The sequence below is a fragment of the Diabrotica undecimpunctata genome, chromosome 6 (assembly GCF_040954645.1).
Source record: "Diabrotica undecimpunctata isolate CICGRU chromosome 6, icDiaUnde3, whole genome shotgun sequence".
NCBI lineage: Eukaryota > Metazoa > Arthropoda > Insecta > Coleoptera > Chrysomelidae > Diabrotica > Diabrotica undecimpunctata.
In genome coordinates this window covers 100,677,649-100,925,240 of record NC_092808.1, presented here as the reverse complement: position 1 = coordinate 100,925,240, position 247,592 = coordinate 100,677,649, and the positions used below count along the sequence as shown (strand labels likewise).

The 247,592-nt window shown below is 32.4% G+C and overlaps 4 protein-coding genes across 7 annotated transcripts; 1 reads left to right on the top strand and 3 right to left on the bottom strand.

Annotated features, from left to right (window-relative positions):
- Positions 1-33,460: 33,460 nt before the first annotated feature.
- LOC140443641 (aquaporin-like) lies at positions 33,461-164,756 on the top strand. 3 transcript variants are annotated; one of them, XM_072534998.1, is made up of 6 exons: positions 33,461-33,548; positions 122,352-122,545; positions 148,468-148,611; positions 150,050-150,298; positions 159,048-159,128; positions 164,509-164,756. In XM_072534998.1, exons 1-6 carry the CDS (start codon positions 33,476-33,478, stop codon positions 164,635-164,637), a joined length of 870 nt encoding a protein of 289 aa, XP_072391099.1. In that variant the 5' UTR covers positions 33,461-33,475; the 3' UTR covers positions 164,638-164,756. The 3 variants fall into 3 exon arrangements, with proteins under 3 accessions (XP_072391099.1, XP_072391100.1, XP_072391101.1); XM_072534999.1 differs by lacking the exon at positions 33,461-33,548 and adding an exon at positions 69,973-70,140; XM_072535000.1 differs by lacking the exon at positions 33,461-33,548 and adding an exon at positions 87,519-87,615.
- Positions 164,757-173,347: 8,591 nt separating this feature from the next.
- Positions 173,348-207,405, bottom strand: LOC140442754 (ethylmalonyl-CoA decarboxylase-like). Of its 2 annotated transcripts, none has more exons than XM_072533729.1 (4): positions 207,171-207,405; positions 203,371-203,521; positions 191,374-191,541; positions 173,348-173,724 (listed from the first exon to the last, which is right to left on the bottom strand). In XM_072533729.1, the coding sequence occupies exons 1-4, from the start codon at positions 207,313-207,315 to the stop codon at positions 173,391-173,393; spliced, it is 798 nt and encodes a 265-aa protein (XP_072389830.1). In that variant the 5' UTR covers positions 207,316-207,405; the 3' UTR covers positions 173,348-173,390. The 2 variants fall into 2 exon arrangements, with proteins under 2 accessions (XP_072389830.1, XP_072389829.1); XM_072533728.1 differs by having other exon boundaries at positions 203,371-203,557; positions 207,171-207,401.
- A 14,661-nt stretch (positions 207,406-222,066) lies between these two features.
- Positions 222,067-226,132, bottom strand: LOC140442753 (uncharacterized). The gene is made up of 2 exons (XM_072533727.1): positions 225,659-226,132; positions 222,067-222,378 (listed from the first exon to the last, which is right to left on the bottom strand). The coding sequence occupies exons 1-2, from the start codon at positions 225,990-225,992 to the stop codon at positions 222,155-222,157; spliced, it is 558 nt and encodes a 185-aa protein (XP_072389828.1). The 5' UTR covers positions 225,993-226,132; the 3' UTR covers positions 222,067-222,154.
- Positions 226,133-232,787: 6,655 nt separating this feature from the next.
- On the bottom strand, positions 232,788-233,327 carry LOC140444543 (uncharacterized). Its single transcript, XM_072536304.1, has one exon. The coding sequence runs from the start codon at positions 233,325-233,327 to the stop codon at positions 232,788-232,790; it is 540 nt and encodes a 179-aa protein (XP_072392405.1).
- Between the last annotated feature and the right edge of the window lie 14,265 nt (positions 233,328-247,592).

Genomic DNA, 247,592 nt, shown 5'->3' with positions numbered 1-247,592 from the left:
ATTCTCCTGTTAGTGATTCCATAGTAAATTATGAGGGAAAAACCAGGAAAAAAACCTCATAATACTATCCCTGTACTATAACATGGTAAGTATTTGATCGTGCATTTAGTTTACCTTCAATAAACACCAAATTCCGATTTTATATGTTTGTTATTTAAAAAACATAAATGATGTATTCTCCATATGTTACTGACTTACCAATACTGGTATTTTCCTTTTAATAACTTCCTTTTTCAATATGGGTAACCAGATCCTACTACATTCTGCCGAGGAATTCGCGACACAATTGGTCTCATTTAGCATAATTAGAGCCGCTTCTTTGATTTTTCTCTTTTTACCATCCGTTTCTTTTAGGAATATATTTGAATCATTCCATTGAACCCTATGTTCATTATACCATGCGTGTTTACAGATTTGAGATCTATCAAATTCTCTATTTTTAATATAGGATTGATGTTCACTTATTCTAACATTTAATGGTCTTGATGTTTCACCTAAATAAAACTGATCGCATTCACAAGGTATTTTATAAATGCAATTCTTTGTCCTTTCTTGTTCATTGTTAGGTTTGGTTTTGGAGAAGATAGATCTCAACGTGTTTGTTGTTTTGAATGTTGTTGAAATGTTGAATTTATTTTCTATCCTTTTAAGCTTTTCCGATAATCCTTTTATGTATGGTATTGTTATTTTCCTCGTATTATTCCTTGCATATGTTCGTAAGATCTCGTTCTAAGTTGTTTTGTTCTATTCGATCGATTGTTGAAAATTCCTTATTTATAAACGATAAAGGATAATCATTTTTTAATAAAACAGATGTTAACAAATGTTTTTCCTCCAAGAACGAATTTTCGTTAGAACAAGTAATTTTGGCTCTATCGTATAAGGATTTAATAATTCCCTTTTAAATATTAATATTGTGATTTGATTTGAAATTTAAATATCTGTTGGTGTGTGTTGGTTTTCTATACACCTGAGTTTCGTATCCAGTATCGTTCTTAGAGATTAAAACATCCAGAAAAGGTAATGTGTTATTATATTCCTTTTCCATGGTAAATGTTATTGTCTCTTCTTTATCGTTTATATCATTTAGGAATGTGTCCAACGACTATGATCCATGAGGCCATATTGAGAATACATCATCTACATACCTCCACCATACTGAGGGTTTTAAATTTTTTAAATTTATTTTAAATTTTATTTTTTAAATCAATATAGATGAGTCAGATAAAATTAAATTATTAGAATAATTTTTCACTAAGTAACAAAAAACAAAATTTGTTTAATTTACTAATGTTTGTATTTTGAGAACGATTTCCGAAGTGGAAATTGAAACGTCAATAAACGTATTTTAACCTTTAATGTGGCTTATTCCCATTTAAATATAAATTAACCTTGTTGAAAACAGATATTCTTGTTTACTTACAGTAAGTTAACGAATACAATTATAAATACAAAATCTGAAGCTATTTTCTTGTAGCATTTTAATGTAATTTACAATTTTTATTGGAAATAAATGATTTAAGGCGAAATCTAAACGTCAAAATAAACTTATTACAAATACGAGTTATCGCGGTTTTTGCTAATGCCCGATTTACCTTATATTAACATATTATCCATTTCTATTGTCGTGTGTTAATTTCCACAATCTTATCTACTTAATTTAATGCCATACTTTAAAAAATATGCAATGTGAGAAAGCAAGCGTCGACCTATAACGAATTCAATGGTAAGCTATCATAGTATACGGACGTTTTTCTTTTCGATACTCTACGAATCGAGTTAATGGAATATAAAAAAACGATAAATTAATTAATTTTATATACTTGTTTTTATAAGTCAGCTACTTAAAAACAAATAGTACGGGAGTTTATAATAAAAACTATTTAATTATCGAATGAAAATTAAAAGTGAGAATGTTTCCAATACAAAATGATTCAGGAGCAAGTGGTATGTATAACTTTGTTTAACATCCACAAGGAATCTAAGTTCCTGTAGTTAGCTGTATCCCATATATCTATAACAAACAATTTTATTAAAAATCCTTTATAAAAGGTATATAATTTAAAAACCCTATCGGGCTATATCATAATACTTAATACCATAATATAATATGAACTAAATTTAAACCAACAATTTTTAACGGGTTTTTACCCACATATTTAGTGGCTTAAGTATTAACCACATTTTGTATTAACCTTGGTCAAAATTTAAATTTCACGTTCTTTTTAATTAAGTGGTTATATACTTTTTAGGTGCATTGATGATGGAACATGGATTCCGAAAACGTTTTGTGATATAGCCCGATTGGGTTTTTAAATTATATATCCTTTATCAAGGATTTTTAATAAAAAATTTTGTTTAACAACTACAAAATTACATGCAAGAAATGTATTTAATATATCCAAACCAAGCAGTTATCCAATTAAATCAGCAAGTTATGAACAATCGGGATAGTCCAGCGACACAGATATATTATAAATAAACGGTTTTAAACCAATAGCATTCTAATATTCAAAACCAATCAATAATCGTTAAATTATGTCAACTAAAAAAATTTATAAACAATGAAGAAGATGCAATCCACTCTCCCAATTAATAAGCATTAACCAGTGATGGTGACCTCATGGATATACTTACAATCACAGAATATCCCTGGCAAGCCATTACTAAAAAAAGAAAAAGTAGTGAAGAAACACCACATAAACAATTCAGTCCTAACTTCAAAAAAATATCAATCTCTTACAAGAGAGAAGAAATTAGAAAGTGGAAATACAAAAACTACAGATTGTAAACTACCTCCAATTTTTATATATGTAGTTACTAAATACCAGGCCATAATTAAGAATCTCACACAAATAATAGAAGAATCTTGCAAACTGGAATACTTCTTTACAAATTTAATGATTTCTTTGTTATATTTTCTTTGCTAAATTAATTATTATTAATTATTATTAATGCTAAAAACTCCGCCTCCGGTAAGTGCTGGGTGGATTGAATAGCTCAGTAAATGCCGGTGCTAATCCCAAGCCCGGATAAAGAAGAAGGGTTAAGGTGATGGGCTAGCAACTCATCCCTTGTCAAAAGAAATAAATGCTAAAAATTTCAACCAAAAGCCTCGAAATACAAAGCATGGATCAAAACAAAGACGACTAATGAAACGGAAAGGGAAAATGATATTAGCTACATGGAATGTACAAGGACTTGTACCAAATGAGCAGAAGTATTCAAAGAATTAGCAGAAAGAAAAATAGATATATGTATTCTGACCGAGGTCAAGGAAAAGGGAAAAGGAAATGAAGAGATAGGAGAATATATACATATCTATAGTGGAGTGAGTAAAGATAACAGAGCTAAGAGAGGAGTCTCTATTGCCATTCGAAAAAATCTTAAAAAAAATATTAAATCGTGGACCAAAGTAAATGAACTGTCAATACTGAAAATGAAAAATAATGGGCACAACATCATAATTGTCGGAGTGTATGCCCCAAATGAAGATGCAGATCCAGAAAGTAAAGACGATTTCTACAACAAGATGAATGAAATACTCTCTGAAGTTAAAGAAAACTGTAAAATCTTTATACTAGGAAATATAAACGGCAGAGCAGGGAGAGAAGAAAATAACAGAGTCGTAGGAAGATATAAGAAACAAATAAACACTGACAACGGAATGCGTCTTAGAGATTTTTGTGAAACAATGTCTCTCAAAATTATGAATGGCTTTTCAACACGGAGACATCCACAGATTAACATGAATACAACCTACTAAGAATCTGCTCTCGATAATCGACTATGTAATCCAACGTCAAACTTCCCAGCTGAAAACAACTGACGAAAGGGTATACCGTGGATCAGAATGTGGATTCGACCATCGTTTACTTATGGCCAACGTGATAGTTTACTATTGCAAAAGCAATACCACTCAGGTACACAATATAGAAAAGAGACAAGGGACAACATCCCCTAAATATGACCTAGAAAGCCTAAAAGAAAATTCAACGAAATTTCTTTACAAATTACGACTGGCCACAAAATTACGAAATGTGGATCGAGAAAATATATCAGCGGAAGAATTATACCAGTAACTTAAAAAATGCATTCGTGAGGCTGCAAGTGAAGCTTTGGGGTATAAAGACAATCATAGAGCAAAAAATCAAGAATAGTGGTCGGAAAATATACAAACGTTAGTAAACAAGAAGAGAACTGCTTATCAGAAATGGATGTCAACGAGAAAGGAGGAAGATTACAACATATATAAAAAATTAAATCGAGATGTAAAAAGAGAAGTAGTGAAAATTAAAAATGATATGTGGGATCGAAGATGTGCAGAGGTGGATAGGTATATAGGTGCAACAAGAGTTGAGCAAGCGTGGAAGGTGATAAAGTCTCTCCGGAGGGAAGGAAAGGAAAAATCCAACTTACAGTTAATTGATCTAAAACAGTGAAAACACCATTATGAGGTTTTACTGACAGAGGATAGATGTAAATTCCAAGAGATTGAAATGGAAGAAATATCCGAATATATACAAATAATTGAGATAACAACCGGAAAGTTAAGATTTCCCCTCAAAAGATCGAAAAACGGTAAAGCAGCAGGACTTGGAGACATCCCAATTGAGTTAGTAAAGTATGGAACAAAAATATTACATAAGATGTTGGTTCAACTATTTAACAAATGCTTATGTTAGATGGAATGATAGATACATCAGCTTAATATTCAAGAAAGGGGATAAACGCAAATGCTCTAATTATAGGGGAATAACTATTATCAGCCCGGTGGGAAGGTTGTACGGTCGAATAATAAAAGAAAGAATAGAATCAGAATACGAAGACATAGAAGAACAAAATGGATTTCGTGCAGGAAGATCGTGCTTCTTCTTCAAGTGCTCTGTCCGTTGCGAACGTTGGCTATTAACATGGCAATTCTGATCTTGTTTGCGGCGCTTCTGAATAGTTCGACCGATGTGAGTGAAGATCGTGCACTGATGGTATATTCGTTCTGCAGCAGGCAATCGAAAAACGGAAGGCAAGCAATCTATTTATCCACATATTGTTTGTAGATTTAAAGAAGGCATAGGATACGGTACCTTTGAAATAACTGTTTTAAACATTGGCGAAAGTTGGTTTCAGTAGAGAGTGTGTGGGTGGATGCTATCACAAATATATACAAAAATGCAAGAGGTGTCGTTAAAGAAGGAAACTTTATATCTCTAGAAGGCTATCGGCTAGAAGGCAAAAGGGGATAACTCTCATTTGGAAGTTTTTCAGTACAGACATTTTTAGTTCATATGGTCTTTTTGTTGCCTTATAGACGTAATATTAGTAACGTTTGTATATTTCTAGATCCGACTTACATTCTGTTAGATATATTTAAGTGGTTTTTCTTAAATTAATATCTATGTGTCCAATATTTTGATAAATTAAAAAAAAATATTTTAGGATATTTATTATTTTTAATTATTTCAAGAAAGCATAAGGAGATAAGTCAAGTTATAGTTGAAATGCACATAAAATCATCTTGGTAAAGGGGGTTATGTAGATTTATACCCTTTTTGCTCGGTAGTAACTTGGCTAACATTATATGTGCACTGTAGTGTTAACTGCAGTTATTTCTACTTACAACGGGCAACCACAATAAAGCAAGAGAAAATATTTTGTTCTGGATATAGCGTTGACAGAACAAGAAATAAAACGTAAATTTTTTCAAAAAGTTTATTAAACATGGAGGTTTTTACAGCAATCTGATAATACGTTTACAAATTAACAATTGATCAAGATGATACTTAGAAAGAGAATTAAAGGCGCATTCTAAACACAAAATAAAAACATATATTCTATATAATACGAACAGAATAGCTTTCGCAAAAAGAAAAAAAAAATTTGATGAACACAAATATTTTTCGGAAGCTGTTTCTTTAAAATAATAAATTACACAAATATTTGTTTTAGAATATTTTATTAAAAATCGTCATCACTAAAATAATTATCTATGTCTGGATCTGTGTCAGCTGTATTATCCAGACCTTGTGAATTTCGTGGGATTTGGGCAAGTCCACGATAACATTGTTTTGTACTCTCATCAACTAACTCAATAAGGTCTGAAAGATCGCTTACTTTTTTTTCACTTATTTGTCTTGGCTTATCATACAAATTATCTAAAGTAATGTTCTTGATATCGATGGGTGTATCTTTTTTTTTTTGTCTTCTAAAATTTATTTCTTGAAATGGCTGAGTTTCCTGAAGCGATGTTTTAAAATTAATAATGCCAAATTCCTTGGTGTATCTTAGCCATTTCATATTTCTCCAGCAAATTTCAGTCGTATTGTCTCTCTTCTTTCTCTTTATTAACATTTCTTTTAGCAGAAAGCATTTCAAAAGGTAAATTAGCAAAACTCTTAAATAAACAAGAAGCAATTTCGTTGGCACGTAAAACACGGTATTAGTTTGTAAGTAAGGAGTAGGAAAAACCTGTTTTAAGTCAAATACAAATATTTTTTGACTTTTGCTGTTTATACATTTTAATTTGTCTAATCTCGTTGACTCGTAAGCAGTTTCAGCTTCTATATGATGATCTGCTAATAAATTCTCATGATTTTTCCTTGCATCAGCTGTCTTATTGATATTAATATGATTGTGAAAAATATCACAATTGTTACAGGCATCGTTGCTTGGTTTGTTAAACTTTAAGCCTAATTTATCGATTGTTTGAGAGTAAACTTTGTAAGAAACCGGTTCAGATGTTATGTCCTGGGTATACATTTAATACATCTTAGCTTTTGTTAATTCTGCTACTAGATACTTTTTACTAGTATGTTTTCGTGAGTAGTGAGACTCATAGGCAGGAAATTTTGATATGTGGCTATAGACGAGTTCCATTCTAGATTCGGAAATTTTGTTTTTTGGTTCATGCCTGCCTCTGCCATCAGCCATAGGAATACCACAGTTGGATGACATTTTCTTTTTTGTAACAGTTTCTATAAATTTATTACTTTCGTCAAAAATAGCACAAAAAGATACCTTGCAGCATTGGATTCTTCCTCCTTGCATTTCTATAAAATATGTAAAACACTTTTCCCTATTTTTTGAAGGTTTATCAGTATCACTGCTGTTAGTAGTAATCTTCTTGTCAGAAATTTGAACTAATGAGGCAATACAACTTACCCTTCTATCGTAGTTGCCCATTCCCCAGTAATTTTGAAACAGAGATAATCTATGTTCATCAAATATTTTTTCTTTACACTTTCTTCTACAATCTCGCAGTGACCGTGACTGCCTAGCTTTATTGCGTTTCCTTTGTTTGTTTCATATCCTTTACCCGTATTTCGTAAAACCTGTCTATTTTTTCTTTTTCCCACTTTTCGTTTCAATATTTTGTGCATTGGTTGGCCATGTTCTTCATTGTTTTCAAAATTTGGTTCATTTGAGATATTTTTCTCCTGTTCGATGTCAGAATCACTATGGTGGTCTTCTTGAATGTGATCATAGGCCGGGTCTTTTACGCTGTCGTCTGAGTCAAAATCTTGCTGTACATTTTCTTTTACTAAAAAAAAATATGGAATGTAGTGATCAATAATCAACAATTATACCACACGTGGAGGAATAATAATTGTTATTTCGAGTTGCCATCGTAGTGAACGTTCCTTGATAAAATTTGCGTGTGCTCTCTTCACAATCCAGACAAGTACTGACAAGAAACTGATACGAATATGATTTGCGTGGACACCGCATTCTTGCAAAAAGGGATAACTTTGTATATCCCAGCAATACTTTCATATATATTTCTTCTATCACATTCCGGCAAAAGGGGATATCTTGATTTAATGCCTTTTACTAGCACACATTTCGAATAATTCTCAAGTTAACATGACTTAAATCGTTTTGCTTCTCAGTTAATTTCATAATGTTAGAAAATATGTGCACATATACCATTTTACTAGTAATTACTATTTTGCTCTCCAGAAGATATCTTGAGTTATATCCTTAAAACAGTCCTAACGATTAAATTGTAGCCAAGTTACCCCTTTTTGATCAATAATAATATTTTAATTAGTAAACTTTCACTTAACTCTCTTTACCAAGATTGTGCAGAATCAAAAATGCTGTCGAATGGTATACATAACACTATTTTGCAAAAAATCGACTTATCCCCTTTTGCCTTCCAGCCACAGATCTGAATCATTTCCAATAACAAAGGGGCTTAAACAAGGATGTTGTCTATCTCTGACCTTATTTAAAATATATATTTGATCATCGCTAGAGTAGTGGAGGAAACCAGTAACCGGAATGGGAATAGACATAGGCGGTGGTAAATGTCTAACTACTTTATTTTTCGCATATCATCAGGTAGTCGTAGGAAATAATGAGGAAGACATAAACTACACGTTTAAAAAACTAAAGAAAGAATATGAAAAATGGGGCCTCAATATGAAGATGTCAAAGACAGAGTATCTTAAAATAGGAGATGATAAAGAAGATCCAGAGTTAAAAATTAGAAACAAAAAACATGTAATGAATATAAATATCTCGGATCTATAATATCTAAAGAAGGCACTACCAAAAGAGACATCGAAAACAGAACGCAGCAGGGAAAAAAAGCGGTAAACATTCTAAAAAAGATAGAAAAAGAATAGAAGTAGTAGAAATGGATTTTCTAAGGAGAGCGTGTGGTATATATATATAAAACTAAACATTATCCGGATTCATATCGATCATGTATGACGACATTGTTGTCATGCATTTTTAAAACATTCGAATGAATTCTAAAATTGAGAATGGAAACTTGGATAAGGCGGCTATGCAACACAATTTGGTTACAAACAAGACTGTGGTATGACGGATGCAGTCATTTGTCTAAATACAGGTGTTCAAATTGGCTTTTCCAATTTTATGACAAGTGCATTGTTTATTGACATAAAAAGTGCTTATATGAACACTGATTTAAATATACTATATAATAAACTTGTATTTCTTTGAGTTCCAAAATCCATGGCATATTTACTATCAAATTTATATAAAGACAGAAACGTATCGATGCGAGTAGTTCATAATATATCATAGGACCTATGATTATATCAAAAGGCATTCCACAGGGAGCTGTTTTAAGTCCACTACATTTTAATCTGTACACATGATTTGCATATTTGTCATCTATTCACAGAAGAAAACGTATATTGAATGTATTACTAAACTAAATCATATAATATACAACTTTGGTATTTGCATTTTGTTAAATGGCTTCACTATTTCGTACCAAAAGTGTGCTGTAGTATTTTTTTCTAGAAAACACCATATTAAGGATGACACTTTATCCTTATAGTGTAATGCCATACCAAGTATTTTGGAATTCAAATACCTTGATAATATTTGACAGAAAACTGCTTTGGACTGTACATATTAACTACATAAGTAGTCGCTACGAAGAAAGTATTAATTTACTTAAAATGCTTTGTAAGAGATCGCAAGGGAAAATATATTTTAGATTACGGCTGTTTAGTATATGGGTCAGCTAGTAGAAATAATTTACGTGAATTTGTTAGAATCCAATTTAAAGCTTTAAAAATTGTGTTATGGTTGATGAAAACTACGCCAAATGAAGCCACACTGTTTCTTAGCCTCTGAAAACCCACTCTCATTATGCAGAGAATATCTTTCTGATCCAACAATATCGATGCACTTATAATGTTAAAATAATTAATTAAATACAGCTGATTTAACAACTACATTTTTCTTAAAAAAGAATTCCACCATTTGCAAAAGCATTCGTAACTTGCACTGAATTTAAGTTAATAAATTCTCCTTATAATCCTATTTGGGAATCATTGGACATACCACACCTGACAAGTATTCTATCTCCAAACATCATTATTTCTAAATACCAAACTGAACTTTCTCATAATACTCTCAAGGTGATCTTAAGTAACTATTCAGATTACATTTCAATCTATACAGATTGGTCAAAATTAGTAACATGTACAATCAGTGCTTACTTTGTACCAAAACTGAAAACTAAAAAAGCATTTACTTTAAATAGTCAATCCAGCATATTTTCCGCTAAAGAATGTGCTATATATAAATCCCTTGAATGGTGTTTTGATAACCAGTTGAACAAAATTGTCGTGTGCACTGATTCATTATCAGTATTAAATGCATGACAAAACTTTAAAGTCGCAATGAACAGCAATACATTTATATTAAAAATTTTTCAACAATTACTAAAATTATGAGCTTTATTATATGATGTTAAATTTGTATGTGTTAAGGGATATTAAGACATATTGGATAATAGTACTGCGGATTCAATAGCTAAAAATCCACTAAAGCTCCTACATACAGTGTGTCCATAAAGTATGGAATAAATTCAATATTTCCTAAATGAAAAGCCTTTTTAAAAAAATCTAAAACACGTCGATTTTTAAATTTAATGTTCTACATTTAACAATGCAATTTCATTATACAAGGTGATACACATAACAGTGATGACGTCATCGGCTCATTTTTAAATGTAACACCTTGTATTTTAGGACCAGTTTATATCGATAAAAATGAGCTGATTTCAAAAAAGTATAATACTCAGGTCTAATGGATATAATTTGAAACATATGCGCTTAGAAAATTAATTATTTATTATCAATTGCAAAAAAGTAGCCTACTTCTAGTTTTTGGTAAACTGTAATTATTTTTAGTAACGTTCAATAACAATTAAGTAGTACAATAATTATAATAATTCATAAATGTTCTGTATTATGGCTTAGAATTAATTTTAAGTAGAAATAAATTTGAGTGTAAAGCAAAGAATTGAAATATTCATGATGGTTGGGTATGGAGACAAATCGTGAACTCAGATGGAAGTGTGTAATTTATTTAATGATAAATATCCAGAAATATCTATCACGCAGTCAACAGTAAGTAAGATCGAAAAGAAATTTCGAGAAACTGGTACGGTTAAAAATGCACGCAAATCAGGTCGTCCCTCTGTAAATTATGTTACAACATTAGATGTTCTACTTGCTTTTGAAGAAGATGCGCACACTTCTGTTCGTAAGGTTAGTAGTGATCTCGATGTTTGAAAAACAACGGTACACAAAGTACGTAAAAGTAAGTAAAGTAAATAAAATGCACAATTCTCCAGGAATTAAACGAGGATGATACAGATAAAAGAATACAATTTTACGAAATAATGATGGATAACAGCCACCGAAACCCTCTCTTGGTTCAAAATATTATTATTTTTTCTGATGAGGCTCTATTTAAATTAAATGGCGAGGTCAATCATCAGAATTGTTGATACTGGGCAAAAAAAAACTCCAACTGGATGCGGGAACATCATACACAATATCCGCAAAAGGTAAACGTATGGGCTGGCATTGTAATAAATAAAATCATTGGACCCTACTATTTTATATTTTAGGTATATTAGGTAATTTAAAAGGGCCAGCATACCTTCAGTGTTTAAGTGGGTATCTCGTACCTACTTTAGTTAATTTATTCCTCAGTACAATTAATCTTGGAGGTTTTAATAAAAGTTTATGGCTTCAATAGGATAGTGCTCCTCTGCATTATGCTTTAGATGTTCGAAGGTACCTAAACGAAATTTTTCCGAACAGCTGAATTTAAAGACGTGAACATATTGAATGACCAGCGAGGTCTCCAGACCTTAATACTTTGGATTATTTTATGTGGAGTCATTTAAAGAATGTTGTTTATAACACGAAACCTGCAAATATTGGAGACGTAAAAACAAGAATTCGTAAAGAAATAAACAATATTTCTTAAGAAAGCATAAACAAGGTTCTACAAGAATTTGTACAATGTTTGGGTTACTGTCAAATACAACAAGAGCTACAATTCGAACATTTAAGATTAAGTTATGTATTAATTACCGGATTAGTTTCAAGTTATTTATTCTAATTTATTTATAATTTATTAAAATGTTATTGTAAAATGTAGAACATTAAATTTAAAAATCGACGTGTTTAAGATTTTTTTAAAAAGGCTTTTCATTTAGGAAATATCGAATTTATTTCATACTTTGAGGACACACTGTATTTTTATTGAAAAATTTAACACACGTGATCTCCCTGCATGTGTAAAACAGTATATTAAATTTAAATGTGATAGACGTTGGATTCAGTTTGGTAAAACTACAGGTAAGTAAAAATACACTGTCAATCATCCTAAGATTAAAAGTCGATCATAGATATTTTACGAAGCATCTACATAAAATCGGAGTTCTCCCAACAGACAGATATGAGTGTAGAACTAAATCACATATTATTTAACTGTCCCTTACATACTAATACAAGTACGTGGCTGCTTCACTAGTTGCGGAAAGCAGGTTTAAACACGCCATTAAACTTAAATGTACTATTAAGTGAAGATAATGCAAAAAAATTTAAATTAATTATGGTATTTCTGTAAAAAATTAAATTAAAGGTGTAAATGCAAAATTTGATCGTTTGAATGGATATTTCCTTTATAGTGTACCTATTTGTTGCCCATCTGTCTAACCGTGGTTTATGTCTTGTGTGTTATAATCAAATTGCTCTGATGAAACCTGGAGCCTGAAAAGTGTCCTCCCTGTACAATCCTAAATTAAAAAATACTAATATTTGTATGTAATTACGTGGCTAAAGGGTTTAAACCAAGACTAAAATACAAAAAAAAATAATAGAACTTACCTTGCAAAAACGCTATTTGAAAATGCAGTTAAAATAGATCATAAAACATCAGAGATATATAGAAAAGTAGTCAGACGTCTTCGTATTAAAAGCATGGTTCATCAAACTTTCATTCTGTTCCAGTTCAATTAATTAAACTCGAATTAAAGAAAAATATCACAAGGTGCAAAATTTTACGAATATTAGACATATAACATTTGCTTATATTTTTCGTAGATAATAAACCAAATTAAAACACAATAAAATAACAGATACATGAGATTACAGAAAGATTTTCAATTGATTTTTTTAATTACACGATAATTCGTGTTAAGACACCTAGGAAAAATTACAATATAATTCAGCTTATGTATTGCCAAGTTTACGGACAATTCAAGGTTTACTGTTTAAAATCAATTTAAATGCGTCAAATTTGATTAATCTCATGATACAAAACTTTGCACAAAATCTAATAACAAGCCAGCTACCTGTGATTTGTGTCACGAAAATCACCCATATAACTACAAAGGATATACAGTATACAAAGATCTGGTCTGCAAAAAAGCCAAAACACAAGACAGTCAAACAGAAATATAGAAAACCACTTAAACAACAATTCTGCAGTTACTGATACTTTGAACGTTTACAATCAACAATCAGCAAGTTTAGAACAGCACCACCCCAAACAGAACAAAAAAGTACCCTCAAGTAATAAGTGGAACTACTCCAGAAACTCACATCCACTTGGTAAGCCAAATTACCATTTATTTTTGCAATTTCTAAACCAGAATAGCATGATACTAATGATGCTTAATACAGTAATTAATAAATTAATACAATGAAACACTTAGAATAGCTGCTTGAAGCTCTAACGAACTCCTTCGAGAAATATTATTACCCACCTTCCAGGAGCAAAGGGTAAAGCCAAAGTTCTTACTGACGAAATAAATATTTTTAATCTTTTTTAACATATGAGATGATTGAACTGATTGTTGAATATACTGATGAAGAAATTGAGAGAAAATCAGTTCAGAAGAGTCTTACATATGTTCAACAGTTGTTACAGAAATAAAGTCCTTTATTGGCTTGCTATATTTGCTTGGTGCACTAAAAAATTAAGGCTTGACATTACTGGATGTGTTTTCTCCTGTTTTTGGTCCTAGTTTATTTCGTTGCGTCATGAGCAAAAATCGTTTTGAGTTTTTGTTGAGATTCGCTTCGATTCTAAGATTACGAGGGAACAACGAAGAAGAACAGATAAATTTTCTCCATTCAGAGAATTCTGGAGTTTATTCGAGAGTAAATGCAGAAAAAATTACACTCAATCGGAGTATATAACCGTGGATGAGACTTTGTTAAGCTTTAGGGGAAGATGCCCGTTTAAAATGTATATACCAGGTAAACCAGATAAGTATGTACTCAAAATTATTTCTCTTTGTGATGCAAGAACATTTTATTTCTATGGAGAAATTCCTTACGTTGGCAAAGAGAACAGACCACAAATTGACCTGCTGTTACCAACTCAATATGTTCTCAAGCTGGTAGAACCCATCAAGAACTCAAACAGAAACGTTACCACCGACAACTGGTTTTCGTCTTGTCAACTGTCTAAGGAACTTAGGAAGAATAATCTAACTTTAGTAAGCACCCTTCGAAAAAATAAGAGGGAGATTCCTAAATCCTTTATTGGCACAAAAGGGATTCCTACTGAGTCATCACGATTTTTGTACAGTCCAGATAAAATGTTGGTATCCTATGTACCTAAGAAAAATAAAAATGTAGTTCTGATCTCGTCAATGCATTCTACAGGAGACGTGAATCAAATTTCCAATAAAACTGATATAATAGAATTCTACAATATGACGAAGGGGGGAGTCGACGTCTTTGATCATCTCTGTCATTCAAAGACCACCAGATGAATTTACAAACTAAATGTAAATACACCTGTTTCGAGATCTCAATTTTTAAAAAACTTATCGCTGTTATCTATATAGATATGCAAATATCTATATTGCTGGATAAAGATGTCCCTTCTGCTACAAATATAGCAGCTGACGCTCCACAAGGAAGCTCAAAAAGACCAGGATTGTGTGTCTTCTGTGATCGAAGAAAGAGAAGGAAATTACAGTTGTGGCCATTGTAATAAAAGTGTGTGTGGTGAGCACAAACGAATTGTTTGTCCCAAGCATTATAATTAATTAAAAAAAATTTTGTAATTTTTTATTGTGTTTAACCGTTTTTGTTGTTGTTTTGTTCCATTTTATAACTTGAAATATGAAGAAGTGTATTACTTTTGTTTAATCGTTTATGTACTTCTAATGTATTTTATAAATTTTTTTATATATCAAATAAATGTATTTTTCACTAAAATCTATTATGAGTTTGGTTATTTAGTTTAAATTGTCTGTTTTGTACATTAAAGTAAGTTTTCGATATAAAATAGCGGTAAAATTAGAATGATGTCGTATCCGACGTCACGGTACTAGATAGGTCCCAATCATCACATATTTTAAATTCCTACAAAATAAACCAAAAAAATTCTTTATTTCTATTTTTTTGACCCACCTGGTCTATGACAACGGGGCAACTAAACTTTTAAACTATTGCGCCACTACCCGAAGATTAAGATCTTCTTGTTCTTGACATATTTCACATAATTCTGAATTTTAGATTTTAATATTTGTAAGATGAGCAGGATAACAACCGTGACCAAATCTCCATCTTATTAGGGTTGCTTAATATTATTAATTATAATTATTAACTACATCTAGTTGCTTTCGGTGGGACTGCAATTATGATCAACACTTTGCAGTTAAACCCTATGCTACAGATAAAATACAAAGTAATGCTGTAAGTTTAAAACTAAACCATCGACTGGTAACAGTAGCGGCAATCCTCTGTTCACCATAGACATATCATTTTATTTGAAGAGTTAAAAAATATCTTCTTTCGCTGTAGTGGGAATTGATAGTAGTATGGAAGTGAAATTCTAAAAACAGCTTGGTTTTTAAGACTTACCACCCCGAAAGGGCAAAATATTCTTACTGTTGACTTGCTGGCCAACAGATCCGGAAAAATACCTGAGTTGTTAGACTTTGTCGATACTAGGGAAATATAGTAGTTAGTTAGTTCCAATATAGCAGTTCGATACTGAATAAAACTATTTAAAATTAATTCATTAAGTTTATTAACTCAGATGAATTTCAAAAAGAAAAAAACAACAGAATTGACCTAAACCAAAAATTAAAACTGGCAGGTAATGACGAAGCAGAAATATACTAAATAGTATGTTTAATATTAGTATAATTTAATATTATTTAATAATAGTATATAGAACAACATTAATTCAAAATACAACCTAACAAGCTAATTCTGATATACTAAATGAACTACAGTTCCAAAATATACCACTATATATAAAAAAACTTTTACCAGAAAAAACAAGAGAGCGTGAAATTTGGGAAAGAACAAAAAAGTTACTAGATAAAACAATATTAAACAGGTAAACTCTTAAGTTTGCCATATCACTGAAAACGTCCAGCAATAAAGCATTAAAATATTACATTACAAATTTATCTCCAAATCTGGAAGCTTAATCTGGAAAACTACTAAAAACTTAAAACCAGTAGTTTCTGTCTCATTACTAAGAAAACCTGACAATAACTGGGCTTGCTCAAATAATGAAAAAGAAAAAGTATTTTCCGAACACCAAGCAAATGTTTTTACTTCACTCTAACCCAATGGTGACGTTATTGATGAGAAATTAAAATTCTATTTAGATAGTCCTTATGCGATAACTTACCAATTAACCTTTGACCCTTAAAGGGTCAAAAGTAAGGGAGGAAATAAAATTATTCAACCTGCTTAAAATCTCCAAAATATGACATTTCAGGAGAAATTTTAAAATAGCTTTTTTGCAAAAAATACTATAATTTAAAAAAAAAATATTATAAAAAATACCGAACGAACTCCCAAAAAACGGAGGACGAGATCTGACCAAAGAACTATTAAAACTGATCCAAAAAATAAAAGAACAAAACAGAATTCCTCAAGATTAAAAAGATCAAGTATGCTAATATAACTGTTCAAAAAGGGGAAACAAATCGGACCCGGAAAATTACAGATTAATTTATTAAACAAAACCTTCAATTAACAACCAAAGTGATAACAAATAAACTAAATGAAATTATAACACTAGCAGAAGAACAACAAGGTTTATGCACCGACGCTGTATTTGTAATGAAAAAAGCGCAAGAGACATTATTAAAATACATTATATATACACCGGTATTTAGACGCCACGCCTGTCTGGTAGGGATCTATGAAGGAGTATAACCGAGCCGCAAGACCTTATCTCTTGCCGTACTGCTCCACCATAGGCCGATCAGACGCCAGCATATTCTAGTCTAAGTCGCAGATTTAATCTAGAATTTTAAACTGCTGCGTTAGCCTTTTTTATTTTTCTGTACAAGCGAATGAGAATCGGCTGCCTAACACGCTTGGCTATGTGACCGACATTAAAATAGATCAGACGCCAGCATATTCTAGTCTAAGTCGCAGATTTAATCTAGAATTTTAAACTGCTGCGTTAGCCTTTTTTATTTTTCTGTACAAGCGAATGAGAATCGGCTGCCTAACACGCTTGGCTATGTGACCGACATTAAAATAGAACAAACAGCATATATATGTTTCGTAGACCTTAAGAAGGCATTTGATTTTGTTAAATTAAAGGACGTTATCCACTTGTACGTAAGTGGAATAATAACAAAAGTAAAAACTAAAATGAATATCAAATGGGAGAAAAACAACTTAAAATAATCTGCTGCGCAGATGACGCAACACTACTTTCTCAAAGTAAAGATGATTTACAACCGATGCTGCGCCAATTTTATATAACTGCCAGAAAATTAAACATGTTAATTTCACCAAAAAAAATACAAAATGATATTTTTGGGACATAAATAGGTTTTAGCTAGCTACGGAAAGCTCGAAACTGAAGTGGAAGATCAAGTGAATAGGTCAAACAGAGCCGCAAATTGACTGAATGAAACAATATGAAGAAATAAAAATATCAGGAAACAAATGAAAGGCAGAATTTACAAAACAGTCATCAGACCAATAATGACATAAGCGGCAAAAACACGACCTGCCTCAGAGAGGACAAAAAGGATGTTATAAACAGCAGAGATAAAAACACTTAGAAAAATCGATAATAAGACACTATGGGACAGAGCTAGAAGCGCAGATATACGACGTAGATGCAAGCTGGAGAACATCAAGAAATTGGTGAGATATAGAAGAGTAGAATGGAACGATTATATAAGCCGAATGACAACAAATAGAGTAGTAAAGACAGAAAAGACTGTTCCCTAATAGAAAGACGATCAGTCTTTGAAGAAGAAGACCACGAAAACGATGAAACGACAACTTACTGGAGGCACTTTGACAAACAAAGTCATGTCTACATAAAAAGAAAAGAAGAAGAAGAAGAAGCAAAAGTTTACTACACTAACCATGATTTATAATAGCATGATACGCCTGTGTTACTATCCAATTTAATATAAATTTCCCCAAATTATTCTTATCTTTAACCAGGAAAATATCAAACAGAAGCATCATACATCTAAAAACATGTCTTGATTAAATTCCTGTCATAAAAGTTTTTCACTTCCGGTGAAAATTTTTGTTGACTTTCGGTTTATTTTTTGTTTTTTTTTACTATTCATTCGATTTCGATCCACAACTTTGCTTTTAAAATAAAAATTCGCGCAGAAAAATGTTTTTCGCACAAATAAAGATTGTCGTCCCTTAAAATTATAATTTTTGTGAGATTTTTACTGTGTGTGAAATTTTCAAAAACGTCAACATTTTGGACGAATATTTTCTCAGAGACAGATTTAAAACCTCTTGCTTGTTACGTTCTATTTTTAGGCTGGTTAAATTTTGAAGATAATATATTATACACATTAAAAAATCAAAGTAATATTATTAAACAATAATGAAAATTTTTCATATTCGTTGGCGTATTTTATGTTTTTGCGTTTTTGCAAATATAGTATTTTAATGGCACCCAAATTTAAATAGTATCCATACCTGTTCATATCACAATATGATAATAATTTAATTATATTCAATATAAACTAAACAATAGTTGATTTATATATCCAGCCTACTGATGACCTAGTATAATGTGTAAATGTAAAAATAACCATACCTGTAACGGATTATGTATTTAACATTATGTATTTACATTAACAGTGCCAGTGATAGTAATAAATAAATTTCATGATTACGTGCCTTTAATACAGTTAGTTATATATGTATAATTATGAATGTGAATTATATTGAAAATAACATCAACTACCTATTAAAACATGTGCTCTTGAAGTCAGTATTGGACCATTTTTTGTGAAAAAGTATATAAATAACAACTTGCTATTGAGAACTATAAATAGGTGTGTAATGAGTATTAACAAAATTAATAGTATAAAACATAACGAAATTTGTAAGAAGCTTATTACATACGAGTAAAAAAGTTAGCGCAGTAATTTTACAAGCATGTAATGAGCTTATAACTCAAGTTGTGTACTATACTTTTTCTACGAAGGTTTTTATTTATAAAAATAAAAAGTAGAACAAGTAACTGTTATTTATTTAACAAAATTCGGTAACAATTTGAATTAAACGTTTATTTATAATAATTAATTGTAAAATTTTGGCAATTATTTATAACTATACCCTCATCTGAGTTTGGCGGTTGTTCAATAATACGTGGTGAATGGTGAGATGACGTAAACTGTACGGTGTGTTCTTTTTGAACATTGGTATTTTCAGTGTATGTAAAGGTCTGTACATTACTTTCAATTAAATTTATAATTCTATTGGCTGTTGACGTCTTATTATTTATTGACTCATCGACATATCCTTCAGCGGTTGTTGAAGATTTCCATCCGCCATATCGTTTAAGAGCCATTAAATCGCCACCTGCATCTACCAAAATAGTGGCAGAAGTTCGTCTTAAACAGTGACCTGTGTACATTTTGGGATCTGGTAACTTTAAATATTCGGCTATTTATTTGGGAACACCGCCCTGTTTTGTTTAATCCTACTACCTGTTTCCTACATTTACCTCTTTGATAATTAAGAAAAAATTGATTTATTTGCGGATCGCTAATCTGTAGTCGAATTTCTATTTTTTAAGATTTTTTAATACTTGTTTCCTACAAGCTCCACATATTCCAATAATTGCAATAACCATAAAATAAAAATTTTATAAGTAGGCACATTTATGTTATAATTTTAAATAACGTATCTTTATTATCATGATCTCCATTTAAAAAAAGTTTCATTTCACCATCTTCTTCTTCTCGTAGCGCTACAACCCGGGATGGGTTTTGGCTGACTGCAAAACTTGCTTCCATCTTGAACGGTCGTCCATAATAGTTGGGCCAGTGGGCAGCCCCATTGTTCTTAGATCTGACCATATATTGTCTCTCCATCGCATTCGTAGACGTCCTAAAGGTCTTCTTTCTGTGGGGGCTTCCTCCCATATTAACTTGGCAAGGCCGTTATTGGACATGGACATGGCCAGCCCATCTTAGACGTTGGGATTTAATCTCTTGGACCATATCGCTCGCTCTATACATCTGCTTGACCTCAGCATTTTTCATTTCATCAGAATGTAAAATTTTAGATTTTTTGAATTTTAGATTGCCTTTTTATCTAACAAGGCAATCAGAAAGTTTTTAAAAACAAAAAATCTAAAATTTTTCTAGGATGTGAAATTTTTAATTTTTTGTTTTTAAAGCTCGCAATTTCGGGTAATTTTCAAAATTAACATTATTTTTCAAAGTTCTTAGCATAGAATATATTGCCCATAATGAGGATGGTTTAAATTTCTTAGCGATTTATTCAGAATAAGCCAATAGTACGTTTTCAGAAAATGAATTTACATTATTTGTTGTACACCAATCTATAAATTGCTGATATACATTTTCATATCTTCCTCTAGATTTTCTGGTAATCTGGTAATCGGTAGTGTTCGTAGCTAACTGCATAATATTAGGTGGTCTGCTAATAAATTCATCTTCACTATTCGATGAACTCATTTTATTTATCTCTATTTAAATTACCACCATATTTACACTGACAGATTAATAATTTTTGATCTGTCAAAATAATGTCTGTTAATTCGTTTCCATGGTAACTCGACCAACTGACTTACAAGGCTTCTGTGATATTACACATTTTTATAGAACTGAAGCGAAATTTAAATTTCAAAAAATGAAATTTGTTTTTAAAAAATGTTTTTATTTCTAAGCTACAATTTTAATGCATCTAAACTAAACAAGACCAAGAATAATAATAATTTTTACAATGCAAATAACAAAGAAACAATACGACAACTTCTGGGGAAACTGCAGAGTAAGCCGCAGGTGTTGGTTGCGATTCTGCCAGGTCCGGACTTTCGTACCATGTAACTCTTCCGTCCTTAAGAGGAAAAAATAACGGAGGTATTTTTGGATTCCAAATTTTGGGGACATCTTTCTTCCAATGGAATTTCGTCAGGAACCCTCTTATTTTTGCAATACTTCCGGTATCTGGTGATGATGTAAATTATAACGATTAGTATTAATATAGATAAGATGACTGAACCGGTGCTGATAATGGGTGTAGTTGGAAAGCCAATTTCTTCTACTGGTGAAAGATTTCTGGTAATTCTATTAATTTCGTATAGTCCTTCCATATCGATTTTGCTCAAATTGGTTACTTGATAATTTACCTTTTCAGTCGAGAAATTTTCTAGTTTTGGTAATATTATGATTTTTCCAGATTGGATTCGTGGATTGTTTGAAAATTTTAAGGTTCCAACTTCTATTTCACATTTTGGTGGGATTTCTATTAACGAAGGTTCTTTTATTTCCAAAAACGAATTGGACTCACATTTTGAGATTAATTTGACAGTACTGGATGGGATTATTAAGATCTGGTTCTCCATGACGTGCTCGATAATGGGTTCTTGTAGATTTACTTCAGTGGCGTAGCATTTCTCTGGGTTACGTCCATCAATTAATTTATAGGTGCAGGTATCTATTTGGGTGTAGTCCTGTTGGCAGTAGTATCTGGTTTCGAGGATGGGACATTCTTCTTTTATCGATAGTGATTTTTCTCCTTTTGCCAAGTAGGGATATAAAGGAATATATGTTTGATGATTTTGTATTACGAGGTAAACATGGAAAAAATCGTAATTTTCTGATTTGAATATAGGAACATGGATAGCGAATATAAGCTTGGATTCATAAAAGGTTACTTGGGTACTGAGAAACAGATAGTATGTTAGCACATTGTTAAATTTTGCGATTTGTTCTTCTTTGTATATATGTGATAAATATGACATCATTTCTGGTATTTCTTGGGTAGATATTATTGAATTATGAAGAGTATTTAATTTAGAGAAAACGATCGAATTTTCAATATTGTCAATAAATGTTATTAAATTTTGGCAATCAAGATTAATCTGGTAAAGAATACTTTGATAAGTTATGTAATTATCCAAAGTGATTATTTTGGTTTCTAATGAATATTTAAATTTTTCTATATTGTCTTGTAATTTTTGTTGATTTTGCCACAAGGTTGATAAAGATTGATTCTAATGATTAACAAGCTTTTTGTACAAAGTTGACTGAAGGTTAAGTTCATGAATTACATTTTTCTGATTTAATTGTAAAATATTAATTGCTTTATCGTATCGTTCTCCATCGTCAGCATCTAAAGTTCCAAAAGCCCATTTATTAATTTTGCCTATTCCATCTATTAAACCTCTTTTAGAGCGAATATGTGGATGTAAATTTTCAAATTTTCTTTCGAGAATTTTTATTAAGAATTCGGTTCTTTTTGTCATTTGTTCAGCTAAGTTATGAAAAGATATAGGGTTAGAAGCATTACTTACTATTAGACTATTCTTAAGGCTATAAAAATGGTTAGTTAAACTAGTTATCTGTTTAGTTACTTCTCTTAAATCTAGATAGTGTATAAAGGTATGCTTAGTGTAAATAATTTTACAGGGTCCTAATAGTATAGGTAACAAAGGATTCGTTATAGGAGTAATTTTTACATCTTCTCCTTCACATCTCCGTTGAAGTGCCAAGAATATCAGGAGCAAACACGTTGTCCGGATTTTCATTTTCCTGAAAAGATATTTTTTGTTTTACTCTGGGTTTTCTGATTATATTTTTATGGTAATTTCCTTTATTAGTTTGTAAGATAAGACCTGAATCTTGGACTACTTCAGTCTTTTTAAATTTTGGTGCCTTTTTATCGCGCAATTTTGTTTTGACGTATGCAACGTCCTGGTTAGAGAAATCTGGAGGGTCATTTCGATTTTCATTTAATTTATTAATTATTTTTTCTTTTGTTTCTTCGTTTCTACTTTTTATTATTTCGTATAACTGTTTACTTGCTTTTTTATGGTTTTGTACATAGTATGATAAAATAAGGTTATCGTCCAAGTCGAAAGGATCTGGACTATTAATGTGTCCTTTTATTATTTCAAATGGGGTAAACTTAGTGATGGAATGAATTGAATTATTATAGCTTAGAATAGCATGTTTTATTAATTGGTTAGGGGTTAATTCTTTAGTTTCTTCTCTAAGACAGCGAAAGCATTCTATTAGTGTAGAATGAAACCTTTCTACGGGGGAGTTGGAATTACTATTTTTAGAAGTTGTGAAATGTAGTTCTATATGGTGAAGTTTACAAAAATCTTTAAGGTCATTATTTTTGAATTCTGTTCCACAGTCGGCAGTAATTTTATAAGGTAAACCGTGGTGGCTTACGAAGAGAAGTAAATTTTCCACTACGGAGGTGCCATTGGCACTAGGTAAAGGATATGCTTGGGCATATCTCGAAAATGAATCTATAATCGTTAAATATGATTGGTTAGAAATTTTAAAGACATCTACATGAATATGTTCAAAGGGTTTTGATGCAGTGGGAGTTAGACTAAATTTTATGATTGGAGGATTTCTATCGTATTTGTTTTTAAGACAAGTTTCGCAATTATTTATAAATCGTTCGATATCTTCTGCCATTTTTGGCCAATAGTAACGTGATCCTAGGGCCATTTTTACTTCGTTTATACCGCGATGTCCTTTTTTATGTATGTGATAATACTCTAATTTTTCTTTCTGTTCCTGAGTATCTATTATGTCAGTTAAAAATTTTGTGGAATGTACAAATTTAAAAGCGGAATTTTTAAAATAATTCTGAACTATTACTACAAATGTTTCTGGTAAAATATTTTCTTTAAAGTACAACGCATAAATCTTTTTGGGATCTATATATTCTTTTACAAATTTAAAAATACTTTCTTCAATATTTCTTTGGGGTAAAGTAACATAAAATCTATTATTATCAAATATTTTTTCATTTTTGCATTTTATTTTATTTATTTCTCCACCTGTTAATATAATTTGATTTTTATAACTATTTAGGGCTTTTTCGGTTATGGGTATACCTAGAATGGGATTTTCTAAAGAGGTATGACAGGTTTCTAAGTCTGAGTCATCTCTTTCGGGATTTTCAAGCGGGGGTCGAACTTGTATGTCCGAAATAATATTTATTTTACTAGTTGATCCATCATTTAGTAAGGAGTCAAGGTCTCCTTCTGAAAGTTGCGGTAAGTCGTCAAAGTTGCGTAGTTCATTATCTATTATTTCATTTATGTCACCTAAATTAACGTCCATCGATTCCGTTTCGAGAGCATTTAAATCGGAATCTATTTTATAATTATTTTGCCTATTAGAAAATTCAAATTTATAACATTGATAAACGTTAGAATCGTATGGATAAGCGTTTATGGGTTTTAATAAAGTTATAGATAAATTTTTATTAGTTTCATTGACAAATTCTACTAAAGCTAAACCATCATTTGCTACAGTTAGCATTTCTGGTACATACATATCACCTAAAATTATCTTATCAATTAATATTTCACCGTTCGGTACGGTCACAGGGACTTCTTTTCTAATCTTCTCATAAGGGCCAACAGATATTTCAAACTTTATGTCTGATGGTTTTCTAAATTTAATAGGGATTATTGTGTCTCTGCTAACGAGACATTTATTATTAAAATCAATGTTAAACTTCATGGATAATCGGTCATTAACCCCGATCAAGCCATCATAAAACTCATGAAAATCATATAATATGTAGTGCAGTATGTTGTTTCGATTAAATTCTTGGAACGCCGGTATGGCTGATTGGTATTTGATATCTTTCGTGCCAAGAGGCGTAGAAATTGAAACGTTTGAAGAATATATGCAATCTGAATAAAATTGTTCAGCAATACTGGGTTTTAAGATTGATTTCGTACTACCAGTATCAATTAATAATTTTAATGGGGGATTAGAAGTAGTGATGTAAGGTAAAGGGTTATTAGAGATTAAATTTAATTCGATTAAGTTATTTGGTTTTCTGTTGAACGTTGAAGGGAATCTAGAATTTGTGGAAATATTCATCGGTTCCGGCTTTGGGGCGCAATGTTGGGGAGTTCGATTTGGTCTGAAAACATTCGTATTTCGGGAAGGTCCAAAGACTTCTGAGTTAGTTGGGAGTCTTTTAGGGGGTAGCTGTTGAGGCTGTACATTAATAGGTTGGCGAGGCCATTGGAAATTTTGGGGATAATTATTATTTGTATTAAAGTTTGGATTTTGGGGAATAGAAGAATTTGTTTGAAAATATTGATTATTCATGGGATTATAAAATTGCCTGTTTGGGTTAGGGAAATTCTGATTTCTGAAATTGCCTTTATTTTGGTGCGACTTATTGTCATTATTACTTGAATAAAATTTCTCGAAATTCTCAAATTCATTTACATAAGCTGGTGCGTGTTCTAAAGAAGCTGGTGCTTTTAAATGCATATTATTTTTTAATGTGCCGGTACAACCCGTAATAAAAGTGTTAAGTGCTGTATTTTCGCAAAATTGTATGAAAACAGCCTTTTGATTTACATCAAGATTAGTATCATTGCTAATTATTTGTACTATATTACTTACTAACAATTGTAATCTATTTCCAAATTCTATTAAATTTTCATTTCTTTGTGGCCTAGTTCTAGTAAGTTCTTGTGTTAAGGATTGTAAATTACGTTTATCAGAAAAACATTGTATAAGCGCGGCTTTTAAAAGTGCCCAATTATTTAATTCTACCCTATTTCCTACCATAAGCTCAGCTTTTCCTATAAGTTTTCCTTGAATACATTCAAAAATGTGATCATTTAATTCTTGGTCATTATATGCTCTATATGTAATAATTAAGTTATCGCAAAGATAAATAAATTTATTTAAAGTATTAGTATCTCCATCATAAGGTCTAATATTTGAAATTTTTGACTTAAATAGTTCCCAATTAATGGGACGATGTTCGAACGTCGGCGTTGCCGTAGCTTGATTAGCTTGAACAGTTTGGTTAGTTGCCATTTTAATATTTTTATTATCTTTATTCTTCCTACCTTTAAAGTTAATCTTTAGATTCTTAAGAGATTCTACTAAGGAATCAGCGTCAATCATAAAATGAAAATATCGTCTAATAAACAATCTTCCAAATTTATGAAAAATAAATAAGGAAGGCAAGAAGGAACTTGGCACTCACCTCGATAGTCTTTGCCAACTACTTCTCCAAATTCGTCCACCCAAATGAAGGACTGCTGTCACTGAAGGGCCGCTTTCCAATGGGGGCTGCTTTCCACTAAACGGAATGTTCTTTGGATTTGCACTTAAGGCGTTGAAACACCAAAGTCCCTAAAAAGTCTGCTTTCCGATAGATACGAAATTCACAGTTTCGCGACTCGCACAAATCCTACTGACTGCGCCAAATTTAAATTTCAAAAAATGAAATTTGTTTTTAAAAAATATTTTTATTTCTAAGCTACAATTTTAATGCATCTAAACTGAACAAGACCAAGAATAATTATAATTTTTACAATGCAAATAACAAAGAAACAATACGACAACTTCTGGGGAAACTGCAGAGTAAGCCGCAGGTGTTGGTTGCGATTCTGCCAGGTCCGGACTTTCGTACCATGTAACTAGCGTAATTTTTTTATTACGTGCTAGTCATTACGTGTCAGTATCTGTTTTCATGTATTTACTTAGCATCCAAATAGTAGGTAATATACAATTTACTAGGAAGAGTGGAAAAATACTTTTTAAATATGGAGCAGTTTGTTGTTATATGTAATTTAATAGTTTTTGCACACCATGTGCAAAGAATAAAGTACACAAGATTTCATCCTCTACGAGAATTCTCATTTTACTTCATTTTTTTTTCCAATTTTTTAACACCTCTAAATATAATAATAATAGTTTTACTTTATACGGAGAGCGCGGCTTTGGGATTATAGCAGGGTAGTCTGCTGTCTCTTACACTGCATATTTTTTATACTTAGCCATTTCCCATAAGCAACGTTCTTTTCATCATCTTCTTCTTCTTTTTTGAGTACCTCTTCTATCGGAGATTGGATATCATTAGGGCTATTCTAATTTTATTTACTGCTGTTTTGAATAATTCGTTAGTGGTACAGCTAAACCACTCTCTTAAATTTCTCATCCAGTATATTCTTCTACGGCCTGGATTTCTGCGTGCTTGGATTTTTTCTTGCATTATATTTTGTAGGAATGTGTACTTTTGTCCTCTCATCAGGTGGCCCATGCATTCAAGTTTTCTCTTTTTTATATTCAGTATAACTTCTAGATCGTTATTTATTCTGCGTATTACCTCTTCATTTGTAATTTTATCCGCCCAACTTATTTTTAGTATACAGCGGTAGTACCACATCTCAAAGCTTTCAAGATTTTTAACATTCTTCTGTTTAAGAGTTCATGCCTCAACAATGTAAATCAAAGTACTGAATACATTGAATACTAATATCACGATTACAAAATATTTTTCTCATTTTTATAAAGGTAGACCTGGCAATTTCAATACGTCTTTTTTCTCGTGATTTTGGTCACCTGTTTTATTGATGAGGGTTCCCAAGTATTTGTATTCACTTATTTTTTCGAGTTGGGTACCGTTTATTGCGATACTAGTGTCATCTATTGGATTCTTACTCAAGGTCATCATATTTGGTTTTTTTGACCTTCATCCTTATGCCGTAGTTATTACATATCTCACTCATGCTTTCAACTAGATGTTGTAGATTTTCCGCTGTTCTTGCCATTATCACAGTATCGTCAGCATATCGAATGTTATTGATAACTTCTCCATTGACTATAATATTATCCCTTCTTTTGCATGTGAGAGAGCTTCTTGGCATATTTGTTCGCTGTAGATATTAAACAAGAGCGGTGACAATATACAACCTTGTCGTACTCTTCTACGTATTTCTATTTCGTCCGATGTTTGTTTTTCTATTTTTATATTAGCTCGCTGATTCCACTACAGATTTAATAATATTTGTATGTCTCTGGTGTCGATGTTCTTACCCTCCAGGATTTCTTTGAGTTTATTGTGGCGTACTTTGTCAAAGGCCTTTTCAAAGTCAATAAAACAGGCGTGCACCTCTTGGTTAACATCTAGACATCTCTGTGTTGGGACTTTTAAAGCAGAGAGAGCTTCTCTTGTATAATCTCTCTAATCCTTTTCTGAATTACATCTGTGTATCGTTAATATCGATATCTAACTTTTGATAGATTCGGTTGTGGATGACTCTAAGAAATATTTTAAGCAGATGACTCATCAAGGAGATTGTTCGATGATCTGAACATTGCGTTGCCTTAGTTTTCTTCGGTATGATGATAAACGTAGACAGCAACCATTCTTGAGGTATTATACCGGTACTGTATATTGTATTGAATAGATGTAATAATATGATTACGGATTTATCATTCAAAATCTTCAACAGTTCTGTAGGAATTTCATCAGGTCCATTTGCTTTTCCATTTTTAGCGTTTTTTATTGCGTATTCTACTTCTTCTTTCAATATGTCTGGCCCAGTTGCATTGATTATCTGAGTTAAGTTGTTTCTATCGTCTTCAAATAATTCATTCAGGTATTCTGTCCATCTTTTTATTTTATTTTCTAGATCTACAATAAGATTTCTATCTTTGTCTTTAAGTTTACCTATTTGGCATTTCTTTATGCTTCCTGTTATCTCTGTCACTTTTTTGTGCATATTGAACGCATCGTACTTTTTCTCATACGTTTTTTTTTTCATCCTCAATTTGTTCTAATTCTTTTCAGCATTGTGAGTCGCTTCTGTATCTTGTTGATACTACTTTTATTTCAAGAGCTTTATTTGCCGCTACATGTTTACATATTTTTAGATTTTTGATTTATCATTAGTAGTGGTGCTCTAGTTGAGCCTCGATCTTCCCCAGTTTATTTCGCTAATCATTTCTGTGCATCATCAATCGGTTAAAGTTTGCTGCACCAATCTTGCTCGCGTCTTCGTCTATACAGTCCCTCCATCTTAGTCTTGGTCTATCCCTACTCCTATTTCCTACTGGTACCGGTTATAGGGTTTATCTAAATATTTCATTTTCATTTGTTCTTAACATGTGTCCAGCCCATCTAACCCTACCTATTTTTATAAAAGATAATAAATATTTCTTTATACCTTTAGTACAATTTGAAATTACATCGACTTCTCCAAATACCATTCGATATTATATTTGATAGTATTCATTGGACTTCTGTTTACCTCAGCTAATCTACATGATCCTATACGGCATTTCAGTGGAAATAAGTTTTAGCTACCACTAAAAAATGATTCGTACCACATGCTGGGCCGCACATTACTCTTACATCTGAGATTTTTAAATGAATACTCTGTTTAACAATTATATAATCGATTGCAGATTTTAAGATTCAAGTGAATTGTGTGCACGTGTGTACGACGTACGTGTATGTAGAAATCAATAATTTAAAATGTTTAGCGTCTGTTGTTCACATAAGTCATCAATCAGAAATACCTCCTTTCCGGTCTCAACATTTTCCAAAGTGGTCATTAGATCATGAAAGAAGCAGTCCATTTCGGATGTTAACGCATCATTAGTTGGATTATATGCTACTATGATTACCAAAGAATGATTTTTTATATCAATATAAACTTACACTAGTCGTTAATTAATTTGATCAATCGTCAATCTCCTTCCCCTGTTCATTTCCCTTCTTTATTTCTGATAAAGCTACTATAACCATATCGAATCGCTTTATTTCTATAAATTCTTCACTTGTGTTGAAAACTTAAAACATTACAATTTCCTATTCGTTAAATACCTTTTAGTTGCTAGTTTTCATCTAATTTTCTGACTATACTTATCCGAGGTTTTGTTGAAAAATTTTGCGATTTGCGAGAAAGAACGAAAACAACGTGGCTTGATGAAGTTGCGAAGCCTTACTTTTGCGCCTCTTGATACATGTACTTTTTATCAGTTTATATAATGGAAGCATCTACTTTAAGTCAAAATTATTGTTCTTTTAATTTCTTTACTGTAATTGGGTATTCTTGTTATAGTAGCTTCAAAATATTCAAATTTTTCTGTTTCTTCGAACTGGTATTTCCATTGGTCTTATACTATAGGATGTGTATCTTATTTAAAATATTTATATATTTTGCAACATTTTAATATAGGTATAATATTTTTTTTACTTTATCCTCAAAGTTTTTTATTGTTTGTTTTATTTATGATCTGTTTATTGCGAGTATTACTGTGTGTTCGGCAAATGTAATGTATTCCTGTTTCTTATGACAGGTTGTTTTATGATAGAGACTTAACCAGTGGTGGATCCAAGGGGGGGTCAAGGGGGTCATGACCACCCCCAAAACAAAATTAAATATCAATCAAATAATCCTAAAAAAAAAATTATTTAAAACCCATCAACCCTATAAGCAGGAAGTCAAGAGTTGAAATGAATCAAACTCATTTATTGTAGGGGTAAATGTAGAATTATAAGGAAACATTTTTAAATTGCTCTTTAAAAAAATCAACCATTCTGAATACAGTAATACCTCGATTAACAACCTGACTTCCGCGAATTCGGGATTACGCGATTTTCAAATTTTGACAATTTGTCATTTGGGTGCCAGAGAATCGTTCGATTATCAATGAGATAGAATTACCGCCCACACATTATTGCTTATTCAATGTACATTCATGGCATGACTTTTCGCACGAAATCAGCACATTTTTTATTAGTTATTTCTTATCTTCAGTTTTGTCTACGAATTGGTTGTTGGTAATTTGAATATATATTATAATTGTCGAGACTGTGTGCTACATTTTATAATTTATCTATATTAAATACCAAAGTGAATATTGTTTTTGCATTAGCTCTGTCTGATACGTTAGTGAATACAAATAAAGGAACTGGGGGCTGCTGTCCAAAGTATTTGTGAAACTGTGAAACAGTAGTTTGGCTTATTAATGTTTTAGGTACAACTGTATCACTTAGTCGTCTTCTTCACGAAAATTAGATTTTAAGTAGGCTACTGAGGCCATAGAGGACACTAAATGCATTCTTCAAAATAAAAGATCAAATGCTGAATCTGTTTTTAGCAAACTTTACTATGAAGTAAACAAATAGGTGAACAACTAGACATTGAATTAAAGATGCCTCGTATAGTTTCTCGTCAAACGTGTCGTCAAAACCAATCTGCTAAGTCTTGCGAAGAATATTTCCGAAGATCTATTTATTTACCCCGTTTAGACAATATCTTAACTTCCACCTTCCAGGATATTATTGGACCAACTACTTACTGCATATTCCACAGTAGAACAAGAGTTTTCACTGCGGATTCAAAAGTAAAAAAGAGTCGTGCAAAATAATGGAAAACTTCCTGATTGTATTTTAAAAGTATTAGAAAATTTATATATTCATACCTATGTATCCAAATATCACAATATTTCTGCAAATATTAATTACACTGCCAGTCAGTGCAGCAACAACAGAGTGTTCTACTCTTAAACCTCCTAAGACTTGGCTTAGAAATAGAACTTCTGTCAACTGGTTTAGCACTCATCAATGTGCATCCTGAAATTTCTCTAGATGTTGATCCAATTATTGAGCGATTTGCTAATTTTAATAGGCGAAAAGAATACATTTTTATAAAATTATAGAATGTTTACTTTTCTTATAGTATTTTTAATCACTGACCTTTTATTTACCACTCGTGGCCGGCTGTTGCTGAAGATTCGTGCACTTATAGCCGTATATGCCTAATTATAAAAATAACTATTCCCTTATATATTATATAATATTATATTATGTTTTTTGTTGAATAAATTAATTTAAGTAAAATACTGTTTACACTTATTCTTAAGGTTTCTTCTTCACTACGGAAGGGGAGCTATAACTACAGAAAATTTCAAAACTCTCTATCTTGAGCTGTTCTTAGTATCGAATGTGTGTCCATGCCTGTTTAGTCTCTTACATTTTTCAGCCAGGAGCATTTTTTTCTTTCTGGACCTCTTTGTCCTTCTATTTTCCTTTTCATTATGAGTCGTAGAAAGTTATATTTTTCTTCTCTGTGAATATGTCCTAGATAACTCGGTTTTTGTTGTTTACAATATTTAGGAGTTATTTCTCAGTCCTCATTCTTCTCATCACCTGGTTATTGGTGACGTGCTCTGTCCATGAAATCTTCAGCATTCTTCGAAAAACACATATTTCAAAGGCTTCTATACGCCTCATACTTGTAATTGCGAGAGTTGAGACATGTCTCCATGTCTCATGTCCGTATAGCAATAAGGAATAAATGAATGTTGTTACAAATTATTGATATCGGATATACAACGATAAGATAGAGTTTATTGGGAATGTTAAATACATTCATTAATGTTTACACTTACATTAAGTTATTGCATTTAAATTACTTAACTTTGGTTTATACTTATTTATCCTTGGTTTGTTCTTGATTTTGTAGCTATAGGATAGGTGGGTTTAAATTAATTGTCTTTAAAATACCTAGTTTAAATTGACAGTCCTTGATTTTTCAGTATTTATATTTTAATAACTTTCCTTTGGTTTAATAGTCTTGTACACTTGATTTTACTGAGTATTTGGGTTTAAATTATTTTTTTTTGTTTTTTTAGTTTAAGACCCCTTAATGTTGTACCCTTCTTTGCACCCGTAGGGTATTTAGTTTTAAAAACTTCTCATTGGTTTAATATATCGCTTAAAATAATTATTGAGAAAATGATTCCCTTACATGAGGCACAAATCATATCAATCGTAAAGCTGCAAAAATCTAAATCCTATATCAAAATCACCCTCATGACTCATGACCCCCCCCCCCCCCCCCACCCGATAAAAAAATTCTGGGGATCAGCCACTGAAAGGTGCAATCTAAATCCTGTATCAAAATCTAACTGGACTTAACTGTCATTAGATATATCATGCAGCTTAATAAAATTAAAATATTAGTAGAAAATTGTAATACAATATACGCTAATAGACGATTGATGATGATTTTCCAGGATAATTCACTTAGACAAATTACACTTATATATGTTTTTTTCTAATAAAGTTTATCTAAACAAATCGACTGCAACTTAAAAGGGGTCAATAACATTTTTTTGGCAGTTTATTTAAATGAAACAATTTTACTTCCAACTAGTACCTGATGAAAGACGTAATAATTGGCAAGCTAATAAACTACGTAACTTATGTTAGTTGTGCTCAAGCTATTGTCGTTTATTCATATATTTTTCTTAAAATTTGTTAGGTTAAAAAGTGAATAAGCAGCTTATTATTGAATATAACGTACTGTGTTAGTTGTGGTAGTTTGTGATTGACTTAAAATACTAAATTTATTTAAAATGGATTTTGATGATACCCCTTTAACATTACCAAGTATCTCTGGTAGAGGTAATCGTAGGGACATAAGTCCAGGTAGGTAACACTTAATTATTTTATAATAGTTTTATAATAACAATAACTTATCAAAAAATATTCAAATTTGTACTATGATTTTTTAGATATTTAGTCTATTGCATAATAAATCACATGTGGAAAATTTAAAAGTTTGAAAGTTATATAATGTTTGAAAACAGCTACAGAAGTTATCGAATAATATATTAACTAGATTCCAATTCGTGATAATTATCAAAGTCAAAAAAGCAGACAGATTAAGAAATATATATGCAGGACCTTCTTATAAACAATTGTAAGCCATTAACACCTTGACTGCGCAATGGAAATCTGTACTTTGTCCTTCTCTGCGTTACAAGTACACTTAAGTTTTGTGCCTTCCAAGTCCCCGGGGACATGTAAGTAAAGTGACAAATTTTGACATCTCTGAGCAAAAGTATCTAATTTTATCAAACGAAAATAATAAATTATGGAACCAAAATAAATTAACATTGTTCTGCTTGCTTCGTAGCTCAATACATATCAAAATAAACGTGTACCACAAGAAAATAATAACAAACAAAATATGATTTTTTTTTTAAATATATACCTAACTATTCTAAGAAAAAGTTACTCATGGTGTTTATTAAAACAAGATAAACAAAATCCAGGCATATTTGGACAATTATTACAAAAACTTGTTACACGGCGAACTTTTTTGTCAGTTTCTCTGCCGTTTAAAGTTGTTCGTAGTGTTTGGTAACAACCTTTACATGGTTTCCTCTTTTTTCAACCTGGACTATTAGGTTTTACAAACGTATGAACCCTGTTTCTCATATCATCTACAGGGTGTTGTACTATTTTATCAGATACTGCAAGATTTTCAGTGAACTATTTCCTGAATTCCAAAATTCCAATCTTAGTTTGGGCAACCATATTGTAGACCGCCCATGCATTAACTAATGATGTACCCAAAATTAATTCAAACACGACTTTTCTACAATGAATTAGCAATGTAAAATGCTGAACAATTTGACAAACTATGTAACTTACTTATACCACTTCAGAGATTTTCTAACTGATGTATGTTAAGAAGACATTTGATCACTAAAATCTACCCCTTTTTTAGCTTTGTTATAGTCGATGACACACTGTGGTTTCGAAATTTCATCTCCTTGTCTATTATGTGTTCCTAAAATAGTAAAAGTTGTAAGGTACTTATTATCAATAAAATATGCTGCATTACCAGTAGCAGTTAATGTCGCATCGTGACTAGGATCACTGGATATCATTAAGACTAGTCGTTTATCAAACCATTTTATTATTTTATCCCATTACATTCTTGTCCAATAACCTGTCCCTTTTTTAGCTTTTGACATATTTCTTTTGGTATTCCTCTTCTATTGCTCCTCAACATTCCACAATAAATCATTTTTTCCTTATATAAATCTTCGACTAGCTGTATGCTTGAGTAAAAATTATTTCCACAAATAGTCCTCCCCTCTTTTGGCTCAACTATTTTCAAAAGTTCTTTTATTATTGCATGCGAATCACCTTGTGGTGCAGTTGTATCTCCCTTTCCAGTATACACATTTATATTCAATTTCATACACGTCTTATGTTAGAATAAATCTGAAAAATGAGTTTGGTTGGGACAAATAAACCAAGATATTAACAAATCATTACTTGTATATAAAAAAATATAAAATACATTTGAATATTAAAACTCAAAGCAAATCTTGTCAATAACCTTTAAAAATATTAAATATGATATTAATTGACTATAAGGTAACAACAAGTTATTACTGGATAACTTTTTGTTGCTCTTCAAGGATCGCAGAATCTAGTAGTTAGTTGCTAATATTGGCTACACAGCATAACTTGCTGGAGATGCCAGGATCGAGTACGTTCTAGTTCTGAGTAGCTGTTTGGTTTTGCTTAGCAGCTGCAGTTAGTGCTGCATGGTCTACTATGTGCTGCAGAATTCTTCAGATAAAAAGGTAGATAAAAATTAGGTCAAAAAATTAAAAAAATAATAAACCATTGCATATGTTTTAAAATATTTCCTTGTCATATAAAAATTGAAAATAATTGCAATATTAAATAGAAAATAACAAATTGGCAAGGATAAAATGGATATAATTATTATTAAACAAATTAGTTAAATTATAATAAAGATACTAACTGCATATTGGACGAATAAATTATAAGTTTAAAGGAATGAACAGATTGCTGCGATTTAATCGTTGCGTAGACGACACGATTTATCTCGCAATATAAGCGACAGCGTTTTTTCATGTCATGAACACATTGCTGCGATTAGTCGTTTGAATTGACCTGACGACTACAGCATAGTCTGGAATGGATTCTTCAAAATCTGAGAAAGATTTAATCTTGCTGGTTACTTTAGCAGACGAGGAGGATCAAAAGTAAAATATGTAAATATATATTAAAATTAAAGATTGTCTTATTATGTATTCACTAGGTATCTGGAAATATTATACCAAATATCTGTTTTCATTTAACGGGCAAGTTTTAATATTTATTAATATGTTTTATAGAAAAAGAATAATTGGGACTCATAAGATAAATTTGGAAAGACAACAAAAAGGAGAATTTCGTACGGTAATGCCACAACTTCGATCTGATGAAAATCGGTTTTATAAATACTTCAGAATCAAAATTGCTTGTTTTAATGAAATTTTAAACTAAATAAGGGAAATATTTCTAAGCCTTATATCAATTTTCGTGAATCTATTTCAGCAGAAGAAAGAATAGCCATTACTTTGAGGTAAATCAATCATTACTCATTGTATTTTTATTTTTATATTTTTTTATATCACATTATAAAGGAGTAAAAACTCGTAAAAAGGTGGCTGCTAAAGCTGGAAATGATTGTTCGCAATCTGCACTAGTGTACTTGAATTATGTTTAAGTGAAATGGTTCTTTGGTCTGGCGAAATAAGTGGACTTTCATAAAAATTCGAATCAGAGATGCAACTATTAGAAGTTGATTGTTGAGAATTCTGGTGTAGTTGAATTATCTGCTGCTGCTCTTCATAGTGCATTATCTCTTGCTGTGCAATTCTTTGGGCAATTTGTAGTTTGGTTCAGCCTGACGTTTTCCAGAAAATTGTTTCATCAAGCCTGCATATGATAGAAACAATAGTTGAGTCTTTTGCTGTTTTTTTTGCTTTCAAAATAAGTAATAATAGAGTCAACTGAAGTTGTCTTTTTTATATTTTGTACATTTCTTACTTTTGGTTTTTTTTGGTTCTGGTTCTACAATCGAGGTGATGACATCAGCACAAGTAGCAACCTTATTTTTTGTAGGTAACAGCACTTTAGATAGATCACCAGGTTTACTCTCTTCGTTAGCAGAAACATCTACGCCATCATCTTTCTTAGTTACAGACTCTACTTGAGTCTCAACTTACGGTACATTTGAAGTGGTTTTAGCAAAAAGCAAGAAAGGTCGGAACATTTTCATACTTTCAACCCATTGCCATGTTTTATTTTGTGCAGCTTGTCCAGTTTTTGTTTTGATTACTCTTAAGTATCAGTAACAGATGACAGCTTCAGTACAATAGGGCACAGTTATCGTGTTGGATTTTCAACAGTTGCTACAATTATAAATTAAGTATGTGAAACTATACATAAAAAAATACATCCTATTTATCTGCCTGAACCGACAACACAAATATGGCAAAAATCAGCTGAAGATTTTCAAACATGTGGCCATTTCCAAACTGCATCGGTAGTTTGGACGGATAATATGTAACTATAAAATGTCCTGGAAAAACCGGATCAAACCATTTTTATTATTTGAAAAAATTTTTAATGGTACTGATGGCTATTGTTGTTGCCAATTACAATTTAAGATGCATTTATGTAGGAGGTTACGGGAAAAATAGCGACGGAGGCATATTTAAAAACTCACACATGGGCCAGAGATTTAAGGCAGGGATAAAAATCTTCCTGAGCAAGTAGAACCTTGTCCACACGTTTTGATTGGAGATGAAGCCTTTGCTTTGAAATCTTCTTTAATGAGACCTTTTCCCTAAAAACAATCTAGAAACGACAGACGAAAAGAAAATTAAAATACTCGTTTATGCCGAGCTAGACGTGTGGTCGAAAATACGTCTGGCACTTTAGCTCAAAAATGGCGAGTATTTTTTATCCAATTGAGACAAAAGTTGAAACGACAATTTTAACTGTTGAAACTTGTTATATTTTGCATAATTTTTTACGCACTAAAGTAAACCAACAAGGACTAGAGTTTTCAGAAACTGAAGAAAACTTAGACATAGCTTTTATTAATGTAGAAAGAGACCCAAGGCTTGCAACCAATTTAGCGTTTTCAACTAGAGAACAATTTGTTAACTATTTTAATACTTGAATGTAAATAAAAACTCTAAATATTAATAATTAAAGTAAATATATAAAAACAATTATTTAATAAAATAAGTAAATTGAATAAAAACTCTCTGAATAAATACTTACGGAATTCTTTCATATCTTGGCTAATTTCATCCCATACTTTTTACCAATCTTATTAATTTCTTTGTTGGATTCTAAATTCGCAACGATAACGAGAGAAAACGCAGCCGGCTGTGTTAACAAAATCTAACGCAGTACTAACGTTGTCGTTTGCGAGATATCATCGCACCAATGTGTTGGTTCTCTTTAATCGCCGTAGCCGTTTGTCTCGCGAAAATTTCGCATTGCGATGTTGTCGTCAACGCACCGATTAATCGCAGCAATATGTTAATACCTTAAAAGAAACATGCGCGGAAGAGGTTAATGTGTGAATAAAAGTAGACAAATTTGAAATCATAAAAAGACACTGCATATTGATTAAATATTAAATATAATTTACCCCAAGAAAAGATTTAATATTATAAGTGAATTTTCAGCCAAGCATGCCTTTTTATAGACGAACGATATTAGGTGATAGACAGAGCTAGTCGAAATCTAAACAATTGGCATCCAAGGTTATCGCTGTTGAACGCTACCAACAACAGTTCAAATAACCAAACTCTTTCCAAATTTCTTTCAATGCAGTTTTTGACGAAACGGGGAAATTTGTCATTAACACTAGCAAAACATTATAACAAACAACGGTACGTTTAGTTTTTAAGGGGTAATAAATTGATAGTTTTTCAGAATCGAAGAGAGTTAATATTGAAAGAAAAATTATGAATGCCACTATTCAGAGAAATATCTATCTAATTATGTGCTACACATGGTCTATTCCCTATTTAAAATTAAGGGCTTGTGGTACTGGTGGAGAAGGAATTGGCAATTGACAGATATCTGTATCTTTAAAAAATGACCCATTATACATACCATTAGGTACCTTAACATATCAAACCCCCCTTTTATTTTTAATGTATAAACAAATACGGAAATATTTATCATTTATTTACAAATACATGTTCATTTCAGTTTCATTTTGAGATTAAAAATAATTTGTTATTTTTTTTTCTTCGTGTTACACATGGGAAGGGTAAACTAGATTAAAATAATGCCTTTGCTATCTAAGTTATCGCGTATTTACCAAACATCTATTTAAATAATAATAATACCACATATGGGAAAATTGTAAACATAAAATAAGATTATCGAAAAGTGAATATTTGTGTATATTTTATGATATGAGATTTTTGAGCATTATTTGCACAAAAGTCACTCGATTATGGATAATTATTGTCAGATATAAATAAGAAAAAAAAATACGATATGTTAACAAATCAACGATTAAATGGTGTACATCTTGCCTTAAATATATTTCCTTAACCAAAACATATACAAATTGGAATAAAAGCTAATGAAAGATTTCTCTTATTTATGAATTTAAGTCTATAAAAGGAAAAATGTACACAGATGATCCATCCAAAAATTTCTAGTAGTGAATTCAGGTCATATTCTTGAGTAAAAATTCTTATTTTTGTGTCTCTAATTACAACACGATACAAAAGAGGTTAGTTGTAAAGCGCAAATTATAAAAAAACCAAACCATCATCATCTGCGTTAATTAGCAAGTTAGAAATCAGCAAGTCGAAAATCAGTTAGCTTAAGGGGGGGATAGGGCTGATTTTCAATAATTTACACATATTTTTAAAATTTTTTTTTTGAAAAATTTTTTAATGTAAATTTATTTATAACATAAGTACATAATAAAACAATATTTCAAGAGTAGTATTTAAAATTTTGGTACAAAATTATTAAAAATTAAGAAAAGGACAGCTAATTTTCCAAGATGACAAAAAAGGGTACTTTGCGGTGTTCATCATAACTTTTAAATAGATAATCTGTTGACAAAAAAGCAGAAGATTTCGTTGGTTTATGAGTTTCCCTAGGTTTCAACGTCGAGGTAGAGTTTATTTTATAGTTTTTTATGTTTAAAAGTAAAAAAAGACAAATTTTATAAATTTTCGAAAATTTTTGTTAAAATTTGACGTTTTGTTAAAATTTATCTATATTTATCTCGTTATTTATCTATAAAAAAAGTGTGTAAAATTTGAGCAGGACCGATTAAGTAGTTTTTGAGATTCAGTGAACACCGATTTGAAAAATAATTTTTCAAGAGAAGGAGCCCCCTCTCTTACTTTTTCTGTTAGTCCGGAGAATCATAATAAGACATCCATAATAAGAATAATAAGATTAAACAGGTAGGGAGTTAGTGAAGAGCCTTGAGTCAAAATAAGCGTCACTGGAAACTTTCAGACAATCCGACAGAAGTCCTTACTTTGGTTTACGCTCCCTTATACATATTTATCACGGATCATCCGTAATACTTAGAAACCCATTTTCCTCTTATACATCTCCATAGCTCTTGTCTACGAACTGTGTCGTACATCTTCTCAGATTTATAAATATGAAATGTAGCTCTCCTTATTGCTCGCTGTATTTTTTATCAACTGTTTCAACAAGACATCCGTTGTCCTTCCTCCTGGCACAAACCTAAACTGTTCCTCTTGTATCGATGTCTCTCTCCTTATCCTTCGCTCTACAGTTCTCTCTCAAAATTGTGTATGCCATTAACTTTATCCAGCTATAGTTCTTACAGTCCTGACTGTCACCTTTATCTTTATACAATTATACCATCACACACTCTCTTCATGCGTTGGGCATCCCCTTTTTCCTGATATATCCTACTCATCATTTGCCACAAAATATCCACCCCTTCCTCTCCTTCTTCTTTTTCTTGTGCAACTCCTATCGGAGATTGGAAATCATCAAGGCTATCCTGACCTTGTTTACAGCTGACCTAAAGAGTTCATAGTGGTACAGCCAAACCACTCTCTCAATTACGCAGCCATGACATTCTTCTACGGTCTGGATTCCGTTTTCCTTCTATTTTTCCTTGCATTATATTTTGAAGTAATGTGTATTTATGTCCTCTCATCACGTGACCCAAATATTCGAGTTTTCTTCGTTTGATCGTTGACAAAATTTCTGGGTCTTTTCCTATCCTTCGCATTACTTCAAAATTTGTAAGTCTGTCAACCCAACTTATCTTCAGCATTCGACGGTAGCACCACATCTCGAAACTTTCAATATTTTTTATATTGTTCTGCTTAAAAGTCCAGGCCTCTACACCGTATAATAGCGTGTTAAATACGTAGCCCCTTAGCATTCTTAATCGGAGAGGGATGCTTATAATCTCTGTTGCAGAAGAATTTCCTCATCTTTATGAAAGTGGCCCTGGCTTCCTCTCCTAGCGCCAACCAAACCTCTACCGGTATTCCATCAGATCTTACTGTCTTACTATTCTTCATCCTATTTAACGACTCGACAACTTCATCTCTCGCTATCCGCGGTATTACATTCTCATTGGAATCCCGCATCCTCTATATCTCCTCTGGTGTTCTTTATTTAGAGACTTTCTGAAGTACTCATACACGTTTGTTTTATTTTAAAATGGGTTTCTAATAATCTTAATCTGCCGCACGTGGATAAGTCCTTTGATGACTTGTCCTTTGCTTTAGCAATGCTGTATAACCTTTTATCCCCTTGGGCGTTTCTAACTTTTCATACATCTGACTATCTTTAGTTAGCATTAGCTACAGCGTGCTTTGCTACCTCGTATATATCCTTATATTTTTTTTTTTAGATCTGTTTTCTTCCTGAGGTTTTCCTAACCTCTTTCTATTATGTGTCTTCTGTCTTAATAAATAATGTTTTAATGACAGCCAAATCCCATGCCACTGCAAAATCAATCACACTATTTCCTTTATCATTGTTTAATTCCCATCCTCAAACCTCAATGAACTCTTTCTATTTCGGCTTTTTCTCTAACAATATGTCCATTTAAATCTCCTCCAATAAAACGCTTTTCATCTACGGCAATCTCAAGAATCTCGCAATCAAAAGCACTCCAAAATTTTTCTTTTCCTGTGTTTTACACCCTACCTGTGGGCCGAAGGCATATATGATGTTTACTTTTTGACTGTATTAAGTAAGACACTCATTATTCTATCACTTCTTCTGGTTAGCCTTACAAGATATTCCTTCCATTCGTTGGTTAAAATATATCTTCCTGTTGATTGCGTGTTTCTTGTGTTTTAAAACTGATTTATTTTTTGAAGTGTCTTTTTTTTAGTTCTAAGCAGTAGTTTTATCTCGTTTCTGCAATGCTTTCAATGTCGATTTTTACTTCTCGTTGTAGCTGAATGACTGAAGTTGTAGCTTGAACTCTCGCGCCAAATATTTAACTTTTTCACAGTCTGCCGAATTTTTATAGACGTCTACGTAAAAAAAGTGCGATTTATGGTAGGAAATTAATATGCTTGATAATAATGACATGTCTAGTAAACTCAAGTTAATAGTAGCTATAAAAATTTTAACAATAGGGATTCTTGACAATCAAAAATTAAATTTCTGTGTCTTTTCTAATTTATTTTTCCATTTTTACTCCGGTCATCAAAGACGCAAATACAACTAAACCTCTAAAAATCCTACGAAAAGCTGAATTTTACTGAGAAAGATGCAAAAAGGTTTAGCACTTTTACCCACTGGTTTCCTCCTAAAACGTACAATCGTAGGGGAGTAAAATCGGAAAAAAATCTATTTACCAGGCATCTGCACGTCGTAGAAAAAAACATTTTAAGTAAAAAATGTAGCTGATATAATTTTAAACAAAAATATTTATTAGCTCTTTTTGTGTATAATCAACCGTTCTCTCAAAAATAACGCTTGAAGCGACTGGCGATTTTGAATGTCAGTTAAGCGCGAAATCAATTATAAATAAATTTTTTATCAACTCGACGAAAAAATTTGATATCTTTTGATCAGAGTGCCCTATCGACATGAGTCAAAATGCATTTTTAAGTAGTTTTTAAGCAGTTTTTATAAAGGTGTGAAATATATAAACGTTGTGCAATGTTTGCAATTTTTATGATTCTCATGAGATCAACAAAATTTATAACTTTTAATGACTGGTCAATGAATGGAATTTCCATTGTTAGATCCTAATCTTCAAAATTTTTAGCATTAAATTTTAGTTTTGAGTTTTTGCAACAAATGTGAGGCATTTGAAATATTTTTAAGAAACGCTGAATTTAAACTTTCATATTACAAATGATATAAAACGTTTAAAACTGCCACCTAATATTTGTTGCCAAAACTCAAAATCAAAATTTTCTGTTAATGGTTTTAAAGATCTCGTGAAAATCATACAAAATGTCAAAAATCGCGCAACGGTTATTTATTTAGCACCTTTATAAAAACTCACTTCATTCGCGGCAAAATACAAAAATTGCATACGAAAGCTGCAGATTCAAACTTGCCGGTCGCTTCGAGAGTTGTTTATAAGATAAAGGTTTAATCTACACAAAAAATGTTAATGAACATTTTTGTTCAAAATTACCTCAGCTAAATTTTTTTTTAACACATTTTGTCCTACAACGTACAAATTCTTGGTAAATTTATTTTTTCCGATTTCCCCCCACCCATACGAATGGACGTTTAATGTCTTTTATGGGGAATAATGGGGTAAAACTGGAAAAACTTTTTTGCATCTTTTTGAAGTCCCAAAATTGAGTTATTTGCAATATTTAACTTGTTCGCATGATTTTTAGAGGTCAAATCTCCAGAGGTCAAAAGACTGGAGTTGATGTTACCATAATAGGCTTATATCGTTTTTGTTGATGTTGAAGTTTATTTTGGGCTAGTTTATACACTCGCGATCATAAAATCCGGGTCACCTTGAAAATCACCGATATTTCATTTTTAACGAGCTTTATCGTAAATAATAATAACACAAATACAAACTAATGCATGTTTCTGGGAATTGTTGTCGGCTTAGCGGTTTCCTTTGCAACAAAGAATTTCAATAGTGCCGATTTCGCGGGAAAGCGCACATTTCCCAAAATGAACGGTACCTGTAACTGCCGCTTGTTTTAAATGTCTCATTTGTGCTTCGACTTTCTGTTCAAACGCAACGAACAAACGTTTATTATTGTCACCATTAGTGTTTATTAGTGTTTATTATTGTTTATTTTTTGCCAAAAATCCCTTGACTGTTGTTGAAACGGCACAAATTGTTGCGCTTGTGAAAGACGGTCACACTCAACGGCAAGTCGCAAGAACTGTTGGCGTAAGCCTTTCTACGGTTCAACGAGTGCTTCAACGCTTTCAGGAGAAGGATTTGCTATCCAGACGACCTGGCTCTGGACGAAGAAGAATGACCACGGTACCAGATGACCCTTTTCTTGTGTTTCAGGCTTTACGAAACCGGACCTCAATTGCGATTATGCATCGATATCGTCTACAGGAAGTACGAAATCGCAATGTTAGCGTTGCAACAGTTAGGAGAAGATTTCGTTCTTTTGGACTATCTTCTCGGGTAATGGCTAAAGGACCGCCGCTTCGCCTGGCGCATCGAGTTGCACGACTAGCTTTTGCTCGACAATACGCGTATTGGGGAATTACCGATTGGAGCACAGAGTTATTCTCAGATGAATCCCGTTTCTGCCTAACTGGATCCAATGGACGTGTAAGAGTTTGGAGGAGAACCGGTGAATGATTTTCACCAGCTTGCATTGCTCCAAGAATGCCATTTGGTGCAGGCTCGGTCATGGCTTGGGGAGGTGTGAGGTCGAATTACCCTTCATCGAAAATGGGTCCTTAACTGCACGACGGGACATTACGGAAATTCTGGAAGAACATGTTATGCATACCATGGCAAGGCTTGGATGAAACGTCGTTTTTATGCAGAACAACGCGCGAACTCACGTTGCCACGATCAGTATGCAATACTTAAACGAGGTTGGAATTACGAGGCTACCCTGGCCAGCTAAGTCTCCGGACCTGAATTCCATCGAACATATCTGGGACGATTTGAAAAATCGTATTTAACCCCTAACATCTCCTCCTAAAAACGGATAGAAGCTTAAGGATCTGTTAGTGAGAGAGTGGAATAACATATCACAACATGTAATTCGGAGAAAAATTGAGAGTATGCCCCGTCGTCTGCAAGAGGTCATTAGAGCAAGTTTAGGCAATACACGATATTAGTCATTGAAATTTCACTGACATTTTACCACGTTCTGTATTTTTCATTTTTTTCGTATACCTGTTTGGTATACGAAACAATTGGGATTTGTTTTCTGCTTTTACAATAAAAACAATACAAAACCGTTTTTTTCTTTCAAAACAAACATTGATGACAAATAAATAATACGTTAGCCTAAAAAAAAGGTTATTACTGCACCAGAGGCAAAAATATTCCAGAAACTTGAAATTTTCAAGGTGACCCGGATTTTATGATCGCGAGTGTATTTTAGTGTCAATTTGTATCTAGTATAAATTTAAAGGCTTTACCATATTTAAACAAAAATTCTATTATTGTTTAATAAATACATCCAGTAAGAACCAATTCACTTTGACGAGAATTATGTAAATTCTGTCAATACGACTATATTCAATAATATGCAAGTCCGTTTTCTTTTCGTAATAATGTAAAACTTACGAGTTTTTTTAACGACAATATTAACAACTGGCATTTCTGAATGTAAAGTAAGTAAGTAATACCATGTAATACGTATGATGGTTACCATGTTAATTTATTTATAAATGTTAAAACATTAATAGAATTATCAATTTTATGCATTACAGGAAGTAGTCAAACATTTGTTGTGTATTACTCTGTTTAGTATGTACCCATTATATGGTGCACTATTTTTAACTTCAATTAGACTGCTTTAGTTTTATAAATAGTTTAAAATAAGAAAAGATTAGATACTATCTTAGAAATTAGTTACAAAGAGTATCTATGGAAATCCAGTTTAAAATTAGAGTATATGTGTACAACTCAAAAAGCCAACGGGCAGAAATAAACTAATAGTAACTGGAGACCTTGATCCATTAAGTTTACCAATAATAAAATTAAAAAATTTTAATGAATATACGGACTTACTTACAATATATCACTTTGATTATTGATTAATCTAATGAAACTTTATCGTGTCATTTATCATGTACAGCTTTAATTACGTTAAAAATAGATTAAAGCATTGGCAATAAATATATAGTGTGGCAACCACTTACGAAATAAAATTGTTTATGTCCTTATTTTCAAAAATTATAAAAACACTGGGATCTGTCACGTTCAAAATTTAAATGTGTGCTTTTTAACCTGGCATCACATACGTGGATTTTTCTGTCATTAGTACATATGTGGGGTGTGACAAACCCCAATTTCTAAGAAAATCAAAATTTTTTCTGGCAGTTTTTTTATATGTTTTCTAATTTCATGGTCTGAAGTGATCATCTAAGGACTATTTAAGCAAAAAAGAAATAATCAGAACACCTTTATTCAAAAGAAATTAAAAATAAACTAATAATAGGCAATTCTCCATAAGCAAAAACCACAACTTAACTGAACAATCTTACCAAAAAATATAAACACCATATAATCAAAAATACAATAGTAAATGAAAATCTAATAGTAAGATAATACAAGGAAAAACTCTGCCCGGTTGTACAGTGAAAGAAAAAAATTAATCGCTATTTGAATTCATGCAATTTTGACAACTTATGACAGCATACTCCAGGCACAGTAATGATTCACAGTTTGAACAGAAATATTTAGTTTTCCGATCTCGGCTTCTTGGACATACTGAACATCTTCCCATGAGTTTTGGAATCTTGGCAGGTGGCACTTCAGGGGCATCTTGGCCAAAATGTGCAATGTTTTGACGAATACTCCTTGGTATTCTTGGATTATTTTTTCTTTCAGATATGTGGTCCTGGATCAATTCAAAGCCCAACATTTTGATAAACAATCTCCTGGCAAGTTTAAAATCTTGATTGTTTTCTCTGTATATCACCAAAGCATTTATGGCGGCTGTATTCAAGAGAGAAAACATGATCGTAAGAGGCCATCTCCGTGAGTTTCTAGATACGTTATATGATGCAGACAGTTCATCCACTACATCTACTCCACTTTTAGTAAAGTTGTAGAAGCTTATTATTTCTGGTAAATTTTTATCGCCAGTTGCTTCATCAATAGCTCCATCATGGTGCATGGTGGACAACAGTAGGACGTTTTTTTTTTTTTCGGTCTGACCGAAGACAGACCATCAGATATTGAAAACGATTTTTAGACATTGCATTGCGGAATATATCGACACCAGTCCCATCTGTTTGCCATAAGTCTCTCAAATTCTGACGATTAGAATGAAACATACCTTCTAAACAAAGAAGTCCGATAAATGCTTTAATTTCACATTCATTGGTTGGTTTCACCATGCATTTATTTTGATATGCAATTGATTTTTGTTGAATTTTGAGATTGGTCCAGCGCAGTATGTCTTCGATCATTTGTCGGTCAAAAAACAATTGCCAATAATCTAAAGCACGTTTAGCATTTTTTGCATAATGCTTCACACCCGGCAAATGAGTAATAATGTTCTCTGATCTTGTTCGAACCCGTTTATTATTTGAAGCAAGTTTGTTCCATTGTGTTCCGTCTTTTCCGAGATACATTTCTTCGTTTCTTGGAGGTCCGTCAGTGCTTTTATTTTCCGTCTCATTCTGAAGTTCTGTTTTTGATGTCTTCATGTCTGAATCTCCGTCAGAAACTACATCTTCTATTGCGATATCCCGCTCCGAGTCGGTGTTGTGGTCGCTTTCAGAGATATGGTCAATATCGTCATCGCTTTCCGATTCGATGGCATCGTCATCAATTTCAGCCCATAGAGCTTCAAGCTTTTTCTGTTCCGCTTCGTATGACATGATATTTTAGCTAAAAAATTAAACAATTGAATATGCAGATTCAAATAAGTCAAAAATAAAAATTTACTGATAATGTCAAAATTGCAAATGCGAGTAAATAGGTGGGGTTTGACACACCCCAGAGCGTTTCAGGCGCGTATAACTTCACTCACTGCCTACAATGTACTGAGGTAACGCCTGAATTCGATGGTGGGGACATTTTTGGGAAGCTATTGGGGTGGACGTGCGCATAAGTCTGCGTTTGATTTATTTTAAGAGCGATATTTGGGAGCTGGGGTTTGTGAAACCCCACATATGTAGTGCCGGGTTAAACATAAATTTTAATGTACAGGGTGACTCACGCAAGTCTACCGTAGCTTAAAGCTTCCTAACAACCTGATCTCAACGAATTATATAATGAAGGGCTGATTATGAATAATACAGGGTGAGATTTTGAAATTACAGTGTGGAAACCCCTTATAGAATAAAATTGTTTATGTTCTTTTAAAGTTTCCTAAAATTTTAAAATATTAGAAAATAAGCTGGGGCCCCTCAACTTTTAAATTTAAATGTCTGCTTCCTAAATGTAAATTTAAATATACAGAGTAACTTGTACAACAACTCGTAATGAAGTCAGTTTCTATAAAGCTGTTAAATAAATAAACTTCGAAATTTACAGAGAAATGAAATCGAAATGAAATTTTTTTTTTGTAGCGTAGAGTTTTGGTAACAAATATGAGGCAGTTGAAATATGCCTAAAAAACACTAAATTTAAACTTTCACATTTCAAACGATCTAACACGTTCTTCTAAAAACTCATTCTTTCTGATTGTATAAATTCCTTTTTGAAAATTACAATACTAATAATAATATCGTATGGCATTTTTGCCGGAAAGATCCTTTCGGACAGGTTCCGGCGCCATCTGCATCTTTAACCCTTGAACCACAAGGTGAGATTAGTGAAACGATATTCACAACGTGGGGTCACCAGCGACTTAACCCTTAACTACCATGGCCAAAAATAGTAACATTTGTACCATGGCAGGGTCAAATTTGACCCCCCGTTGTTTTTTGTATCAAAAAATATTCTTTTTTTAAATTGTTTTATTTTAAATTATTTTGTTTACAGCTACTTTTACATTTATATAAAAATAAACGAATTTGGTTAATAAGATATAACTTTATTTAAAAAAAAACTTTTGTATTCAGTCAAATTAACATAGCTATGCACTTTCTCGAATTATAAGAAAAATAATAACAATGTGCAGTTTTTTTATATCCAATTGTGAAATCTAGGTATCATAGCTCCTACCTAAAATAAAAAAAAATCGATTTAGATTTCGTATCTCAAAAATGACAAGCATGATTTTACCTTAATTTTCAACACAGCTTATGCATAACGTATGCGGGAATGATTTTTGCAAATAAAATCTCGACATTTATCGCACGATGAGCTTTCTTTCTTTTGGTTTTTGGAATATGGACATATTTTACACCTTCCCCTCTTTTTTCGTCTTTGTGGCTCTGGATTTGCGGCAGGCATTGGTTCCTGAAGTCCGGAAACATTAAAAATGGCACTATGAATTTCTCTCGGTAAACAAGTTTGCTTAGCTCTACGAGTAAAATGGGCCTTAATAAGTTCTTGACCTAAAGTGGTTAGAAGCAATCTTCTTTCCATTATTTAATTTTGCTGAACTCCATTAAAAATTACGTTAGCATTTAATCCTGCAATGTCCAAAATGCGAAACCATATTACTTGAGGCCATCTACGAGTTTTTCTGCCAGTTTAATAGCATGCACATTTCTTATCCAATGAATCCACTCTACCTTTTGTCTCATTGTAAAAATTTATAATCTCTGGCTTGCCATTAACCATTGTATTGGAATGATACATAGTTGACACTAACAACACTGCGCGATTTTTCCTAGGAACAAAAGATACAAGGCTCTCGCTTCCTGTAAAACCAAATAAGGCAGAATTAGGTGGCCTGTTTTTTGGGGTTGAAATTCAGCAGAAACCTCTCTTTTATTTCTTTTTAGAGTTCCAACATATGTAATTTTATGGCTTCTCAGTTCTTTTATGAGCTCAATGGACGAAAACCAATTATCTGCTGTTATGTTTCTATTTGTACCAGAAATTGGTGGAATAAGTGGCAAAACATCTAGAGTGGGGATGGATAACTTTTTTGGATTTGCTCTGCGTGTATCTTTTCCAGTATATATAAAACCATTTAGCAAATAATGTGTCTTAGAGTCTACTAAACACTGCATTTTCAGGCCGTATTTGTCTGGCTTATTTTTGAGATACATCCTGAATTGGCACCTTCCTCTAAACGCAATAAGCATTTCATCTATTGTGAGATATTCACCACAGCTATAATTGGACTGGCAATTAATTATAAACATATTAAAAATATTGGATATAGCTGCCAGTTTATCTCCGTGCGCAATACGTTCTTGTCTAGTAGCTGGGTCGTCAAAACAAAGACTTCCAAGCAATAATACCAGGTAAATTAAATTATGCTTACGTGTACGAGAAAAGGTGGAAGAAGTTTTAGACCACTTGTACCTATTTTTGCCATAAAACACATCCCTTGAGTCAGCTATATCACTTTCTTCACCCGAATATTCACTACCAGTTTCGGAATTATTAATTTGCCAATTTTTTTCGTCATCATCGTCCCATCCCTCTTCACTGTCTGTTTCGTGATCACTGTGTTCACTAGCCTAGTCTAAAAACTCACTGTCACTATGTAGTCCATTGTCCATAATTTTTTGTCCCTCCTCTTTAAGTTCTTTCTGTGTCAGAGGACGTTTATTGCGACTACACCCAGCCATTTCAAGTTACTCGTTAATTGCACTAGAAACACTTATACTATAAGCGGGTCAAAATTGACCCTATGCGTGCCTAACTCTGCAGTAGTAACAGATAAACTAACGGAATTTTCGTAGATCGATAAATCACCTACCGGTCGAAGATTAGCAGAAAGCGCGCAATGCTCAATCTATGTTTCGGTAGGCAAACTTGGCATTAAAAACGCGGGGTTCAATTTTGGTACACCGCCATGGTACTTAAGGGTTAAAGACATTTAAATCTTTTATAAACTTATTTATCAAAAATTTTTCCAAATAATTAGATTTCTATTCATAAAGTGTATTGTCAAATAACATTAAGCAAAACTAATATACAGAGAGAGTCAAAATATTAAAGCACTTGTATTTGACATACACTTTTTAGGATGTCAAAAGTAAATTAAAAAACAAGTTAGGAGTCAAATAGTTAATTCTTATATTATTAACAATCACTGCAAATACTAAATTGGTGTTCTGCATACATATTTTTTATGGCAGCCTTTTCTATCGTTATGTCTTAGACGGAAATAACATCGACTTATTCGTTTCTGGAAATTTACAGTGGGTTTTTCGTCTAGATATCCCAACTTATCATAAACAGATTCCCTTAAATAGACCGGGTAGATAAAGAACGATATTTTTTTTTTGAAGTTCTGGTTCTCTTACTTATTATAGGTTCTGTGAACCAAACATCTCGACCTAATATTTAGGGCAGTTGTTTTCTTTCAAATCTTGGTCCATGGCGTTTTGATTTAAATTAACATTACGCTCTTGTTGCAAATCTGCCAGAACATATCTTCATAATGGTCGTCCGGTAGTACATCATCTTCACTTTCGCTTTCACCTAAAGCCTTCTACTTTATCAATCGATAAAAAACTTTTGTTTTCAACACTTTCCCAAATTTGTATTTTAATTAATTATCACTACAGCTGTTTTGGCAGAGTACCTTTCTTAAGTGAGCTATTTTTATTATACGTCCAATACTTAATAGTCTTTAACTAACTAAATTGAGGAGGGGAGACCTGTTTGTCTCAAGTGGGCCATTCAGAATTATATCTGTATTTTTTAATTATTTAATTTTCATAGATTCTAATAATGTTAGCTTAAGGCCTTTATTTTGAATATGAAGAATTTCTAACTATGGTTTACGGTCCTTAATAGAAATAAAGTAAGCTAATGGTGCTAAACAAAACTTTATTAACAAAAAATTATAGTTAATTAAACAAAAATTATGTTAACAGTGTAAATTAAACTTTATTAACAAAAATAAAATGCATTTTTTTTCCAGAAAAGCCTAAGAACCAATACCTACAAAATTTAATTTAGTTTTCAACTGGGACATTAATAAAAAAAATGGGTTTTACAAATATGTTTCTGACATGCAACATAAAATATTAGTCTTGTTATCGTATTTAGAGCAAAATTTACAGCGTGCTCGTTTAGCAGGCGGAGTTGGATTGTTCATAGACGGTTCATTAGAATTTCCATCTTCTCTACTCGCTTCTGTTCGTGTTATTTTTACCAGTTCTTGTGAGTCTTTAGTTCTTGGTAAATGTTTTCTGGAAAGGATAAGTGGTTTCACCAGTGTTTTTTCCAATTCCTCAAGAAAAATTCGCCGTTTTGTAATTTTGTTGGTGTTCCATTGGGGATTTGTTGATGTCCATAAAACGAACGCGTTGTAGGCAGAAATGTCCAGCATATTATAAAAAACAATTATAGGCCAGCGATTTGTCTTCCTCTTACATGTATATGTACCAACAAACTAATCTAGAGTATTTACTGCTCCCTTACTGGAATTGTAATCTAAAATATTTTGGTGCTTTTTGTCATTTCTGTCACTAATAGAATTATTATGATGCAAAGTACTCATAATTTTTATTCTTTTTAGGAATATAGTTAACAACAGTGATATCTTGCGTAAAGTAAAAAGACGAACTATGAACTTCTTTATTCGCAATTTGTGCTGGAATCTCTGGCTTATTTTTTCTTATAGTCCTCAGCATTGTATTTTTTCTTTTTAGAAAAAGTAGTAATAAATTGTATGATGTAAAAAAGTTATCACAAGTAATATTGTGGCCTTTCAAATCACTACACAAGTCGCACACCACACGCATTCCCTGATTCCGGTCCGGCGCAGCACCTGCTTCCTTTCATGTATAGATTTGCAATTAGAGCTTACGAAGTTTTACTGTCACATGAAGCCCAAACTTTTATGCCATATATGCCAGTGTTAAAAAATTTTGGTAGATTTTCCACCCATTTTTCTCAAATGTCACGTATTGCAACAAGTTTATCAGTACGTCTCCTATCCTGTCTAGTAGTCTTGTTATCAAAACGTATTACTTGCGAAATTTTTGTAAATACTTCCAGGGACATTGTTGATCGAAATAAACTACGACCCGCTTTTTCATTCCACAAACTTTTAGTTGATTCGCCATGTGACTTAAAAACCCCAGCTAACAATAAAACACCAACGTATGCTTGAAAATCAATTTTATCCAATTCTTTCCACTTGGTTCCAAAAACACGCTGTCCTTCCATGTTGGCCAAATTTATAATTTGGTTTGCAACTATGTCAGAAAAGAGTGCGTCTAATAAATTTTTGATATCGAAAATTCGTGCACATGCGTACCGTGTAACTCCTGGAGCATTATTTATAACATTGGCCGTGGAAAAACGACCGCGTTGATAAGGAGGATCAATAGACTGGATATTACCGTCTTTTGAAGAAACTGTTACAGAAGGTTCTACAGGATGTTATACATAGAATGGAACAGCAGAATCATCACTACTTTCTTCCTCACTCTCACCACTTATATGGTTTTCTGTTTCTGATATACACTCGTCACTCTCTGACACGTTCGCGAGCTCGCGAAGCTCATCTTCGGTTAGCGTTCTTCGATACAACATTATCAACATGCGAAAATATACTGAAATTTGAAATGTTAATGAATGCGCTTGACATATCAGTGTCAAACCCCTTGTCTATCATCCCCACTTCCTTCTACGTGACATGCCCTTCTAAATCACATCGTCCAGCTACAATACACATTTTTTACAAGTTCTAGCTTACAGAAACTTGTTTCTGTTTATAGACGTATCTGACTGACAAACTGTTAGAAAATATATAAAATACTGCCAACTAAACATACGTACACAGGTAATTTTTAACGGTTTAAATATGTGGATTATGTTGACCCGAACGTACTATAGGTAACAATTTAATTTTTATTAAAAAAATCAGGAAGTTGATTTTTTATCTCATATGCAATTGAAAGACCTCATATTAGGTAACAAAGTCACGAAACACCAAAACGTTACGTCGCGTAATAATTTGCAAAATAAGAAATAATTTTTTTGGGGTCAAATAAACCCGAGCAGGACAGCAGGGCTATTGAAAGCCATTTTGCGTTTTGCCATCCGTTTGTTAAAGATTTTACTCGTTTGACCGATGTAAGTTTTTGGGTAGTCACCACATGCAAGTTTGTATACCCTACCGTGTAAGTGCTTCTTTTGGCTCTTGTAGTTCTTAATATATTTGCTTAAGTTGTTGTTTGTTCTGAAAGCTGGCGTTTTTTCTTTCTTCTTGCGAAGAAGAAGTTTATTTGGATTCATGGGGTGCTTTAATTAAAAAAAAACTTATAAGACGCTATAAATAATTAATACTTAATAGAAAAACTTACCGATAAAAAACTTGGTACGATAACCACAAGGTGGGGTCAAAAATCAGAAATGCGCTGCAAATACGACTAAATATAAACTTTTATAAAGAAAGACACCACCCGTTAAGATTCGTATGCAATACTGAAGGTAGATGGATGGGTAACTTACAGGTTCATCAAGATCGCACAAATGTCAAAAAATTTGTGCGTTCACCGGGTTCACCGTTGTGGGTCACCGACGACCCCACCTTGTAATTCTAGGGTTAAACCTGTTTTAAGTAGCTAGTGCTAATGCACATACTAACCCAGGGGAACCAACGGCTTACCATGCCCTCCGAAGCACGGTGGACGGCTCGTATCGTTTTTAAAAATGAAAATGTCCAATGAAAAATTCCACTTAATGGCGTCTTCGTAAAAGCATTTCCCGTGACGTGAGGTTGTTTGTGATGTAAAAGTTTACATTTAGCATTGTTTAGGCATATTTGAAATATCTAATATTTGTTGCCAAAACTCAAAATCGAAATCTAATGTAATAGATAGAGTAGATAGCGTTATCTAAGGTAATAGATTTTGAAGATTATGCTCTAACATGGGAAAATCTACAGCGACCTGTCAATAGAAGTGAGACATTTTGTTGATCTCATGAGAATCGTAAATAACGGCAAAAATCGCGCAACGTTTATTTATTTAACAGCTTTATAGAAACTTTATTTGCGACCAAATGCAAAAATTGTAACACAAATTTTATTTAAAAAATTGATTTTGCAGGCCTAATTGACATTTTTAAAATCGCTCGTCGCTTCATGTATTGTTTCTGAGAGAACGGATAATTCTAAATAAAAAGTGCTTATCAACATTTTTGTACAAAATTATCCCAGCTTACAAATTCTTGGTAAATCGATGTTTTTCCTTTTTTAGGTATGGAGGTTTTAGGGAAAAGCCAAGGGTAGGAGTGACAAACTTTTTTTTTTCCTCTTTTTGGGGTCCCAAAATTCACACTCAAAAATTTCAGCTTTTTCGTATGATTTTTAAACGTCAAATCTCTCACGACTGGACTAAATATTACTTTTATAATGAACATTTCCTTTGTCGGTACAGTGCAAACAAACTATTTTAAACAAAGTAAGAATCAATTTAAAATATCTTCTATTAATATTGTTAATATTGGAAAAGTGTTTTCAAGGTAATACTGCTAATAAAGTCAACGACATATTTGCTTTATCGTTGACATCTGTGGACAAAAATTGTAAGAAACTGACGTATTTGGAGATTGTTTAGATGCCTGTATATTTTAGCGTTATTCTTTTTTCACCTGTTTGCCACTAATGATACATTGAAAGATTTTACAAAAGCGTTACTCACTCGCAGCTGGAAGTAAATATTTATATGGTCTTAACAATGGCAAAATATGTAACTTCTGCAATTTTCAATGAACAATAAAGATATTATTGTTACTGCATACTCATACAACTTTTAAGACAGGACTTTTCTATTTTTACAAATTTCTTTTTAAATCATATTAAAATAGTGACATTCTAATCTGCTATAGGTGTCATTTTTAGATTTGCAGAAAAAGTTGTGTTATAATAATAATTATCCTAATAATGATCCTTGCCCTATAAAAATTAAAATATTTAAAAATAATGACTAAAAATATTGTTTTGTTTCTACTGTTTCTGTTTATAACTTTAAAACGGTTTCTACTAATTGAATTTATTGATCAGACGAAATATAAAACTAAATATTAAAGTACGTAAAAATAGAAGAGTAAAACAAAGTCAAATATTATAATCTTAATGAGAGCTATGCGCCTGTTTCTGTGAAACTAATCTTTTAAATCTATGCTGTGTATTTGAGACACACACAATTATACCATTTTCAAGTACGAGACGATTTCTAACTCTTGTTTTAATAGCAGTCATAGACGAGAAACTTAACTCACACAAATATGATGTTACAAATGGAACCAAACATTTCAATAAGTTTTTCTTTCATGTTTATTGGTATTTCAACATGCTGAAAGGAATCGGCTAAAAACGGATTTGATATCCATCTGCAACTGTCGTAACTGTTTTGAATTTCTTCGGGGAAATAATCACAGAGCTGTTGCTTTAAATTGAGCAAAGTAACATGCATGTCAGCAAAAACTTGTTCAAAATTTGTAGCACTGTAATTGGATACATTTTCCATAATTTCCTGAAGGCACTGGAATGAATCGAGTTGTTTTTTGCCAAGTGAGGTCGACCATAAATCGATTTTTCTTAGAAACGCCTTAATTTTATCTGTGGCTGTAATTATATTAATGTCGCGACCTTGTAAATTACTGTTCAAAATATTTAATTGCTCGAAAATATCAGCAAGGAAACCTAGTTTCAGAAGCCAAATAGGATCGGAAAATTGATTTTCATATGGGGACTTCTCATCTTTCAAATACATTAAAAGCTCTGCTCTTAAGTGAAATACTTTTTTTAAGACGTTGTCCCTTGAAAGCCACCTTACTTCGGTGTGATAGAGAAGATTTTCAAATAAAGCACCCATGTCTTCGCAAATTTTTCTAAAAAGACGGGTCTGCAAAGCTTTTCGTTTAATGGAATTTACAACTTTAATGATGGTTTTCAGAACACAGTCCATTTCAGGAGGTAAAGCTTTGGACGCAAGAGCTTCTCGATGTAAAAAGCAATGTCTCCATTTGGCATTATTTCTTGTAATTTGACGACAAGACCAGATTTATGTCCTGTCATAGCTTTAGCGCTTTCACAAAAGTGTCGAGTAAACATTTTCCAGTGGTATTGGTCTCCGATGGGGACCAAAATAAAATATCTTCTTATTTGTATCATATCTTACAAACGTAATGAATGGGGCACAGTTAGATATATCTGTGGATTCGTCCATTTGAAGAGAGAAGTACGTGCATTTATTAAGATTTTCCACAACTTGCGCTTGAATATCTTCTGCCATATCACTAATTCTTCTTTGGATAGTATTATTTGACAGAGGTATTGTATTTAATTTTGCAGCCTCTCTTTCCCCACACATTATATGTACCATTTCAACAGCTGCTGAAAAAATCAGATTTTCAGCAATTGTGTGCGGATTACTAGTTTTGGCAACACGATAAGCAACTTTATAACTTGCTAATAATGTTTTTTCATTAGTAGTGGTTGCCAAGGGAAAACTGTCTTGCTGTTTGTGAAGGACGTTCAGCTTTCTTTCAAAGAATTCTACGGGCTTGTCTTTTTTATCTGGATATTTGCTATTTAAATTTCAAAGTAACTTTGATGGCTTCATGCTTTCTTTTGGCAAGACTTGTCAACAAATAACACATTGTGGTTTATTGGAAATAACGGTAAAACCATATTTAAGATATTCATCAATGTGGAATCTGTTTTTCTTTTTATTGCTGCTACTGCCAATTTCAGATGTAGATGGTTCTGCACTTCTTTTTAAAAACTTATCCATAATTTATATTTTATCGTAGACGTAAATACGTAAACGGGAATACGTAAGTCGTAAAATATTTACTCATTACTCAACACCGCGTTCGCCATCATAGGCTGTTTGGATTCGAACTGAGGTTTCGTTGCGCATCGCCGCTTATATAAAGCCAAAACGAGGCTACGAGAACGTTCCAGGGTGCCATCTAGTAGCGAGCGCTTTCGCGATTATTATGGAAGAGTTTTGCGATATAGACACAAGCTAATATGTCGCGGTGTACAATGTGCAGTCGACTTCTTATTATTTATTTTTATTGTAAATGCTATTCTGGCAGAAGTACCTACTACTAATTACTAGTGGGACAGATCGCAATCATTAAAATATTTGTATTAAAATAAAATAATTGTTTTTGATTTAAACTTAAACAGTAAAGTAAAATTAAATTTGAGAGACCATCAGTTAATTGTAAATTAGGCACGCTATTTCTGTCAAATAATATTGAATAAATGAGTGGGGGGAAATTGGGGGGTCGCGAACAAATTTTTTAGCAAAAAGGGATCGCGGTTTAGATAAGTTTGGGAAACTCTGGCCTAGAATATCACTTTAATATAATAGAAGATTCTACCAAATTATATTAAAATTGATTAAACAGATTTCGGATAAAAATTTCGCCATCTAAATTTGAAAAAAATTAAATTTTTTTAACTTTTGCACAAAAAAAACTGAATCATTTAAAAGGTTGCCAATTTTTAAAAGAGCACTTCACCTATCAAATGCACTTTCTAGAATTCATATCCGATTCTTTGGACAGCATCAGAAATTTTTAAAAATTTTAAACAATAGAATAGAATATTTCGGTAAATATGAATTTAAATTTGTTTCCAAAAACCGCGTTGGAAATGACTCGGAGAGATGCTTCTTTAGAAAAACAATAGTTGAATTACAAGCAGTAATTTCTGAATTACAACCGGTTATAGTTGACCGGTATTTGTGACAAATTTATAAACAATATTTATGATGGTAGTCTTTGAACAATTATCTTTCTCTTTGGGAGAGAAGGGATTTGTATCGTTACCTTTCAGTGACAATATAGCAAACCCGTTTTGATTACTTTCGCGCTGCACCTTCACATGAGATGTTTCTGTTTGACAGTGTACTAATGAAAAGCTAGGTTATAGTGAACTATGGCGTGTTTATTGTTAAAAATTAGAATCAAGCAACATATGAACGTTGGATTGCTTTTACATACTGCTAGAAGGACGATTATCATTTGGCGAAGGTGATATACGCTAAAAATTATTATTTTTCTGTATTTTTTTTTGAAAATTTTAAGCGTTACGAAATTGTCACTCTTGTCTTTTGGATTTTCTTAGATTGATCAAAATAATTATGGATTGTGCTGCGTTTTATGGCAAAAAAGGTCTTCACTTAACGGATGAGAGTAGTACAGATACTGTAGATGGTTCTGATATTAATTTCGAGGATTTGGGTAATTATTTTTATAGTTCTTTTTATAGTTTTCTAGTCATTTGTATTGACTGTTTTGTCTCTTTGTATTATAGTTTGAAATAACTAATTTATACTTTTTTTATAATAGATTAATCTGACGATAGTACTAAAGAAAGAAAAGCCAGTGAAGAAACAGTAGCTGCACCAGAAACGTCAAGATTAAAGATTCGTAAAACCTATCCACTTTGTCGACATGTGTCAACTGAAGATTCTGCTAAACCACTGCCTATGTGGTTAGGTCAACTAGAGCCGTCTGAAGTTGTAAAGCGACCTATGGAATATTTTAGAAATTGTTTTTCGGAAGATATTCTGACTCACATAATTGAGCAGTCAAACCTGTATGCCATTCAATAAAATCCTAATAAAAATCTGTCAATGGCAATTCCTGAATTGGAACAATTTTTAGGGTCCTTATTGGCAATGTCCATGGTAAAACTATCCAATTTATTTAACTGCCCAATTGTATCAGAAGTTATGACCAGGGATCGGTGGGAAGAAATAAAATCCAAAATCTATTTTAACGATAGTTCCACAATACCAGAAGATAATACCACATATGACAAACTATTCAAAATAAGGCCCTTAATAAATCATTTACAGGCCAAATTTTGAGAAATTCCAATGGCTCAAATGTTATGTATTGATGAACAGATAGTGTCATTCAAAGACAGATCTAGCATTAAACAATATATACCCAGCAAGCCACACAAATGGGGCTACAAATTATTTGCTCTTTGTGATGATAAAGGAATTATGTATGATTCTTTTATATATTCTGAAAAAATCCCACCAGTACCCGGAGAACCAGATTTAGGAGCTAGCTCCAATGTGTTACTGCAATTAGGCACTCACATTCCTGTAGGTGCAAATCATCTCCTATATTTTGATAATTGGTTTACCTCTCTAGCTCTGATGGTGCATTTGACAAAAAAGAAAATTTATTGCCTTGGAACAGTAAGTACTCTAGTATATAATATTGAAGTCACAGCAGTCAAATGGGCTAATAATCAACATTTTCGTCTGCAGAACCTACTGAGACACGCGAGCGGTATGACAAAAAGACTAAACAGACTATTACAATTACCTGTAAAGCTATTGTCACAACCTACAACCAATTTATGGGGTAGTGGATCGAATGGATGCATTAATTGCTCTTTAGAGAATTCATATTAGATCTAAAAAGTTCTATCACAAATTGTTTTTTCACTTTTTAGATGCTGCTGTGGTAAACTCTTGGCTCATTTACAGAAGAGACTGTAAACCCTTACAGATATCTAAAAGTAACATAGCTTATCTCCAAGAACTCAAAATAAGCATTGCAGAGGCACTGCTATTGGAAGGGAAAAGAACCAAACAATCAAAAAGGGGTCGTCCATCAAAAATCAGCACAGATGCAGAATTTTCAAAAAAGAAGTAGCTAGGTCCAGCCACTAAAAGTATTTCGGTAGCAGACATGCGTCTAGATGAGCTTGATCACTTGCCCATGGTCACAGATAGGAGTAGATGTAAAAACATCAATTGTAGAAGTGCTCCAGTATATATATGCACCAAATGTAAAGTACACCTGTGCATTACAAAGGAAAAGAACTGTTTTATTCATTTCCTCACTACATAATAACTTATATTTTTGTATTTAATTTATAATAAATTTATTTGTTTCAAATTTATTACGTCTTTTATATAGATATTATGCATTATTATGTGTGTATAATCAAGCAAAAATCAAAACTTTTCCAAATTTAAATCATGAATTATTTCTAAATTAAGGACTTTTGTGACGATTTCATAATGTTTAAAAAACCCCTAAAATTAAAAAAAAAATCTAAAAAATCTGTAAATTAATAATACCAAAATAAGTAATAAATATGGTTGAAAGATGTATAATTATTTAAACAATCTTTGCTTGAGCATGTTTTTATGATACACTTCTTCTTTATGTGCCGTCTTCTATGTACAGAAGGTTGGCGACCATCAAATGGTAGGTTTCTCTGTTTTGTGCCGCATGTATTATGTTCGCAGCTTCTGGTATTTGAAACCATTCTCTCAAGTTTCTCAGCCAGGATTTCTTCTTTCTGCCCAAACTTCTTCTACCTTCAATCTTGCCTTCCACGATAAGCTGTAGCAGACTGTACTTATGATTACGGGACACATGGCCCAGGTATGACGCTTTCCTCCTTTTAACAGTTTTTAACAATTCCACCTCTTTACCCATTCGTCTTAATACCTCTGTGTTGGTCACTCTGTCTGTCCAAGGTATTCTCAGTATGCGTCGATATAACCACATTTCTAGAGCCGCTAACTTCTTTATAGTTGCTGCTGTTAACGTCCACTCTTTAACTCCGTAAAGTAGCGTAGAGAGTACGTAGCATTTCGTGGCGCGCCATCGGAGGTTAACGCTTAGGTGGCGGTTGCTTAAGAGCTTTCTCATTTTGTTGAATTTATCTTAATCTCTACGTCTGGATCCCACTTATCATTTACTGTATATTACAGATATTTAAATCGGTGATGATACACTAATATAAATAAAAAATAAATTAATAAAAAAACATTTTATGTAAGCTATTAAAGATTGTTGGTAACAATGTAGCTTAACTTAAGTTTCAATGGAAAAATAGAGTTTTACCATCCAAGCAAGATACGCATATATCTTTACGACCATGGATTCGATTGTTATTAATGGAAAACAGCACAAGTGAACAGGCACAGGCAATTTTTTTAAACGATGATGATGGTGATATTAGTGACTCCCCCACTATAGACAGTGATCATGACAGGGACCCAGAATATGATATTGTGTGTGATAAACCTATATTCCAGAGAATACGAAGATTGTTGATAGCGATAGCCTTTAATAGCGACCATTTGAGATATCAGCGATCAGAGTGCTGTACTTTCCGTAGTAAGTAGTAATGATAAAGATAGTGAAAGTATTTAAGAATTGTCAAGGTACGTTTATGGCAAAAATAGATAAAAATAGTCAAAAAATTCACCAACTACTGGCAAAACACGAAGTCATAACATTGTAATACACCTTCTTGATTTAAAGTCTGCTACAAAAGACTGTGCCGAAAAAACGCTCTATAATCTGTGATACATTTTAATTTTTGATGCTATTATAAACATAATTATGAAATGCAAAAATGAAAAACTTAGCGATCTGTCATGTTCATATGGTAGTACACCTTCTTTTGTTGAGCACACGAATTTTGTAGAAATAAAAGCTCTCTTTGGACTTTTATATCTCATGTATGTCTTTATTTAAATCGAATCATGAGGATGTTAAAAGACTATCTGCAAGTGGCGGCACGACACACGACATATTTCGTGCTGCCATGTCAAAAAAACGATTTTTATTTCTGTTAGCTGCCTTACGGTTGGACAGCGCGGCTACAAGGAATTAGAGACTTAAGGACAAATTGGGTTATATTAGTGAAATTTTTAAAAAGGTTATACAAAAGTGTAAAAGATGTTATATACCATAAGACTGTTTAACTATCGATGAGATGCTCGTTGGTTTTAGAGGTCGCTGTTCCATTCTCGTTTACATAAAAAGTTTACCTAACAAATATAATCTACAAGTGATGTGTTTCTCTCTGTAATGCCAAGACTCGTTATTTGTTAAATGCCTTTCCGACATTATCAGTATTATCTCGTACTGAACCGGTAAAGCAAACTGGAAGAAATATAACTGGAGATAACTGGTTTACCGCAATTGAACTGGTAGACTAATTACTTGCACGAAAACTAACCTATGTTGGAACGGTGCGTAAAAACAAAAGAGATATTCCATCTTATATAATTCCGAATAAAAAAAATGCACTTCCTTTGTCTAAATTTGTTTTTACTTCATCAAAAACAATGGTTTCTTTTGTAACGAATCAAAATAAGTAAGTACTTCTCCTGTCCTAAATGCATCATGATGACAAGATATATAACATTATAAAGAAACCTAATATCATGCTTTTTTACAATTCCACTAAATCATGGGTAGATATTTTGGATCAGAAATGGTCTACATATAATATTGGGAGAAAAACTAGAAGATGGCCCTGTGCGATGTGGTATGCTATTATGAATATTGCCTTTGTAAATTCGTTTATCCTTTTTCAAACAGGTACTGACAGTGACATGAAACAAACACAATTTGTGATTACTTTGGGAACATCAATGATTATTGCACATATGCAAAGCCGTTAAACTCTAACGAGGCTTCTCAGAGCAATTCCAGAGATAATTTGTAAAGTACTTAAACTTGATGAATTAGTTACACCGACAGAAGAGCCAAAATTGACCATACTGCAGGAACAGAAGCCTTCCAGAAAACGGCGCAGATGTTATATTTGGCCATCAAACAAAGACAATAAACATCAAACTATTTGTAACATATGTGAAAATCATGTCTTAAAACATCCTTGCAGATTTTTTTGTTTTTAGTTTTATATTAATTGCAATTTTTTTGACTAATTATTTTTTTAGTTTTAGGGAATTGTTCTAAACCTGTACAGTGTGAGGTACAAAATATACTGCTTTTTTATGTTTATGTTAAACTTTTGCAGCCAACTCTTTATATACAAAATATTCTTTCATAATAATATTATAATAAATATACTTCTTTTTGATTAAGTTACTTTTTTTATACTTGATCAAAATGTCGGGTCAGAATTGACCCGACGATACCAGTTACGAGTACAAAAATGACGATACCGGTCAAGAGCTAAGTATGATTTAAATATTTTAAGAGTGTTTCCCCTAATACCGTATTTATGCATTTTTGCAACATTAACTCATGCTAAACACAGCCAAAAGCTTTGGATAAGTCAAACAATGTCAAAGACACAAAATGACCTTCCTACAAGCCATCACCTAGAACAATTTTTTGTGTAGCTAGTGTGGTGCTATACTTTTTTTAAGGCGATATTGATTACAGTGAAGTATTTTGTGTTTTTCTAGATATTCTATCAAATGAACACTTAAAATACTCTCAAAAATGCCGGCGGAAATGGGAATGATTGAGATGGGACGATAATTTCCAATTTCTTCTAAAGGTCAGTTTTTGAACAATGCACTGTTTTCGTGTTGTTGTAGCGCTTTTGCTATTTTTAATACATCTGGAAAAATCCCTTCAATAAGACAATTATTATAATATTAATATAAGTATAATATTAATATAAGTATAATATTGATATAAGTGTAATGCTCGAATAAATGAACTTTGAAAAATTAAAGGCAAATATCGAGAACAATTTTAATAATCAAATCTTGCCCAAGCACTTTCGTTTTCTACAGCATCATCAGGAGCATCTGAAATAAGCCAAGAAACGTTTTTTAAATGAAGAAAATTGATTATCTTCGATAAAAACTCGAAGTTAATGGATGATAAAACTTTTTTGTGATTAACGTTTTAGACTTACTTCGTCAAATTTGGGCTATCCAGCAAGCGCAGAATGTAATAAACATGAAATTGAAACATAAATTATAGAACAAGGACAAACAGTTTAAAATTATTTAAAAAGATTCTAAGCTACATTCTTGACAAGGGATACCTCTTGATAAAAGGGATATGAAAATCTAACAGTAGAAGTCTATTATAGATTAAATCATCAAGTACAAAATTGAGTATTGGAGATATATATGATTCCATCATAGGGTTTCCAAAAACTTGAAGGTAGTATTTGTTATTAAAGACCAAATAATTAGTATCAAACACCATTTTTAGCATCTCAGAGAAGTTATCCCACGTTAAATCGGTCTGCACTTGAATGTCATTCCAATGGTTTCTTAATATTAAAAGAGACAAAAATTGTCTCTTTATCAAAAGATATCTTTTATCTATATTATTATTATTTATTATATTATCTTTTGATAAAGAGACAATATCGAAGCTGATATGGAATCACCTATCTTCTGCTTCTTCTTCTTAGCCTTCTGTCGTCCATGTTTGGACATAGGCCTCTCCCAACTCCTTCCATCGGTCTCTATCTTGAGCAACATATTTCCAATTTCTTCCGGCTATTCTTTTAATATCATCAACCCATCTCATCTGTGGTCTTCCTCTTGGTCGTTTACTTTCGTAAGGTCTCCAATGTTGTATTGTAGTATTCCAACGTTGGTCTTTTTGTCTGGCAGTGTGGCCCGCGAAGCTCCATTTAATTTTGGCAATTTTTGTTGCTATGTCCTCGACTTTTGTTTTGGATCTTACCCAGTCGTTCCTCTTTTTATCTGACAATCGTATACCTAACATTGCTTTTTCCATTGTTCTTTCTGTTATGGCTAGTTTATTTATGTTTGCCTTGGTTAGGGTTCAGGTTTGACATCCATATGTCATGATAGGAAGGATGCATTGGTTGAAGCACCTATCAGGAAGTTGGAAATTATTTATGAAAGAACTGAATTTAAAAGAGTCTTCATTAAACTTATTATCCACATTATATGATTTATTTAATATATTTAATAAGAATTTAGCTAACTTACCATTAGATGAATTGATAGAAGAAATAATGAACCTCATACTGAGTTGGTGTATGTGAATTTCTGGAAGTCAGTAAAGTCTAGGGGAGTAACCATTATAGGCATGTAAAAATTTGGCCGTAGACTTATCAATTACATTGGATGTCTTAAGATGAGTAATATATTTATTGATATTATTACTGATAGTGGAAGTTGAAGGGAGGAGTAACGAGGAAGCTCCAATAATATTAAAATCTGAAGTCCAACATGCTATAAACAACTCAAAATCTGGCAGAGCCCGTGAGCTAGATGAAGTACATTTGATCTGATTAAACTTATAGGCGAAGACAATTTAAGTGCAATAAGTATACTCTTTAACAACATATACAAATCTGGTGAGATACCTACAGAAGGGCTACTATACTATACTATAGATTAATCTAATGTCACACTTATTAAAAACATTTTTAAAGATTATACATGCAAGAATATTTAGAAAGTGCGAAGCGGATATGAGTAATAGACAGTTTGGCTTTCGTAACGGCTTCGGAATAGTGGAAGCTCTGTATAGTTTCACAACTCTTGTCCAAAAATGTCGAGACCAACAAAAAGATATTTTCGTTGCGTTTATACACAATGAGAAAGCTATTGACAAAGCTAACATAACATTCTCATGGAATGTCTAAAGAGAAAAGGATGCGACAAGAATGACATTACCATAGTGAGAAATCTCTATTGGAACCAACAGGCTGTGGTAACATTAGATGAAAATAGCACGAATGCGCAACAGATAAGTAGAGGAGTGAGACAGGGCTGTGTACTTTCACCATTACTATTTGTATATATTCTGAAGAGTTATTTGCGCAATCACTGGGATTTCTGAAATCTGTACAGAAGGGATCAAGATAAATGGTGAAAATATAAATAACATCCGTTATGCTGACGTAAAGTCATTATCTCTGAAAGTGAGACAGACCTGCAGACCGTACTAAACACAATTTGTAATAGTGGAGAGATCCAGATAAAAAATGAAGATATTGAGCAAGTGGACAAAATGAAATACTTAGGAGTCTGGATTACGGAAGATCTGAATCCAAAATCAGAAATTCTCTCAAAAATAGAGCAATCAAGAGCAGCTTTTTTGACGATGAAGAAATTTCTTAGTAACCAAAGACTCAATCTGCAAATACGATATCGGATGCTAAAATGTTATATCCACTCTATTCTTCTTTATGGTGTAGAAGCCTGGACTGTTAATTTTGACTTAATGAGAAAACTGAAAGCTTTTGAGATGTGGCTTTTTAGGAGAATTTTTAAGATACCATGGACCGATCATATTACGAGTGAAATGGTGTTGCACAGAATGGGAAGAGACAAAGAACTTTTGACCACCATTAAAAGGCGAAAGACAGCATATTTGGGGCACATACTTAGAAATGATAAGTATGAGTTGTTGCAGCTGATTATGAAGGGTAACATCGAAGGAAAAGGGGATCCTGGTAGACGACAAATATCCTGACTGAAAAACATTCGCGACTAGACCAGGTTAAACACACAGACGTTTTTAAGAAAAACAGAAGATAGAGACGAATTTGCAATGGTTATAGCCAACCTTCATTAGTAAAGATGGCAATAGAAGAAGAAGGAAGTTGGATTCCTGGTTAAATGTTTTATAATATCTCTCATCGTCCACCAATTGGTTTGCAATTTTCTCATCAGAAATCATTCAAGTAGTGACGCCCTAAAACAAAATGTAAAATAATAAATTAAATATTATTCCGTATTTAAAATTAATTCTTTGGCTGGTTATATAACAATTTATAAATATAGATTTAGCAAAATTGTTATATAAAAAACTTAATTTCAACTTACTGTTTCTTTTTCCACAGCAACATTTTATAATACATATTTGGTCTAATGAGCATATTTTGATCCAACCAACCCTTTTCTAGTAGATGTTCTAAAAGTCTTTCTAGTTAAAACTCACCCTGTATATTTCTGTATGTATTTTTATCACAAATTTAAATATCTCTTCTTACTGGATTATATGTTTCCCTAATTGGTTATTAAAGAATTCTTCTAAATTCAGTTACACTTCAATTTTATTTCGTTTTATTTAGGTATCATAGTATATCTTCTTCTTTATGTACCATGTTCTTTCAGAACGTTGGTTACCATTATATCTATCTTAATTTTATTCACTGCCACCCTAAATAGTATGCTTGTATCAACACCATACCAATCTCGCAAGTTCTTCAACCATGAGGTTCTTTTTCGTCCTGGACTGCGTTTGCCTTGTATATACAAACTGAAATTTATATATATATATATATATATATATATATATATATATATATATATATATATATATATATATATATATTTATATATATATATATATATATTTATATATATATATATATTTATATATGTATATATATATATATATATTTATATATATATATATATATATATATATATATATATATTTATATATATATATATATATATATATATATATATAGTTATGTTTCTTCTTTCCCAACCAAAGAAAAATAAATAAAAAAAATCCATCGAAATAAAATTTTAAGATATCAATATAAACAAATTTTATATAGTAATTTAAGATAAGATTTAGTGTAGATAAGAATAGAAATTTGTTTGGCAAACGACCTTTTTCCGTTTCAAACAAAATTATCAAAAAACCTTTGTTTAGAATTAGAAGACATTTTACCTGTAAGTTAATCTTTTCATTGTTTGTATAATCGAGTATTAAATGACCATATTCTAATCTTTTGAAATATGTATAAATTGTGTATTGACAAAACCAATTTTAAAGTAAGCTATTTAGTTTTTCTCTGAAACCGAAATTAGGCTTTTCCCAAATCATGGTAAACACAATTTGAGCTTTTGATTGGACGGTCGTTTTTAAATGGGAATTTGTGATCCGATCATGAGAACCGGAGAAGTCAGTGATAATTTGGTCATCGAACGAAACAGTCGTTTGTCTCAAGATAGGGTGTGGTTCGTGAGTTGGATACCGGCATTGTGAAAAGAATTGAATAGTTTTGCAGAAGGAGATAGCAAGTAGATTGAAAGAGGTCCTTGTATCTACCGTTGGCATTTGGTGAAGATTTGTTTAAGTAGTTTTACGGCATCAAGTTGACAAAAGGAAGTCCTTGTGTCATTAATAAGTAGTTGAGTTTTTGGAGAAGTGCATCAGGTGTTTTTGGTTAGTGCAGCAGGTTTGCAGAGACGTTAGGAAGGAGCCTGGGTGCCAAAAAGGAGAGATCACATCGTTGAGGAGACTGGATTTTTCTGGGTATGTCCCAATATACAACTCAATAAGAAAATAAGCTGTAAGTGTTTTGTACAATTGAATTTTATATCTGCGAAGGATCGGTTTGAGATCATGGTCATTAGCATTCAAATTTAAGAACTGAAGTTTTGTTAGGCTAATCAAAAGTTTAAAGTTTTGTTATTTTTTTGTTTCAAGTAAAGAAAAATTTAAGTAAAATTAGTTTTCACTTAATATAAATGTATGTAGATTTAAAATCTTATTATTATAAAAATTTGATTTATTTTCTTGTATGCTGATTGATAAGATAACGACAGAATTTGATAATTGTTTTATTCGTTCATATAAAATAATGAAACGTAAATTTTTGTAATATAATTTTTTTTTATTCTTATCCTTTCTTCTCTATCCCGATAAAAGACAACTAGAAAATCTTTGAATCCATCGAACACAGGTAATATAAGGAGTTTATTTTACTTTTGACAACAAATAAGTTATATTTTTTTATTGGCTCAATAAACTAAGATTAAAGTCAAAATAAACAATCATAGCAATATATATATATATATATATATATATATATATATATATATATATATATATATATCTATATATATAATATAAAAATATATAGAAATTGTATTTGTTATTATGTTTCCAGAAGCAAGTAAATCAAAAGATTCAGAGACAAATCGTCCATTTAATTTTTTTCCCGTTTGTACAAACAACAAAGCCAGTTTGACGTACCTATGGATTCCCTAGCTAAATCAATTATGCATTATGTATATTAAAGGTGTTTAATCCTTGAATTTTTTAATTAACTTTGCTTTTGTTATATTCCAGTAGTCAAAGTTCAACTTTATTACAATGTACATTGAATATTGCATTGAATAACTGACAACTCATGTTAAATCAATAAATCTCATAATACTATAAATTATCTTGCACTTTTATAAATAATAAAACTATCTAATAATTATAATACAGAAACTTTTTATTTGATAAATATTTTATGGGATACAGAGCAAGTGCAATGGTAAGAAAGCGGCTATAAAAGTTTTGAAATTGACGTATCAGGGTTATTTGTTTGATAGCATTTGAGTAGTGCGTCCGGCACGGCTTTTGAAGTACACTCGGCGCGAGTGATTGTGGTGATTGTTTTTGGTTTTGGTGTGTTTAAAAGGATTTAGTAAACAATGGTCAAGGGTAAATATTTTAATTTGATTTTATAATGTATTTTTAATGTTAAATAATTAAAGATATTAAAAATTAGATGACACCAGGGACCAGATGTGCCAAATTTGTTCAAAATCAGTTTTCAAAATCAAAATATGTTTAATCATCCTTTTGATCCTTTAACGATAAATCGTGTTATTGATTTTACATTTTTGAATATTTTTAAAGAATGTATATATTAATGATGGACATTCCTTTAAGGGAACGGCCAGTCTGACCAATAAAAAATTAAAGGACGCCTTACTTCACATCGTAGTGACATTAAACTTTCTAAACATACTTGTGCCCTTGCAGAACATGCAATCAACACCAAACATACTGTTAATTTTGATGATGTTAGAATTCTCTGTAGAGAACGTAACCTTAATAAGAGACAATTTATGGAGATGTGTCATATTTTGAAACAACCTAATGCATTAAATAAGAGAACTGATATCAGCAACTTAAGCCAAATTTACCATGCACTAATACTACAAAATTGATTCTTCCGTATTCTACTTTTAATTATTGTTTTCTTCTTCAACTTCTTTTATTATATCATAACATTTATGTTGACATCTATAAAACTTTTTCTTCAATCTCACCAGCTGATTGTCATTTCTGACAGTCGAGCTTTCAAATACTTCATTTTCATGATATGATATGATTTAATCAATCAATGTTTTCAAAAGTGAAATTTAAAACAAATTAGTTAAATTGGGAATCTTCCAGCGTTCTGTGTTTCTATATTTTTTGCTGTTATATTTATTATATTAATTTTTTGATGTTTCTTTGCAATAACAACATTGTAATGCTACAGATCTTTTAAAGGTAAGATCATTTACTTAATTGTTTTTTCATATTAGATGTATCGCTAATAACACTCTTTTAGATGAACTGATGATGCTTATTGAACAATAGGCGAAACGTCTTCAATAAAGATAAAGTAGCACAACTCTTGTCTTTTTTATCTCCAAATTGACCGAAAACATCCCATTCACTTACGAGTGCACATTTTTTTTATATTAAATTAAACGGTCATATACCTTAAAGATATATATATATATATATATATATATATATATATATATATATATATATATATATATATATATACGGCTTGATATGTCATTAAGTAATATTGTCTGTGGTGCCGGGAAAACCGTTAAAAATGAGAATGAAATGTATGCTATTTCAGCACTCGTGGTTATTAGATACGGCACAACTTGATATTTTATGTATCAAGTTCTGCCTAATTCCACACCTTAAGTAGAGAATTTCTGACTATGGGTAGACATTATGACAAATCATGTTTTGCGACTCCAGCCATTAGTAAATAAAGCTTGGCAAAACAACTTTGTATAAGTATGGCAATAGTAGATATGTCAATCTAGCCTAATTTTTCAGTAGAACATTTTGAATGTTTGAAAGGCCCCCTAAATTAAGCAATTAAACACTGAAAACTTTTGTTTTTGACACTTCCACAAATTTTTATTATAATTAATTATCGCTACAGTTGTTTAGACAGAATGCCTTTCTCAAGTGAGGTATTTTTGTTATGCGTCCAACATCTTATAGTCTTTAACTAAATAAGTTTAAAGGGAAGAACTTTTTGTCTTAATTTGGTCATTCAGAATTATATCTGTATTTTTAATTTGTTGATTTTCATATGAATTTCATATTATAATGATAGCTTAAGGCCTTTATTTTAAATGTGAAGAACGTGAAATTGGTTATTAAAAGAATGCTTATGATCTAGAAGGTGAAGTGAGTAAGTAGGATTTGTTTTTCTATTATTAAGAGCCCTTTTGTGTTCTGCTATCCGTTTGTTAAAGGTTCTACCCGTTTGACCGATGTAAGTTTTTGAGCAGTCGCCACATGTAAGTTTGTATACCCCACTGTATAAGTGCTTTTTTCTTTGGCTTTTGTTGTTTTTAATATATTTGCTTAAGTTGTTTGTTTTGAAAGCTGGCGTTATTCCTTTCTTTTTGTGTGTTTGGCTATGTTTGAAGCGGAAAGTACTAGCTCTTTCTCTGTTGGTGATGATACTAATTTCAGGATTTTCTTACGCAGTTTTTGGTTTCAAATTTTGTTTATTTCTGTTCGTTTGAGCCATTTGTATGTAGTTGTTTTTTGACATGAGAATTTGTATTTGTATGAGCATAAGATAGAGAAGGCTTGTAGTTAATGGCTGTCAAGGATAGATGAGAAGAAGGCACATAAAAAAGAAGAAGAAACAGATGACGCATCTGCTGCGCTCTGCAGATCTGCTTGTTCCTACAGCACCCTAAAACCAAACTGTGTGGGTGTCCGTTTTAAAAGGTAGAAAAATCGTTTTGAAAACTTTTCGTTTTTTGGTCATGAAAGTTAAATTAATATTTTTTGCACTAGTTGGCTGTGAACCTTTTTCATTGTCAAATTGTGGTCAGTTCGCGAAGTTTATCGCATATATAAAAATGGTTTTTTCGAATAAGGAATACGCTGATTTGCTTTAGTTTATGGCGAAATGAGGTGTAACGCTCGAGCAGCACAACGTAGATACGCTGAAAAATTTATCAATCGTGATCCCACTCATTCAACGTTTACAGCTCTTTATCAACGATTAAGAGAAACAGGTTCAGCGGTCCCAAAAAAATAATGAAAAAGGGAGACCTTCTGATGTAACAGCAGCATATGGATATGTTATTTTAATGGAAGTTAAGAAGCGTTCGAAGACTATCTGCCATGTATTCCACAATTTCAAAATCTTTCGTAGGAAATATCTTTCACAACGAATTTATATCCTTCTTATTTTACAAAAGTACAAGCACACCTACAAGGAGATTTTTCTGCTCGTGAAAAATTCGACAGATTATTACAAAATCATAAAAGTCAAAATAAAGATTTTTTCTGATACATTTTGTTTTGCGACAAAGCTACATTCACAAAAAATGGAATTTTTAATGTGCATAATGCACAATATTATTCGTACGTTGGTGACAACCCCACGTTGTTCAAGAATTTAAGCATCAGCATAAGTTAATCTTAAACGTCTGGATAGTAACAGTTAATGATTATATACTTGGGCCTGTGGAATTGCCTGCTCGTTTAAATGGTGCTGATGACTTACATTTCCTGCAAAATGTTTTACCTGATGATTTCTCTTTAAATATTCGGAAAAACTTCGGCTAGAAGAAGTAATGACGAAATAAAGCAAAGAACATCAATAGAAACAGACATACCAACATATATAGAACAAAAAAGACTAAAGTGGTTTGGACATGTAAGAAGAGCTAGCGACAGAAGATGGATAAAGAGAATACCCGAATGGAGCCCCATAGGAAGGAGGAAAAGAGGACGACCCCGAAAATCCTGGAGGAACGAAGTAGACGACGCCATGAGTAAGAGAGGACTAAACGATGGAGAATGGAACAACAGAGAGAGATGGAAACGGTTGAGCGAGGGAAGGCAGTGAATACTGTAGAATCCCTAAATATATATAAAAACTTCGGCTGTCCGGCCTACTTTAGCAGGAACGTACGAGACTATTTTGATAATAACTACGAAGACCACTAGATTGGAAGAGGCGGTTTAGTTGCTTGGCAAGGTCGCCGGATTTTATTCCTTGCGATTATTGTGTTTGGAGATACATAAAAGCATTTGCTTATTCCGTTCCGATACAAAATCGTGCACAACTCTGGCTAAGGGTATAAGATGTTTGCAACGAATTAATAAATAACTTTAAAATTTTTGCAAGAATTCGGCGTTCTTTAAGCAAAAGGGAAAAATTTATGAAAGGCGACTACTTTTCATCGAGCATCTTTTGTAACTATCTATCTACTTGAAACGAACTCAGCTCTTTATTGTATAGATTTTCTCGTAATAAGAAATATTATTTTTTGTTATTATATTTATTAAAAAATGTATATAATATGTTGTACATTTATGGAAATAAATAATATACAGCTAACAAGAAGGAGTCATTGCTGATTATCATACTAGGACTGCCGATTAGATTCTTTAAATAGAAATTTAATCAATATGTTCGATAATAAAAAAACAAGACTTCGACAGAATTACTTGCGTAAATGAAGTAAAATACATAAAATTTTACAAATGCGATCAATAACCAATACAAACCAACACAAAAATAAAGTAAGTATTTACATGTATATTCATTTCCTTAACAAAAGTCAAAAGGTTATTCTACACAAAACATTTTTCCACTTTTTGTTAATTAATTTACTTTACTTTATATCCTAATAGACAAGGCGAAAATCTCGGGTTTGTTCGAAAAAATATTCTCTCTTCTAAGATTTTTTATTACAATCACTTTCATGAGATACTCCAAAATAAGGTTTAAGAGGTCGCACATGCAAAAGAATTGTTTTAATTTTTTTATACAATTTTTTTTAAAGAAATTGTTATAATCAATTTTTAGGCACAGCTAATTTTTTTTAAATTTTGTTATATCATTCTCAAGAAAATAGTTATCGATAATAGTAGTTTTTTCTGTAAACTCGACTGTTTTCGAGTTATAAATAATTTAAAAATGATGAATGAAAATTACGATTTTCAAGACTTAAAACATGAGTAAAAACATTATTTTTTAATTCACCAAGGACATTAACTCAAGATTAAACTTTGTTCTATCCTTTAGAAGATCCTTCTTTATAAGAGAGAAAAACAAGATCTAGGGCACAAATTTTTGATGGTTTCTTATTGTACAAATGAGCACCAGCCATGCCATACGCGGTTTATTATCAATTAAAAAAACAATATTTATAGTGAAAACATCTGCCAGGAAACCCTTTTGTAAGCAATCGAAGGAATCGTAATCAATGGAGAAGTTGTAAATAATATTCGATACGCAGACGACACTGTACTAGTCGCAAGAACAGTAGAAGAATTACAACGATTACTTACAAATATAAATATTGCCTGCAACAATTATGGCATAAGTATCAATATAAAAAAACCAAGTATATGGTCTTCAGTAAGAACATGACACAACCAGCACATATTAGTATAAACCGCATTCAAATTGAAAAAGTATCAAGTTACAAATACTTGGGTACTTCAATAAACGAAACTGGAGACCAAACCAATGAAATAAAAAGACGTATCGAAATTGCCAGGACCACTTTCATAAAGATGAGGAAATTCTTCTGCAACAGAGATATAAGCATTCCTCTCCGATTAAGAATGCTAAGGGGTTACGTATTTAACATGCTATTATACGTTGTAGAGACCTGAACTCTCAAGCAGACCAGTATAAAAAATATTGAAAGTTTCGAGATCTGGTGCTACCGTCGAATGCTGAAGATAAGTTGGGTTGAGAGAGTTACAAACTTTGAAGTAATGCGAAGGATAGGAAAAGACCCAGAAATTTTGTCAACAATCAGGCAAAGAAAACTCGAATATTTGGGTCACCTGATGAGAGGACATAAATACGCATTACTTCAAAATATAATGCAAGGAAAAATAGAAGGAACACGGAATCCAGGCCGTAGAAGAATGTCATGGTTACGTAATTTGAGAGAGTGGTTTGGCTGTATTACTAATGAACTCTTTAGGTCAGCTGTAAATAAGGACAGGATAGCCCTGATGGTTTTCAATCTCCAATAGGAGTGGTACAAGAAGAAGAAGAAGAAAAAAAAACAATGGTTTAATAGTTATTTATGCACCAACTTCTTACATACAATACATCCGGAGAGCAACATAATCCAGCCAGACGGCATCTGACCGAGGGATGAATGTTGCTTGATGGGTATAATTATCCGGTAAAGCCAGTGGTACAAACAGAATATACATAAATATTTTGTAGGTGTAGTAAAATAAAAAGTAAAAGCGTCGCAATTTTAATTTTTATATTAAGTGAAGTGAAAAATAAAATCCTGTATGTACCACTAGTGTTACCGGATGATTATGTCCATCGAATAACATTCATCCCTCTCGCCAAAAGCCCTCTGGCTGAATTATGTTGCTCTCTAGGCGTAATCATCTTAGTAACACCCTTGGTGTATAAATAACTATTAAAACACTGTTTTTTAATTGATAATGCAGCGTGTATGGCAAGGAGGGTGCTTATTTGTACAATGAGAATTTAAATCAGCAAAAATTTGTGCCCTAGATCTTGTTTCTTTCTTTAACACACGCCTCAGCCCGAGCGCCCGTCCTGTCATATGCGCTTTATTAATGATAAAGAAATAATGTATAATAATATAGGTTCTTGCTGAATTCAAAAATAATGTTTTTTACATGTGTTTTTGAGCTGTAAAGATCGTAATTTTGCGATTTTCTGAGTTATAAATTATTTATAACTCGAAAACGATCAAAACTACAAGAGACTTTTTTCTTCAGGATTATCCGAAAAAAAAATTGGGTGGGCCAAAAAAGATATAGTTTTGAATTTGTTTAAAAAAAATTGTTTTAAAAAATTGGAACAAGTTTTCGCCTGGGCGACCTCCTGAACCTTATTTTGAGGTATCCCATGAAGGTGGTCGTGCAAAAAAATCACATGCGAATGTTTTTTCGAACAAGCCCGAGCTTTTCGCCTTGTCTACAAATCTTAATATTTTGGTTAATGCTTTTTATAGTTTTTATTTTTGCTGTATTAAAAGATTTCAATTACAAGCTGTAACAAAAATTTGTCTTTTCTTTAAATTGTATCATTTTCATTAGATGATCAAATTTATTCTTACCTTGTAATGGCCTCTTGGTCTTTATTTGTTCTGTTTGGGGACGTATTGTTTGTAATTTTGTAGTTAATTAAATCTTTGTATACATTTCATTTTCTGAATGTATTATCTCCGCTGCAAAGTTGGCGATCTTAGCTGGTAGTATTTTCTTGATAATAAGCTGTCTTAGAATTGACTCATTTGATCTTTAAACCACTGATCAGATTCTAAGCATTCTTCTTAACAGACCATTTTGAACGTATCTATAAACCTAGATTTATCTTTCTATTTAAAAGTCTAAGATTCAGCAGCATATTCTTCTTAAAGTTCCATCTCCTATCGGAGGTTGGATATCATAACGGCTATGGTCACTTTGTTAGCTGCTGCTCTGAAAAGTTGTAGTGAACTACAGTTAAACCATTCTCTAAGGTTTTTCAGCCAGGAGATGCGTCTTCTTCCTATTCTTCTTCTTCCTTGGATCCTTCCTTGCATAATAATTCTCAGCAGCTCATATTTTTCTCCTCTGGTTATGTGACCCAAATATGCTAGTTTTCTTCTTTTTATGCTGTTCATAATTTCTAACTCCTTATTTATACGTCGTAGTACCTCAGCATTGGTAATCCTTTGAACCCATTGAATTTTTAATATTCTTCTGTAACACCACATTTCGAACGCTTCTATTTTCCTTATGTGTTGTTTCTTCAATGTCCAAGCTTCCATTCCGTATAGTAAGATAGAAAATATGTAACATCTTAGAGCCCTCAATCTGAGATGCAACTGAAGGTCTCTGTTGGTAAGCATTGTCTTCATTTTCACAAATGCTTGCCTTGCAGTTTCAATTCGGACTTTGATTTCTCTGCTTTGGTCATTTTTGTCATCAACCCAGGTTCCCAGATATTTATATGTCTCTACTTTTTCTATTTGAGTTTGCTCTATCATTAATCTTTCATTTCCATGTTGCATTTTTGAGACAATCATGAATTTAGTTTTTCTCTTATTTATTTTTAGTCCGTATCTAATGCAATAATCGTTAATTCTATTTACCAATTCTTGTAGCGATTCCAGGGTGTCTGCCATTATAACGGTGTCATCAGCGAATCTTATGTTATTTACTATTCTTCCGTTTACAGAGATTCCATCACCCAGATCCGCTATCGCTTCCTGGAATATGGCTTCACTGTACACGTTAAACAGTAATGGTGACAGAACACAGCCCTGTCTTACTCCTCTCTTTATATCTACATTTTCGGACTTTTGTTCTTCTATCTTTATATTGGCCTTTTGATTCCAATACAGATTGATAATGATTCGTAAGTCTCGTCTGTCTATATCTTTGTTTCTCAGTATTTCTATTAGTTTTTCATGTCGGACCCTGTCGAATGCCTTCTCGAAGTCGATGAAACAGGAATAAGCAGCATATAGAAAAACATTAAACGCCAAGCTTGTTACGAGTCTGATTTTGAAATCGACGGTTATTTTGAGTATTTTCTAGATTTACGTTAATAAAGCCAGAGTGATTTTTGTAATTTCTGATCTTCACTTAATTTTTTCAGTGGATCCCGAAATTGGTTAATAGACAAATTGGTGGGTAACCGCGATATTAAAAATGTCTAATAGATAGCCTTAGTTGTTGCTAGGCCTATTTATTATCATCATCCATATTTTTCTGCATTCTTTTTAAGACCCATCGTTGTATCAATCTAATCTAATCGTTTAATTATTACCAATTCAAAGTGATTGAGAATCGTTGGATCGTCTGAGTATTTGCCAGAAGTGAGAAATTAGATAGATTTGGTTTACTTAAAGCATACTCTTGTCAAATTTGTGTCCCCTCCAGAATCCTTGGGACAGACTGATAAATCAGTGTGAGAGTGTCTACTCACCTGGGGTAGTTTCCGTTTTGTTTTAAAATCTGACATTTGTAAGGGTTTTTGGCTAAGTTCAATGCCACGCGAGCCACTGCGTGTTGGCAAGGTTTCAGTTTCAGCCGCCCACTCTGGGAACAGACGCTGTTTGCAGCCGCCCACTCTGGGTCAGACGCTGCTGCTGTCGCAGTATCACAGCAGCTTAACTCATAATGTGAGTGACGCCTGTGAGTATCTGGAATTAAGCCTACAGGATTTTTACTTCCCATAGCCTTAATCCAGTAATGACATTACTGCTGCCTAATTTCATATCCTCAGTTGATCCGCGGGTACTTATTTGGCAATGCCTTATTCGTACCTGTCCTGCATATCTGCAGGAACTTTCCCTATCAGCCATATGGGACGTGCCGTGTCGAGGTTGAGGACATCCCCCGTCCAGTCTGTCTTCTGGCGTTTGATACAGTGGAACTACCGTCCATCTTAAGAGCACTACAAGATTGCAGGGTCGACCACAGATTATCGATTTAAAAAACTAACATGGCAACAGAAAGGAATATCCATCGATGGAGAAAGATTAAACCATCTACGTTTTGCGGACGATATCGTGCTTTTGTCAGATAATCTGGGAGAGATCAAAGACATGCTCCAAGAACTGATGACTACAAGAAACTGGGCTGGAGATAAATTTCGAGAAAACCAAAATGATGACCAATATGGTTCCCAGCGAAGAGATACAGATTAATAACAACAAGGTAGAATTAATCGATAAATACACATACTTGGGTCATGAAATTAGAATAACCAGAGACAACCAAACCTGCGAGTTAAATAGACGAATCACGTTAGGATGGGAGGCATATGGAAGAATGAGACATTTTTAAAACAAATACCCCAATTCACCTGAAAAGGAAGGCATTTAACCAATGCATCTTACCATTCTTGACCTACGGAGCAGAGACCCTAACTTTAACGAAAGCTACTGCCGAAAAACTGAGGGTAACACAAAGGCGAATGGAGAGATCAATGCTGGGCCTGACCTTGAAAGATCGCGTGAGAAATGAGGAGATACGCCGACGAACTGGCGTAGACGATATTATACTGCGAATCAATAAACAAAAGTGGAGGTGGGCTGGACATGTTGCTAGAATGGAAGACGCAAGATGGACGAAGAGATTATTGGAGTAGAGACCAAGAGCCTACAAGTGAAGTCGAGGCAGATCACCCACCCGATGGACCGACGACCTAAGGAGAATAGAAACAAACTGGATTGCAGCAGCTAGAGATAGAGAGAACTGGAGACGTTTGGAGGAGGCCTATATTCAACAATGGATGTGAAAATGGGGCTGGATGATGATGGTTTACTTAACCTAAGTTAAACAAATTTAAATATGGTAAGTGAAGAAAACAACTAGGTAATATAGCTTGAAGCTTACTTGGACTAAGCAGACAACACAAATAACTAGAGAGCGATGACTAAGTTAATAGTAGCCAGACGCAATCATGGATAAAATATGTAAACCATACATACTATATTAGATTTATAAAGTGGTAGTAAAACAACAATTAAATATGCATTAATGGTATGATGGCAAAAGATGCAGTAAAGAAGTGGTATCCTTAAGCTAAATCGCAAGTAATTCTTTGCCTTAAAAACACAGTTGCTCAATGGGACACCAACAGCACCTTTGAAGGATCTACGGAGCATCTTCTACGAAGATCTCCTTTGCATATGGGTATAGGGAGAAGGCGAGAATGAGATATTATAGATTGTGAGAAAATCTAAGCAACTGAATAGTTTGACCAGAACATGACAATATAAAAAATAAACTAAGGTTTATCAATAAAAGAGCTAATAAACTTTCCAGAGGAGGATTAGTTACATAATACTTCAAAACAGAGCCGACTGTAGGAGTGCCAAAAACACTGTACGCGACCAGAAAAAGGCCTGAATCCGAACACAACATATGCAATTCTTACTTTAAAGCATACTTGGTTAAGAACATGACAAAGTATACATTGGACAGACCTGTGCTAATAGGGCTGAATCATTCATGAATCTCTCAAGTAAAGCAAAAGTGCAACCACTGGCGCATCGCAAGCGGCAAATACTTTTTGGAAACTACCAAGTGATTCAAAAATTATATGTCACGCATCCGCTGGACCTATACAAACTTTTACAGGATTCCAGAGTTCTAGCATGGATATAATGAATAAATGGAAGATGTACAACAAGCCAAGTGGATGAAGTATGACCGGTTTATAAAAGACTACTTTAAAAAAAAATCATTAGCATATCTGAAATTGTACATCCATCTTCCGCCGATAGAGATGTCGCCGTTGCATCTTTCGATGTTCTTTTACATTTTCCAATTGCCATAAATATTAAACAAAGTGGGACTCAGTATACAGCCATGTCTCACTCCGTTGGACTCCTTTCACTTAGTTTTTCATTTAAAGGCTCAGTTATGATTGTACAGATTTTTTATTAATATTATTAGATGCTGCAGCACTCCAATTTCAGACCAAATTTGCCAAATCGTCCTCAAATTCACAAGATTAAAGGCTTTACTATAATCATTAAAGTACAGATATGTTTTAATGTTAAATTTCCTAGTTATTTTGTAAAGAGTTAAATTTGATAGTCACATTATTATTTTTATATCTACAAGTATAGATCATTTCTTTGGACGATTGGTTAGTAATATTATAAATGCTGTGGCCGTATTTTAAATTAAAATTTTGAATTTTTTTTAGCTAAAGTAAAGGATATGTATAAGTAAAATATCCAAATATTGCACCAGCTGATCTATACCCTGCTTAAAGAATACTGATGGCTGTTGTTCGAAGAATTCTTTTACGGGATTTTGAACTTCTTCGTCGACCAAAAACCATCACCTTCTAACGCCTTACTTGTAGAAGGTTGAGCATTACATCGATGACAGCTTACTGAATAGTTTAGCAAGTACACAAAGATTCATTGCTAGCAATTCATTACTGCCTTGGAATAACTTTTGTACACTAATATTATGTTACTTTAATTTCAATCTTTATATTTTGTCTTCATATCCAAATTTTAAAAGTAGACTGATACATATTAGTTTCTCTATTTCTTCTGCTTATTTCAGTTACCTTGTTTATAGGTTTTATTACATTTCTGACAAATATCTTTGTTGAATATATTACAAAAGTTTAAAATACCAACATATTTTGTATCTAATTTAATTGCATTTCGTAATAAGTCAAAATTTTTCTGACAAAGGCGCCACTATCGGGCGATATAGACTTGTTTAAAAAATATACGCCTTCATCCTCCCACCGCCGTTCAGACAAGAGACTCAAAATCACATTTACAATTCGCATTTTTAACGATAAATTGTCTTTATTTTCTCGTGCATTTAAGTAATATAAATTATAAAAAAGTGTAGTAATGAATAGCTTGTCTTGAATAGTCAAAATAAGGATTTATTATTGTGTATTTTACCTCTAGTGCTTATTAGTTTGGTAGCCGTTTTTCCAATCGAAGAAAAATTATTTTAACCCATCTTATGTGTATGAGATATACCCATCTTCAAATATTTGGGAGTACTAGTCAACAGAAGAAATAAAAGTGTAGATATGAAAAGAAGAATTCAAGCGGAAAATACAGCGTTTTGTAGAAATAAAAAACTATTTAGAGATAAGAAAATAAGCCGAAACACAAAAATGAAAATCTACAAAACGACCATAAGACCAATAGAAGTATATGCTGCAGAAATATTTACATTAACAGCAAGAAAAGAAGAGTAATTAAAAGTTTTTAAGAGGAAGATTAACAGAAAAATACTGGGACCAAACAGAGAAAACGTAGAGGATGCAGGACAATGGATAATCACAAAATAAAGAATGGATGGGTCAAGAGAACATAGTTAGAGCAATAAAAACACAAAGAATTAGATGGTATGGACACATACTGAGAAGAGAGAAGACCAATCCGTTAAGAGTTATAACGGGATGGATGCCACCAGGTAAAAGAACCAGAGGCAGATCTAAACTGAGATGGAGACAACAAGTAGGAGAAGACTTAAGCAATATGGGAATTGGAAATATAGAAAGGACAATCAAAGAGAGAGAAAAATGGAGAAAAGTAGTGGAAACAGCAAAGGTACACCAGAAACTGTAAAACCAAACCAAGGATCCGCACAAAAGTAATTAAAAGATCTACAAGTTAAATTATGTCATTTAATCTTACGTGGGAGTGACTAAACTTCCAATTGAACGAAGGCTTAGTACTACCTTCTGTTAATGTTTCTTTTATTTGGCTTGATGATAATATAATAATAAACTTGTAATGTATATACATTAAAGTATAATATAGCTTTAAAGTACAAGTTAAGATACTTAAATTTATTTAAAATTAACTTTTTTAACTGACTTTTAATTTTGGATAATCTTAAAATACAGTAGGTTACTAGGCTAGATTAGGTTAGGTTATGGTAGATAAGGCGTGGTCGATAAGATAAAATATATTGTACCGATCAGATTGGATAAATTAAAAAACATATTTTTGTTTCTCTAAATATAGTTTTAAAGAGGTGCTGAAACTGTTTTCTTGTGACATATTTATATGAGATTAAATCACAATTGATTGTAATAAAAATTACATTTAATCTTTATTTTTGACGTTTCATCTACACTCCGGAAATCTTGTGCAAAAAAAATATTGTTATTAAAATAAAGGGTTGTTGTTATAACCTATAAGTGTAAATTATTTGGCCAATTAAATTGGGGATACTCTGCACTCCATGATACTGGTCAATAAACAAACAAAAGTAAGAAAGCGAAAGTTAGAAAGGAAATAGATGACAAATTAAAAAAATACATATTTTCTATTTAGTGACGGTAATTTGTTATAAACAGTTTAATTGTTTCAATGTTTATAATTCTTAAACTAACAAAAAATCATTGATAAACCTTGATCCAATAATTCGAACCAAAGATATTGCAAAATCAGTACAAAAACATTGCAAAATTACAGCATTTAGGCAATTTTTTCTTGTAACTCGGCTCCATTTTAAAATAACAGCTAAAATTGAAGAAAAACGTTTTTTATCTACTAAAACTGTGGATTATAGCTTGTATTTCTATTATACGGTTTAAGACGAAAAATTTTATGTATTATAACTATGTCTAAATATATTGTTTATTGAAATAAATCATTTTTAAAGTGCTCGCGCCGTTACGTGCCGAACGCCTAGAATCATATAACTATGAGAATTATGCGCGAAGTATAATAAAATATAAAAGAAGAAGAGTTGGTTGTTACCTCTCAGGGCATAAGGTTTCGTTTTTTTAAGCTGAGAAATTGTACGTTCACTTAAAAAATGTAATCTTTTATCGTCTACCTAGTGTCTTACTAATTACGATGTTCATCATCATTCGGGCTTTACAACCCTACGTGGATCTTAGCTTCCTCAAAAATCTCTCTTCGGTCGTCCCTAGCCTCCGTCTAGCACGTATTCCTATATTTTTTATGTCTTCATCCATGTTAGCAAGGAACCTTGTTGGTGGAAGACAAAAATGTATTATCATCATTTCAGCTTTATAACCCTTCGTGTGTCCTATCCTTAGTGAAGTACGTATTCCCATATTTCTCATGTCTTCATTGATGTTATTAAGACATCTTCTTCTGGGACTTCGTCTTCTTCTCTGACGCATGGGTCTATCAAGAAGCGTTTTTCTAGCTGGGTCATTTTATTCCATCCGCATTACATGCCCTACCCACCTCAGACGTCCTATCTTAATATGTTTTACAATATCTGGTTCCTGGTATATTCTATAAAGTTCGAAGTTGTATCGTCTCCTCCATACTTCATTGTCATTGATTGCTCCATAGATTCGCCGTTGTACTTTTCATTCAAAATATCATAACATACTTTCATTACTTTTTGTTAGAGTCCAGGCCTTTGAACCATATGTTTACTAGGCGTATTATTGTTTTGTAGAGTTTTATTTTAAGGCAAAAAGTGCATTCTTGACTAAGAGCTCTGTGTTCAAGAGCCATGACCTCACACTAGAAACAAAAACAAGGCTCCTTAAATGTAACGTGTACTCATTGCTTCTGTACGGAGTAGAAACGTGGACATTGAAGACTCAAACTCTATCAAAACTTCAGGCTTTTGAGCTATGGTTATACAGATGGATCCTGAAGATATCATGGACAGACAATGTCACCAATGAAGAAGTAATGCGGACGATAAACACAACCGCTGATTTGGTAAACATCGTGAATATCACTGTAAGCTGTAGTACTTGGGACATATTAATAAAAATCAAGGCAGATACGAGCTACTACAATGCATTTTGCAAGGTAAAATTAAAGGAAAGGTTGCCCCAGGACGAAGAAGAATATCCTGGCTTGCTAACCTGAGAGCATGGTATAGAAAGACCTCAATACAGCTATTCCGTATAGCAACCAAAATAATCATCATAGCCAGAATGATCGCCAACGTTCGGAACGGACAGGCACTCTAAGAAGAAGAATACGAAGAGTTTTATTTTTGTATTTCTCGATATAATTGTGAATTTAAGCAGGAGATTCTGCGGTTTATCTCAGCGATAGCATTATTTTCGGTGTTAAGAAGCGCTCTCAGGTATACAAATTAGTTCACTGCTTGGATGACGTCGTTTATTATAACAAGTGGTCGTAGGTATTGTGGTTGCGAGCTCATTTTCATATACTTCGTTGTGTTGATGTTTATTGTTAAATCCATTTTTGTAGCTGAATCTTTTAATGCTACATACGCCTCTCGTATAGCGTTTTTCGTTCTCCCAACAATATTGATATTATCTGCATAAGCAAGGATTTGCACTGATTTATTATATACTGAACCAATGCTTGTAATTTCTGACATACGCATTACTTTTTTAAAAACCAGATTTAGCAGTGTACAGGAGAGTCTCCCTAACGTAGCCCGTTATTTGTTTTAAAAGGTTTAGACAGTTTCCCCTGAATTCGTACTCTACAATTAACTTTTTTAAGAATTAGTTTAGTCAAATTTACCAACTGATTTGGTATTCTAGCTCTTTCATTGCTTTGAACATTTCTCATCTATTCACAGAGTCCTAGGCTGCTTTGTGGTCTATAAATATGTGATTTTGGGGTTGCAATCTGATGAATTGTCAATTTACCACCTCTAAAACCAATCTGGTATTTTCCTACTATGCGTTCTGCATATAGTGATATACGGTGACATAGTACTGTAAAAAATATTTTACACGCTGCATTTAGAAGCGTAATTCCTCTGTGGTTAGATCATTCAAAGATATCTCCTTTTTTGTGTATGGTGCAAAGTATTCCAATATTCCAATCATTGGGGAGTGATTTATGTGCCCATATTTCCTTTATAAGCTGCTGTAATGCCATTATGGTATCGTGGCCACCTTCTTTATAAAGTTTAGCGGGGTTTAGCGTTTTATCTATTCCGGATGATTTGTTTCTAGCTAGTATTTTAACTGCATCTTTAACTTCAAGAATCGTTGGTGATTCTTCTTCCCTTTTGTCTGTTCTCCTTACCTCATCTCTTCCGTATTTTAGATTTTCTTCCTCTTCCTCCATATTAAGTGCCGGGTTAAAGTTTTCCACCCATCTATTCTAGTTTCAAATAATATATAGCCTTTTTTACTGTGGATGATCTGATAGGATGGAAACGTTCTGAAAATTTATAAATCAGTTTTGGATAATTTTTAAAAATTTTAATAACATTTTATACGATTATACAAAAAGAAGTTTTTACTTTATTCTTACCTAGTTTTTTATATTAAAATATGTATATGCGCGAAACGGATGCACATACGGTTCAAGCCGTGAGGTGAAGGTTCAAAATGCGCCCAAGTGGCTACCTTTCTACTTATTATAGTTCGGCTCTAGAAGTTTAGTGTATAATGACGCACGTGCTTTAAAATAGCTTTACTGCATAAAAATACGTTTAGACATACTCAGACTACAAAAAATTCCTCGTCTTGGATCGTATAAGACTACTATGTAGTCTTATACGATCAAACTTGCTTTGGTATAATCTAAAGTTTTAGTAGCTAAAAACCATATAAACAAATTATATGCCTTTTTTAATAGAAAATATCCATTTATAATTATTATAACTTTGTTACTGTAATTGATGATAATAATTAAGGTGCAGTTTTAAAGATAATAATTATTTTACTTAAAATACAGCCGGGTTGATAGTGAAAAATACCGTAATTTTGCAATATATCTGGTTCTAATTATTGGACCCAGGATTGTCCAAAATTATGTTGTAGGTTTTTTTAAAGAAACAAATTGCACTTTGTAAAAATGATTTATATTTGTTAGTTTGCGAATTAGAATCATTTAAACAATTTAAAAAATCCTGTCACGTCCGACTCAACAGAAAGTTTGAAATTCTAATTCAGCGGGCCAAAATACATAAGAATACACTCTGAAACTCCCAGGACTTTGATCAGCCACGAAGCAGCCCTGGTCCCTAGAATATATTGTGGGTGTATGTTAGTGTGGTATTGCAGGATCCATCGGTTGTTTATTTTCACTACGTTGCGGCTCTGTATTATTATTTTTAAAACTTAAAACCAAAAAACAAAACTAAAATTTTAAATATAGGTACAAATTTTCTGATAATTCCATGAAAAAATATTTGAACAGTTCATCGATGACGTAATAAAATAATAAAATATTTCTAATACTTTTGTATATTGTTCTTTAAACTATGGAATTGATAATCTACAATATATAGATATCGTAACCACAAGATTTTATAGGGATTAAGTTAATCATAACCTTTGTAGATTGTTTACAGCGTAGTGTAATTATTTTAGTTTAGGTTAAGTGTAGACAACAGTGTGAACCGATTTAAGTGGCTAATAGTTAGGAAACAATATTATTATACAGTTTTTATTAAAAAGTTACTCAGGTATGATAAAAAATCTTAATAATAGTTAATAGTCATCAACGATATGGTACTTTGAGGTAGCTTTATGTTTGTATGGTCCGTAGATTTGATTTTTTTATGGTACCAGGCTAAAAATCCGTCAGATAATTTGTAATTAAAATTAAATAGTTTAAATGCTTGTATCTTGTAAAACAATTGCAAAAATAGGCATTTGATAGGACTTTTTCAATTATAAGTTAGCTTTCATACATGCGAATTCAATTTAATAACTCTTCAGTTTAAATGTTAATGTTTCAGCTTGGAAAAACTTTGCGAAATTACTTTATTTTTATTAATAAAACAAAACATTAAAAATTTCTCATCAAAGTTGCAAATTTATTTAGAGAGAATTTATATATATATATATATATATATATATATATATATATATATATATATATATATATATATATATATATATATATATATATATTTTTTTAGTGGATTTTCTTGGGTTTAGGTTCATAAAAAATTTGATTTGGTACTAAGGCATTTTCATATATTTATTCGACGTTTCGGCAGGAAATCCATGCCTTTTTCAAGAAGTAATATTGACTAAAAAAACATTTTATGACAGACATAATACGATTTAAAAGTTAAACTTTTGACTTACCAAGCATGTAAAAATTTGTTACTAAAAAGTAGACGTCACAATTAAAATAATGTTAAAAACATAGGACATACCCACTAAGTCACTACATGTAAAATATATTTTAGATCTAATGTGTTGTTTATTGAAGTTAGTTTATCGTTTAAACAACCAGTTATTTTAACATCATAGGCGTTCTGAGATTGTCTTATTGTGTGTTTTTAAATTAAGTTAAAATATATTTTGTTCAAATTTTTGACATCTTTTTTATCATTTATTGCATTATTATTTTTTTTTATTTGTATAGACTCTAGAAGCTCTCTCTTTTTCCTGTTGGGTTCACTTTTTAGGATCTTGGTTTTCTCAAAATCAAATTTATGTTTTTTTTCGTTTTCATGTTTTGTGAGGGCATGTTTTGGAAGATTTTGTTTGATCCAACAAACAGATGGATGTGCTATGGGTGCTAGCATATCCAGTGCCATCGCTCAATTAGTTTTAGAGCATCTAGAGGAAATTGTTTTAAATAAAATAGATTTTGATATACCTTTTTTCTATCGCTATATAGATGACTGCTTGAGCGCAGCACCAGAGGATAAAATGGATATATTACTAAATGAATTCAATAACTTTCACCAAAAACTAAAATTTACATTAGAAATTGAAAAAAATCATCAAATTAATTTTCTGGACCTGACCTTACATAGAGAAAACAGCACTATAACTACTTCATGGTACACCAAAAAAACCTGGTCATCGAGATATCTGAATTTCAACTCTCATCATCCCCTGTCTCAAAAGAAATCAGTAGTTATCGGACTCGCCGATAGAGCTATTAGATTATACGATCCTATTAATAGACCTCAGGCCATTAAAAAAGCAAAAACAGCACTAACACTTAATTCATACCCACACCACCTTATCGACAACACTTTCAAATCGCGACTGCATAAATTTTACAATAACAATAATAACAATGAAACAAACACGGAAAAGAAAAACTATATGTCTCTTCCCTATATAAAAGGATTATCAGAACAAATTGCAAATCTTCTGTCCAAACATAATATTATGGTTGCTCATAAAGGGCACAATCTTTTGAAAAAGAATTTTACAAGATTAAAAACAAAAACCCCTCTATTAAAAAGATCGCATGTTGTATATGAAATTCCCTGCTCGAATTGTGATGGAGTTTATATTGGACAAACCAGTCAGCTACTTAACTCAAGAATACGTTCCCACAAATATGACAAAAAAAACTCAACCGCCCTCACAAAACATGAAAACGAAAAAAAACATAAATTTGATTTTGAGAAAACCAAGATCCTAAAAAGTGAACCCAACAGGAAAAAGAGAGAGCTTCTAGAGTCTATACAAATAAAAAAAAATAATAATGCAATAAATGATAAAAAAGATGTCAAAAATTTGAACAAAATATATTTTAACTTAATTTAAAAACACACAATAAGACAATCTCAGAACGCCTATGATGTTAAAATAACTGGTTGTTTAAACGATAAACTAACTTCAATAAACAACACATTAGATCTAAAATATATTTTACATGTAGTGACTTAGTGGGTATGTCCTATGTTTTTAACATTATTTTAATTGTGACGTCTACTTTTTAGTAACAAATTTTTACATGCTTGGTAAGTCAAAAGTTTAACTTTTAAATCGTATTATGTCTGTCATAAAATGTTTTTTTAGTCAATATTACTTCTTGAAAAAGGCATGGATTTCCTGCCGAAACGTCGAATAAATATATGAAAATGCCTTAGTACCAAATCAAATTTTTTATGAACCTAAACCCAAGAAAATCCACTAAAAAAATATATATTAAGGTTCAAGAACTAAACTCAAACTATATATATATATATATATATATATATATATATATATATATATATATATATATATATATATCTATATATATATATATATTTATATATATCTATATATATATATATATATATATATATATATATATATATATATATATATATATATATATATCGAGAAAAGGAGTACGACCGTCAATCCAAAATAAACTAAGGTACACTCGAAGAGTGGTGGATTTTTCGGTCAAAGTGGAGAAATAAAAGACAAAGAAAGTGGCTACTTCATCTATTGGCTACGTCTTCAATAAATAGATAAAGTAGCCACCTTCTTTGTCTTTTATTTCTCCACTTTGACCGAAAAACCCACCACTCTTCGAGTGTACCTTAGTTTATATATATATATATATATATATATATATATATATATATATATATATATATATATATATATATATATATATACAATGGTTATACACCTCAGCGTGGGGTTAAACCGCGAATGCTTTCTAGATCCTATTTCTTGAGTGGATCAGTCTCTTTTGTTTATGTTATCTTCTTGACAATATCTCTCCATTTTTTCCTGTCTCTAGTTTTTCCTCTCCATTCTCTGACTCCTGCCCTTTGGAGGTCTTCTTTAACTTCTTGCAGCCACTTTGATCTTGGTCTTTCCCTTCTCTTCCTTTCTCCAGGATTCCATTCTATCATTCCGTATGTCACTGCCTCATCTGCTGCTCGCCAAATGTGACCTAACCAATCTAACTCTGCATTGCTTTATTTTAGTTACGATGTCTTCCTTAAATTCTTCCTTAATCTCTGTATTTGTTCTGCTTCTATATTTATTTTGCTCTGTTCTGATTGATCCTAGTATGGTTCTCATAATTTTTCTCTCTGCTATTCTTAAGTATTCTTCATCTTTTTTAACCATTGTTATTGTTTCTACTGCATATAATAATATTGACCTAGGAGAGAATTTAGAGATTTAAATAAAATTAAGCTATAAATAATAATAATAAATAATCTTTAAAAACTGGTTGATAAAAGTTATAGAACAACTTAAAATAAACATTTTAAGCTTTGGTAAACGTTTCTATGTTAATTTTTGGGCAAGATCTGTAACTTTTAATAACGCGCTCTGAGACGCACGGTCAGCTCGCAGCGAATAATGTAGTGCGTAAACCGCACGCGTAAATAAATTTTCAATATCTCGAAAACAAATTAACATAAAAACATTTACGAAAGTTTAAAATTTTCGTTTTGAATTGTTGTATAGCTTTCAATAATTAAACCGCTAACGTTTACGGCTCAATTTTGTTGTTATAAACAAATTAATTCACCACTTTTTAACGAAAATTTTAACTATCAACTGCTAAAACTTTTTTATTTATAATGATAAAAGTATGTAAAGCAACGAAGACGCTAAAGCACAAGTCTACATATTACATAAGTTGATATAATTTTCTGTGAGGTAGTGCAAAAATACTGTCGAGCATCTTTTAACTTCTCGGATAAGAAATCACACACACAACAATCTCCTACATAATGAGGCTCTAAAAATGTTGGACCAAAAAAAAATTTAAGAAATTTTCTATATTAGAATTTGGGTTCCTACAGTCTGATATAAGACCTTTTGCGTTGTGCAAATGCGAGGCCTCTACAGTACATAAGAAAACATCAGAAAAATTATAACCTTTGACCTCAACGTATTGGTAGGATTGCTTTCACAGGTATACGAAAACAATACAAAAACAACTGTAGACCCCTATATCAAAGAAAGCATCTTATTTACGGATAAATAATAGCAGGAATATGTTAAAATAAGGCACAAAAGAATAGACAATAAACAAATGCCAATGCTAGGTTTCTCGTGACCGTCTATCGATCTAACCTTAACGAAGGTCATCCTGATAACAAAAGTCAAACTTATCAGATGAAGAGATTGTGCTGTAGCACAAATGATAGAGTGCTATAAAAATGTATATGTAGAGACTTTAAAATTTTATTAACAAAATCTGGGAAGAGATTTATTGGTGAAAAATGTTAAACATATTTTATACGTTATATTAACAAAGAAAATAAGAACAGGAAAATAGATTCATCTCCCTCTCCGTAAAAAAAAAGTCTAAAAAATAGACGGAGTTGACATAAAAAAAGTAAAATCACCGCCATTAATAATAGTGAATGGAATAAAAAATTTTAATATAATACGCGAAGAGATTCTAAAAATAAAAGCATCCTACCAGAAAAATATAATAGACAATAAAAACATTAAAATTATCGGATTAAAGGAACCTCATACCACCTCATCAGTTTGATATCAGAGAAAGTCATTCGACCTTGGATCAAATGCATGACAATTAATTTAATAGAAAAAGCACTGAAATGAAAGAAAGTCTGTTAAGACGTTTTTATGGATGCTGCTTAAGCTGTCGATAGAGTATGACATAAGGACCTCATTCACAAACTAAAAAGAATACTACTGCAAGGTAGTATACTGGGATCGCTACCATACCTATAATATACTAATGATATTCCAGGCCTTGAAGAAGATATGATACACTTTTGCTAACGATCAGGCTATTCTATCAGTTGGGGAACACCATCAAGAAGCTGCAAGAAAACTGCAGATTTTAATGAATAAGATCAATCATAATATATTAGATTAATCAATCATCAAGAAAACTAAGAATTTAACTTAATGTTACAAAATCAGTACATGTCAGTTTTACTTATAAAATAGAACGATCAGCCTATTAAAATACATAACATTCAGGTCCCTCTTGCAGATTCTTCAAAATATCTGGGATTTAAGTTGGATAAGAGACTGCGTTGGAAAGTCCAAATTAAAAAGAAGAGAGAAAAACTCAACATAAAATTTGGAAAGATGAACGGATGCTTAGAAAAACCACCTATTGATAATAGAGTAAGATCCCACTGCAGGATTACTATGCTCATAACGTAGTTAATCAAACTCACATTTTTACACACATTTAAAATTAGGAGAATAAAAGTCAAAAAGTGACCGCAGATATTTTTAATTCAATCAATAGTAATTAATTTTTGAACAAAAATTTTATTTCAATGCACATTTTTTATATCAAATTAAAACTTTTGATGATGTAAGGTTGCTTGAAAAAAAGAATGGTCGCAAATTAGGGTTGCTTGAATTAAAAAATGATCGCAAATTAAGGTTGCCAGTTATTAAAAATGTAAGGTATGAAAGAAAAAATAAAAGGCACCGAGAACACAACGCTACTGGTTTGAAGTGTCAGTTATGTGAATTTTTAACGCACTATATTTTTATATAATAATAATAATATACATATCATCACTTTTCAAACCAGTGTTGTGGCGCGCTAACTTAATTTAATTTTATCTTGAGTTAAACACAAATGTAAAGATGAGGGTAAGAGAAACCTAAATTCAGATTCTCAAGCAAATTCGTCCTGACCAGGAAAATCATACTCCAAAACGGTCATTTACTGGAGTAAGTGTATCTGTATGCTGTGAGAAATAATTCGAACTCCCCTCCACTACAAAATATTTCTATCATTATCGGTTTTATAACCAGATAATAGAAGGTTATTTATTTTTGTAAATTTTATTACTAGTATATAGTATAGAAAAAAATATGTGAAATATATTTATATAAACCCACAAAACATTAGTTCCGATATGAAAAACGCATCGAATATTTCATGTATTAAAAGTAGGAGTTAAATTTTCATTTTTAGAAAGTATTTTGAAATAAGTTAAATTCATTAAACAACGTCTTTACTTTAACAGCATATTATTAAGCTCAATTAGTTTTTTTTGTTTGCTTCAATCCATTTGTTACGTCATGTCAAAGACCTTCCTCAAAGTAGTTGAAAACTAATATCTAAAAACAAACAACTAGAGGTTCTGTTAGTCTTTTAAGATTATTCCCTTGCACCAGTTTACAGCAAGTAGGATTAAATAAAGACATGGACCATTCAACAGTTCTTAGAAAGCTGAAGAAGGAACGTGCCATCCTAGCAAAGAAAGTTTAGTACACAGTATAAAAGATGGTTTTGATAGACGAATTGAATTTTGTTAAATTATAACAGAAAGCAAGAACAAAGTCTCTAATGAAGCTACATTTATACTAAACGGTCATGCCAATCGTCAAACTTTTCAGTACTGGGCTACGAAAAATCCACGCTAGATACAAGAGTATCATACTCAATACCCAGAGATAGGATTATTGAACCATACTTTTTCGAAGAATCCTTAACAGGCCCTTTATATTTAGAATTTTTTCAAAACTTCTTTCTCCTCAAATTGAACCAGTTGTTATTGAACAACGTCTTTCCAAATTGGTGGATAGGTCGAAAAGGAACAATAGAATGGAAACCTAGGTTACCTGATTTGCCTTTACTTGATTTTTATGAGGATACTTAAAAAGTAAATTCTACCAAAATAGTTACCATTCCCGTTATCGTTACTTTTATATTGAAGTTATCCTGGTGAAAGTTACATACAGTACAATAACCTTAAGAAATTAAATAATTTAATAATTTAACGTCAATGTTATCCATTATATCATCGAGTTGTGTGAGTTTTGTTTTCAGTTTTCATCTACTCGAAGTCTATTTGTGTTATGTCATACTCATTTTTCTTACCACTACTATTTTCTCCTCCTTCTTATTCTCCTTCTTTACAAGAGTTTCTAATATATAATTATTGTAGCTTCATTTTGTTGAAAGCTTATTTTAATTTCATTAAATTTGGACTCCACTGGTTGCTACTAAATGTATATATTTTTACGCTTGATGTCTATTTTGTTAAATAAATAGCAAAAACCTAACTGAACATTAATTGCAATATAACCAAAATCATCACAGGCAAGTTTTGATCTAATATTTAGAGTAACTTAGATATATAATAAGTAAAGAAATACAAATGAAGTGATAAGGTTACAGTAGATATATCCGAATTTTTGTGGTTTTGTGGTTTGTGCTATGCTAAATTGGCGACATGTAGTTTTGTGTTGTGGAAAAAGATATGATCAAAAATGGGACATATTATAAAGACATAAATTGTTGTTTTACTCTTTACTAATATCCCTTGAATCTCAATAGTAGTGGTAATGGGTACTGTAACTCAGTCAGATCTATACTCAGTTGCAGCCTGTTACTCTATTTTATAGAACATTTGTTATAGTTACATTGTATCTTTTAATCGTTCTCGCTTAATTGGAATGTTTAAGTCTTAGTAAGCTTTCTGCCACAAAACATTATTCATTCTTAAAACACTGTCTTATTATCACTGGGATGCGGATAAAAAGTCGCTCCTTAAAGTATATAAAGCACTTATTCGCTCTAAATTAGATTATAACAGCATTGCTTATATGTCCACTTCGAAGAGAGACCTGAAATCCTTAAGATCCATCCATAACACAGTGTTTCGACTCTATCTAGGTGCATTTCATTCAAGTCCATCTAAGAGGCTCTACTGTAAAGCCGATTAAGCTCCTCTGAGTTATACGGCAATAACTTCTCCTTTTCTATGATGTATCTGTCTTTTCTAACCCCCTTCTAGTAAATGATAGTAAAACTTCGTTTGTTTACTATTTATAACTAAATTTTAAAATGTATTTTGTTCATTATTTTATATGCTATATTTTATACGTGTGTTATTAATGTTGAGTGTCTAATAAGGTTGAAGTACATATAAGTGGATCGCATATGCCTTGAATGGAAATTTAATGTTAAACCGTCTTTCTGTTTTATAATAACTGGTTAATAGTCTGAATGGGCCAGGTATACTTCTATCATTTGCTCTGTAAGGTGTCCCAATTTTCTGTTTATGGCCCATGTAAGAATCGTATAGCTTACACATATTAAGAATATACCTTTGTAGTTTTTAAAACTTATCTTGTCCCCTTTCTTTGTAAATTGGGCATATAATTGCTTTTTTAGTCTCCTGGAATTACTTCTGGATTCCACACGTCTGTTTTGAAGTCCGATTGTGTGCCCTCCAATTTTAAGAATTTTAGTTGATGATGTCAACAGCTGGGGCTTTATTATTTTTCACTGCTTTAATAGCCTTTCTTATTTCCTATATTGTGCGTAGATATGTTAATTCGTATTGTTGTTTCTGATCTATTATCTCTAAATCCGCTATTGCATGGTATGCATTTGTTTGTATTTGCTCTGTTAGCAGACCTTCGAAGTAGTTTTTCCGGCTTGATTTTATAGTTGCATCGTCACTGATAATTGAGGAGTTGCAACTGATAATTAAGGATGCAACTCCATATTTAGACCGTTTTGGGTGGAAACATATGCCATAATTAAAAAAAATTGGCGGATTGACTGGTATAAGAACGATGCAGATCCGATAATAAATAAAGGAATTATACGTCTTTATGGATCTGCCTCCTTACTCATTTGGTGCAAGAAGGGTGCAGCTCCGGACCTACATCCTTTTTGCACCAAACGATTGTGAATATTCGGAGATTTTCGTGGAATGCAAGGTTATCTTCTGTTGGAGCTGGGCCGGCAGGGCAGCTGATTTGTTTTGACTTGTTAGTCGCTATCATTGCTGCCTGTGTTACATTTAATTGTTCGTGTAAAAATTTAACGTCGTGTAAAAATGAGTAAAACCGAGTCAGATCCGTTTAGCGCTAATGAGTCAGACTATGAACCTACAAGCTCTGATGAAAGTTGTTTTATTAGTGATGTCGCAGGATCTTCAGCTAGGAGGAAGCATCCAAATAAGAAACGTACCTCTGTAAAAAAATAACACATTGAACCTGTTGTCAACATGGAGCCCACGGAAGAGGCCCCAGTTGTTCCTGTAACCAAAAATAGAAAAAGTAACAACCCCACTCTCTGGAAAAGAAATATGAAAAAAAAGCTATTGCAGAAGGGAAAATGTATACGAACTGGAAAGGAATACAAAAGGGACCGAGAATAACTGGATCGAACTGCAACTGCAGGTACAAGTGTTTTCAGAATGTGGACGAAGAAACAAGAAAAGTTGTCTTACAAAAGTTTAACAAAATATGCGACAAAGATTTGCAAAATACCTATTTGGAGGGGTTGATTAAAACTACTACTATTCAAAGAACTCGAAAAAAGACTAATGAAAGGCAAAACCGCACTTGTTTCCACAAATACTTTATAAAGCTGGGTAAGCTATCCAAACGAGTTTGTAGACATGCTTTTGGTTCAATCCACGGCATATCAAGGAAACGTGTAGATCTCATTGCTCAAACTTTTCGTGACAGAGATATTGCAGTGCCACCTAGTAACAAAGGAAAGCATACAAATAGACCCAACCGAAAATCTAACAAAACACTCAAAAATGTGAACATTGCACATCCGGAGCTTTTCAAGGCGCGAATCGCATTATAGTAGAAACAAATTCCGTCGATTCTATTTATCTCCATATCTGAATGTAAAGAAGATGCATCAACTCTATTTGGAACTTTACAAACCAGAAAGTGTTAGCAATCCTAAATAAAAACCCAAAGCTCCTTATGACTTCAACTATCGATTCTTCTTCTTAGGGTGCCTGTCCGTTCCGAGGGTTGGCGATCATTCTGGCTATGATGACTTTGTTGGTTGCTATACGAAATAGCTGTGTTGAGGTGTTTCTATACCAGTTAGCAAGCCAGGATATTCTTCTTCGTCCTGGGGCTCTTTTTCGTCCAATTTTATCTTGCTAAATGCATTGAAGTAGCTCGTATCTGCCTTGATTTCTCATTATGTGTCCCAAGTACTGCAGCGTACAGCTCTTCACGATGTTGACCAAATCCGCAGTTGTGTTCATCCTCCTCAGTACTTTTTCATTGGTGACTTTGTCTGTCCATGGTATCTTCAGGATCCTTCTGTATGACCATAGCTCAAAAGCTTGAAGTTTTGATAGAGTGTCCGCCTTCAATGTCCACGTTTCTACTCCGTACGGAAGCACTGAGTACACATAACATTTAAGGAGCCTTATTTTTGTTTCTAAGGTGAGGGCATGGCTCTTGAACACAGAACTCATACTATCGATACTTCAAAGAAAACTTCAACTACAGGTTTGGCTCAGCTCGATCAGATACGTGCAAAATATGTGATGTCTTAGATTACAAAATCAAAGATGTGACCCTCGACGAAAATGAACGAAAAGTTTTAGCAGCGGAAAAGAAGTTGCATGAAATTAAGGCCGATTTGTTTTTCAAGGAGATGAAAAAAAAAACATATTGTGCAAGCATAGCGACGAAGTGGAGGTCTTCAAAAAATTCCTGCTGGGGAAGCTTTCTACAAACGCCAGTTGTAGACATACAACTTCTTCGTCCATTTTGGTAAGACAAATCAAGCACACTTTTATATGTATGATGAAACTACGGCTCGAAAGTTACCAAACGAAGTATTTTCATTTTTGTACCACTACATAAAAAACATACTCCCTAAAAATGTTAAAGTTTTATACCTTTTCTCCGATAACGCTGCTGCATAAAACAAAAACTTAGTAATGATTCAGTTTTTGTATTTGCTGGTGAGAGCTAGGTCTATTGACAAGATAGAGCACCGCTTTCCTGACCCAGGACATAACTTTCTTCCCTGTGATCGCTGCTTTGGAGTTATTGAGAAGTTTTTAAAGAAGAAGGACTACGTTTTTAGCCCTCAATAATATGCTGATTTTGTTAAACAATCATCCAAACAGTTTATTGCTATTCTGGTAAAACAAAATATGATCCTGAACTTTAGTGGTCACTATGAAGGACATTTTAAAAAAGTTATGCAGAAAGCATAAGCATCTAAAAAGCAAAAAAAGCAAAGATTCCAGATTTCCAAATTTCCGAATTTTCCAGTACAGCAATGAACATTTAGATATGGTATTAAAGTCAGTATATCTACTGGCCTCCCGGGTTTTCACTTATTCCAAATCTTGAGAAACCTTGACAGCGACCTCTCAGTTTCTTCTGATATTCCTGTCTATTGCAATCCTATACCTGTCAAAAAAGCCAAATATGCAGATGTTATGCAGTTGGCAACACGAATCGTTCCTATGGGCCAAATGGCTTTTTATAAAGGATGTGTTTGCCCGTGTGTTTAATGTTTTATTTTTTTCTGAATGCTATTTTTTTGACACCAACCTGTTTCTTTTTACAGATTTTTTCGTATTGGTGTAGTAGGAAAACCATAGTCGTTTGATTATTCTAACCGAATAAAAGAGTTTTTGTTGGGAATTTGTTTTTTTTTACCCAAAAATGATGGTAAAGAAGCATTATTTCACGTGTTGGGTACAAGAAAGATGCATGTCCAACTTTTTTTCAATTTTTTTTCTTGTTTTTTTCAAAAATTATCTTCTTGAAAATAGTCTCAAGTATTGACTAAATCTGTTTATTATCGATTGATATTATGTCTTTCGGATTAAAATAAAAACTTTTATTAAAAAAAACAGTTTTTTTTTTTCAATTTCCCAACAGTTACCAAATATGGAGCTGCATCCTTCTTACAGCAATCTCCTCAATTGTATCCCTCATATTCCCTACAAAGATTGGTACCTGGTTTATAATACTTTCCGAGTTGGTTTAGATATTTATATTCTCCTCTAGTATTACCCTAATTAAAATCTTTCTTCATTTTTTGTATTTGATCATTTAGTCGTATCATATTATGTTAGTTAACCTCTTAATCTTATTTCATGCTTTTTATATTATTTTCTCTCTCTCTGTTTTTGAAGTTTTCTATTTATTTTTTCTGGATTTTTAAGGTTGAGCATGTTTAATTTTACGCACTATTGGTGTTTGTTCATGTCTGGTCTGTTTATGAGGCATCTAAATTTTATTTGTAATGGGAAGTAATGCGAACCGCATACTACTTCCCCTCGTGAATCTCAAATCCATTACGTTTGTTGCTGCCTTTCTGTCTATTAAAGTACATTACATAAAGTATAACTACGGTTAACAAAAAATCAATGTCATTATTAATTAAAGTGTTATGTCCATTTTTTAAATATTTGCTTAAAGGTATTCATCGCTCTCGGTGATTGCCATGTATAAGTTTATACATGGTAAATACTTTTATTGTAAATGAATACCTCGTTTGGGATCAAATGAATTACTAAGTAAATATATTTACTTGGTAAATTAATATATTGTTTACTTATAGAAGTATTATAAAAACCTTTTAGTATTATTTCTAGTTCCTCAATGCCACACGTTGGTAATAAAATACTGTTGTTTTTAATTGTGCAGTGTTAAATATCCTATATTAAACTACTTATAAATTATATATTTTGTACATTTACGTGGTAATATGCACATTAAGTCGTTCTTGTCAACTGGATTATTAATTTTCCTTTGAAGCCGCTAGTATATAAATTGGGAATAATATGACTGGGCAGCTAAAATAACTACATATTATATAAATAGCCACACATTAAATATTATTCCAAAATAAACATCGGATCAACATGATCATTTCTTTAAACATTACAAACAAATATTTAATATTAATAATTTAAGAAACGAGAAACACCCTAAATAAAAATATAAAAACATGAAATATTGTCATAATAAGCAAATAATCTGACCAAACTAGTACTCTTGTGTAAAATCTGTACTTAGGTACTCCGATTTTTAATAGAAACAATGTATCAAAAAGTGTGATTTAATTTTAAGCTTAAACGATAATAAGTAAAGACTTTTTACTTAATCTGGCAAAAAGTTATACAAACCTACTTCAGTCGAATTTTTTATGCTCTTTGTCAACCTAAAACGTTGTGCTCTAATAGTATCTCCAGATCTTGTATCGTGATCAATATCGTTAAAGTTTATGTTAAACTTATCTTTGTTGACATGAATTTTAATCAGTCTCATATATATATATATATATATATATATATATATATATATATATATATAAATATATATATATATATATATATAAATATATATATATATATATATATATATATATATGTATATATATATATTTATGTATATATATGTATATATATATATATTTATATATATATATATATATATATATATATATATATATATATATATAAGAGTAAGACAAAATAAGTACCTGTGACTGGTTTGGAAAAAATATATAAATGTTTTGGATGGGTTGGAGTCAATAAAATGGGCTATTGGTTAACTATTTATTATCTCGAGCTTTCAATTGTGTTTACAAATATTATCAAGAGCTACTAAAAAAGACAAAATATCTTGAAATATCTTGAAAAACTTGAACTAGAAAGAAAAAAATTTTTTTTTGACTCACCAAATAAAATTAGTTTGGTTAATAAAATTGCTGCTAATACATCTCGAAAAGAATTAATATTTTTGTATTAATAGTAGTAACACTATTTCTTGAGATATACTGCCAATCAGAACTAAAAATTAAATTTTGATTTTTTTCTTCATTTAGCTTTAGCCCATTATGTAAAAACCAGTTATTGGCTTTCTGGCTAATATTATCTATTTTAATTTTAAAATTACGCTGATTAATATCAGTATTAATGAGAGTTGTATCATTTGCGAAGCAAACATGTTTGATAGGAAAATATTAGTGAAATAAATCGTTCAGATAAATAAGAAACAAAGTGGGTCCTAATATCGAACCTTGAGGTACACCATATTCGACACTGTTAAACTCAGAATAGTTATTATTAAGAAAAACTGCCTGTTTTCTATTTGTTAAGTATGATCTAAATAGATTAAGAGTCTTTTCCCTAATACCGTATTTATGCATTTTATCCAACAGTAATTCATGCGAATCACAGTCAAAAGCTTTGGATAAGTCACAAAATGTCAAAGACATAAAATGGCCTTCCTTCAAGCCATCAACTATATTTCTCACAATTTTCTGTATAGCTAGTGTAGTGCTATACTTTTTTCTAAAGCCATATTGATTACAGTGAAGTATTTTGTGTTTTTCTAGATGTTCTATCAAACGAACATTTACAATACTCTCAAAAATTTTGCCTAAAATGGGAATTATTGAGATGATACGATAATTTCCTATTTCATCTAAAGGTCTCTTTTAGAACCCTGGTAGCAATTTTGTTACTTTTAATACATCTGGGAAAATCCCTTCAGTAAGAAAATTATTTTAATTTGTTAATAATTATATCAATTGGTTCCAGAATTACTTTTTTGTTTAAAAAATAAAAATCCGTGCAGTTTGAATTTTTCAATATATGCAAAACATTCCTGATTTCAGTATCACTAACAGGTAATAAAAATAAAGGGTCGCAAGGAGAGTTTATATCTTTCAAAAAATCTATGACATTTTCATTTGTGGAATTAAAAGAACTTCTAATATGTTTAGCTGCTAATGCAGCAGTTTCTTAATATTAACAACTTGCAACAAATAAATAATATTCCTAATTGTATAAATAGATTTTTAGATTTTGCTCTGAATAATATAGATGTTTGTACTGTGGCAAGGTCCATTGGTGGCTGTCCATTGGTGGCTGAAGATTCGTATCACCCTGCTCTTATATTAAATATCAGAGTAAGTGAAATAGCTGATTTACCAGGCAACAAAAAAGTATATACATACAACTATGCTCAAGGTAACTACTGGCATCTTTATCATTTAATTTTTCGGTTTAACTGGTCCTTATTATTCTTATATAAGGATATTAAAAATGCTTTTAATGTTTTTTTATAGTCAAATGTACACCTTTTTAAATTGTTCTATTCCTAAAGCCAAGAAAGGGCCAGCAACTATACTTCCAGGTTTCCAAAGTGGTTCTCTTAAGATTTGATCCATAAAATTAAAAAGAAAAATAGTCTGCATCGTTTATGTCCAAATAAAGCCTCAGGGAGCCCAAAGAGTGTTGAATTTCAGCTTTTAAGAAATGATATTAAAAACCAAGCCAAATATGAGAATAACTTATACAAGCGTTTACTTGAAAACCATCTACTTGGTGAAACAAACAAATTCTGGACTTTCTTTAAGTTAAAATATTAGAATAGTGGAATTACCATAAGAATGACATTAAACAACTCCAAGTTTAATACATCTTTTGATATTGCGAGTGCCTTGCTAAATATTTTGCATCAGTGTATGATACATCGGACTGCACACATTGTCATTCTCAAAGTACTGAGTGGGGTTCTTTTACTTTTAAATATATCACATAATTAGATGTTGTAAATAGTATTAAAAACCCCAAAAAATCTACAGGCCCTGGTGTTTTTGTTTAATATGTCGATTTAACCCGAATATTTTTCAGATATTCTAAAAGTGGAAACAATTTCTCCAATACATAAAAAAGATAAAAAAAATGACATTTAAAACTACATGCCTATCAGCCTGTTAAATAGTATTGCTAAGATTTTTGAAAGTATTCTTTATGATGATATATATGAACATGTTAAGAGTAAAATCAGCAAATTCCAGCATGGTTTTGTAAGAGACATGAGAAATCAACAGTAACTAATCTCTGTGTTCTCTCTGAACATATTGCTAAGGCTATTAAGGCAGTGAAACAGTTGGAAGTTGTGTATACTGATTGCCAAAAAGCATTTGATAAGGTAAATCACTGTATTCTTTTAAATAAACTGGTACAGTTTGGTTTCTTAAGAAAAGCTTTTAATTTATTAAACTCTTATTTGTCAGATAGAAAGAATACAGTAAAAGTAGGTAATTGCTTTTCTCACCAATATGTGTCATCCTCAGGAGTCCCACAGGGGAGCCAACTAGGACCATTGCTCTTTATTTTATTTATTAACGACTTGCCAGACTGTATTAAATCTTGTAACAGCTTAATGTATGCCGATGATTTTAAACTTTTTAAAACAATCTCTAATAAGAAAGATTCAGTCAAATTGCAAAATGATCTAAGATCAGTTATTCAATGGTTTAACGATTTAAAAATGACTCCTAATGTTATAAAGTGTGCAGTAGTTTCATAAACGCGAAAACTCAATAGTGTTATTAAAGATTATTATATTAATGATGATCGAGTTGAGAGAGTGAGTGTTATGAAGGATCTTGGAGTTAAATTTCAAATCAACATGAAGTTCAATATACACTTTTATGAAATAACAGAGCTTATCGTGTTTTGGGTTTTGTCAGTAGAAATAGCAAAAGTTTCAGAACAATTATAAAACTCTATAATGCCCTAGTGAGACCACATATGGAATATGCTTCAATTATCTGGTCTCCTACTGCATTTTCAAACCCAGGAATGATTGAAAAAGGGCAAAAACGATTTTTAAGATTTCTATACGTAAGGAAAACTAAGAAATATCCATATGGAGTTTCATATAGGGTAATATTAGACTCATTTCAGTTGCAGTTACTTGCCACTAGAAGAAACAGTCTTTCATTATGTTCATATACTTGATTGTTAAGAGTATTAAGTACTCAAACTGTGGTTTAATTGAGTTTATTTACTTTAGAGTACCCAAGAGTAGGTTAAGGATAACTAACCTAGATCTATTCTTTACAAATTACTATAGAAACATATCAGCAATAAACAATATGTTAAAAATTTTTAATGAAGTATTTAATAGACTGACTCATGTGGATATATTTAATGTAAAAAGCTGTGAACTTAAGACATTGGTTGCTCATCAGCACTAGATTTAAGGGTTTATTGTATTTTTTTCTTATTCTATTATTAATGTTCGTTTCTTTGATTCATTTATTGTATTTTTTTTTGTCCTAAACACTTTACATGTAATTACTATTAGTCTATACTGTTTGTAAGGTATCTAAATAAATAAATAAATAAATCTAATCTTTGCAGACGACATCGTTCTGATTGCTAATAATCCTGCAGAACTACAAGAACTTATAAGCTACCTAAATGGAGCTAGCAATGAAGTTGTCTTAAAAATGAACTTGACAAAAACAAAAAATAGGTACAACAAGAAAGTGGATGTCCAAGATGTAATAATAAACAACACTGAATTCGAGACAGTAGACGAGTATGTATATCTGGGACAATTAATACATAATTAGTCCATACTTCCATACATTACATAATACTCCATACTTCCAAAAATTAACAGAAAAATGAAATTAGCTTGGGCATCTTTTGGTAAAAATACAGTTATATTCAAATTTAGGTTGCTACTTCACCTAAAGAAAAAATCATTTGATCAGTGTATACTAACAATAATGACATAGGGCTGCAAAACACTAAAGATAGAGATAATAGCGAAACTCAATGTCACTCAAAGGTCAATGAAGCAATGTATGCTAGGTAGGTATAATAAAGAGAGATCTAAAAATAATAGAATGAATCAGACAGAAAACCAAGGTCACTTATGTAATCCACAGAATTAAATCTTTAAAATGGGAGTGGGCGGGACATTTAGCGAAAAGAACTTACAATAGATGGTCCACTAAAATTACATTGTCGTATCCAAGACTCGTAAGAGACCAACAAAATTTAAGATGAGACTATGACATACGGAAACAAGCCGGTAGAACATACCACAGAAAAGCGAATATTAGATAATCGTTGGCAGAAATATATATATATATATATATATATATATATATATATATATATATATATATATATATATATATATATATATATATATATATATATGTATATATATATATATATATACATTTATATATATATAAATATACATATATATATACATATATATATATATATATATATATATATATATATATATATATATATATATATAATATATATATATATATATAATATATATATATATATATATATATAAATATATATGTGTGTGTATATAGTGTAGAAACCTGTTTCTAAAAAATATTTGAACAAATAATAATAAACCTAGAGACAAATCAATTTTTGATGTAAGTACATATATTTATTATATAATTTAATTTTTATATTGCCTACGTTATTAATGGTTTGGTCGTTAACAACTATTAAGATATATACTGTTTTGTGTGTGACATTCACTCGTCAATTAATTTTTAACAAAATAATCGCTTCCTTATCCGAGCGAAACCGAAAATTGGGTTGATAGCCCACAACCGTAACCTTTCAAGTGGACAAAAATTAGTTCTATAATTATTCTTATCAACTAATTTTGTTTCCTGCATCCCACGAAACTAGGTCCAACATTGAAACGATCGGTAGACTTCTTTGTTGATTAAAAACTGGCCATTTTGCGTTAAATAGGTAAACAGATGTTTCCTTCTACAAGCTATATAATTACACGAAGAAAAAAGTTTAGTTAATTAACTATAGTTAAGAAGGATTTCCCTTTGTTGTATCAAAAAAACAACAGACAAGAGTTATTGTATCGGTGAGTTTAAGTACGGGAAAAGTGCAAAATATTATAGATATTTGGAAATATCAAAAACACTTAATAATTTTTAAGAGCCAGTTTTAGCTCTTTTATAACTACTGCAGTACTTTATTGAACTATTTTATTTTATCCTTTATGTACTAGTAGTAAAGGTAAAATAATATAAAATGCATCCGAATCTGAACATGGAGTGCAAAGACTGGGTTCGTCAGTCTCGCTAGAAACTCTGAAAGAGTAGATAATGGTGACGAGATGCTGCTAAATATCCTTATAACCCTACAGAATAATATTTTAATAATTACATATTTTAAATGTTTTGGCTCTAAACTATATTGTTTAATAGTGATATTATTTCTTACTTTCTTCAATTTACGCCAGTAAATGAACGTTAAAAACGGCGATAACTTGTAATTTTTGATGTCATCACCAAATTGCAGGAACATTTGGATTTAGGTTCTACTTACTCTTTACTTCTCTTTTGGCCTCGTGGTTGTTTTTTATTTTTTAGGGGTGGAAACTACCTCTATGAGAAAAAAATCATATAATTTTAAATTATAGCAATTAATTGATTCAAATTCTGATATCCAAAACATGGGCTTTAGTAGCACGAGATATAAACACAAAGATATACACAAAATAACATAAATGAGATCATGAAGTCTAAAGAAAAATAAAATAGACCATGTACTGATTAAAAAACACACAAACAATCGATAAATGACGTTAAATCTCACAGAGGGGCCAACATTGATTCGGACCATATGCTAGTGATTACAAAATGTAAAATAAAAACAACTAAGAATGAAAGGCGAAAAGCACAGATAAAATCGGACGTTAATTGGAAGAGAAAGTAGTAAGAAGAAAATTTGTACAAGAAGTAAATACAGAGATACAGTTCAAAGAACAACAAATGGAGAAACAGTGGAAAAAAATCAAACAAGGAATAAACAATGTAGCAGAAAAAGTTGTTGGCAAAATGCAAAATAAAAGAAGAAAAAATTGGTTTGACGATAAGTGCAAATTACCAGTGGAAGAAAAGAATAAAATAAGATTGAAATAGTTAAGCACAAGCAAAGAAGAGGAACGGGAAAAAATACAAAGATCAAAGGCAAAAGACAAAAAAATTATTTAAATCGAAAAAAAATCAAAAAGTAGAAGAAAATATGAACTAGATAGAAACAGAAAATAAAAGACACAACTCAAAACCATTGTACCAATACTTAAAACTAGGTAATTGAAACTGGAGAGCTAATATGGCTATAAAAGCAGAAAAATGGCACAACTATTTTGAAGAAATATATCAAGAAACGGATAGGGAAGAACAAAGAGAACCAATAACGAACAAGGAAAAAGATGAAGAAAGAAGAAGAATTGACCCACAAAAAAGTAAAAGGGAAAATATGCAAACTTAAAAATGGGAAAACAGCGGGAGGAGACGAAATATGTGCAAAACTTATAAAATACTGTGGGGAAGCAATATATAGACAGATTTATGAACTAATACAGAATATATGGAGCAAAGAAGTAATGCCCGAAGAATGGAAGAGAAAGGAATTATAGTCACAATCCCAAAACAAGGAAACCATAGAATATGCAAAAACTACCGAGCAATTAATTTACTGAATGTAAGATATAAAATAATGACTGGTATAATTCGAGACAGACTAACAATATATACAGAACAAAGCATAGGAGACTACCAGTACGGTTTTAGAAAAGAAAGGTCCACGATAGAAGCTATACATACGATAAAACAAGTGATAAAGAAAACATACGAGTACGACGAAAAAACACATATACTTTTCCTTGACTTTAAACAGACGTTTGACAAACTAAATAGATGAAAAATAATCCAAGACTTACAAGAGAGTAATTTACCAAATAAAATTATAAGAATGATAGGAATGACAATGCGAGATTCCCAAGCAATAATAGACACCGGAAGATAAAGAAGGGAAATATTAAATATAAAAAATTGAGTAAGACAAGGAAATGCGCTAACAACGTTACTATTTATTCCATCACTAGAAAAGATAATAAACATACTATCAAATGCGGAACTACAAACGAGAATACAGTACAAATAATGGATATGCGGACGATATAACCATAGTAGCAACACATAAAAGGTCATTAAAGAAAAACCTCCAAGAAATAGAAAACGAAGTCAAACTAAGAGGACTAGAAATATATAATAATAAAACAAAATACATAAACTTAAGCAAGAAACAGAAGACACAAATAACAGAACTGTCAATAGATGCACACATTTTTGAAGAGGTTAAAACATTGAAATGTTAGGGAATACTAGTCAACAGAAGAAATGCAAGTGTAGATATGAATAGAAGAATTTAGCAATCCGTTAAGAGTTATAACGGAATGGATACCATCAGGTAAAATAACCAAAGGCATACCTAATCTGATATGGAGACAAGTGGAAGAAGACTTAAGGAATATCCAAATTAGAAATATAGAATGGCAATCAAAGAGAGAGAAGAATTGAGAAAAGTACTGGAAACAGCAAAGTCACGCCAGAAACTGTAAAACCCAATCCAGAATGGGATGATCCCCCACACAAAAAGGATCTTCAAGTGAAAACAGCTTCAGCTTATTCGATTTCAGCGAATCGATTTAAATCATCTTTTAATGAAATGAATGACTATCAAGTCACATTAAATAACATAATTTAAGATTTTATCCCCATTTAAACCTAAATCCCACCTCCTAAATTAGTTATAAATAAAACATTGCCATTAAATGCCTTGTCTCCAATGATTTGCATGAAAATTTTAATTTAGATTATACTTACCCTCAAAAGTTTTGTAAATAAAAATTTATTATACAATAACATTAATTTTCCGTCGATCATTTATAATTAATTTTAACACCCTCAAAATCGTTGATTAATGACCCCTATTAATGAATGATTTTCTATTAATGAACGATTTTATTATAGGCAACACAACATACATTGCTTGTATAAATTAATTTAACCACATCTAACGCTCTGTGATTGGCAGTGACCTGTGGTGTAGGCAACCAAACATATACCTATATATTATATTTCCACTAAAAAATTATTTAAAATGAAGTAGCCGCTGTAAGTAGGCTGTCTGCCATTGTATGTCATTATTTATCGTTAAATAAATAAAAAATTTAAACTAAGATATTTTTATTTCTGAAAAGTACGGTCGACGGAAAAATATTGTAACGAACTCGTGAATTAAAATGGCGATTAACAATCTCGAAAATATCTCAATTGTTAATCGCCCTTATTAATACACTTGTTGGTTAAATAACTATTAAGATTTCTTTACTGTTTTAATTTTTTACCATATAATTTCTCCCCTTATAAAAACCACCCCTTGCGAAAGAATAGTTGTAGTTTTTTCTCATTAAAACTGTAACTACAATAATTTTTTAATTAAACTGTTATGAAGTTATTTTATTTCAATATAAAAAACAACGCTTATTAGTTTGTAATAATGGGTGAAAATAGGTCTTTTGAGCTATGAAGTACTTAAAAACTATTATAAGTTTTTTTAAGAGCAATAAGATTGTGTGTGTGTGTGTGTGTGTTTGGTGAGTTGGCTTGGAAACTAGTCCTTTAGCCACAGAATTGTAATGTAAGATATTAGTTTTTAAATAATGTAACCAACTTTAAATAAAAAGTTACATATTAGTTCGTATACTTCTCTACTATCTAAAGAGAGTAAATGGGTGATGTTTATGGGAGTCTGAATTTTAAGTTCTGATAGTTTTGAATACAGCTGATCTGTTTCATACCTATGTTTATCGCACTTAAAAAGAATATGGTTGATGTCACATTGTGATATATTATCGCATGAGCATACCCCAGAAGGGATAATATTTAACTTAGCCAAGTGAGCTGGGAATGCACCGTGATTAGTTTTCAGTCGAGTAATTGTGGCTGTCAACTTCTTTGGCATTGCATATTTGAAAATATAGTCAACATCTTGTGGTAGGGTAGGGTGGATAGTATAATATTGATTATTTGAATTCGTTGCTATGTTTTTCCATTTTTCTTTCCAATTTATAAAAATTTTGTTATAATAATGTTGTTGTAAGTCCTCCAATGTAAATATGGGAATATAGAGTCCAACATGGGTCGCATCTTTAGCAAGCTGATCAACCAGTTCATTTCCCTCGATACCTATATGACTTTTAACCCAAATAACTGTAATATCTTTACTATATATTTTATTTTTAATAGCACAAAGAATATTATTTCTTTTATGTTGAGTCATATCTGAGTTTAATCCTTTAATGACCGATAATGAATCTGATAATATTACTGCTTTATTTAAATTGTGTGAATCTAGCCAATCTAATGCTTTTTCGATAGCTACCGCTTCAGCAGTATATATTGAACAATGTGATGGAAGTTTAATTTTCAAAGATTCGCTTTTTATGTGGAATGTAAACTGCGCAACCTGTGGCACGATCCTCTTTTTTGGAACCATCGGTATACATTATTACGTGATCATTATAGTCACTCAATATGGATCTAAGTAAGACAAAGTTTATTTGTGGGAATTCTGTGTACTTTGGTATAATGACTTTTGGTTTATTTAATGTTACCTGAAAATTAGCTTTATATATTGGTAATCTTTTTTCTTTGCCATAGCAATAAGATTATTTAGATCAATTTTTTTAAATCCATATTTTTAAAGTACTTGAACAAGTCGCTAATCACGATTATATACAAACTTTAAACAGCCCTATCTCAATTAATTTTTGTCGTACAGAAAAACAAAAACCAAAATATTCTTGAAAGTAAAACCTATATTTTTTTACTCCTAAAGATTCGTATCACTAATACTTTTAAGTTATTTTAAAAAAAAAATGCAATTTTTAAAAATTTATTTTTTTTTCTTTTATTGTAATACCAATTCTTTTCAAAAATAAGCACTTTGAGCTTGTAAAACTTAGAAATCATATAAACAATACAAAAATAAAGTAAATTGTAAAGCAGTAACGATTCATTTCATTTGAAATTCTAATTACTAGGGAGTGATTTTCACGATTTTTTTACCAAAAAAAAGTTTACCAACTTTATTTTGCGTGTAACTCGCTTAGTTTTGATGCTTTTTATAAAAATCAGAATAATGTTTGATATTGAATATTGACTTCAATAGTACACCAATTTTTTTGTTTATTTATGAGCTACAATTTTGTAACTGAGTTTTAGGGTTTTTACACAACTTTTAATATCTTCCACCAAGTTTGATGTAATTGCATGCAAAGTTTTAAAAAGAAAAAATTTAACGGAATAATGTCTGGATAACGAGCAGGCTACTCTACGAAACCTCTACGTCAAATTTATTGATTTGGAAAATTGGCATTTACAAAATTTCTACACTCCATCTTGTTAAAACCAAAAATTTTCTGATAATATGTACTTGTCACCAGTCAAGTTTCCATCCCAGAAAAATTTGTCTATAAGCCTATTTTAGACAATTTCCATTCAAACATTTAACTTGTTGCTGTTCTAACACGATCACCATAACTGATTATTATTAATATTTCAATCTTTTTCACTTAAATGAAGCATTTTTATTCTGAATGGGTTTATCAACAGTTACCTACTAGATTCGTTTATTTCTTATATCTAAATTAGGAATAACAAGATTTTTTATATCAAAAATATACTGGGGTATCCCATTTAAATTGAATAATTTGGCAGTATTTTCTGAGAAACCAGAAGTACAGTAGTAACAAAGAATATGGCATTAAATGCATTATGCCATATACTTGCATGCACAGTTTCATGAACAAAGTGTTCCAAAAATAGATCACTTGAGAAAAGCACTCTACCGAAACAGTTGTAGTGAAAAAAATTATAATAAATTTTGTGGAAATTTTGAAAACAAAGTTTTCAGTGTTTTATTGTTATATAAAATGTTTTTTATCTTAAAGATATTTACTTAGTAGTTCCACACTTTATCCCAATCCGGTATAAATAATCTCACATTATTTTTATATTATTGCTGAAAATTAAATTCAGTAAACTTATTTTAAATTTATTTGGTATCTAGTTAAAATTATTGTTTTGTATTGTATAAACATCTAATTTCATAATATTTATTTACGCTATAAATGAGAGCATAAACTTATTTTATAACATAAAGACCGCGACCCTAGATAAGATTAACGGCAAGTATTTAATGTTCGTTTTAATATCTACATAAATCGAATCCGGTAAATTATTTACACATAAGCTAAAGTATAACACAAGATATGAATGTATAATGTTAACTAATGTCTTAAAAATTATAAAAACAAACGTATTTTATCACAAACACTTGTTAAAGATACTGTAGGAATTATTAATATAATTAATAAGCCCATATCAGGCAAATTTTCGTTTCTCTATGTTTTTATAGAAAAACTACAAGTGAAAAAATCTGTTCCATACCAAAAATTCCAATTCTTCCAATTTTTGCCCAATTGTAAACTTACATTTTTAATTCAGAAGAATATGCCCACAATGGCGTTTCTCCTTTGTTTATTTTTGTTTATGTTATCAAATTAACATAGACAAATTTTATCGTATTATATTGTCAAAATAGGTTCAACCTTTTCTTGTATGTACAGTTGTTTAAAGTGTGCACTATGTTAAATGTTATGAAAACTCAATTTTAGGCTAAATCTTTGATTTAGTGCTAGCTAAACTTCGAACTTCGTACCACCCAAAAAAATTAACAGAAAATAAAATAAAAAAAAAATACTTTATTATTGTCCCTGAGCAAAATATGGAAACCCTTAAGTTAATTAACTTAATCTGCAATCTTCCAACGGTTGACTTGTCTCATTCCATTACACAGTCAAGATTGATTCACGTTACGCAGCACATTGACTACTGATCCTACGTTTGATTGTAAATTGTTAGATGGGACTCTAAGCTTCTCCAATAATTTTAAAAATTTTAGTACTATAGTTGACAACATCATCCTGATTTATGACTGTGTATAATCATAACTGATTTAAACGAAAACAACTTTTCTGGAAGAAAATTCAGTGCAGAATATTCAACAGAATATGTATACATATAAAATTTCATAAAAATCTAATATGGCTATTACAAAAAAGTAGTTTGTGATAGAAGTATGAAAATTAATTGTTGTGTGTATTGTTTATTGCTATATCAGAAAAAAATAAATATAAAAAATTTTAGTCAAAAAATTAGAAACAAATTTTGGGGTAAAGCACCTTTTTCCCTTAGAGGTATGAAAGATATATTAATACTTACCTATAATTAGACCTATCGAATATACATATAAAATTTCATAAAAATATGTATATGTCACCTAACTGAGATACTAATATGGCTATAAAAAATAGTAGTTGACGATAGAAGGGTGAAAATTAAGGGTAGTATGCCTTTTTATTACCACAATTAGAAATTTTAATAAAGGGTTGTGGTGGACCACGCTTATCACTTAGGAGTACAAAAAATAGTATGTTCAAAAAACAAAATATTGTTTGGGGTGGACCACCCTTGCCCATTAGGGGTATGAAAGATTGATTACGGCTTATTTTTAGATCTACCGAATATACATGTAAAAATTCATAAAAATTGATTCAGCCATTCCGATGGAGTATGGCAACTACCTTTGGAGCACCAATAGGGCTATTAAAAAAAAAAGGGATTAGTAATAAAGTGGTGAAAATTAGGGGCTTTATGTATTTATATATATATATATACATATATATATATATATATATATATATATATATATATATATATATATATATATAAATATATATATATATATATAAATATATATATATATATATATATATATATATATATATATATATATATATATATATATATATATATATATATATATATATATATATATATATACATATCGGTCAAAAGGTGGAGAAAAAAGACAAAGAAGTTGGCTACTTCATCTATTTATTTGAAGACATTTTGCTCTCTAATCAGAAAGCATCATCAGTTCATCTAAAAAGAACAATATAAAAAACCAACATCCATAGAAAAGTCAATATATATGTGCTACCTCAAAAAGACATGTAGCAGTCAATGGTATAATATGTAAAGAAGCTTAATATGTTGGACATTAAATGGTTAGGTGGTATAAACAATTAATTAAAACTAAATATAGTTTCCAATTTGATACAAATACGGCAAATACTTATTTTTTACATAAGTTTTTACATATTTTTTTTAAATTGCATGTACAATAACCCATGGTCTTTTGCTGTTCTATGTTTGTATCAAATTGGAAACTATATTTAGTTTCAATTAATTCTTTATACAACCTAACCATTTAATGTCCAATATAAGCTTCTTTACATATTATAACATTGACTGCTATATGTCTTTTTGGGGTAACACATTTGTATTGACTTTTCTGTGGATGTTGGTCTTTAATATTGTTCTTTTTAGATGAACTGATGATGCTTTTGGATTAGAGAGCGAAAATTTATTTATAAAAAAAATGTTTATAAGAATTGGTGTGGAACATTATAAATATCTTAGTTAAAATATTAAATATTTGAACAAACTTTGTAAAAATATTATTTTATAACATTTTGTAGTTACTTATTTTATTACTTTATTTACAATTGTTTGACAAAAACCATATGCTCTTAATAAAACTGACTATGATTTATACAAAGAATATATTTAGATAAGTTAGTACCAACTATTTTAAAATAGCTGTAGATGTGCATTTTTTTGTAGTTTCGGTAAGAAACTATTAAACTTATTTAGCTTCCGTTTCTTTTTGACGTGTGATTGGTGGTGTGCTATTAAATAGGTTGGTGGTAGTACAAGTTTCATTTTGAGTCCTTAGTTAATTGAACACATAATTAAATCTAATTATATTTACTATATTATTTATTGGTCTAACCATTAACTTTTGTTTATAATCACGCGAAACTTTTTGAGTACAATAAACCGTTCTCTCACAAACAACGTTTGAACCGACCGGTGATTTTGAATGTGATTTACCGCTCGATATCAATGTTAAATAAAATTTGTATGTACAAAGAATGTAGCTTTCGTATGTAATTTTTGTGTTTTGCCGCAAATTAAGTCGTTTTTTATATAGGTGTTAAATAAACAAACGTTTTACGTTTTAAGATTCTCATGAAATCAATAAAATTTATCACTTTCATTCACCAGTTGTAATGTAATTTTCATTACAAGAGCCTGATCCTTAAAACGTATAACATAAAATTTCGATTGTGAGTTTTGGTAACAAATATGAAGCATTTGAAATATGTCTATAAAACGCAGAAGTTAATTTTTTAAAGTACAAACGATCACACGTCACGGAAAATCCCTTTACGAAGGCAGTTGTAGGGGTTGTAGTTAAATATTACTCACGTGTAATAATACAAAAACAAAATCATTTAAACAAAACTGTATTGTTGAAGAAAAATCGCATTTATAAAATGAGTAACTTAATTAATAGCATGCTTATTCCGAGGTTGATATGAGAATGATGAGAGTCGACTTCTGCTTATCTGAGTCTACCTGTAGCCCCTTTGGAGGGGTGTAGAATGAAGGTCGTATATAACTAACTGAAGGCACAGTATATTGCTTTAAAGCAATATACTGTGCTGAAGGTGCATACTAGGTTGCTCGAAAGTTTTAACAGCAGTATTAAGTGGGATTTTGTAGCCGAAATTGTATAATTTCGATAAACGTAGGTTTGTAAAGTGAAAGTTTAAATTCATCGTTTTTTATGCATATTTCAAATGATTCATAATACTGAAATGTTTGAAAAATGATATATCGATTTAAAATTATATGAATAAAAAAATATATAATAGAAAACTAAATCTAATGGTTGGTTTTTATCGTATTACCAGTATAAATTCAAGAACCCGGTCAACAACCGCTGTAAAACTGCTGTATTTTTGTTTTTTTTTTACTTTTTATTTCGCGCAACCTAGCTTCCAACGCTTGCGATCGTTCCAGTCATCTACTTGTAGACCCCTATCTTCCATTGCACCTTTTACTTCTTGTCTCCACGATCTTCTTGGTCTTCCTTTTTTCCTGCGGTTGGTGGGGATCCACTGTAATATTCTCTTTGGCCATCGTTGATCATTCATCCTTTCTACATGGCCATACCATTTCAGCCTTTTGCATTCTATAGTTTCCAGGACGTCAATGTCTATGCCCATACGCTCTCTGATTTCAGTATTCCTTACTCTATCTCTTCTAGTGAGTTGGCAACATCTTCTCCAATAATTCATTTCCATTGCTTTTATTTTGGATGCGTCATTTTTATTTATTACCCAAAGCTCTGAACCATATGTAGCAATGCTTTCTATGATACTTTTGTATATCCTAATTTACTTTTGTATATCCTAATTTTTGTGTTTCGGGTGATGTGGTTATTCCAAAGTATTCTATTCAGTTGACGTATTGCTGAATTGACGTAGGAGAATCCTATGATATCGAAATCAAACGTAAGGTACGACATTGAAGTATACTCTCATCCCTGCTATTTAACATATAATCTGAGGAAATGTTTCAAGAAGTAGTAGAGTATGTAAAAGACGGAATTCGAATTAACGGAAAATATATAACAATAACTTTAGATACGCGGACGACACAGGAGTATTCGTTGACAGTGATGAAGACCTTTAGGGGATAGTGAATAGGATTACAGAAGGAAGTCAAAGATCTTTTAAGAAACATTAAGAAAACAAAATGTATAATGATATCTAAAAACAACCAGCAATTTGAACGAATAAGTGTGAACGGCCAACGAATAGAAAAGGTAAAAATATACACCTACCTGCGTACGAACGTCAATAAAAATTAAGAGCATTTCCTAGAAATCAAATGTAGAATAGAGAGAGCAAGATCTGCATTTTAAAAAATGGCTAAGCAATTCAAATGTCATGATTTATTAAAGTACTACGATGTTATATCTTTCCTATACTGTTATACAGAGTTGAGTCATGGACTCTCACAGAATTTTCCTGCAAGAATATTAAGGCTTTCGAAATGTCAAAATCGTTGAATCCTGCATATTATATAATAGATCGACCACGTTACTAATTAGAACGTTTTATTAAGAATACAAAAAGAAAAAGAGCTTTTAACCGCAATAAAAATAGGCAAAAATGTTATAATTTTATTAATTATCTTTTTAGCATTAATAGTAAAAACAAAAATTTAATATAAATTTCATTGAGGTAATTGAGATCTTATTACGACAGAGGTAGTCTCCTTGAGGATTGTCATCTATTTGCTTATTATATTTATATTTTTGTTTGTGGACACAAAAGACAAACTTATTTATGGGTCATTTTATGGGTAATTTTGTTTACCTTTTTTCTTCGTGTCTATCTTATTATATTGTCCTTACGTGTTATAATAAAATGTCATCAGGCATAAAAGTGTGAGAACACCGAACCAAAAATATAATCCCCCAGAAGTCAACAATACTTTTTCCTGTGCCATACTTACCCAGAGTACGATGGTAATACACCTCTGGATTGGGAAGTGTAATAGCTACAGGATAAATCTCACCGTCTGATGAATCAGTCGTAATGCAGCTGTCAGTGATTTGTCGACAGTGAATGTCTGCACATCAGAGTGTCCTTCGCGGTTTACTAGTGAGCTTAGACTTGCAGTTTAATGCCGTCATGACATTTAATATGCTGTATTTAGTAACGTTATTCCTCTATAATTTTCACAGATTTGTTGGTCTCGCTTTTTATGTACTGTTATGATCTGCCCTACCTCCCAGTCTCCTGGCATTTTCTCTTCTTTCCATATATTTTTCAATAGTGCCAGTATTTTTCATCTTAGTTTCCTTCCCCCGTATTTTATTAGTTCCATATTAATTCCATCTTTACCAGGGAGTTTTCCATTTTTGCTTCTCTGTATTACTTCATCCAATTCCTCTAATGTTGGTTCTTTTGAAATTTCGATGTTTACTTCATCTACTTCTTCTGCTTCTTCTTCGTGCACCGTTTCCTTCTCGTTATGCATTTCTTCTTCTGTTGTTTCCTCCGTCAAGAGCTCTCTGTAGTAATCTCTCCATACTTGCTTGTATTCTTGGTCCTCTATTATCACTATTCCCTCTCTATTTTTTATTCCGTTTGTTTTGCCCTGTATTTTTTGTTTTGTTTTTTAATCTTTTTGTAAAAACTTTTCGTATTTCTGTTTGTTCTTTCCTGCTCTATTTCCTGCATTTTTTTGTCTACCCATCTTTTTTTATTTTGCCTTATCACTTTCTTAGCATTCCTTCTTAATTTTTCATATGCTTCTCTGTCTTCCTCTTTATCTGTTCTTAGCCATTTATTTCTGGCTTGCACTTTTTTTCCTGTTATTTCTCTACATTCTTGTTTATACCATCCGTTTTTTGTTTTAGCCTGACTTTTACCTATCTGCATATTTGCACTTTCTTCTATTGATTTTTTGATCGTCTCCCATTCTGTGTTTATATCTTTTGCTTTATATTTCTCTTTAATTTGAGCTGTTACTGCCTCTTCATATTTTTTTCTTACTTCTTCATTATTCATTTTATTGACATTCCACTTTTTATGTTGGTTTTTTTGTTTTTTTTTTTAATTTTAACTTTTTGTCTTATAGTGGCTGTGACCATGTAGTGGTCTGAATCTGCACACGCACCTCTGAACGTCCTTACATCTTTTATTGACGATTGTTTTCGTTTATTAATCATTATGTGATCAATTTGACTATATGTTTTCTGACCTGGTGACCTCCATGTTACCTTATGTATTTTAGGGTGTTCAAATTTTTTTTGAGCTTATTAACAAATTTGTTCTTGTTGCTAGGTTACATTGTCTTTGCCCATTGTCATTCCTGTTTTCGTGTATTGTATGCTTTCCTGCAATTTGTTGTAAAAAGTCCTCTTTTCCAATCTGGGCGTTGAGGTCTCCTAGTACAAATATGACATCTTGTTTGGGTATTTTTTCTATCTCCTCTTCGACCCTATCATAAAAGATTTCTTTTTCGTCTGCATTTCTTGTTTCTGTGGGGGCGTATAAATTCAAGACTGATATATTAAATGGTTTGCTGTTGACTCTAACATAGGCCATCCTTTCGCATATTGGCTTGAAATTTATAATTTTCTCTCTTAGGTGCCTTAGTATCATGAATCCCACGCCTTTTTGCCCTTGCTTCTTCCCTCCTGAATATAACATTGTAAAGTCTTGTTTATCAATCTGTCCCTGTTCCTCCCAGCGTAACTCTTGCAGTGCTGCAATATCTATTTTATACTTTTTAAGTTCTTTTCCTATTTCTAGCATTTTTCCTGGAGCTAGCATAGTTCTTATGTTCCATGTGCTTATTTTCAATTCTTTATTTTTTTTGTTCTGTTGTCTTCGTCTTTTATTTTTGTTTTCTTGTCTATCTTTCTTTATTTCACTTTTGTTGTACCCGGGTTTATCTGCAGTCATTTCCTGTTTCTTTGCCTCGTCCGTCAACGAATAATGCATCGTCTCATCCCTTGCTAGTTTTTTGAACCACCTTCATGATGGTCCTCCAGCTGGTTGGTGTTTCTATTCCATCTCCTTTCTAGACCATCTATTATAAGTTTGTTGGCTTTAATTTGGACTCGTTTACCTTTCTTTATTTCATCTTTTGCTATTCTTCGTATTTCCTTCTGTATTTGTAATTCCTCTGTCGTTAAATCATTGTTTATATATATTTTTTCTTTTTTCACTATTTTTCAAGTTTACTTTTGTTTTCCATAAATTTGTTTTTTCTTCTTTGATGGCAGTCTGACAAACATGTTTTATCTCCTAGTTTCACTGCTTCTTCTATATTTACTGTAATATTTAGCTCTTTTGTCATAAAATTTCCTATTACTTCTTTTAGTATTCTTCTATCTCCAGTTTCTATTGTCATTCCCTGTATTATCACATTATTTTCTTTTCTTATTTTATCCAGCCTTTCAAGGCGTCCTTTCGTCTCATTCAGATCCTTTTTGATTTGTTCATTTTCTTTCCAGATTTCACTATTCTCTTGTTTTAGTTCTGCTAGTTCAGTTTTGAATTCCCTCATTTCTTCTCTGTATTGTTTTTGTTCCGTTTTTACTTCTTTTATATCAGTTTTTAATTCTTATAACTCTATTGCTAAATTTTTTATCATATTTAGTATTTGATCTATTTTGTTTTCATCTTTGTGACTTTTATCTGGAGTTCTTAATTTGAATTAGAACGTTTTATTAAGAATACAAAAGGAAAAAGAGCTTTTAACCGCAATAAAAATAGGCAAAATCTTATTATAATTTTATTAATTATCTTTTTAACATTAATAGTAAAAACAAAAATTTAATATAAATTTCATTGAGATAATTGAGATCTTATTACGACAGAGGTAGTCTCCTTAAGGATTGTCATCTATTTGCTTATTATATTTATATTTTTGTTTGTGGACACAAAAGACTAACTTATTTATGGGCCATTTTATGGGTAATTTTGTTTACCTTTTTTCTTCGTGTCTATCTTATTATATTGTCCTTACGTGTTATAATAAAATGTCATCAGGCATAAAAGTGTGCGAACACCGAACCAATAATTCCATATTTGGTCTTTTTATCCATATACCATTCCATAATTTACCTCCAAATATTTTCCTGAGGACTTTTCTTTCCCAGACTTGCAGCAAGACTTGCTCGGATTTGTTCATTGTCCATGTTTCACTGGCATATAATACAATAGGTCTTATTACTGTCTTATATATTCTTCTCTTAGCCCTTCTAGATATGTTTTTGCTTCTTAATAAATTGTTTAGTGCAAAAATACAACGATTACCGGCCATAATTCTCGCTTTAATTTCTTCCTTCATATTTGGTCTTCTCATGAATGTCGCTCCTAAATACTGGAATATTTTTACTTCTTCGAATTTATATGTTTTTTCATCTGTTAGATATTGTTCTTGTAGGTAATCTCTTTCTGTCCATTCCATATATTTGGTCTTTTCTTCATTTATGTACATCCCTTTCTTTCTCGCTTTCATTTCTAATCTTTTTATTATTTCTTTTAATTCTTGCTTACTTCTGGCTATCAGTACAATGTCGTCAGCGAATGCTAAGCATTGGTGTTTTCTTTGATATATAAGTCCTGACCTGTTGATTCCAGTTCCATAAATAAATTATGATACGACGATTAATTTATCAAAATGTATGTAACAACTCCATTTTTTTTTTTCGTGAGAACAAAGTTCACGTAATTTCATTATTATACACTAGGTTTTGAAGAATAGAATCTAAGAATGGGAATTCCATAGTTACTGGTTGATTAAATTAATAAATTTTATAGATTCCAAGAGAATCGTAAAAAGGGCAAAAATCGCGCAACGTTTATTAATTTATTATATTTATAAAAACTTACTTCATTTGCGGCAAAGTACAAAAAATACTTACAAAAGTTTCGCACTTCACCTTTAAAACGCATTTTGATTTTTGTCCATAGGACACTTTGATTAAAGGATATTGAATTTTTACCGTCGAGTTGATACAAATATATTATTACAATTGATTTCGCGCGTGTAACTGACATTAAAAATCGACGGTCCCTTCAAGCGTTGATTCTAAGAGAACGGTTCACTCTACACAAAAAGTGTTAATAAACATTTTGCTTTACACTTATCTCAGCTACATTTCGCAACAATTTTTTTTTCTACGGCGGACAGATTTTTAATAAATCTTTTTCCGTTTCCATCCCCCTCCCCCTTGGAGGTGGTATTTTTTGGGAAGATGTGGGGTAAAAGCGGATGAACTATTTTGCATCATTTTTGGGGTCCCAAAATTGATATTCTCAGCAAAATTTAGCTTATTCCTGTACTTGTTAGAGGCTCAGTGGTATTTTCGTCTCTGACAACTGGAGTAACAGAGAGGTTTTAACAAAGAATTTATTTTAAATTCATGTTATTTTTATGTTTGCTCATATAGTTATAAAATTACCTTCACACAATAAATTTAAAACGTTTTATTAAAAAATAGTAAGTTTAATAATAACTAATCTCTACCTTCTCTTTTTGTTTTAGGAAAAATAATAGAACTTACCGACAATATGTCGACGAAAGACAGAGTAACAATATGCGCCGCTGAAATTGGAGGAACAGCTATCCTTGTTTTCTTGGGTTGCATGGGCTGTGTATCTTCCTTAGCTTCCGGAGGTGTAATTCCCCACGAACAAATTTCTTTTACTTTCGGTTTAGCTGTAATGGTAGCAGTCCAGGTAGGTATCGAATATTGCAATATGTATTATGGTTTTATTAAAATAGTTCTTTTGTAGTGTTAAAAAAAAACAAGAAAGGTAATTTTATTTAACACATCTAAATACTTAAACAAACATTTATCTTTGAAAATAAATTCAGTACTTTTCATTAAGACCAGTAATACCAGTATATGTCATATAATTTAGTTTTAAGGAATTGTAATACTAACGTGTCAATTGGAGGTAAATCTGGGCTGAAAGGTAAAAAACATTTATCGAATGCTTAGAGAATCACTTGTTTGGTTCCACTTGTGATATACAGGGTGTTTCAAAAAGGTGTGTCATAAATTAAATCACGCATTCCGGGAACAAAAATAAATTAAATGAATCCAACTTACCTTAGTACAAAAGTGTACACAAAAAAAGTTAAAGCCCTTTGAAGTTACCTAATAAAAATTGTTTTTTTTTGCATTATCTCCTAAGCTACTTAACATTTTGTAATAAAAATAGACACGTTAATTTCTTGATCTGAAAGCATTTTTCATAAAAAAGAAACAACAAAATCTAAGCGCACAGAAAAATTTTAAGGGGCTTGTGCAGCCCTAAATTTCCCCAAACTTTTGAGTACGTTCAAATCAAATAAATTTTGTGGCTTCATTAGTTTAACACATTATTTTTAAAATGTTTTTGCCTCTCATCACTTTTTTCAAAAAACAGTTTTTATTGAGTTACCTTTTCATTAAGCTTTAAAAAATTACGTGCAACTAAATAAATGGCTTACATGAATTAACATCGTCGACCTAATCTGTAAACTGCGTAACTCCATTTGTCCAAATTTTACAGGAGACACAAAAAACTATCTCCAGCGACGTAAATGTGTTATTTTCGTCCAATTTTTTTGTACCTGGTTCTAGATTGTTTCTTTTTTATAACTGTTAGTCAAATTATAGTATATTTTGTTTACTTTTTTTTGAGATACGCAGTTTTCTTAGTCATGAACTTGGAGATACGAATTTTTCATTTAATTAAAAGTACATACCTAACACAAGAAAGTTTAGTGCAAAATTCAAAAATGTAAATAATATAGTTTCATTAGTAAATGTTAAATTCAACACCAACAACCTGGTTTTCTGGTTCTACTTGACACCATTGTATGAAAAAGAAATGCAAACAATTTCTGACAAATTAGGTTTATTTGAGAAATAAAAAGGATCAAAATAAACATTATAAACTAAAATAAACAAAACATTTTTCGAAGTGTTTATTTGTGCGGTAACTCATCATAAAATGAGTGATAGTCATTCAGCATACTTTTTTTAAAGCTTGAAGATGATTGTATTTTTCCAGAGACATTTTTATTCTTTCTCTGTACAGGGATGGTAAATTATCAAATGGTATCACTTCAAACTTGGTATTTCTTCTGACATCCAACGTTCTCCATTCTTGATCTGAATGTGTCAACTTGTAAAAAATTCCATTTCTTGTGTACTTGAGTTATTTCAGATCAGTTACATGGGGGTCACCAACTATTTTTCCATTTCTGATTGAACTGTGGTAATTTAAGTCCATTTTTTTACATGTATAGTTCAAATATTTCACGTAATAAGGGTCTTTGCAGGCAGTTTCACAAAAAGAAATATAATCTGCTGGTACATTAATGTTCTTTTCTTTAATTTTCTCTCAATTGTTGAATAAACAGAATTAACTTCCATTTACCTTTAACCTTCGGCTTTCCACGTCGGTAAAATTACGTGGAGTCCCATGTGGGTTCCATTTGTACCCCAAAGGAAAAAATGCGTATATTTAATTTTTATTATAAGAAAATGAAATAAAATCTTAAACTAACACATATTTATTACATCAAAGGGTATATCGAACAAAAAAATAATTTTCATCATTTAATTAAATTAACTGTAGGAATAAAAAATAAATCTTAGGACCGAAAACTAGTCTGAAGTTTCTTGGCATCGGGTGCAAATTACTTCCTTGATATGGTGTTCTGCACATAAAAAAATTTTTACACTGCTTACAAAATTGCCTTGATTTACGATCTTTATTTCGACTACATAAGTAGCACCGTCCACTTGAAGATCGTTCACAGGCTGCTTCCATTTGCATCTTTACCAGCACCAACTCTGGAACGACATCTTGCATGTACTGCTTCAACGTCTTACTCAATCGTACTCCCTCATTAGATCGCCTGGTAATATTTTCTTTAACTAAAGCTTCTCCTAGATTTAGTAAAAAATTACTTCTATCATCTTTTTCTCTAGATGAACCCGGGTATTTGATACACCATAAGATGTAACCGTTCAGGCCAGAAATATCCAATGTTTGGCCAAACACTGCCTTTGGCCATCGGTTGCATATACTACGAGCAGAGTATTGCTTTACCATCTTATCTGTGGTATCTACTGCACCTTTTGTATGATTAAAGTGCAGTATATTATCTGGCTTGTTATTTAATGTTTCATCGGCAACAGCATCATCATGATGTTCATTGGATAATAAAATAACCGATTTGCCTTTGCTGGTAACATAAGAAACCATAGTATGGTCTTTCGAAAAAGCAAACATACTAGAATGAACAGGCTTGAACAATTTGGGTAGCAACTCGTTGGGAATACATGCTTTATTTTTACGCAGATTATTATACCACATAGGCTTAATCCTTTTTTTGATAGTTTTTCGGCCAGTGGTAAGCTTGTAAAAAAATTATCTATAGTTATGCTATATCCAGAGCCAAGTGGCTCCATAAGGTCAAGGACGACTCTTTCACCTTGATTTTTTTGGGTGCGTTATTCTATTTTCCAAGATAAACTTGTAAATTCATACTGTAAGCATTTTCGCTGTCTGCCATCGCCCAAATCTTTAAGGCATATTTATCAGGCTTGCTTTTCATGTACACACGAAAAGGGCATCGCCCTCGGAATGAAACTAGTTGTTCATCTATGGTAAGATGCGGTCCAAGTGAACATGCCATAGTACAATTTTTCACAAAAGTATCGAACAGCTCTCTAATAGGTGCGAGTTTATCATGCGCTTTACGCTCAGCTCTGGTAGAATAGTCATCGAAACGAATAAATGCTGTAAGCAACTGAAATCTATTACGTGACATAGTTGCCGGAATAATAGGCCTAGCGTATTTTCTATCGGTACACCATAACATTTTTTGGGGCTCTTTTGTAGCTTGAAGTGCTCCTTGAATAAGCAGAAGTCCTAAATAAGCGCGAATCTCTATATGATCTGTTAGCTGTCAAGTACGTGCTGGTTTATTTGGATTTGTTTCGTTCCATTTGTTTATGATCGAAAAAAAATTACCCATGACATTACAATCCGTTTATTCAAATCTGATGATTTGTCAGATGCAAACTGATAGGTATTATCAAATAAAGATATTTACCTGTTCGGCTTTATTATTTGTTTGAGGTACTATAATTCCTAAAAGATCGTCTGAGAAAAACAACGAAAGTGCTTCAATTCTAGTGGTAAAATTCGAACTATACGTAGTGAGACCTGCTTGTTTCTTCAAAATATTTTTTACAATTCTTCGTGTCTGAGGATAAAGTATTTTTGACCAATGCATACCCTCTTTAGATATATACGTTGGATTGACAGGCTCTTTTCTTACGTTTGCTTGATTTGTAATTTGCTGAACATTTTCATTATCGGCTTCAATGACGTCAGACAATTTTTCAATGATTTCTGGCTCCATATCACTATCTTTGCCTTCAGAGAACACTATGATATCATCTTCCAATTCATCGTCAGACTCCGCAAACATAAGTCGCTCTAATTCGGCTTTAGATAAATCTTGATGGCATTTTCAAAGTTCGGCGGATGCAAAAAGCCAACACTACAGTATAACAAAATCGAAGTAAAAATATACTAGTACTTATCGCTACTTCGCGACAGGGAAACTAAATACGTGTAACCATCGCATTTAAACCAAATATTACAAAAAATGTGTATCTGGGGTACAGCTGTACCCCACCCGGGAAGACGAAGGTTAAAAAAAATTTCTGAATAATTTCTATATTTTCTTCACAGGCAAGATTTAACAAGCTGTTTGCCAGAATGCAGTTTCTATTTTGGTAGTTACAATCGTGGCTGTACAATATTATGGTGTTAGATGGTGCAGACGTTTTTAATAGGTTAGAGATGAAATAGACAATTATTGTTAAAAACTCATTGGCAGTCAAGTCCCCTTCACATTCATTCCACAAAAAGCAAAGTCCTTTGTTATCTTTATTATTATAAAATGTAAAATTGTGTACTGCCAATTTGTAATACATGAACGAAACATTCGATTTAGGTGACAATAATACAGACTGCAAGTCCATAGAAAACACTGTGTGTTTAGATTTAGTGTATTTGTGTAATTTATCTCTAGCTTCACTTTTTAAGGTCATATGCAAATCAAATTGATCTTGTTCAATGCTTTTACTTTCGTATCCAATGTAGACATCACAGCGATCTTTTTTAGGAGAATATAGTAATAAATTTTGCCCATCAAACATTTTTGAGAACGTTGCATACGATAGAGCAGATGCATTGTTCTCTTTGCAACTATCCTCATAAAATTTATATAACTGCCATTTCGATTCCCATACTGATTTCAAATACAATGTAGATGAGCTGGCACGGCAGTAATGAGATTCTGATTTAAAAAGGTTTTCTTTACAATTATTCTTTTCTCTTTCCAAGTAAATTCCCAAAATCTTCTAAATATTATTTCACGTTGCAGCTCCGTTAACAATCCGCAATTTATCTTACTGTTTCCTTTACTCAGTTTACAATCACATCTATTTTTCATTATATTTCGTTGTGTTTAAGGGTCACTCGAATTCTGTTAATTCACTTGACATCTTTTTACTCTTTTTCTCTTATTGATTACATTTTTGCCCTCAACTTCAGTTTCCAAATCTGACTGTCTGTTATCCGATTCGGCTAATTCATTTTCGTTTTCTATAATTTCTTGCTCGCATCTGCTTTCCTTGATATTTACCGGAACATCCGTAAAGCTCGTCAAAACTTGTATTATCTCGTCATTACCTGGTAACTCTTCGTTTAAAGAAATAAATACTATTGGAATATTTTCCAAATTACACAAAGTTGTTACACGAAATTATCTGGTAAATCTGCGTTTAGTGCCAACTGTAAACATTACATTTACCTTGAATTGGAGTTCATTGTTCAAGCCTAAAAAAAGGCTTTTCAGTTTTGTGTTTTATATTAATTTATCTATTTAAAAAATATACGAAAAAAATAAGTCCAAATGTTTTATTAATTTGATTTTTTCTGATATATTGTATACATTCAATAACTTCTGTTATGAGTAGCCAAAGAAATTTGGCGACTTAATAGAAAACTAAACATCCAATACCTAAAAGAATAAATCTAGAGAAATACCACGGATATAGAGAAATACTAATACTAGGCCTCGTGATGAGGGGACCAAAATAAGAAATTTTGAGACTCATCATACATGGAAAGATTCGATGAAGAAGATCTGTTGGCCGAAGGCAGAACTCATGGTTGAAGAATCTACGTGATTGGTATCAATGCAGATCGATTAATTTATTTAGAGCAGCAAGCTCAAAAATAAAAATAGCCATTATGATTGCCAACCTCCGTAGGAAAACGGTACTCTAAGAAGAAGAAAAATAATTTTTTTATCCATACATCTCTTTAGAATAAACCTTTACTTTATCTCTGATTCTCTGATTGCTTTCGATATAAAGAGAATATTGTATTTTGTCAAAATTGAAATAATAATAACAAGATAATCGATTTCCGAAAACTTCGTAAATCCACATATTTATAGCAATATGACTAATACGAATACTATCCCATTTTAAAAGATTGGATGGTAAAACGGAAATATTTTTTAGATAAACATATCACTAATATTTGTATATTGTTTAATAATTATTTAATACTACTTACCACCAACTTTTTTTTAAAAATATTTCAAAATAACAGTGAACAACACTTTCAAAACAGAGATAGGTCAGACGTGTGGTATATTCTACGACAAACTAAGGAGTTACTAATTTTTCGTACTAAATTTGGCGGCAAGGGAGAGACGGTGTATACAAAGAGGTCGCTATGTACTTATCTGGTAGAAATATGCACTGCCTCCTCTTCTAAACGATAAGTTGGTACTTTTTGAAAGATGGCAGTAATAACTCATTCTCAGAAAATTATGGAGTTACGCAGTTTACAGATTAGGACGACGAAGTACAAAAAATGTCTATAACTTCTATGATATTACAATAAATGTTCAGAATGACCACCTTTTCTTCAATACGCGTTTGGTATCGTTTTAATAAGGAAAACTCAATGCGCTGAAAAATTATATTTTCTGACGAAATTGATTTGCAGCTTTAATTAATCTAACCCTCAATTGTTGTTGGTTCTCTATTGTTACAAAATACACTTTCTCTTTCATAAACCAACAAAAGCAAAAGTCCATGGGGTTAAGACCTGGACTTGCCTGGGTGGCCAAGAAATAGGTGCGTCACGACCCCTTCCAATCCACCGATCAGGATACTGCCTGCAAAGGTATTTCCGAACTTCATTACTATAATGCGGTGGAGCGCCATCTTGTAGAAACCACATATTTTGCCTTATTGCAGTATTTACTTCTTCCAAATACTCTTGTAAATCGTTTGACAAGAACTGCAAATAATTATCACCAGTTAAATTGTTGGGAAGAAATACTGGGCCTATTACATTGTTATCCACAATTCCTGCCCAAACATTCACTTTGAAAGTCCTTTGGTGATGGATCGTTTTTTTGGCTTGAGGATTTTCGTCGGCCCAAATGTGCTCGTTATAATGGTTTGGTATTTCATTTCTACTGACGGTAGCCTCGTCGGCAAACAAAATATTTCTAATAAAATTAACATTTCGAGTGTTTTCCATTAACAACCAATCGCAAAATCCAATCCTTTTAGGATAATCTTCAACCAATAACTCTTGAACCGTTGTTAAGTAATAGGGTTTAAGCAGCTGATCCTTCAAACGCCTCCAAACCCTTAAGTGAGGAACATTTAGTTGAGCAGCTATTACCCTTGTACTTGTTTCAGGGACTTCTTTAATGATTTTTAAAATGTCTTCATCAGTTGCATCCATTATTGGACGACCACTATTGCCAGCAACTTGCGGTTGGAATGTACCCGTTTCCCGTAAACGACGATCAATGGTCAGAAATAATCGTCTATCGGGTGTATTTCGATTGCGGTATTTTACTGCATAACGCCTTGCGGCTGCTGCACTATTTCCTTGACATTCACCTACGATATTCCCGATAGTTTATTGAAATCATAATTTAATCTGATCCAACTTACCCAAAGTTAAATGCATATCTGCTATTTCCTGAAATGTGTAGGCCATTGTAATATCAAAATTTTTAATATTAATCTTATTCACACAATAAATGATAGCTTCAAATTATTGACTATTATTGATGGAACTGTTTGTAATTATTGTATCCGTAGAAACTAATTGTAATTTTATGGCCAACTAAGAAAAAACTAGTTTTTCGAAAAAGTGATAAAAGGAAAAAAAGTTTTAAAAATAATGTGTTAAACTAATGATTCTACAAAATTCATTAGATTTGAACGTACTCAAAAGTTTGGGAGAATTTAGGGCTGCACACTAGGATGGATCGAAAAAAACTTTTTTTCGAATTTGATAATGGCCCTTGTGGCAAAAGTTGCCATTCATAAAAGTAAGTTTTTTGCCAAAAAAATTTTATTTTACATCAACCCCTTCAGGTGCCTCAACCTCCTAAAAAAAATTTTTTTTTAATTTTTCGATACGGCCCTATATGTAAACACTTCTTGAATGTTTAAAAAGTTTGTGTTTAAAATTTGGAGGCTCTCGGAACATTTTTGGAGGTGCCCCAAAGACCTAACGGAAAATAAAAAAATCCTATTTCATATAGATAATACAATTTTAGCTGAAATCTAAACAAATTAACGGAATAATACATTTATTGACGGTAATACGACTCGTTACATTTCTATAAGGTAATATTAAATATTAAAAGTGAGTGTAGGAACAATAATGTAGGTAAGAAAAATAAAACTAACAATTCAACAAAACACTTAAGCTGCCAAAACGTATTTACCTTAAAAGGAACGTGTACCGATTTACAAAAAATATGTTATTATTAACAAATATTTAACTTATAACGTATATTATTATTAAAAGGAACAAAAGGTTATTTAAACTTAAATTCTGACTTAGAATTAAATGATTTCATTAGCTTCCTGGACTCGATTCGAGATTTTATGAAACCATCTCGTTTTTCCTCTCCACAAACTTTAGATGATGCCTCTGTAACTAAATGTACACATCTTTCAGTGGCCTGAGTGTGGCAGGGGAACTTGGACAAATCTAGAAAGGGTGCTGCAGTTTCTTGACCAGATACAAAACTTTCCAGGTCCTCGTCGGAGACGTGCTTTATTATTAGTGGTTCTGACCTATCTGTTTTATACCAGTAAATTATATCTGTATAATCCTCTGCCTGCATGTTTAAAGGCGGTACGCGAAATTGTCTACATCTACTATCTTCCTTAAATCAGTCGGCATATATCTTGAATATGCAATCAATCTCCACAAATGTCGTGGACCTTCAGTACACAATGGCTTACATTTGATACTGAACCATAATGGACCATATACTTTCATGATAAATTTAGCTAAGTGTACCAGATTTTCGGAGGGATGCTCCGATGCGACATATAACCGAAGGATTCTACTCGCCGTTGTCACCCATCTTAAATGTACGACTGGTCCTGGTTTAATCCTCGCAAGGTCTTCGCTGCATTCTCCAGATGATACTGCATGCAACATATCATACAAATATTGCTGATCATTACTCAAAATCTTTCTATCTAAATCAGGAATAGTGTTACTCACAATTTTCGAGAATCTGACTAAAGGGAGGGTTTCACAAGCTTGTATTGATTTTCCAATGGCACCAGAAAAAGCTTTCGGACCTTGAGTAACACCATCAAGTTGGATTAAAAGGTGGCGTAACGGAAGTTCGTTTAGATGTAACATGCAAATAAACCACTAAAGAGGGCGATTTAGGGCAATTTCTAGTAGTCTTATTATTCCTGCGTTTGTCCCTGTGTTGACATTGGTACCATCACATCCAACTGCTATTAACGATTCAGTCGATACTTCTTTTCTATTAAAGAAATCCAATATTGCATCTTTGATGACGACAGCTGATCCAGACGATACGGCTAAATGGCCGAGGTAAATGGAACCTGGCTCTTTTACCAAGGATATATGTTCCTCTGTGATGATACTATAGTAATACTTATCGCCCTTCTTAGTTTGTGTCAGGGATTTATCCTTCCGTCCATCAAAATATAATGCTTCTACTACCTCCATGTTCTCAATTTGCAATTCTTTCCTGTGCTTTTCCCTTTCCCGACGAACTTTATTTCGATCTATTATTTTGGAAGTGTCCTGTTCATTAATGATGCCCCAATCTTGTAACAGAGCGGAAGAAAGTGATGCAGCGCTTCTGTCTGAAACACCGTAACGATCGCACTCCCTAGCAAAAGCTGTGAGATTTACCCTCATTTGCAAATTTGTAACGTTTTCAGATGTGGAAGAACAACAGGGCTGGGGATCAGAGTCAGACAACTTTCCAGGATCAGTCCTAGTCTCATTCTCAGAGTCTCCTGGCTCAGATGCAGTATCTCTAGACTTTAATTTTGGGCGTTTTTCAAATTGTTCTTCATGTTCTTGAGATCGTTCCATCATTCTTTGGTTTCTTATTGCTAATTTCCTGGATGATGCTACATCAATTGATCATATGACTAGGTTTCTGGTAGTTCGCTGATCTGTTACAAATTCCCTTTCTTGTACTGGAATCTTCTTCTCTTTGGAGCAATGGCAATCGTTGAGGTCTTTACATTTACAACTAGCAATATCAAAGAGAGTTTCCTCCCAGCTAAGTTTTAAATCTGTAAGCTTCTTTGTGTAGCTTTCAGATTGCTGCCTGCCCTTATATGGTTTGAGTAGAGTCCTATAGTCAGTATTCCATTTTTTTACTTTCTCAGTAACTTTTTTAAATGTAATTGTTGGAACCGATGACTTCTTCCAGATGTTCACTAGAGTGTTTGCAGTTTCTGTTGCTATTATTGAAGCTGGTGGATCTTTGCCTGTCATGATGCCTTTTTTCTCATTCCTGACAAACAAGTAGTGTCGAATTATATCCGCATTCGTGGGAAGTCTTAGCTGGGACATCTCGGCAAGGGTTGCAAAGATAGGACAAAGGGTGGTTTTCCTGGTAGGTGTTCTTGCGCTCATTTTACTTTGTTTGGTATCTGAAACAAAAGCAACTATTATAATATTTTTAACTATAGAAATTTAATTAACTTGAATAAAACGAAATAATGTGAAAAGTAACCAAAATATATTTGAAAGTCAAAATAAATAAAAACACATATTTCTTTACGTAACTGGGTATCCAGTTACGTAAAGAGTTCCGAGAAAAATGTTCCGAGTGCCTCCAATTTTTGAACACACACTTTTTAAACATTCAAGAAGAGTTTACACGTAGGGCCGTATCGAAAAATTTTTCCAAAAAAAAAACTTTTTTTTAGGGGGTTGGGGCACCTGAAGGGGTTGATTAAAAAAAAATTTTTTTGGCAAAAAACTTACTTTTATGAATGGCAACTTTTGCCACCCGGGCCATTATCAAATTCGAAAAAACGTTTTTTTCGATCCTACCTACTGCACACCCCCCTTATGGGGTTTTCTGTGCGCTTAGATTTTGTTGTTTTTTTTTTGTATGAAAAATGCTTTCAGAACACGAAAGTAATGTGTCCATTTGTATTACAAAATGTCAAGTAGTTTAGGAGATAATGCAAAAAAACAATTTTTATTTTGAAAATTCAAAGGGCTGTAACTTTTTTTGTGTATAATTTTGTACTAAGGTAAGTTGGATTCAATCAATTTATTTTTGTCCCCGGAATGCGTGATTTAATTTATGACATACCTTTCTGAAACACCCTGTATTCAATTGTCGTAATATTTCTTAGGCTCCCTGTTTTGTATTGTTCGGTAACAAATGTTCTTAAGTTGGTCAGGCATAATCTTATAGACTCACACAACCTTATAAACGTCTTTTGAAGCGATTTCACTTTTTCTCAATATTTTAAGAGATACACCGAAAATTGTGAGTATTGAATTGCCTAGCCAAATTTTATCGTGCCTAGTCTGATTTTTAAATGTTTGGGGGATATCCTGTAATGATTAAAGAGACAAACATTTAGCTATATTTTTCTAAAACAATTTTTATGTAAGATTATTGATTTTTGGAAACTGGAAGGGAAAGGAGTCATTAATAGAGTTAGGAGATTGTGAATTTCTCTATCTACAAACAGAATATATTGATATTTGTTTCGTATTTGTAAAGATTTACGCTACAGCTAAAACACTTTTAGCTGTGTTTAAAAATCCACAAAATAGTTGGCAACAATTAAGAATCTTACAGAAAAATATTTGTTTTTTACAAAAGAGATGAAGCAATAAGCGATGAATTTTGCATTTACCACATAAAGTAAATTCTCTAGTCATTTAGACCACCATTTCTTGCACTTCTTCATCTATTCTCTGGTCATTAGCCGTCACTCATTTGAGATACTGTATAATTGTCTGGAAGAGAAGTAAATATTAATAGATAAGTGGATAGGTGTACACTCGGTATACATAGTCTTACAACCGTCTATTCATTTTTGATCACTTCGTGGATTTCTTGGCACTTCTTGCATACTTCAAGGTGAAATGATAATCATCTTAATGATGAGATAATGAGACCTTAATGGCATGGTTACCAAAATGGTCTAGAAGACAGCTTGTTCTACTACTATGGTATAAAAAAGGTTCTTAGAATTGGTGTTATCATCATCATCATGGTTTATTCACTCCTGGCGGAGTGTTTGCCGCCCTTTTGGGCTCTCTGATTCATTTATTGCGGAGAATCAGTCCGCTGTTGTTTTTTTTTATTATTATAGCAGCGTCTGTGACTTGGCCCTGTCTACAAATTTCCTCCATTCTTTCCGGTCCTTACAGCGCTCCTTCCAATTGTAGATTCTCAGCTTCTTTATGTCTCCTAAGACTTGATCTCTCCATGTTGTTTTGGGTCTCCCCTTTTGGTCTCTTTGTTGTTGGTCTCCATCCAGTTATTCGCTTTAGCGTAGAGTCTAGGTTAGCTCTTTCTGTGTGTCCCAGCCACCTGAGCCTTTGCGTCTTCACGAACTTGATTATATCTTCACCCTCGATGACTTCTTTAATTTCTCCATTGGTTAATCTTCTAAATTCGCCTACACTTATCCTCACCGGTCCCATTGTTCGTCGAATTATCTTTCTCTCTAAGATTTCTAACCTCATTTCATCTTTTTGTGTTAGGCACATCGTCTCTGCACCATAGGTGATCACTGGCCTGATTGCAGTCTTGTAAATTTTTAATTTGGTTTTCTTACTAATGTGCTTTTTTTTCAGGAATTTTTGGTAGTTCCAGTAGGTTTTATTACCCAGTAGGATGCGTTCATTTATTTCATCCGTTCTATCATTTCTGTCATTCTCCATCACTCCCAGGTATTTGAAACGGTGTACTCTTTCAAATGTATATGCACCAAGCTTAATTTCTTTCTCTATGTTCATATTCTCTCTTGAACACTTGAGGTATTTCGTTTTGCTTTGGTTTATTACTAGCCCTCTCTTCTTTGCTTCTTTATCTAGTATTAATATTATGTTCTGCATGGTTTTTAAATCTCTAGTAACCAATGTAATATCGTCGGCATGCGCTATCAGTTGGGCTGAAGATTCGATAATCGTTCCCATAATTTTTGCTGCTCTTACTGCCCCCTCTATGGCAATGTTAAATAATGTTGTTGACAGGGAGTCTTCCTGTCTGACACCTACTTCCATTTGTACTTCATCTGACGGGCCTTTTTCGTGAGACTTATTAGTTTTTCTTGGATGCCTAATTGATTCATATCCTTAATTAGCTCCTCCCTTAGTACACTGTCATAAGCTTGCTTGTAGTCAATAAACAGTATCTGTAGATCTATTCCGTGCTCGTAACTTTTTTCGACGATTCGTGTTACAATGTGTATTGCATCTATTGTTGACTTACCCTCTCTGAGTTTATGTTGGTATTCACCTATTTTTGTTCTAGTTTCTTTTTCTATTCTTTGTCTGATCAAATTAGTTAATATTTTGTACATTGTATTTAATAACGTGATTCACCTGTAGTTAGTGCATTTCATGTTCATAGTGCAGTTGTCAGACCACAATTCCAGTCGTTCGGCATGCGTTCTTCTTTCCATATTTATTCTATTAGGTTGTGGATTCTGTGGGCTAGTTCCTCTCCCCCTTTCTTGAAGAACTCATTTATAATGTCATCTGGTCCTGCTGCTTTCCTTGTCTTTAATCTGTTTATGGTCGCCAATACTTCGCTGTAAGGGAGGCTCTGATTGTTCTCCATTCCTATTTTCTGTTTGTTCTTCATTTTCTTCGTTTTCAGCATCGTCTTTCTTTTTAAACAGTTCTCTATAGTGTGTTTCCCATTCCATTTTTCCAATATTTGCCGGTATCTCTTTTTTCTCTGTGATTTTATGTATTTGTATAGTCTTGCATTGTCATTACTATTGGCTTCGAGTTCCTGCAGTAATTCTTCGATCCATTTCTTCTTTTTTGTTTTGCAGCATTTGTCTGACTCTTTCTTCTTTTTCTTTATAGTGTAGGAGATCTTCTTGTTTCCCTTTGGCTACCCACCTGTGTCTTGCTTTGTCCTTGTCTTTACTAGCTTGCTCGCATTCTTCATCGTATCAATCCTTTCTTTTATTGTCTTCCATTAGTCCTATCGTCTCCTCTGCTCTTGTTAAGATACTATCTTTTATGTCTTCCTAAGTTTTATCTATGTTCGATGGTTTTAAGACTAGTAGTTTTCTTCCAATTTAGTGCAGAATTTTCTGTTTGCATTATCTGTATTTAGTTTCGACCGATTCCACCTCTATCTTTTCTTTCTGTCGTCTTTATCTTTAAGTATCTTCAATTTCATGTCGCCTATCACCAAAATGTGATCCGAATCAGCATTGGCTCCCCTGTAAGACCTTACATTCTGTAAAATTGTTCTCCATTTTTTTGAGATTAGGATGTGGTCTATTTGGTTTCCATCTGTTGTTCCAGGTATTAGCCACGTTACTTTGTGCTCTTTTTTGTGCTTGAATTGAGTGCTAATAATAAAAGTATTGGTTGCTGCTGCTACATTACATATTCTCCTGCCATTGTTATTCTTATTTTGATGGATCGTTTCTTTTCCTGCGATTTCTCTGTTCGTGTCTTCTTTCCCTATCTTTGCGTTGAAGTCTCCTAACAGGATTAGTATGTCGTTCTTTGGTATTTCTTCGTACAATTCTTTAAGTTTCTCATAGAATTCATTCTTTTCTTCTTCAGGAGAATTGGTGTTAAGAATTAAGACCTTTTAAATTTTTTTTTTAATTCTTAATAGCTTCTTTGCTTCTGTATTACAACTTTTTCTATTTCATTCACATTTTTTTTCTTGTGGTGGTTTAAAATCATTTTTTGTGACATTTTTATATTAACTACTTTATTTAATAAAAATAAACCACAATTTTATTTTAAAAAAGTTATATTTGACCTTTCTACTTTGGAAATTGTTTTAAAATAAAAATTAAATAAGCTAGTATGTTTTGTTACTTGCAAACAAAAACATTCTCCCAATAGTTTAATTCTATTCGCCTTATTGATAATGAAAATTCGGACATAAAGTAAAAGACTTTAAAATATTGTTTGTATTTTTTGAGTAGCGTTCTTGGGACTACTTTAAATTTTCATTGATGAAATGCTTATTGGTTTTCATGGAAAATGTTTGTTTCCTATGTCAATATCTTAAAAACTATGAAAACTTGGCCTAAAACAATGGCACTACTTAAGGCCCGAACCCATGACATTTTAGATGGGTATGTTTATACAGGGGCTGGAAGTGATCGCGAAACATTGTCAGAAGTGGATAGTAAATGCTAAAATAAACAATAGAATAAAAAAAACAGGAAAAATAGGAAAGGAAATATATCCAAAGAATTAAAAAAGGCAAGTGTATAAAAAGCGGTAAGACCTTCAATAATCTATGTAAGTGAGTTATAGAAACTAACAAAAAAACAAAAGAAGAATGAATGCTAAGGAAGGAATAGATAAAATAGAAATTAACATAATAATAGAAAAGTTAAAGTTAAAGCCAACAGAAACAATTTAGTCCTCATCTATCTCCTGAACGACGAAAGAATAACAAAAAAAAAACGAATCTAAGAATAGGATAAGATCAGGTCAGACAAAAAGCAGAAAAGAAAGGATTACAATAAAACGAGATAGAAAATTGGCCCAAATCACGGGGAAGAAGTATAAAAGAAGCACCGCAAAAATAAATTTATGAAGTAAATTTTTAAAATTAAATAAGTATTTAGTTTCGCCATGTAGGAAATCTTAGAATTCCTAGTGTTGTAAATAGGTATTGTATAAATATTATTATTGTATAATTATTTCCGTAATTGATATGATTGATGATTATTTACCTACCGGGTTAAAGAAATATTTGGAAAAAAATGTTATTATTTACTGTTCGCATCCGTTGTTGAGAGTGTTCGTTAAAGGGAGTTGTAGGGCACAGGTGCATATATTATATTATCTCTGATGTTTACCCGTCTGTCTAGAGTAGGTGTCCGGCGAAGAAAGGTGTCCGTTAAAAGAGAGTTTACTGTATCGAACTGGTGGTTTTGATTTGTGGTATACATATTGCTTTTTAAGTTTGTTAACTGATTTGGTACTCCTAGCTCTTTCATTGCTTTGAACATTTCTCTTCTATTTACAGAGTTGTAGCCTGCTTTATAGTCTATATGTATGTGATGAGTATATATGCCATATTCCAGTGTTTTTTCTAAAATTACAGATTTACCGATTCTGAAACCAGCCTGGTAGTTTTCCTACCATTCGTTCTGCATACGGGGCATGGTGCCATACGGTGATATAATACTGTAAAAAATATTCTATACGCTACATTTAGAAGCGTAATTAATCTGTTGTTAGAGAATTCAATGATGTCTCCTTTTTTGTGTGTGGTGCAAATTTTTCCAATATTCCACTCACTGGGGAGGGATTTGTGTGTCCATATTTCTTTTATGAGCTACAGTGGTGCCATTATGGCATCGTAGCCACCATCCTTATGTAGTTCAGCTGGGAGATTATCTATTCCGGGTGATTTGTGGCTAGTCTTTAATTCTTCAAGAATCGTTGTTGGTGCTTCTTCCCTCTCGGCTGTCCCGCTTAACTCTCAAAAGCAGTAACACTATTGAATTTTAATTATAGATAAGGCAGACAAAATGAAGGTATTAGAAGAATTTTTTCTATTTTCAAATAAAAACATAAAATAGTATGAATAATTTATATTGTAAAAATTATTTTTGACGTGGAAAGCAAAACTTCAAATCGTATTTTAAATTAAAATTACAGTGAATTTCGATTAAGTATGAAAAAATATACATAGGTACAGTAATTCTTGGCTGGCTAAATATTATCAATTATGTTGGTTAATATTTATGCAAAATAAAACACATATTTCATAATATTAATTACATGATCGAAACTGTCCGTATTTAGATTGGTAGTATGTAAATTGTACATTAATAGCAACTATATTTAAATATTTATCAACCTAAGGTATTGAAGTTAAGGCTACTCGCTTATATTTTTAGTTGCTAAAGAATGATAATTGTTACTGAATATACATTCAAAGCTTACTAAATACGGTCACTGTTACATTTGTTCATGAAGAAAAAGCATTTTCGAGAAGGTCAAGTTTATTGATTCCCGTTAATAAATATTAGTTTCATAATCATTATGCTAATTATATATTGTTATTCAAAAATGTAGCCGATTACGATGAGTAAAAGTTAAATAAATATAATTTAACACCACGTAATAAAAACGTATGCGAATCTAATTATACTGTATAAATTATTTTCATTCATAAATGTGAATATACAGTTTAGCGATTGAAATGCTTCGGAAATGTATAAAAAAGGTGGTGATCAACTTTTTGCAGCAATCCATAAACTAATAGTACTTATATGGCAGAATGAATGGGTACCAGAAGAGTGGCTGAAGGGAATAATATGTCCATTGCATAAAAAGGGGGATCAACTGGAGTGTAAGAACTATAGAGGCATTACTCTGTTAGCATCTGCGTATAAGATCTTCGGCAATGTATTATCTGAAAGACTTAAACATTTTACAAAGGATATTGCTGGTCAATATCAATGCGGATTTACTGCTGGAAAGTCAACTACACATCAAATTCAAGCACATAGGCAGATTCTAGAAAAGTCGCTAGAATATAACATAGAAACACACCATCTCTTCATTGACTTCAAAGCAGCCTATCACAGTGTGAAAAGAACTGCATTATATAATGCAATGATAGATTTTGGGATCCCACCTAAGTTAGTTAAGTTGACCCACCTAACAATGCAAAACGTAAGCTCATGTGTTAGAATTGAAGGAGAAAACTCTACGTTCTTTGACATTAATAATGGTCTAAGACAGAGGGACGCGCTGGCGTGTCTTCTCTTTAATATTGCCTTGGAAAAGGCAATCAGACAATTAAATATTAGAATTAATGGAACTATTTTTAATAGATCGACGCAAATTCTCGCATTCGCTGACGATATAGTTATAGTGGGCAGAAGTATGAGAGACATGGTCAGTGTTTTACAAGGCTTGCGGACGCAGCAAGTGAATTAGGACTTGTGGCAAACGAGGAAAATATATGTTGGTTTCTAAAAACCCTCGAAATATCCAACAAAGAATTCAAATTAACAACCATACCTTTGAGCAAGTCAAAGAATTTACATATCTTGGATCGCTAGTAAACGCAACAAACACGACAAGCGACGAAATAAAAAGACGCATAGCAATAGCAAACAGAACTGTTCACGGCCTCCAGAGACATTTAAAAAATAAAAATATAAAACGTGCACTAAAGCCTAATATACAGGACCTTAGTAAGACCAGTTTTGATATATGGGGCTGAAACGTGGATCTTATCTCAAAATGCAAAAGACTTCTTGGTATTTTTGAGAGAAAAATTCTTAGAAAGAGTTTTGGGGCCGTAAATGAAAATGGGCTATGGCGTCGAAGATACAACTTTGAACTGTATTAGTTATACACCGATCCAGATATTGTGAAATTCGTTAAAGTGCAGAGACTTAGATGGGCTGGACACATTGCTAGGATGTCAGATCACGAATACACGAAGAGATTAACATTTTCAAAATCAGAGGGCACAAGAAGCAGAGGACGACCACGAATGAGATGGATTGATGATGTGGAAGAAGACCTACAGATTCTAGGGGTTAGAAGATGGAGGGAAGTTGCCAGGAATCGACAGGAGTGGCGACTTCTTTGTGAGCAGGCCAAAATCCACAACGGATTGTCGAGCCACTTATCATGATGATTGAAATGCTTCTTTATATTAATCCCTGAATTTTGTCTTACTTTACTTAATTTACTAATCGAAAATTATTCTTGTTTTCTTTTTCTTTATTTTAAAACCAATTGTTAACAAAATTAAAATAGGTACCCAAACCATATTTGCACAAACAAAGAAAGCCTCTAATATTATACAATAGTATGTACTTTGATTTATTTTTGTTAGCATAACATCTCTAATCACCTGGTTAAACTAGTTGAATGTTTGGTTTAAAACAATGGAGCCATCATAAGATTCCTCGTAGTGCAAAATGAAAAAATATGTGCATATTATTTCCAAGGTTATTTGACCTATATAGTAAATACATAGTATGTGCAGCCATGTGGCAGAAGGTCGAGAAGCGTTCATAATGGTGATCGCCTAGGTCGGATAATTCTAATATGACACTTGATGAAGAAGAAGTAAATATATAATTAGACTAGATTTGGATAAGTGGAAAGAAAGCATTTTAATAGGTGGAGTTATGAATTCTGTCTTTGATTTATCTTTAATACAAGTACATTAAAATCTGAAACTTCAACATCTGAAACTAACGTCTGAAACATTTTCTGATTTACGACAATAGGTATGGTTATTTATAAATTTTTAGTTTTTTATTTTAGTTGTTCATTAAGTGGCCTCCATTAACCTCTCTGTAATGGTGGTTAAGGTTTTAGCCAGAACACGGTTAATCCGGCACTACCCTGGGGTCTTTTGGCCTAGTATCCTACTCGACCGAAAGATGCCATGGTGTCTTGTTCCGTGACGTAGATCTCCAAAAAAGATTTCCTCCACCGTTGCCTGGCAATACGGCAATTAAAAAAAATATATATAGGTACATTATTTATAGCACAAATTGAAAAAGATGTTGCGTTCGTACACGATGAACTGAAGTAATTGGTGAGAAACATACATTTCGAAACATTAAAAATAAAACAAAAATAATGATTATCTATAAAATCAACAACAATAAAATGTAAACTCAGAAAATTGCTGATTGTAGATTTAAATCACGTATCCAGAGTGCAAAAACCTACCCAGATATGGACGTAGGATCAGACCATAATCCAGTCGTTATCAATATCAGATAAAAACTAAAAACAATATTACAAAACAAAACCAAAAAAAGTTGCAACCAAACCCGAAAGTGAAGTGAAGGCCCAAAAAAAATCATAACAGAAAACAAAGAAATAGAAAATATATGGCAAACCATAAAAAATACCATAGTAGGGGTCCAAACAGAAGAACTTAGAATAGAAACGGAAAAAATGGATGACGGAAGATATTTTGGAACTCATGGAAGAAAAAAAAAATACAAAAACAACTCATATCTTGATAGAGAAATCCAAAGAACCAAAAATTCAAAAGTTAAAGAAGCAAAATAAAAGTGGATAAATGAATTGTATGACAAAATAGAAAACTTAGAAAGAAAATAAACATAATACATTCAACCTTGATAAAAAATTAAAAGAAACGTCCAATAACAATACAAATAATATGCCCACTCTAGCTGACAACAAAGAAAGAATAATTAGAGAAAGAACCGAACAAATTCAAGTATGGAAGGAATTTATCGAAAACTCCTTTGCGGATGACAGACCTGAACTGCAACAGACGTCGACGTAGGAGAGAGAAGGAACCTCAATGCTAGACGTACAGATAAAATAAATGAAGCAATGTCTAAAGAATTGTAAGCATAAAACTACTAATACATTTTTTAACAACATGTATTTCTGAAAGTGGTGTAATACCCAGGGAACGGCTTAGCTCAAAATTCATAGCTATGCCAAAGAAATCTAGTCTATTTTTAAAGATAATACAGAATCGAATTTATAAAAAATGTGAAATAGACATAAGTGACTCTGAGTTCGGATTTAGAAAAGCCTTAGGAACAAGACAGGCGATTTGCAAATCTAACACTCATTCAAAAATGATTTAATCGGCGAAAAAAAGTATATCTCGACCACCGGAGAGCTTTTAATACAGTCCAGAATTAAAAATTGTTGTATGAACTACAGAAAATAAAGCTAGACGGAAAAGATCTCTGTATAATTCAAAACCTTTATTGTAACGAAGAAAATCAGCCTTAAAACATTTCAATTACACTACTAAAAGTGTTTTTAAAAGCGTCCGTATACAAGGAGGTGTCCGATAAGGCTGTGGCATGTCTCCATTGCTCTTTAAATTGTACTCTGAGTGTATATTTAAGCAAGCACTAAACGGCGCCGAAATTGGTATAAAAATAAACGATGAATATATTAACAATATTAGGTATGCAGACTCATTATAATACTCATTTAGAACACGTTCACAAATTTATATACTTAGGAGCAGTACTAAAGTTATTGAATGATCAGTCCTGCTGTATAAAGTTGAAGCCTGGACAATAAAATTAAATATCATGAGAAGGCTAGAAGCCTTTAAGATGTTGCTTTATCGCAGAATGCTGCAAATATCATGGACACAACACATTATAAATTAAAAAATTAAAAAGAGTAGGAAAAGGTGTACAGACATAAACAGATAGTTAGAACTTATAACAACGATTGAAAAAAGAAAGGCCTTGTACCTAGGCCACATAATGAGAAATGACAAATATAACCTGCCATTAATAATAATAAAAGGGAAGATAAGAGGGTGAAAGAAGAGTAGGAAGAAGAACCAGGTCATGGCTTCGCAATATCAAAACTTGCAGAGGCATGAAAGTCCAACGAGTGGTGCAAAATAGATTTTTATGTAGTGATTACAAACTTCCAGTAATGGAGTGCACTAGAAGAAAAAGAGGATAAACAAAAAATTCGAAGACTTCTACACTTGGATCGAACTACTCTGTTTAACCACCCCAAAATAGGGATAAATACACACACAAAAAAGTGAGAGAACTTTTGAGAGTTAAGCGGGACAGACGAGAGGGAAGAGGAACCACCAACGATTCTTCAAGAATTAAAGACTAGCCACAAATCACCCGGAATAGATAATCTCCCAGCTGAACTACATAGGGATGGTGGCTACGAAACCATAATGGCACTACGGTAGCTCATAAAAGAAATATGGACACCCAAATCCCTCCCTATTGATTGGAATATTGGAAAACTTTGCACCACACACAAAGAAGGAGATATCATTAAATTCTTTAACAACAGAGGAATTACGCTTCTAAATGTAGCATATAGAATATTTTTCACAGTATTATGTCACCGTATGGTACCATGCCTCGTATGCAGAACAAATGGTAGAAAAATTACCCGGCTGGTTCCGGAATTCGTAAATCTGACATTTTAGAAAAACTGGAAGCAAATTTTAGAACAAACATTGGAATATAGCATAGATACTCATCAAATATTTATAGAGTGCAAAGTGCAAATCAGTTGGTAAACTTAACCAAACTAACTTTTGAAAAAGTTGAATTTAGAGTAAAAATCAAGGGGCAACTGTCTAAACCCTTTAAAACAAGTAATGGGCTGAGCCACGAAGATCATCTATCCTCTGTACCGTTCGATCTTACTCTGGAAAAAGTTAATTTGTATATCAAAAATCACAACCACCAGTTCAATACAGTAAACTCTCTCCTAACGGATACCTCTCTTCGCCGGACACCTACTCTACACGGACGGTTCTTAAACTAAAAATCAGAGATAGTATAATATATGAACCTGTGTCCTGCAACTCCTTTTAACGGACACTCTCACTGGAGATGTCACAAAATATACAAATATAAAATTTATATGTGTACAGGGAGAAAGACAATCCTTTAAGATAAATACGACTCAGCGATTTCCCACGGGTCTTATACATATCTGGATGATAATTAAAAATTTATCCGCCTATACAAATATTTACCAATAAAATAAGTTAGTTGGGTAAATACATTCTAAATAAATTTTACGTATTTTGTAAGAACAATAGTAATTGAAACATTAATTTTTGTTATTTTTGGATTAAATTGCACAATAAATTTTATATGTATCTAAACATCTACCTATATAATTAAAGCAAGTGAAATAATTTTAGTTCTGAACGTTTTGGGACGTGAATAATGAGTGGAGACGTATAAGTTAAGTGTTAAAAAGTTAGAAGAAAAATTTGGAATTGGAAAAACTCAAGCCAGTTAAAAATCTTGAAACATAAAAGTAATTTAATTAATCAGTTTTCTGAGAACGGAAACCTGGAAGAGAAACGAAAATTTTTGAAAACCGAGGGTGCTGTATTAGACCAAATTGTTTTCGATTCGTTCCGTAAAGTGCGGTCTAAAGATTCCTGTTTCTGATAAAATTATTCAGGATAGAAGTTGCAAGGAAACTAAGTGTTGATATAAAAGCTTGTAATGGATGGCTCGAGAAATTTTTGTTAGCGATACAATATTTCCTTCAAATCTATATGTGGCGAAGCAGCTGCTGTACATTTATTTGTGTGAGATGCACGTCTTTATCAAATCTAGAACTTTGTTGCTGTCTGATATGACAGTATATTAAAACTATTTAATTTACAATTAGAATACAATTTATGATTACTTATTATTATTTTTCATGGACTTTAAAGTTTCAATTAGCAAAGTTCATTATATCATATTTTTCATGTTTATATCACAACGATACATCATTGTATGAAAGTAACAAACAAAAGTAGTAAATTATATGAATATTTCCCTACTTTATCGAGTTTTGCCACTGCGCACTCAGAACTCGCGTTATCTTCACTATCTTGGGCTAGGATAAGTCTCCATGAAAGATGGATTGTATGCAGGTAGCCTTCGAATGCCGCATGTACAATAAAACACCTATTATGACTTAAAGCTGATTTCTGCTTGTTTGTTAAAATCTGTTACCACATTAGGGCGTCCGAGCCTAGTGGTAAGAATATCTTAAAGACGCAATCCATCTTTTTACGAAAACATAATGATTTTTTCAGATGTTCGGTATGTTGGTATATACATACAGTAATGTTGACATATTGATATACTCAACAAGAAATCTTTATACTATATCAAAATTTATACTATATCAGTTCCAATAAAAGCAAATTACTATTTTCCATAATACGTACATTGTTTTATATTGTAAATGTATACAGTGTGTCCATAAAGTGTGGAATAAATTCGGTATTGTCTAAATGAAAAGCCTTTTTAAAAAAATCTAAAACACGTCGATTTTAAATTTAATGTTCTACATTTTACAATAAAATTTCATTATACAAGGTGATACACATTACAGTGAGGACGTCATCGGCTCTTTTTTTTTTTTTAATGTAACACCCTTTATTTTAGAACATTTTTAGATCAATAAAAATGAGCTGATTTTAAAAAAGTATAATACTCAGGTCTAATGGATATAATTTGAAAGATATGCGCTTAGAAAATAAATTATTTATTATCAATTGCAAAAAAGTAGCCTACTTTTAGTTTTTGGTAAACTGTAATTATTTTTAGTAACGTTTTATAACAATTAAGTAGTACAATAATTGTTTTAATTCGTAAATGTTTTGTATTATTGCTTAGAATTAATTTTAAGTAGAAATAAATTTGAGTGTAAAGCAAAGAATTGAAATACTCATGATGATTGGGTATGGAGACAAATCGCGAACTCAGATGGAAGTGTGTAATTTATTTAATGATAAATATCCAGAAATACCCATCACGCAGTCAACAGTAAGTAACATTGAAAAAAAAATTCGAGAAACTGGTACGGTTGAAAATACACGCCTATCAGGTCGTCCTTTCTGTAAATTATGTTACAACATTAGATGTTCTACTTGCTTTTGAAGAAGATGCGCACACTTCTGTTCGTAAGTTTACTATTGATCTCGATGTTTGCAAAACAACCGTACACAAAATATATAAAAACAAGTAAAGTAAGTAAAATGCACAGTTGTACAGGTATTAAACGAGGATGATCTAGATAAAAGAATACAATTTTGCGAAATAATGATGGATAACAGCCACCGAAACCCTCTCTTGGTTCAAAATATTATTTTTTCTGATGAGGCTACATTCAACTTAAACGGCGAAGTCAACCGTCAGAATTGTAGATACTGGACAAAAGAAAACTACAACTGGAGGCAGGAACATCATACACAATACCCGCAAAAGGTAAACGTATGGGCTGGCATTGTAAGAAATAAAATCATTGGATCCTACTATTTCGAAGGTAATTTAAACGAGCCAGCATGCCTTCAGTTTTTAAGTGGGTATCTCGTACCTACTTTAGTTAATTTATTCTCCAGTACAATTAATCTTGGAGGTTTTGATAAAATTTTATGGTTTCAACAGGATGGTGCGCCTCCGCATTATGCTTTAGATGTTCGAAGGTACCTAAACCAAATTTTTCTGAACAAGTGGATTGGAAAACGTGGACATATTAAATGGCCAGCGAGGTCGCCAGACCTCAATCCTTTGGATTATTTTATGTGGGGTCATTTAAAGAATGTTATTTATAAAACGAAACCTGCAAATATTGGAGACTTAAAAACAAGAATTCGTAAAGAAATAAACAATATTTCTCAAGAAAGTATAAACAAGGTTCTACAAGAATTTGTATAACGTTTGGATTACTGTCAAATAGAACAAGGGCTACAATTCGAATATTAAAGATTAAGTCATGTATTAATTACCGGATTACTTTCAAGTTATTTATTATAATTTATTTATAATTTATTAATGTTACAAATGAATAAAAATTAATTTTCTAAGCGCATATCTTTCAAATTATATCCGTCAGACCCCCAGTATTATACTTTTTTGGAATCAGCTCACTTTTATCGATCTAAAAATGTCCTAAAATACAGGGTGTTACATTTAATAATGTGTGTGTGTTTAACGTGTATAATGAAATTTTATTGTAAAATGTAGAATATTAAATTTATAAATCGACCTGTTTTAGGTTTTTTAAAAAGGCTTTTCATTTAGGAAATATCGAATTTATTCAATACTTTACGGACGCACTGTATATGTAAATACATTAAGATTTGATTACTTTGATTGCACAAAAGAAAAAATATTTAAACTGTAATACTGAATTATAACTAAATTTATTTGGGGCTGACATTAACTCACTTTCCAATGTGATTTTCATAACCGGATCTTCTTTTCAAACCAAAGCTTTGCTTAAACCAATCAAGAAGCACTGCCTTATTAATAAACGCAATTGTTTTAAAAATGGAAAAGTGGTGTTACTTAACATCACTGTAATTTGTAAACTCATGGTATCACTGAGCGCAAATTAAAAAAAAATTAGACTTCATATACATACTATTATAATGTATTTTATAACCCCATTTTGTGTTTATTTCCATTATCGAAAATTTTTGTTATTTTTAAAATATACAATTAACCTTATAAAATCATATTTTCTTTTTATTTTAGACTTTTGGACACGTTTCGGGATCACACATAAACCCAATAGTAACAGTCGCTGCAGCAACTTTAGGAGATATAGCTTTAATTCAGGTTCCAGTTTACTTTGTCGGACAAATGATTGGAGGATTATTAGGATATTCTCTTCTTTTGGTAAGCATATTTAAACTTTAAGGTATTTATACATTTATTTAAAATTGGTTTAAACATTAGAAATATGATGTTTTTACCAAAAAAAAAAATTTTTTTTTCTGAAATACCAGTATTTGATTTATCCTAACCATCTAATAAGATATACTAAGTTATTTAGAAATTCGAACATCTATTATGAATTATTTTATTCTAATAAAATTTGGTATACAACGATATTTATAGCGACAACAGTTTAGGTTTTAGAATTTTTAATATTTATTTTTTTTTCTAAATTTGATACATACTAAAAATTTTAACTTTTAAGTTTACAGCCGATCAAAATTTAGAATAATGTGTAGTTCTTAATTATTTTTTAAAGTTGTTTACAATATCTATAGGACGAAGACGCGCATTGCGCATACTTTATTAACTGCTCGAATTTAAAGGGGGGCTTAAGTTGGCTTAAGTGAAGTGGGAATTTTTTTAGGAAATTGCGAATAAGAGTCACAGAGACATAGATACATTAATAGATACTACTAAAAATATGAAGGCCAAGAAGGCTGATCCAAGAGCACAAGGAGGCGTCAAAAAACAACAGAGCGTCAAGATCGTCGCCTAAGGTTGATGGCTCTAAGAGACCGTTTCTTCACTACAAGGTGTATTACAGATCAATGTTTTGCAGAATCTGGAAGAATAAATGGTATGCGAATAATTTACCGTGAAATTCTTTTTGGCATTTCTTCATTTCGATGACACTGAGTACTACCTTGTACCTATAATCTAGAGCTATGGTTATACAGAAGGTTCCTGAAGATACCGTGGACAGACAAAGTCACCAATGAACAAGTACTACGGAAGATGAACACAACCGCGGATTTAATCAACATCGTCAAGGGCCGTAAGCTGCAATAATTGGGACATATAATGAGAAATCAAGGCAGATATAAGTTACTCCAATGCACTTTGCAAAGTAAAATTGAAGAAAAAAGGGCTCCGGGACAAAGAAGAATATCCTGGCTTGCTAACCTGAGAGCATGGTTTGGAAAGATCTCAAGACAGCTATTCCATATAGCAACCAATAAAGTCATCATACCCAGAATGATCGCCAACGTTCGAAACGGACAGGCACCCTAAGGATGCGTTCATAACGGAGACCATCGCACCGTCTCCTCTCCTAGAGCATAAAGTAGCATTTAAAGTAATGCATTTATTTTGCCGAAAATCGATTAAATGATACCATCGCATGGACCGAGCGAGGGTCGGCGCCTCGTTATGGACGCACGCTAAAAATTGAGTAACAATATATGTCCCAACGTTGTCGATGTATATTATCGTAAAACGTAAAACGTTCTACTTAAACGTTCTACTAGTAAAGCTAGTACTTTTAAATTATTTTTTATTTATTAATGTAAGGCTAGACTGTAATTAAATATTTTTGTTAATCTAAATCTATTTCTAGGTTGCAACTCCTGATATTTACATGGGCAACGTATACGATAACAGCACTGGTGCCAAAATTGGAGTAGGAGTATGCTCGCCAAGCATTAACCCCTTAATAAGCGCCCCTCAAGCTCTCTTCGTCGAATTTGTATTGTGCTTAATTCTTGTCCTCTTCTGTTGTGGTGTTTGGGATTCCAGAAACAGCCAAAAGCACGATTCCGTATCCATTCGATTTGGTCTTCTTATTGCTGTATTGGCAATGGCAGGAGTAAGTATAAACAATATATTAAACATTGAATAATTGAAAATTACTAAAGACAACATAAACTTTGTAGAGTTTGAACTTAAAAGCTTGACAAGAATATTAAGCATTTATTCAATATATAAATTTTTATTGGCCGATTTGTAAGCTGTTACCGATAAACGAAATGATGCTCTCTTAAGACTTCAAACCCTCTTCTTCATATATTTTTATATGAAAGTTTACTGTGAGTGCGTTTAGTCAACTGTTGTATACATGACGCGTTAATGATCATTATATTTGGCTCAAAAATCCTCTGTGAATTCTGGTCTCTTGAGAGATTCTTTGTCATTCTGGTCGGCTTGGTTGGATGGTGACGTGTTGGCATCTTCTGATTCTTAGAGTCCATAAGTCCCTTTAGAATCCATACTGGAATTGGTTTTGGAGTTTATAGCATGCCCTATTTGTAAGGTTTGTTCGTCTTTTAATTTCTTCGCTTGTTTTGTTGGTAGTGTTCACTAGCCAGCCAAAGTATGTGAAGCTGTCAACATGTTTAAAGGTATAATTTTCAAAGGCTGTTTCCCGTTTCTCATTTGCTATAGGATCCTTAGTTACCAATATGTACTTGGTTTTGTCATCGTTGATGACTAGACCAAACTGTTTCGCCGTCGTTTCTAATTTTAGGAAATATTGCTCAATATCTTGCTTGCTACACCCTATTTTGTCAATGTCGTTAGGATATGATAAGATTTGTATCGATCCATTGTTAATAGTACCGCCTTTCCTAATTCTGATTAGATATATATAAAAATCTGATCAATTTTTGATTTTGAGTGAATCCGGCCTGGTAATTTCCAACTATGCCCACTGTGTAGACTTGTAGCCTTTCGTAAAGAATATTTGCTAGTATTTTGTAAACAGTTGTTAACAGGGTCTTGGGTTGTTAAGACACTAAGTGAAAATTTATGCAGCGTCCGTAGCAGAGCGTCGATACCATTCTTGAAGAGCTAACTGCAAATTTAATCGGTTCCTTATGATTAGACTTCGGCAAATATGCATATTGCATATTTTGCATATTGTGCATATTTTATGCAAATATTTCAAATTTTAGCGTATTTGTATAAAAGTTTGCATAAAGTGCATAAAAGTTCAGATTTTTATACTGTATTTAAAAATTTTTAAACATACCAATTTATTTCAATTCTTGTATAAAATTTTGTAGTCATTTTAATCAAGAAATGATCTAAGTACGTAATCTCTACAGGTACAAAACATTTACAATTTCAAAGAAGATCAATTTAAGTAGCCCTCAACATTCTTAGAAAGTCTCGGTCACTGAGGCATCCAGTTATTGGATAATCGCTAAGGGTTCGCTCATTTGCATTTTATGATCTAATCCTCAAATCTATCTACAATTTATTGTATCTGAACAGCAGGTAAACGGCTAATAGTTTTGTTCCTAATTTAGGGATTTTCCAAAATCTCCCAGTTTATTGAATTAGGTACCTAAACATTTCTAATTTGATGCTCAGATTTGTAAATCATTTTTGTTTTGATATTCAAAGCGTAAACACTCGTTGTGCGTAACAAAAAGGAAGATTGTGATTTTATAATGCCTAAAACAACCAGTGCTTCAACTTGGATTAAACCTTATAAAGAGCTGTCTATGGATATGGGAAAAATATACTGTTCAGTCTGTGGCAAAATTGTAAGTATCTAATATTTTCTATTAAATATCTAATATTTCATACATACAGGGTGTTTCCAAATGACACTTATAACGTTTGACTGTAGATACTTCTCGAAAAATTGAACAAAACGATATAGTTAATGAGGGGTCAAACTTATTTACATTTCGAGATACAGGGTGTTAAAATTAAAAAAAATTAAATTCTTTTAGTTAATAACAACAATAACTTTAAAACCAATAAACGTATTTACTTGAAATTTAGTACTCGTAGGTTGTTTTTAAATGAAAAATAGCTTCCTTTAGTGAGAAAAAATTGTCCATGGTACAATACAATGGTGTGTATTTAGAAAAATTTTTCACTTTTACTTTTTTTATGAAGTCAGCTATTCTAAAACACAATTATTTTTATTGTAATTGAATTAACAAAAAAAAAAACTTTTGTTGAATTTTAAAATAAGTTATATGATGTACTAATGGTTAGTAACAAAAACTAATTTGTGGATTAATACTGCATTTAAAACACTTAGCGAGTGTTTTTTTTCCAAACCAGTTATTTGATTAACCAAAAACACCTTGTATATTTTTATATTTTAAAGGTTGGGTTAAAATAAAGGTTTTTATTTTTATTTATAGATAGCATGTGAGAAGAAATTTCAGATAGACCAACATGTGAGAACTGCTTCACACATTGCAAAAAAAGGAAAAATAGGAGGAAAACATCAAACTTCAATGGATAAATGTTTCCAATCTACTTCAAAAAAATTAGATGAGCAAGAAACTTTTAATGAAGACTTGTGTCGCGCATTAGTGTCTGCAAACATACCGCTTTCAAAATTAGCAAATGTAAATTTTAGTTCGTTTCTAAAAAAATATTGCAAACTTAATGTTCCAAGTGATCGGTCTCTAAGAAGAAATAATGTGAACGGGCTATACTCGTCGGTGTTAATTAATATTAAGGAAGAAATTGCAGATAATTATTTTTACATATCTGTAGACGAAACCACTGATTCCTCAGGAAAGTATATTGCTCATTTATTGATTGGTGTTCTTAAAGAAGATACCTTACCAAAATCTCATCTTATTTCATGCCAGCAACTTGAGAAAACAAATGCTTTAACAATTTCGCGTTTTATACAAGAAACATTAGCAACTTTTTTTCTTCCGACAACTATTCCTTCTAATAAATTACTGCTTATTTTATCGGATGCTGCTCCTTATATGGTGAAAGCAGGACAACATTTAAAAATATTTTTCCCAGATTTAATACATGTTACTTGTGTAGCGCATGGATTAAACAGAGTTGCAGAGGAAATACAAAAAAAGTTTCCTCTTGTAAATACCATGATATCCAGTGTCAAAAAAGTATTTCTTAAATCTCCTATAAGAATTCAACTTTATAAAGAAATGCTACCTAACATTCCTCTTCCACCACAACCTATTTTAACGCGATGGGGAACATGGTTAGAAGCAGCTAAATTTTATGCAGATCATTTTGTTAAAATAAAGAACATAATTGATACGTTAACAGATGAAAGTTTACAATCTCTTTTGGATTCTAAACAAACTTTTCAGAGTAACTTGCTTCAACAAGAACTTCATTTATAAAATCAAATTTTAGTTTTGTTTAAAAAACAATTACTCAGTTAGAATCACCAAAACTGTCATTGTTCGAAAGTACAGCATTAATAAAAGAATTTGCTTCATGTTGTCGGAACGTTAGAAATAATATTGGAAAAGATATTTTAAAAAAATTTTAAGCTACTATGGAAAAAAATAAAGGTTACCATATTCTTTCTGAAGTAGTCAGTGTTCTAGCTGGAAATATTTCGGAAACAATTAATTTAGAACCAAATGTTTTGGTTAGTTTGAAAAATGCTCCCGTTACATCAGTTGATGTTGAACGAAGTTTTTCCATATATAAATATATGTACTCAGACAGAAGCCACAAGTTTTTGTTAGAAAATTTTGAACACCACTTGGTCATTTATTGTTACCATAATTCTAAATAAGTTTATTCATACTTAAAAATGATGTAGTTACTTAAAATAAATGTAAATCTTAATGAATAGTAGGAAATATTTAGTTATGTACACTTTTTTTTAAATAAAATTGTTACTATTTTACGATTTTTTTATTTATTTGTATGCATATTTTGTAAAATATTTGCATATTTTCGGGTAAACACGTGCATATTTATGCGCATATTTTCTACATTTTTATTTGCATATTTGCCGAAGTCTACTTATGATTGATTAGTTTTAAGCATTTCAATGACTTGGGCAACCTGTGATTTATAGTTTTAAACTTTTTAACAGCCTGGCCAACCTCTTCAATGGTAGGTGGTATTTCGTGTTTGAATTAAATAGATTTCAATCATTTCGATCTGCTAGGGTGTTATCTGCTTCTTCTATATGGTGGCCATTAAATTTTGCGTATAAAAATTCAACCCACCTGTTCGAGATTGAGGCCATATCATTTATATTTATATTTCCTTCTTCATCCTTACAGCTCCTTATTTTTGCCTTTAACTCTTTGCTCATTATGTTTAGATTTTTGTAGAACTTTTAAATTTCATTTTGAATTCTCAACTATTCTATGCTTTCTAACTGCTTCTCCTCTTATTGCCTTTTTTTCTTCTATCTAATATTGTTTCTCCTCTTCTTAGAGTCAGGAACATAGGCTTTTGCTAATTTTATATACGGTAATCTTTTTATATAGTTATATTTTAGTCAATTTCGATATTTTCGTTTTATTTGAATATTTATTAAAATACTACGATATTTTCTGACTTAGTGGTCAAGGCAGTTAACGCTGGTTTGTCAACTTTCACTAAACTTGTATATCCGTAATAAAACAGGATATCATTAACCGATCTTAATACAGCCCACTACATAATATAATATAAGTATAAAATAGAAATATGTTTAATTATGCTACTGATTGCGTGATCTTCATTATACACCACGTCTTCAGATCGTAAGTATAGAACTTAACAGCTACAATGTTATGAAGTACAATGTTATTAGATGGTGGTTGTTCAAACTGCTGAGTTTTGTACTTACAGTCTGAAAATGTAATGCATAATGTGTAACACAAACCGGTCGCCAGAACTTATAAGTAAAGCATTTTTATTAATTTTATTTTTGTATAAAATACACTCACAGATTTGATTAGTTCATTTAACGTAAGGTGATTTTTTTATATATGACAATATTTTAAACTTTGTCAAGTTCTAAGAATACAAAGTGGATATATCTATTTTTTTTTCATCGTTTTTGGAGTACATATCTTAAGATAAGACGACATGTTCTAATAATAAAAACTACTTTGTTCTTCTTTTTTTTTTCACATATTATTTATAATTCTTTTTGTATAATAAGTTTATATAAGCTTTATTGCTATCATCTGGGATTGCCTATCCTTTATACAAACATTTTGAGGTTAAACTGGACGGCTTACAGGATCAAGCCATGAGGTCAGAGGGGCTAAGAATCTGCGGAGTCTAAACCGCTTCCCAAATAAAACAACAACACTTTATATAGCGATATATAACTGCGGCTCGCTATCAAATTAATCCAGACATGTAGAACTAGACAACGAAACTAAAAATATAAAATGGGATGTTATAGGAATTAGTGAAGTAAGACGAAAAGATGAAAAATTATTAGAATTAGAATTAGAAAACATATTCAACGAAGAGTGGTAGAAATAGCTAGTATCTCGGATAGAGTAGCTGGTTTAACCTTACAGCTATTAAGGACATACCATATATAATTTATACAAATATACGCCTTAACGATTACTCACACTGATGAAGCAATAGACGATCTCTACAGTAACATAACTAAAGCAATAAATAACAATAAAGGTTACTTCCTTAGTAAAGTATTTAGTTGGTGACTTTAATGTCAAAGATAAACAAATGCCAAAAAAAGGCAAGGAACAAGTCATGAAAATGTATGGAGTCGGTAAGAGATTTGGAAGGGAAGAAAAACTGGTTTAGCTTGCACACTTCTAAAAGATCTCTATTTCAAATACATTCTTTAAGAAAAAATCGAACAGACAATTGAACCATTTGAACCCAATTGAATCAGAAAATTGGTTAGCATCAAATGGAACCAATAAGAACGAAATTGACTTCATTCTCACCAACAAGATTGCTAGAATGAATGAGGTCAATGTAATAAATAAACTTCAACCAAGTAGCGATCATAGACTAATCAGAGCCAAAATTGTTCTAGATCTGAAACTAGAACGAATAAAATTAATCACAAAACCAACAGTAACCAGTACAAATATTAAAAACCAAAAAAAAACTTAGATCACTTCCAAAGGACAATGAATAAAAGATTACATTGCCAAATCGACAGCAACAACAGATAAAAAAATGCATCAAATACTGCACAACCAAGGCAGCAAGCTGGCTTCAGAAGTGGATTCAGTACCCTGGATTATATCCACGTGCTTCGAGAACTAATGAGTAGATATGAAGAATATAAAATACCGCTAGCATTAAGCTTCATAGATTTCAAGAAGGCGTTCGATTCGATATATCCCAAGGCAGTAATAGAAGCTTTGACCAACCAAGGCATTGACAAACCATACCTAGAGACTTTAGCAAATATATACAGACAAGCAGAAGCTAAGGTAAAAATTATAAAAAAAAAACTCTAGAATTTCCCACTACCAGAGGCGTTCGACAAGGAGACGCAATATCACCAAAGCTCTTCACTGCAACTCTAGAAAATATATTCAGCAAAATAAACTGGCAAAGCAAAGGCATAGCCATTGATGGAAAATACCTCAGCCATCTAAGATTTGCGGATAACATCGTTCTGGTTGCAAAAAATCCTGCAGAACTACAAGAACTTATAAGCGATCTAAATGCAGCTAACAATGAAGTTGGCCTAAAAACTAACACAACAAAAAAACCATTTATAATGAGCTACTGGATGTCCAATATGTAATAATAAACCACACTGCACTTAAGACAGTAGACGAGTATGTATAACTGGAACAATCAACACATAAATATGGCTCCTTACTGCCGGAAATCAACAGAAGAATGAAACTTTGGCATCATTTGATAGAAATGCAGTTATATTCAAATTGAATATCCACTTCATCTGAAGAAAAAAGCATTCGATCAGTGTATACTACCAATCATGACATACTGCTGCGAATCTGGGACACTAAATAAAGACATCACAGCAAAACTCAAAGTTACTTAATGGTCAATGGAGCGATGTATGCCAGGTATATCAAAGAGAGATTAAATAATAATAGAATGGACCAGACAGAAAATCAAGGTTACTAGTCCACAGCATTGTGGACTAGTAATCTTGATTTTCTGTCTGGACACATAGTCCACAGTATTGTGGACTATGTGTAGTCCACAGCATTAAATATTTAAAATGGCAGTAGGTGATCTAGATGATCCATAAGAGACAAAGATTTCAAAACATCCCATATTCAAATAGTTTTTATATTGGTTGAGATACGTAGACGACGTACTGGTATGTTTCACAAGAACTAACAGACAACTTGACCAATTTTTATCGTATCTTATTTCACTCCATAGTCATATTGAATTTACACTAGAAACAGAACAAAATCAATCTATAAATTTTTAATATTAACAGACTTAAAAACAAACATGACTTGTCCATATTTTATAAACCTATCCATACTGACACGACTATACACAATTCATCATCTCATCCCACACAACATAAACTAGCAGAATATCATAGTATGTTACATAGATTAAGAGAAACTCCGATGTCAAAATACAACTTCGAGACAGAATTAAATATTATTAAGCAACTAGCAGTAAACAATGGAGACAACGAACAAACAATTAATAAAATTTTCAATCGAAAACTACACAAGAAAGCCCTGAAATTAGTATTTCCACCACCAGAGAAAAAACCCAGTACCTTCTGCTCGATTACATATACAGGCAAAATATCAACAAAAATAGCCAAACACATAAAAAGAAAGGAAAAACACCAGCTTTCAGAGCAAATAACAACTTAGGCAAATATAATTAAAACAACAAGAGGCAAAATAAAAAGCACTTACACAGTGGTGTATATAAACTTAAATGTGGCAATTGCCCAAAAACTTACATCGATCAAACTGATAGAAATTTTAATAAACGAATAACAGAACATAAAAGGGCTTTCAATAATAGAAAAACAGATTCTACATACGCACTTCACCTTCTAGATCATAATCATTATTTTAATGACGAATTAAACATTCTTCACATTCAAAATAAAGGCCTTAAGCTATCGTTATTAAAATCTATGAAAATTAACAAATTAAAAAACACAACTTGGCCACGTGATGCGAAACGAAGAAAAATATCGAATTCTTCAACTCGTTATGCAGGGTAAAGTATTTGGCAGAAGAGAACCGGGACGCCGTCATATCTCGTGGTTGAAAAATCTCCGACAATGGTTTGGGATGACCTCAGCGGAGCTGTTTCGCAGAGCAGTCAACAAAACCATGATAACCTTGATGATCGCCAACATCCGGACCGGATAAGGCACCGAAGAAGAAGAAAAAACACAAATATAATTCTGAATGACCTACTTGAGACAAATAGTTCTCACCTCCTCAACTTATTTCATTAAAGACTATAAAGTGTAAACGCATGCCAAAAATAGATCACTTTAGAAAGGCAATCAGACGAAACAGCTGTATGATAAGAGTTTATAATAAATTTTGTGGAAGTTTTTAAAAACAAAGTTTTCAGTGTTTTAGTGTTACATAAAATAAATTTTCATCAAGTAACGGTCGAATCCATCAGTTATATAAATATAATAATTTATTAATATTATTAATACCAATAATATTAATTTCTACTCAAAATTTAATCTTAGTTCGTATGGCTAAGGTCTAATTTTGGAGTTTTCAGTTGCGCAATGTCGCGCAAGTCACCCTTACATGACTTAACGTTCACCTACGTAGACGCATTTAGAAATATTATAGAACATATATCTAACAGTACTCGTTATCTCTAACAAATAAGTCCTCGTTTCAAATTTTAACTAATTTCTTCATTCTCTTCATTTTTAGGGACCATATACTGGGGCTAACATGAACCCAGCAAGAAGTTTTGCACCTGCCCTGTTTAATGGTGACTGGAAACATCACTGGGTAAGTATATCATTGGTCAATAATCACCACAATTTCGCATGAATATCTAAAATCAAAAAGAGAAAAGAAGAAAGAATGGATGACAGATAAAATATTGTAGATGATAAGAGGGCAAAGAAAATTAAAAAGTAGAAATGACAACGAATACAAAAAGTTGCATAAGACTATACTAAAGGAGATAAAAGGAGCAAAAAAAGTATGACTAACGGAGAAATGTACGGAAATTGAAACACTACAAAGCAAACATGACGATTTCCATATGCACAAAAAAATTTAAGAGGTACAAAAAACCAGAAAACAACGCAATACAGGCATAGTTGTATACATTAAAGGCCAGATTTTGACTACCATTAAAGGTAAATGACGAAAATGGAAAGAATAATTGCAAGAATTACTCGAAGATTCAGCACGAAGTCCGACTGAAATAAACAATCTCTGCGGTCCAGAAATAACAAGTGAAGAAGTAACTATGGATTAAGCGGATTAAAAATGGGAAATCACCAGGACCTGATGAAATGCATAATGAAATTTTAAAGCTATTAGAGGCGCACCAAATCACAGCTCTTACGAAGCTATTCAATAACATCTACTAGACTGGTTACTTACCAAAAGACTGGCTACTATCAATATCCATTCCACTTTCTAATTAGCCAGTAGAAAATGTGAAGAACATAGAGTAATTAATTTGATGAACCATGTACTTAAAATACTCCTTACTACTATTCACTCGCGCATATACATCAAATTAAAGAAACACCTGAATGAAGTTCAATTTGGATTCACAGCAGGACTCGGACGGAAGGCAGCACTTTTTAGTTTGCAAGTTTTAATACAGAGAACCAGGGATGTCAACTGCGATGTGTATGTATGTTTTATTGATTTCGAGAAGGCATTTAATAAAATCCCACATGGGAAACTAATCGATATGCAAAAAATATCAGTACTCGATGGTAAGGATATAAGACAGATTTCAAACTTATATCTCCAACAAAAGGCAAAAGTGCGATTAGAAAATGAACTGTTCGAGATATTCACAGTCGAAAAAGGAGTTAGACGGGTTGCATATTGTCACCGACATTATTTAACATATACTCTGAAACCATCTTTAGAGAAGCCTTGGACGAATCGGAAGATATTTTTGCTGTAAATGGCCAACTTATAAACAATATTAGATGTGCAGACGATACAGTATTGCTGGCAGATAGAGCGCAGAGGCTCCAAAGGACGATGGATAACGTTGGAGAAACATGTAACAAATATTAACAATAACAAATATTAACACAACAGTAAGAAAGGCCCTGAACGTAGACGTATATCCTGGCTGGCCAATCTTAGAAAGTGGACTGGCCTAAAGTCAACTGCTCTGTTTTAAGCTGTTGTGAATAGAATAAGATGGGTCAATGTGGTCGCAAACACAGAAAATATGCACATTTAGAAAAAGACATGTTCTTCAACTTTAATATTACATTGAAGGTTGAAAATGATCTAAAACTTTGCGGATCTTGGTAATAGCTACTCTATATAACTCTAAGCTGCTACATCCAAATTATCTCAGATATTTAAGTAAAGATATTCTTCATCTTTCGATATTTCGACTTTCTTGAGTACCCTTTTATCGCATGTTTTAGATACTCAAATTTTTGCATATTAATTTTTAATAGTATTGCCGATTCGTTTCCTATTCTTCTAAATAGTTCCACGTGTGACACAATTTTTATCTATAACAATTGTGTTAACAGTGAAATCTAGATGCTGTCAATACAGGATTGATTATCTACACCTACATGCTATAAATAAGAGTAGCTTATCTAGCACCAAAGCATTCTTAGTAAAAGCTTTATTATTATACCATCATAATACAGAAATCTCCTAAATGTAATAACTGATGATGTTCTACTTCAATTCGTATCTTGATTATTCCAGTTTCCACATTATTTGCAACTTGTTTCGTTTTTTGCAGCACTTGTTTTACATACGGGATGCAGACATTTTTTACAAATATCACCAGTTTTATTTCCACATTTTTTTCCACTTTTTTTTTTTTTCATGTCCACATTTCGATATTTCCACATGCAGCGTATTGGCGTCAGTTCAGACTAGTGACAGAGGATTTAAATGTTGATGATGCCTGTGTATCAACAACTTGGGTTTTCATTTTTGACCTCTGTATTTATCACAGAGCTCTTAAGCTAGCTGAAGAATAAAATCTTTCGTTTCGTTATAAAAACTGACAGTTTCCGAAAGATTTTTATTGTCATTACCAATATCTACCGTAGGATACATTAAACTTATCAACAACCCGTTTTCTTTGTTTTTCCCTGATACACGTTTATTGTATTTACGTTATGTTTGAGAATGATTATTTAAGGCCTATTGTTTCTGACAAAAGGTAGAACTTCCTTTTTAATACGATTTATTGTTCTAACTATGCGGAATCCTTTAGCTCATAACTTTACTGCAAGAGGTAATGATGTAAAAAATTTTCTGTAGTCACATTTCTTTTCTTGTTAAAAAAAGGGTGTAACAAACATAAAATAACGGATTCTTGTAAAGACCTAAATACGAAAAACCATTTAGGAAGTACATCGATTGTACATCCATGGCCACCCAAAACTTAATACCGAACTTGTCAGGTTTGTTGGGAATGTATGAATATTGAATACAAACCTTGGAAAGGAAACAATTCGTCGTCAAATTTGCTCCAGGTTTATATAAATAGATGCAATTTTTAAAAACAAACGGATCCCATATCTGCGAGGCTATAGCAAATTTATCTGTTTGAACACATCATCAACACATCAACAATCTATCATGACACATGGTTTGAGAAAAAACGGAGGATCCCTTGTTTTTGACTACAAACTATCCAGTTCAAGTCTGTTAACACCATAAAACACCTTAAGCATAAATAATAATTGCTACAAAAGCGTCCATTTCACCTTCAGTTATAGACCAGTCATTGAATTCTCGTTGCCATGAGCTTCAGATTCTGTACACTTCAATATATGGCAAAGCATCCCGCCAAGTACAAGAACCCGCCAAGCACTAATTATCATATTGTCGATGATTTAAAATGCGTACGTTATTGGACCTAATTTCTTCCTTTGAATATGCTGTTGTGGTACGCGACCGGCAGTATTCTCCCCTAACTATGTGGACCAAGATTCCAGACTGTTCCATTTTTAGAAATATAGTTAACATTTTGGATTGTAGTTTCAGTCACACCATTATCGTCAATTGTACGATTTTTTTTGAAATCGCAGGTTTTTTGCCGTTTTGTTCTTGTAACTTTTTAATTTTGTTGTCATTTGCTACTTCAAAATAATGTAGCATTGGCGCTACTCATTATCGTAGATAGCCCTATAAACAATCTCATTTTAATACAGTGCAAATGATTGCATTGATTTTAAATTACATTATCTGATTTATCACTACTTGTATTTTTAATATTCTTTGGAATACATTCTTTATCACCATCAAATATTGCTTCACCTTCGGACCCACCTAGACTCACTTAGATTTCGAAGCTCCTCAACGAGCGCTTCATGGGTATGAGGGTGATTCGACATAAATATTATCACATCAATGTTACGGACTCAAGGCACAATCAAACACTAGCGAATGACTTAATCTATAGCTAGACGCTTCACTTTCACAATAAAATATTGTGGAAATAATGCTGCACACAATATTAATCAATACTTTGGCGTAAACTTAACAACAACTAGAAGCGGTAATTTTTAGCGTTCTGCGTGGTTTTAGGAAGATTTGATAATACAAAAACAAAGCAACGTAATAAGCGATCTTGTTAATACCAAGAGGAAGTTTTATTAAGCCCCTTGTTATTATTACAAAAGATGGACACACTGTGGATAAAAGAACGGTAATGACGGTCGAATTGACCGCTTCCGCGGTTCTAGTGTTACATTATAAAAGGATATAGTTGATATATGTGAATTAAAACCAAAACGACTAAATGAAATGATTTTTATTTTATACATACATTAAGAGCAGATTTTGAGACTACTCCACATTTGTTCGTGTAACAGTCTAGTGGCTGATCTGGCTTGAGCAATCCTGGGATATATTTTTTCGTTTCTTTCTGCTTTTGGGACTGCCAAGTGTTTGAAGGTTTTAGTTGATCTTATAGTTAGGTTTCAGTGTATATATATGTATATATATATATATATATATGTATATATATATATATATATATATATATATATATATATATATATATATATATATATATATAATTGAATAAAATTGTGACTTTTTGGTGGGGTGGAGTTTGTCTGCTAAATCTTCTATTTTCAATTTATACCTAGTACATTTCTAAGCCAAACAAGTGCCATTGCCTTCATCTATCATTCAGTTTCGCATTTCGTTGGTTTGCCTTAATATTATTTAATGTTGATCACAATCTCTCCTAATAAAATGTGGATGAAAAAATTGTAAAAATAAAAGCCATTGCTAAATCCTTCAAGTTAGTATAGGTTTCAGGTAATCTGTTCCAAGACTTTAAAATTTCTTCTTCGTAGAAGTACTTATTTTGATCCTTAAAACCATTTTGTATCACATTTTCAACTACTCATCTTAACTCACAAAATCCTTGAATCCAAATGCTATTTTGAAAATCTATTCTTAATAGTCAATTTGCATCCATTTTGAAAATCAATTAATCCCAAATTATTCTAATTAACTACGTTAGTATACCTAATTATTTTTATTGTCTGTTCTAGGCTTCTTAACGGGTTGAATCTCACTGAAAAAAGTATTCTACAAAATCAGTGTTGTTATCGCACTACACAATATTTTCAACCACATTGTCCCACTGACGCCACATCACGATTTAAAATGTTTAATTACAGTAAACAAAACTCTATACTCTACTAACTAACCGATTCCCAAAATACTCTTCTGGAGTGCTTTGGTACATCCATCTGATTGGTTGTAAAAAAAATAGGAAACAAACTTCGTCGCATTTAAAGCGTTCTACAATTTATGTTACCGCGACTTATACATTTGAAAATACTCGAAAATGGTGTATACTCCACTCTATTCGAAAATAACGCTTATGTACTACATAAAAGCACAAAGGATGCATTGAAATCGTCTACGCTGGTCCATTAGTATGAATTTTTGACTTGCCTATTTAGAATAAAATTTTAAATTGATGTAGCTAATCTGCTACGTTTGGTAATATAGGATTAAGTTCAGTAAATTTCATGATTGTAAATGAAAATGATTTTATTTGTCAAAAATCCAAAATTCTGAGATACTTCAAAAAAAATATATATCCAATATTGTAAAAAAAGAGTTGAGTGATAATTAAAAATAAGATTAATTTATTAATATAATAATATATCTCTTTCAACAGGTTTACTGGATAGGTCCATTGTCAGCTGGATTTGTCGGAGCTGTTCTCTACCGTTTGATCTTCAGAAAGACTGAACCTTCTTCTAAAGAAACCCTGCCCGAAGCATTCCCGCTGAATCCCAAAGCATGAGAGCTTTAATTCCTAAGGATACTTTACAAAACTCTACAACATTGTTTACAGTTGTTTATTCTTTTTTGAATAATCCAATGTTTATTGTATATTGTTATAAATAAATTTATCATAAAATATGTTTCTATTGTTTTAAATGATTAAAGTTAATTAAGGTTTATTGCTCTTTACGTTATTTATGATTTGAAAGGAAGCATGATGCAACAGCTAATATAAGTATATTACAGCAAAATATTTTTTAGTAAAATAAGTATTAAAATATAAAAAATAGTACAGAAAAGAAAGCTAAATCCATAAAAAAATTAACCAACGTCAGTTATTAAACATGCATTTCGTCACATATAAAGTGAAAGCCCCCTTATTCTATCAATCAGATCTCAATAGATTATCAGCAAAAATGTAAAATATGTCATTCGGCACTTTAAACCAGTACACCCACGAATCAGCTACAGGATAATAAAAGGCAGATTTTTAATACTAGGTTCACAAGCATACACGCCGCACCAGAAGAATAGGAGACATTAGGATGACAAATGTAGAGCACCAAGGTGCTTTTTTTATTTAAATTAGAAAAAAGGTTATCCAATTATTTCTGGTTAAGTTTACTTGGACAGGTTTATAATATATACCATTATAAATCTAGGGTGCTCGGTAAAAGAAGTCAATTTAGTCAACTTTTCAGGAGAAGCAAAAAACGATAAATAATTTTGTTCTGAAGCTAATTAATTGTCATATCTCCTAAATCGTAGTACACAGAATTGTTATATTTACCTATTTTACTTTGTAAATACTAATCTTAAACAAAGCATTTTTTTTAATAAATGAAAATTACAAAAAAAAAATGTGAAATATATTACAAAAAAGCTGTTGTTTATTAAAAAATAAATAAATAAAACATATTTATGCAATATTTATTAAAAAAAAACATATAAAACATAGGAATTATGTTAATGCGGTTTCGGCAGACCATTGGCTACGTCCCTTAACGGAGAAAAGTATTACTCTGCGTCAGATGACTCTCCATCATCTGAAATCACATCCCAGCATCAGTTGTCTTTAGATTTTTATACAAATCGTGAAATACTGGACTTATCACAGGAAGAAGATCCAAAATATCCTTTTTCTCTGCATTGATATAATAATGAGTGCTTTTATATAAACTGCTAGGTACGAACCTACCATTATTTTGTCTTTTATGTAGTAAGGTAAAGTGTGCATATCGCGGTCACTTAAGAAGAAAATTTAATATAAAAAAAAGTAAAAATCAATATCTATTTAACAATTTTTTATTATAAAACGATTAACGAATGTGTCTTAATGGGTAATAATTCAAGTAAATCTGTCAGAAAAGTGAAAAATGATTTTTATTACAAAACAAAAAAAAAATAACAAAAATATGTGTTTTAATGTAAAAATGGTTGACAGTCATCACAGATATAACCTCCTGCAGAATCCCATCCACTGCATTCTGAATGGGCCCATCTTGAGCAAAGGGTACATCTAAACCACATTTCATTGTTTTTGCCAAACTAGCTGCAAACCAGGCATCTATCTTCGTCTGCATCGTCAATGTCATCACTAGAGCTCGGATTTATAGGCAACATAAATTGAAGAAAAATACGCCTATATAGGCAAAGATTTTTATTATAAAAGGCAGAAATATTAACATTTAGGCAAAATATAGGCAATAAAGGAATATAACTTATTATTTATTGTACAAAGTGAATTAACGTAATATTAACTTAAGGCAGGTATATTTACACATCATAATCATAACATTAGTATAAATAACATAGTAACTAAATAACTGTAAATTAATAATTAAACATTGTTACCACTTAAAATTTTATCATTAATAGAAACAACTAAATGTTTTTCAATATTTTAAATAGTTTATATTAAACGTTAACTTTGTTAGAATAACAGCTCTGTGCCAGTGTGTTTTGTAAAATCTTTTGTTTTTATCTCTACACTTTACTGTTAATAAGTTTTTTACGTACAATGTGAGGGGTTTTTCTAGCGCTTAGCAGTAGTTTTTATCTATTTTTTTTTCACCTTTAAAGTAATTTTTTTCTTATGGCTATACATGAATTCGACTACATATGAACATTTAAGCTAATACTTCAACTTTAATATTTTGACCACGGATACTAAGAGAATGGTGTGTTTGTTTTACACATTAACTTTCTTCACTCACCATTCGTAAGTTATTTTTCCATGTTTTTTTTTATATTCTTACCTACCACCTTTGTATTCTTTTAGATTGAACTGATGAAGCTTGTAAATTAAATAAGCGAAACGTCTTCAAATATAGGAATGGAACTGTGATTTCCTTTTATTATTTCTCCTTTTACCGATATCCTCGTGACCAAAAGATTTTTTTTTGAAACTTACTTATTGTATATATATATATATATATATATATATATATATATATATATATATATATATATATATATAATATTAATATTCATGCCCCAACAGAAACAGCAGATGATCTGGTAACCAATCAATGCTATAACCAACTACAAGTAGAATGTGAAAATGTACAGAAGAGAGATGCAGTTATAGTCCTGGGTGATATGAACGCGAAGCTGGGAAAAGAGCCAATATATGCAGAATCCTTTTGTAAGCATAGTTTACATGATATTACTAGCAACAACGGTATAAGAGTGGCACAGTTGGCAATGGCAAACAAACTTAGAGTTGTTAGTACGTGTGTCCCTCATAAAAATATTCATAAAGGAACCTGGATGATACTTGGTACTAATAAATTTAATCAAATTGATCACATATTAATATCTAAGCGACGAAGAACCTCCGTAACGGATGTTAGAACTTATAGAGGCGCAATTTGCGATTGGGATCATTTCTTGGTTATATTGAAGATAAAACAAAGAATATCAATGGTAAGAAAAGAGAAAGGCGCCAAACAAAGAAAATGGAATGCATATATGTTTAAAAATCCTAAAAAGAAAAATGAGTACAAGCAGAAAATAAAAGTAATATTAAATGAAAGAGGAGAACAAAACAAAATTGAAGAAGAATGAATTGCCATCCAAACGACAATTACAAATATGGCAAAGGAAACGTTAGGTGAAACCTCAAGCAAAAGAAACGAGGAATGGTTTGACCAAGATTGCCAACAAGTAATAAATAGCAAAAATATAGCTAGACAGAAATGTCTACAAAAGGATTCCCGATTAAATAGAATGACATATGAAGAACGCAGAAAAGATGCAAAGAAAATATGTAGAAGGAAAGAGGGAGATATGTGAAATGAAAAAATACAACAAATAAGAGATTATAATAACAGAAGAGAGACTAGAAAATTTTACAAGGAAACCAAGCAATATACCCAAGGATACATGACAAGATCAACAGTTTGCAAGAACAAAAATGGGGCAATTATCAGCGAGAAAAAGGAAATAATGAAAAAGTGGAAGGAGCATTTTTAAGAGCTGTTAAACCCAGAAAAAGAATAAAACAAAAATAAAGAAGTAATTCACCACACAGCAGAACAACTAGTTGAGCAACGAACATTGGAAGTAACGATAAACGTCACAAAACATCTAAAAAATAACAAAGCGTCTAGCACAGATGGAATAACTGCAGAACTGATAAAGAATGGTGGACATGCGCTATGGAGGCGTATCCATAAACTAATCGAGCGCATATGGACACACTAGATGCCATTCCAGAAGATTGGAAAGTCGAAATCATACTTCCTATGTACAAAGGGGGAGACAAACGACTCTGCAAAAATTATAGGGGCATAACAGTTTTAAATGTCATCTACAAGATATTATCAGGAATTATATGCAGCCGCCTGAAATCGTTTTCCGAGGAGACGATTGGTGAATACCAATGTGGCTTCAGACGAAAGAGGTCAACTATAGACCAAATACATATGTTAAGAGGTATACATGAAAAATGTGTTGAATATAACATACCTATTTGCAACTTGAATATCGATTTCAAACAGGCGTTTGATGGAGTAGATCGACAAAAGATGTTAAAGCTACTATCTATGTTAGGGATACCCAATAAGTTGGTTAAACTTATACGAATGACTCTGGACGGTTTCAAAGCTATAGTGAGAATAGATGGAGATATAACGCAGGCCTTTGATATTGAAAATGGAGTTAGTCAAGGTGATGCCTTATCAACAACACTTTTTCATCTAACTTTAGAAGCTGTTGTTAAAAAACTGAATATAAACAGCTGTATTAATACAAGATCAATGCAAATATGCGCATATGCGGGTGATGTTGCCATAATAAGCCACAACAAAAGGGTATTAAGCGAAAAAGTTATAGAACTGAAACGAGAAGCTGCTACGTTTTGTCTATATATAAATGAAAGCAAAACAAAATATATGGAGTGCACAAAATCGAATCAACATGAGAATCTGAAGGTAGACAACCATACCTACAAATATGCCTCTACTTTTCCCTACCTATGCTCAATAATAAACGACAACAACACCATCAGTCAAGAAATACAAGCACAGATTCTTAGCGGTAATAAGTGCTTTTATGCATACAAAGACTTAATAAAAGGTAACTTACTGAATCGTGAGTCTAAGTTAGAATCTACAAAACAGTAATTAGACCAAGGGTTACATATGGATGTGAAACGTGGACCCTCTCAACCACTCAAAGAAAATATTTGGACCAACCTAATGCAGCGATGGTTCGTGGAGAATTAAAATAAACCACGAGCTGCATGTACTAATGCAGAGCGCAGATATTGTTAGATTTGTAAAGTCACAAAGACTAAACTGGCTTGGTCACCTAGAAAGAATGCCAGATAATCGAGCTGTAAAACTAGTCCAGAGATGGAAGCCCCAAGGAAACAGAACAAGAGGAAGGCCCCGTAAAAGGTGTATAGACGACGTAGAGAAGGATCTTAAAACCATGAATATCAGGCAGTGGCGAAGGAAAGTATCCGACAGGGCAGAATGGGAGAACATTGTTACGCAGGCCAAGACTCACAAAGCGTTGTAGCGCTATTAGAAGAAGAAGAATATGGGTTATAGCAAATTTTATTCTTTTTATTGTTGATTAATAATTGTAAGATATATTTTAACATAATCACAGAGTTTTAAACTTAAAAAATGTTCTCCTGAACAAAACCAAGAATGTGACTTATCAAATTATTTTCTTGTGTACTTCATATCTGTAAGTTATTTATACGGTACTGAATAAAAGGCCTTCTTGTAGTGAATAAAGACAGCAAAGTTTATATTTTAGTATACGCCTGGTAATAAATAACTCAGATGAGAATAAGTTGTTATTTGCAGTCTATGGAATCCTTAGCCCATTCTTTCTATTATGACTATATGGTATTGTTTAGAGTACAGTGTTGATAGATACGCTGAGCGACGTGAATGTGAACAATTTGTACACAGGTAGGAAGACAAGAAATTGGACGGTACTTGGCTGGATCTTGGGTGTTATTTTGATCCTTCGGTATGAAATAGGTAGTTTCCTGAGTAACGAACAATGATATTTCCTGCGGATTTCTTTAGTCAAAAGTTTTGAACTCAGTATGGTCCACATGATTTCCAGTTATCTTTTGGATATTGTTCAAGATTTCTTTAGTACTAAAAGGGTTCGTAAGGAATATTACTGTAGTGTTGAAAGTTGTTTGTCGTGCGTTTACTGTTTAGCATTGGTGTTAAGTGTAGCTGGCGTTAAAACTTACTGCTCGGAAATATTCCGTAATTTGTCTAATATCCCTAAGCAATAATTTAAACTTCCTCAGCAGTAGTTTTTCACAATCGTAATCTGTCCTTCTGCTATTGGTACCCCGTCGTGTTTTGGTCTTGCCCAATGCCCATAATATTAGCAATTGTTTTTGCTACACAGTAAATCTGTTTATGCAAATATTCCAATGTATGGGCTTCTACGACATAGTTGAGTAAGACTTTAATATTCACAATTTGTAAAAGCATACTTTGTTTCTTAAAAAAGTTTATTTTTGGTGGTGATGGTCTGGTAAGGGGTTTGTTCGATCAAACTTCTGTACGGCAAAATTATGTCATTTCGTTTCGTTTACCAGACTATAATGCAACTCGTTATTGTCCTACTGCATATTATCAGGTTAAGTTTCTTGTATGAAAAACTTAGCAATCTGCTCGTGTACTACATTAGGGACTTAATCTATAGCCACCTCTATAGGATCGGCAATAGGATACACCAGTCGCTAAAAGACTGGTATTTTGTCTCTTCTTTGTAGCTGCTCCACTCTTTCGTAATAGATTTTTTGTATAACCACAAAGTCGATATTGTCATTTTGTAAAAATTATAATAGGCACTAAACTTATAACTTTATATAGGTACTAACTAACCAAGCTTATATCTTTAATTCAAGTCTGAATTTTTCAATTGAACTATCTCGATTATAACAGTTTAATCTATCTGGTATTATTTTTCTTTCGAATGCAGAATATTTTTTATAGCCAGTAGACACAAAGAGTATATAACCCCCGGTATAGGGTAGCTCTAGTATAAAGACCTCTATACCAGCCAAAGATCACAAGAAAATTTACCGACACGAGTAAAGACTCTCATAAATCAGGGATCGGAAATACTTTTACCCATTACTGTGTCAGAAGTAAGATCAGCTTTAAAGGAAATGAAGAACCATCGATCGCCTGGTGACGATGGACTCGTTATTGAGGCAATAAAAGCAGGAGGAGAAATTCTATTAAAATCAGTAAGCGAACTGTTTAATAAATGCTTACATGCGGGTACGATTCCTAAAGACTGGAACAATGCAGTGATAGTCTTGTTACACAAAAAAGGTGATATTACTAAATTAAAAAATTATAGACCCATCAGCCTCTTGACACATATGTATAAACTCTTTATGAAAATCTTAACAAAGAGACTAACACCTAAACTAGATTTCTATCAGCCCAAAGAACAGGCAGGCTTTAGGAGAGGATATGGCACAAATGACCATTTGCACACCATAAAGATCTTAATTGAAAAATGCATCGAGTACAACATACCACTGGTTCTTGCATTTGTCGATTACGAGAAGGCTTTTGATACTGTAGAGTTTGAAACCGTACTGGAAGCCCTAAATCAAAGCCGAATAGATTACAGGTACACGTCACTAATCAAAAACATCTACGAGAACGCTACATCAAGTATACGACTACACGAAGACACAGAAAAATTCAGCTTAGGTCGAGGAGTAAGACAAGGAGACAATATTTCACCAAAATTGTTCACGGCAGCTCTAGAGTCAATATTTAAGAACACCCAATGGCAAGATATGGGCATCAATATAGATGGAGAAAGATTAAATCATCTGAGGTTTGCAGATGATGTCGTATTAATCGCAGATAACTTACAGGATACGGTTTCTATGCTACATTCGCTTAAAAGTCTGTCTGAAAGAGCAGGATTAAAGATAAACTTTGAGAAAACTAAACTTATGACAAATCTCGTAATGAGTGGAAATATAACTATCGACAATAATACCATACAACAAACAGACACTTACAAATATCTGGGACACGAGATCAAAATAAACAGAGACAATCAAACAAATGAAATACAGAGGCGAATAGGCCTGACATGGGCAGCATTTGGCAAACTAAGACATATTCTAAAAAGTTCAATTCCCATGTGTCTCAAGCGAAAAGTTTATAACCAATGTGTTTTGCCTGTACAAACTTATGGAGCAGAGACTTTAACACTCACGCAGAAATCTGCGAATAAACTAAGAGTTACACAACGAGCCATGGAACGTGCAATGTTGAATGTGAGCCTCCGAGACCACATAACAAACCGACAAATCAGGCAAAGATCAGGAGTTCAAGACGTCATCGAAAGAACCACGAGACTTAAGTGGAACTGGGCAGGACACTTAGCCAGAACACAAGATGGACGATGGACAAGACGAATTATGGAATGGAGGCCCAGAAATTATAAAAGAAGCCGAGGACGACCACCGACTAGATGGACCGACGACATAAAAAGAGTAGCGGGAAACTGGCTACAAGCGGCCCAGTGTAGAGAACACTGGAAAGAACTGAGGGAGGCCTATGTCCAGCAGTGGACGGGATTGGCTGATTGATGATGATGATAGGGTAGCTCATTTAGCGTTTTCCTAGATGTAGATATTAGTATTCTACTGTAGTAAAGTGTTAGCTTTATATCCCTCTATTTAATAATGGTGGTGGAGAATAAAGAAGTAGTGATTAAGAACAAATTGAAAATTTTAGCTGGGCTTGAAATTTTACACAATTTGGATAATTATTTCAATTTGTCCAATTCATTTTCGCCTTTAGTTTTTGATTGATATAACTTAATGTATTTTTTATCATTTGGTATATTCCTGAGGTTTCTCATAAAATTTTTCAGATCACTATAACGTCTAGCCAATTTTCGAGACATGCCTGGAAATATAATACACTTCGGTACAAACAAACCTCATGCAAAATTGACATCACGGTCAAGGTGTGAGGTCTTCCAAGTAAATTAATTACTATTTTATTTGAAGGTTAAAATAAGTTTATTGACGTTTCAATTACTACTTCGGAAATCGGTCTCGAAAACGAAAAAATTAAAAAAAAATCGAAGTGGAAATTGAAACGTCAATAAATTTATTTTAACCTTCATTAAAATACTAATTAATTTAAAATGCCACAAGAAAATAGCTTCAGAACAATTCTAAGTAAATAAAAAAAAACAGTAAAAAACATTTATTCTAAAAAATATTTAAATATATGGTTATATCTTTTCGTTTTTAACAAATCTAATATTTTTGCTCACAGCCTCTTTATTAATATCTGATCCCCATTTAGTATAAAATTCGTTTCTTTCCAAATCAAGTGATTTTTCGAAAGATTCCTCGGATGCTACTTCTGTCACTAACTTCATGGACTGTGTGATAGTGCTGTGATATGCCGTAAGACCTCTGACGAAGTCCAAAGCTTGGTCAAATCTCTGTTCTGTATTAACAATTTTATATGCCAAATCTAGTTTCAAACTTTCTTGTGCATTAAAGATTTTTCCAGACGCCAGAATTTCGAGCGCCTTCCTTTGACCTACTATTTGAACTAATCTGAAAAAAAAATACAATTGTTAAGGGGTCTATTATCTAAATTGACTAAATAGGCGAGCGGTTTACCCCTATAAGCAGAGCATCAACCGACTAAAATTCTTTTTGCATTTCTAATGCACCAAACCTTTTTTATTCGATTCTATATATTTTTCCAAGATGAAATGTATTTTTTTTTAATTTTTACAAGTGGGCCGGAAATTGTTATTAACAAATAACTTATACAAAAAAGCAATTTCACCGAATTGTTTCGGAATCAATTTTTTTAGGTGTATCTCATCAAAATAAACACTTTTTCTCTCTTGATAATTTTTCGAAAAAGGCTTTCTTTTCGAGTTATTTGCATTTTTTTGTTGAAAAAATGCCTTAATTAGTGATTTTTGGGATTTTTTTTTCTAAAAAACTACTAAATGAATTGCAATTTTACAAATAGCTTTATAAATCTTTAAACCGTCGAGTACAAGTTAGAATATTTTGACAAGGATAAATAGTTTCTATCTCGTTAAAAACGTGGACCCAAATATTTCGAATATGCCTTTCGAGATTATCCCGCTAAGCGTGTACAGCGGTTGAGGTGCTGTAGGCGCTCGAATCTTTTCGACTTTTTTAATAATGTAATATATATATATATATATGATTTGAGCAGCATTTGGATAAAAAAATTCAAATTATTGGTAAATCTCCAGACACAGATATATTTATTTTACTTTTATCTCATTATCATGATTTCACAAGTGAACCACTTTTATGGTTTCACACAGGAAATATTGTAAAAAATGTGGATTGTTCTCGATATATACCTGTACATCAAATTGCAAAAGAAATTGGAAAAATAATGTGCAACAGTATGCTAATAATGCATTCTATAACAGGTTGTGATACCACAAGTTCATTTTATGATATGGGAAAAAAGAAGGCTTATAAAGCTTTGCAGAAATTAACTGATGGTCAATTGGAAAAATTAAGAAATTTGCCTACTTTACCTTTAGATAAAGGACTTTTGACTCTATTTTTATCTAAACTGTATGACCCTCAAAATAAGTTTAAAAAATATCATGAATCCATAAATGAATTAAGATATAATATTGCATTAAACAAATGCATCTAATGAAAAATTACCACCTTCGAAACCGGCATTATTGCAACAGTACTTAAGAGCAAAGTGGCAAATAAATGAATGGATTCAAGCAAAAAACAATATTATTTCATCTCTTGATCCATTAACCCATGGTTGGACAATGGAAAATAATTGTTTCGATTTTAATTATTTTGAAGGCGAAACTAGTTTAGATATGTTACAAAAGTATTTCTGCTAATGAAATCAGCTTATTAGATGGAAATCCTGTTGCTGTTGAGGAAAATTTTCAAATTATTGACGAATGAAAACGATGTATAATTAATATTATATTTTAATTTTATTATATTTTTAATGAAAATTAATTATATATTGCTTAATGTATTTCACTGTAATAAAACATTCAATAATATAGTCACCACGTATATTAAAAGAAAAATTACATTATTATAGCATTGTAAAAAATTAATTTTAATTGTTTTAATTATAATATTATGTCTATATAAAAATAATTAGAAATATCTTTTTTTTTAATAAATTGTACGTAATATTTGTATTGAATTAATTTTTTAAATTTAAACAAATATTTCTACGCGACGCACGCCTGTGTCGCCGCAAACGCTGTACACACTTAGCGGTAGACTGCTGGAAAGGCATATTCGAAATATTTAGGTCCACGTTTTTAGCAAGATAGAAAAAAATTATCCTTGTCAAAATATTCTAACTTGTACTCGACGGTTTAAAGATTATAAAGCTATTTGTAGAATTGCAATTCATTTAGTAGTTTTTTAGAAAAAAAAATCCCAAAAATCACTAATTAAGGCATTTTATCAACAAAAAAATGCAAATAACTCGAAAAGGAAGCATTTTTCGAAAAATTATCAAGAGTAAAAAAGTGTTTATTTTGATGAGATACACTTAAAAAAATTAATTCCGAAGTAATTCGGTGAAATTGCTTTTTTGTTTAAGTTATTTGTTAATAACAATTGCCGGCCCACTTGTAAAAATTTAAAAAAAATACATTTCATCTTGGAAAAATATATAGAATTGAATAAAAAAGGTTTGGTGCATTAGAAATGCAAAAAGAATTTTAGTAGGTATATTCTGTTTCTAAGCGTCTTTTGAGGGGTAGACCGCTCGCCTAAAAATTTCACATAAAAGTTTATCGTGTTTGGTAACTAAATTTTTAAGTAGTATTTATATGAAATTCCCATTAACACATGTGTGCTAGTGCCACCATGTATAAAAAAAATCAGTCCCCAGGGCCAACATTTTTTTTTCTTAAATATTGTTTTTTATAATGTATATGAACATGTATAAGCAACCTTTGTCGGAAAAAATATGTCTCCTTGATAATAATAATTTTTTTGTTGGTGGATAACGGGTATCCACCATGGCCAAAACTAATAAATATTTATTGTGGGCCATGGTGGACAAGCGGTATCCACCAATGATTTTAGATTATTCGAGTATGTGACAACACCGCTATCTCGTGCCGAAGAGCTGTTTGTCCTTAGGAATGCGTTTCATTACTTTCATTTTAGTTTTCAGTTAACTTTTAGTTATGAAGTGTATTGACGATGTCTTACGAAAAAGAACAGAAGCGTCTTCATGATATGTGGAATGAGTTTCTTTCAGAAGAATCAGATTTTTCCGCGAGTTGTTCCGATTATGAACCCAGTAGCGAAGATGAATTATCCTTGGAAGATTCTGACGTTGAAATTGAAATAAACGAGACCAGTAATAATACACCTTCTACTTCTAAAATATCGACCACTTCTACTGCACCGTCAGTTTCTCGTGCACGTAATACATTGAATGAAACTATCGAGTATGTGATTACCAAATATGCGTCTGCATCTGATAGTTTCGATAACACTAGATAACATTCAATGATTACTGAAAATGTATGTGATGAAACCAGCAATTTTAGATGGGGTCCTGTGACTGGTGAGCATTTATGAAATTTTACATTTACTACTAATTCTGGTTTTGCAATGTCATTGTATGACAACTATGATAAGTCGCCGTATTATTTCTATAAACTTTTTATTTCAGATGAGCTAGTTGATTTTTTTGTAAATGAAACCAATCGTTATGCTTTACAGCAATAAGAAAAGCACAAAAATAAAAGCTATAATTCATCGTTGGGTCGATACAAACGCCGAAGAGATGGAAAAATGTATAGGAATCATTATGTGGACGGGTATTATGCATTTACCTACGATTTCGTTGTATTGGTCAAGAAATTTTCTTTATACAAATGCTGTTATAGAGAACCGCATAACCTGTATCTTCGGTTATGTCACGGAATTGGTTCCAAATCCTATTGAAAATCTGACATTTCGCAAATAATGAAGCCGCAGACCAACAACCAAGCCTAGTTATAACAACCAAGTTACAGAAAGACCAACTAATAATGCAAGAGAGCAATGCAGGAATATTTGTGAAGAAGTGGAAGGATGAGAGAGATGTCCATATATGAATACTAAGTACATTCCGGATATGATTACAATTGAAAAACGAAGAGGGGCAGTCCAAAAACCCAAAACAGTAATAGAATATAACAAACATAAAAGTTATATCGATCTTTCAGGTACGTATTACTCGAATTGTTTGAACTATGTAACATCAGTTTTGGTATTAGAGGTACCTATACAACTACTTTTATTTTTCAGATCAAAAAAAGTCGTATAATTAATCTCTTCGAAAAAGCATGAAATTGTATAGAAAGTTGGCTGTCGAACTTATTGTTAATATTGCTCTTGTGAATCCTTCTGTATTACATCAAGAAGTGACGAAAGATAAAATGACAATAATGAAATTCAGGGAAAACATCATAAAAGGTAAAAAGACATATTTCAGTACTAATTTTTTACTCTCTACATTAGGGATGGCGGTTTTTGACAAAACACCGGTTTTCGGTTTAACCGGTTTTTTTTTTGCTTACGGTTTAACCTGGCGGTTATAACCGGCCAAAAAAACCGGTTTTTCCAAAAACCGGTTTTCGGTTTTTTTAATCGAATAGGTTACAAGTTTGCACTTTCAGTTTGCTTTTGTATTTATAAAATAAGATAATACCTAACCTAATCCTAATCACCGTAAAAACCTAATAACCGGTTTTTACTTTAAAAATAAAAAACCGGTTATAACCGGGACAAAAAAACAACCGATAAAACCAGTTATTGCGAAGTAAAAAACCGGTTTTCGGTTAAAACCGGTAGATTTTTCCCATCCCTACTCTACATGTTATGACTTTTTAGCTTTGACAAAACAAGAAAGAACTGACCCACAAGAAGTTTCAACTAAAAATCATTCTTTGAATGACATGGAGAAATGGCAAATTTGTGCAAATTGTTACAAAGAAAATGCTGCATTTATGGATTGGAAGTCAGCGAAGAATAAAACAAAAAAAATTAATATCGGTGCCAGTCCTGCGAAACATATTCTTGCTTTGACTGTTTTTTCTCAAACATAATTTTGTTTCTAAAAACTAGTTTAAGCTCTTACTGCCATATAATTTTTTCTTTATAATTAAAAAATCTGAATATCTATTTGTTTTGCTGAAAAAAAAGTTTGACCATTTGTAGGGACTTGTCATGTGTACAACACATAAACCAACTTTACTATTATTTTTGTATATGCTTTATAAACCTCTTCATAAGCATTATTCAGTGGTTTGGTGCATTTCCGTTACCCACCGTGGCTAAACATAAATTCTATGCTAGGTGCATAACGCATGCCCACCACGGCCACTGGGGATATTTTTTTTCTTGAAAATGGTGGATACGTTATATATCCACCATGGCACGCTATGTGTATACACAAATTCCTTTAAACTCTACTGCATTCGTATATATCTAGTACTTTAGTACATCATTCTATATACGAATACAGTTAAGTATTTTGAGTTAACACTTGGCTTAAGCATCGCTGATGTTTGTAACGAAGCATGTAACATAATAAAATGTTAGGTTTAGGTTAGCTTATGTAATACATGTAATATATTAGTTTGGATAATACAAGTTTGTTTTGTCATCTTCTTCTTCTTAAAGTGCCTATCCGTTCCGGATGTTGGCAATCATCACGGCTATCTTTACTTTATTTATTGCAGCGCGGAACAGTTCAGTGGTAGTCGTGTTATACCACTTTCGTAAATTTTGAAGCCAGGAAATGCGTCTTCTTCCCGGTCCTCTCTTACCATTTACTTTCCCTTGGAGAATCAGCTGGAGAAGGCCGTAACGTTCTTGATTTCTCATTACATGTCGTAGATATTCCAACTTTTAGTTTTGACGGTCATGAGAATTTCACATTCTTTCCCCATTCTATGCAGGACCTCCACATTAGTAACTCTGTCAACCCAGGATATACGTAAGATGCGCCTATAACACCACATTTCGAAAGCTTCGAGCCGATTCATAGATGCAACAGTCAGTGTCCATGCTTCCATTCCGTAGAGCAGAACTGTGAATATGTAGCAGTTCAATAGACGGCATGTTGTTTTTAATGATATGTCTCAACTGTTGAAAATGGTTCTCATTCTAACGAATGCTGCTTTTGCTTTTATTATTCGCTGTTTAATTTCTGTTGAGTGGTCCCATTGGCTATTTAAATTGGTGCCTAGATATGTATATTGCTCGACTCTTTCGATATTCTGTTGGTTGATTGTAAGTTGAGCGTTTAGTATTGGTTTTTTACTAATTGTCATAAATTTGGTTTTCTTTATGTTAAGAGCTAGTCCGTATCTGTTACTGACTTCTGTTATGCGATTTGTTAATATCTGTAAGTCATTCAGATTATCGGCAAAAACTATAGTGTCATCTGCATATCTAATGTTATTCAACCATTCACCGTTTATTAGTATTCCTTTCGCACAACCGTCTAAAGCTTCCTTAAATACCCATTCAGAATAAATGTGGAACAACAATGGAGACAAAATACAGCCCTGTCGTACTCCACGTTCTATTGCAATTTTATCAGTTAACTGGTCTTCTATTTTGATTTTGGCCGTTTGATTGTAGTAAATGTTTCTGATAATTCTAAGATCTTTGTTGTCAATTCCAATTTCTTGCATTAGAGTCATTAATTTGTCATGTTTTACTCTGTCAAATGCCTTCTGGTAATCTATAAAGCATACATATATGTCACAATTCATATCCCTGCATCTCTGAAATAGCACCTGTACAGCAAAAAGGGCCTCCCGTGTTCCCAGAGCATCACGAAATCCGAATTGTGTTCTTGTTAGTTGTTCCTCACATTTTGTATATATTCTTTTGTGAATGACCTTTAGAAATGTTTTAAGTAAATGGCTTAGAAGGCTTTCAATTCTATAGTCTTCGCACTTTCTCGCATTGGGTTTTTTTGGAAGATTTATAAAAGTTGACACTAACCACCCTTGGAGAACCACGCCTGTATCATATTATATATACTGTTAAATATATTTGTCAACCATTTTATGCCATCATAGTCCATAAGTTTTAAGAATTCTGAGTGAAAATTATCAAGGCCTACTGCTTTACCATCTTTGGTTCTTTTGATGGCATATTTTACTTCTTCGACTGTAAATGGTGGTCCAGATTCGCAATTGGTGTTTGTTGTAATACCAGTGTTACTTCGTATATCTTCAAAAGTTTTTTCTACGTATTTAATCCAAATATCTCTTTTATGCTCTATTTCCAGTACTCTGTTTCCCTGATTATCTGTCAGGAATCCAGTGTTCTTGTGTTTATATAAGCCTGCCGCTTCTTTAATCTTTTTATGGAGGTTAAATGAATCATGTTTTTGTTGTAATGACTCTATCTCTGTACACTTCGAGCTAAACCAATTTTCTTTTGCCATTTTAATAGCCCTTTTTATTTCGTTATTTATGTTGTTGTAGTAATTCTTATTATCTTTAGCGTTTCTTCTGTCTTCCATCATACATAGAATCTCCTCCGTCATCCATTCCTTTTTATTTGTTTTTTCAGGTTTTAAGTATTTCTCTGTTATTTCTTGACTTACTTTGTGCAAATTTTTTAGTTCTACATCTATGTTATCTGTTTCTGTACGGGCCCATGGTTTTTCTGTACGAGCCCACGTTTTTTTGTCATCTACTAACTATAAATTATTGCGTCTGTTATAACTGTGGGTACAGTTAAGTATTAAATTGACTATAGTTCTACATAATGCCGCTATTGATTGTTCCAAAAAATGTTAAAAGGACCAGTCAAACTTTTCAGAACCAAATCTTAAGAAGCAAAGTGAACCTTGCAATGGAATTTGCGGAAAATAAAATTTAATAATTTAAAAACATAAGTGTCTGCTTAAAGAAAATTTTCTAAACTTATAGGTATATGCGACACCAATCGAACTGCTTAAAATATTTTATAGATTAGCTTTAAGCGTTGATTGAATAAACCAATTGGGTTATTCAATCAACGCTTTAAGTTATAGTGGACCTACATAACTGATTAATGCAGAAAAATTTAATAATCTACAAGCGGTAGAAATAATAGTTATTTCTAGTCCAAGATAAAATACTAGCATTACCAGAGTTATGTAAGAGAGCATACATGTCTTACATATCTCTGAGCATATCTCTCTATCATATCTTAGGCATAAATTAGGCAAGCTGTTAAACAGTTGTCTGTATTATTGGTTGCCAAAATTAAGGATAGAAATGATATGGCTTATGATAACAAACTAAAATGTAGAACCTGGAGGACAATAAGTGAAGTCGATTTTTAGTGCGCGTGTTTTCCGTCAAGTGGACACAAATAAGGGGGCAACAACGTAAAAATTTCTGGTTTGGTGACTGGTTTCTTAGGAGAACACAAAATAGGGTACAAAAATTAGAATAAATATTAAATCAATCACTATTACAATTAAACTCAAATGGCAAAAAACTTGGCAAAGGATATTTTTTAGTGACGTGAATTACTGAAAAGTAATTAAAGTAAAGTAAATAATACACATTTTATGTATACCTATAAGTATATATTGCATTGTATATACAGTGGTTCACAGCTTAAATAATGCAGTCGCTACACAATAAAACTAGCTTGTGTCAACGGCTCAATATTTATTAGAAAAAAATTACATAGGTACTGAAATTAAATTACTATAAGTCTTCTAAAATAGTAAAAGTTATTTTTGGGTTTCAAATATACCATACTTAAATTACAATAAATATTTTTAGCTGTGACATCAAAATCATATATAAAATAATTAAATATTTATCATTATTTATGTATGGTGTACTTAAAACCAAAAAATAGCTTAGACTATTTTAAAAGACTTGTAGTAATTTAATTTCAGTAGGTATGTAATTTTTTATAATAAATATTGAGCCACTGACACAAGCTAGTTTTATTAAGTAGCTACTGCATCATTAAACTGTGAGTCAATGTACATATATATTATAGTTATATAATGCATTGTAATTAAATAAATTTATGTGAAATAGCTATTTTTTTATTATAGGTAATATAATTCCAATACACAACTAAACTATTTATACATTGGTTGCATGTTGGTATGGTTATTGAATGTTCATCACTAGACTTCGGCAAATATGCATATTGCATATTTTGCATATTGTGCATATTTTATGCAAATATTTCATATTTTGGCATATTTGTATAAAAGTTTGCATAAAATACATAAAAGTTCAGATTTTTATACTGTATTTGAAAATTTTTAAACATACCAATTTATTTCAATTCTTGTATAAAATTTTGTAGTCATTTTAATCAAGAAATGATCTAAGTACGTAATCTCTACAGGTACAAAAAATTTACAATTTCAAAGAAGATCAATTTAAGTAGCCCTCAACATTCTTAGAAAGTCTCGGTCACTGAGGCATTCAGTTATTGGATAATCGCTAAGGGTTCGCTCATTTGCATTTTATGATCTAATCCCCAAATCTATCTACAATTTATTGTATCTTAACAGCAGGTAAACGGCTAATAGTTTTGTTCCTAATTTAGGGATTTTCCAAAATCTCCCAGTTTATTGAATTAAGTACCTAAACATTTCTAATTTGATGCTCAGATTTGTAAATCATTTTTGTTTTGATATTCAAAGCGTAAACACTCGTTGTGCGTAACAAAAAGGAAGATTGTAATTTTATAATGCCTAAAACAACCAGTGCTTCAACTTGGATTAAACCTTATAAAGAGCTGTCTATGGATATGGGAAAAATCTACTGTTCAGTCTGTGGCAAAATTGTAAGTATCTAATATTTTCTATTAAATATCTAATATTTCATACATACAGGGTGTTTCCAAATGACACTTACAACGTTTGACTGTAGATACTTCTCGAAAAATTGAACAAAACGATATAGTTAATGAGGGGTCAAACTTATTTACTTTTCGAGATACAGGGTGTTAAAATTAAAAAAAATTAAATTCTTTTAGTTAATAACAACAATAACTTTAAAACCAATAAACGTATTTACTTGAAATTTAGTACTCGTGGGTTGTTTTTAAATGAAAAATAGCTTCCTTTAGTGAGAAAAAATTGTCCATGGTACAATACAATGGTGTGTATTTAGAAAAAATTTTCACCTTTACTTTTTTTTATGAAGTCAGCTATTCTATACACAATTATTTTTATTGTAATTGAATTAACAAAAAAAAAACTTTTGTTGAATTTTAAAATAAGTTATATGATGTACTAATGGTTAGTAACAAAAACTAATTTGTGGATTAATACTGCATTTAAAACACTTAGCGAGTGTTTTTTTTTTCAAACCAGTTATTTGATTAACCAAAAATACCTTGTATATTTTTATATTTTAAAGGTTGGGTTAAAATAAAGGTTTTTATTTTTATTTATAGATAGTATGTGAGAAGAAATTTCAAATAGACCAACATGTGAGGACTGCTTCACACATTGCAAAAAAAGGAAAAATAGGAGGAAAACATCAAACTTCAATGGCTAAATGTTTCCAATCTACTTCAAAAAAATTAGATGAGCAAGAAACTTTTAATGAAGACTTGTGTCGCGCATTAGTGTCTGCAAACATACCGCTTTCAAAATTAGCAAATGTAAATTTTAGTTCGTTTCTAAAAAAATATTGCAAACTTAATGTTCCAAGTGATCGGTCTCTAAGAAGAAATAATGTGAACGGGCTATACTCGTCGGTGTTAATTAATATTAAGGAAGAAATTGCAGATAATTATTTTTACATATCTGTAGACGAAACCACTGATTCCTCAGGAAAGTATATTGCTCATTTATTGATTGGTGTTCTTAAAGAAGATACCTTACCAAAATCTCATCTTATTTCATGCCAGCAACTTGAGAAAACAAATGCTTTAACAATTTCGCGTTTTATACAAGAAACATTAGCAACTTTTTTTCTTCCGACAACTATTCGTTCTAATAAATTACTGCTTATTTTATCGGATGCTGCTCCTTATATGGTGAAAGCGGGACAAAATTTAAAAATATTTTTCCCAGATTTAATACATGTTACTTGTGTAGCGCATGGATTAAACAGAGTTGCAGAGGAAATACGAAAAAAGTTTCCTCTTGTAAATACCATAATATCCAGTGTCAAAAAAGTATTTCTTAAATCTCCTATAAGAAGTCAACTTTATAAAGAAATGCTACCTAACATTCCTCTTCCACCACAACCTATTTTAACGCGATGGGGAACATGGTTAGAAGCAGCTAGTTTTTATGCAGATCATTTTGTTAAAATAAAGAACATAATTGATACGTTAACAGATGAAAGTTCCCAATCTCTTTTGGATTCTAAACAAACTTCTCAGAGTAACTTGCTTCAACAAGAACTTTCATTTATAAAATCAAATTTTAGTTTTGTTCAAGTTCATTACTCAGTTAGAATCACCAAAACTGTCATTGTTCGAAAGTACAGCATTAATAAAAGAATTTGCGTCATGTTGTTGGAACGTTAGAGGTAATATTGGAAAAGATATTTTTAAAAAATTTGAAGCTCCTATGGAAAAAAATAAAGGTTACCATATTCTTTCTGAAGTAGTCAGTGTTCTAGCTGGAAATATTTCGTAAACAATTAATTTAGAACCAAATGTTTTGGTTAGTTTGAAAAATGCTCCCGTTACATCAGTTGATGTTGAACGAAGTTTTTCCATATATAAATATATGTACTCAGACAGAAGCCACAAGTTTTTGTTAGAAAATTTTGAACACCACTTTGTCATTTATTGTTACCATAATTCTAAATAAGTTTATTCATACTTAAAAATGATGTAGTTACTTAAAATAAATGTAAATCTTAATGAATAGTAGGAAATATTTAGTTATGTACACTTTTTTTTTAAATAAAATTGTTACTGTTTTACGATTTTTTTATTTATTTGTATGCATATTTTGTAAAATATTTGCATATTTTCGGGTAAACACGTGCATATTTATGCGCATATTTTCTACATTTTTATTTGCATATTTGCCGAAGTCTATTCATCACACACCGGCTTTCAACAGATTTTTCAATTTTTTTGTCTTTCGCTGTTTAGGATTTTCTTGGCGGTACATATGTAAGTATAGCAACTCCCAACTACGATAGCGTATCCAGATGCACTATGTTGTAGTCTTTTTGAACTTCTGGTATTGTCGGTGGCAATAGTTGATGTATAAGACACCTACGATTTTGTAGCCGTTTTGGTAAAGTAATTTCCTACTACCTTTGGAAGGGTAGCGCTGGTCTGGATGGATGCAATGTAAAGTTGATTTGTAAGTTTTTTTTAAACATTCCACGCGCATTATATATAGAAAACCAAATTCTATTGTAATTAATTTAACGATAGCACCGCAGACTGAAATTTTGCCATTAAAATTGTTTCTAATATTTATTTGACAAAATGGTACCTACAGTTGTTTTAATTAAAATTGCAACACTTGCGTACCCGTCATAGGCGTCTTTGCGAATTACATTATAACCTTTAAATATATAATTTTGATTTGCTTTAACCCATGAACCAAGCTTCAGTTAATAATGCAATATTAATATTTTCAGTTGTTAAAAAATGGACTTTTTATTCGAAAGAACGGACCGAACGTTCAGTTGAAATTTTTTTAATAATTTATGGTAGATAGTTATTATCTTGAGTTACGTGTTTTTATATCATTTACAGCTTGAATATCTCTGATTAAATTAAAAATATAATTGGAAATTAGTGTTTTCAGAACCTTCTGGTATAGTTTGTTTTGACAATTTGGCATATATAATTTAGCGGAAAGGGGTTTGGGGGGGCTCAAAATTAAAAGGAAACATATGTGCATTATTTACCTGTTGTGGGGTACGAGAGATTCACTATGGTATAGTGACTTAAAAAGGGTTGGGATGTGTTAGTTGATGATATGTTTTTGTTTTTACTAGTTATTGTTTGTGTGGTAGTAGAGAATATATATTAGATTATAGAGAGACTACAATATGTGCCCTTCGCATGCGACGGGGGATCCAATAAATTGTCATCTACAATCAGTCATTAAATTTTTAAAATAATAAACATTTTTCATATAATCCAAGTAAATATAAAGTATTATCTCTGGTGCACTTCTGACCTGACATCATGGTTTTTTAGTATACTCGGTATATTAACTATATATATATATATATATATATATATATATATATATATATATATATATATATATATATATGTCTATTATCATCCATAGTATCATGTGTATGTCGCTAAACGTTCAATTATAACAAAGACGATGTGTAGTTGTGTAGGGCCCTTTTGGTAATCTCTTTGTTTGTTTTTTCTATCTAAATAATATATTCGTTATATTTCTCCTTTTATTTGCTGTGTCGCATGTTAGGATTCGATAGGTCGTTTATTTTGTACTCAGCCTGAGGCCTTCTGTAAGTCAATAAATCAAAATTTGTTTAAGGTAAATCTATTTTTATCCATAGGGTCCTATGATATCTCCTATGTCGCTATACATTCATTAAAAATTAAGATACTGTGTAGTGCCCTTTTAGTACTTGCCTTGCTTGTTTTGTTTGCGTTCTTAGGATTCGATTAGTTTTTTATTTTGTATACAGCCAGAAGCCTTCTGTCTCGTATGTTGCTATACGTTCATTAATAATAAAGACACTGTATAGTGCCTTTTAGGTAATCTTTTGCTTGTTTTTTCTATCTTAATATGTTCGTGATATCCTTCTCTTTTATCGCACGCTCCAATCGGATCAAACACACGGGAGATATAATGTAATGCCCTCTTAGCAATGCCGCAATGTGTGTTTTTCTGTCTCAACATTATTGCTACTGCTTCATTTTTCCGATGATGTATCATACGTCACGAACCGACGAACTAATCTATCCCCACCACATAACGCTCAAAAAATCATTTAATTCTACATAATTCAGTTTAACTTGATTTAATTTGTATTCAATTCTATTTACCCTATTTTTATTTTATTTAATCTTATTGAGTGTTCATTTTGTTTTATTTTGGTAAAGCGTTGACGTTTTTTAAACGTCATTTTATTTTTGTAGTAAGTGTATGTTTCTCTTACCCAGTGACATATAATATACATTATACCTCATTGATCTTACCTTACAATAACTACAGTAACCTATATTTTTAGCAAGTGTCCGAAAAATTAATTAATTCAGATTTCTTTGTTCAGGTGGCGTTAGGATTTTATATCTAAACTAATATAATTATTGTGTATTAAATTCTACCTTAAAAATATTAGTAAAATTAATTATTAATTATATTAATATGTAATTAATACAGTATTATTGATTAAATGTATCGTTTCAAGAACAAAATATGATTGAAGTATAGTATTTCATATTTCTTTCCTAGATGTTGTCGTTAGTTTACTGAACAAACGGTGTGACATGTTATCATAGCCTTTTATATAGATGGTAGATATTATATATTATGTAGCGAAATAATAGAAGTGATTAATCTTTTTTGCGAATATTTGAAGGAAAGTAAAACTATTTCAGATATTTGCTAATGCGGAATATCTATTCTGAGTGAATTATTATCGAGAAGGGTGATTCACAGTAAGTTTTTGTCTCGACAAATTAAGTTTTTTGCTCAATCATTTTGTTTTTATTTTCTTTTGTAGTTCATATTTAGGACATTTCTTGGAAAGGGATACATGGTTCTTACTATTGCGATGGATGCACTAAATATGTCAAAATTTTAAACATTTATAACACTGCCTGACAATGTGTCCGACCATAACTGTGTTCAAACGAACTATATTTTCATTGCTTGTTTTTTCTATGTATGTACACATAAATATAAGTGAAATTGTACTTATCTGATTTAACGTTAAAAATTTTTCAATTAAACTAGATTCATTACTATCCGTTTCACTATTACCAATCACTAACCTATGAAAAGTTTTAGTCACCTAATGGATTCTCTGGAGAAATGGCCTCTCCCATTGGGGGGCTGCTTATGGACTTATTTATTTTTCTTCTTGCAGTACCTTCTCCTATCGGAGGTTGGCTACCATCACAGCAATCTTTACTTTGTTGGCTGCAGCTCTGAACAACTGTAACTTTTGGTGTCTGACTTTATCGAACCTACGTAGAGGTCTTGGTTTACATCCAAACATCTGTGCATTAACACACTCAGACCAAACAAAGCTTATTTATTACGCTGGGTCAATAGCAGACTTCGAATCGCCTGTACTAATTTAAAATGGAGTTAATTGGTAGAACAAGAACCAACCAATTTTAATCTATATGTGGCTTTTAACTGCCATAGTTCTAGATGGTGTTATAAAGAGTCGGATTATAATAGAGAAGTTGGCCAAACAAAAATACCTGCAGCTAATCCGCGATCCAAAGTTGCCATTTTGTTAATAGGGGGTAATGAAAAAAAGGTTACAATTCAAATAATATATTTCAGCGCAAAACTATCGTAATTGACAAATAAAGCCGTTGCAACCCCAATTCCCAAGACACAACATCCAAGAATCCAAAAAGAGTTACCTTTAAAAGAAGATTTTAATGTTAAAAAATCAAAGTGAAAAATTTCACCACAGATTTAGATAACGCAGTAGTCAAAATTATCCAATCACAGAAAGCTATGATAACTTTGTTGAACTCGTTAAAAAGGTATTACGGGTTCGTTGTCAGGGGATCTCTATATTCCTTTGTATATCGTTTTATGGGAAAATTTTGTTCCTACTACTATCATGTTTGTGGTGCATGCAAAGTTTATTCATCTCAACATATTATCGTTTGACTCTTCATGTAAGCTCTAGCGTCCTATAGTTGGCTGCTCCTAGCTCTCGCGTCCTATAATTACTCTTTGCCAATTTTTCCATTGGCATGGTCTCCACCAATTATTTTCACGTCATGACGTGGATATCGATCTATCATTTATCCAAAGTGTCGTAGAATTAATCTTTTTCATTGTTTTCCTTTTCTTCCATTGATGCCTATACACTAAGTCAGCTACAATTGAAGAATTTTTCTTTAAGACGTAGATAACATATTCTGTTGTTTATTGGTTTAAAGTTAAGGACTAGCTGCTGTCCATTTTTACTGACTCGAAAACCACTGCCAAACTCGTTCTGGAGGGAAAAATAAACGATTAAGAAAAATTACACACACGTGTTTTATTTAACCAAAAAAAAATATACACTCTGTATCTTGGTCGTTAAGCGTTTCTTGTCCAACTTTATCAAGGTAAACATCATCGTCAGCTGAGAATAATTGTTCAGATGCTGAGAAACTGCCTTTACTGCTGGTTTCAGATGTTATTGATTTCTTCTCGATTTTTCTTTGGTTTTTCGGAAATATTGAACCCTCATTTCCTGAATTTTTTTTTTTCAAATGCTTTTCTTTTAACGTTTATCGCGAGAATCCTGTAAGTCAGTTTTGTAGTGAATGCGGAGTAATTATTTGTGATTTTGAATCTTTTCGTCCACGAGAGGATGTTTTTTAAGATTGGTATAGGTGATATTGCAAAATATGACACAAATCTTTAGGGAGAAGGCTCCCTGTATTATGACGCTGATGGTTCTATGAACTTTTGGTCAATGAATTTGGAACGGGTAGGTTGTGGTTCCATCAACTTCTCTTGTAGAGAAGCAGAAGCTGCTTGTTTTGGGAAATATCTGTTCGTTTTCGTATCGGGGCGTACGTTTCAATTTGGGGTACAACGACTTACAGCGATGTCATATTACATATTTTTTGGCTATAAAGTCTGTTCGAAAAAATTTTAGCATCAAAGGGGTAGATTTCCGTTACTCTGATCCATTTATGACCCGAATCCAATTTCTTATATTCTTGCTATCGTACGCCTTGAAGCTGCATATCTAGATTTTATCAAGAGGTTAAAGCTTATATGTGGCATGAGGAGTTGGGAAAATTATAGAAACAAAGTTTTCTCTAGCCAAATTAATCACTTCCAAATTACGCGTGTGGCTATAATGGCTATCAGGTATTAGAAGAACAGTAGACTCTTGTGTTGGTTACACAAAATTTATAAAATGTTTCATCTATTCTGTAAGCAAAGTTTATTTATCTAAACGACTTGGGTTAACTGCATATATTGACCCAGGTAGGGCATCACACAGTAACTAGTCATTTCGATTTTTTCGGGGAAAAATTCACATAGGGGAATGAATTTACCAGCAGCACTCATTGCTACAACTAAGGTGACAAGGAAACCACACATTGGAAATTCTATTCGAAAAAAAACTATGTTTCTTGTATTCGGTTTCCAAGTTATCAAAATATGTGTATTTTTTGTTGACGCCTAGAGCTCCAGAAATGAAAGTTCCAGTGGGTCTTCGAAGTGATTAGTAAAGAAGTATTATTCCGTCTTAACAAAGCGCCCAGCTAGCTTCTTCCTGCAATGTTATTTTTAAATTGATAAGGTAATCCAGTTTTCGTAGCTAATATATTTGCTATTTTGCAAATGTCTTTTAGTGTTAGATCATAATATGCAGCTTTCATTGCTAAAAGTTACTGAATCAAGTCTTTTGAATTTTTAACAATCTTTGTAAAGACGATCTTAAAAAGTTCAAACTTTTACTAGCATTTTTCAAACCGATTACTTTCTTGCTGATAATCTCCATGGCTTTGTGCATGTCTTCAGCCTTCCATTTTTTTATGTTTTTTTTTAATACTTAGGCTTATTTCGGGGCATGGCTGATCTGAAAAAAGAAGGCGCAACTGGTGATTGATCGAAATGTAGACTTTTGGTCCAAAAATGGCCCATATTCGCACATTGCAAAAATTTTTAACATAGAGTCAAGATTCATATAATATGCTAAAATAAAAATCCAACACATCACACTTGAGCAAATATTTTCTACAAACACAACAAATTCGATAATTAAAACTCACCGTGAATAAATATCAGAAATCTGTCGAACGTACTAACGCCACTCATACATATATAACGAGTTAAGAAAACAAATGCGGCAGGTCGGCAAAACAACTAAATAACGCTTCGCATCCTCAACTTAATTTCACATCCTAACGTATTTTTAAAAAACGGATCTACGTATTATGTCTAATTTTTGTAAATACCAAACAATTAGCATGTAATAGTAGTGTAAGTTTTGTACCAAAACTAAGTAAACTGAAATATATAAAAACGTCACTTACCTTGTTCCACCGCCCCATGCTGTCGTGATACCCATACGTCCCTGTACAAATCCAAGTTTGGTATTATCAGAAACTAAAATATAATCACAAAATGTACTAATTTCAGCTCCACCTCCTAGAGTTGCCCCATGAAGTAAACTAACACTAATAAGGGGTAGTTTTCTTATTCTAAAAATAAAAAATACATAGTATTAAAATTAGTAAAAAATAAAAATTTTATTTTGTTTTGGATTTTTAGTAATCAATTTAAATCGACGATATCAATATATACTAAAAATTGCATACCATATATTATTGGATTAATTTTTTTTAGTACAATTACTGACAAGTTTAAAGCATAATGAAATATTCTGAGGTTAAGAATATAATATAAAGTCGATAATAATACAGTGACTTTTTTAAAGTGTATAGTCATATATAGTGAAACATTGACAGACTAAAGCTACGGTTTGTTAGAACAGTGTGCAGCGCACGGCGTACACGTAGAGCAGAATCTGTTGTACTCGACTCACGGCAGTTAGTTCGCATACATATATTCTGTCGCGCTCAAAAAAGTTTAGAAATTAGTTTCACGTTTGTTAAAGGTACGTTTAGAAAAAAGAATTCTCCCAAACTTAACGCAATAATTTTGTTACTTCAAGAAGAGGATGAAGAAGAAGAGTTGATATGTTATGTCTGAAACTTTCACTTTTCACATAATATATTGAAAGATGCTCTCTTACTAGATCCACTAGTCTTTCATCTTCCTCAGGAGAAAATTTAGTAGTCATCACTTAATTACTACACTAATAATAACTATATAAGAATACAATTATAATTTCGGTACATATTTCATTTCTTTGATTTTGACGTAGGTGCGCGGCGTTTGACTGACTGTGAGTAATGATCGCTCACTGTTCTAACAAACCATAGCTTAAAGTTCACCTCTAAATACCTGCCGTAAACAATATCGAGACCAGGGGCGGCTCGCTTTTCTCGAAAGAGGTGAAGCAAATCCTATCTCACCTTACCTGGCCTAACCTATTCTAACCTTACATAAGCTACTCTAACGTAACTTATTTGTACTCCACTTTCCCGTTTTTTCATTTCATTTCTAACTTACCCAACTACAACCTCTCATATATACATACTAAAAAAGTCAGTAAAGGATCCTTTTAAAACAATAGTTCTTCTTCTTCTTTCTATGCCGTCCCCATTAACGGAGGTTGGCGACCACATTTTTAAAAGTTTCTCTGTCTTTTGCAACGTGGAATAATTCGTCTACAGTCATGTTTGTCCAGTTTCGAATATTTCGCAGCCATGACTTCCTCTTTCTACCTATTCCCTTTTTGCCATCGACTCTACCCTGCATGATGACCTGCAGAAGACTATATTTATTATTTCTTAGTGTGTGTCCAAGGTATGCAGTCTTGCGTACTTTTATCGTTCTCAACAATTTTTTGTCTCGGCCCATCCTTCTCAGCACTTCCTCATTGGTGACCCTGGCAGTCCATGGGATTCTCAACATTCTCCGGTATATCCAAAGTTCAAAGGCTTCAATCTTTTTAATTATTTGCGCTTTTAGTGTCCATGTTTCTACCCCGTACAATAGTTGCGACCAGACGTAACATTCAACAAACCTCAGTCTCAGCGCAATATTCAGATTTTTGTCACAGAACAATTGTTTGAATTTTAAGAACGCTGCCCTTGCCATTTCTATTCGTGCCCGGATCTCTTGGTCTGGATCTAATTCTGTGTTGATGTAAGCTCCCAGATATTTATATTTTGTCACTCTCTCTATTTGCTGTCCACCAAGAGTTAGTTGTTCATTATTTATTGGACTCCTTGATACTATCATAAATTTGGTCTTATCTGTGTTAATGTCAAGTCCCATTTGAATGCATTCACTATTTATTGCATCTAGTAAAGTTTGTAGTTCTTCTATACTCTCAGTCATAATTACCGTGTCATCTGCAAATCTCATGGTGTTTATGATTTCTCCACCAATTCTTATTCCCTCTTTTCTTTCCCATAAGGCTTTTCTGAATATGACCTGTGAGTACACGTTGAAAAGCGTCGGAGACAAGACGCATCCTTGCCTAACCCCCCTCGCAATCGGTATATTATTTGTTTCTATATCGTTCACCTTCACTACTGCTTTCTGGTTCCAGTATATAGCCTTAATAAACTCAATGTCTTTTTTGTCTAAATTGATGTTTTTTAATTCATCTATTAACTTCATATGCTGCACTCGGTCAAAGGCCTCCCTAAAGTCTATGAAGTATACATATGCACTCTTGTTATATTCCCGACATTTCTGCAAGAGTACCGTCAACGCAAATAATGCCTCTCTTGTACCCATGCCTCCTGTGAAACTGAGTTTCATCTATCTGCTCCTCACATTTCTTATAAATTCGGTTTTGAACAATTTTCAAGAGAATCTTTAAAGGGTGGCACATTAGGCTTATCAATCTATAGTCATTACATGATTTGGGATTGTTGTGTTTTGGTAGAGGTAAAAACATCGATTTAAACCATTCTTCTGGGATGTTGCCCTCTACATATATGTGGTTGAGAATTCGGGTGAGTCTCTTTATATTACCGTCATTTAAGGCTTTTAACAGTTCAACTGGAATTTGATCAGGACCCGGTGCTTTTCCTTGTTTTGCGTTCTGTAGGGCATTCTTTATTTCTGAGTGTAAAATTTGTAGGTATTGTTTTTCTTCACCTATATCTTGTTCATTTTCTCTCTCGTCATGGAACAGATGGATTATATATTGTTCCCATACTTCCTTTATTTTGTTCTCTTCAGTAAGTATTTCTCCATTATTATCTCTTGTTATGAGTGTTCTTTTTTGTCTGGTGTTGCCTGTAAGTTCTTTCATTTTTTTATGTAAGTTTGAGGTGTCATGTTTGTTGCTGAGTTCTTCCAATTCCTGGCATTCTTTGTTTATCCATTCCTCCTTAGCCTTTCTGATTTCATATTTGATTTTATTCTTGATGGTTTTATATTTATTTTCATCTTTATTTTTGTATTTTCTTTTTTCAGTTATTAGCTTAACTATTTCCGGTGTCATCCAATCTTTTTTAGTGGTTTTCTCTTTTTCGCCTAGGACCTCCTTTCCCGCTTTTAGTATGGCTTTTTTCATATCTGCCCATTCAACGCTTCCTTCAGTTAATTTATTTATCTCTGAGTTTAGTTGCTGTTGGCAGTTGTCGTCTTTTAGGTTATTGATGTTAATTTTGGTGGCTTTAACTTTTTTCTCCGGTTTCCTGAGTTTAATGTTGACGTTTGCTAGTAATAGATTATGATCCGTATCTGCATCTGCGCTTGGATAGGTTTTTGCACTTTGTACTCCATTACGAAACCTTTTGTTAATCGTTATAAAATCTATTTGGTTTCTGATTATATTGTTGGTGTTATCTTTTGGAGAAGTCCACGTATATAATCTTGTAAGGGTAGGTCGTAGTATGTATTTGTTATGACTAATTCTTTCTCCTGGCAGTACTGGACTAGTCTGTCTCCTCTTTCGTTTCTTTTACCTAATCCAAAATTTCCTACTATATTTCCAGTTTTTCCTCGACCGACTTTAGCATTAAAGTCGCCCAAAATTATTTTTACCTCCTGCTTCTTTATGTTTTTTTTTAACAGTTCTAAGTCCGCGTAGAATTTTTCGACCTCAGCGTCGTTGCTATCAGATGTTGGAGCATACACTTGGATTAGATTTATGTTTAGAGGTTTGGCTTTCAGCTGAAGTAGCATCATACGTTCGTTAAAGGGAATGAAATTTGTCACAAACTCTTTTAAGTGATTGTTGATAATAATACCAACACCATGGCTGTGTTCTCCAGTGCTTTTGCCTAAGTAGAAAATAGTATTATTATCCTTGGTGTAGTTTCCAGACTTTGGCCATCGGACTTCTGAAAGGCCCCATACTTGTATGTCTAATCTCTCCATTTCTAGCATGACTGTTGTTAATTTTTCTGCTTCATAAAGTGTTCTTATATTTCACGTTGCTATGCGTTTTAAATCTCTTACACTTAATTTGTTTCTCCACCCGGGGATTCTTCGCACCCCTGTCCCATTAAAGGGACGCCGGGCACTCGGGGCCACTGTTTGATTTACGTCCATTTGTGGTTGTTCTTGAGAATCCTTAGGGATCTTTAATGCAGTGGTTTCTCCTTGCCTTCTGCATCCTTATGCCGTTGATCTTGGTTCATCCGCCTTTGAGATCGATTTCTCAATCTCATGACAAAAGAGTGCCCTTCCACTTACCAACTCATCCGCCCGAAGCCGTTGGTCAGTAAGTGGGGGTTTGCTTATACCGACAAACATTCGGTGATTCGGTGATTTTGAAAACAATAGTTACAAGATCTAATTAGGTCGAAACATGCAACATACAACATACACATTTTAGTAGTAAGACAAGCTTGACTTACCAATCGGTTACTTTTAAAACATGAACTCGAGTCTCCTGTCCTTTAGAATTGCAAATTCTTCGTTGATGTCGGTATAAAACGGGTGTGTATTTATCAGTTCGTTCAATGAAAATTTTTGAGAAGTTCGAATGTCCTCGATCATTGCAATTCAGCCGTTGCAAAACGGCTTCAAAAGAAAAAGCAAAACAAATCCGGTTAGCACATTTTCAAATTGTTAAGTGCATCTGAAGGGAATCCTTTGGTATATTATCTGAATCATTTAATATCCACTAACTGTATACAATGAATATTTTTAAGATCCTGAAAACCTATGGTTATTTGTTGATTTAGAGTATCTAGAATTTTATAATAAGGCGACTTGTAACTATCGAAAGTTTCATCTTGTGTGGCCCTTATTCGTTAGTGCCCTACACGACGTTCAGTAGGAACAGTTGCTCTTAACATAGCTATGTTAAGAAATTGTCTGAATTCATTTTCACTACATTTGCCATTTAGCGGTGTGTCCATATTTCTTATCTAGCTAGCACAAAAACTCGTATCTACAGATTTCTTCTGTAACACACCAAATAATATATTTGTATGGCTAAAGGTATCATTAAAAATTACCACCAAGGGAGCAAATTCAAAATTTTCCAATTTACTGAAAAAACCATCGCTTTGCCTTACTGACGCTGGATCAGATAAAACACCTTCCAAAATTTGTTGAAAAACTTGTTTCAAAGAATGTCACTGACCGTGTATCATCCTAAGTATTTTGGAATTAGACGTCTATTCGTGTTACAGTAGAATTCTCCTTCTACTTCAGAAAACTAATGTCGCTTAGACAAACTTTCAATTAACAAAGGCAATCCACTAATTGTTGCAAAAAAAATAAGCACTTAGAACAGAAGTTGCAGCTTTGTTGAGGCACCAAATTCAAGCCATGTGCTAAGCAGTGAACGAAAAATTTTCACATGAAGACCATTAAGATGCCTTGATATTACACTTGCTCCATCAAAACACTGGCCGATGAGTTTAGATTTATCTGAGGGCAATTCAACAGAAGATTAAAGACAGTTTATGGACTCCGAATCAAACTAAGGTCGAAGAACCCCAAAAATCGTTCTACTAGTTTTCCAAAATTATTATTTTGGAAAATATATTACATATTATTTGTATAATATTATCTTATAATAAAATTACATTGTGATTTCTGGGTAATATCAGTATAATGCATCAAAATAACTGTCTAATGATGTACCGGTCTATTCATTATTAAAAATTAAGAGTTTGTGGTACTGGAATAAAGGGAATTGATAAATGGCAGATATTTGTATCGAAAAAAGATAACCCCTCTGGAATAAAAATCTACCTGTTTTAACATTTTTACAAAATCAAATGCTGCTAAATACCAGGATGGACCCGTTTGAGTGGCTAACCCCGTATATATGTATATACAGATATTATGTATTCCTACTAAAAATTATCTAGCTTAAAGAAAAAACCGATGCAACATACACTTGTTTTCGTATACCTATAACAGTTCACTATTTTCTTGTATTTTGTACCATTATGGCCACTGTAACGGTATTAATTTCTAAGTCAAAATTCCATATTTTGTTTTGATAATAATGACTAGTTTATAACTTTTATGCAAAACGTTAACCTACTTCTTAGTGAAGGTCTAGCTATAAGTGGGAATACATGTAACAGAGATGATTCATTGTTTTACACACTAAATTTAAACAACATAATTAGCTTAAATTTAGAATATTAATCCACAGATATAAATCTATTTTAATGTGTAAAGAATCAAAATAGTGTTATTATACCTATGAATAGAAAACATCCAAACTACTGAAAACAATTATAATTAAAACTCTAGCAAATTTGTTGCTTATTACGATAGTAGAAGTCATAGTAAATAAAAAAAAAAATTAAGTAACTTTGTTATGGATGCAAGAGCATAAATCAATTACTATATTTCTGATAGTCTTGCTAAAATAGAAGCTAGTAGAAGTATTTTATCGTACCAGAACTATTCTAAAGTATGCAAAAAGCTACAGTGTGACAAATGTCAGAAAATAGGAAAAATAATCTGGTACAGCATACTAGAAAAATATTTCAGTCCAATTCATAAAAAAAAAAGTTATTACAATCTTCTTTTCGCTACCGACTACCCCTAGTGTCATATCATTCGCTTACGATTAGCGGAGGCTGACATAAGAGTCTAACATTATCTTACTGTCCAAAGTGTCCAGTTGCAGGAAGCTACAAGCCTCCTTAAATATATCTCTTTTACCTAGCTTTACTAAATGAATGGAATGTCTAACCAAGGTTTCATCCTCCTCATCAGATAGTCGGCCCTTTAGGTTGTGTACCAATCTAAGTAGGTTTGACGTAGGTTACTTTTAAGTCTACAGTAACCAATAAATCTACTGACTATCCAGAAGCATCTTCCCTATGACAGACTATCCGTTTCCTTAAGACTACCTAGAGTACTAAAGGATACTTTAGTCACAAGTTTATGGACCAGAAGAGGCGAGGTCAAACCCCATCTGGCAAGCACATCGTCCCGTTTGTTCCACTTTGCACCTTAATTTCTCGGTACCCATATCAGGTTAACGTTGTTGATTAACGCACTGGCAAACCACTTTTAATACAATACTCTCTACCCATTAGAGCTACCTTACTGTCAGAGCAAATAGAGATGGTCCTACGAAGGTAAGTCCTATCAACTCTCTCCTGAACACAGACTTCTTTTTCTTAATGTCTCATGTTTTTGCTCAAACGGTGACTATTATTATATTTATTTTTTAGTTTTTAGTTTTTAAACTTTTTTTTACTTTATTCAGTTTTTGTACTTGAAGACTCCATGTTTTGCAACCATTAAATAGGATCATCTAAACATAACAACTGACAACCATTTTTTGAAGATTTATTGACAGATTTCTATTACACAAAATTGTTTTCCACGTCACAAATGCCCTAAAAGATATTTCAATCCATGTTATTGCCTCATCAAAGTCTAAATTTGTTCAACAAGCTACCTAGGTATTTAAAATAACTTTAACATGTTCTACTTTCTCTACACCGATCCAAATTTGCTGTTGAGCTATATATATTTTGCCAACTGCCATCCACTTTGTTTTCTTAGTTTTAATTTTAAGACATTTTCTTTTAGCTTCCGTCGTTTATCAAGTTTTTGAGTTTAACAGTTTTTGAAGATCAAATAAAAGATTCATTGGCCAATCTGATATTTTTAAATGTTTCTCCATCAACTTTTATCCCTTCTGATCTTTGATCATGACAGTGCAGACTAAGATCACGAATATTTTATCATAGTTCATTCCTATCAACTATAGAGTAAGATATATAGGTGAAAAAATTACATTTTAATTTTTAATTAATTTAATTTACATCTGTCCATCGTGAGCAGATAAATCTAATGTAGCATTTTCGGCTTAAGCCCATTATATCCACAACGATAGCTTCAGCAACATTATGTACCTTAGAGTCCAGACGTTTCTTTTACAATAGTCTACAGATATGTAGAACTTTTCCATAGAAAATTAGGTCGCTGGTATGGCCGATGGCCTTCCTTCTTACAGAGGCAACCACAACAAGAGTTATCTCATGCACTATCCCACCGCTATTCTAGAATAGTCCTTCTACATCAGTAACACGACGTTATCAGTGTAAGTTTGGGCATGCATACTTTGCTGGCCGTGTAAACAATCGCTTAAGGATGCTGATAAAGATCCGTCACCACAGCAGAAGATAAAGAAGCCGATATCCAAATGCAATAACCTCATGAAGAGACCTCATACCTCTCGGCCACCACAAAAGTCAATATTAGCTGAATCAAAGATGCACTTAATATCAGTAATGATACCCAGATTGTACTGATTTAGATTAGATATCCATTATATCCTGCAAACAAGAAGGTACAGAACCTGGTAAGCATATTGCTTGCCACAGATGATTACTCGTCCTTTTTGCACATATGATTGCCCCTCAGTTTTTCTTACTCTTATTAAGTTTTCCAGGAAAAGCCATAGGGAAATAAAAATAGACTTTTATTACCAAACAGATGAGCTGGTACAGTGGAAAAACTACAATGCAAGTTTCAGTATCGTATTACGAGTAACCAATACTAGAGAAAAGATGGATCAAAAAGCACAATAAGAGTCCTGGAAATAAATTAACATTTAGGAAATCTATACATCTGGTAACACATTTGGGGAGTTAAATGAGTAAAAAACTTTACTATATATCTAGTATTTTGTCTTGTTTATAGATCTAATTAAAAAGATTATGATGAGATTCCCGTCATATTATTGATATATATTCGCTCTATATTATTATAGTCTACTACTTTTAACAGACCACTTATCTATTCTCATTACTAAAAATAGGACATAGCATTAAGTACTAGAACCAGAACATTACCTACAAGAGTTTCAAAAAGAAAATGGTTAAGAGTTTAACCATTTAGCAGATCTTTTTCAGAAGTGCCTAAATGATATCACAATTCCCGTCAAACGGCAGACTGCCTACATAACCACAATTCATAAGAAGGAAAGCAAAGATAAAGGTGATATCTATAGAGCAAGATAATACACAATATTATATTATTTATTATTAATAATATTAATTATTCTTCAACCCCAAATAATAAATATATATATTATAATTAAATAATAAATAATATATATATATATATATATATATATATATATATATATATATATATATATTTATCCGACACCCTGTTAGGGTAAAAGGAAGGGGAGAAAGAAAGATATATATATTTTATAAAAGAATGAATAAAATGTTAAGGAGAAGCCAGCAAACTCAACTTGTATATGTGTATCTTAGAAAAGCATAAAATCTTGTTTAAGAATACTCTAGCAAGTTCCATATGAAAGATCTACCTGTTAATATAAATGCCGCATTGATGTATGTGCTTGATTTGCAATAACTGTTCTGACTATTTCGATGTTTACTACAGTTCGCACTTTAGGTCTGCCTGGCTTATGAGTTACGCTTCCCGTTCCTCTATAAACATCTACCGTGGCGTGACGAATAGTTCCGTAAAAGACGTCATAATGAACCGCAACATTGAAAAATTCTTTAAGAAAATCTTCAAAAGCATCTCGGTTTGAGTAAACTTATTCTCTTTTAATTCTTTGGCCATTTCTAAAATACATTTCGGGCATATATCGTTTTTTTTTTCTTTCGTGAAAACCATTTTTTTAATAGTAATTTTGTTTACTAAAATTTGAAAAGTCAAAGTTGACTGACAAGTATATCTAGATTAATGATAAACATGCGCTGTACAGCTATGTCTATCATTCAGAGTCCACTTTTTCTTCTCATGGCGCCGTCTCCTTTCGAAGATTGGCGATCCAAATGGCAGTTGTAGTTTTGGAAACTGCCTCTCAACACATGACCCAAGTATTGCATTTTCCTCTCTTTAATTATTCTTAGTAACTCTTTGTACACATGGAATTCTCAGCATTCGTCTGTATATATACATCTCAAAGGCATCTATTCTTTTTTCTATTTCAGGGTCCATTGTCCAACTTTCACGGCCATACAGTAAGACAGAAAACGTAACAAAGTCCACTATGATGACAATAATTTTCCTTCAGTGAATATTATGCTTTACATATGGCTAGACTTCTTCTCGGTGGAATAATGCAGTCATTACTTTATTATACAAGCAAGGAAACATAACAGATTTAAAAAACTACTGTCGTATCAGTTTGCTGTTACACATATATAAACTTTTCACAAAAATTATCAAGAAAAGACTGGACGGCTAAATTAGACTTCTACCAGCCTAGAGAACAAGCTGGATTTAGATTGGGATACAGCACTAACGACCACTTACTTGTGATAAAGAACCTGATAGAGAAGTCTGCAGAATACAAAAAACCATTGGCATTGATATTTGTCGACTACAAGAAAGAATTCGATACCATAAGCCATCAGAAGATGTTAAAAGCATTGACAGAATACCGATCAGACCGTCGCTACACTAAAATAATCAAATATATCTACCAAAATGCCACAGCTAGCGTAAGACTATCTGAACAAGAAACAAATAAATTCTGTATACAGCGAGGAGTACGGCATTGAGACATAGTCTCTCCAAAGCTATTCACGACGCTTTTAGAACATGCTTGTAAGAAGGCACATCTAAACGAGCATGATATCAACATAAATGGAGAGAAGCTCAGTCATTTGAGATTTGCAGATGGCATCGTCCTTATAGCCGATCGTATGGATGATGCAATAATAATGTTTGAAAAATAATATCACGCTTCCTTGGAGGTCGGACTAAAGATAATATGAACAAGACGCAAATAATGACTAATATTGCTGTTGATGGAAGGGATATTGTGCAGAGTACATCGTATAAGTACCTAGGAGACATGAAATTCGGTTGGGCAGAGATAACCAGACATATGACCTCCCCCGTCGCATAGGATTAGCCTGGACAGCGTTTGGTAAATTAAACTATGTATTTAAGTCGGATCTACCCATATGCCTAAAAAGGAAAATCTTTGACCAATGTGTGTTACCTGTACTCACTTATGGAGAGGAAACATTAACACTCACAAAAAAGGTAGTTAATAAGAATCGCGTGACGCAGATGGCTATGGAGCACCAGATGTTGGGTGTCTCTCTGAAAGACCGAATCCCAAACGAAGAAATACCTCGTAGAACAAAATCAACAGACGCTATCGAAAAAATCGAGTCGTTAAAATGAAATTGGGCAGAAGACGTCACCAGATTATCAGAAAACAGATGGACAAAATGTATTTTAGAGTGAAGACCAAGGCAAGAAGCAATACGGAGCAGAGGATGCAACTGACTAGATGGACTGACGACATGAAGCGTGTTAGCAATAACTGGATGCAAGCCGCACAAGACAGAGACAGATGGAAATAGCTGAGGGAGACCTGTGTCTAGCAGAAGTTGCATATAGGTTGATGATTATGATGGCTAGATAATACTTGCACGGGATTGCATAGCTATTAGGATGATGTAAAAATAGGCATGACAAGAATACGAAAAGTGGGGCTTGGAGGTAAACATCGATAGAAAACATGTGTATCGGCGGAGCACAATAAAGTATGGTAGTTAAAGAATATCAACAAGAAATAAAATAATATACGAATAACAAATATCTGGGCATGTATATATATTATTAATGATAAACGAATGTTTATATATATATATATATATATATATATATACATATATATATATATATATATATATATATATTTATATAATTTATATATATATATATATATATATATATATATATATATATATATATATATATATATATATATATATATATATATATATATATACTTATATACTAACTATAAATTTATATACTTTTTATAATTTGGCTGCTGTCTCTTCTTTTCTTATATTTATTTATCTTTTTGAACATATTATAGCAAACTAAGCAATTAACAATAAAATTTAAATATGAATTACTATTACATTCTACTAATGACGACAAATATAAACTTTTTCTTTTAGCCATAAACCTAATTATTACTTACTTACTTTTTAAGTATATTGTGCATGTAATAACTCATGTAGTAACCTGCAGTACTATTACTTTCTTTTTTTGCAAAATCTAAATCTCCTCCAGCACAAAAATTTGGTCCTTCGCCATATAGTATTAAAGCTTTTCCATTTTTCCAATTTTCTAATTCTAGAACACATTTGAAGAAATCTACATACATTTTACCTAAAAATGAGTTAAAAAATCAGAAAAAACCATTGGTCAAATATTAAATATATATCATTTAAAACCAGTCAATTACTTGATGTGTTATAGATCATTTGTATTAGTTAACAGGAACTCTTAAAGCATTTCAGCTAATAGATGAAATGCAATGTAAAAAATCTATGTAATCTTAATGAGTCTGCTTGATGGTTCGATTGACTGGCAGGAACACTTTAACATATTTAGACTACGAGGTTCATGGTTCGAACACAGCTAAAGATCGAAATTTTAATTTCGAGTACAGTACATATCATCTACTACTTTGAACTGGTAGTCAAAAGTGTATAAAAACGATCGATTGATGAGTTGGACGTTGAAAGACAAGGACTTAAGGGACGTGGAAAAGGATAATAATATTCCCGACGTTTAATCCGGCTTCCGACGTCATCTATCCAGCCTTGATAACCTTGTTCTTTTTCAAACACACATTTCTAAAGCAATCAACAATCAACAAGATGTCGTAGCTACTATATTTAACATTAAAGGGGCATTTGATTCAATCTCCAGAAAAGCAATAATTGACAAACTCTCCTACTATAATATGAAAAAGACAGAAAAGATTCCATTTCACGTTCAAAGCGTCTATGTATCTATTGATACGTATTTCGACTTAATAAGTCTCATCAGAATAGTTATTCATAGCCGTTCTCCTACTATAATTTATATGGTAATATTCTCTCATTTGTAAAAAACTTTCTAACTGGAAATCCTTACCAATGGTAAACTTATTCAATCTCTTCCTCAAATTCAAGGTGTCTCTCAAGGATCTGTATTAAGTACAACTCTATTTAATCTTTCAATCAATGAAATTTGCAGGTCCTTTCCTGCTCCCATTAAATATGTTCAATACGCTGATAACCTAATCATTAACTGCCATGGTAAATAGCGGAAAAAAATATGTCCCCACCACATGTAAACTTATACAAAGTGCAGTAAATCTACTTCAAGATAGATCTAGCGAACTAGGATTATCACTCTCTCATGGCAAAACCACATTAATAAAATTTTCCAGAATGACCTAAACTCCCGTACCCCAAATTTTATTCAATAATATTCCACTTTCTATTGTTAATCAATGTAAAATTCTCGGTTTGATATTTGACTCCAGATTAAATTTGAAGAATCAAATCTCTAAACTTAAAACTAATTGTTTTAAACGTTCTTAAAACCGTCCGTCATCTTCAATGGGTGTCGATGAAACTACTGTATTAAGAGTCTACAGAGCCCTCATCAGATCTAATCTCGACTACGGTAGCTTTGTCTATTTCTCTGCCTCTAAATCTGACATCGATTCAATAAACTCTGTTCACAATAGCGCGCCCCTTCTATGTCTAGGTGCTTTTTGCTCTAGTCCTATCGAGAGCATTTACCGTAAATCCAATGAACCTCCTCTCACCCTAAGACGACAATCTCTTCTACTTTCGTATGCTGCATCACCATCGACAAATCCTTTTAATTTCGTTCATTCCCTAATTACCACAATGCCGTCTTATTACAATAACATTATCCTACACCTTATCATAAAACCTATCATCATCATCAATCAGCCCTGAGTTGTCCATTGTTGAACATAGGCCTCCTCGAGACTTTTTCATCTACTTCTGTTCTGCGCCTCTGCTATCCAATTGGTCACGATTCTTTTGAGGTCGTCGGTCCATCGCGTTGGGGGTCTTCCTCGGCTTCGCTTGTCAGCCCATGGTCTCCACTCAAGCAATTTTTTTGTCCAACTGTCGTCTTTAATTTTTGCAACATGTCCTGCCCATCTCCATTTTTGCCTTGTAATATGTTCGATAATGTCTTCCACTCCGGTTCGTCTACGAACTTCCTCGTTTCTTATTCTATTTCTTAAGCTTATTCCAAGCATTGATCTCTCCATCTTTCGTTGTGTCCTTATCAATTTTTCGGCTTATGTTTTTGTGAGAGTTAAGGTTTCTGCTCCGTATGTGAGGACTGGTAGAACGCACTGGTTAAAAGCTTTTCTTTTTAAATGGATCGGTATATTTGTTTTAAATACGTCTCTCATTTTTCCGAATGAGGCCCAACCCAGACTTATTCTTCTGAGTAGCTCGCATGTTTGGTTATCTCGCGTTAACCTTATTTCGTGACCCAAATACACATATTTTTCCACAAGTTCTATGGGCGACTTTTCGATTTCTATTAGCTCATTGGGGACGAGATTGGTCATCATTTTTGTTTTTCCATAGTTTATTTTTAAATTCACTTTCTGGGTTACTTGCTGTAGTTGTTGTAGCATAACTCTGGCTTCTCTTAAGTTGTCTGTTATGAGAACAATATCATCGGCATATCTGAGATGATTGAATATCTTTCCATCGATGCTAATACCCTTTGATTCCCACTCTAGCCGTTTAAATGCGTACTCAATAACTATTATAAATAGTTTTGGCGACGAGGTATCACCCTGCCATAAAACCTATACCTCAAGTAATTTCTCCACATCTTAAAAATATTGACCTCTTTTTGACTAGTTCATTTCCTGTATTTTTACTTTCTCCCTGGACTAAAAATTTTCCTTCAATAGTCACCTCGCTTACCATTTTTAACAAACATAAATCCTCTAACATTGTTATGAAGAAAGCATTTTTAGAAATTATACAAAAAAATCATATGATTTAATTCTAAGTACCGATGATTCTAAAACTACACTGGTGTTAGTGAAGTAACCACTAAACATAAACTTGTAAGATCATCTCAATGACTCTTTACATGCAGAGTTCACACAGGTGAACTATACAGTATTCTGTTGGATTTTAAATTTCACATCAAAACAGACATATTGCCATTTGTTCAGATTTCCTCTCTCATATGGCTGCCTTCTCATACTGTTGAGTAAGAATTACTAGTAATGAAACAGCAAATCATTTTGCCTAAGAAGCTACCAACTACAGTACTGGAGTCACCCCAATTCAACTAGCTAACGAGCTCAAACTCGTTTTGAAAAAGTCCGCAGAGAATACTTGGCAAAACTTATGACAAAAGAGCAAAACAACTCTTTATGAAATCCAACCGTTCATTGGTCATTTCTCCCTGGACTTCCTAACAAGAAGTCCATATGTTTACAAATATATGAGATGACTTTATGAAAAAAATATAAGTGAAAAATAAAATAATAAATATATGAAAATTACAATACTTTGGCCACCTAATTAGGGGAGCAAAATATCGGTTTCTATAAGTCATCACAAACAGAAATGTTTTAGGAAAAGTAGCATTTTAGGAAGATGAGTTTCATGGCCGTGCAATCTCAGAGGCTAGTTTAACTGCTCATTCATCCAACTTTATAGAGCAGCAGCAAACACGATATAAATAGTCATGATAATAACTAACTAAAAAAGACAATAACTTAAGAAGCAAATGCGAAACATAGAAGAAATTTTATGTTTAAATTGTTTTTCTTAAAAAAATAATACACAATGAGTGAAATCAGACAGTGCCTTTACCGCAACCCTCCTTACTTTTCAAACTTGTATACCTAACCTAATTTCTAACGTGATCGTTATTATAGTTACCTTTTTTTAAATAAATATCTAAATAAAAATTAGAAATTTCTACCTACCGCTAATAGCATTTCTTTTTTCCAAATGTTCAATACAAATTAAAGCAATTCCTTCATTCCAATAATCTTTCTTTAAATATATTTTGCCGCCATCGTATTTTTCTAAAAACTTCCCCATATAACACAACTCAGGTGACGTAGTCATTTTGATGAAGTTTGCTTAATACTGTCACTTATTCCCAGTCTTACAATAAACTAAATAATAACGCTGTGTACGCCGAGTTTGAATATTGCTTTGAATGAATTTATAAACAAACTAAACTCAAAGTTTAAGGTCAAATATAACGGTTGGTGAATTTCTATATACCAAAGTTATATAACAAAACGGTAATCTCCTCAGACTAATTTCGAGCAAATTTGTAAAATCCAGAAATTTTAATAATTCATTTTGTTTTCTCTTTATCGCTCTTGGTAATACCTCCACTAATTAATATTAAAAATACGTAATTATGTATTAAATGGTTCAATTATTCGTAAAAGTTCAAGTTTAAATCAACAATTCGAAATAGGAAATATTTTTTTTGATTTTTTGTTTCAATTAGTATCTTAAAACAAATTATTCAATCATTAAATGTTTTGAAAATCCCAATAATAATAGTTCGGTGTTTCTTATGTCATTGTTTTTCCTTAGTGTTGTTATTATTGTTCTGAAGCTATTTTCTTGTGGCATCTTAAAGTATAGTATATATCTATAGGTTTTATTCTATAAGTTTTAATTACTATTTTAATGGGAATAAGTCACAATTAAAGTTTAAAATAAGTTTATTGAAGTTTCAATTTCCACTTCGGTAATCGTTTCCAAAATGCAAACATTAATAAATTAAACAAGCTTTGTTTTTTGTTGTTTGGTGAAAAATTCTTCTAATAATTTAATTTTATCTATTTATTATATTTTTTATAATCTTTCTTATTTATATTGACAATTTAGACATACCTATATCATATATTTTAAAGTAGACGACTTTAAAATGATATTGCCAATATTGCTGAGTTGCGTTCCTGGGACAACTTTATTGTAAGATAGTTCATTCGATTACATGAAATTTATTCCAATTTAAAGATTATTTAACAAATTATTAAAGCAGATTACACCTCATTAGAGTAATACCCCTCATTTTTTTGGAGTACCGATTGTTCATAAAACGAATATTATACCACTTAGACGTATTTGTATTACCACGAATTCTCCTTGTAGTGAATTGTCAAAATTTTTATTAAATTTTATACAACCATTTGAAAATAAAAATGACACATTTATAAAAAATAAACCTTTTTTAAATAAATTATCGAATATTGATTTTAATTTTATTAATATTTTGGTAAGTTTCGACATAAATAGTTTATTTACAAATGTGCTATTAGATAAGACTCTGAATATAATCAAGACAAAATTAGAGAGTGATAATACATTGGCAACTAGAACAAGACTAAATATATCAGCTGCAATACAGGTATTGACATTATGTGTTGATAATACCTATTTTCAACTAAATAATGAATTATATAAACAAAATTTTGGTATAGAAATGGGTTCTAGCTTATCTCCATTATTAGCGAATATATTTATGATATACAATAGATTTTGAAACAAATATTATTTCTAAACAAAATTTAAAACCCACAGTATGGGGGATATATGTAGATGATGTATTCTCAATATAGTCTCATGGATCAGAGTTGTTGGACACATTCCTGAATGATATAAACGATAAAGCGAGACAATAACATTTACCATGGAAAAGGAATATAATAACAGACTACCTTTGCTAGATGTTTTAATCTCTAAGAACAATATTGGATATGAGACTCAGGTGTATAGAAAACTAACACACACCAACAGCTATCTAAATTACAAATTAAATCAAAATATCAATATTAAAAAGGGAATCATTAAATCTTTATACAATAGAGATAAACATTTGTTAATATCTGTTTTATTAAAAAATGATTATCCTTTGGCATTTATAAATATGGAATGTTCAATAATCGACCGAATAGAACAAAACTACTGAGAACGAGATCCTACAGCATACACAAGGAATAATACGAGGAAAATAACAATACCATACATAAACGTATTATCAGAACAACTTAAAAAGATAGGAAGTAAATTCAACATTTTAATAACATTTAAAACAACAAACACATTAAGATCTATTTTATTTAAAACTAAACCTAACAATGAACAAGAAAAAACAAAGAAATGTGTTTAGGAAATACCTTGTGAATGCGATCAGTTTTATATAGGTGAAACATCAAGGCCATTAAATGTTAGAATAAATGAACATCAATATTATATTAAAAATTTTAAAATAAACATTTAAAATAAAATTTTAAAATCTTAAACACGTATGGGAAAATGAACATAGGGTTCAATAGATCGATGCAAGTATAGTCCTAACAGAAAGAGATAGTAAAAAGAGGAAAATCAAAGAAGCGGCTCTGATTATGCTAAATGCGACCAATTGCGTCGCAAATTCCTCTGCAGAATGCAGTAGGATCTGGTTACCCATAGAGAAAAAAAGAGGAAATTTAAATACATACATATTAAACCAGAATTTTGTGTTTATTGAGAGTAAACTATATATGTAAGACCAAATACTTACCATGTTGGAATAGTATTATGAGGTTTCTTTCCTGTTTTTTTCCTCATGATTTACTATGGAATAAACAACAGGAGAATTTTACTCTCATCATGGTATGTGCTTATCTTTTTAAAGACGAATCACATGCTATGATTTTTATGACGCATTTTCTTAAGTTAAAGTTGATTTCATGTAATCGAATGAACTATCTTACAGTAAAGTCGTACATCAATATTGGCAATATCATTTTAAAGTCGTCTAGTTTAAAATGTATAATATAATATTTCTGAATTGTCAATATGAATGAGTCAGATAAAATTAAATTATTAGAAGAATTTTTCACCAAGCAACAAAAGACAAAATTTGTTTAATTTATTAATGTTTGTATTTTGAGAACGATTTCCGAAGAGAAAATTAAAACGAATAAACTTATTTTAAACTTTAATTGTGGCTTATTTCCAAATAAAATAGTAATTAGTGTTGTTATATACCGAATCAGGCAGATTGTTTTAATATAATTTAAATCAGAAAAGATAGTTGTCAATTCCTTCTCTTTCCCTTTATTGCTATGCAGAGTGGGCTTCCCTAATTACATTTCTCCATAAGTTTCTATCTTGGGTCATACCAATATTTGCCTATACCGACATGTTGTGCCTAAGCGTCTCCCCAAGGTTTTTGGTCTTCCTCTCCTACTTCTTGCAGGAACTCACAAATCAGCTATTCTTAGTATTAAAAGATTAACGTCTCGACGTTGAATATGACCAAATCATCTTTTCTTATTATATCTCATTTTAAAATTAATTGGTGCTATCTCTAGACTTCTCCTAATATTCTCCTTCTTAATTTTATTATTCTTTATCATTCCACTTATCCAATTAATCATTCTAAATTTCACCACATGCATTTGTTGTACTTTTTTCTTTATAATTGGCCAACATTCGGTTCCCTGCTGGTTTTATGGCTGTTTTATAAAAGGTTCAGCTTCATTGGACATTTTCTGTCACACAACATACCACTCACTTCCTCCCACTTCATCCATCTAACTCTAATTCTACTGCATGCATCTCCATACAGGGTGTCCAGAAACTCTCCTGACAAACAAAGACCGGAGATTTCTCAGACAATTTAAAGACAATCTAACACAATTCACCTAGTCCGAAAACGCTTCCTAAGAGAGCTAGAGCTCTTTGAAAATGGCTGCTTACAATTAGTTTTTTTAAATACCTCTAGAACGCTCCTATTTAGAAAAACGAAAACTGGTACGATTATTTATTCACCAGAGTTGAATCGATTCCGTTAATTGCTAATTTCTAATACCGGTCATAGGCGTCCGTTTTGGGTAGGTCAATGGTTATTTTAACGCATAATTTTTTGTTTGTAACTTTTAAGCATTTTTTATACTAGATTATTAGATTTTCAGTTATTGTAGTACTAAAAGGTACTTTTATTTTAAGTCGGTAAGATACACCGTTTTCGAGAAAAATCCATTTAAAAATTTTTAGTTTTTTCATCATGAAAGTTAAATTAATATTTTTTGTATTATTTGGCTTTAAAATGTCAACAGAAGTATAACCTACGTTTTTCATTGCCAAATTTGTATCAGTTCGTGAAGTTTCTCTTTTAGTTTTTACTTTTTGGGATTCAAACACAACAATTTCAATTCAACATAAATGGTTTTTACTAATGGGGAATACGCCTATATGCATTTAGTTTATTGCAAAATGAGGTGTAACGCTCGAGCAGTAACGTAGATACGCTGAAAAATTTTCCGATTAAGAGAAACAAGTTCAGTGTTTCCAAAAAATTATGAAACAGGGCGACATAATGATGTAACAGCAGCACATGAATATGTTATTTTAATGAAAGTTCAGAAAAATTTGGAAATTAACATTCGAAGATTATCTGCCATGTATCATACAATTCGAAAATCTTCCGCAGGAAATATCTTACACAACGAATATTCTTTTATTTTCGTTGTGTTAAATTGTCATTTAACAAAGACACAAGCACTGCTACAAGGAGATTTTCTTGTTCGTAAAGAAGTCGCTATATGGTTTCAAAATCAGAAAAATCAAAATAACGATTTTTTCAGATACATTTTTTTGTGCCGAAGCTACATTCACAAAAAATGGAATTTTTAATGTACATAATGCATATCATTATACGTACGTTAGTGGCAATCCCCACGTTGTTTAAGAGTTTAGGCATCAGCATAGGTTTAGCGTAAACGTCTGGATAGGAGTAGTTGACGAATATCTACTTGGACTCGTGGAATTGTCTGCTCGTTTAAATGATGCTAGATTTCCTGTAAAATATTTTACCTGATTCGTTAAATGATGTGCCTTTAAATATTCGGCAAAACTCATAGTTTCTACATGAGGTCCGGCCAACTTTAGCAGGAATGTACGAGAATTTCTTAATAAGAACTACGAAAGCCACTGGATTGGAAGGGGCGGTCCAGTTACTTGACCGGCAAGGTCGCCGTATTTGAATCCTTGCGATTATTGTATTTCAGAATATATAAAAGAGACTAACGGTCATCACATTGAGCATCTTTTGTTACTATCTACCTTTGATACTTGTTCTTTTGCGTTACTCGAAGTTTCGTTCCATCGTAATATATACTTTGTTTTTAAAAACCTTTAAATAATTTTTTTTTTAAATTGATTTTTTGCTTTTATACCCAAACTATTTTATTGAATTCTGTGCAGTATTTATTGAAACAAAAGGTAATTTATAAAATTATTGGTAAGGTACCTATTAATTTAACCTTTATGATGAAAATACGAAAAATTTTTAAATCGATTTTTCAAGAAAACGGTGTATCCTAGAGACTTAAAGTAAGAGTACATTTTAGTACTAGAATACCTAAAAATTTAATAATCTAGTATTACAGATGTTTAAAAGTTAAAGACAAAAAAGTTGTGGATTAAAATAAATATAGACCTACCCAAAACGGACGCCTATGAATGGTACTAGAAATTTGCAATTAATGGAATCTACTCAACTCTAAGGGATAAATAACAGTACCATTTTTCGTTTTTCTAAACTACTCAAGAAACGGCATCTTCAAAGAACTCTAGCTCCCTTAGGAAACATTTTCGGACTAGGTGAATTGGGTTAAATTGTCTTAAAATTATCTGAGGAATCTTCGGTTTTTGTTTGTCAAATAAGTTTCTGGATACCCTGTATATTTCCCCATTACTCTGTAATACCGATCCTCTGTACTTAAAACTATTACTTTTCACAATAATTTTACCATCCAAAGATATCATTTTATTTGTTCATCTTTAAATAAACATTCCAAATACTCTATTTTTGTTCTACTAAGTTTTAATCCTTTTTCCTCAGGAGGCTATCTCCATTTTTTCAGCCTTTGTTCTAAATCGCTGTTACTATTTCCTAATAATACTACATCATCAGCATATATCAAGCACCAGGGAATGTTACCCTGTAGTTTCGCTATTATGTGATTCAACACCAATGAGAATAAATATGGACTAAGCACACAGCCTTGGTGCAATCCTACTTTTACATGATTTTTATCAGTCTCTACCGCACCTGTAATAATACTAGTTGTTACTCCCTCATACATGTCTCTCAAAATCTTTACGTAGTGTATTAAGTGCAAACCACAGAATCTCTCGAGAAAATCTTGAGAAAATGTTTTCTCAAGATCAAAGAGTACCATATGAGCGTTTGTTTATTTATTCCTGTGTTTCTCCATCATGTGCCTTACAATGAAAACTGGTGTGTTTTATTATCTGTCTTGCATAAAATCCAACTGTTTATCGGATATTTTGGTTTCTTTACATATCCGTCTGTCAATTACTGTCTCTCGTATGCAGTTTGTACATTGCCGTGTAGTTGTTGACAGTTTGCTAATAATTATTCACTACTTACATCTTAACACTATATTTATTTCTGTACAAATTGGTTACTGACTGTGTTACTGTGGAATATCAGCCGGTAACAATAACAATACATCGGCCTACGCTAACTTGCGAAATACAATACATTTCCAATGACTAATTGATTAAATTATATTCTAATGCCGTCCGCGTATTTATACTTTTAATTACACAAACAAGTGTGTATTTTTCAAGATCACTTGTTTACTGTAGGTTCACTCGGTTCAATCTATATAGCTGTTTATTATTATACTGAAAGCCGTTTTGCTTTTATTGTTTAGGCTTTTAAATAAACCTGTTAGCCAACTTGTTCCTGTCACTCCTAATGCTGTCCACACTTCCCCAATCATTTGCTTCAACTTCTTTTCCTTTTTTTATTTTTTGAAATAAGTGAACCCCTTTCTCGTTTATTCTTTTGGTGACCATTGCTGTTACTGTATCCCTTAACACAACTGGTTTTCTGTCAAATTCTTTATTTATTAAACTATTAAAGTACTTTTTAAATCTCTTTTTGACATCCTTTTCGTGAACTAGTATTTTATTCTTTTTATCTCGGATACGTCTATTTTTTCTATATTTGACTATTTTACATATCCTATAGTTTTGAAAATCTGTGTCAGAGCTATTCTCTTGCCACTATTAATATAATTTTTCCTTCTGTTTTTTTTTCCTGAACTTTGTTTGGCCACCACCAAGTCTCTTTTTTCTCAAACTTCTTTAATTTTTTTTCTTGCTCTGTGTAAACTTTCTTTTTCATCTTTTAACATCCAAAACTTGATTTTTTGTGGTTCTCTTCGATATTTTGATTTACTTTTATCTTTTTATTTCGATATCCAGCACAAGCAACTTAGTTGTTGGCGTACTGTCTTAATAACTATTACCTTACAGTCGTTATATTCATATATACTCTTTTCTTGTCATGAAATCTTCTATTTGAAAGTGATTGTGTCCATTCTCATACGTAATAAGTTGAGTTTATCTTTTTAAAAATAATGTGTTAAAAATTGTCATATCTAATGCTATAGCTAATTTAAACATAAATCCAGCTTTATTTTTAGTTCTAAGTCTAGTTCTAGTCCTCCATATATTGCTTTATATCTGGTCTTAGATTGGATGACCTGTGCATTAAAATGATATCCTATTATGACTGTCTGCTCTAGTGGGATATTAACCAGTATGTCTCCTAATTAATCATAAAATGCTTTTCATTTGTTCTCAACTAGCTCTTTTTGAGGAGCAAATACACACTTCAATACTTCTTCATCAAGTACAACTTTCACCGACAATATATAGTTCTTACAACTTCGACTACGTTACCTTGCATTTCACTATAAGTAAATATACCAACCCTATTTCTAGTGCTACTTTTCCCTACATATTTCTCACCTAGTTCTTGTGCCCTCTATTCTTTATATCTAGTGTCTTGAATGCAGGCAATTTATACTCTTCTTCTTTTAAGCGCATTTGCCAACGCCCCACTCTTACCTGTGAGACTTCTATGATAGTCCTTATGCAAAAATCCAAACGGAGGCTCAGTTGAATTCCAAAATACTTTACCTCAGAAGATGCCATCATTTTAGTATAATGTTTATTAAATTGGAGAAGGTCCTTTTATTATTATGGCCTGAAAATAGTTTGAAAACCATTAATTTAATGTCTTTTTCTATCAGCCTCATATCCTGCACGATTTAGTTAACACACCACCAATGCAACCAAAAAGCAGTATTATACCATATCAGCCTGCTTTTTGAAGTTATACTTATATACGCGCCTTCGACGTTGGAAATTTATACGGGAGTGAATCGGCAAAATGATTACATATGTAAGATATAGGTAAGAGAAAGACAGAAGATATATTTTCTCCTGAATAGAGAAGAATAAAAATGTTCTTTTTGTAAATATATTTAATATTTATTAATATTATTATTATTTTATATTAATTCGGTAGATATATACATTTGGCTAAAGTCTTTTACAAATAAATATTCTTTCTGGAACTTCTATGATTCGTAATAACCTTTGGAATACAATAAATAAATAAACACAAACACAAAATACAACCAACAAACTTAATAATCTTAATAATGTTCTTGTCAAATAATGACATTGATTAGCCACGTTATTATTTAAGGTTACTGGTCGAATGAGTTGAAATTCGGTATTTAGAACCAGAAGTCGCGAGTTCGATCCCAATCACATTGAGTCCTATGCTCTTCAATTTATTAATGGCTGAAATCATCAAAAGTGTCAACAAAGAAAGAGGATATAGAATGTAAAACAAACAAGTAAAAATACTCTGTTATGCAGACGACGCAATATTGATAGTACAAGATGAAGATAGTCTTCTAAGACTGAAGATAAGAACAAAATAATTTAATATGACAGTCTTATCTCAGAAAACTAAAACAACAGTAATCATCAAAGAACCAATTAGATGTAAAATAGAAATGGATAGCATCAGTATTAAACAAGTAATGGTAATAAAATACCTTGGAATTACACTGTTCAGCTACGGAGACCTGGACAAAAAAGTGAGAGATTAAGTAGAAAAAGCAAATAGACTGGCAGAATGTCTTAGTAATACTATATGGCGAAACAGACATATTGACACTGAGATGAAGTCAAGAATTTATAAAGCCAGTGTAAGACCAATAATGATATAATGCCTCATAAACAAGACCCGACACAGCCACAACACAAAGGCTGCTGGAAACGGCAGAAATACACTGAGAGATCGAAAGAAAAGTGACGACATTAGAAGAAAATGTAACGTATAGTGCATAAACAAATGGACACTAAATAGAAAAAAAAATAATGGTATAATCATATACGCAAAACAGGGGAAACTCGTGAGTCCAAAATAGCAAGAGTGAAATCACCAATCGGCAGAAGAAGTATCGGATGACCGAGCAAAAGTTGGAGTGACAGCCTTTCATAGAGGTATTAACCCGCCAATGAACAAGTAGAATTGCTTATAAAGAGGAAAAAAGAAGAAGATGAAGATGTTTATTACATTCAATATGTCATTTGATCTCGATATTTTGAATAATTGCCCCGTTTATCATAGCTACCGAGTATTTATTAATACAATTATTTTCAGTTTGAATGGTGTGTAATTATTTATAGTAATGTTTGTAGTATTATAAAGTGGATTTTTACTAAAGATCACATACTTGGTTTATTGGTTTTAACCTGTATACCGTGATTATTACATACTTTCTTCATATTCTTTAGTAAAAGCTTTTTAGAAATCTATGAAACAGGCGTTTAGCTTTTGATTTACGAGCAAACGTCGCTGAGTGAGAACATGTAGAGCAAACAGAGCTTCTGTAGTAGCTAGCCCTATTTTGATATTTTGCTATGATGAAGCCAAGAGGCAGAAATATGATATGATAAAGATAACACCCTAGGGTTAAACTCTTGATTTCAATCAACTTTAGTAATTTAGGATATGTTAAAATTGTTTATTGGTCAGTTATGGTCAGATCGTAATCGTAAATAAACAGAAAAAAGTCGTTGTCTCATTGTGAATTACTTTTACGATTTTTATATAACGATTAGACCGTCCTTACTATCTTTCGTTCAGACAATATTTCCTCGTTTGTTGGACTATAATCAATGTTAGTAATAAATTTTATCAACATAAAAAATTTTGTAAAAACCTGCGAATAAACAAATTAAACTTGCAAACAGTACTTAAAATGGAAAAACATATAAAGCCCAGGAAATATTAATATGTATAACAAGATATAAAATTTTTTGAATTACTTAAATAAGTGGCTTAATTTATTGCTTTTTTTAGACCGGACTAATTTAATAATTATATTTTCATGGGAATTTAATTATCATATTAACAAGAACATTTTTCATCATCAGAATCATTTAGTATTTAATAATAATCTAATTATATTGTTATATTCAATTAAATTTAAAGTACGTAATAAACTAAAGGGCACAAATATATGGATTAATGAGAACTACACAAACAAATTCATGGAAGTAAGATAACCGCTGCATCCACAGCTAAAAGATGTTTGAAATAAAGGATGCAAAACAATTACATATCAAATATAATAAACTGATCTTACAAGACAAGCTTTACAAAAATAAGCATTGAACAAAAAAAAAAGAAAAAATGAAAAACGATCTCCCGAAAGGCAGCAAGACAAAACGAAGTCCAAGAGGGTAACAAACGAACAGGAAACGAACATGGCAAAGAAAATGGAGATGAATATAAAAACCCAGATGACAATAGAATAGGTTATAGAGAATTTAAAAATAAAACAAATGATAAGAATTCTTCCTCTTTATATTCTCATATCCTTTTGTCCTCTCAGGTGTCGGATTGTGTTTCTGGTTCTTCTTTTACTTAATTTTCCTTGTATTTCTATTTTTGACCACCTTTTTAAATATTTAATATTTTTTTCTTTATTTCTTTCTATTTCTACGATCTGGTCAATCTATTCTCTTCTGGTTTTTTAATGGCATATACATTAGTCATTTAGCCAGTTGCAATAGAATATCTGATCAGACGAATATACAATCCTATCCCTAATACAAAATTAACAGATAATTAATAGAAGAAAATACGATAAGGAACATATGGGGTCACTCATGTGTGCCGACAGCGGGGTCCGGAAAGAAAGTAGATAGCTATATATGTATAGTTCTACATTTTATATTGCAAAATAGTACGTGTAGATACAAATGGACTCCCTGAAAATAATCCTGGCGGCGCCCATACGCGCTCACTTACTTCTTGTCTAGGAGCCCATCGAGATATTTTTAGTAGACAAACAAAACTGCACCAGGGATAAGATGTTATAACATTTAGGCTAAAACAAGGATGCAAATCTAAACTTCCACACGATCATGAAAGTTTCCAGGTTTGCGTACAAATCTGTGAAATAGCTGGAAAGTTCCGAAAACGCAACAGAGCAAAAATAACATATGATGAAGGTAATCTTGCCATAAACAAAGATAAAATGAAAGTATGGGAAGAATACTTCAAGAAACTTTTCCACGACCTTAAAACAATACAAAAAGCTACCATTAAAGAAAATTCAGGTCCCGAAATCCTACCAGAAGAAATAACGGCAGCCGTCAGACAAATGAAGGATGGAAAGGCACCGGGACTTGATGAAATTCCTGCAGAACTGCTGAAGCTATTAGATGCAGAACAAATAAAAATAATAACTGAAATATTTAATAAAATATACAAGGCAGGAAAAATACCAGTAAACTGGCTCAAATCGGAGTTCGTGCTATTGTTAAATAAACCAGGAGCAAAAGTTTGTGAAGACTATAGAACCATAAGCCTAATAGGCTATCTGCTAAAGCTGTTCTTAAAAGTCATCCACAAAAGAATTTACCGGAAATGCGAGGAACAAATTGCGTCCAATCAGTTTGGATTTGTGAACGTTGTTGGTACGAGGGAAGCTTTATTTAACGTGCAGGTATTGTTTCAGAAATGTAGTGAGGTCAGCTGTGATGTTTTTGCATGCCTGATTGACTACAAGAAGGCTTTCGATAGAGTCAGGGATGAACAAATAACGGAAATGCTAAAGAGGACAGGGATTGACGGAAGAGAAGTAAAAATAATAGCTAACCTGTATTGGAGTCAATCAGCGGTGCTCCGAATAGATGGAGAATTTACAGATCAGGTGAAAATTTTAAGGGGAGTAAGACAGGGGTGACTAACTTCACCAATAATATTTAAGCTTTACTTGAAACACATTTTTGAAGGTGCTCTAAAAGATATTGATGAAGACATCTCAATAAATGGAGTTAAGCTCAATAACCCAATTGCCTGCGGTATGCAGATGATACAATAGTGTTTTCCAATACCATAGTAGGGCTGCAAAAGTTAATGAACAAAATAGCGGAAACAAGTAGAACATATGGACTGGATATAAACACCAGCAAAACCAAGCTAATGATCATCAGCAAGGAAAACATAACTAGATGAAATCTGTATGTGAACCAAATGAGAATTGAAAGTGTCTCACAGTACAACTACTTATGAACTATAATCAATGAGTCGTGAGACAATGCCCAAGAGATTAAATGTCGCATCGGAAAGGCAAAAAGTGCATTCTTGACTATGAGCTATGTGTTCAAGAGCCATGTCCTCACCCTGGAGACAAAAACAATACTCCTTAAATGTTACGTGTACTCAGTGCTTCTGTACGGAGTAGAAACGTGAACATTGAAGGCAAAAACTCTATCAAAAGTTCGGGCTTTTAAGCTATGGTTATACAGAAGGATCCTGAAGATACCATGGACAGACAAAGTCACCAATGAAGAAGTACTACGGAGGATGAACACAACCGCGTATTTGGTCAACATCGTGAAGGGCCGTAAGCTGCAGTACTTGGGGCGTATAATGAGAAATCAAGGCAGATACGAGCTACTCCAATGCATTTTGCAATGTAAAATTGAAGGAAAAAGGGTCCCAGGACGAAGAAAAATATCCTGGCTTGCTAACCTAAGAGCATGGTATAGAAAGACCTCAACACAGCTATTCCGTATAGCAACCAAGAAAGTCATCATAGCCAGAATGATTGTTAATGTTCGGAACGGACAGGCACTCTAAGAAGAATATTAGTTGTGCAGAGGTAAATGTCCCAGGAAGACCCAGAACAAGATTCCTAGATAACATCGATGAAGACATAAGAAATATGGAAATACGTGCTTGGCGGAGGAAGGCGATGGATAGGGACGACTGGAGAAAAATTATTGGGGAAGCTAGGACCCACACAGGGTTGTAAAGCCAAAATGATGATGATGAGGTAAATGTCAATCATAGATTTTTGCATGCTATGTCTAGGAAGACATGTAGGTTCTCCATGATTTAATATTAGAAGATGTAGGTCTTCCATACTGCTAACAATTTGATGACCAACTGCATCATTTTGTAATGAACTCCATAGTGAGTTATGAGCATTTATATCTCTCCCATTTGTAAAAGGTGATTTGCTTTGTGGGAAGATATTTATCCAATCATTTTTAAAGAAAGGCATTTTAAATGGTCTATTATATTTGGGCCATTATTATGGGCCAACATACCAATTAGTCACAAAAGAAAAGTATTTGACCAATGCGTATTACCGGCCATGACCTATGGGATGGAAACTATGACTCTAACCAAGGCTACGGCTTCGAAATTTAGAGTGTCACAGAGACGAATGAAATAGTCTATGCTGGGAGTGACGTTGCGGGACCGAATAAGAAACGAAGATCTGCGAAGAAGGACGAGTATTGCTGATGTTGTGAAACGCATAGCAGAACTAAAATGGAACTGCGCAGGCCAGGTAGCGAGAATACACGACTCACGATGGACAAGCAAAATTAAAAATTGGAGACCAAGAGCAGACAAACGTAGTACAGGAAGACCACTTGGGCTGACGACATCAGGCGTATCACCAAAAATTGGCTACAAAGAGCATAAAATTGTATAGAATGGAGGAGTTTAAGGGAGGCTTTATGGCTGGATAATGATAATGATTATATAGATAGAAAACTTAATTCTGTTGTATTAAATTTAGCGATAGCACCGCTACTAAAATTTCTTCATTAAAATTGTTTTTAATATTTATTTGACTAAATGGTTGTTTCATTTATATTTGGTACACCTGCGTACCCGTCATACTTATCTTGGCGACGTACATTATAACCTTTAAAAGTATTATTTTGATTTGATTTGAACCAAGTTTCACTTAATATTGCAATATTAATATTTTCAGTTGTTAAAAAATGAACTTAACTGTTTTTACAAAATCGTTTTATACTAAGGTAGATACTAATTTGACTTATTGTTTTTGTATCATCTACAGTTTAAATATTTGTGATTAAATTAAAAATATAATTGGAAATGAGTATTTCCAGAACTTTTCGGTCTGGTTTGTTTTGACAATTTGGGATATTTAAATTAGCAGCAAGGGCTTTAGAGGGCCCAAAATTAAAAAGAAACATGAGTGCATTGTTTGGGGATTGTGGGGTAGAAGGGATTAATTTTAGTTTTTTTGCTATGCTATAGTGACTTAAGGAGGGTAACCAAAACATATTATCAAATAGTACATCTGTACTATTTGATAATATGTTTTGGTTTTTATGCTTGGTTATTTGTATAGTAGCAGAAGGGGTTGATTTTTTGCAAATGTTGGGAATAGAGAAATACTATTTTCAATATTTGTTTTTGTGGAGTATCTATACTGAGTGAATAATCCCGAGAAAGGTGATTTAAAAGCCGATTGAAAGGTGATCGCAGTAAGTTTTTGCTTCGATAAAGAAAGTTTTTACTTTTTAAAGACCGTTTTTGAAAGTTTGGAATATTTTTCCTTTCTTATATAGGCTCATAAGATTCTCAAGAGCGAGAGAGACAGATGAGAAGAAATAAATAAAAATATAGTTAACATTTTAATAAAAGAAATGCATAAAAATGTTAAACTTAAATAAATGTTAATTGTTTAGATCTTGGTTAAATAATTTATCGCTTATAGGAAATATCACTACTAGTGTTGTATCGTCCAGTTAAGGCTCTTTCGGGTAGCATCGGGGATTTGAGGGACCGTTCCAAAGTCAAAGGCAATACTATAGGTTGTCGATATTTAACATAATATTCTGGATGTTTCATGTATGCGCTAGTGGGATCTGATGGACATTGATACAAATAGTCCGCCTTTTTGAAATAATTTAAAGGATGTAGACTACCTAAAATTATCAAAAAATAATAGTAAGTTTAATAAAAGGTATATTTTATTTAATTTAGCATTCAACCTTATATTTATTTTATTTAATAAATATTCGTTAATTCGTTTATTTATAAGTAAGGAGGCAACATTAAAAGAGGCTAGTCATTAGATAGCTACTGTAATGCTTGTAAGTTACAATGCCTAAATAATTTTTTTTAGTCACTGACTGAATAAAAGTTTATTTAAAGTAAAATAAAAAGTATTTCAAAAACTTTAATTTTAATAAATTATTTTTATTGTATGTTCAATAACAAACCATAAAATTGACTAATGTAACAAGAAATAAAAACTTACAATTTTTTTATTTCTGGGTAAAATATTTTTAAAATTAAAATCATAAAATAGTTCTAAAATATTGATACTAACATCAAGTAGTTACTCCTCGAGCTCAAATTACCGCTCTCATCCTTTTTCGCATCTTCTTTTTCTTGATGTGCCTATCCGTTACGAATGTTGGCGATAATCATGGCAATCTTTATCTTATCTGCAGCAGCGCGGAAAAGCTGCACAGATGTTGTATTGAACCAGGTTCTGAGGTTCTTTAACCAAGATTCTTCTTCATGGACCTCGTTTTTCAAATATTTTTCATTGCGGGGTGGCTTGAAGGAAAGCATATCTGGATTCATTTCGCATAATATGTCCGAAGAACTGTAACTTTCGAGATTTGATGGTGATCAGTACCTCTCGGTTCTTATTGATTCTTCTGAGGACCTCCTCATTTGTGACGAGGTCAGTCCACGGGATCTTAAGCATTCTCCAATATAGCTGCATCTCAAATGCTTCCAGTTTTCTGAACATATCTTCGTTCAAGGTCCACGATTCAACACCATAAAAAAGGACAGAGAAGACGTAGCATCGCAGCATTCTTACTTTTGTATCAAGAGAGAGGTTGTCCGCAAATACTATGGTGTCATCTGCATATCTGATGTTGTTTAGCCGGTAACCATTTAGTAGAATACCTTTTTCAGTTTCGAGCAAAGCTTTGATAAATATTCTTTCAGAGTACAGATTCAAGATTAGAGGAGACAAAATACAGCCTTTCCTCACTCCACGCATGATTTTCACATAGTCAGTGTGTTCACCTTTAACTCTGAGATTTGCTGTCTGATTCCAGTAAAGATTTCTAATTATTTTCAGATCTTGGTTGTTAAGCATAGACTTGTTTTTAGCATATACTGGATCAAATTAGAAATCTCGTTCTGTTGTATTTGTTCCCACTCGTTTATTAACGCCTGTTCGAACGCTACCACAGTTTTAAATTCGCCCCAATTTTGTCTAACTACCCTTCCCAAGTTGTTCCACAAATGGTCTATTGGGTTAAGGTCTGGACTTCTGGGTGGCCAGGCTAAAAACTCAATACCAAAATCTGTAAAGTATTGCATTGCTATCCTGGCTATGTGCGACCAAGCATTATTCTGTATTAGGAGAAAATTTTCAACTACAAAATGCACTTATAATATAAGATAACACATGTTCTTCAAGACCTATCATATCTCCTCCGAAAAACTGTACTTTAGAAGTTAAGCAAAATTGGGCATAGCGTTCTCCAGGCCTTCTCCACACTCGTTGGCGGCCCTCAGGTAAGTATCTCGTAAAACGAGATTCACCTGTAAACAGAACAGTTCTTCAATCTTCCATATCCCCATCTACCTGACAGAATTCCAAGCGTTGTCTTCTATGAGCTACGTCTAATAAAGGGTCTATAGCAGGTACATAAGATGATAAATTTTGTGCGCTTAATCTTTTACGTATGGTGAGAGGTGAAACTACTAGGTGAACATCTACCAGTCTCATAGTTAAAGCTGTAGCAGAAACTGTCCGCTCTCGAAGCACTAGAAATCTTAGAAACTGATGTTCCACTGCGTTTTTTTGACCTTAATCTTTCCTGTACATATCTTCTGGAGTAAGAGCAAGCTTTTCAAAAAGTTTGTAAAACTTTGTATATTGTGTTTCGCGGAACGCCAAACATATCTTCAATATATCTAATGAAACGCCTATCATTATGAAGTTATGTTATATTTTATGTTAAACATACACCAAAAAGGTGTATTAAAAATTAATTTAACAAACAATATTTTAACTCCCTGTGGACAGACCTTTTTTTGTTTATATTAAATGGTGAATAATTTGTTTTTAGGGCATATTAGGGTAAAAAGTAGAAAAAATAAAGGTTTTCTATATTTTTCGTTTTTGTAATTATTAAAAAAACGGTGGTACCATGTGAAACCACTAAGCCACAACAAAAAAATATCTTTAGCGTTTAATGAAATGAAACAATTTTTGTTTTCAAATAGGCATAAAACAACATATAGTACAGTACCATCTTGTACGATGTGAAGTTGCTTTGGTACTGCAGTATGTATAACGTAATTTGGCTCCATGCTGAGGCATATGGGGGGCTGCTTTTGTTATTTCTTATTTCCAGAAGAACTTTCTTTTAAACCTGTTATTGGTGCTTAATTTGTCCATGGTTATTCTTCCAAATTTAGGAATTGGGAGGTCTACCCCAATCAAACTGGTGGCCACAGCAAGTTTAAATTATTTCAAAGCCATTCCCGTACTAGTTGCTGAATGTTTGAAAATTATATATGAGTGTGGTAATGTAAGGCCAACAAAATGGAAAAAAATTCTATATCACCACTTTTTATATTTTCTATCGAATTCATAGCAAGATACTAACATATCAGGCTTATCTACAAAGCCCATATATTTGTGCAATTAATTTCCACTGATATCCCAACCTTTTGTTTCCTCTTCACAGTGACATTTTCTTCAGTTTTGTGAAAATTTATTAAAAAACAATGGGTTTCTTATTAATCCATTACAATGCTAGCACGTCATCTTCACAGATTCTTTAGTTTAAGTTACCACTTTTTATTTTTTTATTTGTTTTAAGTTCATTTGGAAAACATTTACTATCTTTTCGTGCTGCTTTACATGCGCAGACCTTGTCTGAATTTTAAAACATATCCATGTAAACAATGGATTTTGTACTCAAACTGAAGAACAACTATTTAAATTGCGTTAACTAATACTGTATACGTGTTTTGTTATTCTGGACTAAGCAACTTTTTTTTCTATACGTTGTGGCATTAGATTGATTTGCTGTAAAAATGACCCACCTTCAGTAACAAAGAGAGATCCTAAACCAAAAGACCTACAGAGCCTGTAATGCAATAATTATCACTAATAAAGCTTATTAGAATACCAAACTAGTTTTATAATGATAGTATATCTACCTGACGTATCTTTGTATTGATCTCGGTGCAACTGGCACATTAGATAATAATCATCGACTTCTTTTGATCTCTGCCTGTCAATTACGCTAAATTCTGATTTTTGGAAATAATTGTATTTCAATGTACTTTTATAGACTGAAACATCGGGTGTTGGAGTGTATACGCTCGAGACATTGCCCCATTCGTAATGAACATTGGGGACGCGAGACAAAACTTCATTTCTGTATTCATTAAAGTGATCTATTCGGTAATTCGGGTTATATTTTACCTTGTTAGGTACTGGGGCACCCGTATATTCCGTTTTGAGTGTTACAGGTGTTAATCCGACATCCATATGTGCACGTACTAAAATTACAATTTAATTATATACACATTTTATATTGCTTTTGGGGCACAATAAATTTTACAACGGCATTGAACCTATTTTAAACTGAAATTTTGACTTAATGTGACATGTTTGTTTTCCTGACATTAAACTATTCTAAGCTTAATTTCAAATATTACCTAGAGATTTTATAGGTAGAGTTGAAATTCCAAAAATTCTTTTTAAATTCAAAAAATTATAATTGTGAAAATTAAGATTTAAACAGAATATTATTTATAGAGGTATGAGAATAAAATATTAATTTTTATCAAAGTTGATGAATTAAGTCTTATCAGAACAGATAACGAGTAAGAAAGTTAACTTTTAATTATTCGTTTTTCAGTTTTAGCAAAAGTTAAAACGCGTTTTGTGAATGTGTTGTATTTTAACAATAAACATGGGTAAGGTGACTAACAGCGCTACAGGCCTTGTAGGCCCCTAGCATCTAAAAATTAGTTATTTCCCTCCATTTTTTTCGGTCCCTTGCTTTTTTGGGTCTGATTACTGTCTCGTAGACTCAAAGTTTAGCTGTTCTTGACACATTTTTTGCTTTCAGTAATGAATTTAGTGACCCTATTGCTCTGCTTCTCTTCATTCATCTTCTGTGTATCCCTTTTTTTTTGTTTTTCCGTGTTCGTTATGGTTACTACTAAGTAGGCAAATTCTGACACTTTTTCAAAAGTATAGACAGTCTCTGCTCCTTTCATTTTGATATATTTGTTATGACTCCTCTTATTTCCATATATTGCGTTTTTGTTTGGTTTATTATTAATCCGTATCTTTTCGCCTCTTCTTCAAATTTCTGGAAAACTTTTTCTAAATGTTTTTTTTTGTTCTCGCTAGTATAACCACATCATCCACGTACGCTATGCACTGTTCCCCGCTATTAAAAATAGTCCTGTTTGTGCTTATATTGGATCTTCTTACGATTTGTTCTAATTATAGGTTGAATAAATTCGTTGATAGCGGATCCCCTTGTTTTAAACCTCTATTCGCTGTGAACTGTCTTGAAAAGCTTCTTTCCATTGTAACCTTATTCATCGTGTTCCTAAGCGTCATTCTCACTAGCTTTATAAGCTTTTCTGGTATTTCTAACATTCTGACGGCCTTATATAGCATCGTTCGATTTAGGGAGTCCTATGCTTGTTTAAAATCGATAAATAGCACATGTAATCCTTTTGTCCGTAGCTATTGTTTTATAATAATTTTTACATACTAATTTGATCAGTAGTTGTTCTTCCTGATCAAAAACCTCCCTTGTATTCTCCAATCACTTGTTATCATATTTTAATAATCTTTTCCTAATAATTTTTGCAAGTATTTTATAGACTACTTCTAATAGTGCTATACCTCTATAGTTTTCGCATTTCGTTTTGTCTCCTTTTTTATAGACAGGATAAATAGGAGCACTATTCCATTATTTCGGCATTTCTTTCTTTTGCCAAATTATTAGTGTCAAGTAAAATATCCTTTCCTTCAATCTTTCGCCACCTTCCTTAAAAATCTCCGCTAGGATACCAATTTCTCCTGAATTTTTGTTATATTTTAGGTCTCTTATTATTTCGTTGACTTCATTCAGAGTTGGTTACTCGCACGTTCCTTCTTCATCTTCTTGCCAATTCTCATTTTATTCAAGTTCTTCTTGTTGGTCTGTATTTAATAGATATTCTAAATATTCTGCCCATCTGTTTAATTTTTCTGTTGTTTCACCCAGAAGTAAGCTTTTTTGGTTTTTGCAATACCGCGGATTATTTTTTGTAGTTTCTCTGGATTTCTTAACTTCTTGGTAGAAATTCTTTACTTCCCTCTTTGTTTATGTAGGCTTCTCCTATGTTTTTCAATTGCTTTTTTAGCTGTTTTTTTTTTTTTCTTTTTTCTGCAAATTCTTTTTATTTACCTTCTTCTTGCCACATAGTTTTCGATTGCATTTTAGGTATTTTCTTTATCTTTTTGTAGTTTTGCTTTGTTTTTTCTTGCCAAAACATTTCTACATTCTTCATCGAACCAGTCTTGCCGTCTTTTTATATGCTCTCTTCCTATAAACTTTTCCGCTGCTTCCGACATGGCTGTCTGTATAGTCTGCCACTCTGGATTGGATTCTCTAGTTTTTTAATTATTTGTTCCTTTAGTCTGCTCACAACCTGCTTCTCTTGAAGGAGCTCTCATTAATAATTTAATCTCCAACAGGTTTTGGTATTTTTGTATATTCGCTATTAGGGTGCTTAGCATTTCGTAGAACTCTGTTTTAATTTCTATGTCTTTATCTTTAGTGGGCGCATGTACATTAATGATACTCATCTTCTTATAATTTCCTCTTACTCTCAAGTAACATATTCTGTCTGATATTGGTTGAAAATTTATAACTGTTTTGTTTACTTTCTCCGACACCATGAATCCCACTCCAAAATATCTCTTGGTCCCCCCACTCTGAACAGTGTGCTCTTTTCTATTTTTATTATTTCATTTCCCAGTTGTTTCGTTTCTTACAGGGCATTGATAATTGTATATTTTTCCATAATTTGTTTCTTAAAGTTCTTCTAAGTTTCTTAAAGCTCCCTGCTTATAAATACCTCTCACATTCCAAGTCCCAATTTTTATTATATCCTTGGATTGTTACATAAGTAAGATTGTGCTCATAAGTACCTCTCACATTCCAAGTCCCAATTTTTATTATGTCCTTGGATTGTTACCTTTCTTTTGTGTTTATTTTTCCTTCTTCCAGTATTGTATCCCTTGGCCTTGCCGTTTCGGTATCATATCTCTCCGGTTGTTTTTCTTCTACTAGTTTTTTGGCAATTTTTCTTTGGTATTTTCTTTTAAATGTTGTTTTTCTTCATCCCATATCCATTCTTTCCCATTCACGAACAACTTCTTATAGCCTATTTTTGTCTGTTTTCCGTTACTTTTTCATTCTTTGCTATTTTAACTATTTATTTCTGTATTTCTTTTTTTTTGCTGTCAGATCATTATTTATGTAGATGCGATCTTTATGATATTTTAACTTACTTTTCCCATTTAGTATCTCAATTTTATCCGTGAACGATTCTGTTTCTATGCCATAGACTGTTTCTTCTATTTTTCCATGCTTTCTTTTAGTTTCTTATCATCATTTGTATCTATTTTTAAACGCGATATAATCAAACTTGATATTTACTTGTTTTCTCCAGTTATTCCATTCTGTCTTGTAATTATTTCATGTCGTTTTGTAATTTTCTGTTTTCCTCCTTTATCTCATGCATTTGTTTATTATTTTCCATTTGTTCTTTTATTATTTGCTTTAATTCATTCATTTTTTCTTAATTTGTTTTCATTAGTGGTTGCATCATTAAAATCATGACATCCTCTTTCTCTTTGTGCCATTGCCGTGCGTTTCTTTATTAACTATGGTTACACTAACTCAGTGTATTTCCTTTATTAACTACTATCACCTGTATGCACTTAACTTTTAACACTTATTTTTGAACTTATAATTCCCCAATTATTTGAAGTTTATTACGAAGCGAAAATCGAAGATACTACTATTGTCACTTACAGGACCGCCTCAACTTAAAAAATAAGCCAGTATTTTTTGACCCCAATTAATTAAATTTTGAGATACAAAATATTAATTTCCACATTATGCCATCTTCCTCTACGTCAACTCCTGGTTCCTGTACCAGACCAAAAAGCTCTACAACCTAAAAGTTATTCTTCTGTCACCAGACAACTAACCTCTAATATTTTTCCATCAATAAATCAAGCAATGGTATTTGATGCAATTGACAACACAAAAATTGAAGACTACCTTCACAGTTTAAGCCTAATAATACGACCTATCAATATTATTTTATGTTCAGGGCTATCCAATAACAGAATATGCATTAACTTATCAAATAAAAATTTCGTGGATAATTTTGTTACCAACCATGGAAAAATCAAAATTAATCAACAAATCTTAGAAGCACGTCGACTAATCACCCTCAGCCAACGACTAGTTTAAACGTATGTCCGTCTATTCCACACTTAATCTTAGAATATGAATTGAAAGCACTTGGTGTCAACCTTGGTTGACTATCCAGTTGTTTCTAGGGATAGAGAGTTCAAAACCAAAATTCCAGCATATATTAAACTTCGGCAGGCAAACCTACATATTCCCTTTAATGGGAATAACCTTCCCTTGTATCACTCATGAGAAGACATCATGTAGAATATACTTATCTTTAGATGACGAGACTTGCCGAATAGACAAAAATATCAAGCACTTAATAAAAGACTGTCCAATAAAGTTATCTGTATCAGGAGACACAACTTTAATACCTCACAATACAGAAGTAGGTGAGAACAATATTCAAAATAGTAACAATTAGGTGACTAAAGAAATATCTAGTGATATCCAACAAGAGTAAACCCAACTAACTGAACGAACAAGCTGTGCAACATGAAACACTAAGCACAAAACTAACTAAATAGAAACAAATCCAGTATCACAAAAACACACAGTTTCCAAAAGTTCTACAGCGTCCCCAACACCTTCATCAGAAAAAAATTTTCAGTTACCAAAAATCAAAGAAAAAAAGACTAAATTAAACCAAGACAAAAATGAACTATTTATAGACCAGAATTCCAGTTATTCCTTAAACTATGAACAACTAATGGAGTTTTTCGAAACTGTACAGAATCTTCGGACCCACTAAGCATTCCAAGGATGAAATTTCTGAAGTCACAGATCTACTGACAAAAATATACCCTAAACTAAATGATCAAAACTTAAAAGTAGATGCACCCGAATAAGAAATAAAATTCTTCGACAAATTGATCTGGACTTATCGAGGCAGACTGCGACACCTCTACATATTAATATAATAATAACATGCACTAGTTTAAATTAATAGAATCTAAATGGACATTACACCCATTTAGAAATGTTACAAATACTAATCTCAAAATACAGACCAATGCTTCTATGTTTGCAAGAAATTAATTTTAAAAATAATACTGCACATAAACTAAAAACTTTCTTTGTTTCTTTAAAATCAACAACATGCTAAAGTAGCCAGTGGACTAGTAGCGATATACATAAAGAACGATATTAATAATACAACTATACCACTATAAACACAAACATTGAGGCACATATTATAGACACAAACATTGAGGCAATTGAAGTCAGAATCAAAGACGTAACTACCTTTTCCGTATGCATCATATACATTCTTTCCAACCAAGCCCTTAACTATAACGAAATATCCGACATTTTAGAGCAAATACCTAGGGAAAAAGAGGGTATAGTGAGACAGAGGAGACAGTGAGACATTTGCCAATATTTGTTAAATTAAATTTCGATTGTTGGCGCCACTAAAAAAAACCAAGTTAGCGGTATGACTATAACATTGATCTTTGGTATCACTAAAAAAAACTAAGTTGGCGGTATGACTATAACATTGATCTTTTAAAACCAGTGACAGTTTGAAGCATTTTGTTCTTAGTCGATGTCAAGTGTTTAGTCATTGTCAAAGTAATTGTTTTGCTCGCAATTTTAAAGTTTGTATGAAAAAAACTATTAACAATAAAATTGTGGTGTCGATAGTAACCGATAGTTACGTATTTAAGGTAAGTCTAAAGGATGTTATTTTCTTACGAATTAGGTTCAGAAACATTTTTAAGTAGTTTAACTAAAAAAAATGTGTCTTCATTTCCAGTCTTGATGTTCTAGCACTTCTTCTCAAATAGTCCATTTCAACTGCCAACAATCTTCTCTTCAGGTCTGTATTAATGATCCATACTTCAGACCCATAACAAAGAAAAGATTCAACCAGGGTTTGCCCTATTCTTTTTTTTATTTCTTTTGGAAATGTTGCGATCCCATTGGAGAAAATACCGGCATTTGAGGTGGAATTATGTGTGATTCCACGTGCTTTCAATCTTCAACTAACTTATACCGCCGGTATTCTTTGGGTTTTTAAGTGGACTGTATTATTTTGGCTGAGTCGTCAGAAGAGTATGAGATATAGAACGAGTGGAAGACTCTCTGTGGTTGAGTGAGTGATTAGAGGGCTAAATTGGAGTATGAGTGTTAGCTGCTGAGCTGCGAGTGTTGTGTAAAAGAGTATGCCTCGAGTGGCATAGGGAACAGGAAGACTTTGAACCACAGTTTTGTAAAAAGTGCTTACTACCTAAACAGTTAAAACAGAGCTTATTGGCCTTTGAATATTCAATTCTATCAGATACAGGCAATGAACAAAACTTAGTGCATGAGTAGATGCAATGATTTTGCTGCAAGCAGTAACCACATCCTTTGGGCTGTGAGGCATATGGTTTTGATTTTGAATCCATTTGACTGGAGGGGTTTGATTGTGAGTGAAAAGCTACCTTGAACTTACTTGGGTGAGAATGGTCATTAACTTGAAATCTAGTCACTTTAGACGTGGGTTGTTGGGCCGCAATGGAATTTTCAGAGTTGATATTTTCCAGAACAACACAACGGTTACTCAAAAAATCGAAAAAGTCATCAATAGAAGGAAGCTGATTCACTGAAACTTGCTCTTCAAATGAGCGACGAGTGCTATAATCAAGTTTTTGTTCCAATAACTGAACAAGTAAGGATTCAAACAATTCTGTTTTACTTAACTTTACCGTATCTAAGGCATCCAAAATTGCCTTAGAATTTACAACGAATTGTCTCAGCGATTGCGAAGTACATTTTTGCAATGTAGGAGTGGCTAGTAACTGCTGATAATATGAGCGGATTATCTGCCGCTGGTTACTATACCGGCTGTGTAATAAATCTTAAGCTATGACAAAATTATCATCAGTTACCGGCAACCTATCAATTAGCTTTAACGCTTCTCCCTTTAGATATGATTTGAAATAAAAGAATTTCTCAACATTTGATGATAACTGTGAATTATTGACAATTAGGGCTCTGAATAAGTCGATAAACGAAGGATATTCGATGCAATTTCCACTAAATGTGGGTAAGTGAATATTTGGTAGCTTAATATTTATATGAGAGTGGCCACTACGAGAGAAATGATCAGGATCTGGTCGGGAAGACACTTGATTTAAGGCTTCGACTTGAGCTTGTAGGGTACATTTTAGATCCAGACATTTATTTTCATATTCCTCTCTGTCCTCTGAGTCACTAGGTGAGTCCAGTAACTCAATTTCATTTTGAATGGAGTCATATTTAGCTAAGTTCTCCTTGAGAAGGTCTATACGAGACAACAACTGATGTTTATCATCACAAGAGGTATTAGCGCTGTAATACTTTTCTATGCGGGTGAATTGCGCCTTGTAAGTACTACGCTTTTTCTTAAGAGTGTCCATGTTTGTATTTATAAACAACGAGTTGACTGCGAATTTACTAAGAATTACTAGAAAAATATAAGAATACTAAGAAAGAGAAGTATCTTTTGCTAAACTAACCTAACCCTTCGAGTAAAATACAATGATAAGACACAGAGTGAGAGAGAGAGATGCAGAGAGGTATATATTTTTTTTTAACAATACTTCTATTAAAATACAAAAGGGCAAATGCTGAACAAGACACAGAACGAGAAATAAAGAGAAGTATTCTTGCTAAATCCAAATGAGAATAACAGTATACAAAATAAAATGAATTATTCAATATAAATAAATTTTACTTTAAAATATACTATGCAGCAATATATAAATTAAGTTTTCTATTAAGAGTAAAAATGAAGAATTAAATTATATTTAAATTGCAACTTTGTGACTCGCACTGTAACAGAATCACCAAATATCATGAGAAGAGTGATAGCTTAATTGATAATCTACGGTTCTATATTACTGTTAAATACATAATTAAATAATGCATATGCCAATCTGGTTTACGATGAAATAAATAAAGACATGCAGAATAAAACAACTGATTCGTAGCTTTTATTATTCTCGTAGCATCACCTGAAACATACAAAAAACATTCCAGACCGGCATAGCTTTCTCAAATTTATACAATCTAAATTATGTTCTAAATTACTTAATTATATTCACTTCTGAGAAAACAATCTGCTTATAATTATATGTGTTTAATGCTATCACTGCACTTTGTTTATTAAGGAAAGAGTTTACCTCGATACACTAGGCTTTCGGGGAGGCCTATGTCTACTTGCGTCTGCTTCCTGCGGCTGCTGTGCACCTTCCAACTCGATTGGGCTTCAATTGTAAAGAGCTAATCATGGAGAATCATCCATCCGGTTCGAAGATAGACCATGGAGAAAATACCGGCATTTGAGGTGGAATTATGTGTGATTCCACGTGCTTTCAATCTTCAACTAACTTATACCGCCGGTATTCTTTGGGTTTTTAAGTGGACTGTATTATTTAGGCTATCTGTTAGAAACTCTCGCGGAAGAAACTTGGCGCTTGAATAACAAAATTTGTGATTTGATTCTCAGAGCGTGTCTCTCTCTAAAGTGTTTAGCAATAAGAAAATTTGTCTCCGCGATTGTGAAACTAATAAATTTGTGTAACCACGTATATTGTCACATATAGTACTCACTAGGTTGTGTTAATGTCACTATAATACGTTAAGAAATAAAAGTTAGTTGTAAGTTACTAGTGTTCGTTATGTACCATAGACAATTAAAATAATACAGTCCACTAAAAAACCCAAAGAATACCGGCGGTCCGTATAAGTTAGTTGAAGATTGAAAGCACGTGGAATCACACATAATTCCACCTCAAACGACGGTAATTTCTCCACCCATCATAAGGAGTTCAGACATCCTACAATTTTACGTCCCTGATTAATTCGATGTTTAATTTCGATTTCTCCCAAGCCGTTCTTATCAATGAGTGTATCTAAATATTTAAAATGTGAAAATCAAACAAGTGGAAAAATTTAAATATTTAAATTATGTTATTTTCCTTTTGGTAAAAAATTAAACTAACTAAACTAGTCATTGCGTATTTGCAGTATGGTGCGTCCCAAGAAAACTGCAAAAACCGTTGGTCGGTTCACTGACGAACAAATGAGGGAGGCGGTAATTTTAGTTACGGTAGTAATGGTATGAAAATAAGCTGTACTGCCAGGGAAACAAACTTATGCTTCCAAACTTTAAGCAGATATGTAAAAAAATACAAAAAAGACCCTACTTGTAGGATGAGTCCTAACTACAAAGTTAAACAAATTTTTTCCTCACAGTTAGGAAAAGTTCTTGTTCAATACATTGTGACTTGCTCAAAGATGTTTTATGGGCTAACTATAACCGACTGTCGCAAGTTAATCTATAATTTGGCTAAAGCTAATAATATTAATCTACCGGACAATTGGGAACAGTCAGACCAAGAATCAGTATATTGGTACAAAGGATTTTAAAAACGTCATCCAAATTTGAGCCTACGAACTCCCGAAGGTTGTAGTTTAGCTAGGGCAGTAGGATTTAATCCTGCTAATGTAAAAATATTTTTAGAAAAACTAGAAAACTTTTTAAGAAGGCACGAAAATTTCTCAAATGGTCTGAGAATTTATAACTTGGATGAAACAGGGACTTTGACAGTCGCTAACAGTTCAGTTAAGGTTCTAGCCTAAAAGAGCGTAAGCAAGTTTTGACAATTCAAAGTGGCGAGCGAGGAACATTAGTTACAACGTGCTGCATCGTAAACGCCTGTGGTAGTGCAGTGCCATCTGTGATCACGGGTGCATTTTAAAAGTCATTTGTTGTTAGGAGCTCCTCCGGGCACCTTAGGACTGGCTACGAAAGCCGGATGGATAAACACGCAGTGCTTTATAAAAGTATTGAAGCATTTTATCAAACACACCTTAAGTTCAAAAGAAAACTGTTCGCTCTTAATAATGACTTCTGTTGAGTCACATCTCAATAGAAGGAATTAATTTGTGCAAAGAGAATGGTGTTACAATCCTGACAGTTCCTCCTCATTGTGCACACAAATTACAGCCGCTTGATGTAGGTCTTCTAGAACCATTTCATATCTTTTATAATGACGCCTTACGTTCGTGGCACAAAGCTAATCCAGCAACACCAGCAACTATATATCCCCGATGTAGGAGTGGCATATCACCGAGCAATGACCCCTGTAAACATAGCTGCAGATTTCAAGAAGACAGGATATTTCCATTTGATCGGCATGTCTTTAATGAAGGAGATTTTCTGGTGAGTCATGTGACGGATAGACCACCTCCCCCGGAGTCGTTGGAAGAATTACCTTCTACTTCTACTAGTGAAATTCAGCTTAATCAACTTGACGAACAAAGGAAAAAGACACCAGAAAAAGATATGAAACTACAATTTGTGAGTCCTGTGGAAATACGAGGATATCCAAAGAAAGCCAACTTACTAGAAATACGCAAAATAAGAAACTGTTAAGGTAAATATATTGTCAAAGGTTAATGATTCCAAAGAGGAAAAAATGATAGAATCTGATGACTCTTCTTCTAAAAATTTTGAGTTCACGATTCAGATTCAGTTCAATAGGCCTTAAAAATTCAGATGATGACGAAGAAGATTCTACCAATTTAACAGTTGACCCAGTCATGGTTTCAAGGATTCAAGTCAAAGATTTCATATTGGTTAGACTTGATTATGATGCCAAAACTAAAACAGTAAAAAAGTATTTTGTGGGACGAGTTGTAAAACACAATATTATGGCTATCGAAGTTAACTTTATGAGAAAAAGTTAAAAAAATAAATGTTTTGTATTTTCTAATGTCACGGACATTTGTATTATTTCTGCAAGTCAAATTTTTAAAATATTAAAAGAACCGCATGTTGCCAGAGGGCGTCATTTATTTGTTAATTTAATAACTGATACTATTTCTTAAAGTACGTATGAGTGATCCAAAATGTGTTTTTCTTCTCTTTTTGTAACAAGTCTTAGAAAACGGCAATAAATTTCGATTTAAGAAGACGGTCTATTAGTTTGAACAATAATAAGTCAAAAAGATACTGTTGTCTCACTATTCCCCCAAGGAAGGGTACAGTGAGACAATTGCACCTATTATTTTGTTTGAGTGAAACTTTTTTCTATACTATATTTTTGGTACCTTAAGAAGTGTTCATATGTATTACCAATTAACCTAGTCATGTCTGTTTGCCATACTTTTATAACTAGTAAATAAAAACGTTTAAAAAAAAATATGAAGACCAAATTTTTTCGTCTCAGTATACCACGTTTCCACTACTCCACGACTATTGTCGGAGACTTCAACGCACATAATCCTTTATGGGTTTAAAAAATTAACACCTCTTGGTAAAAAAATGGAATCCCTTCTGGAAAAATTCCACCTAAATCAACTTAATGATGGACAAGACACCCGTTTCGACATAAGATCTGGCGATGGTTCTTCTATTGACCTATCTCTATGAGAACCATTAATAAGGCATAGGATTTCACGGGATGTATTGCTAAAGCCATACTACAGTGATAACTATTCTATTATAATTCATAAGGAATAAGCATCTACAGCTATACCAGACGCAAAATGGAACTTAAAAAATACGGACTGGATGAAATTTCAAAACCATATCCAATACAACTTGCATGTCTTAAATCAAAACAGTAATGTGCATAAAGACGTAGATTCTATTACAAAACTAATATTAGATTCAGCTGATAAAAATATTGGGAAAATTTACTTCACCAGTAGGAAAATTCCAGTTTCTTGGTGGAACCATAAATGTAAATAAGCAATAAAACCATCCAAAAAAGCGTTTAATAAGTTCAAACGACAGAAAAATTAACCAAACTTTATGGAATTTGAACGATTAAGAGCTAGAGCCTGATTCACTATAAATATGTTTCCACTACCTTTTAAAAATTGACAGTTCTACTTCAATGATAACTGTATGGGAAAAAATAAAAATATTATCTGGTACAAAATCACAAAAGTCAATAAATCTCTTAGAGCAAAATAATATAATATATAAATTTTAAAAGAAAATATAAAATATATTGGCATTAATATATGAAAAAAATCAATACACGAAAACTATTCACCAAATTGCTTAAAAACAAAAGAAATGAAGAAAAATATATCATAGATTATAAAGTCAAAATAAAAATAACAGTGAAATAAACTTTCCAATATCGATGGAAAAATTATTAGAAGCGATAATGAAAAACTGTAAGAACTCGTGCCTTACTCAGCGTCTACAACCTAATCTTGAAAAATTTATTTCCAAAATCCTGGAGAAATTCAATATTAATTCCTATTCCTAAACAAACTAAATCATAATCAGATCCCGAAACATTATAGGCCATCATCTCTCACTTGTAGTAGTGAAAAAATGTTAGAGAAGATAATAAATCACAGACTCATAGTATGGTATCTGGAATCAAAGAAATTAATTAAACCAAGAAACTACGCCTAATTAATTTAAAGCTAATACAAAAACTCCATTTGCTGTGTTGAAAACGACATCTACATTAGAAATAGGGTCAAAATATGTAGACATAAACGTCTTCTACATACTTATATCAATATAATTTTTTGTTTTAATTTTTTATGTTTTTTGCACCGAGTAACCGAAACCATTGTTTCAAAAAGAAACAATGCTGAAACTTTATAATTTAATTACTACTTTTTCCCCTTATACTTTAATTCAGTCATCATTCATGACATAAAATGGTAGTAGGAATGTCCGCCACCTACCGGTCAAGGTCCTAAACATGATAGTTCTGCATTTTCGTTGCGACAGATCACTTTTATAGTACAGTTTCTATGTGTATATTTTACAGACTACAGAGTTCTATTATAACCTAGAGGTCGAAATCACTATCATTGTATTAAGATAGAATTGAAACCGGCTAGAGGTCGCGCTATTTTTTGACGGAAAAAAATAAGGGTGTTGTCAACAATTTGAAAATTACACTGAAAATTTATATGGGGAATTAGGAAGTAATATCATTATGATGTAAAAATACACTTGTAAAAGTAAAAATGATTATTAAAGCGAAGTGTTTATACTGACGTCTTATTAATTTTTTTCTATAAGTAGTAAAATGTAGAGCGGATCTTCACGACACGAAATAGTTCTTATCGTGACGAGAACGTCACTACTATTTATGTTAGCATTGTATATATATATATATATATATATATATATATATATATATATATATATATATATATATTCGAGGAGGCCATTATCTCACTTAAAACTACTCACACAAAAACTCATATAATTATCACAAAAAACAAGTAAAATTTCAAGTGGTTACAGTTTTGTTTTGTTTATTTGTGTCTACATAATGGATAACACGCGCACTAAACTTTAAAAAATTTGCTTCACTTATTGCCTTCCAGTTCTACATCTAATTTTACTACATCCATGTTTTGTATTTTATTTTATCATCTAACAGTTTCCTTTAAAATCGATGCTCTATCTGTTTGCAGCTGCCCTCTGCTTATAAATTGACAATAAAGACATGATAAATTGTACTGTGTGATTCTGAGATTATAGGACATGAGAATGACTACGTGTGTTGGCCATAAAGTAGAAAAGCGAAATAAAAATCAAAGAGGGCGACCAAAAATTAAATTGTGATTGTTAAAATGTGAAAAGCAGACACGTAACAGATGCCCTCTTTCTTATACAACACAACCTGTAAGTTTAAATTTAAGAATGCAAATTTCTAAATAGGCATATTCGGCATTTTATATCTGCTCCATAAACAGAAACCTAATCCTTTTCGGTCTCCCGACCTTTTATAAAGGCTAGTATAAACAATAATGCTTTATAGGTCACTATTGAAAGATTTGAGAATTGCAACTTTGCGAATTTTAGAACAATATTTCTAGATCTAGAAATGCGTCTTCTATTTAAGTTTAGTATTTCGATACGATGTTCGGCAGTAGTTTCTTATTTCCTTACATTGTTTAGTTGTTTGCATTTTGACGACTTTTCTTGTGTATAAATTGGACAATCTCTCAACAGGTAAACGATTAGATAAGGAAATTAGAGCACTTGTTATAATACTTTCATTGTAATATATCTACAGGAGACATAATGCGTTCTAAGAGGGAATATAAAACTGGTTCAGAAAAGAGTGCTCAAAAATCCGAACAAAAACAAAAATTACAAAAAATTTCTTCATTTTAGTGACTTAAAACAGCAGCCTAGTGAAGCTGGTGAAGCATCAATAGATCCAGTTGATCTTAGTCAGGAAACAATAATTACTAATCCTACTCAAAATGAAAATGACAACCCAGAACTAGACGACGAACTAGAAGAGTTAGACGTCGAGCAGATTAATTACGCTTATTGTAGTTCTAGGTAACGTTTCATTTTTATTTGGGTAGATATGCTAATTAAAAAAATGCTTCTTAGTTCTCATAAAGTGTATCACCGTTCCTATAAGGGGTTGTATAATAACAATATCGAAGATTTTGCAATTAAAAACAAATAACCTATAACAAGACGTTCCCAAAAGACGCCAATAACTGTTCTTTTTCGAAAAACTTTTATTATTTTAAATCTCCGCTGGAACTAACTGCTGGAACTGAGTTACCACGTTACTGGTTACACTATATGCAAAAAACGATGTTGCATATTGCGAGCATCGCTAGGCTAGAACGCATTGAATCATTCTTAAGTTTTGGTAATATACATAGCCAAACTGGGGAAGATGTTTCAAATTATATTTTATTTTACTTAAAAGAACATAGTAGGTACATCAGTTGCAAAGTGTCGCGAACAGGGTTATGACGGTGCAGCAAAGATGAGAGAATATTCCGAAATGCAAAAGAAAATTAAAGCTGTCCAACTCCAAGCTACATACATCCATTGTATATCTCACAATTTAAAGTTGGTGTTGCAGGACGCAAAAAATAATATACTTATTAGAAGTCCGCTATTACTACGATACCATACAAAGTATTTATAATTTTTTCGGCAAAAGCATTCAAAGATGAGATTATTTACTAACAATGCAGAAAAACGTCCAACCAAAATTGCTTACGCTAAAATCGTTATCGGTAACTAGGTGGTCATCATCATCATCATAAACGACTCAACAATCCCTTGTGAATCTTGACCTGCTGAGAAAAAAATCGTCACTCCTGTCGATTCCTGGCAACTTCCCTCCATCTTCTGACCCTTAGAATATTTAGGTCTTCTTTCACATCATCAATCCATCTCCTTTGTGGTCGTCCTCTACTTCTTGTGCCCTCTGGTTTAAAAATATTAATCTTTTCGTATATTCGTGATCTGACATCCTAGTAATGTGTCCAGCTCATCTAAGTCTCTGCACTTTAAAGAATTTCACAATATCTAAATCGGTGTAAAATTGATATAGTTCAAAGTTGTATCTTCGATGCCATAGCCCATTTGACTAGGTGGCCATCCAGATTTCAAACTGTGCTTAGTGTCAAGCAGAACTACATGACAATTTTAAAAACACATACTGTCTAAAATAATATTAACTACCACAGACCGTGAGGAGAGAATGACAGCTAATAATTTAAAAAGTAAAATGGAACAATTTGAATTTGTCTTTCTAACTATTTTACAAATAAAGTTTTGGAATCTATAAATGTAGCTGTTACTCTATTGCAGGCCAAAAACATATACGAATGTCTAACGCACAACAGTACTGGTACATGTGTAAAGAACTGGTACAACTGTAAAGAATTTTTATTAAATCTTAGGCAAAACTATACGTTATTTTTATAAGAATCAAAAAATTTTGCTTATCTGTAGCTTGCCCTGTAATTTAAAATCAAAAAGTTTAGTAGGTTAAGAAGTATTGTGATAAATTATTACAAAATCAACACATCTCAAACCCTGAAGAAAGATATAGAGTAGGTGTGTCTTTTGGAAATCTCGATGTAGTCATTCTACACTTACTTTACTTTTTCGTGTCTGGATCCGACTACAGTTTTTCTGTCCAATATCGGGCTACGTCTATACCCTTTGTATTTGCGAGCCATAAATCATCGAGGGTGCACTGTGATGGGCAAAGTCTGCATACACTCAGGTGCTCCACGTTCTGTATTTCCCCACATTTACAAAGTGCGTCGCTGTCTGTCTTGACGCCCCATTTAACGAGGTTCTGTTTTACAGGGGCAACACTTGTGCGAAAGCAATTCAGTGTCCGCCAGGTTCTCCAGTCCAGGTTCATTCCATTAGGTTGTTCTGGATGTAGGGGGAACAGTTCGGGTGGTTCGACGCTGACATTTCTCATAAACCTTTTCCTTGATTTAAGTCAGCTGATTCCTGGCGGTTCGTCAAACCCGTATAATTGGTGCCTTTTATCGAAAGTTTGCCTGAACTTCTCCACATATTGTGAGGCGCATCTACGGTCATCTGGTGATGAGAATCCAGCTACCCGGTACGGTAGGCTTCATACAACCGGTAATTATTCTGCATGTTTCAGGTGGTGACTTGTTGGGCGTGTTTAGATTTACCCCAGACGGGACAAGCATATTCCCCTGTTGAGAAACATAAGGCCTCAGCTGTTGTCTTCAAGACCTGGGGGTTTGCACCCCACTTGCTCCCTACAAGTTTCCGGAGAAGGTTGTTTCTCGTAAAAACCTTTTGTCTTGTGCTCTGACAGTGGAATTTATACGTTATTGGCCGGTTTAGTACTACTTCAAGATATTTGGGCCTATCAGTATGTTTCAAGCGTTGTCCCTCCCAAGAAACATTCAGCTTTACATGCGCCAGTTGGTTGTTGAGATGGAATGCATATACTTGGGTTTTAGTAGGGTTTGGCTTTAATGAGTTTTGTTTGTCATTCTACAAATTCAAGCTAGATTTAAAAAAAGTGAACGACGATTTTAAAGTCTTAGATCCTAGTAGTAGATATCTTACAAATCGGATCCAGAATTTTTTGCAGAAGCCAGTAAATTGGTTGCTACGTGCCCGTCAGTTTTAAGTAATGAGTTTTGGAGCAACTGCAATTTGTTACAAAATAATAAAGGACACAGTTGGAATTGGAGAACTCTATTTATGGTGCAGCCAAAATCTTGTTTTTAACTTTACCCGTCAGTTCAGAGAGATCTTTTTCTAAACTTAAATTAATAATATCATATTTTCATAGCTCAATGTCAGAAGCACGGTTATCTTCTCCAGCATATTGAAAATAAAGTTGTCCATCAAATTAGATATTAAAAAAATTGTAGATATATTCCCTGATAGTAGTACACGAAGAAAGTTGTTCATCTCATAGAATAAAACTATGTAATAAAGTAATCATTTAGTAATTTTTATTCTATTTTATTCTATACCAATAAAGATGAAAAATTAAGTTGTTATAAGAAGTGCATGAATACACTAGCACAAGTTTTTGTTACACAAGTCGCATTTAGTAATTTTTTATAGAGGGCCCCACTTCGAATTCTTCGGCGGCCCCGACCGAGTTTCTTACGCTATTGGTAAAAAGGAAGGTATATTCATATAAAAAATAATGGAAAAATAAGCTGGAACATAAAAGTAAGTTCTAATACAATTTAAAGGAATATAGCTATTATCATTAAAAATACAGCTATTTAAATATGTACTTGAAAAAACCTGAGAAAAGAAGTTCGAGACTAAATAGACTTGTGAATAAACGAAGTAGAAGAAAAAATAAAGGAGCAGGAAAACTTATATAAAACGTGACAAGAAAATAGATCAGACACAGAGATATAGGTGTACCTACTTAGTCTGTTAAGCATCAGATAACAAGGAAAATACAGCGTAAGTTTTTATGATGTATGTATGTATGTATGTAGTACTGCAACAGAGTTAGAACAAAAACTTGGAACAGTAAAAAAAGCTTCTAAATAAAAAGTTTAAAACTTCTAAAAAGAGTAAAACAAAAAAAGAGTATTCAGAACGTTCATTTAAAAATGAAGTTACCAGTACAACTAAGATAACTTTGGATGCTAGAACGATTGTGTAAAGTAAAATATTTAAGTATGTGAGATCGGTATTACAGTTTATTTATGGCTAATTCAAAAGTTCCTATGATCATATAGGACCTAAGACAGTGTAAATAAACTATAACCAAATAACACCCGTGAATCGACTTAAAACATGACATGGGGCTACAGCCATATCATTTACCATATATTTGTTGTTTGAGTATAACACATACTCACATATCCAAAAACCCTCACACATACATAAAAAATACACATACACAAATAAACATCTATACCCTGGTCCATCGTTAAATCACATAACAGTTGCAACATAATGAACAGTAACAATATAATGCCCCGGGAATACATGACACAAGGGAAAAATGTTGTTTGCGATATCTTAGAGAACTGGTAAACTGTGATAGAAGTCCTAGGAGTGAAAATGAAATAGACATAGAACAAAAGAGATGGCCTAAAATATAAGTCAAGGATAAGTGACTTTACTGAATATATAAATAAAAATTTATCGGGGAAAAGTAGAGAAGAAAGAGTTTAAGTGGATTATCTTCTGAATCAGAATCCTCTAATCCTGCCATATATTCGTGGACTCTTCCGAAGAGCTGTAACGATGAGTCAAAGCCATCACCGTTATACCAGCGTGCGCGCGAACCAACCCATGAAGTAGGAGTGTATCGACAGTAGAAAGGGCAAAACTAATTACACAGCTCCGCTATATAAACCGCAACATTTCCTCATAGAGACAGAATCGACAGGTGTTGACTGAAGGTTCTCTTCTTCCCTACCCCGGCTTGTGGACGTGTTGAGTTCACAAGTTGTTCCGTCTCCCATACCGCCGCTATCCGAAGAGCGTGTTGAGCTCTTCACTACCCGTACTCTGAAGCAGTCGTGTTGAGACTGTCGAGGAGTGTCCTATTAACCCGAATCACTTAAGGGACGTGTTGAGTTCCTTTCCTTCCTTTGTACCTATCGTCCGCTGTTATTAAATCGATACAACGTTACCGTAAAATTTCAGATACACACTCGCTTGCCGATAAGACTAGTTCCATATGACAAGGTCAAGCTTAATTTGAATAAATAGGCCAGGTACTGAGAAGACTAAACCAAATTGTAAATATGTACGTAAGATTTTTGTCAATTTAATTTAAGGAAGACAATAAAGTTTTATTTTTATTTTGAACTCTGTCTCTGACTGTCTAAAAGCTACCCGGATAGTGACTCCCACGAGAGGACGTCACAAATGGCGCCCGAGCAGAAAAATACGTTTTAAACAATAATACCGACCGAATTATGAATTTTATTTTCATGAGACAGTACTACATTTCAAATTTTAATCAAAGACAGGGTGATTCACAGTTCAAAAATGACAGACGCTCCGGAAACGTCGAAGATTAGTTGGGTATACCTATTAAAGAAAGACGAACTTATAGCCGAATTAACAAACAGAGAACAGCCGACGGAAGGGAATTTCAGCGAGCTAAGAGCGAGATTAGTTGCGATCATCAAGGCAGAGGAAATAGAAGAAAACCAGATGGAAGACAGACAAAGAAAGATGGAAATAGTACGCAAATGGGGGTTACACTTTGACGGTTCAAGAGACCCAATAGAATTTATAGAACGGTTGAAAGAACTCCATACAGCTTACGGCCTACAAGACACCCACGTTTTACAAGCTCTACCAGGAACATTAAACGGGAAAGCATTACTATGGTACAGAAACAATAATAAATATTGGAACGAATTAAAAGACTTCGAACAAGATTTCCGCAATTTCTTCGTTTCCTCCGTTCTCACACAATCTCTGGAAGCTCAAATCCGGAACCGACTCCAACGAAACAACGAAGGTGTAAAAGACTACATCATTGATATTCAAACAATGATCAGAAGACATGGTGAATTCAATCACCAAGAAGAACTAAACATGATATACACCAATATGAACCCGAAATACAAGTTGTATATAAAGAGGCAAGACGTATCATCAACACAGGACATCATCAGACTAGCAGAAGAATATGATATGGTCCAAAAAGAAATATATAACAGAAACAATACACGGTGTGACTGGACACAGGCAAATAGTCGTAATAACAAAATACAGAATTTCGACAGACAGACTTGTTGTTGGAGATGCGGCCGCAGAGGCCACAATAGAAGAAACTGCAGAGCTATCGCTGTACTCTTCTGCAGCCATTGCGGAATCCGAGGAACAACTTCCAATAACTGCCAATGTAGAAGCCGACCGGAAAACTCCAACAGGACTGGACAAGAAGGAGGCAACCCAGTCAGCATTTAGAGTCCTCTCTAACAACCTCCAGCTACGCACACTATACAGATCAACGACCCCACACAACGATAACGTTCAGCAACGGTAAAAAGTTAAGAGCAGAAAAGCTTTAAAGATCACGCTGGCAGATGGAAAAACCAGCAACATAGAAATCTGTTTTACAGCAAAATGTTCCATAGACAACGTTTGGAGAAATGCCAAGCTACATTTTTTACCAAACCTAGCTTCAGAAGTAGTACTGGGAATGCATGAAATAACAAGATGGGGCCTTGATTTATCAAACATCTTAAATAGAAATCGCGTAAGAAGGAGAGAACAATACCCAACCAGGACAGAACACGGATCCAGATCGTACAATGCAGACAATAACCGAATACCGACCAATTCCAGGGTAAACGAAACACCAACCGCAAGACATCCGCTCCAACAGAGAAGCAAAATATATAACAAAACGACCTACCGACTACCGACCGATACCGCGGTCGAAGACCAGACCGAAAATATACCGACTACCGACCGATACCGCGGCCGACGACCAGACCAAAGATATTCCGTCATACATACCGGAATTCACGAACAGTCCGAAACGAGAGCAGCTCGACATCAGTACTACACTAAACAATACCGAAAAAAAACAATTACAGGAATTGTTACTAACAGAATTGGAGAAATTTAAACAAATTAAAGGAACAACACATCTAACCGAACATACAATAAAACTCAAACATAATACACCGATCAAACAAAGATACAGGCCCCGAAACCCGGCAACGCAGAAGATCATAAACGATGAGATAGATAAGATGCTAGAAGAGAACGTGATAGAAAAATCTAATAGCCCGTACAGTTCCCCCATCGTCCTAGTAAAAAAGAAGGATAACAACGGATACAGATTTTGCATCGATTTTAGGAAAATCAACGACATCTCAGAAAAAGATGCCTACCCATTACCGTACATCAATCATATCCTAGAAAAGTTAAAATCTGCAAAATATTTTACCACGTTAGATCTAAAAAATGGATATTGGCAAGTACCACTTTCCGAAGCAAGCAAACCCTTGACCGCTTTCATAGCACCAGGAAAAGGACTATTCCAGTTCAAAGTACTTCCATTCGGATTACACGCCGCCTCCGCTACTTTTCAACGATTACTAGATACAATAATCGGCCCAGAAATGGAACCACATGCATTCGCCTATTTAGACGACATAATAGTACTGGGGAAAACGTTCGAGGAACATATGGAAAACTTAAAAGAAGTACTTCACAGACTACAGCAGGCCAAACTACGAATTAATATAGACAAATGTAAATTCTGCAAAGAAGAGATAAATTATTTAGGCCATGTAGTAAACAAAACGGGAATAAAAGTGGACGACAACAAGACAAAAGCTATAGTCGAATATCCCGCGCCAAAAACCGTTAAACAACTACGCCGATTTTTGGGCATCATCTC

What these genes read in the sequence shown, in the direction of transcription:
- LOC140443641 (XM_072534998.1), top strand. Translation starts at nt 33,476, where the DNA reads ATGGATTTTGATGATACCCCTTTAACATTACCAAGTATCTCTGGTAGA. An exon ending in CTGTAATGGTAGCAGTCCAG is followed by an intron (nt 122,546 to 148,467) that starts GTAGGTATCGAA and finishes TTTTTATTTTAG; the next exon opens with ACTTTTGGACACGTTTCGGG. An exon ending in TAGGATATTCTCTTCTTTTG is followed by an intron (nt 148,612 to 150,049) that starts GTAAGCATATTT and finishes ATCTATTTCTAG; the next exon opens with GTTGCAACTCCTGATATTTA.
- LOC140444543 (XM_072536304.1), bottom strand. Translation starts at nt 233,327, where the DNA reads ATGGACACTCTTAAGAAAAAGCGTAGTACTTACAAGGCGCAATTCACC.
- LOC140442753 (XM_072533727.1), bottom strand. Translation starts at nt 225,992, where the DNA reads ATGGATGTCGGATTAACACCTGTAACACTCAAAACGGAATATACGGGT. An exon ending in TCAATACAAAGATACGTCAG is followed by an intron (nt 222,379 to 225,658) that starts GTAGATATACTA and finishes TGATAATTTTAG; the next exon opens with GTAGTCTACATCCTTTAAAT.
- LOC140442754 (XM_072533728.1), bottom strand. Translation starts at nt 207,315, where the DNA reads ATGACTACGTCACCTGAGTTGTGTTATATGGGGAAGTTTTTAGAAAAA. An exon ending in AAAAAGAAATGCTATTAGCG is followed by an intron (nt 203,558 to 207,170) that starts GTAGGTAGAAAT and finishes ACTCATTTTTAG; the next exon opens with GTAAAATGTATGTAGATTTC. An exon ending in ATGCACAATATACTTAAAAA is followed by an intron (nt 191,542 to 203,370) that starts GTAAGTAAGTAA and finishes TTTTATTTTTAG; the next exon opens with AATAAGAAAACTACCCCTTA.